Genomic DNA, 288,358 nt, shown 5'->3' with positions numbered 1-288,358 from the left:
CTCCTCCCTACCCTGTGGGGCAACAGATGTCCCTTGCGACAAACATTTACTCAATGGGAGCATAATGTTGCAACCACACACACAAGTTGACCTTCTGTGAGGAAAAAACGAGTTAGTACATTTCAAACATGAAAAAGGTCTTTTTAAAAACAACATGAAAAACCAAAATTCCAAAAGTATAAAACAGAAAAATTGCTTACCAAAGAAAGAAAATGTATTGAGCTCAGCACCCTCCTCCCTGCCCTGTGGTGCAACAGCTGTCCCTTTCGACAAACATTTACTCAATGGGAGCGTAATGTTGCAACCACACACACAAATTGACCTGCTGTGAGGAAAAAACAAGTTAGTACATTTCAAACATGAAAAAGGTCCTTTTAAAATCAACATGAAAAACCAAGATTCCAGAAGTATAAAACAGTAAATGCGCCTACCAGAGAAAGAAAATGTATCGAGCTAAGCACCCTCCTCCCTGTCCTGTGGTGCAACAGATGTCCCTTTCCACAAAAATTTACTCAATGGGAGCGTAATGTTGCAACCACACACACAAGTTGACCTGCTGTGAGGAAAAAAGAAGTTAGTACATTTCAAACATTAAAAAGGTCCTTTTAAAATCAACATGAAAAACGAAAATTCCGGAAGTATTAAACAGTAAATGTGCTTACCAGAGAAAGAAAATGTATCGCGCTAAGCACCCTCCTCCCTGTCCTGTGGTGCAACAGATGTCCCTTTCCACAAACATTTACTCAATGGGAGCATAATGTTGCAACCACAAACACAAGTTGACCTGCTGTGGGGAAAAAACTAGTTAGTACATTTCAAACATGAAAAAGGTCCTTTTAAAATCAACATGAAAAACCAAAATTCCAGAAGTATAAAACAGTAAATGTGCTTACCAGAGAAAGAAAATGTATCAAGCTAAGCACCCTCCTCCCTGTCCTGTGGTGCAACAGATGTCCCTTTCCACAAACATTTACTCAATGGGAGCATAATGTTGCAACCACAAACACAAGTTGACCTGCTGTGGGGAAAAAACAAGTTAGTACATTTCAAACATGGAAAAGGTCCTTTTAAAATCAACATGAAAAACCAAGATTCCAGAAGTAAAAAACAGTAAATGTGCTTACCAGAGAACGAAAATGTATCAAGCTAAGCACCCTTCTCCCTGTCCTGTGGTGCAACAGATGTCCCTTTCCACAAACATTTACTCAATGGGCGCATAATGTTGCAACCACAAACACAAGTTGACCTGCTGTGGGGAAAAAGCGAGTTAGTACATTTCAAACATGAAATAGGTCCCTTTAAAATCAACATGAAAAACCAAAATTCCAGAAGTATAAAACAGTAAATGTGCTTACCAGAGAAAGAAAATGTATCGAGCTAAGCACCCTCCTCCCTGTCCTGTGGTGCAACAGATGTCCCTTTCCACAAACATTTACTCAATGGGAGCGTAATGTTGCAACCACACACACAAGTTGACCTTCTGTGAGGAAAAAACGAGTTAGTACATTTCAAACATGAAAAAGGTCCTTTTAAAATCAACATAAAAACCAAGACTCCAGAAGTAAAAAACAGTAAATATGCTTACCAGAGAAAGAAAATGTATCGAGCTAAGCACCCTCCTCCCTGTCCTGTGGTGCAACAGATGTCCCTTTCCACAAACATTTACTCAATGGGAGCATAATGTTGCAACCACACACACAAGTTGACCTGCTGTGAGGAAAAAACAAGTTAGTACATTTCAAACATGAAAAAGGTCCTTTTAAAATCAACATGAAAAACCAAGATTCCAGAAGTATAAAACAGTAAATGTGCTTACCAGAGAAAGAAAATGTATCGCGCTAAGCACCCTCCTCCCTGGACTGTGGTGCAGCAGATGTCCCTTTCCACAAACATTTACTCAATGGGAGCATAATGTTGCAACCACACACACAAGTTGACCTTCTGTGAGGAAAAAACGAGTTAGTACATTTCAAACATGAAAAAGGTCCTTTAAAAATCAACATAAAAACCAAGACTCCAGAAGTAAAACACAGTAAATATGCTTACCAGAGAAAGAACATGTATCGAGCTAACCACCCTCCTCCCTACCCTGTGGGGCAACAGATGTCCATTTCCACAAACATTTACTCAATGGGAGCATAATGTTGCAACCACAAACACAAGTTGACCTGCTGTGGGGAAAAAACAAGTTAGTACATTTCAGACATGGAAAAGGTCCTTTTAAAATCAACATGAAAAACCAAGATTCCAGAAATAAAAAACAGTAAATGTGCTTACCACAGAAAGAAAATGTATCGAGCTAAGCACCCTCCTCCCTGTCCTGTGGTGCAACAGATGTCCTTTTCCACAAACATTTACACAATGGGCGCATAATGTTGCAACCACAAACACAAGTTGACCTGCTGTGGGGAAAAACCAAGTTAGTACATTTCAAACATGAAAAAGTTCCTTTTAAAATCAACATGAAAAACCAAGATTCCAGAAGTAAAAAACAGAAATGTGCTTACCAGAGAAAGAAAATGTATCGAGCTAAGCACCCTCCTTCCTGTCCTGTGGTGCAACAGATGTCCCTTTCCACAAACATTTACTCAATGGGAGCGTAATGTTGCAACCACACACACAAGTTGACCTGCAGTGAGGAAAAAACAAGTTAGTACATTTCAAACATGAAAAAGGTCCTTTTAAAATCAACATGAAAAACCAAGATTCCAGAAGTATAAAACAGTAAATGTGCTTACCGGAGAAAGAAAATGTATCGAGCTAAGCACCCTCCTCCCTGTCCTGTGGTGCAACAGATGTCCCTTTCCACATAAATTTACTCAATGGGAGCGTAATGTTGCAACCACACACACAAGTTGACCTGCTGTGAGGAAAAAAGAAGTTAGTACATTTCAAACATTAAAAAGGTCCTTTTAAAATCAACATGAAAAACCAAAATTCCAGAAGTATAATACAGTAAATGTGCTTACCAGAGAAAGAAAATGTATCGAGCTAAGCACCCTCCTCCCTGTCCTGTGGTGCAACAGATGTCCCTTTCCACAAACATTTACTCAATGGGAGCATAATGTTGCAACCACACACACAAGTTGACCTGCTGTGAGGAAAAAACAAGTTAGTACATTTCAAACATGAAAAAGGTCCTTTTAAAATCAACATGAAAAACCAAGATTCCAGAAGTATAAAACAGTAAATGTGCTTACCAGAGAAAGAAAATGTATCGAGCTAAGCACCCTCCTCCCTGTCCTGTGGTGCAACAGATGTCCCTTTCCACAAACATTTACTCAATGGGAGCATAATGTTGCAACCACACACACAAGTTGACCTTCTGTGAGGAAAAAACGAGTTAGTACATTTCAAACATGAAAAAGGTCCTTTTAAAATCAACATAAAAACCAAGACTCCAGAAGTAAAAAACAGTAAATATGCTTACCAGAGAAAGAACATGTATCGAGCTAACCACCCTCCTCCCTACCCTGTGGGGCAACAGATGTCCATTTCCACAAACATTTACTCAATGGGAGCATAATGTTGCAACCACAAACACAAGTTGACCTGCTGTGGGGAAAAAACAAGTTAGTACATTTCAAACATGGAAAAGGTCCTTTTAAAATCAACATGAAAAACCAAGATTCCAGAAATAAAAAACAGTAAATGTGCTTACCACAGAAAGAAAATGTATCGAGCTAAGCACCCTCCTCCCTGTCCTGTGGTGCAACAGATGTCCTTTTCGACAAACATTTACACAATGGGCGCATAATGTTGCAACCACAAACACAAGATGACCTGCTGTGGGGAAAAACCAAGTTAGTACATTTCAAACATGAAAAAGTTCCTTTTAAAATCAACATGAAAAACCAAGATTCCAGAAGTAAAAAACAGAAATGTGCTTACCAGAGAAAGAAAATGTATCGAGCTAAGCACCCTCCTTCCTGTCCTGTGGTGCAACAGATGTCCCTTTCCACAAACATTTACTCAATGGGAGCGTAATGTTGCAACCACACACACAAGTTGACCTGCTGTGAGGAAAAAACAAGTTAGTACATTTCAAACATGAAAAAGGTCCTTTTAAAATCAACATGAAAAACCAAGATTCCAGAAGTATAAAACAGTAAATGTGCTTACCGGAGAAAGAAAATGTATCGAGCTAAGCACCCTCCTCCCTGTCCTGTGGTGCAACAGATGTCCCTTTCCACAAAAATTTACTCAATGGGAGCTTAATGTTGCAACCACACACACAAGTTGACCTGCTGTGAGGAAAAAACAAGTTAGTACATTTCAAACGTGAAAAAGGTCCTTTTAAAATCAACATGAAAAACCAAGATTCCAGAAGTATAAAACAGTAAATGTCCTTACCAGAGAAAGAAAATGTATCGAGCTAAGCACCCTCCTCCCTGTCCTGCGGTGCAACAGATGTCCCTTTCCACAAACATTTACTCAATGGGAGCGTAATGTTGCGACCACACATACAAGTTGACCTGCTGTGAGGAAAAAACAAGTTAGTACATTTCAAACATGAAAAAGGTCCTTTTAAAATCAACATGAAAAACCAAGATTCCAGAAGTAAAAAACAGTAAATGTGCTTACCAGAGAAAGAAAATTTATCGAGCTAAGCACCCTCCTCCCTGTCCTGTGGTGCAACAGATGTCCCTTTCCACAAACATTTACTCAATGGGAGCATAATGTTGCAGCCACAAACACAAGTTGACCTGCTGTGGGGAAAAAACGAGTTAGTACATTTCAAACATGAAAAAGGACTTTTTAAAATCTACATGAAAAACCAAAATTCCAAAAGTATAAAACAGTAAATGTGCTTACCAGAGAAAGAAAATGTATCGAGCTAAGCACCCTCCTCCCTGTCCTGTGGTGCAACAGATGTCCCTTTCCACAAACATTTACTCAATGGGAGCGTAATGTTGCAACCACACACACAAGTTGACCTTCTGTGAGGAAAAAACGAGTTAGTACATTTCAAACATGAAAAAGGTCTTTTTAAAATCAACATGAAAAACCAAAATTCCAAAAGTATAAAACAGAAAAATTGCTTACCAGGGAAAGAAAATGTATTGAGCTCAGCACCCTCCTCCCTGCCCTGTGGTGCAACAGATGTCCCTTTCGACAAACATTTACTCAATGGGAGCGTAATGTTGCAACCACACACACAAGTTGATCTTCTGTGAGGAAAAAACGAGTTAGTACATTTCAAACTTGAAAAAGGTCTTTTTAAAATCAACATGAAAAACCAAAATTCCAAAAGTATAAAACAGAAAAATTGCTTACCAGAGAAAGAAAATGTATCGAGCTAAGCACCCTCCTCCCTGCCCTGTGGAGCTACAGATGTCCCTTTCCACAAACATTTACTCAATGGGAGCGTAATGTTGCAACCACACACACAAGTTGACCTTCTGTGAGGAAAAAACGAGTTAGTACATTTCAAACATGAAAAAGGTCTTTTTAAAATCAACATGAAAAACCAAAATTCCAAAAGTATAAAACAGAAAAATTGCTTACCAGAGAAAGAAAATGTATCGAGCTCAGCACCCTCCTCCCTGCCCTGTGGTGCAACAGATGTCCCTTTCGACAAACATTTACTCAATGGGAGCGTAATGTTGCAACCACACACACAAGTTGATCTGCTGTGAGGAAAAAACGAGTTAGTACAGTTCAAACATGAAAAAGGTCTTTTTAAAATCAACATGAAAAACCAAAATTCCAAAAGTGTGAAACAGAAAAATTGCTTACCACACAAAAAAAATGTATCGAGCTAAGCACCCTCCTCTCTGCCATGTGGTGCAACAGATGTCCCTTTCGACAAACATTTACTCAATGGGAGCGTAATGTTGCAACCACACACACAAGTTGACCTGCTGTGGGGAAAAAACGAGTTAGTACATTTCAAACATGAAAAAGGTCTCATTAAAATCAACATGAAAAACCAAAATTCCAAAAGTATAAAATAGAAAAAGTGCTTACCGGAGTAAGAAAATGTATTGAGCTAAGCACCCTCCTCCATACGCTGTGGTGTAACAGATGTCCCTTTCCACAAACATGTACTCAATGGGAGCGTAATGTTGCAACCACACACACAAGTTGACCTGCTGTGAGGAAAAAACGAGTTAGTACATTTCAAACATGAAAAGGTGTTTTTAAAATCAACATGAAAAACCAAAATTCCAAAAGTATAAAACAGAAAAAGTGCTTACCAATGAAAGTAAATGTATCGAGCTAAGCACCCTCCTCTCTGCCCTGTGGTGCAACAGATGTCCCTTTCCACAAACATTTACTCAATGGGAGCATAATGTCGCAACCACACACAAAAGTTGACCTGCTGTGAGGAAAAAACGAGGTAGTACATTTCAAACATTAAAAAGGTCTTTTTAAAATCAACATGAAAAACCAAAATTCCAAAAGTATAAAACAGAAAAATTTCTTACCAGAGAAAGTAAATGTATCGAGCTAAGCACCCTCGTCCCTGCCCTGTGGTGCAACAGATGTCCCTTTCCACAAACATTTACTCAATGGGAGCGTAATGTTGCAACCACACACACAAGTTGACCTGCTGTGAGGAAAAAACGAGTTAGTACATTTCAAACATGACAAAGGTCATTTTAAAACCAACATGAAAAGCCAAAATTCCATAAGTAAAAAACAGAAAAAAATGCTTACCAGAGAAAGAAAATGTATAGTGCAAAGCACCCTCCTCCCTGCCCTGTGTTGCAACAGATGTCGCTTTCCACAAACATTTACTCAATGGGAGCGTAATGTTGCAACCACACACACAAGTTGACCTGCTGTGAGGAAAAAACGAGTTAGTACATTTCAAACATGAAAAAGGTCATTTTAAAATCAACATGAAAAGCCAAAATTCCATAAGTATAAAACAGAAAAAAATGCTTACCAGAGAAAGAAAATGTATAGAGCTAAGCACCCTCCTACCTGACCTGTGGTGCAACAGATGTCCCTTTCCACAAACATTTACTCAATGGGAGCGTAATGTTGCAACCACACACACAAGTTGACCTGCTGTGAGGAAAAAAAGAGTTAGTACATTTCAAACATGAAATATGTCATTTTAAAATCAACATGAAAAGACAAAATTCCAAAAGTATAAAACAGAAAAAAATGCTTACCAGAGAAAAAAATATATAGAGCTAAGCACACTCCTCCCTGCCCTGTGTTGCAACAGATTTCCCTTTCCACAAACATTTACTCAATGGGAGCGTAATGTTGCAACCACACACACAAGTTGACCTGCTGTGAGGAAAAAACGAGTTAGTAAATTTCAAACATGAAAAAGGCCATTGTAAAATTAACGTGAAAAACCAAAATTCCAAAAGTATAAAACAGAAAAAAATGGTTACCAGAGAAAGAAAATGTATAGAGCTAAGCACCCTCCTACCTGCCCTGTGATGCAACAGATGTCCCTTTTCACAAACATTTACTCAATGGGAGCGTAATGTTGCAACCACACACACAAGTTGACCTGCTGTGAGGAAAAAACAAGTTAGTACATTTCAAACATGAAAAAGGTCCTTTTAAAATCAACATGAAAAACCAAGATTCCAGAAGTAAAAAACAGTAAATGTGCTTACCAGAGAAAGAAAATGTATCGAGGTAAGCACCCTCCTCCCTGTCCTGTGGTGCAACAGATGTCCCTTTCCACAAACATTTACTCAATGAGAGGGTAATGTTGCAACCACACACACAAGTTGACCTTCTGTGAGGAAAAAACGAGTTAGTACATTTCAAACATGAAAAAGGTCTTTTTAAAATCAACATGAAATACCAAAATTCCAAAGTATAAAACAGTAAATATGCTTACCAGAGAAAGAAAATGTATCGAGCTAAGCACCCTCCTACCTGCCCTGTGATGCAACAGATGTCCCTTTCCACAAACATTTACTCAATGGGAGCGTAATGTTGCAACCACACACACAAGTTGACCTGCTGTGAGGAAAAAACAAGTTAGTACATTTCAAACATGAAAAAGGTCCTTTTAAAATCAACATGAAAAACCAAAATTTCAGACGTATCAAACAGTAAATGCGCTTACCAGAGAAAGAAAATGTATCGAGCTAAGCACCCTCCTCCCTGTCCTGTGGTGCAACAGACGTCCCTTTCCACAAACATTTACTCAATGGGAGCGTAATGTTGCAACCACACACACAAGTTGACCTTTTGTGAGGAAAAAACGAGTTAGTACATTTCAAACATGAAGAAGGTCTTTTTAAAATCAACATGAAAAACCAAAATTCCAAAAATATAAAACAGAAAAAGTGCTTACCAGAGAAGGAAAATGTATCGAGCTAAGCACCCTCCTCCCTACCCTGTGGGGCAACAGATGTCCCTTTCGACAAACATTTACTCAATGGGAGCATAATGTTGCAACCACACACACAAGTTGACCTGCTGTGAGGAAAAAACAAGTTAGTACATTTCAAACATGAAAAAGTTCTTTTTAAAATCAACATGAAAAACCAAAATTCCAAAATTATAAAACAGAAAAATTGCTTACCAGAGAAAGAAAATGCATTGAGCTCAGCACCCTCCTCCCTGCCCTGTGGTGCAACAGATGTCCCTTTCGACAAACATTTACTCAATGGGAGCGTAATGTTGCAACCACACACATAAGTTGACCTTCTGTGAGGAAAAAACGAGTTAGTACATTTCAAACATGAAAATAGTCTTTTTATAATCAACATGAAAAACAAAAATTCCAAAAGTATAAAACAGAAAAATTGCTTACCAGAGAAAGAAAATGTATCGAGCTCACCACCCTCCTCCCTGCCCTGTGGTACAACAGATGTCCCTTTACACAAACATTTACTCAATGGGAGCGTAATGTTGCAACCACACACACAAGTTGACCTGCTGTGAGGAAAAAACAAGTTAGTACATTTCTAACATGAAAAAGTTCCTTTTAAAATCAACATGAAAAACCAAAATTCCAGATGTATAACACAGTAAATGTGCTTACCAGAGAAAGGAAATGTATCGAGCTAAGCTCCCTCCTCCCTGTCCTGTGGTGCAACAGATGTCCCTTTCCACAAAAATTTACTCAATGGGAGCTTAATGTTGCAACCACACACACAAGTTGACCTGCTGTGAGGAAAAAACAAGTTAGTACATTTCAAACATGAAAAAGGTCTTTTTAAAATCAACATGAAAAACCAAAATTCCAGAAGTATAAAACAGTAAATGTGCTTACCAGAGAAAGAAAATGTATCAAGCTAAGCACCCTCCTCCCTGTCCTGTGGTGCAACAGATGTCCCTTTCCACAAACATTTACTCAATGGGAGCGTAATGTTGCAACCACACATACAAGTTGACCTTCTGTGAGGAAAAAACAAGTTAGTACATTTCAAACATGAAAAAGGACCTTTTAAAATCAACATGAAAAACCAAAATTCTAGAAGTATAAAACAGTAAATGTGCTTACCAGAGAAAGAAAATGTATCGAGCTAAGCACCCTCCTCCCTACCCTGTGGGGCAACAGATGTCCCTTTCGACAAACATTTACTCAATGGGAGCATAATGTTGGAACCACACACACAAGTTGACCTTCTGTGAGGAAAAAAGGAGTTAGTACATTTCAAACATGAAAAATGTCTTTTTAAAAACAACATGAAAAACCAAAATTCCAAAAGTATAAAACAGAAAAATTGCTTACCAAAGAAAGATAATGTATTGAGCTCAGCACCCTCCTCCCTGCCCTGTGGTGCAACAGATGTCCCTTTCGACAAACATTTACTCAATGGGAGCGTAATGTTGCAACCACACACACCAGTTGACCTGCTGTTAGGAAAAATCAAGTTAGTACATTTCAAACATGAAAAAGGTCCTTTTAAAATCAACATGAAAAACCAAGATTCCAGAAGTATAAAACAGTAAATGTGCCTACCAGAGAAAGAAAATGTATCGAGCTAAGCACCCTCCTCCCTGTCCTGTGGTGCAACAGATGTCCCTTTCCACAAACATTTATTCAATGGGAGCGTAATGATGCAACCACACACACAAGTTGACCTGCTGTGAGGAAAAAACAAGTTAGTACATTTCAAACATGAAAAAGGTCCTTTTAAAATCAACATGAAAAACCAAGATTCCAGAAGTATAAAACAGTAAATGTGCTTACCAGAGAAAGAAAATGTACCGAGCTAAGCACCCTACTCCCTGTCCTGTGGTGCAACAGATGTCTCTTTCCACAAACATTTACTCAATGGGGGCATAATGTTGCAACCACACACACAAGTTGACCTGCTGTGAGGAAAAAACAAGTTAGTGCATTTCAAACATGAAAAAGTTCCTTTTAAAATCAACATGAAAAACCAAAATTCCAGATGTATAACACAGTAAATGTGCTTACCAGAGAAAGAAAATGTATCGAGCTAAGCACCCTCCTCCCTGTCCTGTGGTGCAACAGATGTCCCTTTCCACAAACATTTACTCAATGGGAGCATAATGTTGCAACCACACACACAAGTTGACCTGCTGTGAGGAAAAAACAAGTTAGTACATTTCAAACATGAAAAAGTTCCTTTTAAAATCAACATGAAAAACAAAAATTCCAGATGTATAACACAGTAAATGTGCTTACCAGAGAAAGAAAATGTATCGAGCTAAGCACCCTCCTCCCTGTCCTGTGGTGCAACAGATGTCCCTTTCCACAAACATTTACTCAATGGGAGCGTAATGTTGCAACCACACATACAAGTTGACCTTCTGTGAGGAAAAAACAAGTTAGTACATTTCAAACATGAAAAAGGACCTTTTAAAATCAACATGAAAAACCAAAATTCCAAAAGTATAAAACAGAAAAATTGCTTACCAGAGAAAGAAAATGTATCGAGCTAAGCACACTCCTCCCTGTCCTGTGGTGCAACAGATGTCCCTTTCCACAAACATTTACTCAATGGGAGCTTAATGTTGCAACCACACACACAAGTTGACCTGCTGTGAGGAAAAAACAAGTTAGTACATTTCAAACATGAAAAAGTTCCTTTTAAAATCAACATGAAAAACCAAAATTCCAGATGTATAACACAGTAAATGTGCTTACCAGAGAAAGAAAATGTATCGAGCTAAGCACCCTCCTCCCTGTCCTGTGGTGCAACAGATGTCCCTTTCCACAAACATTTACTCAATGGGAGCTTAATGTTGCAACCACACACACAAGTTGACCTGCTGTGAGGAAAAAACAAGTTAGTACATTTCAAACATGAAAAAGGTCTTTTTAAAATCAACATGAAAAACCAAAATTCCAGAAGTATAAAACAGTAAATGTGCTTACCAGAGAAAGAAAATGTATCGAGCTAAGCACCCTCCTCCCTGTCCTGTGGTGCAACAGATGTCCCTTTCCACAAACATTTACTCAATGGGAGCTTAATGTTGCAACCACACACACAAGTTGACCTGCTGTGAGGAAAAAACAAGTTAGTACATTTCAAACATGAAAAAGTTCCTTTTAAAATCAACATGAAAAACCAAAATTCCAGATGTATAACACAGTAAATGTGCTTACCAGAGAAAGAAAATGTATCGAGCTAAGCACCCTACTCCCTGTCCTGTGGTGCAACAGATGTCCCTTTCCACAAACATTTACTCAATGGGGGCGTAATGTTGCAACCACACACACAAGTTGACCTGCTGTGAGGAAAAAACAAGTTAGTACATTTCAAACATGAAAAAGTTCCTTTTAAAATCAACATGAAAAACCAAAATTCCAGATGTATAACACAGTAAATGTGCTTACCAGAGAAAGAAAATGTATCGAGCTAAGCACCCTCCTCCCTGTCCTGTGGTGCAACAGATGTCCCTTCCACAAACATTTACTCAATGGGAGCATAATGTTGCAACCACACACACAAGTTGACCTGCTGTGAGGAAAAAACAAGTTAGTACATTTCAAACATGAAAAAGGTCTTTTTAAAATCAACATGAAAAACCAAAATTCCAGAAGTATAAAACAGTAAATGTGCTTACCAGAGAAAGAAAATGTATCGAGCTAAGCACCCTCCTCCCTGTCCTGTGGTGCAACAGATATCCCTTTCCACAAACATTTACTCAATGGGAGCTTAATGTTGCAACCACACACACAAGTTGACCTGCTGTGAGGAAAAAACAAGTTAGTACATTTCAAACATGAAAAAGTTCCTTTTAAAATCAACATGAAAAACCAAAATTCCAGATGTATAACACAGTAAATGTGCTTACCAGAGAAAGAAAATGTATCGAGCTAAGCACCCTCCTCCCTGTCCTGTGGTGCAACAGATGTCCCTTTCCACAAACATTTACTCAATGGGAGCATAATGTTGCAACCACACACACAAGTTGACCTGCTGTGAGGAAAAAACAAGTTAGTACATTTCAAACATGAAAAAAGTCTTTTTAAAATCAGCATGAAAAACCAAAATTCCAGAAGTATAAAACAGTAAATGTGCTTACCAGAGAAAGAAAATGTATCGAGCTAAGCACCCTCCTCCCTGTCCTGTGGTGCAACAGATGTCCCTTTCCACAAACATTTAATCAATGGGAGCATAATGTTGCAACCACACACACAAGTTGACCTGCTGTGAGGAAAAAAAAAGTTAGTACATTTCAAACATGAAAAAGTTCCTTTTAAAATCAACATGAAAAACCAAAATTGCAGATGTATAACACAGTAAATGAGCTTACCAGAGAAAGAAAATGTATCGAGCTAAGCACCCTCCTCCCTGTCCTGTGGTGCAACAGATGTCCCTTTCCACAAACATTTACTCAATGGGAGCATAATGTTGCAACCACACACACAAGTTGACCTGCTGTGAGGAAAAAACAAGTTAGTACATTTCAAACATGAAAAAGTTCCTTTTAAAATCAACAAGAAAAACCAAAATTCCAGATGTATAACACAGTAAATGTGCTTACCAGAGAAAGAAAATGTATCGAGCTAAGCACCCTCCTCCCTGTCCTGTGGTGCAACAGATGTCCCTTTCCACAAACATTTACTCAATGGGAGCATAATGTTGCAACCACACACACAAGTTGACCTGCTGTGAGGAAAAAACAAGTTAGTACATTTCAAACATGAAAAAGTTCCTTTTAAAATCAACATGAAAAACCAAAATTCCAGATGTATAACACAGTAAATGTGCTTACCAGAGAAAGAAAATGTATCGAGCTAAGCACCCTCCTCCCTGTCCTGTGGTGCAACAGATGTCCCTTTCCACAAACATTTACTCAATGGGAGCATAATGTTGCAACCACACACACAAGTTGACCTGCTGTGAGGAAAAAACAAGTTAGTACATTTCAAACATGAAAAAGTTCCTTTTAAAATCAACATGAAAAACCAAAATTCCAGATGTATAACACAGTAAATGTGCTTACCAGAGAAAGAAAATGTATCGAGCTAAGCACCCTCCTCCCTGTCCTGTGGTGCAACAGATGTCCCTTTCCACAAACATTTACTCAATGGGAGCATAATGTTGCAACCACACACACAAGTTGACCTGCTGTGAGGAAAAAACAAGTTAGTACATTTCAAACTTGAAAAAGGTCTTTTTAAAATCAACATGAAAAACCAAAATTCCAGAAGTATAAAACAGTAAATGTGCTTACCAGAGAAAGAAAATGTATCGAGCTAAGCACCCTCCTCCCTGTCCTGTGGTGCAACAGATGTCCCTTTCCACAAACATTTACTCAATGGGAGCTTAATGTTGCAACCACACACACAAGTTGACCTGCTGTGAGGAAAAAACAAGTTAGTACATTTCAAACATGAAAAAGTTCCTTTTAAAATCAACATGAAAAACCAAAATTCCAGATGTATAACACAGTAAATGTGCTTACCAGAGAAAGAAAATGTATCGAGCTAAGCACCCTCCTCCCTGTCCTGTGGTGCAACAGTTCCACAAACATTTACTCAATGGGAGCATAATGTTGCAACCACACACACAAGTTGACCTGCTGTGAGGAAAAAACAAGTTAGTACATTTCAAACATGAAAAAGGTCTTTTTAAAATCAACATGAAAAACCAAAATTCCAGAAGTATAAAACAGTAAATGTGCTTACCAGAGAAAGAAAATGTATCGAGCTAAGCACCCTCCTCCCTGTCCTGTGGTGCAACAGATGTCCCTTTCCACAAACATTTACTCAATGGGAGCATAATGTTGCAACCACACACACAAGTTGACCTGCTGTGAGGAAAAAACAAGTTAGTACATTTCAAACATGAAAAAGTTCCTTTTAAAATCAACATGAAAAACCAAAATTCCAGATGTATAACACAGTAAATGTGCTTACCAGAGAAAGAAAATGTATCGAGCTAAGCACCCTCCTCCCTGTCCTGTGGTGCAACAGATGTCCCATTCCACAAACATTTACTCAATGGGAGCTTAATGTTGCAACCACACACACAAGTTGACCTGCTGTGAGGAAAAAACAAGTTAGTACATTTCAAACATGAAAAAGGTCTTTTTAAAATCAACATGAAAAACCAAAATTCCAGAAGTATAAAACAGTAAATGTGCTTACCAGAGAAAGAAAATGTATCGAGCTAAGCACCCTCCTCCCTACCCTGTGGGGCAACAGATGTCCCTTTCCACAAACATTTACTCAATGGGAGCATAATGTTGCAACCACACACACAAGTTGACATTCTGTGAGGAAAAAACGAGTTAGTACATTTCAAACATGAAAAAGGTCTTTTTAAAAACAACATGAAAAACCAAAATTCCAAAAGTATAAAACAGAAAAATTGCTTACCAAAGAAAGAAAATGTATTGAGCTCAGCACCCTCCTCCCTGCCCTGTGGTGCAACAGATGTCCCTTTCGACAAACATTTACTCAATGGGAGCGTAATGTTGCAACCACACACACAAGTTGACCTGCTGTGAGGAAAAACAAGTTAGTACATTTCAAACATGAAAAAGGTCCTTTTAAAATCAACATGAAAAACTAAGATTCCAGAAGTATAAAACAGTAAATGTGCCTACCAGAGAAAGAAAATGTATCGAGCTAAGCATCCTCCTCCCTGTCCTGTGGTGCAACAGATGTCCCTTTCCACAAACATTTACTCAATGGGAGCGTAATGTTGCAACCACACACACAAGTTCACCTGCTGTGAGGAAAAAAGAAGTTAGTACATTTCAAACATTAAAAAGTTCCTTTTAAAATCAACATGAAAAACCAAAATTCCGGAAGTATAAAACAGTAAATGTGCTTACCAGAGAAAGAAAATGTATCGCGCTAAGCACCCTCCTCCCTGTCCTGTGGTGCAACAGATGTCCCTTTCCACAAACATTTACTCAATGGGAGCAAAATGTTGCAACCACAAACACAAGTTGACCTGCTGTGGGGAAAAAACTAGTTAGTACATTTCAAACATGAAAAAGGTCCTTTTAAAATCAACATGAAAAACCAAAATTCCAGAAGTATAAAACAGTAAATGTGCTTACCAGAGAAAGAAAATGTATCGAGCTAAGCACCCTCCCCCCTGTCCTGTGGTGCAACAGATGTCCCTTTCCACAAACATTTACTCAATGGGAGCATAATGTTGCAACCACAAACACAAGTTGACCTGCTGTGGGGAAAAAACAAGTTAGTACATTTCAAACATGAAAAAGGTCCTTTTAAAATCAACATGAAAAACCAAAATTCCAGAAGTATAAAACAGTAAATGTGCTTACCAGAGAAAGAAAATGTATCGAGCTAAGCACCCTCCTCCCTGTCCTGTGGTGCAACAGATGTCCCTTTCCACAAACATTTACTCAATGGGAGCATAATGTTGCAACCACAAACACAAGTTGACCTGCTGTGGGGAAAAAACTAGTTAGTACATTTCAAACATGAAAAAGGTCCTTTTAAAATCAACATGAAAAACCAAAATTCCAGAAGTATAAAACAGTAAATGTGCTTACCAGAGAAAGAAAATGTATCGAGCTAAGCACCCTCCTCCCTGTCCTGTGGTGCAACAGATGTCCCTTTCCACAAACATTTACTCAATGGGAGCATAATGTTGCAACCACAAACACAAGTTGACCTGCTGTGGGGAAAAAACAAGTTAGTACATTTCAAACATGGAAAAGGTCCTTTTAAAATCAACATGAAAAAGCAAAATTCCAGAAGTATAAAACAGTAAATGTGCTTACCAGAGAAAGAAAATGTATCGAGCTAAGCACCCTCCTCCCTGTCCTGTGGTGCAACAGATGTCCCTTTCCACAAACATTTACTCAATGGGAGCGTAATGTTGCAACCACACATACAAGTTGACCTTCTGTGAGGAAAAAACAAGTTAGTACATTTCAAACATGAAAAAGGACCTTTTAAAATCAACATGAAAAACCAAAATTCCTGAAGTATAAAACAGTAAATGTGCTTACCAGAGAAAGAAAATGTATCGAGCTAAGCACCCTCCTCCCTACCCGATGGTGCAACAGATGTCCCTTTCGACAAACATTTACTCAATGGGAGCATAATGTTGCAACCACACACACAAGTTGACCTTCTGTGAGGAAAAAACGAGTTAGTACATTTCAAACATGAAAAAGGTCTTTTTAAAATCAACATGAAAAACCAAGATTCCAGAAGTATAAAACAGTAAATGTGCCTACCAGAGAAAGAAAATGTATCGAGCTAAGCACCCTCCTCCCTGTCCTGTGGTGCAACAGATGTCCCTTTCCACAAAAATTTACTCAATGGGAGCGTAATGTTGCAACCACACACACAAGTTGACCTGCTGTGAGGAAAAAAGAAGTTAGTACATTTCAAACATTAAAAAGGTCCTTTTAAAATCAACATGAAAAACCAAAATTCCGGAAGTATGAAACAGTAAATGTGCTTACCAGAGAAAGAAAATGTATCGCGCTAAGCACCCTCCTCCCTGTCCTGTGGTGCAACAGATGTCCCTTTCCACAAACATTTACTCAATGGGAGCATAATGTTGCAACCACAAACACAAGTTGACCTGCTGTGGGGAAAAAACTAGTTAGTACATTTCAAACATGAAAAAGGTCCTTTTAAAATCAACATGAAAAATCAAGATTCCAGAAGTATAAAACAGTAAATGTGCTTACCAGAGAAAGAATATGTATCGAGCTAAGCACCCTCCTCCCTGTCCTGTGGTGCAACAGATGTCCCTTTCCACAAAAATTTACTCAATGGGAGCGTAATGTTGCAACCACACACACAAGTTGACCTGCTGTGAGGAAAAAAGAAGTTAGTACATTTCAAACATTAAAAAGGTCCTTTTAAAATCAACATGAAAAACCAAAATTCCGGAAGTATAAAACAGTAAATGTGCTTACCAGAGATAGAAAATGTATCGCGCTAAGCACCCTCCTCCCTGTCCTGTGGTGCAACAGATGTCCCTTTCCACAAACATTTACTCAATGGGAGCATAATGTTGCAACCACAAACACAAGTTGACCTGCTGTGGGGAAAAAACTAGTTAGTACATTTCAAACATGAAAAAGGTCCTTTTAAAATCAACATGAAAAACCAAAATTCCAGAAGTATAAAACAGTAAATGTGCTTACCAGAGAAAGAAAATGTATCGAGCTAAGCACCCTCCTCCCTGTCCTGTGGTGCAACAGATGTCCCTTTCCACAAACATTTACTCAATGGGAGCATAATGTTGCAACCACAAACACAAGTTGACCTGCTGTGGGGAAAAAACAAGTTAGTACATTTCAAACATGAAAAAGGTCCTTTTAAAATCAACATGAAAAACCAAAATTCCAGAAGTATAAAACAGTAAATGTGCCTACCAGAGAAAGAAAATTTATCGAGCTAAGTACCCTCCTCCCTGTCCTGTGGTGCAACAGATGTCCCTTTCCACAAACATTTACTCAATGGGAGCATAATGTTGCAACCACAAACACAAGTTGACCTGCTGTGGGGAAAAAACGAGTTAGTACATTTCAGACATGAAAAAGGTCCCTTTAAAATCAACATGAAAAACCAAAATTCCAGAAGTATAAAACAGTAAATGTGCTTACCAGAGAAAGAAAATGTATCGAGCTAAGCACCCTCCTCCCTGTCCTGTGGTGCAACAGATGTCCCTTTCCACAAACATTTACTCAATGGGAGCATAATGTTGCAACCACAAACACAAGTTGACCTGCTGTGGGGAAAAAACAAGTTAGTACATTTCAAACATGGAAAAGGTCCTTTTAAAATCAACATGAAAAAGCAAAATTCCAGAAGTATAAAACAGTAAATGTGCTTACCAGAGAAAGAAAATGTATCGAGCTAAGCACCCTCCTCCCTGTCCTGTGGTGCAACAGATGTCCCTTTCCACAAACATTTACTCAATGGGAGCGTAATGTTGCAACCACACATACAAGTTGACCTTCTGTGAGGAAAAAACAAGTTAGTACATTTCAAACATGAAAAAGGACCTTTTAAAATCAACATGAAAAACCAAAATTCCTGAAGTATAAAACAGTAAATGTGCTTACCAGAGAAAGAAAATGTATCGAGCTAAGCACCCTCCTCCCTACCCGATGGTGCAACAGATGTCCCTTTCGACAAACATTTACTCAATGGGAGCATAATGTTGCAACCACACACACAAGTTGACCTTCTGTGAGGAAAAAACGAGTTAGTACATTTCAAACATGAAAAAGGTCTTTTTAAAAACAACATGAAAAACCAAAATTCCAAAAGTATAAAACAGAAAAATTGCTTACCAAAGAAAGAAAATGTATTGAGCTCAGCACCCTCCTCCCTGCCCTGTGGTGCAACAGATGTCCCTTTCGACAAACATTTACTCAATGGGAGCGTAATGTTGCAACCACACACACAAGTTGACCTGCTGTGAGGAAAAACAAGTTAGTACATTTCAAACATGAAAAAGGTCCTTTTAAAATCAACATGAAAAACCAAGATTCCAGAAGTATAAAACAGTAAATGTGCCTACCAGAGAAAGAAAATGTATCGAGCTAAGCACCCTCCTCCCTGTCCTGTGGTGCAACAGATGTCCCTTTCCACAAAAATTTACTCAATGGGAGCGTAATGTTGCAACCACACACACAAGTTGACCTGCTGTGAGGAAAAAAGAAGTTAGTACATTTCAAACATTAAAAAGGTCCTTTTAAAATCAACATGAAAAACCAAAATTCCGGAAGTATGAAACAGTAAATGTGCTTACCAGAGAAAGAAAATGTATCGCGCTAAGCACCCTCCTCCCTGTCCTGTGGTGCAACAGATGTCCCTTTCCACAAACATTTACTCAATGGGAGCATAATGTTGCAACCACAAACACAAGTTGACCTGCTGTGGGGAAAAAACTAGTTAGTACATTTCAAACATGAAAAAGGTCCTTTTAAAATCAACATGAAAAATCAAGATTCCAGAAGTATAAAACAGTAAATGTGCTTACCAGAGAAAGAAAATGTATCGAGCTAAGCACCCTCCTCCCTGTCCTGTGGTGCAACAGATGTCCCTTTCCACAAAAATTTACTCAATGGGAGCGTAATGTTGCAACCACACACACAAGTTGACCTGCTGTGAGGAAAAAAGAAGTTAGTACATTTCAAACATTAAAAAGGTCCTTTTAAAATCAACATGAAAAACCAAAATTCCGGAAGTATAAAACAGTAAATGTGCTTACCAGAGAAAGAAAATGTATCGCGCTAAGCACCCTCCTCCCTGTCCTGTGGTGCAACAGATGTCCCTTTCCACAAACATTTACTCAATGGGAGCATAATGTTGCAACCACAAACACAAGTTGACCTGCTGTGGGGAAAAAACTAGTTAGTACATTTCAAACATGAAAAAGGTCCTTTTAAAATCAACATGAAAAACCAAAATTCCAGAAGTATAAAACAGTAAATGTGCTTACCAGAGAAAGAAAATGTATCGAGCTAAGCACCCTCCTCCCTGTCCTGTGGTGCAACAGATGTCCCTTTCCACAAACATTTACTCAATGGGAGCATAATGTTGCAACCACAAACACAAGTTGACCTGCTGTGGGGAAAAAACAAGTTAGTACATTTCAAACATGGAAAAGGTCCTTTTAAAATCAACATGAAAAACCAAGATTCCAGAAGTAAAAAACAGTAAATGTGCTTACCAGAGAACGAAAATGTATCAAGCTAAGCACCCTTCTCCCTGTCCTGTGGTGCAACAGATGTCCCTTTCCACAAACATTGACTCAATGGGCGCATAATGTTGCAACCACAAACACAAGTTGACCTGCTGTGGGGAAAAAACGAGTTAGTAAATTTCAAACATGAAAAAGGTCCCTTTAAAATCAACATGAAAAACCAAAATTCCAGAAGTATAAAACAGTAAATGTGCTTACCAGAGAAAGAAAATGTATCGAGCTAAGCACCCTCCTCCCTGTCCTGTGGTGCAACAGATGTCCCTTTCCACAAACATTTACTCAATGGGAGCATAATGTTGCAACCACAAACACAAGTTGACCTGCTGTGAGGAAAAAACAAGTTAGTACATTTCAAACATGAAAAAGGTCCTTTTAAAATCAACATGAAAAACCAAGATTCGAGAAGTATAAAACAGTAAATGTGCCTACCAGAGAAAGAAAATATATCGAGCTAAGCACCCTCCTCCCTGTCCTGTGGTGCAACAGATGTCCCTTTCCACATAAATTTACTCAATGGGAGCGTAATGTTGCAACCACACACACAAGTTGACCTGCTGTGAGGAAAAAAGAAGTTAGTACATTTCAAACATGAAAAAGGTCCTTTTAAAATCAACATGAAAAACCAAAATTCCAGAAGTATAATACAGTAAATGTGCTTACCAGAGAAAGAAAATGTATCGAGCTAAGCACCCTCCTCCCTGTCCTGTGGTGCAACAGATGTCCCTTTCCACAAACATTTACTCAATGGGAGCGTAATGTTGCAACCACACACACAAGTTGACCTTCTGTGAGGAAAAAACGAGTTAGTACATTTCAAACATGAAAAAGGTCCTTTTAAAATCAACATAAAAACCAAGACTCCAGAAGTAAAAAATAGTAAATATGCTTACCAGAGAAAGAAAATGTATCGAGCTAAGCACCTTCCTACCTGTCCTGTGGTGCAACAGATGTCCCTTTCCACAAACATTTACTCAATGGGAGCTTAATGTTGCAACCACACACACAAGTTGACCTGCTGTGAGGAAAAAACGAGTTAGTACATTTCACACATGAAAAAGGTCCTTTTAAAATCAACATGAAAAACCAAAATTGCAGAAGTATAAAACAGTAAATGTGCTTACCAGAGAAAGAAAATGTATCGAGCTAAGCACCCTCCTACCTGTCCTGTGGTGCAACAGATGTCCCTTTCCACAAACATTTACTCAATGGGAGCGTAATGTTGCAACCACAAACACAAGTTGACCTGCTGTGGGGAAAAAACAAGTTAGTACATTTCAAACATGAAAAAGGTCCTTTTAAAATCAACATGAAAAACCAAAATTCCAGAAGTATAAAACAGTAAATGTGCCTACCAGAGAAAGAAAATTTATCGAGCTAAGTACCCTCCTCCCTGTCCTGTGGTGCAACAGATGTCCCTTTCCACAAACATTTACTCAATGGGAGCATAATGTTGCAACCACAAACACAAGTTGACCTGCTGTGGGGAAAAAACAAGTTAGTACATTTCAAACATGAAAAAGGTCCTTTTAAAATCAACATGAAAAACCAAAATTCCAGAAGTATAAAACAGTAAATGTGCTTACCAGAGAAAGAAAATGTATCGAGCTAAGCACCCTCCTCCCTGTCCTGTGGTGCAACAGATGTCCCTTTCCACAAACATTTACTCAATGGGAGCATAATGTTGCAACCACAAACACAAGTTGACCTGCTGTGGGGAAAAAACAAGTTAGTACATTTCAAACATGGAAAAGGTCCTTTTAAAATCAACATGAAAAAGCAAAATTCCAGAAGTATAAAACAGTAAATGTGCTTACCAGAGAAAGAAAATGTATCGAGCTAAGCACCCTCCTCCCGGTCCTGTGGTGCAACAGATGTCCCTTTCCACAAACATTTACTCAATGGGAGCGTAATGTTGCAACCACACATACAAGTTGACCTTCTGTGAGGAAAAAACAAGTTAGTACATTTTAAACATGAAAAAGGACCTTTTAAAATCAACATGAAAAACCAAAATTCCTGAAGTATAAAACAGTAAATGTGCTTACCAGAGAAAGAAAATGTATCGAGCTAAGCACCCTCCTCCCTACCCTGTGGTGCAACAGATGTCCCTTTCGACAAACATTTACTCAATGGGAGCATAATGTTGCAACCACACACACAAGTTGACCTTCTGTGAGGAAAAAACGAGTTAGTACATTTCAAACATGAAAAAGGACCTTTTAAAATCAACATGAAAAACCAAATTTCCTGAAGTATAAAACAGTAAATGTGCTTACCAGAGAAAGAAAATGTATCGAGCTAAGCACCCTCCTCCCTACCCTGTGGTGCAACAGATGTCCCTTTTGACAAACATTTACTCAATGGGAGCATAATGTTGCAACCACACACACAAGTTGACCTTCTGTGAGGAAAAAACGAGTTAGTACATTTCAAACATGAAAAAGGTCTTTTTAAAATCAACATGAAAAACCAAAATTCCGAAAGTATAAAACAGAAAAATTGCTTACCAAAGAAAGAAAATGTATTGAGCTCAGCACCCTCCTCCCTGCCCTGTGGTGCAACAGATGTCCCTTTCGACAAACATTTACTCAATGGGAGCGTAATGTTGCAACCACACACACAAGTTGACCTGCTGTGAGGAAAAACAAGTTAGTACATTTCAAACATGAAAAAGGTCCTTTTAAAATCAACATGAAAAACCAAGATTCCAGAAGTATAAAACAGTAAATGTGCCTACCAGAGAAAGAAAATGTATCGAGCTAAGCACCCTCCTCCCTGTCCTGTGGTGCAACAGATGTCCCATTCCACAAAAATTTACTCAATGGGAGCGTAATGTTGCAACCACACACACAAGTTGACCTGCTGTGAGGAAAAAAGAAGTTAGTACATTTCAAACATTAAAAAGGTCCTTGTAAAATCAACATGAAAAACCAAAATTCCGGAAGTATAAAACAGTAAATGTGCTTACCAGAGAAAGAAAATGTATCGCGCTAAGCAACCTCCTCCCTGTCCTGTGGTGCAACAGATGTCCCTTTCCACAAACATTTACTCAATGGGAGCATAATGTTGCAACCACAAACACAAGTTGACCTGCTGTGGGGAAAAAACTAGTTAGTACATTTCAAACATGAAAAAGGTCCTTTTAAAATCAACATGAAGAACCAAAATTCCAGAAGTATAAAACAGTAAATGTGCTTACCAGAGAAAGAAAATGTATCGAGCTAAGCACCCTCCTCCCTGTCCTGTGGTGCAACAGATGTCCCTTTCCACAAACATTTACTCAATGGGAGCATAATGTTGCAACCACAAACACAAGTTGACCTGCTGTGGGGAAAAAACAAGTTAGTACATTTCAAACATGGAAAAGGTCCTTTTAAAATCAACATGAAAAACCAAGATTCCAGAAGTAAAAAACAGTAAATGTGCTTACCAGAGAACGAAAATGTATCAAGCTAAGCACGCTTCTCCCTGTCCTGTGGTGCAACAGATGTCCCTTTCCACAAACATTTACTCAATGGGCGCATAATGTTGCAACCACAAACACAAGTTGACCTGCTGTGGGGAAAAAACGAGTTAGTACATTTCAAACATGAAAAAGGTCCCTTTAAAATTAACATGAAAAACCAAAATTCCAGAAGTATAAAACAGTAAATGTGCTCACCAGAGAAAGAAAATGTATCGAGCTAAGCACCCTCCTCCCTGTCCTGTGGTGCAACAGATGTCCCTTTCCACAAACATTTACTCAATGGGAGCGTAATGTTGCAACCACACACACAAGTTGACCTGCTGTGAGGAAAAAACAAGTTAGTACATTTCAAACATGAAAAAGGTCCTTTTAAAATCAACATGAAAAACCAAGATTCGAGAAGTATAAAACAGTAAATGTGCCTACCAGAGAAAGAAAATGTATCGAGCTAAGCACCCTCCTCCCTGTACTGTGGTGCAACAGATGTCCCTTTCCACATAAATTTACTCAATGGGAGCGTAATGTTGCAACCACACACACAAGTTGACCTGCTGTGAGGAAAAAAGAAGTTAGTACATTTCAAACATTAAAAAGGTCCTTTTAAAATCAACATGAAAAACCAAAATTCCAGAAGTATAATACAGTAAATGTGCTTACCAGAGAAAGAAAATGTATCGAGCTAAGCACCCTCCTCCCTGTCCTGTGGTGCAACAGATGTCCCTTTCCACAAACATTTACTCAATGGGAGCGTAATGTTGCAACCACACACACAAGTTGACCTTCTGTGAGGAAAAAACGAGTTAGTACATTTCAAACATGAAAAAGGTCCTTTTAAAATCAACATAAAAACCAAGACTCCAGAAGTAAAAAATAGTAAATATGCTTACCAGAGAAAGAAAATGTATCGAGCTAAGCACCCTCCTCCCTGTCCTGTGGTGCAACAGATGTCCCTTTCCACAAACATTTACTCAATGGGAGCATAATGTTGCAACCACACACACAAGTTGACCTGCTGTGGGGAAAAAACAAGTTAGTACATTTCACACATGAAAAAGGTCCTTTTAAAATCAACATGAAAAACCAAGATTCCAGAAATAAAAAACAGTAAATGTGCTTACCACAGAAAGAAAATGTATCGAGCTAACCACCCTCCTCCCTACCCTGTGGGGCAACAGATGTCCCTTTCCACAAACATTTACTCAATGGGAGCGTAATGTTGCAACCACAAACACAAGTTGACCTGCTGTGGGGAAAAAACAAGTTAGTACATTTCAAACATGAAAAAGTTCCTTTTAAAATCAACATGAAAAACCAAGATTCCAGAAGTAAAAAACAGAAATGTGCTTACCAGAGAAAGAAAATGTATCGAGCTAAGCACCCTCCTCCCTGTCCTGTGGTGCAACAGATGTCCCTTTCCACAAACATTTACTCAATGGGCGCATAATGTTGCAACCACAAACACAAGTTGACCTGCTGTGGGGAAAAACCAAGTTAGTACATTTCAAACATGAAAAAGTTCCTTTTAAAATCAACATGAAAAACCAAGATTCCAGAAGTAAAAAACAGAAATGTGCTTACCAGAGAAAGAAAATGTATCGAGCTAAGCACCCTCCTCCCTGTCCTGTGGTGCAGCAGATGTCCCTTTCCACAAACATTTACTCAATGGGAGCATAATGTTGCAACCACAAACACAAGTTGACCTGCTGTGGGGAAAAAACAAGTTAGTACATTTCAAACATGGAAAAGGTCCTTTTAAAATCAACATGAAAAACCAAGATTCCAGAAATAAAAAACAGTAAATGTGCTTACCACAGAAAGAAAATGTATCGAGCTAAGCACCCTCCTCCCTGTCCTGTGGTGCAACAGATGTCCCTTTCCACAAACATTTACTCAATGGGCGCATAATGTTGCAACCACAAACACAAGTTGACCTGCTGTGGGGAAAAACCAAGTTAGTACATTTCAAACATGAAAAAGTTCCTTTTAAAATCAACATGAAAAACCAAGATTCCAGAAGTAAAAAACAGAAATGTGCTTACCAGAGAAAGAAAATGTATCGAGCTAAGCACCCTCCTCCCTGTCCTGTGGTGCAGCAGATGTCCCTTTCCACAAACATTTACTCAATGGGCGCATAATGTTGCAACCACAAACACAAGTTGACCTGCTGTGGGGAAAAACCAAGTTAGTACATTTCAAACATGAAAAAGTTCCTTTTAAAATCAACGTCAAAAACCAAGATTCCAGAAGTAAAAAACAGAAATGTGCTTACCACAGAAAGAAAATGTATCGAGCTAAGCACCCTCCTCCCTGTCCTGTGGTGCAACAGATGTCCCTTTCCACAAACATTTACTCAATGGGCGCATAATGTTGCAACCACAAACACAAGTTGACCTGCTGTGGGGAAAAACCAAGTTAGTACATTTCAAACATGAAAAAGTTCCTTTTAAAATCAACATGAAAAACCAAGATTCCAGAAGTAAAAAACAGAAATGTGCTTACCACAGAAAGAAAATGTATCGCGCTAAGCACCCTCCTACCTGCCCTGTGATGCAACAGATGTCCCTTTCCACAAACATTTACTCAATGGGAGCATAATGTTGCAACCACAAACACAAGTTGACCTGCTGTGGGGAAAAAACAAGTTAGTACATTTCAAACATGGAAAAGGTCCTTTTAAAATCAACATGAAAAACCAAGATTCCAGAAATAAAAAACAGTAAATGTGCTTACCACAGAAAGAAAATGTATCGAGCTAAGCACCCTCCTCCCTGTCCTGTGGTGCAACAGATGTCCCTTTCCACAAACATTTACTCAATGGGCGCATAATGTTGCAACCACAAACACAAGTTGACCTGCTGTGGGGAAAAACCAAGTTAGTACATTTCAAACATGAAAAAGTTCCTTTTAAAATCAACATGAAAAACCAAGATTCCAGAAGTAAAAAACAGAAATGTGCTTACCAGAGAAAGAAAATGTATCGAGCTAAGCACCCTCCTCCCTGTCCTGTGGTGCAGCAGATGTCCCTTTCCACAAACATTTACTCAATGGGAGCATAATGTTGCAACCACAAACACAAGTTGACCTGCTGTGGGGAAAAAACAAGTTAGTACATTTCAAACATGGAAAAGGTCCTTTTAAAATCAACATGAAAAACCAAGATTCCAGAAATAAAAAACAGTAAATGTGCTTACCACAGAAAGAAAATGTATCGAGCTAAGCACCCTCCTCCCTGTCCTGTGGTGCAACAGATGTCCCTTTCCACAAACATTTACTCAATGGGCGCATAATGTTGCAACCACAAACACAAGTTGACCTGCTGTGGGGAAAAACCAAGTTAGTACATTTCAAACATGAAAAAGTTCCTTTTAAAATCAACATGAAAAACCAAGATTCCAGAAGTAAAAAACAGAAATGTGCTTACCAGAGAAAGAAAATGTATCGCGCTAAGCACCCTCCTCCCTGTCCTGTGGTGCAGCAGATGTCCCTTTCCACAAACATTTACTCAATGGGAGCATAATGTTGCAACCACAAACACAAGTTGACCTGCTGTGGGGAAAAAACAAGTTAGTACATTTCACACATGAAAAAGGTCCTTTTAAAATCAACATGAAAAACCAAAATTCCAGAAGTATAAAACAGTAAATGTGCTTACCAGAGAAAGAACATGTATCGAGCTAAGCACCCTCCTCCCTACCCTGTGGTGCAACAGATGTCCCTTTCGACAAACATTTACTCAATGGGAGCATAATGTTGCAACCACAAACACAAGTTGACCTGCTGTGGGGAAAAACAAGTTAGTACATTTCAAACATGGAAAAGGTCCTTTTAAAATCAACATGAAAAACCAAGATTCCAGAAATAAAAAACAGTAAATGTGCTTACCACAGAAAGAAAATGTATCGAGCTAAGCACCCTCCTCCCTGTCCTGTGGTGCAACAGATGTCCCTTTCCACAAACATTTACTCAATGGGCGCATAATGTTGCAACCACAAACACAAGTTGACCTGCTGTGGGGAAAAACCAAGTTAGTACATTTCAAACATGAAAAAGTTCCTTTTAAAATCAAAATGAAAAACCAAGTTTCCAGAAGTAAAAAACAGAAATGTGCTTACCAGAGAAAGAAAATGTATCGAGCTAAGCACCCTCCTCCCTGTCCTGTGGTGCAACAGATGTCCCTTTCCACAAACATTTACTCAATGGGAGCGTAATGTTGCAACCACACACACAAGTTGACCTGCTGTGAGGAAAAAACAAGTTAGTACATTTCAAACATGAAAAAGGTCCTTTTAAAATCAACATGAAAAACCAAGATTCCAGAAGTATAAAACAGTAAATGTGCTTACCGGAGAAAGAAAATGTATCGAGCTAAGCACCCTCCTCCCTGTCCTGTGGTGCAACAGATGTCCCTTTCCACAAAAATTTACTCAATGGGAGCTTAATGTTGCAACCACACACACAAGTTGACCTGCTGTGAGGAAAAAACAAGTTAGTACATTTCAAACGTGAAAAAGGTCCTTTTAAAATCAACATGAAAAACCAAGATTCCAGAAGTATAAAACAGTAAATGTCCTTACCAGAGAAAGAAAATGTATCGAGCTAAGCACCCTCCTCCCTGTCCTGCGGTGCAACAGATATCCCTTTCCACAAACATTTACTCAATGGGAGCGTAATGTTGCGACCACACATACAAGTTGACCTGCTGTGAGGAAAAAACAAGCTAGTACATTTCAAACATGAAAAAGGTCCTTTTAAAATCAACATGAAAAACCAAGATTCCAGAAGTAAAAAACAGTAAATGTGCTTACCAGAGAAAGAAAATTTATCGAGCTAAGCACCCTCCTCCCTGTCCTGTGGTGCAACAGATGTCCCTTTCCACAAACATTTACTCAATGGGAGCATAATGTTGCAGCCACAAACACAAGTTGACCTGCTGTGGGGAAAAAACGAGTTAGTACATTTCAAACATGAAAAAGGTCTTTTTAAAATCAACATGAAAAACCAAAATTCCAAAAGTATAAAACAGTAAATGTGCTTACCAGAGAAAGAAAATGTATCGAGCTAAGCACCCTCCTCCCTGTCCTGTGGTGCAACAGATGTCCCTTTCCACAAACATTTACTCAATGGGAGCGTAATGTTGCAACCACACACACAAGTTGACCTTCTGTGAGGAAAAAACGAGTTAGTACATTTCAAACACGAAAAAGGTCTTTTTAAAATCAACATGAAAAACCAAAATTCCAAAAGTATAAAACAGAAAAATTGCTTACCAGAGAAAGAAAATGTATTGAGCTCAGCACCCTCCTCCCTGCCCTGTGGTGCAACAGATGTCCCTTTCGACAAACATTTACTCAATGGGAGCGTAATGTTGCAACCACACACACAAGTTGATCTTCTGTGAGGAAAAAACAAGTTAGTACATTTCAAACATGAAAAAGGTCTTTTTAAAATCAACATGAAAAACCAAAATTCCAAAAGTGTAAAACAGAAAAATTGCTTACCAGAGAAAGAAAATGTATCGAGCTAAGCACCCTCCTCCCTGCCCTGTGGAGCTACAGATGTCCCTTTCCACAAACATTTACTCAATGGGAGCGTAATGTTGCAACCACACACACAAGTTGACCTTCTGTGAGGAAAAAACGAGTTAGTACATTTCAAACATGAAAAAGGTCTTTTTAAAATCAACATGAAAAATCCAAAAATCCAAAAGTATAAAACAGAAAAATTGCTTACCAGAGAAAGAAAATGTATCGAGCTCAGCACCCTCCTCCCTGCCCTGTGGTGCAACAGATGTCCCTTTCGACAAACATTTACTCAATGGGAGCGTAATGTTGCAACCACACACACAAGTTGATCTGCTGTGAGGAAAAAACGAGTTAGTACATTTCAAACATGAAAAAGGTCTTTTTAAAATCAACATGAAAAACCAAAATTCCAAAAGTGTAAAACAGAAAAATTGCTTACCACACAAAAAAAATGTATCGAGCTAAGCACCCTCCTCTCTGCCATGTGCTGCAACAGATGTCCCTTTCGACAAACATTTACTCAATGGGAGCGTAATGTTGCAACCACACACACAAGTTGACCTGCTGTGGGGAAAAAACGAGTTAGTACATTTCAAACATGAAAAAGGTCTCATTAAAATCAACATGAAAAACCAAAATTCCAAAAGTATAAAATAGAAAAAGTGCTTACCGGAGTAAGAAAATGTATTGAGCTAAGTACCCTCCTCCCTGTCCTGTGGTGCAACAGATGTCCCTTTCGACAAACATTTACTCAATGGGAGCGTAATGTTGCAACCACACACACAAGTTGACCTGCTGTGAGGAAAAAACGAGTTAGTACATTTCAAACATGAAATATGTCATTTTAAAATCAACATGAAAAGACAAAATTCCAAAAGTATAAAACAGAAAAAAATGCTTACCAGAGAAAAAAATATATAGAGCTAAGCACACTCCTCCCTGCCCTGTGTTGCAACAGATTTCCCTTTCCACAAACATTTACTCAATGGGAGCGTAATGTTGCAACCACACACACAAGTTGACCTGCTGTGAGGAAAAAACGAGTTAGTACATTTCAAACATGAAAAAGGCCATTGTAAAATCAACATGAAAAACCAAAATTCCAAAAGTATAAAACAGAAAAAAATGGTTACCAGAGAAAGAAAATGTATAGAGCTAAGCACCCTCCTACCTGCCCTGTGATGCAACAGATGTCCCTTTCCACAAACATTTACTCAATGGGAGCGTAATGTTGCAACCACACACACAAGTTGACCTGCTGTGAGGAAAAAACAAGTTAGTACATTTCAAACATGAAAAAGGTCCTTTTAAAATCAACATGAAAAACCAAGATTCCAGAAGTAAAAAACAGTAAATGTGCTTACCAGAGAAAGAAAATGTATCGAGCTAAGCACCCTCCTCCCTGTCCTGTGGTGCAACAGATGTCCCTTTCCACAAACATTTACTCAATGGGAGCGTAATGTTGCAACCACACACACAAGTTGGCCTTCTGTGAGGAAAAAACGAGTTAGTACATTTCAAACATGAAAAAGGTCTTTTTAAAATCAACATGAAAAACCAAAATTCCAAAAGTATAAAACAGAAAAAAATGCTTACCAGAGAAAGACAATGTATAGAGCTAAGCACCCTCCTACCTGACCTGTGGTGCAACAGATGTCCCTTTCCACAAACATTTACTCAATGGGAGCGTAATGTTGCAACCACACACACAAGTTGACCTGCTGTGAGGAAAAAACGAGTTAGTACATTTCAAACATGAAAAAGGTCATTTTAAAATCAACATGAAAAGCCAAAATTCCATAAGTATAAAACAGAAAAAAATGCTTACCAGAGAAAGAAAATGTATAGAGCTAAGCACCCTCCTACCTGACCTGTGGTGCAACAGATGTCCCTTTCCACAAACATTTACTCAATGGGAGCGTAATGTTGCAACCACACACACAAGTTGACCTGCTGTAAGGAAAAAACAAGTTAGTACATTTCAAACATGAAATATGTCATTTTCAAATCAACATGAAAAGACAAAATTCCAAAAGTATAAAACAGAAAAAAATGCTTACCAGAGAAAAAAATATATAGAGCTAAGCACATTCCTCCCTGCCCTGTGTTGCAACAGATTTCCCTTTCCACAAACATTTACTCAATGGGAGCGTAATTTTGCAACCACACACACAAGTTGACCTGCTGTGAGGAAAAAACGAGTTAGTACATTTCAAACATGAAAAAGGCCATTGTAAAATCAACATGAAAAACCAAAATTCCAAAAGTATAAAACAGAAAAAAATGGTTACCAGAGAAAGAAAATGTATAGAGCTAAGCACCCTCCTACCTGCCCTGTGATGCAACAGATGTCCCTTTCCACAAACATTTACTCAATGGGAGCGTAATGTTGCAACCACACACACAAGTTGACCTGCTGTGAGGAAAAAACGAGTTAGTACATTTCAAACATGAAAAAGGTCTTTTTAAAATCAACATGAAAAACCAAAATTCCAAAAGTATAAAACAGAAAAATTGCTTACCAGAGAAAGAAAATGTATTGAGCTCAGCACCCTCCTCCCTGTCCTGTGGTGCAACAGATGTCCCTTTCCACAAACATTTACTCAATGGGAGCGTAATGTTGCAACCACACACACAAGTTGACCTTCTGTGAGGAAAAAACGAGTTAGTACATTTCAAACATGAAAAAGGTCTTTTTAAAATCAACATGAAAAACCAAAATTGCAAAAGTATAAAACAGAAAAAAATGCTTACCAGAGAAAGAAAATGTATAGAGCTAAGCACACTTCTACCTGACCTGTGGTGCAACAGATGTCCCTTTCCACAAACATTTACTCAATGGGTGCGTAATGTTGCAACCACACACACAAGTTGATCTTCTGTGAGGAAAAAACGAGTTAGTACATTTCAAACATGAAAAAGGTCTTTTTAAAATCAACATGAATAACCAAAATTCCAAAAGTATAAAACAGAAAAATTGCTTACCAGACAAAGAAAATGTATCGAGCTAAGCACCCTCCTCTCTGCCATGTGGTGCAACAAATGTCCCTTTCGACAAACATTTACTCAATGGGAGCGTAATGTTGCAACCACACACACAAGTTGATCTTCTGTGAGGAAAAAACGAGTTAGTACATTTCAAACATGAAAAAGGCCATTGTAAAATCATCATGAAAAACCAAAATTCCAAAAGTATAAAACAAAAAAAAAGGTTACCAGAGAAAGAAAATGTATAGAGCTAAGCACCCTCCTACCTGCCCTGTGATGCAACAGATGTCCCTTTCCACAAACATTTACTCAATGGGAGCGTAATGTTGCAACCACACACACAAGTTGACCTGCTGTGAGGAAAAAACAAGTTAGTACATTTCAAACATGAAAAAGGTCCTTTTAAAATCAACATGAAAAACCAAGATTCCAGAAGTAAAAAACAGTAAATGTGCTTACAAGAGAAAGAAAATGTATCGAGCTAAGCACCCTCCTCCCTGTCCTGTGCTGCAACAGATGTCCCTTTCCACAAACATTTACTCAATGGGAGCGTAATGTTGCAACCACACACACAAGTTGACCTTCTGTGAGGAAAAAACGAGTTAGTACATTTCAAACATGAAAAAGGTCTTTTTAAAATCAACATGAAAAACCAAAATTCCAAAAGTATAAAACAGAAAAATTGCTTACCAGAGAAAGAAAATGTATTGAGCTCAGCACCCTCCTCCCTGCCCTGTGGTGCAACAGATGTCCCTTTCGACAAACATTTACTCAATGGGAGCGTAATGTTGGAACCACACACACAAGTTGATCTTCTGTGAGTAAAAAACGAGTTAGTACATTTCAAACATGAAAAAGGCCTTTTAAAATCAACATGAATAACCAAAATTCCAAAAGTATAAAACAGAAAAATTTCTTACCAGAGAAAGAAAATGTATCGAGCTCAGCACCCTCCTCCCTGCCCTGTGGTGCAACAGATGTCCCTTTCGACAAACATTTACTCAATGGGAGCGTAATGTTGCAACCACACACACAAGTTGATCTGCTGTGAGGAAAAAACGAGTTAGTACATTTCAAACATGAAAAAGGTCTTTTTATAATCAACATGAAGAACCAAAATACCAAAAGTATAAAACAGAAAAATTGCTTACCACACAAAGAAAATGTATCAAGCTAAGCACCCTCCTCTCTGCCATGTGGTGCAACAGATGTCCCTTTCGACAAACATTTACTCAATGGGAGCGTAATGTTGCAACCACACACACAAGTTGACCTGCTGTGGGGAAAAAACGAGTTAGTACATTTCAAACATGAAAAAGGTCTTTTTAAAATCAACATGAAAAACCAAAATTCCAAAAGTATAAAACAGAAAAAAATGGTTACCAGAGAAAGAAAATGTATAGAGCTAAGCACCCTCCTACCTGCCCTGTGATGCAACAGATGTCCCTTTCGACAAACATTTACTCAATGGGAGCGTAATGTTGCAACCACACACACAAGTTGACCTTCTGTGAGGAAAAAACGAGTTAGTACATTTCAAACATGAAAAAGGTCTTTTTAAAATCAACATGAAAAACCAAAATTCCAAAAGTATAAAACAGAAAAAAATGCTTACCAGAGAAAGAAAATGTATAGAGCTAAGCACCCTCCTACCTGACCTGTGGTGCAACAGATGTCCCTTTCCACAAACATTTACTCAATGGGTGCGTAATGTTGCAACCACACACACAAGTTGATCTTCTGTGAGGAAAAAACGAGTTAGTACATTTCAAACATGAAAAAGGTCTTTTTAAAATCAACATGAATAACCAAAATTCCAAAAGTATAAAACAGAAAAATTGCTTACCAGACAAAGAAAATGTATCGAGCTAAGCACCCTCCTCTCTGCCATGTGGTGCAACAAATGTCCCTTTCGACAAACATTTACTCAATGGGAGCGTAATGTTGCAACCACACACACAAGTTGATCTTCTGTGAGGAAAAAACGAGTTAGTACATTTCAAACATGAAAAAGGCCATTGTAAAATCATCATGAAAAACCAAAATTCCAAAAGTATAAAACAGAATAAAATGGTTACCAGAGAAAGAAAATGTATAGAGCTAAGCACCCTCCTACCTGCCCTGTGATGCAACAGATGTCCCTTTCCACAAACATTTACTCAATGGGAGCGTAATGTTGCAACCACACACACAAGATGACCTGCTTTGAGGAAAAAACAAGTTAGTACATTTCAAACATGAAAAAGGTCCTTTGAAAATCAACATGAAAAACCAAGATTCCAGAAGTAAAAAACGGTAAATGTGCTTACAAGAGAAAGAAAATGTATCGAGCTAAGCACCCTCCTCCCTGTCCTGTGGTGCAACAGATGTCCCTTTCCACAAACATTTACTCAATGGGAGCGTAATGTTGCAACCACACACACAAGTTGACCTGATGTGAGGAAAAAACTAGTTAGTACATTTCAAACATGAAAAGGTCCTTTTAAAATCAACATGAAAAACCAAGATTCCAGAAGTATAAAACAGTAAATGTTCTTACCAGAGAAAGAAAATTTATCAAGCTCAGCACCCTCCTCCCTGTCCTGTGGTGCAACAGATGTCCCTTTCGACAAACATTTACTCAATGGGAGCGTAATGTTGCAACCACACACACAAGTTGATCTTCTGTGAGGAAAAAACGAGTTAGTACATTTCAAACATGAAAAAGGCCTTTTAAAATCAACATGAATAACCAAAATTCCAAAAGTATAAAACAGAAAAATTGCTTACCAGACAAAGAAAATGTATCGAGCTAAGCACCCTCCTCTCTGCCATGTGGTGCAACAAATTTCCCTTTCGACAAACATTTACTCAATGGGAGCGTAATGTTGCAACCACAAACACAAGTTGACCTGCTGTGGGGAAAAAACGAGTTAGTACATTTCAAACAAGAAAAAGGTCTTTTTAAAATCAACATGAAAAACCAAAATTCCAAAAGTATAAAACAGAAAAATTGCTTACCAGAGAAAGAAAATGTATCGAGCTAAGCACCCTCCTCCCAGCCCTGTGGAGCTACAGATGTCCCTTTCCACAAACATTTACTCAATGGAAGCGTAATGTTGCAACCACACACACAAGTTGACCTTCTGTGAGGAAAAAACGAGTTAGTACATTTCAAACATGAAAAAGGTCTTTTTAAAATCAACATGAAAAACCAAAATTCCAAAAGTATAAAACAGAAAAATTGCTTACCAGAGAAAGAAAATGTATTGAGCTCAGCACCCTCCTCCCTGCCCTGTGGTGCAACAGATGTCCCTTTCGACAAACATTTACTCAATGGGAGCGTAATGTTGCAACCACACACACAAGTTGATCTTCTGTGAGGAAAAAACGATTTAGTACATTTCAAACATGAAAAAGGCCTTTTAAAATCAACATGAATAACCAAAATTCCAAAAGTATAAAACAGAAAAATTGCTTACCAGACAAAGAAAATGTATCGAGCTAAGCACCCTCCTCTCTGCCATGTGGTGCAACAAATGTCCCTTTCGACAAACATTTACTCAATGGGAGCGTAATGTTGCAACCACACACACAAGTTGACCTGCTGTGAGCAAAAAACGAGTTAGTACATTTCAAACATGAAAAGGTGTTTTTAAAATCAACATGAAAAACCAAAATTCCAAAAGTATAAAACAGAAAAATTGCTTACCAGAGAAAGAAAATTTATCGAGCTAAGCACCCTCCTCCATACCCTGTGGTGTAACAGATGTCCCTTTCCACAAACATTTACTCAATGGGAGCGTAATGTTGCAACCACACACACAAGTTGACCTGCTGTGAGCAAAAAACGAGTTAGTACATTTCAAACATGAAAAGGTGTTTTTAAAATCAACATGAAAAACCAAAATTCCAAAAGTATAAAACAGAAAAAGTGCTTACCAGAGAAAGAAAATGTATCGAGCTAAGCACCCTCCTCTCTGCCCTGTGGTGCAACAGATGTCCCTTTCCACAAACATTTACTCAATGGGAGCATAATTTCGCAACCACACACACAATTTGACCTTCTGTGAGGAAAAAACGAGGTAGTACATTTCAAACATTAAAAAGGTCTTTTTAAAATCAACATGAAAAACCAAAATTCCAAAAGTATAAAACAGAAAAATTTCTTACCAGAGAAAGAAAATGTATCGAGCTAAGCACCCTCGTCCCTGCCCTGTGGTGCAACAGATGTCCCTTTCCACAAACATTTACTCAATGGGAGCGTAATGTTGCAACCACACGCACAAGTTGACCTGCTGTGGGGAAAAAACGAGTTAGTACATTTCAAAAATGAGAAAGGTCTTTTTAAAATCAGCATGAAAAACCAAAATACCAAAAGTATAAAACAGAAAAATTGCTTACCAGAGAAAGAAAATGTATCGAGCTAAGCACCGTCCTCCCTGCCCTGTGGTGCAACAGATTTCCCTTTCCACAAACATTTACTCAATGTGAGCGTAACGTTGCAACCACACACACAAGTTGACCTGATGTGAGGAAAAAACAAGTTAGCACATTTCAAACATGAAAAAGGTCCTTTTAAAAACAACATGAAAAATCAAAATTCCAAAAGTATAAAACAGAAAAAAATGCTTGCCAGAGAAAGAAAAAGTATAGAGCAAAGCAGCCTCCTCCCAGCCCTGTGTTGCAACAGATGTCGCTTTCCACAAACATTTACTCAATGGGAGCGTAATGTTGCAACCACACACACAAGTTGACCTGCTGTGAGGAAAAAACGAGTTAGTACATTTCAAACATGAAAAAGGTCATTTTAAAATCAACATGAAAAGCCAAAATTCCATAAGTATAAAACAGAAAAAAATGCTTACCAGAGAAAGAAATGTATAGAGCTAAGCACCCTCCTACCTCACCTGTGGTGCAACAGATGTCCCTTTCCACAAACATTTACTCAATGGGAGCGTAATGTTGCAACCACACACACAAGTTGACCTGCTGTGAGGAAAAAACGAGTTAGTACATTTCAAACATGAAAAATGTCTTTTTAAAATCAACATGAAAAGCCAAAATTCCAAAAGTATAAAACAGAAAAAAATGCTTACCAGAGAAAGAAAATGTATAGAGCTAAGCACCCTCCTCCCTGCCCTGTGTTGCGACAGATTTCCCTTTCCACAAACATTTACTCAATGGGAGCGTAATGTTGCAACCACACACACAAGTTGACCTGCTGTGAGGAAAAAACCGGTTAGTACATTTCAAACATGAAAAAGGCCATTGTAAAATCAACATGAAAAACCAAAATTCCAAAAGTATAAAACAGAAAAAAATGGTTACCAGAGAAAGAAAATGTATAGAGCTAAGCACCCTCCTACCTGCCCTGTGATGCAACAGATGTCCCTTTCCACAAACATTTACTCAATGGGAGCGTAATGTTGCAACCACACACACAAGTTGACCTGCTGTGAGGAAAAAACGAGTTAGTACATTTCAAACATGAGAAAGGTCATTTTAAAATCAACATGAAAAACCAAAATTCCAAAAGTATAAAACAGAAAAAAATGCTTAGCAGAGAAAGAAACAGTATAGAGCTCAGCACCCTCCTCCCTGCCCTGTGGTGCAACAGATGTCGCTTTCCACAAACATTTACTCAATGGGAGCGTAATGTTGCAACCACACACACATGTTGACCTGCTGTGAGGAAAAAACGGGTTAGTACATTTCAAACATGAAAAAGGTCATTTTAAAATCAACATGAAAAACCAAAATTCCAAAAGTATAAAACAGAAAAAAATGCTTACGAGAGAAAGAAAATTTATCAAGCTCAGCACCCTCGTCCCTGCCCTGTGGTGCAACAGATGTCCCTTTCCACAAACAATTACTCAATGGGAGCGTAATTTTGCAACCACACACACAAGTTGACCTGCTGTGAGGAAAAAACGAGTTAGTACATTTCAAACATGAAAAAGGTCATTTTAAGATCAACATGAAAAACCAGAATTCCAAAAGTATATAACAGAAAAAAATGCTTACCAAAGAAAGAAAATGTATCGTGCTCAGTACCGTCCACCCTACCGTGTTGTGCAACGATGTCCCTTTCTCCAAAAATGTACTCAATGGGATCGTAATGTTACAACCACACACACAAGTTGACATGCTGTGAGGAAAAAACGAGTTAGTACATTTCAAACATGAAAAAGGTCATTTTAAGATCAACATGAAAAACCAAAATTCCAAAAGTATAAAACAGAGAAAAATTCTTACCAAAGAAAGAAAATGTATTGTGCTCAGTACCCTCCACCCTACCGTGTGGTGCAACGATGTCCCTTTCTCCAAAAATGTACTCAATGGGAGCGTAATGTTGCAACCACACACACAAGTTGACCTGCTGTGAGGAAAAAACGAGTTACACACAGGTATATCTCTATACTTCACTATAGCCTACCTGAATGCAATGCAGATAGTGTGCAACTGATTTCAGTTTCTGGTTGTACCGATCTCAATATCACATGAGTGTATCAACATTGTTCATCAGATGCGATGTTTGTGAGAATTCTACATTAGGTAATGTTGTAATATGTCCCTTGGCTCTAATATTGTTTAATAGTCACAAATATCTATGCAGTGATGTTTGATGGATTTTTTTTCAACTTTTGGAATGCATTTTCAGCAGCATAAGGACAGTGATGACGTTCGTTAAAAGACTTGTGATCCTAACGTGCCAAGTTCCTTTAATTACATTTGTTCTATACTGGCTTAATCATGTTTGTGTTTTACTGCACTATTGTTTCCATAAACATGATATGTAATTCGAAATTTGTGTAGAACGTTGCTGCAGTGTAGTTCATACGTACAAAGGATGTTCAAAACGTTTTTCACATTTGTCTCTAATTTCTTTATTTTTTGCAGGTGGAGAATGAAATTTTTTGTGAACATACATGGAACATTTAGCTATAAATTTAGCCTCCTCAATGTAGCCTCCATCAGCTGTGACACATCTGGCCCAACGTTGTTTGCATGATGTAAATGCACTTTGGTAAAACTCTGGGGATTTTCTTTTACACCATTGCTTGACACAGGAATTACAGTCTTTCTCACTATCAAATGTTTTACCGCACAGGTGGGCCTTCAGTTGACCAAAGAGGTAAAAATCAGATGGAGCCAAATCTGGACTGTAGGAAGAATGAGGAACAATTTTCCAACCCATTTTCCTGATTTTCTCCTGTGTCATAAGGGCTGCATGGGGTTTGGCATTGTCGTGGTGAAGTCTGATGAGCTGACCCTGAAGCTGTGGTCTGTGAGTCTCGATGGCACATCACAGCTTGTCCAATGACAAACAGTGATGGTCCCAGTTAATTGTGAAGCCAGGTTCCAAAAAGTCAATGAAAATGACACCACACTGATCCCAGAAGAAGGAGGCCTCACTTTCGGCCTACTGTTCACGAAAGTCTTGGTTTCTTCTTCCAAGGGGAATCCAGATTACACCACTCCATGGATTGGGTTTTGCTCTCAGGTCCGGACAAAAAGAATCATGTTTCATCTTGGGTAACGATGCTGTCAAAACACTGTTTCCACTCTTCAGTACCGAGCGAGGTGGCGCAGTGGTTAGCACACTGGACTCGCATTCGGGAGGACGACGGTTCAATCCCGTCTCCGGCCATCCTAATTTAGGTTTTCCGTGATTTCCCTAAATCGTTTCAGGCAAATGCCGGGATGGTTCCTTTGAAAGGGTACGGCCGATTTCCTTCCCAATCCTTCCCTAACCCGAGCTTGCGCTCCGTCTCTAATGACCTTGTTGTCGACGGGACGTTAAACACTAACCACCACCACCACCACTCTTCAGTAAAGGTATCATGAGACCCTTGCACACATTCTTCTTCATCATTTTCATTTATGTTGTCAGTAATCTAGGCACCCAATGCGCAAAGATTTTTCTGTACCCTAGTGACTGTATCAGAGATACCACACTACCCATTGACAAACGAGTCATTTCAGCAAGCTGTCGTGTCGCCACACATCTGTCATTTTGGATGATGTGATCGATGGTCTCCTTATTCACATCACTCACTGCCATCGATGGTCTACCGCTTTGAGGATTGTCCAGCAGAGAGAAATCACCTTCTATAAACCTCTGCAACCACCACTGGATACTGCTGCGATCCACTGTGTCCTCTCCATATACAGGGAGCAACTTCCCGTGAATTGATGTAGCAGACTCATTGCCAGTCTTGAAGAGGAACTCCATCACCGACCGTTGTCGCAACCTATCATCTACTTCATGGTCTGTTATGGCTCAAGTGTATATAAAAGAAAATACTTATATATACGAACTTATAGCTGAATTTTGCAAGTATGTTCAGAAAAAATTTCATTCTACTTCTGCAAAAAATAAAAAAATTAGAGGCGAATGTGCAAAACTTTTTGAACGTCTTTTGTACATCAGGCTACTGAAAGTACACCGATGGAAGGAAACTTTAACACCAAAAAATAATTAATGTAGGATCACAGGTTAGTGAACTGCGAGATAAGAAACTGAAACGCTGAAATGTTGGTACATTAATAATGGTGTTGTAGAGGTGCAGCATGTCAGTTTATGGGATGGAGTCCCATGCCTGTTGCACTTGGTCGGTCAATACAGGGATGGTTAACGCTGGTTGTGGTGACTCTGGAGTCATCGTCTGATGATGTTCCATATGTGCTCGATTAGAGACAGATCTGGTTATAGTGATGGTCTAGGCAACATGTCAATACTTTGTAGATCAATTTGAGTTACAACATCGGTATGTGAACGAGTGCTAGCCAGTTGGAAAATAGCTCCTGGAATGCTAGTCACAGCCAGCTGGAGTGGCCAAGCGGTTGTAGGCGCTACAGTCTGGAACCGTGCGACTACTACGGTCACAGGTTCAAATCCTGCCTCGGGCATGGATGTGTGTGATGTCCTTACGTTAGTTAGGTTTAAGTAGTTCTAAATTATAGGGCACTGATGACCTCAGAAGTTAAGTCCCATAGTGCTCAGAGCCAATGCTGTGCACAAATGGCAGTACAACTAATCTAATCACCAGGCTGACACACAGATTTGCTGTCAGAGTGCATAGTATAACCACGAGAGTGTTTCTGCTGTCATATGAAATCGCACCCCATGCCGTAACTCCACGTGTAGGTCCAGTGTGTCTAGCATGCAGACAGGTTGGTTGCTGGCCCTCTCAACTGGTCTCCTTCTAAGAGACGGTCAACACTGGCACCGAGCCAGAACCAGCTTTAACCAGAAACCACCATAGACTTCCACCCTGACCTCCAGTGAGCTCTCGCTGGACATCACCAAAGTCGCAAATGGCGCTGGTTTGGGGTCAGTGGAATGCACGCTACAGGACGTCTGTCTCAGGGGTGCCCTTGAAGTAACCGATTTTTGAAAGTCCGTTGTGTCACTGTAGTGCCAACTGGTGCTCAAATTGTTGCTGCATATGCTCTGCAGGAATCAGCATGGGTTTCGAAAACGACGATCGTGTGAAACCCATCTCGCGCTATTCGTCCATGAGACTCAAAGGGCCATAGACTCGGGTTCCCAGGTAGATGCCGTGTTTCTTGACTTCCGCAAGGCGTTTGATACAGTTCCCCACAGTCGTTTAATGAACAAAGTAAGAGCATATGGACTAATTGTGTGATTGGATTGAAGAGTTCCTAGGTAACAGAACGCAGCATGTCATTCTCAGTGGAGAGAAGTCATCCGAAGTAAGAGTGATTTCAGGTGTGCCGCAGGCGAGTGTCGTAGGACCGTTGCTATTGCCAATATATATAAATGACCTTGTGGATAACATCGGAAGATCACTGAGGCTTTTTGCGGATGATGCTGTAGTACATCGAGAGGTTGTAACAATGGAAAATTGTACTGAAATGCAGGAGTATCTGCAACGAATTGACGCATGGTGCAGGGAATGGCAATTGAATCTCAATGTAGACAAGTGTTATGTGCTGCGAATACGTAGAAAGAAAGATTAGCTACAATATAGCAGGTCAGAACTGGAACCAGTTAATTCCATAAATTATCTGAAAGTAGGCATTAGGAGTGATTTAAAATGGAATGACCATAAAAAATTAATCGTCGGTAAAGCAGATGCCAAACTGAGATTAATTAGAAGAATCCTAAGAAAATGCAGTCCGAAAACAAAGGAAGTAGGCTACAGTACACTTGTTCGCCCACTGCTTGAATATTGATCACCGGTGTGGGATCCGTACCAGATGTGGTTGATAGAAGAGATAGAGAAGATCCAGCGGAGAGCAGCACATTTCGTTACAGGATCATTTAGTAATCGTGAAAGCGTTACGGAGATGACAGATAGACTCCAGTGGAAGACTCTACAAGAGAGATGCACAGTAGCTCGGTACGGGCTTTTGTTGAAGTTTCGAGAACATACCTTCACCGAGGAGTCAAGCAGTATATTGCTCCCTCCTACGTATATCTCGCGAAGAGACCATGAGGATAAAATCAGAGAGATTAGAACCCACACAGAGGCATACCGACAATCTTTCTTTCCACGAACAATACGAGACTGGAATAGAGGGGAGAACTGATAGAGGTACTCAAGATACCCTCCGCCACACACCGTTGGGTGGATTGCGGAGTATAGATGTAGATGTAGATGTAGATGTTGCGCCAGAAACATACACTCAACACGATGGTCTTCCCTCTTGGTAATACCATATAGTCCTCCGCAGCCCGGTCTTCTGGCGACCGTACGTCTCATGACCACCGTTGCCAACAATCATGCACAGTGACTACAGTCCTGCCAACTCTTTCTGTAATATCTCAGAAGGAACATCCATCTTCCTGTAGCCCTATTAAACGACCTCATTCAAACTCAGTGGGGTGTTGATATTGCGTTTGTCACCTTCAAGGGATTCTCGACTAACTATTATCGCCGCTCTTGTGTGAATGACGCGAAATTGGAATATACATCATTTTTCAGATGTAGGAACACGCTTACCAACTTTCGTTTATGTTGTGCAACTCCTTCCCGAAAAGGGGCAAAAACTTGATAGTGACGCCTCCCCCCCCTGCCCATCGAGCGTTTGAGATAAGACGTCAAAAATGTAAAAAAAAAATAATAATAATAATTTTTCAAAAGTATGTTTATCTTGTAGTGCACATCAATCTCAAGAGTTTGGTAAGTAAAACATATATGTTCAAGGATATGTAAGACATGTTATTTGGTCGTAAGTGTTCTATAGCGCGTCACTCCATTTCGCTCTGTGGAATTCAAATGTGCATATTTTGTAATGGAAGTCATCAAACCTACATTCAGGACAGTGGAAATTAAAATGTCCTGCGGTGCTTCTTCTCCTGCCAATCAGTCGGTTTGACGTCCTAACCCCCTTAAAAAAAACTCACAGTTAATACTGGGTAGGATTATTTGTAACGAAAGAATAAGAACTCCTCAGAAAATCTGCACTTCTTATTTAACATTCTCTTTTGTGTGACATAAAATTAAATATAGGAAACATCAAACAAGTAAAAACAAGTGACAAACAAGGCAGAACACATTCCTTCAATCCTTAGGTCCCAGCATTTTTCTCTCTCTAGTCTTGCTACAGCTTTACAGGGCGGTTTTCCTTTCTGTGAAAGAACCTGTTACCTCATCAAAGTTCGTCAAACGATTTTCTACTTGAAAAATCAAAATGTCGTTGTCTAACGCCGAAAAAGTTGTTGATACGAATAGTACCGAAGACTAGTGTGGTTTCTCGATTTGGATGCGCGTATTTTGGCACTGTATGTTAGATAAAACTTTCTAACATTGAAGCAATTGTAATACACGCCAAATAGGCGAAACTGTTTTGATGTAGATAGTCATTTTTGACAGAATATAATCCACAAAGTACCTATTTCAAATGCCTATTAGGCCTACTACAAGCAAAAAACTTTATGTTTGGGAATAGTTTACATTTCATTCACATACTCCAGTTTCTCAAGCATGAGATCGAAAAATAGTAGTAGTACGAAATTTTTATATAAATTTAGAATCGTCATATTATTCCATATAATTTGTGTCATGTCCCCGTTTCTTCTCCTTCCTCTCGATCTTACAAACAATCTTGTCATCACAAATTCTGTAAATATTCCTGCTATTGTCAAAACGCATTCTCTGGTTAACTTTACTAACCCTGCCAGAATCACCAGTTCAGTTATCCCGTTCTCCGGTTAGGCGTTATTATCTATTCGTACAACGCGTTTTCTGCGCTATTCCGAGAACAGAACTTAGGCAGCTGCTAACCTTTAGTAGTACAGCGTTCTGGCAATTTCTCTGTCAAAATTTCATTTCCTTAGAAACACCGAGAAGATAATACGCAATCTTTATTTCCTGTCGTTACTGTTCATCGTTCATTTCCACTCTGGTAGTCTGAATGTAGGGATTTCGCTGATTATTACAACAACGCGTATCATTGGCACGCCCAGTCAACCAAAAATTATATATATATATATATATATATATATATATATATATATATATATATATATATATATATATATATATATATATATAACCGTTTGGCATTCACCATTTCGGGTTTATTCGGCTCAGCTAGTGTAGCCCCGTCCCCTTTTGTCTGCAAGAAAGTTTATATTTCTAGATGCGACAGGTTTCCCCTGACAGAGACATCACGTACACTATGCCCGCATTCAATAATCAACTTGCGATTCGTTCAGAAATCAACTTAGAATGTTTCAAAAATGTTCAAAAACCAGCAGGGATGCTTTTCAAAATCATGTGAGCAATCGACAGACTAACGTGCGCTGGACACTAGGCGCTTTGTGAAACATGTTCTTTAAGAATATGAAATTGGTGCCCACTGAAATTTCCACCAGGGCAGATACCTCGGTTTGAGCCCCCCCTCTACATTCTGGCGTATTCGTTCCTGAAAGATCGCTGCTTCTTGCGCCGCCTCATTCTTTTCTAAGATCTTGATTTTCTTGCGTGGTTTTTATATAGGCCCCTACTGCGTTTGCTGTAAAGACAGGAGCTCCTAAGGTTTCTAGATTTGTGATAACCTGTAGAATAAAATTATTATGAAGAAGCTCTTCTACGTACACGAGATTACATAAGAGGTTTTGCTACAATTGTGATGCGCAAATTCTGAAATGAACGTTTTGCATTGTGTTGCAACAATAAGCGTATAGGCGCGCTCTGCCTATGTTAAGAACTATTGCTGGTAGCCGAAATACGAACTCCGCTATATCTGTATTGAAAGATTCAGTTTGGCTTTCAACACAGATCGGGTGTATTTGAATAGCTGTTCAGAATGGTTGTATGGATCACTGGACAACCGTTAAGGAAAAACGGTCACTAAGTCAAAATGACTAAACAGAGTAGGTAGTTTTGATGGTGATTAAGCAGAATTTGCAACACGACGTAAAAAATTCAATTGCAGTGACGCATTATCATATACAATCTTAGAAATGATCACTAAACATAAGACATCAACTACTTATTACATTATAAGAAGAAATTACGTAAGTGATAGAACTCTGCGTTATATTTGAGACATGAAACTTAGAACAGAATAATCCGAATTTTGTATTTAAATGCCATTGGAGTCGAAGCTAACCTTACACCATGAAGAGGGGGGTGGTGGGAAGCGCAGTTAACATGTTTCGACCTTGAGAAAAACACACACACACACACACACACACACACACACACATGCACGTGGGCGTGCGTATGCGCGTGCGCAATCGCGTGCGCTCTTATACATTGTCAAAAGTGCACGCATGAAGCTTTTACGCAACCTACTAACAAATAATTTAGATTGATTTCGCATAGTCCCAGGATTGAGTAAACGCATTCCAGAAGAAACGGTTCAAGAAAATACTGCACCAGCTGAGTGTTACTAAACGTACAAGGCAGTCAGTACCATCAACATAATGTTTGCAAGTTACGATCATTAGCTTGTCACACAGTAAATTATGAACGTAAAACTGACCGGAAACTTACTATGGCGCACCGACATGTAAGACACAGAGGTAGTTTGTTATTTATTCCAGGCCGTTGACAACCAAAAGAAAAACAATTTCAGTTACCGTAGGAAATCCTGGATGATCGTGAAGGTAATGACTGTCGCAGAAGCGGCAGGACACGAGAAACTGTGTACAATGCGCCCGCATAAGGTTTTTCATGTAAAAAATGTCTAATACAAACCCAACAAACTTTACACCCTCGAAGAACAGAAACATGACAAATTTTTGCAAGTACCTGTAAGCACAGCCGCTAATGATTATGCGTCAGTCTTGTCCCGGGCTACAAAAGAGGAGTTTCTCTTACCTTCATGCCGAGTCGATTTCTGCTGGACGGTGGAAACAGAAAATAAAATCTTCTGTTGCAGAAGTCCTTTATAGAATACTGGAAGCTTCGAATTCGCCTTGTATGTAACTGTCGGAGGCGGAGCAAAAAAGACGAAGTCTTGCAAAGTGACAGCTACTCGTATACACGCACCATTCAAAGAGCAGTTATTCCTTGCGGGAAAACAGAGAGTAATTAATACGTGGCGGGAAAACAATCAGAGAGTAAATATACGTAGCGGGAAAAACATTCTCGTAGCGAACATGACTAAAAGCTATGTATCAGTCGTACAGATTTTTGACACGAGCTCAAAATATAATATACGAATTAGAGTAATGTATTGTTTTGTAAATAGCAACGTCGATTGCAGTAGCCCTCTGTCGACCTGTATGTTTACAGAAATTATGCCCAAATTCTTCCAGCCATTTATAAAGACCAGCTATGTATAAAGACCAAAGATTCGAAATTCGTTTTTGCTTGACTCAGTGCCGCAACTTTAAATTTTTAGCCGACAGTTCGTTACACCGATAGCTTAACATGTACCCGAAAGAGCTGTCAAATTTTACTTTTCCTTTGTTTGTTACAGGCTTGCGTAACAAAGAAATAAACTTTTGCAAAACCCTGTGTTTATTCTCATAAAAAGCAACCTTTACACATGATTCATGTGGTTCTGGACTATTAACGATTTATTCCTTTTGAGTGTGTTGCTTTTAAAAGTAGTCTCACAACAAGAGGTGTTACCAGGAACTAGAAACTGTGTCAAAGACAAAATAGCAAACTCAGCATACCACATTCTTCATAACCGACATTTGTTTGCGCAGTCGTACCTCAACAAGTTTTAATGATAACATAGTGAACCGTCTCCTACGAGCTCACACTGATTTCTTGTCTCAGAGTATGTGCTCTATTGTGGTTAACCGACATCAACAAGAACGAGAAACATCCCACCTGTCTACATCTACATATACATGATTACTCTGCACTTCACAATTAAGTTCGTGGCAGAGGGTTCATCGAACCACCTTCGAGCTATTTCTGTACGGTTCCACTCTCTAACAGCGCACAGGAAAAACGAGCACTGTGCGAGCTCTGATCATGATTATGATTTCTCGCTATGTGGGTTGGTGCCAACAAAATATTTTCGCATTCGGAGGAGAATGTTGGTGATCGAAATTTCACGAGACGATTCTACCGCAACGGAAAGCGCCTTTTAATGATTGTCACCCTAATTCGGGCATCATGTGCGCTGCACTTTCTCCCCTATTTCGCAACAATGAAAAACGAGCTGCCCTTCTTTGAACTTTTAAGATGTCCTGAGTCAGTCCCGCCTGATGCGGATCACACACCGCACAGCAGTACTCCAGAAGAGGGCGCACAAGAATGGTGTACGCAGTCTCTTTAGCCGATCTGTTGCATTTTCTACATTCTCTACCAATAAATCGCAGTCTTTAGTTTGCTTTACCCACAGAATTATCTATAAGATCATTCCAACTGAAGTTATTCGTAACTGTAATCCCCAAGAATTTAGTTGAGTCTACAGCCTTTAGATTCGTGTGATTCATCGCGTAACCGAAATTAAGCGGATTTCTTTTAGTACTCATGTGAATAAATTCACACTTCTGTTTATTCAGGGTCAACTGCCACTTTTTTGCACCATACAGATATTTTATCGAATTCCTTTTGGTCATCTTTTGACTTTACAAGACGGTAAATGTTAGTATTTTCTGCAAACAATCTAGGAGGGCTACTCAGATTGTCTCCTATGTCGCTAATGGAGATCAGGAACAATAGAGGGCCTAAACACGTCCTTGGGAAACACCATAATGTGTGTGTGAAATCTTATGGGACTTAACTGCTAAGGTCATCAGTCCCTAAGCTTACACACGACTTAACCTAAATTATCCTAAGGAGAAACACACACACCCATGCCCGAGGGAGGACTCGAACCTCCGCCGAGACCAGCCGCACAGTCCATGACTGCAGTGCCGTAGACCGCTCGGCTAATCCCGCGCGGCGGAAACACCATACGTTACTTCTGTTTTACTAGGTGATTTTACATTAATTACTACGAACTGTGACTTGTCTAACAGGAACTCACGAATCCAGTCGCACGACTGACACAATACTTCATAGGCACGCGAGTTGATTAGAAGACGCTTGTGAGGAACGGTGTCGAAAGCCTTCTGGAAACATAAAAATACGGAATCAATTTAACAACCCCTGTCGACAGCACTCATTACTTCATGAGAACGGAGAGCTAGTTGTGTTTCACAAGAACGATGTTTCCTGAATCCGTGCTATTAGTCAGTAAATCGTTTTCTTCGACATAATTCATTATGTTTGAACACAGAGTACGTTCCAAAAGCCTACTGCAAATGGACGTTAGTGATAGGGGTCTGCAATTCAACGGATTACTCATGTTTCCTTTCTCGATGCGAATTGTGCGACTTTCCAGTCTTTAGGTACAGATCTTTCAATGAGCGAACGTTTGTGTATCATTGTTAGATGCGGAACTGTTGTTGAAAGGAATCCGACTGGTATGCAATTTGGACCGGATGAATGGAAATGAAGTCCCATGCTTCTTTACAGAGCGTAGGGGAACGATGCGGGAGACCCGCACCGCCGTACTAGGCAAGGTCCTAATGGAGGTGGTTTGCCGTTGCCTTCCTCCGACCGTAATGGGGATGAATGATGATAATGAAGACTACACAACACCCAGTCATCTCGAGGCTGGAGAAAATCCTAGACCCCGCCGGGAATCGAACCCGGGACTCCGTGCTCGGGAAGCGAGAACGCTACCGCGAGACCACGAGTGGCGGACTACCTTGGATTTATTAAGTGATTTAAGATGCTTCACTACACCGAGGATATCTACTTCTAAGTAACTCATGTTGGCAGGTGTTCTAAGTTCGAATTCTGCAAGATTTACTTCGCCCCATTTGGTGGACGAGTTTCTGAAAACCGTGTTTAATAACTCTGGATTAGAGGCACTGTCATCAGTGGCATAGCCATTGTTATTGCGCGGAAAATTATTATACACGCTATGTGATCAAAAGAATCCTGCGCGTTGTCTGCGCGCATTATCACGGTCCGTGCGGCTCCCCCCGTCAGTGGTTCGAGTCCTCACTCGGGCATGGGTGTGTGTGTTGTCCATAGCGTAAGTTAGTTTAAGTTAGATTAAGTAGTGTGTAGGCTTAGGGACCGATGACCTAAGTAGTTTGGTCCGATAAGACCTTACCACGAATATTCTTAATAATATCCTGACACCCCCAAAAACATACTTTTTCATGTTAGGGGCATTGTGCTGCCACCTACTGCCAGGTACTCCACATCAGCGACCTCAGTAGTCATTAGACATTGTGAGAGAACAGAAAGCGGAACTCACGGACTTTGATCGCGGTCAGGTGTATGGGTGTAACTTGTGTCATACGTCTGTATGCGATATTTCCACAATCCTAAACATCCATAGATCCACTGTTTCCGATGTGATAGTGAAGTGGAAATGTGGAGGGACAAGTATAGCACAAAAGCGTACAGGCCGACCTCGTCTGTTGACTAACAGAGACCGCCGACAGTTGAAGAGGGTCGTAATGTGTTGTAGGCAAACATCTATCCAGACCGTCACACAGGAATTTCAAACTGCATCTGGATCCACTGCAAGTACTATGACAGTTTGGTGGGAGGTGAGAAAACTTGCATTTCGTGGTCGAGCGGCTGCTCATAAGCCACACATCACGCCGGTAAATGCCAAACGTAGTCTCGCTTGGTGTAAGAAGCGTAAACATTGGACGATTGAACAGTGGAAAAATGTTGTGTGGAGTGACGAATCACACTACACAATGTGGCGATCCGAAGGCAGGGTGTGGGTATGGCGAATGCCCAGTGAACGTGATGTGCGAGCGTGTGTAGTGCAACTTTAAAATTTGAAGGTGGTGGTGTTATGGTGTGGTCGTGTGTCTCATGGAGGGGGCTAGCAGCCCTTGTTTTGCGTGGCACTACCACAGCACAGGCCTATATTGATGTTTTAAGCAGCTTCTTGCTTCCAACTGTTGAAGAGCAATTTGGGAATGGCGATTGAATCTTTCAACACCATCGAGCACCTGTTCATAATGCATGGCCTGTGGCGGAGTGGTTACACGACAATAACATCCCTGTAATGGACCGGCCTGCACAGGGTCCTCACCTGAATTCTATAGAACAGCTTTGGGATGTATTGGAACGCAGACTTCGTACCAGGTCTTACCGACCAACATCTCCTCAGTGCAGCACTCCGTGAAAAATGGGTTGCCATTCCCCAAGAAGCCTTCCAGCACCTAATTGAACTTATGCCTGTGAGAGTGTAAGCTGTCATCAAGACTAAGGGTGGGCCAACACCATACTGAATTCCAGCATTACCGATGGAGGGCGCCACAAACTTGTAAGTCATTTTCATCAGGTAGTGTAAGGGCCGCTTAAAAAGTTTCAGTTTGAGGAGCTGCTGCAGCGTATATGCAACATCGCGCGACTCGGATGAGAGCATACAAGCACCAACATGTTGGTAAGGGGTTAGTGTGACATTCGTGTCTTTCTGACACTCGTGTTGTAAATGCGGAAACCTGAAATATGACGACGTTATTACCAAATGTGTCCAAAAGCACCAACCTGTTGTTATTCTGTTCGTGACTGCTGAGAATGATGAGAAAGTGAAATCCAAGCCCGGTAAACTGATTTTTTTTTAATAAAAAGAACAATGTACCCTTGCATTTCCATTCTCTACCGCAGAGCCGCCAGTTTCCAGGTAGAGGAGGGGAAGAGGAGAGGGGAGGGGGCGAGGGAGGTGAGGATGGAGGTGGCAGTGGTAGTGATCATTTTCCTGAAAAATTCTTTAAATAAATAAATAAAATATTTTCCATACACTGCCTTGAATCCCATAAATTGTTTAAATAAAAAATATTTCACACATTGTCTACTTTGTTTAAACAGTATTCCATACACAGCAATCTGTTTCCAGACAGATTCCTTAACTGAATAAATAAACTATATTCCATACACTGCCATAAATAACTAAACAATATTCTATACAGAGTTTAAATTGTTCAAACAATATTCCATCCACTACAATCGAATTCCCTCCAAATGACAGACCAACTGAGTCTGAGGGTGGGAGGGGAGGGGGTTTACCAGAGGGGGAGAGGTTAATTAATTGATCAATTTAATTAAGTAGTCAATCGAACTGATAAGAGAGGGGCTATTACAATAACTCAGACCTGAAAGTATACCTGTAGCAGCGAGGAGGGAGCTTTCCCAAGAGGTGGGGGGGGGGGGGGGAGGAGGAGGCGAGGAACAATAGGTTAAGGACCCGTCAATCAATAGGAAGGATCCTTTTAGCAGAACAATAGGTTAAGGGCCTGTCAATCAAAGAGAAAAATAGGTTAATAACCTGCCAATCAAATGAGAACAATAGATTTGCATCTGAGTGCCCCTTATGTAGGCATGTAGCACTAGCAAAATGCGCTGGTGGCTGCTTAGTTCCACTACTCACAAGCTGCTGAGTGAGCATTACAAGAGAATCGTAAATGATCTATCCTATGACTTACCAGTTGACAGCAATAGAAAAGCTGAATCGCAAGTAACCAGTTTTGTTTTAGGAGATCAGTAACACAAAATTTGAATTTCGTATTTCAGTGTGGACAAGGAAGTTTCCTTGGCATAAAGGTTAGAATATATGACCAGTAGGAGAGTGTGGACAGCTGTGATTGTGCCCAGTAAGAACTGCAGGTCTTTGAGATGTGTGTTACTTCCATCCAGATGAGCTACGATATGTGATGAAATTCTCGCATGTAGTCTGTGCAACATGTATGAGTCACACATATACTCGAAATGGTGACATATCAAGAGTTCTCGCTCTTTCACGGCAGTCGTTATCCATCACGTTAACCGATGGGCAAAACCTACACTCCTGGAAATTGAAATAAGAACACCGTGAATTCATTGTCCCAGGAAGGGCAAACTTTATTGACACATTCCTGGGGTCAGATACATCACATGATCACACTGACAGAACCACAGGCACATAGACACAGACAACAGAGCATGCACAATGTCGGCACTAGTACAGTGTATATCCACCTTTCGCAGCAATGCAGGCTGCTATTCTCCCATGGAGACGATCGTAGAGATGCTGGATGTAGTCCTGTGGAACGGCTTGCCATGCCATTTCCACCTGGCGCCTCAGTTGGACCAGCGTTCGTGCTGGACGTGCAGACCGCGTGAGACGACGCTTCATCCAGTCCCAAACATGCTCAATGGGGGACAGATCCGGAGATCTTGCTGGCCAGGGTAGTTGACTTACACCTTCTAGAGCACGTTGGGTGGCACGGGATACATGCGGACGTGCATTGTCCTGTTGGAACAGCAAGTTCCCTTGCCGGTCTAGGAATGGTAGAACGATGGGTTCGATGACGGTTTGGATGTACCGTGCACTATTCAGTGTCCCCTCGACGATCACCAGTGGTGTACGGCCAGTGGAGATTGCTCCCCACACCATGATGCCGGGTGTTGGCCCTGTGTGCCTCGGTCGTATGCAGTCCTGATTGTGGCGCTCACCTGCACGGCGCGAAACACGCATACGACCATCATTGGCACCAAGGCAGAAGCGACTCTCATCGCTGAAGACGACACGTCTCCATTCGTCCCTCCATTCACGCCTGTCGCGACACCACTGGAGGCGGGCTGCACGATGTTGGGGCGTGAGCGGAAGACGGCCTAACGGTGTGCGGGACCGTAGCCCAGCTTCATGGAGACGGTTGCGAATGGTCCTTGCCGATACCCCAGGAGCAACAGTGTCCCTAATTTGCTGGGAAGTGGCGGTGCGGTCCCCTACGGCACTGCGTAGGATCCTACGGTCTTGGCGTGCATCCGTGCGTCGCTGCGGTCCGGTCCCAGGTCGACGGGCACGTGCACCTTCCGCCGACCACTGGCGACAACATCGATGTACTGTGGAGACCTCACGCCCCACGTGTTGAGCAATTCGGCGGTACGTCCACCCGGCCTCCCGCATGCCCACTATACGCCCTCGCTCAAAGTCCGTCAACTGCACATACGGTTCACGTCCACGCTGTCGCGGCATGCTACCAGTGTTAAAGACTGCGATGGAGCTCCGTATGCCACGGCAAACTGGCTGACACTGACGGCGGCGGTGCACAAATTCTGCGCAGCTAGCGCCATTCGACGGCCAACACCGCGGTTCCTGGTGTGTCCGCTGTGCCGTGCGTGTGATCATTGCTTGTACAGCCCTCTCGCAGTGTCCGGAGCAAGTATGGTGGGTCTGACACACCGGTGTCAATGTGTTCTTTTTTCCATTTCCAGGAGTGTATATAATAAGTGAAATTGGTTTTCTATTTAGTGATTGTGCGTCGGAACAGGTAAAAAAGTTAGATGTGTTGTTATTAATGACGTAACAGCATTCCGTTACAGTCATTTCGAATACTTCTTGTCGCTTCCGTTCTTCCGATGTGAGAATCAGCAAATACAAGGCACGAATCTGATGACGTCTATTTTGAGGCAGACGACAGTTTTATGTTCATCTTATGGTACATTGTGTGACACGTTAATGATCTGGATTCGAAAACGCTATGGTGAACAAAATGACTACTTTGAAGTCGTGTTGGTGACGCCCACTTGGTACAATAATACCGTACAGTATATTCCACAGCGTGAACTGACTCCGTCAGGCTGTTGTTTACGTTAGAACTTTACACTAGAATATATCTGACATACGCAGGTGTGCAGTCCAGTGAAATTAATGATCCGTGATCGTAATCACCCCTGCAGTTCCAGATTTTTAGTGTGTCGCATGCACTGGCATCCTGTTGTAAAATCCAAATCTCGCCAGTGGAGCGCATGTGTGCACTCGGCCATGTTTGAGCAAACCAGCCGAAATCATGGCAAAATCCTTTTCCCCGACATATCTCCCGTCCAATGGAATTTCGGTTAAAATAGCCTGAATAAATTTTGTAGATGATAAAACTTACGACAAAGTTGTGTGTACAATTCTTTTATTCCTTGCGTGTTTCTAGATATCACGCCTTAAAAATGCGTATGAGTTTGCCAAAACACATATTTTGTACTAATAGGTTTGATTTGTCTTGAGTACTTCGTTCCCAGGGCAATTTTGAGAAAAATCAACTGACAAAAATGTAGCACAACATAAAAGTTGATATAAGCACTACCGAGGTAATCCTGCGCCCTTGATAGATCTGCCAAACCTGTGCCCAAAGAAGGTTGGAGGAGGGGGGTAGGGGGGGAGAAGGGTTGGCAACAGGAAGGGGCATCGTGCTCCCTGTACCACTAACAAATTAACATACTGGCCCCGTGAAGATTCGGGATACAAGCTAGGAAAAAGAAGAAGAAGAGCAGATAATTTAAATCTGAATCTTAGTTGATGTGTTAGGTTTCCAACCGGAAAGTCAAAGCTATGAAACTGGTGGTTTCCCTGTAAATTTGATTTTCACAAACATCTACTTTTCTCAAAACTTTGTGTACGTTATTCGGGCCCTTATGGTTCTCAATGCTTCAGTTATGGTCAGAGTTTACATGAGTAGTCGTGAAAGAACCATTCACGATATTTACAGTTCACTACAACATTACGCATAGTAAACACGTAATGTTATGGAATAGTGGTACTTCTTAGTAATAGGTATTGAATCTAACGGCATTAACGTGGGAAGGTGGGGGTTTTGGGTGGGGGCAGCTAACATCTAACCCAACACCTGCAAAACAGAAAATATACAGAAACCGTAACAAGGACATAAGCAGGAAATAAGGAGAAAAAATACTGAATTCCATAGAGTAAGGGCACTACACAGGTAACGAAAATGCACAAACAAATCTTGGAATCGATAACTAGAATGGAGGTATAGAGGATTGTTCTACCTATCTATTCCAACATTCATTATTTTCAGCGTTGTTTTCGTAGTAGGTGTGTGCAGTTCTTTGCTACAGGATTTCTGTTTCCTTGTCGCTTTCTGTACTACCGTGATAAATAAAATATCTAGGAACCGGTAACTAGATTTGACCTACATAGGTCAATTCCAGTCGTCGATTCCATGGTTTGCTATTTATAGAGTTTTTGCAGTAGTACAGGAAGCAATATCATAAGTTGAATCCTAAAGGAATTAGCAACCCTCACGTAAAGAAAATGACGTAATAAAGGAACGTAGAATCGGCAATTGGAGCGGTACCACATACGAAAACTCTAAAAGAATGCACTGTACATTATGCTTTCTTGGTGTTGCTTTCTGTAGTGCTGTTGTTACAGTAGGTGTGTATTGTGCATTCTTTGAGAATTGTCATTCATGCTATCACTCTAATTGTCGATTCCACATTCCGTCATTCTTCATTTTTACTGGCTGTTAACTATTCCGTTAAGGATTTGACTTTTTCGTATCGCTCGCTAAGCTACTGGTAAAACGCTAAAAATAACAAACGTTGGAATCGACAACTAGACTCGTATAGAGACACAAAGAAAGTCCCAGCAGAAATAAACACAAACTCTCCATGAAAAATCACGACCTGACTCGTATAGAAACACAAAAAAAATCGTAGCAGAAATAAACATAAACACTATGAAAAATCACGAAAAATAATGAACCGTGAAATGGAGAACTGAAATTAAGCTATATAGCTGTCCTCTTAGGTTGTTCCCTAACCACACGCTCGGCGATCGTGCGACATTCTAAAAAAAGAATAACAGCCAAATTTTTGTGAGAACCAGGATTATAAATATAGCTCCAAATCGTTTCACATGTAGCAATTTAAGCTTTGCTCTTAGGTTCTTACTTAAAGTCACCTTCGGAAATCATGCCATATCCGGAAAAAGTAGCCATATATATTTAGAAGAACCAAGATTATAAATACGATTGCTACTTGACTCACTCACAGCAATTCGGGCTGTTCACTTAGATTCCTGCCTAGCCACACCCTCGAAAATAGCGATATATTTGCAAAAACAGCATATCTTACGTCAGTTACTAAGAGAACCACAGATAACATTTAATAACAACGCCAGAACGTCATGCAGTACATTCTTCACATCGTGAACTCATGGCGTCACACAGGATGTGACTGGTAAAAGCTGCCAGTTGGAATCACAAATAGCACTTAATACCCGAAATTCATCTACAGCCCGTTAGAAATTCTTTTAAAAGTATATTATTTCTTTCTATAGGACCCTAGAAAACCTGTGTTTCAAGACAGCTTGGCGATGTACCAAACTTGTCGAACGTTATTTAAACGAGCGAATATGACAAGCACTTGGGACGGGCAGCTCCATATGAGCATTTATAATTTGCAGTATTCCGATCTCACGCTAATTACAAGATTTATAAAATTAATTTGTCTCCAATACAAACTGCTTTAGACTAACCACCATAAACAGTCTGGACGATTGGTTTGCAGAATTAAATCACCCTGAATATAATTGCTGTGTCGAAGGTCTCCATATTCATTAAACATATATGACGTGGGAATTTGTGCTAGGCGTCCGCATAAAGGTACAATTGATTCGACACCTCTAGTTTTGGCTGCTAAGGATTCGCAGAAGTAAGATTCTGGTTCATGACTTACCATACACCGCCATTGTTGCCCGTGCCCCTACTGCATTTCACGAATTTTGAAGGTTTTGCTGAATGCGGTCAGGAACACTCGTGTTGCTCGCCATTCGAATCGTCTCAGACTGTTGCTAAGATACGGCACGGGGCGTTAAAGAGACCGCAGTATTGTTGAAAACTGCGTCATATCGCAATTTGTGTTGTTTACTCTAAGAGGGGATGCGGACAATTATCACCGTACAATTAAAGAAACTGCAAACGATAATGACAGGGGCACGAATGGTTGTGGCATCTGGGGCAATGCTGCCGAGAATTAGGTATGCCTAGTGCCCGAACGAAGGAAAGAAAGAAAACATATAATGAAATATTAAAACGGGAGGGAAAGATGGATAAAAATGGTAAAATGAATCAGCCAAAATAAATTTTTCCCAACGTTAACGTAATCAAAATGATTTATTGAAACTTCTCGGCAGATTAAAAATTGTTTTCAGGATCGAAAACCGAAATCGGAGCCTTTGTATTTCACTGAAAAGTGCACTACCACCAGAGCTATCCAAGCGTGACTTACAGCCGCTTCTCACAGCTGTACTTCCGCCAGTATCTCATCTAATACTTCCCAAACTTCACAGAAGCTCTCCTGCGAAACATACAACACTAACACGCCAGGAAAAAAGTATATTGCGGAGACTCGGCTTAGCCTCAGGCTATGGATAATCTGTGCCACCGCGATATCCTTTATCCCAGGAGTGCTAATCTTGCCTAATGAGGCACTGAAGGGAGTGAAGTTGTGAGGACGTGCTCGGGATAGCTGACTAGCGCATTTGGCCCCGGCGGCTGTGGCGAGGGAAATGGGTTGTGTTTACGTCTCCGCTGCTGGTAGCCGTGTGGTGTTGGCGAGTTTAACGCCGTTGAGCGTTCGTAACTTGCCAGGTGCTGAAAGGTTTCTTGAGGAACGGCAGCCCATTCTTCACGGAGTGCTGCACTGAGGAATTGCTCTTCAATAGTGAGAAGCAAGAAGTTGCTTAAAACAACAATGTAGGCCTGTGCTGTGATAGTGTCACGCAAAACAGCAAGAGTTACTAGCCCTCTCCATGAAAAATACGACCATACCATAACACCACCGCCTCTGAATTTTACTGATGGCACTACACACATAGGCAGATGACGGTCACCGGGCATTTGCCATATCCACAGCCTGCCATCGGATCGCCACATTGTTTGCTATGATTCATCACTCCACACAACGTTTTTCCACTGTTCAATCGTCCAATGTTTACGCTCCTTGCACCAAGAGAGGCGTCGTTTGGCATTTACTGGCGTGATGTGTGGCTTACGAGCAGCCGCTCGACCATGAAATTCATGTTTTTTCACCTCCTGCCTAACTGTCACAGTGCTTGCAGTGGATCCTGATGCAGTTTGGAATACCTGTGGATAGATGTCTGCCTATCACACATTACGACCCTCTTCAACTGTCGGCGGTCTCTGTCAGTCAACAGACGAGGTCGGCCTGTACGCTTTTGTGCTGTGCGTGCCCCTTCACGTTTCCATATTACTATCACACTGGAAACAGTGGACCTACGGATGTTTAGGAGTGTGGAAATCTCGTGTTCAGGCGTATGACATAAGTGAGACCCAATCACCCGACCACGTTCGAAGTACGTCAGTTCAGCGGAGCGGCCCATTCTCGTCTCTCACGATGTCTAATGACTACTGAGGTCACTGATATGGAATACCTGGCAGTAGGTGGCAGCACAATGCACCTAATATGAAAAACGTATGTTTTTGGGGGTGTCAGAATACTTTTGATCACATAGTGTAGCTGAAATTCATCCGTCGACCAGTAGTAGTCCGTCTATCTTAAGTTAAAAAATCCCGAAAAATGTGACCTAATTGTGGAATTATACTGAACATTCTGTCGGCAATGTCGGTGATGTTACTGTTATGAAAACAAGACTTGGAATGTTCCCTCACGTATAATCGTCTGTCGATATATGGCTATTGATATTTATGAGGGGCAGCCTAGAGCGTGCACGGGATGTGGTTCGACGGGGCATGTATCCTTTCAGTATCTGGAGCGCCGAGTGATCCAACTACCGACGAGGGAGGCAGCTGTCCCACTCATTATGTCACAATTGCCAACTACTGATAATGTACGTCCCAGCAGTTCCTGGAACCCTAGCCGGCCGGGGTGGCCGAGCGGTTCTAGGCGGTACAGTCTGGAACCGCGCGACCACTACGGTCGCAGGTTCGAATCCTGCCTCGGGCATGGATGTGTGTGATGTCCTTAGGTTAGTTAGGTTTAAGTAGTTCTAAGTTCTAGGGGACTTATGACCATAGCAGTTTAGTCCCATAGTGCTCAGAGCCATTTGAACCATTTTTTTTCTTGGAACCCTAGCTAAGACATCAGAGGAAGTTACTGATGACCCTGCGGGCCACGTCGAAAAGGACACACGGATGGAAAAGACCAAAGCAGAAAATGCAGACATGCGACCCCACGACAATGAACGAAACAGTGGTGCAGATATTGCGCACAACAGCGCAAACGACGACGACATGACCGCAGCTCCAAATAATCAACAGCAGTCCTCACATGAGACTGAATCACAGATGGCAAACGACGAAACGACAGAAAGCTCGACCACAGAAAACAAAAAACGAAGGATCGCCCATCACGGAATTGAAAAAAGTGCGCCCATCTGAGAGGAAAAGCGAAGCAAGCAGTACAGAAACTACATGACACACCATCGGAAAGTCAATAAGTTCACCAATAAATGGCGAAGAAATCATGGGTGGCAGAACTGTCAGACCGTGAAATAGGAAAATTAGAGGAATAAAAAAACACCATAATAATTAAAAAAAAGCGTTCAGCAAATATGAACAACCAACCTACGGAGGCACGAAATGAGAAAAAAGGAACACGGAAAGCCAACCATCCACAGGCATCGGAAAACGATAAGAAAGAAGGTGTTCAAAACTAAGCAATGGCGGCGACTCTAGAAGACGACGCTCGAAGAATCGGAAAAAAATTCTGGAGAAACGATTCGTAAGAAATCCCAAAGCAAAGAATGCCAGATGGCTCGCGCAGAACACAGGAACGTATTGAAAATCTCACTCCGTACAGCAAGGACGTGTCTGCAACATTACACGACAGTACACGTAGGCATGAAGAAATGGAAGAGTGTAATCTGCCAGCATCACACGGTGGCGGTAGAGGGACTATCAGTGGCAGCGGTGCAGACATGAAAGACAACTTATATTAACGCACAGCTGTGAACCGAGGACTGACCGAAATGAGTACTGGCACTGATTTACAATCATGTAGAACAGCTTGTGAGACCTGAATTTCTCCTGGCATATACGACTTTCATATAACTTCCGGGATTTCAGTCAGGTAACACTTTCAGCGACCGCCGATATTTCGGCGGAAGAACATCCCGCCATTTTCAAGGCAAACTACAACGTACAGGCGACGTACATGCAAATTATGTTATACAGTATAATAACACAGAGATATTGACGTGAACGTCCAGCTATTGGGACAGTGTTATTAAGGAGGCAGTTGAGATTAAATTAGCGAGCAACCTTGGTAACAGGGATGGAGGTTTCTGTTTAAACTCTGTTTGGAATCCGGCTCTCTCCATTGTCAAAAAACAGAGGGACAGAGTCAATGCTACCTCACCTGCGAGTTCGCAGTCCCACTATCGACAGCTCTGACTTTGATCATCTTTGGTGGCACTAGTGTTCAGTGTGTGTGTTATCTTTCCTGCGTCAGTCCGAGAACCGAGGTTTTAAGTTTACATGTACGCCGCCTGTCCGTTGCAGTTTGCCTTGAAAATGGTGGGGTGTTCTCCCGCCGAAATATGGGCGGTCGCTGGAAGCGTTACCTGGCTGAATTCGCGGAAGTTATTTGAAATATAGAACAGCTACCGTTAACATTAACAGAATCTCTAATCTGAGTAAAATAGAGTGCCTACGAGATTTTATATATACCTTCGGTTAGACAGTCATGTTGCATGAAGTGGGCGTAAATAAGGTGGAACATATCGCGATATACAATGCTATCCTTAATAGAGGACCCCACGTTATTCAAGGATGAAACTATACCTAGACGTGTTAAAAAGTTAGTAAGTGGACTAGGAATTTCTCCCGAAACAGACACAGCTCGGTTCGCAAGCCACACTGGCTAAAACTATCTTCTTTCAGGAAAGAATAGTTGAATTAATCAATCCCGCGAAACAAAACTCCAACCTTGCTGGAGATTTCAACTGTGTTCTTTCCGCCGCCGACAAATCACCCGATCCCAACATAGGGTCAGATCTGGGAGACTCAATGAAGGGATTGCACCTCGTTGACATCTTGCACAGCTAGCCAAGAGAGAACCCAGGGTTCACCTATATTACTAGCCACTCTATGAGCAGAATAGACCAAATCTACGCCTCTAGTGCCCTGAAAAAGAGAGTATTTAGCGCATAAACTTGTCCTGTCAGTTTTTCTGCTAATTTGGCAGTTGTGTCTAATATTAACATGCCAAGGCATGGACATTTAGGGGTAGGAGTGTGTGGAAATTCAATATCTCACACCTGATGGGCACAGCTTGAGCACGAGTTACATTGAGGTTGCTAAATGTGCTTAAGGAACATACGGCGCTGCAGAACTAAGCTGAAATGGTGGGTGACACACACAAAACCTAATGTACGAAATTTACTAAAAAGTTATGCTTTTGAAAAGAAATGGTGGGAAACACACACAATGGAATTCTACTTCCGGTGTAGATGCTGCAAATATGCCACGTCACATCATGAAAATAAAAGGATCAAAGCCAAAATAACGCTGTGAAACCTCAACAAATATAGGGAGTTAAAATAAGAACGAGAGACAAAAGCGACGTCGAGCACGAAATGGTGATTGATGACAACTTATCCACCTACAGTACATCAAAAATTTTGTCCAACGAGACTATATTCTGCAGAAGACACTGACGACAACGACAATTTTGAGGGTTTTTTAAACTGCACTGAACCGACTATAACGGAAGCAGAAAATGCAGATCTGGACTCCCAGATTACTGAAGAGAACTGTACGAAGCGTTGAAAGGAACCCCGGGAAACAAACACGCTGAACCTGATGGATTACGGGTAGGGTTTTACTTAAAGTACTGGAATTTGATCGGCAGGATGTTGACCGCAGTGCTCAACGAAAAATGTACGTCTGCCGCCGGCCGTGGTGGCCGAGCTGTTCTAGGCGCTACAGTCTGGAACCGCGCGACCGCTACGGTCGCAAGTTCGAATCCTGCCTCGGGCATGGATGTGTGTGATGTCCTTAGGTTAGTTGGGTTTAATTAGTACTAAGTTCTAGCGGACTGATGATCTCAAAAGTTAAGTCCCATAGTGCTCAGAGCCATTTTGTACGTCTGCCACACTTCCTCGTGAGTTTTTAGAGGAGCTCATAATATTGATTCCTAAAGAGAACTGCGCTAATGATTCGCAAAACACTCGTCCTAAATCGCTTCTAAACGCTGACTGCGAAACTAGTAGTTATCGTATTGCTTCATCGACTGAACACCATTGGTGGTCTACTCATAGGACAGTATCAGACGCGCACCGTCCCTAGGAATCCAATACAGCAAGAGCTGTAGGAATACCGTGATCTAACGGCTGTCGCTTCGGCATCCAACTGCAGAGTGACCATCATGTTGTTAGACATAGAAAAAGCGTTTGACAGGGTCCATCACAACTACCTGCTACGTGTCATGTCGAAAATGAGATTGAAGCCATTTTTTGTAAATATCATCAGGATATTATACACTCCTGGAAATTGAAATAAGAACACCGTGAATTCATTGTCCCAGGAAGGGGAAACTTTATTGACACATTCCTGGGGTCACATACATCACATGATCACACTGACAGAACCACAGGCACATAGACACAGGCAACAGAGCATGCACAATGTCGGCACTAGTACAGTGTATATCCACCTTTCGCAGCAATGCAGGCTGCTATTCTCCCATGGAGACGATCGTAGAGATGCTGGATGTAGTCCTGTGGAACGGCTTGCCATGCCATTTCCACCTGGCGCCTCAGTTGGACCAGCGTTCGTGCTGGACGTGCAGACCGCGTGAGACGACGCTTCATCCAGTCCCAAACATGCTCAATGGGGGACAGATCCGGAGTTCTTGCTGGCCAGGGTAGTTGACTTACACCATCTAGAGCACGTTGGGTGGCACGGGATACATGCGGACGTGCATTGTCCTGTTGGAACAGCAAGTTCCCTTGCCGGTCTAGGAATGGTAGAACGATGGGTTCGATGACGGTTTGGATGTACCGTGCACTATTCAGTGTCCCCTCGACGATCACCAGTGGTGTGCGGCCAGTGTAGGAGATCGCTCCCCACACCATGATGCCGGGTGTTGGCCCTGTGTGCCTCGGTCGTATGCAGTCCTGATTGTGGCGCTCACCTGCACGGCGCCAAACACGCATACGACCATCATTGGCACCAAGGCAGAAGCGACTCTCATCGCTGAAGACGACACGTCTCCATTCGTCCCTCCATTCACGCCTGTCGCGACACCACTGGAGGCGGGCTGCACGATGTTGGGGCGTGAGCGGAAGACGGCCTAACGGTGTGCGGGACCGTAGCCCAGCTTCATGGAGACGGTTGAGAATGGTCCTCGCCGATACCCCAGGAGCAACAGTGTCCCTAATTTGCTGGGAAGTGGCGGTGCGGTCCCCTACGGCACTGCGTAGGATCCTACGGTCTTGGCGTGCATCCGTGCGTCGCTGCGGTCCGGTCCCAGGTCGTGCACCTTCCGCCGACCACTGGCGACAACATCGATGTACTGTGGAGACCTCACGCCCCACGTGTTGAGCAATTCGGCGGTACGTCCACCCGGCCTCCCGCATGCCCACTATACGCCCTCGCTCAAGGTCCGTCAACTGCACATACGGTTCACGTCCACGCTGTCGCGGCATGCTACCAGTGTTAAAGACTGCGATGGAGCTCCGTATGCCACGGCAAACTGGCTGACACTGACGGCGGCGGTGCACACCGCGGTTCCTGGTGTGTCCGTTGTGCCGTGCGTGTGATCATTGCTTGTACAGCCCTCTCGCAGTGTCCGGAGCAATTATGGTGGGTCTGACACACCGGTGTCAATGTGTTCTTTTTTCCATTTCCAGGAGTGTACATTCATGTAACTTCAACAATTTTTGTAAATGGACAATTAACATAAAGAATTCCCATTCTAGCGTCGATACGACAAGTCTGCCCCCTCTCGATGCTACGGTTCTCATTATCAATCGAGCAAGTTCTACGACCACTATCTGAGAAGCTTAATGGAAATGAAACTGGAGGCAACAAATATGTTTGTAGATGTTACAGTGATGACCTGGCCGTGTACATGTCTGATCCAACCGATGTTATGAAGATACAAGATGTGATTCAAATATGTAGTTACTATTCTTGAGCTAAAGTCAATGTAAGGAAATCCAGCATTTTGCAGTTAGGTCGAGGGATATGATTAATTGAAACTGGACCAATAGAAAAGCAGATAGCATCAAACTTCTAGGGATGTGGTTCAGCGAATGCCCTACCAATAGCCGCATCCGGTAGGCTCACGGTCTACGGCGTCTTGTCACGGTCCGCGAGACTTTCCCCGTCGGAAATTCGAGTCCTCCCTCCGGCATGGGTGTGTGTTGTCCTTTGTCTAAGTTAGATTAAGTAGTGCGTAAGCTTAGGGACCGATGACCTCAGCAGTTTGGCCCCATAAGACCTTACCACAAATTTCCGGTTTCCTACCAAGATAACAGCCTTGAATTTGAAAATGAAGCTCAGTAACATACGAGCGATATTAAGAAAGAATTCCACTCGTCTTCTAGTAATAACAGAAAAAAAATCACACTGATAAATCTTGCTATGCTACCTAAGATGTACTCCCTCACAAGTATTTTCCCCTTGTCCCCAACAATACGGTAACGCAATGAATCTGTTCCAGCGTGGTTCATATAGGCATGGCGTGTCCTTATGGTCAATTACCAAACCATGGCTCTACCTGAAACAAATGGTGGCTTAAGTTTCACCAACGTCAGAGATAAATGCACAGCTCTGTTGATATCTAGGACAGTAAAGGTCCTAGTAAAGGTGACGGAAATCTTATAGCATACGTTGTGAACGCAGCGTCTCCTCCAGATAGGAGGGTGCCAGTTACGGTCGGCCATATTAACTACAGGTTGTTGCATATTAAAACATATACTGTTGAGAAAAGCTACGTCAGACAAAGAGTAAGGAACTACACAATCAAGGAAGTCTATAAAGTGCTGACAGAAGATAAGTGTGTAAGCAGATTAGCGAAGAACTTTTCCACGATCACTTGGAGTAAAGTTTGGCAAAATATTCATGTTACAACCTTACTGTCACACGTGTGAGCTACATGGTATTGCACTTTACGCAACACCACAAGCACAAATGAGCGTCTATTCAGGATCGGCTTGTCAAATACTGGCCAATGCTTGGACTGTCAGAAGACTGATACACTCCTCCACCGTTTTACTTGCAGCGCTGCTAACGAGATATGGAAATGGATACGACATACACTTGCCATCATGATGTGTACGACTGACAATATACACTACTGGCCATTAAAATTGCTACACCAAGAAGAAATGCAGATGATAAACGGGTATTCATTGGACAAATATATTTTACTAGAACTGACATGCGATTACATTTTCACGCAATTTGGGTGTATAGATCCTGAGAAATCAGTACCGAGAACAACCACCTCTGGCCGTAATAACGGCCTTGATACGCCTGGACATTGAGTCAAACAGAGCTTGGATGGAGTGTACAGGTATAGCTGCCCATGCAGCTTCAACACGATACCACAGTTCATCAAGAGTAGTGACTGGCGTATTGTAACGAGCCAGTTGTTCGGTCACCATTGACCAGACGTTTTCAATTGGTGAGAGAACTGGAGAATGTGCTGGCCAGGGCAGCAGTCGAACATTTTCTGTATCCAGAAAGGCCCGTACTGGAGCTGCAACATGCGGTCGTGCATTATCCTGCTGAAATGTAGGGTTTCGCAGGGATCGAATGAAGGGTAGAGCCACGAGTCGTAACACATCTGAAATGTAACGTCCACTGTTCAAAGTGCCGTCAATGCGAACAAGAGGTGGCCGAGATGTGTAACCAATGGCATCCCATACCATCAGGCCGGGTGATACGCCAGTATGGCGATGACGAATACACGCTTCCAATGTGCGTTCACCGCGATGTCGCCAAACACGGATGCGACCATCATGATGCTGTAAACAGAACCTGTATTCATCCGAACATGACGTTTTGCCGTTCGTGCACCCAGGTTCGTCGTTGAGTACACCATCGCAGGCGCTCCTGTCTATGATGCAGCGTCAAGGGTAACCGCAGCTATGGTCTCCGAGCTGATAGTCCATGCTCCTGCAATCGTCGTCGAACTGTTCGTGCAGATGGTTGTTGTCTTGCAAACATCCCCATCTGTTGACTCAGGGATCGACACGTGGCTGCACGATCCGTTACAGCCATGCAGATAAGATACCTGTCATCTCGACTGCTAATGATACGAGGCCGTTGGGATCCAGCACGGCGTTCCGTATTACCCTCCTGAACCCACCGATTCCATTTTCTGCTAACAATCATTGGATCTCGACCAACGCGAGGAGCAATGTCGCGATACGATAAACCGCAATCGCGATAGGCTACAATTCGACCTTCATCAAAGTCAGAAACGTGATGGTACGCATTTCTCCTCCTTACAGGAGGCATCACAACAACTTCTCACCAGGCAACGCCGGTCAACTGTTGTTTGTATATGAGAAATCGGTTGGAAACTTTCCTCATGTCAGCACGTTGTAGGTGTCGCCACCGGCGCCAACCTTGTGTGAATGCTCTGAAAAGCTAATCATTTGCATATCACAGCATCTTCTTCCTGTCGGTTAAATTTCGCGTCTGTAGCACGTCATCTTCTTGGTGTAGCAATTTTAATGGCCAGTAGTGTATGTGCTAGTGTAAGCTATCGCTAGCGCACAAAATGGCAAAGAGGTTGCGAGAAGATCGATAATAGGCCCAAGTAATGTGCCTATGAAGAGAGAGGCCAAAAACAGACTGGCAGGCGACACGCCACCAACGGCCTATCGACCATCAGAATTCAGATAGCCGCCGAGGACCGGAGGGCCCGGTCAGTCCTGGACAGTCATCCAGTGAGTCAATGAGTCGAGTCATCAGTCGCAGCCCAAAGGGAATTTCATTCGCAGTTAGCCCAGCCTCTAACTCAGAGTCAGTTAGTACCTTCACTAGTAGTGAGGCTAACGTGGACTATTACAGAAGAACTGGTACCACAACACCTGGACTGTCTTAAGTAACTTCTTGTTCTTATGAACAAAGAACCTTGTTAATACAAGAGTGCAGTTTGTGTTATAGGAGAAGATACCGGCCACCAAACAACATTGTCTCCTTGCTTCCCAGGGTTCAAGCCTACAGTGACAACGAGTCGGCACAAAAACTGTCGACGAGTATAATTCAGTGCGGGTTTACTTGGTTTTCTTGTGTTATTACTTGTAGGGGTGCTCGTATTCAAGTATTGCTAATCTCTTATTGTATTCTTACATGTATTCCAAGAGGGGAGCCGCAGAACTAATCAAATTTCTGTTTTCAGTGGCTTTGATTGCTTTTTTGGTATAACATATTTGTGTAAGCCGTGGCTACCCCACCCCCTCTACCCCAGCCCCAGTGCCTCAGCCGCAGCCGCAGACGGCCAGTATGATGGATCTAACACAAGATTTTCAGTTTCAGAACCAACAAACTGTTGCTTTGATGACGACAGCACAACAACTTGTGGCTGCACAAGCCACGTCGGCCACACAACGGCAACCGACCGATTGACTAGCGCAACAAGTGCCGCTGACCAGCATACCAGCGTTCCAGCAATTTAACGACACAGAAGAGCAGGAGGAGGAGATTAGTGTTTAACGCCCCGTCGACAACGAGGTCATTAGAGACGGAGCGCAAGCTCGGGTGAGGGAAGGATGGGGAAGGAAATCGGCCGTGCCCTTACAAAGGAACCATCCCGGCATTTGCCTGAAGCGATTTAGGGAAATCACGGAAAACCTAAATCAGGATGGCCGGAGACGGGATTGAACCGTCGTCCTCCCGAATGCGAGTCCAGTGTGCTAACCACTGCGCCACCTCGCTCGGTGACACAGAAGAGGAATGGCTCGGATACCTGATACAGTTCCAAGCACATTATCAAGTTCATAGTGTAGAAGGCACTGTATACTTTCTTCTCATTGAGGGGTCCCCATTGGTCAGGTTAAAACAAAAACTATTCCCAGTTGTATCTCCCTCTAGCACTACAGAAGAAATTTGATTTAATACGAGCATTCTTATCTTAAAAGAATGATATGTATCCTTAATATTGTACTGTTTGTTAACCGGGGGTCTAGAAACGACGGAGGGGCTCCTTCCCCGCCACAGCCGCAGTGGTCCACAACCCCACAACGACCACCGCAGTCCACTTCACCCCTCCGCCTCCCCACACCGAACCACTCTTTCAGGGTTACTGTGCGGTTCGGCCCCCGGTGGAACCGCCCCCCCCCTCCCTCCCCCCCCCCCCATTGAACGTACGAGTGGGTAACTGGGTAACCCCTATGTTTGCGTGATAGAGTAATGGTGGTATATGTGTATGTGGAGAACTTGCTTGCACAGCAATCGCAGACATAGTGTAGCTGAGGTGGAATAAGGGAACCAGCCTGCATTCGCCGAGGCAGATGGGAATCCGCCTAAAAACCATCCACAGACTGGCCGGCTCACCGGACCTCGACACAAGTCTGCCGGGCGGATTTGTGCTGGGGACCGGGCACTCCTTCCCAGTTTGGAAAGCCGTGGGGTCTAACGACGCACGGCTAACCGGGCGGGCATCCTCAGCATTCTTTTATATACACATAAGGAATATGTTTAAATTTTCAGGAAGTCTTTTCATTTGTGGGTGCATAACTCACTCTAAGTGTTCTTAGAACATGTTTTATTTTTCGAGGAATGTAAGAATACATTTCAGCTCTCAGGCAACAGAGATACCTGAAACCACCATTTCTGTTTGACTGGTGTAGTATCACCTGAGTTTATTTCTCTGTTGAAGACCACATATGAAAAAAAAGAAAAAAGTTCCAGCAGAGTACCTTCGTCATTATCAGCGCCAACGAAGATGGAACTGTGCACCTTCAGGCAAATGGCGCACTCCAAGTTAGGAGAAGCCGAATTAGTAAACAAAGAAAGCATAGTCCTTCACGCATGTCAATTATTTGTGCTTGAAAAGAAGTGCATTGAAGCCAGGTGTGTGTGTGTGTGTGTGTGTGTGTGTGTGTGTGTGTGTGTGTGTGTGCGTGTGTGTGTGTGTGTGTGTGTGTGTGTGCGTGTGCATGCGTGTGTGTGTGTGTGTGTGCGTGTGCGTGCGTGGGTGTGTGTGTATAAAGTATGGTATAATGGTTAGCACTCTGAATCTAAAGGAAACAAAAGTCGGTGGAGCACATGCCTGCAAAAGGCAACGGTTCCGATTCAATTATCAGTCCGGCATACAGATTTAACCTGCCAAGAAGTTTCATATCAGCGTACACTCCGATGCTGTATGAAAATTTCATCTTGGAAACATCCTACAAGCTATGGTTAAGCAATAACTCCGCAGTATTCTTTTTTCCACGATGCTAGTCATGCATGTTTCGCAGCAGAGCTTCTATGAACTTTGGAAAGTAGGAAATGAGTTATCTCCGCAAGCAAAGCGTGAGAAGACGTCATGAGTCGTGCTTGGGTAGCCCAACTCCAAGAAAACAAGACTAGATCCCTCAACTGCTCCCAAAGAGTGCAGTTTATAAATATGTATGTTCTTAGTAGAAAGTGTTACCGAAACCCACTGACACTGCTCACAAGCTTCTTGTTGCCATATCTTGTTTTTTTTGGAAAGGAAATATCTTCAAACCTCCAGTTCAAACGATAACACTGGCTCGCCATGCAGGCAGGTTAGGTATAAGGATGTACGCACTCAGCGTCTTGCGGTCTTCATACATAGAACATCCAAAATAATCGGCAGCAACCAGACTGGAATATCCGAGAGACTATTCACTTCCTTAATACCTCAGGATGTGAGGCCGCCAATCAACGTTGGGCACACCAACCAAAAGCTCGGATACGTCAGCGTCTACTTCACGGAAACCAACTGCCTGCACCTGTCACCTCATCATTTTAGTACCTCTACACTTTACTTTGAACTGACAAAGAGACAACAACGAAATCCGACCGAAAAGAAAAACCATGGTAAAACATGGAAACGTATATAGGCGAACATCACTAACCCCGTTCTTATGTTGGACATAGCTGCTGTATGGTATGACATTGTATATAAAAAGATCTCTACAGGCGAAAAAATGCATAAAATTAAACTACGCCCTACACCTTACTGTAACCAATGTCACTTTATAGACACAATGGCTCACACCTTCGTTTGTGGAGAGAACATCGTGATATGGAACTGGACGAGGAAAAAGTTATCGATTATTAATAGGACGACAGAGAATGCGATCACCTTGGACGATGTGTTACACCCGGACTAGCACTTGTTCCCTGCCGCGAAGAACAATGGTTATACCTGGCCCTCGGACAACGTGCGTACTACATTGTCACCCAACAGCATGCACGCCTCAAGGCATTTAATTAGTAAGTTCGGGAGCAACATTGTAATTTGAAAAAATATTCTAAGTATAAACAGTTGTCCCAAAACTTTTCTATTTGCGTTTTACCTCAAAACTGAGAGTCATTCCGCATCGTATTACTTCATGTTCGGAAAAGCAACTTAGACATAGCTGACGAGCGCAAGCGCGACCAAGTCACATGTACACACGCCATTCGAGGAAACTGTAAATAGTCAAACGAGAAATGTTGTGCAGTTTGCTGGATAAATCTTTTTTTTTTTTTTGCTTTTATTCTCTTTATTTTAAACTAACGATTACATACTGCTGCGAAGTAAATTTCATTTCCAAATGGTGAGAAGCTACCACCACAGGAGAAGCAACTTTCCTTCCGTTTCTTTACGTTTATTTGTTGTGAATAGCATTCATCCACAACATTCATTTGGATATTAAGAGAAGAAACCCATGACATGAATGTGATACCCTCCTCATATTCTGATGCGCCCAAGCTGGGAGAAAGGATCTTTCAGAGTGTGACGCTGAGAGTTCAGAGAAGATAAACAGAGGAATCCGAACTCGGGAAACCAGAGTGTGGATACATACCTGCCACGAAATGGAAAACCAAGAAATTACCGTTCGAGAAGACCAACTTGGAGCAGTCACTGAGCTGGGATTTCTCGTGCAGAGGAGGCGGGCGTAGACGGCTGCGGCTACACTTCACGCGGATACAACATTCACCTGTCCGCCACCGGCAGCTGAGTGGTACACCGGCACGGTAGCTCAGCGTGTTCGATCAGAGGGTTAGCTACCCTCTGCAATAAAAAAAATAAAAAAAAAACTGAGTGAACGGATCAACGAACAACCTGAACGGGTGTCATGAGACGTCCGCTCCGAACGTATACAACGAACAAAACAGAACAAAATGAGATCAACAAAGGGAAAAAAAGTGGTCAGTGCGACACAATGTCAATCCTAAGGGCCCGGGTTCGATTCCCGGCTGGGTGTTGTGTTGACCTAATTATAATAATTTCATCCCCATCGACGCGCAAGTCGCCGAAGTGGCGTCAACTCGAAAGACTTGCACCCGGCGAACGGTCTACCCGACGGGAGGCCCTAGTCACACGGCATTTATTTAACACCCACCTGATCGACGGCTGTCCTTGCTAAGAAAAAGCCTAAAGTTGTACGTCTCCTGCAGCGATTGCGATCTTACAGTGAAATAATAAAATGAATACTGAATGTCATGTACGTCTTTAAAAGTGTAGTCAGTCTGCTGTTGGCCACTCTTGAACGATTTTCACTTTCAGGGGAGTTGGAACGCCCTATCCCGATAATGTTAAATTTATTGACTTGGTTTCCCTGTATTTCAGGAACCACTGTAGCCATTGACATGAAGCTTTTACAGGGCATTAAACTGTGTGTTCTGAGTCTATTGATCTACAATAATTGCATTTCAGCAACTGCTTTCGCAAATACAATTTTTTAATTACACGGTTAGTATTTTGTGTACTTTTTTGTACGCTATCCTAAATAATTTTAATTATACATAACATTATGTTCTTCTTTTACTTCAGTGGACTCAGGATATGTATCTTATTATTCCCTGAAAATCTGAGTACTCTACTCGAAGTGGTATCTGAGATTTATGGAAAATGCAACAGAAAATGTAAATTTTCAGGAACGGCTTCTAAAGTTTCAAAAGACTGTAACTCACTTAATATATGCTTGATTTTTTTTATTTTTAGTCACTCAGAAGCACCCTACACCATACCGTACATCATCCTCTTGATCTTTAATCAAGTTTTTTTCTTCTTTCTGGACTCCTCAGTGGCCAACTGTTCTGCATACTCTGCTTTATCAATGAGAGCCTTGTCCATCCGTTCAAGTTCTCTGATGCAGTTTGCTGCAGGATTAATTCCCATATGCTGTAGCACTTTCACCCTACCAATGTTGCCATCGTTAAGAGCAATAACAGCATCACTGACCCCCACGTTGGTGTTTTCATTCCAACAAAAACATTTTTTGGTAAGCGGGTCCATGTAAGATTATTGAAGGACTCATTGGGATTTTGAGTCTGACTGTGCAGACACTTCTTCAGCGATTCAGGATTTGCTAGGTCTCTGTAAATAGGTTTTATGATATCCATGACTGCTGTTGGGATGGAATGTTTACGGCTCTATGAACTTTTTAAGTACTGGGCATTGCGGTAATTGCACCATGAATTAGGTCCTGAAGGATTTTTCATCAGACAACTTCCTCAACCTGGTGCCCATCCTGGACATGACCAACACAATCCAGCCTTCTATATACAAAAACAGTAGAGAAGGGGAAATCAGGACGCCAACTTCCGCGAAATGTGAACGTGGACACTAGCGTATTGGCTGAGGTTGGAAACTTATGTGATGAGTTGGAATTGTATATGAACTGAGCAATTGGTACTGAAACGATTGGTTTACATTGTAAAACCTTTTGCTATGCGGGGAGATAGTTGTGTTCTTAAAAAAAATTACATTGGTTGCATTTAGCAGAGCCTTTTCCATTGGCATGTTGCAATTGCGCAGACTTGTAGGGTGGAAGGAGAAGTCTGTAGAGAATACGTTCTGCGGCAAAAGACAAACGACGCACCACGAAGGAATTATCTGAATGGGACGGAAATCGGTAGACATGATGTACATATACAAACAAACAAACGATTACTATTTGAGAAAAACTGGATGATTTATTCAAAAGAAAGGAAGAGCTCCACAAACTGAGCAAGTCAATAAAGTGTTGGTCCATCTCTGGCCCTTACACTAGCATTTATTCAGGTTGGAATTGATTGATAGTGTTTTTGGATGTTCTTCTGAGGGATATTGTACCAAACTGTGCCCAATTAGCACATTAAACTGTCAAAATTCGGAGATGGCGGGAGGGCTCTGCCCATAACCCTCCAAACGTTTTCAGTTGGGGATAGATCCGGCAAGCACGAAGACAAGTAGTAGAAACTTTGTTGTGGTCGGACATTATCTTGCTGAAATGTACCCTAGGATGGCCTGCCACGAAGGGTAACAAAACGGGGCGTAGAATATCGTCGAAGTATCGGTGTACTGTAAGGATGTCGCGGATGACAACCAAAGAAGTCTGCTATAGGATGAAATGGGATACCGGACCATCACTCTTGGTATATGAAGATGGTATCTGTTCTTTCGGACATGTCCGAAAGAACAGATGCCATCTTCATATAGTTAAGGCTAACTGGCCATTGACCCTCTTCTGTGCAGATGCCCCGGCAGAGGTTCAAGTCCTCCCTCGGGCACGTGTGTGTGTGTTTGTCCTTAAGATAATTTAGCTTAAGTAGTGTGTAAGCTTAGGGACTGATGACCTTAGCAGTTAAGTCCCATAAGATTTCACACACATTTGAACATTTTTTTGTGTAGATGCACACGCATTGCCCGAACTCTTACGGGGCTCGGTAAGATTGTCTGCCACGAGTAATGAGTGTATGGGCAGGGGCACTACGAATGTAGTGTGTGGACATTAAGTTGGGAATGTGGGTCTCGCGGGAAGCGTGCAAGGGATAAGTCCCTGCAGTCGCAGTGTCCTCTGTGCCCTCTGTGGCTCAGGTGGATAGAGCGTCTGCCATGTAAGTAGGAGATCCTGGGTTCGAGTACCGGTCAGGGCACACATTTTCATCTGTCTCCGTTGATGTATATCAACGCTTGTCGGTAGCTTAGGGTCTTGTTTTAATTATCATTTCATTCTAGAGAGCTGCACGGTCACCGATGGTATCTGTTCTTTTGAACATATCCGAAAGAAAAGATAGCATCTTCATATAGTTAAGACAAACTGGCCATTGACCTTCTTCTGTGCAGATGCACACGCATTGCCTGAACTCTTACGGGACTCGGCAAGACTGTCTGCCGCGAGTAATGAGTGTAATGGGCAGGGGCACTATGAATGTAGTGTGTGGACATTAAGTTGGGAATATGGGTCTCAGGGGAAGTGTGCAAGGGATAAGTCCCTGCAGTCGAGCTATCCTCTGTGCCCTCGGTGGCTCAGGTGGATAGAGCGTCTGCCATGTAAGCAGGAGATCCCGGGTTCGAGTGCCGGTTGGGTCACACATTTTCAACTGTCCCCGTTGATGTACACTCCTGGAAGTTGAAATAAGAACACCGTGAATTCATTGTCCCAGGAAGGGGAAACTTTATTGACACATTCCTGGGGTCAGATACATCACATGATCACACTGACAGAACCACAGGCACATAGACACAGGCAACAGAGCATGCACAATGTCGGCACTAGTACAGTGCATATCCACCTTTCGCAGCAATGCAGGCTGCTATTCTCCCATGGAGACGATCGTAGAGATGCTGGATGTAGTCCTGTGGAACGGCTTGCCATGCCATTTCCACCTGGCGCCTCAGTTGGACCAGCGTTCGTGCTGGACGTGCAGACCGCGTGAGACGACGCTTCATCCAGTCCCAAACATGCTCAATGGGGGACAGATCCGGAGATCTTGCTGGCCAGGGTAGTTGACTTACACCTTCTAGAGCACGTTGGGTGGCACGGGATACATGCGGACGTGCATTGTCCTGTTGGAACAGCAAGTTCCCTTGCCGGTCTAGGAATGGTAGAACGATGGGTTCGATGACGGTTTGGATGTACCGTGCACTATTCAGTGTCCCCTCGACGATCACCAGTGGTGTACGGCCAGTGTAGGAGATCGCTCCCCACACCATGATGCCGGGTGTTGGCCCTGTGTGCCTCGGTCGTATGCAGTCCTGATTGTGGCGCTCACCTGCACGGCGCCAAACACGCATACGACCATCATTGGCACCAAGGCAGAAGCGACTCTCATCGCTGAAGACGACACGTCTCCATTCGTCCCTCCATTCACGCCTGTCGCGACACCACTGGAGGCGGGCTGCACGATGTTGGGGCGTGAGCGGAAGACGGCCTAACGGTGTGCGGGACCGTAGCCCAGCTTCATGGAGACGGTTGCGAATGGTCCTCGCCGATACCCCAGGAGCAACAGTGTCCCTAATTTGCTGGGAAGTGGCGGTGCGGTCCCCTACGGCACTGCGTAGGATCCTACGGTCTTGGCGTGCATCCGTGCGTCGCTGCGGTCCGGTCCCAGGTCGACGGGCACGTGCACCTTCCGCCGACCACTGGCGACAACATCGATGTACTGTGGAGACCTCACGCCCCACGTGTTGAGCAATTCGGCGGTACGTCCACCCGGCCTCCCGCATGCCCACTATACGCCCTCGCTCAAAGTCAGTCAACTGCACATACGGTTCACGTCCACGCTGTCGCGGCATGCTACCAGTGTTAAAGACTGCGATGGAGCTCCGTATGCCATGGCAAACTGGCTGACACTGACGGCGGCGGTGCACAAATGCTGCGCAGCTAGCGCCATTCGACGGCCAACACCGCGGTTCCTGGTGTGTCCGCTGTGCCGTGCGTGTGATCATTGCTTGTACAGCCCTCTCGCAGTGTCCGGAGCAAGTATGGTGGGTCTGACACACCGGTGTCAATGTGTTCTTTTTTCCATTTCCAGGAGTGTATATCAACGCCTGTCGGCAGCTTAGGATCTCGATTTCATTATCATTTCATTACTCTTGGTTGTCGAGCCGTATTGCGGGCACACTCAGATTGGTATCCCACGGACGTCTTTGCCGGTCATCGGGGTTCAGTTTGAAGCGGTTCTCGTCACTGAAACAATTCCACTCCGGTGATTGAGATTCCAGGCCAAATGTGCCAGACACCACTGCAAACGGGCTTGCTGGTGTGCAGAGGTCAATGGTAGTCGGCGCAAAGAGCGCCACGAACTCAGCTGCCTTTCTGTGAATCGCCTATTAAAGATACCTGTGGTCACTGAATTACTGGTTGCACGTCGAATCGATGATAATAATGACTTCGAGGCTCTGAGTGCGTCTCTGATGACTGCTCCATCCTCACATTCTGTCGTCTCTCTAGGTCGATCGCTTATTACTTGATGCTATGTTCGCCACGATTCACCCATTTCTGCCAACATCCGTCGAATAGAGGCATCACTCTTACTGAAATGTCGAGCGATTCGCCAATCACTGCAACTGGCTTTTTTGAGCCCAACTAAACATCCTATCTCAGGTGGTGACATCTGTGTATATTGTTCTCGCCCCTGTTTGCGAGGCATAGTTGTTATCCAACTGAGTACTCGGAATGAGATTCGCAAAGACTTTATATCCTGGTTTTGTCGTACTCCCTGTTTACTATACGTGCCAGCTGCGTGGTGAAATTGCATTGCCCCGTCACATATTCTTCCATCGGCCGCCAGAGTTTACGGTTTTGCATTCTCCTTCGATACCTGTACGGATATCTATTTGTGACCAATTTGCACAACTCCTTCGTGGAGCATTTTTTATTAATTTCTTTTTTTTTTCGTAGAGAGTATCTGCTCAATCGGTCGCGAAAGCGTTGCTGCACGCTTGGCCCCCCAGGTTTGGTGTATCGCGAGACATAAGCAACAGATCGCGGGAAACAGTTTGAAAGCCAACTTTTCCACGAACTTCTCCTACTGTGCGGCTGCAACCACCTCCGCGTTACAAGCTACCATCCAGCGAGCAATGAAATGGTGGAGCGATTCCACCTTACACTCAAAATGGGCCTTACGTGCAGTTCATCATCATGGTCAGAAGCATTGCCACTGGTTCTACTCGGTTTGAGAAAGGCAGTGAAGGAGGGACATCCAATGCTCACCAGTAGAAATGACCTATGGCGAGCGGTTGAGGATTCCAGGATAACAGATCTCACCACCATCCGCACAGCCTCTCGTTGTGGAGATATGCATCCAGTTTGCACAGCAACTCAGTGTCGGAATGAAGTCCATTCAACGTAGCCCTTTTGTCAGACACGGAGGCTGACAGGGGTTTGTGCATAAAGATTTAGGAAAAATAACTGACGTGTGGTTCAGGGATGATACCATGCGTCCTCCCCTCGTTTCGCCGTATTCAGGACCGTAAACAGTAATCACATGTGGAAGCCACACTTTTAAGATTGAAAAAGAAGGTAAATAGAACGACACAATCCTGCGTATACCAACGAAGGTACGTCTCCTTGGCATACCACAACATCGCGCTCCAGTGATAAGACAAGGCCTTTGGGTCTAGCAAGACTCCGAAGCATCAGCCTCGGAACAGGAGTAATCTTCGCCTACACCAGTCGTCTTCTCGAGGACCGGCAGGCAAATTAAATACAAATTCCCTCACATACTGGGAGCATTCGATTTAAAAAATTGTTGCTGCGAAAGGGGGGGGGGGATGTGGCGACATCACTACATCCTTTGCGCGACAAATGAACGAAATCAGCGCGGACGGTAATAAGCATCTTTGCCCGCTGTCAGTAGACTGTCGTTATTTAAAAAGTTCATTATCTAATACTGAACAACATTTATTGTGAATGCGAGAGTAAGATATAGTTCCAATAAGTGAAACTATCGTAGGAATCGCGTCATAAGGATAACAAAATGAAAAAGATTTATATGTGCAAATCAGATAGAATTGGAGGTTTTGATTAATTTATCCGCAGCTCGAGCCACTTTCGTTCGTTATTTATTGGAATGCTTAACAAATTGAGGCGTTCAGTCTCATGTGGTGTGCATTGGGTGGTCACCTTCGGACGGCGTAAATAATTTTATTTTTATAAGGCAGGGACGGGATATGTTCAGTATCTACTCCTGCAAGACATATACATACTTCAATTCGTGTGGACATCAAGTCATGTATTTCGCTCTGTCTTGTATTAGTTCCGATGAATTTGAATCTCATGGGATGAACTGCCTGTTGTTTTCATGTCAGTAGTACCAACATACGGTGCAATGGAAATTAAATGACGTTCATCGTTTTGAGCAGCGTTGAGCATTACGAAAAAAAATCCAGGACAGACTGCTTCTCTGGATTTAGGTGACGACGTGTATACTTTTCAACGTTTCACTCGTTGGAATTGTCCCAAACTGTAGTACAAAATGTGGATACCAAGGATTCTAGACATTCCATTTGCGACTTTCGATAGCTTTCGATACCATTTAAAATCGAAACAAGCGATTTTGGTTGAAGGTAAACACACAAAAGCCGAAGTAAATAAACAGAAATATTGTCGATCAAGCACAGAAAAGTGGTGTGTCCTTTTTGTGTTAAACATTTGTGAGAGGGCGATTACACGTAAAAAGGATTAGCTTGAGCATATCCCCACAATATTCACGTTGGAAATGGTTAGTTTTGTCGTAATGATAAGTGTATATACTGTGTGTAATTTGTTTATCAACATTAGCCTTCATTAGAGACAAATTCAGGTCGAAACTATTAAATATTGTTATTGTGAAATATACGTGATGATAGACCCCCCACAACATTTTGGTTTTTGGTGTTGGTTGTTTATGATTCTGTGTTATTCACAGGTTACACCCAAGATGCACAACAAATGTTTTAGCTATGTGTAGACAAAGAGTTCGCTATCATAATTTTGCATAGTGTGAGTTTGTATGACATCACTTGATCGCCTAGCTGCCTTAATATTGTGAGGAATGTAATGAGGAATTTTTCAGACCCAGTTAAGTACTAGAAAAAAAAGAATTTAGTGTTACAGTGTGATGATTTATAGTTATTTTTATACCTTCTGTGTTTCTGACAACACAACTCCAGTTATTTGGGTCATTGTGTACATCTTTCTTACTCGGCCATTGATTTCTGTAGTTGGCATGTTGCATAGACAGTATTTATAAAAATATATAAAAACCGGACTGTATACAAAATATTTGAGTAAACTGTACCAACTCATACACAGCATTAGGACAGTTGACAAATATCTTATTTACTCATGCATTTAGCCTAGTGGTTATAAATTCACACCCTGCACAATACACTGCCTTATCATTATATAATTTTTATATTAGATATGTTGCATGGTCTGTCAAAGTTGGAATTTATGTCTCCCATAGATTATTGTAACACGTTATTTTTACATTATCAGATACCTGAGTGAACTGCATAAGTTATCTAGAAATATGTTTTTCTCAGCACCAGTGGCATGGTAGAAACACCAAAAATAACTTGCCTGTAATTGTGTATGATTCCCGTAATTTCAAAATGTTTCTCCATCCATTCCCAACTAAACTCAAGTGTCCTTAAGTTAATGTCATTGGAAATGGATAGTTAACAGTACTGCCATTATGATAGTGAGACCCGCATGAATGATTTTTGTATTTATAACCCTCTGGTATACAGTATTCCCTTTATGGTAATGTTTTTTCCAAGATTTCAGCTTTACCATCAAGCCTTCTGAACTTTTAAAAATACAAAGTTACTTGTTTTGCTAAAGTAATTTTCATTGCTTTTAATCCCTAGGTTTCTGTGAATCACAACACTTCGATATAAGCAATTCTAAATCAGTTGACTTTCACACTGCACTGATAAGTTGTTCAATTCTGTTCCTGATTCTTCGCCTGAATTATATGATTCATACACATCCACAGTGTTCAGTTTGATACCATTATGTTCCTTCTTGCATCTCTAACAATCTGCCAGTTATTGGCAAGGCTCCTTGTTTCTTTGAAGTTCAACAGAGATGTTGACTGAACCTACCGATACCAGACTTTGGCATTGACCTGTGACATAATGATGTTGTGGCATTTGACATCACACATACACAAACAGAAAGAGAACAGAATACTGATAATATTTGTTTCGTATCTATGTTAATTTTTAGAATATAAATTGTGATGATAGACTGACTCGTAGCAGCCTGAGGTCTAGATTGGGTTGAAAATTTACAGTTTGGTTGTGAGTTGGTGAAGTCAACGAATGTGGATACGAATCCTTTGTTACAGTGACTTCCTGATCTGTTGCATTGTATTGTATTGAATAGGGGACCTAGAAACGACAGAGAGGCTTCGTCCCCGCTGTAGTCGCAGTGGTACAAGACCCCATAACAGGTTACAGCAGTCCTCTCACCCCTCCACTGCCCCACACTGAACCCAGGGTAATTGTGCAGTTTGGCCCCCAGTGGACACCCTCCGGGAACGTCTCACACCAGACGAGTGTAACCCCAATGTTTGCATTGTAGGTTAATTATGGTGTATTCGTATGTGGAGAAAGTGCTTGTGCAGCAATTGTCGACATAATGTAACTGAGGCGGAATAAAGGGAACCAGCCCGCATTCGCTGAGGCAGATGGAAAACCGCCTTAAAAACCATCCACAGACTGGTCGGCACACTGGACCACGAAACTAATCCGTCGAGCAGGGTCATGCCGGAGACCGGCACGCCTTCGCATCTGGAAGGCAGTGCATTAGACTGCACGGCTAACCGGGTGGGTTGATCTGTAGCATCATCAGATGCCAATGTTAGACTGAAAAGAGACAGTTGGTCTATGAGTTAGTGAAATGGCACAAAAAGCTACAATTAATCACATTGATGAGTCATGTAACTTGGTTGGCTAACTTCAGCTTTCTTTTTCTGTTTAATTGAAGTCTCTGCCTGGTATGTTTTTCACAGTTCATTTTAGCTATAGTAGTAACTACTAATGACTAAATTTTTTATGCAATTTCGGTATGTCAGAATTTAGTGCTGCTTTTCTGTATTAATCTATGGCCACTAGGTGGATCATTTTGCACCGGTTAAATTCATTATTGTCTCGTTTGTCTGATATAGTTTTGGCAATAATGTCCTGTCACCTCTAAAGTGCAGACTCACTCTTATTTTTTGTCAACATTGTTGGCACTGCCTATGATTACATCTTTTTCAGGTGTTTTTTTTCTTTGTTTAGGTTTTCAACTGCAGTACTTGACGTAGCTCCAGTTTCAATATGGTGAAAACAGTGTAGATAATATTTGTGTAAAATATCATGAACTGGTCCTGAAAAGCTTCCACACTGCCTGCCTACATAAAGTAAACACGTTTTGTCTTTCCGTACTGTAGACTCACCCTATGTAGGCTGTATACAATACCAGTGAAACCATTTGTAGTTTTGTTGCATATGATGCAATCACACATCAGGAAGCATTTTACTGAAACAGAATCTTTTTGTTGCAATCTTTATTTGATTTGTAGTTCATTTCATCTTCACTATTTGCTTTTTCTTTCTGTAAATCTAGTGACGTAGACTTATTCAGTGACACTGGTATGAGAACAAAATTTCCTTGTTTAGCTGGTTCAAATGTTTCTTTGGTTTCTACCATTTTTACTGAGATGAAAGGTCACTGTCAAAGGTTAGGCGATGCTCACAGTCAAATGACTTTATTGATATTTGTAACTGACTGGCAGTGTGCTGTTGTTTAATACACATGCTATATTTTCTTATATCTTGGTTACGATAATTGTTTCACTTTGCTGTTGTAGTAGTTTACTCATACTCCTATTTTATTGTTCTCTGTTAGTCCTACTCCTGTGTAACACCTAATGATGTTTCAAAATTTATCGTAATTGGAGATTGGAAGGAGCAATCTGTATTTGCCTTGAAGAAACTTTTAATAGCCAAGATTGCATTCAATTGTGTTTGTTCCTGATGACTGGTTTCAACACTTAAGACTGCCGTCTTCAAAAACTTGTTATAGATCCTATTCCATTATGATTCTATCATACATGCCACGTTGACATTACAGTGGATGGTATGTTGCACATTCCACACAGGTTTTTTTAAAAAAGTAATCATAATTTTAAACCTTTTCTAAGCTTTTTCACTTGCATGTTTATATCATATATTTAACATGGTAACTCATTTGTAAAGTAATCAGATGTTTGAAGCTGTTTAGTGCATGGGAGTTCGATTCCACAAAGAATCGGTTTTACCAGTTAATTATGACACACACTGTATACAGACATGTGAATATACTCCAGTGTTTTATCATGGAGTGGACAGGTGGTTGGCTGTGGTTGTATTGAAGGAATCCTGGAGTTCACCTGAAGTTGTTTGGGTAAACCTAAATCAGAATCACAGCATAAAGCATGGACTACCGACTAATATGAGCTCATTCAGTTCCTCTTAACATACAGGCCTTATTTGTTCCTACTGTACATATTTTGATTGTTTTGGGCAAATTAGTCCAATAACATAAAATGTAATACACCGCATCAGCTCAAAAAGTTTTGAGACTGGATTAATAAAAATAGAGAAAGATTAAGATGGTGGTGTTAATGCCTCAGCTATTCTGCATAGTCTCCCCCCCCTCCCCCCCCCCCAAACGGACACACACACACACACACACAGAATTGAGTGCAATGTACAGAACGTTCATACAACCGTATACAAGTGTCAGAAAAGTCTTTCTGTCGGATCTTTGACTTGTGTTACGGCTTGAGTGATGGTGTCAGAGCATTATGAATTCTATAAATTCTTGCACTTTGTCATTTTGTAGTATGTTCATATTGATAATGCCAAGTTTCATCATGTGTGATGATTTTCCCAGAACAAAATTGTCCACATTTTGCATTTCAATCAAGTCATGACAGATGTCCGTACATTGTTGTTTATGCTTGGGTGTTGAGGTGGGCACATACTTTGCACACTATTTTCTCCTGTTCAAAACATTCTGGAGAATACCCATAACACCTGATTTAGAGAAGTTCAGATGTTACTCTATTGTTATTTGTGATACAACAATGTTGACGGGCTATGGCCACACGCCCACTACTTAACACTGTCTGCTCATAACTGACAGGTCACATGTCACAACTGTTGTTTACAGTCACTATAGTTGCTGTCCTGATAGTGCTTGTATACTAGGAATAACATCAGTGTCGCAACTTTTTGAATGGCCAATTTATACTATTTGTTGTCAATGAAAACATGCATTACACTGATGTAATATTGTACAATATTTATTACTTTTCAAGCTAATTTTCATCTGTTACGCCACCATCAGTTACAAACATAAATATGTGTAGCTGTGAAATTTTTGTGGGTCAGTGATTTGAAACTAGTGCATCTACAGAGTAGCTCAGTTGATTTTCAAAACAGACAATTGTTTATGTGCACATTAGTACTAGACACCCTTTTGCCCTATGGCAAAGACGGCTCTTCAACTTTGGAAGAGAGTAGTACAAACAGAATCACTTGTAATTGTCACGAATTCTAGACAGGACAGTCAGGCAGCACAATTTCCATCCAATTGATGGGACACCATAAAAGTTGAAGACTTGCAAAAGAGGACTCTACCTTTGCAGTCGACCTGTGTAAAGAAGGCCACAAGTTACAAGTGCAACATTAGGTGATACATAACAAATGAGGGAAGATTATGTACCTTGAAATTATGGAAATTAATGAGCATATAACTATTTTCCCAACTTTAGTACAGAATAATTAGATTCCTTACTCACCACTTCTAACTGCAGTGCTGCTAATAATCTCATCCAGACCACTTTGCAAAATTACCCCTGCCACTCCTAAGTTCCATTTTTCCTTTGTTTCCTTTATTTGAGTTACTGTAGTTTCACTTGTCCCCTTAAAAAGAACACTACCTAGTATGATTACAGTTGTTTCGCTTACATGTTGAGTCTCACTTATATTAAACATTGTAAAATCCAAGATGGAATGTAACAATGTTATGAAATTATGTATAATAATATATTACCTGTTTGTAATAATGGACCAATTAAGGGCACGATTACCTTGTCAGTCACCCCATTGGAACACGTCATGGAAGCTTACTATATATTACTCAACTTGCTTTTCTTTTCGGAACAGTTGTAATTTGTCATTGAGTTCTTTATTTAATGTATCACATAGATCTTTGAAAACTGAGTTACCCTGTGAGATGTGCTAATTTAAAGTCTTTGGTCCCATAGAAACTTCACAGCAATGCATACTTAATTTTGTATCTGATAATGGCACAACAACCGAAAATAATAAATATGGTATAATATTACACCAGTGTCACATGTTTCTTTCATTCATAATGTATAAAATATTCTACTAAGGATCAACAAAACAATCAATTAGTGCACTATACTGCTCATGTACTTTCTCAACTCTTTTCATTGCACACAGTCATACATACTTGCAGATGACTTTAGGAGCATGAGCAAGCCAGTACATGCCTTTCGTATGTCCATGTAGTCCTTTCTGTCTATCTGAAAAACTGATGCAACATCTCCACATGATGAGTTAGATGTTGAATTCAGTAAAGTTGTAAGATGATTGTTGTTGTTGTTGATGTTGTTGTTGTTGTAGTCTTCAGTACAGAGACTGCTTTCATGCAGCTCTCCATACTACCATATCCTGTGCGAGCTTCTTCATCTCCAAGTACCTACTACAACCTACATCCTTCTGAATCTGCTTAGTGTATTCATCTCTTTGTCTCCCTCTACAATTTTTACCCTCCACACTTCCCTCCAATACTAAATTGGTGATCCCTTGATACCTCAGACTGTGTCCTACCAACCGATCCCTTCTTCTAGTCAAGTTGTACCACAGATTCCTCTTCTCCCGAATTCAGTTCAGTACTTCCTCATTAGTTACATGATCTATCCATGTTATCTTCAGCATTGTTCTGTAGCATCACATTTTGAAAGCCACTATTCCCTTCTTGTCCAAACTATTTATCGTCCACGTTTTGCTTCCATACAAGGCTACAATCCGTACAAATACTTTCAGAAAAGACTTCCTGACACTGAAATCTATACTCAATGTTAACAAATTTCTCTTCTTCAGGAATGCTTTCCTTGCTATTGCCAGTCTACATTTTGTACCCTCTCTATTTAGGCTATCATCAGTTATTGTGCTCCCCAAGTAGCAAAACTCATTTACAACTTTAAGTGTCTTATTTTCTAATCTAATTCCCTCAGCATTTAATTTAACTACATTCAATTATCCTCATTTTGCTTTTGTTGATGTTCATCTTATATCCTCCTTTCAATACGCTGTTCATTCCATGCAACTGCTCTTCCAGGTCCTTTGCTGTCTCTGCCAGAATTACAGTGACATCGGCAAACCTCAGAGTTTTGATTCCTTCTCCATGGATTTAAAGTCCTACTGGAAAATTTTCTTTTGTTTCCTTTACTGCTTGCTCAATATACAGATTGAATAGCATCAGAGATAGGCTACAACCTTTTCTCACTCCCTCCCCAACCACTGTTTCCCTTTCATGCCCCTTGACTCTTATAACTGCCATCTGGTTTCTGTACAAATTGTAAATAGCTTTTCATTCCATGTATTTGACCCCTACCACCTTCAGAATTTGAAAGAGAGTATTCCAGTGAGTATTGTCAAAAGCTTTCTCTAAGTCTACAAATGCTAGAAATGTAGGTTTGCCTTTCCATACAAACGCTATCTTCTAAGATAAGTCATAGGCTCAGTATTGCCTCATTTGTTCCAACATTTCTATGGAATCCAAACTGATCTTCCCCGAGGTCGGCTTCTACCAGTTTTTCCGTTTGTCTGTAAAGAATTTGTGTTATATTTTTCAGCCGTGACTTATTAAACTGATAGTTTGGTAATTTTCACACTTGTCAACACCTGCTTTCTTTGGGATTGGAATTATTATATTCTTCTTGAAGTCTGAGGTTATTTAGCCTGTCACATACATCTTGCTCACCAGATGGTAGAGTTTTGTCAGAGCTGGCTCTCCCGAGACTATCAGTACGTCTAATGGAATGTTGTCTACTACTGAGACCTTGTTTCGCCTCGGCTCTTTCAGTGCTGTATCAAACTCTTCACGCAGTATCATATCTGCCATTTCATCTTCATTTAGATCCTTGTCCATTTCCAAAATATTGCCCTCCAGTACATCACCCTCATATAGTTCATCTGTATACTCCTTCCACCTTTCTGTTTTCCCTTCTTTGCTTAGAACAGGTTTTCCATCTGAGCTGTTGATATTCATATATATTGCAATTTCTCCAATTTTAGTCTACAGTTCATAACCATTAAATTGTGGTCAGAGTCCACATTTGCCCCTGGAAACGTCTTACAATTTAAAAACTCGTTCCTAAATCTCTGTCTTACCATTACATAATCTGTCAGAAACCTTCCAGTGTCTCCAGGCCTCTTCCACGTATACAGATTTCTTTCATGATTCTTAAACCAAGTGTTGATATTCATATAAGTTATTGTCTGTGCAAAATTCTTCCAGGTGGTTGCTTCTTTCATTCCTTACCCTCATTCCATATTCACCTGCTACTTTTCCTTCTCTTCCTTTTTCTACAGTCGAATTTCAGTCCCCCATGACTATTAAATTTTTGTCTCCCTTCACTATCTGAATAATTTCTTTTTTCTCATCATACATTTCTTCAATCTCTCTTTTGTCTGTGGAGCTAGTTGGCATGTCAACCTGTACTACTGTGGCAGGCATGGGCTTTGTGTCTATTTCGGCTACAATAATGCATTCACTATGCTTTTCATAGTAGCTTAACCATGCTCCTATCTTTTTACTCATTATTAAACCTACTCCTGCATTACCCCTACAACTTTGTATTTATAACCCTCCATTCACGTGACCTGAAGTCTTGTTCCACCTGCCACCATACTTCACTAATTCCCACTATATCTAACTTTAACCTATCCATTTCCCTTTTTAAATTTTCTAACCTACCTGCCCTATTAAGGGATCTCACATTCCATGCTCTAATCCGTAGAATGCCAATTTTTTTTTCTCCTGATAACGACGTCCTGCTGGGTAGTCCCCCATCCAGAGAGCCGAGTGGGGGGACTATTTTACCTCTGGAATATTTTACCCAAGAGGACACAATCATCATTTAATCACACAGTAAAGCTGCATGCCCTCGGGAATAATTACGACAGTAGTTTCCCCTTGCTTCCAGCCATTCACAGTACCAGCATAGCAAGGCCGTTTTGGTTAATGTTACAAGGCCAGATTAGTCAATCATTCAGACTGTTGCCCCTGCAACTACTGAAAAGCTGCTGCCCCTCTTCAGAAACCACACATTTGTCTGACCTCTCAACAGATACCCCTCCATTGTGGTTGCACCTACGGTACGGCTATCTGTTTCACCGAGGCACACAAGCCTCCTCACCAGTGGCCAGGTCCATGGTTCAAGGGGGGTGGGGGGTTTGTGAGATTATTAGTCTTCAATATTAACAATAAACTTTTAAAGTTTGTAGCATTATCCTTAGATGTTCAAGTAATCTTTAATGTGAAATATTTTCTTAATGAGCTATTCAGTTGCTGTTCGAGAACAACTAGATGCCTGGTAGTTTCATGAGTATACTAACAACTGATGAAGGAACAAAAATACATGAAGCTGTGTCATGTAAGGTTATACACAACGAATTTGCTTTTCTGCAGCACTAAAAACATTTTGTGGATCCGTGTTCCAAATGTTCAGATAATTTACAGAATTAGTGATGAACAAATATTTCTTTCATTTTGATATTAATATTTGAAAGATTTACATTTTGCATATCTGCAAACCACTGTGAAGTGCATGGAAGTGGAAACTTTATGCCGTAACACATGTTAGGGTTTTCTAAAATTCCGATTACACCTGGGGCATGAGAAAAATTACTGTTTAAATACCTCTGACCATTCAGTACTTAGTTTAATCTTGTCTTCATGGTTTTTGTGGTAGTGATACACAGAGAGCTGAACATTCTCTCTATAGATTCTTCACATAATACTGTTTCTGGAAACATCACAGCTCAGTTTCTCAGTATATATGGCATCTATCTTCAAGAGTCTGCCAGTTCAGATTTTTTAACATTTTTGTGGCATGCTGCTTTGAGTCAAAAACCTGTGACAGTTTATGCTGCCCTTATCTGTATACATTCAGGATCCCCTGTTAGCCTTATTTTGCACTTGAGCAATATTCCGGGATGGGTCCCGTGAGAGTTTTGTGAGAAATCTCATTTATACACATATTGCATGTTTCACCTATATTCTACCAGTGAACAGATGTCTGCCAACTGCTTTACCTATGACAGAACCCATGTGATCATTCAATTTCATATCCTTAGAAATTGTTACACCCTGGTGTTTGCATAAGATCACTGCTTCCAGCTCTGACTCACTGATGTTGTGGTCATAGAAAATCACTTTTTTGGTTTGTTTAGTGAAATGCACAATTTTACAGTTCCGAACACTGAAAACAATTTGCCAATCTTAACACCACTTTGAGCTCTGATTATCTAGCTTTACATATAAGGGCAACTTACAAAAAATCTACATGTTATAAAAAATATGTAGACAGAAAATGGTTTGAATAAACATAAACTTTGTCAAGTACAGATTGAATCTGTGTGTGTATGTGAAACTAGGTTTCAACAATTGGTTTAATTGTCAACTCCCATGCAATAACTGTGCATGTTTTGAAGCACCAGTCAAACAAAATAAAAGATTTGGAACTCGTCACCCACTTTTTTTTATAGTGCATGGTTTACCTGCTGTTAGTTCTTTGTTGTTTTTTTGTGTTAATTTTTTAAAATTTTTTTCCCCTAGAAGATGGAAGCAGAACAACATCAAAGTTTTGTCTGCAGTGTGACTACCATCAAACAAGAGTCAGTAAGTATGTTTTTTTTTTTGTTTTTTAAGATTGTAGCAGTATCACAAAAATAAAACCAAAGGTAGGGAAACAAATAAGCCTTTTTAAAATGGGTTATTGTCCAGCACAATCACACAAAATTTCAAATGGAAATTACTGGTTTCTGCAATCATTGACCAAATTCAGGTCTTTTGTTACCCAATTGTTTTCACAGCTGTGAGTCACCTCCAGTGGGTCTTGCTTTTCTGGAAATTTAGTACAAGTTTGGCAGGTTTTCTGTATTGTTATTTTTATGTCTAAAACCGTAATAAGTGCATCAATCTTTGAAGTGATATCGCATTACTTATGACACAGATTCAACTATTTGGCACGTTGTACATTTATGGGCTGTCAGCTTGTAATATTTTTTGCCTTATGATGTTTTCTTATTTAGAGAATGTATTTACTTTATTTTTTGCAGCATCCCTGCAATCTTATTTTGTATGATTGCAACAACAAATCAGCAGACTGGTTCTCCCTGTCAACACATTTATTTTTTTATTATTTCACACCCCCATAAATCTTTGACACGTAGAAGTGTCAGAGCTGTTAATGTTACTCAGATGTTCTGGTTACATCTGGAACAAGACAGTACACAAAATAAACTGGTGTTTTTTTTAAAGGTGTATAATAATTTAAGAAGTGGTAGTAATCATCTAAACAAGAAAACAGATCCTATAAAGGAGCTTGTGGAATCACATACTTTCTTAGATCTCAATTCTTGTTTACAGGAGGGGCTCAGTGTTATTACTAACCACAACAGTGTGTCCCTTTGTTCTCCAGGATTAGGAATCACACTCCTTTGAAACTAAATCCATTATTTCTTCAGTTGCTGCCACAAGTGAAAGTATTGATGATTGAGGTGTGGGGTACCAGGAGAGTGGGGCCTTCCCAACCAAACCAATGGTGGTCCCGAAATGTCAGTGCTAGATGTTCTACCACACTGCTGCGAGAATGTGCTGTTGTGCATCAACCTTATCTGTAGTCTTCACTGACACGACACGTCCCTGATCAGTATTAATGAGAAAATACTGATAATGAGCACTGTTTAATCTCTGTGGCCCTATTAATCTTTGCCCAAAAACACATGTCTTTTTGTTGTTTGAGAAACAGTGCTTATCCTCTCTTAGTGCAGGAGGTTTTCATCAGCCCACACATGCTCATATTGGAAGTTTATGACACAAATTGATGTAAGCTGTGCACCTTATCTGTAAGTGAAATGTGAGATACAAACAAAGGATCTGCACTACACACTTACTTGCGCCATTGACAGAACTGCAAGTTGCCAATTGTGATCTTGTTGCCTTGATGTCTGGTTGTGCTGGTATGGATACAGAAATTGTGTATGAAGTACTGTCTAGAAAAGGGTAGGAACCGCACAGCCCACTAATCGTCACACGTTTTATAGAATTTTTGTCCGCCAAGGATGACATGTTCCATCCATATCAGGTGTATGGAGTGGACAAGGCTATCGACTGTTTACCCCTTTGGGTTGCCAAAGAACCTGTGTAACTAGGACTGTGGAAATGTGTGGCAAACAATTTATTAGGTGCTACTCTGAGGTGCAGATATTTTCCAGCATGCAGTTCACATACTTGAAAGTTATTTACATTTGCTAAACTGCAACATAAAATTGTATTTGCCATATCATTTGTGGAGCAGTAGGTTTCCATTGTTGGAGAGAAAAGAAAATGCACTGGACCATTTGTACTTAAAAACAGTATGAAAGTAATCTGTATAAGTAGCTAAGACACCACAATAAACACCAAGGGTTGTGAGTAATTTACTGTCTGACTACTGACCACATCAGAGTGATGTGTACTGTTGACACACTTTATGAAGCACCAAGTGGTGACTTTGTTCACATCAGCAACCAATAGTCTTTCAGCCCTCATGCAGATTTCAGAAAGTATGCCTCTCTTGGCACATGTTAATTGGACTTGTTTTACTTGTTTTGATGACTAACATCACTTCTTAATCTATTTGCCCCTTTGTTTTTAATGCTCTGTAAATGTCAATACACAGGATACAAATGCCAAAAGGAACAGCAATCATACCAGAAAATATTAGTACTAAACTAGACAAGATGTGGTATCTCTAACTTCATTCTTTATTTATGTCCTTTGATTGAAGTAAATGTTGTCACACATGACTATCAGTGGAGATGATGCAGTGTTATCTTAAGAATTATGTAAAATAAGGAAACAAGGAACAGGAATGGGGATGTAGAGAGTGACATCTCGATAAACAGGCCTGTCTACAGAGGATATAGGAAAGGGTACGTCCATTAATTGTGTGAGGGTTTTTTTAATAAAATTTGGACCCACCTTCCTCTCTAGATGAGATGTGGTGAAACCCCCTCCCTTTCCCTCACTTGTAGTTTACCCAATAATTTTTAAATAATTAAATTTATTTTATATGTTCATGTTTTTGCTTTATACCACTAAAAATACCTAATGCAATGCTCAGAATTATTTTTATAAAACTTAATGTCATGTATTATGATAACAGATATTCTCGGAATATTCTCCATCATTTGACAGCTTTGACAGCTAATTTTGCAGAAAAAATGTAGTACATACATTTAGAAAGTGTATTAAATAGTATTTTTAACTCGTGATTAAAAACATTTTAAAACACTTATTTTAAACATTCCAGCTCTGAGGAGTATCCAGATGGACAGACAAGAGTCAGAAAGATGAAAAGGCTCTGCGAATATAGTATTCATCGTTTTGATGGATATGTAAAAAAACTAGTCTTATATTGATATACAAGGTGCATTCAAGTTCTAAGGCCTCCGATTTTTTTTTCTACTTAACTACTCACCCGAAATCGATGAAACTGGCGTTACTTCTCGACGTAATCACCCTACAGACATAGACATTTTTCACAGCGCTGACGCCATGATTCCTTGGCTGTGGCGAAGGCTTCTTTAGGAGTGTGTTTTGATCACTGGAAAATCGCTGAGGCAATAGCAGCACGGTTGGTGAATGTGCGGCCACGGAGAGTGTATTTCATTGTTGGAAAAAGCCGAAAGTCATTAGGAGCCAGGTCAGGTGAGTAGGGAGCATGAGGAATCACTTCAAAGTTGTTATCACGAAGAAACTGTTGCGTAACATTAGCTCGATGTGCGGGTGCGTTGTCTTGGTGAAACAGCACATGCGCAGCCCTTCCCGGACGTTTTTGTTGCAGTGCAGGAAGGAATTTGTTCTTAAAAACATTTTCATAGGATGCACCTGTTACTGTAGTTCCCTTTGGAACGCAGTGGGTAAGGATTAAGCCCTTGCTGTCCCAGAACATGGACGCCATCATTTTTTCAGCACTGGCGGTTACCCGAAATTTTTTTGGTGGTGGTGAATCTGTGTGCTTCCATTGAGCTGACTGGCGCTTTGTTTCTGGATTGAAAAATGGCATCCACGTCTCATCCATTGTCACAACCGACGAAAAGAAAGTCCCATTCATGCTGTCGTTGCGCGTCAACATTGCTTGGCAACATGCCACACGGGCAGCCGTGTGGTCGTCCGTCAGCATTCGTGGCACCCACCTGGATGACACTTTTCGCATTTTCAGGTCGTCATGCAGGATTGTGTGCACAGAACCCACAGAAATGCCAACTCTGGAGGCGATCTGTTCAACAGTCATTCGGCGATCCCCCAGAACAATTCTCTCCACTTTCTCGATCATGTCGTCAGACCGGCTTGTGTGAGCCCGAGGTTGTTTCGGTTTGTTGTCACACGATGTTCTGCCTTCATTGAACTGTCGCACCCACGAACGCACTTTCGACACATCCATAACTCCATCACCACATGTCGATGAATTTCAATTGGTTTCACACCACACAAATTCAGAAAATGAATGATTGCTCGCTGTTCAAGTAAGGAAAACGTCGCCATTTTAAGTATTTAAAACAGTTCTCATTCTCGCCGCTGGCGGTAAAATTCCATCTGTCGTACGGTGCTGCCATCTCTGGGACGTATTGACAATGATCGCGGCCTCATTTTAAAACAATGCGCATGTTTCTATCTCTTTCCAGTCCGGAGAAAAAAAATTGGAGGCCTTAGAACTTGAATGCACCTCGTATTTTATACGATACATTAAATCTCGTTGAACCTGTACTTACTTTGCGAATGAAAGACAACATTGTTTGTACTTTCCTTTGAACTGTACGATTACTTAGCTTTTTTCTCTCTTCATTTGTATGATCACTAGAGAGGTCACGTTGGTGAACTTCATCTTAGCATCCGCCCATGAATGCTTAATGTCTTGCTGGCATGATAGCATTGAGTTCAGAGGGGCCGTAAAGGTTGATGGGCACTTTTATATTGTTATACAGGAGAGTAATTTTGTAAATGAAAATGTTATCCACTATAATAATGTATATTCTTTCCATTAACAAACTGATGTGAGGTTTTCATTGCCCTCCCTTCCACCATTAAATGAGATTTGGTCAGGTTTTGAGTTCAGCTAGCTAATGGACATCCCCAAAGCATGTACACTGTTAAGGCAGGTACCTCAGTGTCCAGAATGTGATAAGGTGGAAAAATAGTCCTGTACATAAAACCTTTCTGATATTCACACATTAATTCCTGATCCAGGATGTAATGGAGCTTGCATTTGAAGTTGCATTTCGGGCTCAGATAGTTTTGAAAATGCAAGTTTTACAGAAGGTGAAGGCTCAAAATTTGATCTTGAAACTTCTAAAAGCAAAATTATCAAGTAGTGACAGCAGTATTACCAGCTCTGTACTGTGGAAGGTTGAGCGTCATTGTGGGCTTGGCCCTCCACAGAGGAATGCTACAGTATACAAATTGCCATCATTAATTACATAAGTAATTTACAATAAAACCAATTTTATTAGGTAAATGAGTAAATTAACAGTCTTAGGCCATTTCAGAAATGATAATGAAGTGAATACCACCTTCAACTTGAGTTCTGAGAAAACCAACTCCATTACATCCGCAGTGAGTGTAGTCCTCGGAGTATAATTGCCTAACTTGTGATTGGCCATGGCGATAATAAAAGAATGGAATTATTAGTTTGAATATTTTCAATGTCACGAAGCATCTGTGGGTATTATTGGACTTTAAAAATAATCTAGTTGTACTGTAAAGTACTGTTACATATGGTTTCATATGTTTTATTTGAGAGTAGTTCCCTCCATTAATGCTATAAAACTGTGGTCCTTTGTTGTGAAACTTGAGGTACACTTGTAAGGCACTGAGATGGAATTTCAGTACAAGTGCTGCTCCAAAATGAAAGATTCTTCCAGGAATCAACTTGCAGTCTTTGGATGAGCTAATCCTTGTAATATTGTTTCACCTAGGAGTGCTAACTCAAAGAGGGTTAGAGGAGAACCTGTACACAGTCTTGGAAAACTGGAAGCAACTGCCAAGTTGAAGTTGGGTGTTATGTTCAGACACGCAAAGTCTGGGATTGGCTCCAGATCGAGCACAAGTATTCTCCTAGTCACAAAGGTCGCCTCAGTATGGTTTGAGTAAATGGGAGGCAGACCCCAGTGGTGCCCCGGTGTGAATGGTCTACTCTTCTTTTGTTGTAGAGCCGTACAGTATCTCTGTAAGCCAACTCCCTGCAACCTGCGTACAACCTGATTCCCGACATTCAACCTGCAGCTGCACAGTGAGGTGCCTAATACAGCGGGTACTGAACACTTCTTATGCTTGTGTTGCAGGAGCTGTGTGTATATCATGTAACTGAAATGAGTTAAAAGAGCAGAAATGAGTGGAGAGATTGGTACGAATGAAATTGGTGTAGATAGAGTAACATGAATTATGCCAGTGAAAACTTTCAGGATATGCTGAACCTACAATGCGAAATATGTTGAAGGCATGCGAGTTTGTTTTGATGGTTAACAGTCTCTTCAGTTTATGTCACCGTACGGTATTGATAAGTTTAATTTGTCATTTTTGTACTAAAAAATTCAGACAAAACCATTACAGATTTACTTTTATTGTATGGATTATGGAAATAATAGGTATGTGGGTCATTGCATCACATCCAAAAAATAGTTGTAGCAAAATTATATTTGCCTTTTCTAATTACAGTATAGAATAAAAAAAATCCAAAATAATAGTTTCACTTCACAGAATTAGCTTTCAGAACCTTAAATTATTGTCAAGAGTAGCACAATGACTACTTGTTAACTTACATAAGAATTTATACTGTTACATATGGTTTTTACTCTGTGTTTTGGAATGAGACGTTGTTACATTATGGTTGTTGTTCATTGGGTAGCAGGCATGATGGTAATAGTATGGCCAGCAGTATGTGAAGTGGTGACTTGAGTAGAGTGGAATCACATTCTGAACTGTAGAGTAGAAACACATTCTGAATGATATGTCTTCAAGAAAATATAAACAAACCCAAGAATAAGTAAAATTGCATATTGGATTTAACTCAGAAATCTCCAATTCCACATTTGATGCATACAAAATAGCAAAATCCAGTGCTTTAAGTAAATAATGGAATGACTACAATCAACAATAGATGAGAACATAGATCCGTAAAGATGAGTAAAGCAAAGGATATGCTTTCTGCTCTTGAATAATTTTAAATTTGTTGTAAATTTTTTGCTGAGTAAACTGCATGTACAGCTAAATTCAGCATGTATACAATCTCAGTGATTCCCTCAAAGCAGGAGCGTTTGAAATATGATGCATTGATTTCATCCGTAATGACCCAATTATTTAATATTGCAGCATTTAACTAACTTCATGTCCATCCTTTGTGTGAGGCTAGGTGACAGTGGTTCACCAACTCTGTTCCCCTAGAGCTGCTGTTGTGTTCTGTACCACACGTCATGGTTGCAGAACCTCAGGATATAGGATTGTGGAATTGTAGGAGGGAACATCAGTGACAAATGAAAGTTTGAATCAGGCTAGGACAGTTTGTCAGACATCTGACTATTGTGGTAATTTTGTCTAGGTTCAAGTCCCAGTCTGTCACAGACTTTCAGTTGTCATGAGATATTCATTTATGTTGTTTAGACCCATTTGTTCTGTATTTTTGTAGCCTGTATTGCACCTGTACCTCTCATTTATTTTCATTCAGGTTGAAACTGACCCATCCACATCTCCAAATCAAGAGATTGAAGACATATTCATAAAGGAAGAATCTTTGGTAAGTATCAAAATTCATCTGTCTTTACATTGTCTGCAAACCAATGTGCACAGCATGATGGAAGGTGACTTGTGTGGATATTAACTCCTCGTCTTGTTATTTATTAGGTGATCTGCAAGGAATGTTACCGGCCCCCACACATATCCTAGCCTTGTACCTTATTTGTAAGCTTCTGGTGTGTCTTGTGTGATAGAGATACAGGAATTGGGTTTCAGTCTATCTGAACTGCTGGTTTCTGAACTGGATTGAGTGAGGTAGAACACTGGTTAAGATACTGGAAGACAGGAGTTGAGAGTCCTGTATGACCACCCATATTTAAATTTTTTGGAGTTTCCCTGATTTGGATAGGCCAAATGCAGGACAGTTGCTTTGAAAAGGTTGCATCTGATTTTCTTTCCATCCTTTCCCTGTAAAGATCTTGACGCCTGCAAGATGTTGAGCCCTAATCTGTCTCACTTCTTTCCCTCAATCTCCTTCAGTCTGGCATGCTGAGGTAAAAGGAACTATAAATCAAATATTCAGAAGTATTATTGATTATTTGTCGGTAAATGATATATTGCGTGACTTACTCTTTATGAATCACAGTTCATGCAGTACAGTGCAAGGCAAATAGGTCACTATCAATATATGTACATCACAGGAGAAAGGAAAGATGTAAAACTAACTGTTCAGTGTTCCTGGGTAGCAATGTCCCTCAGAATTTTTACTGAATATCATATATCTTCTCAAACCTTTGGGTTCAGTGTTGTCCACTGTGCATGTCATTTGATACTGGAAAGCATTGCAAAATTAGCTTACTTTACATGCTTCCATCCATTGATGTCAAATGGAGTATCATTCTGGGTCATTTCTGGATGTACACATAAAGTATCCATCATACAGAAAAGAACTGTGAGTAAATCTGGTGCCCATCCTCAAATGTCATGTACACAGCTGTCCGCCCCCGGTAGCTGAGTGGTCAGCATGACAGACTGTCCATCCAAAGGGCCCGGGTTCGATTCCCGGCTGGGTCGGAGATTTTCTCCGCTTCAGGAACTGGGTGTTGTGTTGTCCTAATCATCATCATTTCATCCCCATCGACACACAGGTCGCCGAAGTGGCGTCAAATCGAAAGACCTGCACCAGGCGAACGGTCTACCCGACGGGAGGCCCTAGCCACATGACATTTCATTTCATGTACACAGCTGTTTAAAAAATTATGCATTGTAAAAACAGCCTCACGTATGTTTAGTATTTTATGACCCTTTGTTGTGAAGAGTTAGTCACATTATTTGAAAACAGCAGCACCCTTAAATAGGCACAAAAATGTCCTCCACTATCTCCAATATTACCTTAACTCTTGCACAGAAAGTTGCAAAGTATGCTACAACAAAAATATTTGATCACCTTTATGAATTAAAGTTGCAGGTAAATAATGAAAGTTTTAAAAACCAATTGAAAGCCTTTCTATTTGACAACTATGAATTTCTGAATGTGTTTGGGTTACATTTGTCAAATTTTGGTGTATATTAAGATAAAAAATCTGGTTACATAAATGTTCATAATGTAGCAGTGTTTCAATGGAGAAAATGTATCTTATTTGGAAACTATTGATGAGTTCCAGATCACAGTTGAGTTGTTGTGAATGTGATTCATAGACCACGCAAAAAGTAAACTAAACTACAAAGGATGTTCTGAAAACACGTTTCTGTTTGAAAAACAATGACAGAACTTGATTGCCAAAAACAAATACACCATGGCATCAAAAACTATACATCTTGCACTATTTTTCGACATAGTCACCACCAATATTAAGACATTTGTCATAGCGTGCAATCAGTTTGAAAAAAAAAAAATCCACTCTGGTAAAACTTGTTGCCTCGGGATGCAAGAAAATTTTGCACAGCCTGCTGCACTTCAGCATTGGTTTGGAAGTGACATCCCGAGACTAGATGGGGATAGTCTGTAGGCATTCACACACAAGTCCCATGTACCCATTCGCACCAGATAACAACACACATTTACATTGGTGATCACATTGTCAGTGCACATGTCTGCCATCATGATAGGTGCTCTAATAACCTCAGTTACACCAGTTTACTGCTATTCTCTCTTTTCTGGTGCTCTGTGCACACACCATTCTTCCAACACTGGCACCCCTTCTCTTTCTAAACTAGCAATGGATGTCAATTTGTTTGGCACTAGTTTGTGTCACCTGGTGTACCACATTCTCTTTCAAAAACAATGACAAAAGTTGCTTTTGGAATGTCCCTTGTATATCTATATACTAAGGTGGCAAGGTATTTTGTAGGCAGTTCTTTAACAGTTCCACTCGTAGATGGAGCTTGACAAGAATGATTACTTGCATGCCTTTCTCCATGCCCTGCTGTAAGTTTTTATTTCTGCAGTCTCTTCAGCAGATATATATGGTGTTCAAAAGGTATGTGAAGATTTTGTCCGGATAACTGAGTCTTATATTTTTGTAAATATATTTCATGGGATTTTGTTATCTTATCAGTATACTTTACCATAATTTCCATTATTATCTTCCACAGAACAGACAGGTGTGCAACCATTTCTGCTATCCCTTTCTTTTGCACAAGTTTAATGGTCCCTGTTAGTCCAACCAGTTTTGGATCCCACACAATTAAGCAGTACTCTAATGTATGGCATAAGCAGTCTCCTTCACAGCCAAACTGAAAATTCCTGGTGGCCAATCAATGGATTAAATCTTGCCATTTGTTTTACCCAAGACTAAGCTTATCTAGTAGTTCAACTTCATATCTCTACAATTTGTTTACGCTCAGACACTGGTAGGACAGGTCTGACTTTTGCTGTGGCTCATTAACACCGTAGTGCAACATTACTGCATTGGTTTGTATGAGACTGATATTTTGTTGAAAACCAGCTGGACATTCCTACAATTCTTTATTGAATGACTGTTTGTCATAGATACATCATTTGCTAAAAGCTGAGCCTGCAACTAATACTATCTGCTAAGCAATTAATGTATAACATGAACAGTAACAATTCTCTTACACATCCATGAGGATACCAGGTATGAAATTAAGTAACTGTAGATGCTTCTTTATCCATTCATGACATGTTATGACTGTCACATTCATGACTAGGTCTCCAAAAAAACATACTGAGTCAAAAACTTCTGAAAAGTGTCGTAATACCAAATCCAAGTCATATCCATAACTCTCACAAGGAAAGTAACCCAGCTGACATGGCTTAACCCAGATAAAAATAGTTTTTAAGTTTGGAGAAGTGTCTTCTCTGCCACTCATCAGTGTCAGATATCTGTGAAACTGTGCATTTGTGCACAATCAATGATCAAAGGTTAACAAATTTGAATACTGCAGAAGCAAAAGTCACAGAAGGTTCATAAGAATCATAAGTGATTTGGCAAAAAATATTAACACATGCAATATTTAGTATTATATTTCCAAAGTAGAACTTCCATTTTGGGGTATTTCAATCACCTCCTTGAATCTCCACAGTCACATTTCAGTTACTGGTAGGGGAAGATTGTACAGAAACCCAGCAGCATCTATTTTGGCGAATCTGAGTCTTGAAGTATTGCATGTTGTTTCAAGCAAATATTTAGCTTTTTCCATATGATATCTGATTTATGAAACATATGCTTCTGTAGTCATTGATTCGTTAACCTTTGAACATTGATAGTGCTAAAATATTAAGGTTTATGGATAAATAACCTTGATGGGTGGTAGACCATACATATCTCCTTATTTTAAACTAATTTTTATTCAGTGTTAGTCATCCAAGCTACTGTGGTTCCATTGTAGGAGTATCACGTATGGTGAGTACAGGATAGGTTTCACATCACTCACTGTTTAGGGAACCCAGACTCATTGCTGTAGAGAAGGTCACTTTGTCTCGAATAGACCATTTGTAGTAATTTTGTGGATCAGTTCTGCTGTTTATTTATTTATTTATTACAATTGGTGTGAACTATGTTCAACAAATAATGGTTATTAGTAATTCACTTGTGGATTTTATGTAGGACCCAACAGGGATTAATCAATAAGTTTTCATGACTGCAAATGTTTCATTTATAAAATTATCTCATCTATTATATTGAGGTGGAATGTATTTTCCGGTCTTTGGAGAATGTTTGGGAGCTGTGGCCCTTTCAGTTTACCAACCACTGTGGCTCAGTGCTGACTGATTTGGTGTACATCTGCACCCTAGTGCAGTATCACATGTTTGACTTTATAATCCAGTGGTCAGTACAGTTGAAATAATAAAGAATGTGAGTAAGAGTGTGAGAGGAGAGTGGAAGGGCTGGTTGATTAAGTGGTTTATACTTAACAACCTTTATTAAAACAAATAAATTAGAACCAAACTTAATCATCTCCATGGGTTCAATTAAAAAGCACATTGAATGTAGTTTAACAGTTATGGCTGCTTAAGAAAACAGGAAAATAGCAGTTGTCCCCAACTACCAAAATTATAACAAAAACCTTTAAGAATTTGGCACAACAATCCTGAAATTAAAAACTTACATTAAAACTGCCATTGGCACCAATATAACACAGAGAAACAATTTAACATTCAAATTTGATCAATCATTTCACAGATATGCAAATTGAGAGATTGCCTTCACCACCTCTTTCTACAGAAACTCTTCAGATATCCTCTTGAGTAGCTGGGAGTTACATTAGGATGCCTCTTGACATGGCCACATAAGTTGGTCCCATCACATTCGGCAAGACTTCCAAAATCATCCAGGGTAAAGCTTTTGCTCTATATCAGCAGCCCGGTTGCTTGTCCAGTGTCAGTGTCCCATCACTTCAGCCACAGCAATCATTCTGTCTGCCAGTCAAGTACTCTCATGGCTGGATGTCACTCTGTGTGGCCACTGCAAAATTAAAAACTAGCGCAGGTGGCAGCTGCAGAATGGTGCTTGTGTCCATCACAGCACATACTCCCGTCCCCAAAATGGCTAGATGAGGTAGGAGCTTCCTAGTGAGGGAACTCGAGAAGACAATATTAGTGCCGCCACTGCACAGGATACTACAGTTAAATTAAATTGCTAAAGGTCCTTTTCTTTAGTGTTGTTACATCTCCAATTAAGGATAAATTGGAAGATAGCATGAGTAGAGGTAGTGAAGATCTAACTACGCCTTGCTTAAAAATACAGATTGTAATGTACATATATAATATACACAGGAGATGATGATTTTCTCACAGTTGCACCAGTTCATTGAACACTATTACTGAACATTGGTTATCAAAACAGTTGCTCCCCTTCTTTATACAGGCTTAAATTCATACACATCACTTATTATGTTTTCTTACATAATTAGTATTGGGTTTAACTTGGGATAAATATACCCAAAAAAATTCAATTACAATGTGGGTTTTTAATGCAAAGGGTGACTGGAGTTGCAAACAGGAAGAGTTGTACCATCACCTTCAATCTGGGCAACAACTTCATCATTATTTTATCTTTCGCTTTACTGACTGCCTGAAAGCTCTGCACCCAGATCCGTCACCCTGTTTGAGGTGAGTAGGACATCTTCCCTTGTTATAATTCTGTGCTTCTTGCTCTTCAGATTAACTCGTGCCCTCTTCCTGTAGTCTCAGATCTGCATTGTATCACTTTTCTCAGTTAACAGTGGGTTGATTTATCACAAATTTTCTATTGGCATATTGGGCTCACATGTGAACATAAGGCTAGCGGGATCTGTTTCTGAGACTCATGTACCATCATGTTGAAGGCAAAAGCTAACCATTGAAGTGAATAGACCCACCAGGAAAGGTCTTCATATTGGTGTGCTATGTGGGCAGAACACAAATTGCGGTTGACTCATTCCTCAAGTGGTGGGTTTGGACAGTAAGGCATTGTAGCAGTATGTGCAGTCCCCCTTCGAAACCGGAACCCTGAAACAGTCTCGACTTGAATGATGCAGCGTTATCAGAGACTAAATATTGCAATTGCCCAAGGGTACCAAACAAGGACTTTAAGCAATTTATAGTGCCATGTGCAGTCATATCACAGCTCGGAAATAACCAGCAAAAGCAGGTAAAGATATCCACACAAATTAATATGAACCTATTCCCGACTTGCTACTGCAGAAGATTGTCTACATAATTTATGTATAATATCTGCATGGGTGACGTCACTATTTCAGAAGTTAGCAGTCACTCTGTGCCGTGTTCTCATCATTTGGTTACTCATTGCACAGACTTTGCAAAACTGTACCCACCCCTTAATTCCCTTGTCTGTGATCTGCCATATAAAAGTTTCCTGAATTTTCAGCTGTGTTTTAAATATTCCTAAATGGCTACTGACTAGCAACTCTCGGTAATATTTACATAGTAAATATACTACTCCAGGGCTGAGAGGTGAAGCTATTTTGTCCTGTTTACTTCCCCTGACTGGACAGCTCAAAACATTTACAGTTAAACAGTAGGGCTTAACCTTTTCTCCTCCCTTTATCATCTCTTTAATTTCTTGTAACCTAACATTGGAATCCTGATGTTCTGCACTGTATGTAAACAACCACAGGAGATAGGTGAGGATAGCCACAAAGAAGCCTGCTTTGTGCTTACTGCTTCCTTGAAATGTCCACTCACTGTATGATTCAATGTCCTCTTTCCCGAACATAAAATTATGTTTGTCAGCAACAGCTTTATACCCTCCACCTATATGACACACTCTAAACTGGAGGCAGAGATCCGAATTGCTACTCTTGCAATACACCCCATCCACCTTGGTCATCCCCGTTCCCAATAAGGGCGCGGTTATCACTTTCAACAACGAATGGGTGGTGCTCCAGGGATGTACAGATTTTCTGCAAAGCAAACAGTACAGCCAACCTTTCCAGTCTGTAAACTGAATATAAAATTTCTAATCTTGGCAAACTGAGAGAGGTATACCCTATCGGTCTTCTCCTTGAATAGTGTTCTAATAAAAGAAGAGGTACTACGCCTGACATAGATGCATCCAGGGGATAATCCACCCTGAGAAAATCCCGAACCTTCCCCCTCCTCTTCTCTTAACCTTTTGTCCTGCTAATTGATTTATGACACCTCCTGCAGATAATCCACCCTTCTGAGAAATCCCCCCCTTTCCTCTCCCCCTCCACCATTCCTCTGTGGACCCCATTCAAATTTCCTTCCTTTCTTTCTCATTTAACTCAGTAGACTAGCGATCTGGGAAAAATTAAGTGTGAATTTTTGGAAAAAATTAATCATGCCAATGAACCTTGCCATAGCCTTGGGACTCTTAGGCGGCAAACAGTTGTGCACAGTCTTAAAGCAGCTTTGGTCAACAGCAATACCCTGGGGAGAAACTGTGTGTTCCAAAAATGACATCTGTGATTGTGCAAACTTTACCTTAGAAGGGTTGAATGTGAGCCACTGCCTTATTACACACTAAGGGTCTACTCACCTTAACCTCGCCCCTATTACTGGCCTCTAGTCAGTCAGAATTCTCGCTTTTCTTTTGCTGGATGCCTGGACAGTCTCATTGGAAATGGTCAGGACTCCCACATCTAAAATGTGTACATGGCATCCTGTTATGTGTAAGGCAGCCCTTTCTGCCTCCTATAGGCACCTTTGAATCCTGTATTCCGGTCTCGGCCTTTAGATTAGATTAGATTAGATTAGATTAATTATTCATTCCATAGACCCATAAAAGAGGGAATCATCCTGGGTGCGGAACATGTCAGATAAACACATTACAAAAATGTTATCAGTAAAACTTGAGTTTCATTAGTTTTAATGATCCTCAGTCAATAAATATTAAAATTATGTACATAAATTAAATTTAAACTTCTAGTATTTACAGGTTTAATACTTACATCTGCTTTCATTAAATCCATAATTCAGACATTTGCTAGTTTTTTGGCTATTACAACCACGTATTGTCAAAAATTAAAGTAAATTATTCATTTCAGTGATCCTCAGTTAAGAACAGTCAGATTATGTACAAGATTTAAAATTAAACTTCCACTATTTACAGACTTAAGACTTACATCTGCTTTCCATATATCCATCATTCACACAGTAGGTAGTTACTTGGCTGTTACAACCAAATATTGTCAAAAATTAAAGTATAATAAAATTTCATTAAAATGGTCTACTGCACTTGTTGAGAAACTCATGGATGGAATAGACAGAGTTGGCCACCAAAAATTCTTTTAAATTATGTTTAAATTGTGCCTTGTCTGAAACTAAACTCTTGATGGTTTCTGGTAACTTATTGAAAATATGCCTTGCTGAATACTGGACTCCTTTCTGGGCAAGAGTAAGTGATTTTAAATCTTTATGTATATTGTTCTTATTCCTAGTATCAATACTGTGTACTAAGCGGTTAGTTGGAAAAAGATATGTATTATTTACAACAAACTTCATTAAGGAATAAATATACTGAGAAGCTGTGGTTAATATGCACAGTTCTTTGAACAGATTTTGACATGATGTTCTTGGATTTACACTACTCATTACTCTTATTATATGCTTCTGACATCATTCACATTGCAAACACAGACTTGTTTAGGCACTTTAGCAGTTTGTTAATACACTCCTGGAAATGGAAAAAAGAACACATTGACACCGGTGTGTCAGACCCACCATACTTGCTCCGGACACTGCGAGAGGGCTGTACAAGCAATGATCACACGCACGGCACAGCGGACACACTAGGAACCGCGGTGTTGGCCGTCGAATGGCGCTAGCTGCACAGCATTTGTGCACCGCCGCCGTCAGTGTCAGCCAGTTTGCCGTGGCATACGGAGCTCCATCGCAGTCTTTAACACTGGTAGCATGCCGCGACAGCGTGGACGTGAACCGTATGTGCAGTTGACGGACTTTGAGCGAGGGCGTATAATGGGCACGCAGGAGGCCGGGTGGACGTACCGCCGAATTGCTCAACACGTGGGGCGTGAGGTCTCCACAGTACATTGATGGTCGGCGGAAGGTGCACGTGCCCGTCGACCTGGGACCGGACCGCAGCGACGCACGGATGCACGCCAAGACCGTAGGATCCTACGCAGTGCCGTAGGGGACCGCACCGCCACTTCCCAGCAAATTAGGGACACTGTTGCTCCTGGGGTATCGGCGAGGACCATTCGCAACCGTCTCCATGAAGCTGGGCTACGGTCCCGCACACCGTTAGGCCGTCTTCCGCTCACGCCCCAACATCGTGCAGCCCGCCTCTAGTGGTGTCGCGACAGGCGTGAATGGAGGGACGAATGGAGACGTGTCGTCTTCAGCGATGAGAGTCGCTTCTGCCTTGGTGCCAATGATGGTCGTATGCGTGTTTGGCGCCGTGCAGGTGAGCGCCACAATCAGGACTGCATACGACCGAGGCACACAGGGCCAACACCCGGCATCATGGTGTGGGGAGCGATCTCCTACACTGGCCGTACACCACTGGTGATCGTCGAGGGGACACTGAATAGTGCACGGTACATCCAAACTGTCATCGAACCCATCGTTCTACCATTCCTAGACCGGCAAGGGAACTTGCTGTTCCAACAGGACAGTGCATGTCCGCATGTATCCCGTGCCACCCAACGTGCTCTAGAAAGTGTAAGTCAACTACCCTGGCCAGCAAGATCTCCGGATCTGTCCCCCATTGAGCATGTTTGGGACTGGATGAAGCGTGTCTCACGCGGTCTGCACGTCCAGCACGAACGCTGGTCCAACTGAGGCGCCAGGTGGAAATGGCATGGCAAGCCGTTTCACAGGACTACATCCAGCATCTCTACGATCGTCTCCATGGGAGAATAGCAGCCTGCATTGCTGCGAAAGGTGGATATACACTGTACTAGTGCCGACATTGTGCATGCTCTGTTGCCTGTGTCTATGTGCCTGTGGTTCTGTCAGTGTGATCATGTGATGTATCTGACCCCAGGAATGTGTCAATAAAGTTTCCCCTTCCTGGGACAATGAATTCACGGTGTTCTTATTTCAATTTCCAGGAGTGTATGTTGCTCCCAATTGAATTTATTATCAAGTTGTAATCCCAAGAATTTTACACTCTCAGCTTCTCCTATTTCCATGTCATCATATTTTATACACACACCAGAAGGAAATCTGTTAGAAGTTCTGAACTGCATATAGTGGGTCTTTTCAAAGTTTAATGACAGTGAATTGGCTATGAACCACTTATTAATGTCAGTAAAACTTTGATTAGCTGCCCTTTCTAAATTTATATTTGATTTACTATTTATTGCAATGTTTGTATCATCTGCAAATAAGGCAAACTTGGCATCTGGTAATGTAACAGATGAGAGGTCATTAATATACACAAGAAACAGTAGTGGACCTGGTATGGTACCTTGGGGAACACCAATTCTTCAGTCAGTTAATGTCTGATTGCCTACTGCTGAAGTGTTACATAATGACACCCTTTGTTTTCTATTAGTAGGATATGGCTGAAACCACTTTGCAGTACTACCAGTGACACCATAATATTTTAATTTACTTAAAAGAATGCTGTGATTCTCACAGTCAAACGCCTTTGACAGGTCACTGAATATGCCAGTTGCCTCTAATTTTTCGTCCAATGAATTAAGGACATTTTCGCTGTAAGTGTAAATAGCTTTCTCAATATCAGAACCCTTAAGAAACCCAAACTGTGACTTTGACAGTATGTTATTTTTACTAAGGTGCTTAAGTAGATGCTTAAACATAACCTTTTCAAAGATTTTTGAAAAAGTTGGAAAAAGTGAGATTGGTTGGTAATTTGACGGCATTTCTTTGTCCCTTTTCTTGTGGAGAGTTATAACTTCAGCATATTTAAGCCAGTCCGGGAATGTTCCTGTGACAAGTGGTTAATTATTACAAAAAAATTAAAATATCACTAAGCTCACATGAACACTCTTTTATTAACTTTGTTGATATGTTATCATAACCACTAGAAGGATTTGATTTCAAGGACTTTATGATGGATTCTATTTCTTTGGGTGAAGTAAGTGTCAATTCCGTTTTACTGAGATTGCTTGTGTGCACTGGTCTCAGATATTCCATTGCATTATTTACTGAACCTGACAACCCCATGCTATCAGTAACAGAGACAAAATACTTGTTTAAATGGTTTGCAACGCAACATGCGTTTGTTACTAGGGATCATTTATTTTTAGAACTATTTGTACCTCCTCATTTCTGGTCCTACCTGTCTCTGATTTAACTATATCCCATATTGTTTTTATTTATCTTCATCTCATAATGCAGGTGTTTAGATTTCGGGATAACCTTCTTCAGTATTTTGAGGTAATTTTTGTAATGAGCTATATTGCTCGTATCAAAGGTGTCCCTACGTATGAGATGGAGTTTCCTTTTTGTCTCACATGATATCTTTCAGATTCATATCTGTGTAATGGATCGTGTACACATGTGTCTGCCTTGTAAATCCGTGAATGAGTTGGCCTTTCCACAAACAACAACCAACACCTATCGTCTGGACTTACCCCTTCAACCTCTGCTTCACTCTGTGGTAAATATAATGCCTTTATTATGTGCCTAATATTCCACATGTACCGTGCTAACAGCTCCCTGTTTTCTGATACCCACCAGTAGTCCCTTTGTACTAATTCCTGCAATATCTACAGAGAAGGTATCACTTTCTTACACAAATAGCCCCCAAGTTCACCGAGGCTACACTGTGCTATTCTAGCTGTATTATCAGAACACATTAACTGCACTGCATGCTTTGGATATAGCAACTTATAAAAGTGTTGTCCTGTCAATCCACAGTTTTCACCTTGTTCCTGTAACTCATCTAGTGACCACAATAGGTGCTGAATCTGGCCTAAAGTGTTGACTGACAATTTTCTACACTAGTAACAACCCAAGTGAAAAATTAGGTAAATTACCAAACTAATTAAGGTGCCATCAGTCTGCTGTATTGTCTCGATATATACTGTAGAATAAGGGATGTGGCAGGAGTTACATGTGATAATCACTGATGGACCTTGTCAAAGATAAAACTTATTTATCAATTGTCATCTTGAAACTGCCTGGCAGATTAAAACTGTATGCCGGACCGAGACTCGAATTTGGGACCTTTGCCTTTTGCGGGCAAGTGCTCTACCAATTGAACTACCCAAGCATGACTCACACCCCGTCCTCACAGCTTTACTTCTGCCAGTACCTCGTCTCCTACCTTCCAAACTCTGCAGAAGCTCTCCTGCGAACCTTGAAGAACTAGCACTCCTGAAAGAAAGGATATTGGTAGAGCACTTACCCGCGAAAGGCAAAGGTCCCGAGTTCGAGTCTCGGTCCAGCACACAGTTTTAATCTGCCAGGCAGTTTCATATCAGCACACACTCTGCTGCAGAGTGAAAATCTAATTCTGGAAACATCCCCCAGCCTGTGGCTAAGCCATGTCTCCGCAATATCCTTTCTTTCAGGAGTGCTGCTTCTGCAAGGTTCGCAGGAGAGCTTCTGCAAAGTTTGTAAGGTAGGAGACGAGGTACTGATAGAAGTAAAGCTGTGAGGATGGGGTGTGAGTCGTGCTTGGGTAGCTCAGTTGGTAGAGCACTTGCCCACAAAAGGCAAAGGTACCGAGTTCGAGTCTTGGTCTGGCACACAGTTTTAATCTGCCAGGCAGTTTTATATGAACACACATTCTGCTGCAGATTGAAAATCTCATTCTGGAATTGTCATTTTGTCAAAGACAAAAACTGTTCGTTATAATAGAAGGAAACATTCCACGAAGGAAAAATATACCTAAAAACAAAGATGATGTGACTTACCAAATGAAAGTGCTGGCAGGTCGATAGACACACAAACGAACACAAACATACACACAAAATTCAAGCTTTCGCAACAAACTGTTGCCTCATCAGGAAAGAGGGAAGGAGAGGGAAAGACGAAAGGATGTGGGTTTTAAGGGAGAGGGTAAGGAGTCATTCCAGTCCCGGGAGCGGAAAGACTTACCTTAGGGGGAAAAAAGGACGGGTATACACTCGCACACACACACATATCCATCCACACATATACAGACACAAGCAGACATATTTAAAGACCAACGGCGATTCTGCAGAGTTACTGTCCAAATGTCGCTAAGTTTCATGGTCTCTACTTTCCTATTACAATTTTGCCTATGTTTATGTATTTTAATGGCTTCTCTACATAGCTGTGGATAATAGTTCATTGTTGTAGATAAAATTTTTGTTTCAGAAAACTTCACTTTGTGACCTCCTGGCTAAACAGCATGTCCTGCTAAAGCGGATTTGACTATTTTCTCCAATTGTCAAAGACTTTTGGGTTCCTTTATCCATGTATCCACACTTCTCTTGGTTGCTCCAATATAAACTTTACCACATGTACACAGAATTTTATACATGCCACATGCTAATAGAGGAGGGCATTTATCCACAGATCGTAGTACTTGACCTGTTTTCTTTGTTGGTGTAAAAACCAGTCTGATGTCATGTTTCTGTAAAATCTTTTCGATCTGATCTATTACTTTATTAATAAAAGGCAGAGAAACTGTATTTTTCCACCGTTATTTTTCATGCTTGTCCTTCGACCTTCCATTATTTAGTCATAGAATTCTGTTTCCTTCTTTCCCTGAATAGCCATTTTTCTCGAAAGCCTGCTGTAGATGTTTTAATTTAGTGTACAGATATTCCAGCGTGCAGATCGTTTTGGTTCTATTGGCTGCTGCCAATTTTCACATAAACCATGTGCCAAACAACATGTAGCCCGCCATGTGGTCCATGGTGGTGTCAGTCTCTTGAACATGTTGATATGATTGTCCACATTCATCTCATCAGAGCTTAGTACACACTGCTTCTATGCTTCACTTAAATTTTATCTTGCTTTCTCATTAGGTGCAGTGCATCAGTCCAAATGACAGGATGATAGCAGATAGACGACTGTACATTGTGTTGGTACCTTTACTGCCTCCATATTTGGTATTAATAATTTATTCTTCTAAGAAACATTTTACTCTGTTGATTTGCTGCTGTTCTGCTGCTTCCCTTTTTTTCATAATCAAATCTCTGAAACCATTACTAAAATAAATGTTGAGACATCATAATTGTTGTATTATTTGATCTCGGAGCACAGAACTCTCTTGAACATGTTGATATGATTGTCCACATTCATCTCATCAGAGCTTAGTACACACTGCTTCTATGCTTCACTTAAATTTTATCTTGCTTTCTCATTAGGTGCAGTGCATCAGTCCAAATGACAGGATGATAGCAGATAGACGACTGTACATTGTGTTGGTACCTTTACTGCCTCCATATTTGGTATTAATAATTTATTCATCTAAGAAACATTTTACTCTGTTGATTTGCTGCTGTTCTGCTGCTTCCCTTTTTTTCATAATCAAATCTCTGAAACCATTACTAAAATAAATGTTGAGACATCATAATTGTTGTATTATTTGATCTCGGAGCACAGAACTTCTCCATGTCTGACGTCTGCATCACATGTCTCATTGCAGTTCGGCAAACAGTTTCAGTTGGTCTGTATATGGTTAGAGTGTATTTACCTATTTCTGTTTATTAACTTTGTCCCTAACTCTGAAAGAACTGCAAGTAAAATACATAACAGATCAACATAAATACATAGCGATATTTCGTCAGTTGACTGCCTCATAACCAGAATAATTCTTCCCTTCACATAAGCTAAGAATTGTATTTTCTCTCTTGTGGTCCTGTTCCAGCAAGAGTTGACTGAAAATCGTGATTAACTTAAAAGTTATGGAGGCACATTTACTATGTATATCAAGCAGAAATTTGAGAGATATTTCGAACACTATTTCTGAAATCCATTATGTATCATTTCTATTTTCAAAGCCAACATATGTTTTACCAATAAGTGCAGATTATGTCTGGGAAATTTCAAAATTAAATGTCCTGCTACTGTGTCACATTTGCAGTGTGTGTTTCTATGACAGTGAGTGGTAACATAAATTCTGGTAGACAATCTATTACTTTGGCTATGAAGTATGTAAAATGTATTTTGCATTAGCTTGAGAAGTGAAGAGAATCATTTTTACGTTTGGCCTGCCAACTTCTAGATCACACTCTAGTTTTGAAATTATAGAAATGAACTATTGTCATTGTTTTGCACTTGTTTTGAAGCAGTTTATTTTTTCTTCTGCAGTATTCTAGACATTGGACGTAACTGTTCCTTGTAGGTACTGTATGGAAAGTATTTTCTTTTTGCCTTAGTCACACTTTGTTTCTTGTCTTACAACAACATGGCAGAGACTAAGTAAGAGTATTTTTTGCTGGAATACTCAGACAGCTACAGCTCGATGTCCAGTTAAGGTAGATTTGATTATATGGCTCTGGAAGAAATATTATACTAAATCTTAGTTTTTTCAGTGGGAATACCAAGTATACTAATTGCCGAGGGCACGACATTATGTAGAGCCAGCTCTACATTTGTAATTTGGTGCACATTATAGATAAAACTGTTGTGACAGTGCCACGAGATTTAAACATGCCGCTACGTCAGTACACAAACACGGCGATAGAGGCGCTCCGCAGCTCGGCTGAGCGCGGGAGCGCCACCTGGCTATGAACGGCGCCGGCCTCATGTCACGGCACGGCAGTTGAGTGACAGCTATGGAGTTGGTAGCATGAAACCCACTATTGTTTCTACGTTTGTATATCCACGCAATTTATTCGTGAATTAAAGGTTATAACACTTTTTGCCGACGAGGTTGGATATTTTTTTTCCAGTGTTGGAGTATTGCGCGTTTGTGTCTGGGCAGACATGGAACAGCTTCTGCAAGCGCTCATTGAACAACAAACACAGCTGACGGCTGCTATTCAGGCGTTGTCGACGTCGCTTACTCATCGTCTGTCGTCCTCTTCTCCGCCTCCGTTCCCTCCTTACGACGAGGCCGCTGAAGACTGGGAGGATTATGAGAAGCGTTTGCAGCAACACTTCTTGGCTTTCGGCGTTGTCGACGCTCCGATGTGTAAGTCGTTATTTCTATCTTGGATTTCCCCACGGATCTATCAGCTGCTATCTCAGTTAGCACCTCTGCGGGAACCTGCTTCTCTGTCCTTCCAAGAAATGTGTGACTTATTGTCTAACTATTACCGTAAAAACACCCACGTTGTTGCCGCCCGCTTGGCGTTCTACCGGTGTCGTAAACAGCCCCTTCAATCTTACCGGGCTTGGGCGGCGGAACTACACGGTCTGAGTAGGAAATGTCAGTTTGTCATGGACACTCATGATGAGTCTTATGCTGATTCAATGGTTAGGGATGCTATTCTACGGCTTGCTCCTGATAAAGAAGTTCGGCAACGTGCCCTACAACTGCCAAACCCGCCGTTGTCGGAAGTTCTCAGCATCGCTCAATCCTTTGAAGTGTCTCACGCTGCTGGTGCGCAAATAGACGCGTGGTGTGATGTGGGCACTGTACAGTCAATTTTCGACACGGACAATTTGCCTGTTTCCCAGGAGAACGATGATGTGGCGGCGGTTCACTCGCGTAAACAACGTCGCGTTGGGCCGCAACACTCGCAGCGAAAACAGCAACCACAGAAACAGGTTCGTTCCGCCCTTCCTTCTTGTCCACGTTGTTTCATACAGCATGACAGGGCCGCGTGTCCAAAACTTTGGGCCACGTGTAATTCATGTAGGAAAAAAGGCCACATTGCTTCTGTATGTCAGTCCCCTCACGTTCCTGTCGACGAGGACAAGGTATCGGACATGGATGTTAACTGTGTGCTTTCTCAAACAAATAAGTTGTTTGTTACTGTTCGTGTTCTGGATAAAGACATTCGCATGCAAGTGGACACTGGCTCTGCAGTAACTCTCATTAATTCTCGCACGTATTTGGAGTTGGGCTCCCCTCCCTTGTCTCCAGTTACGCGAAATCCGAGAACTTATAATAAACAGAAAATTCCTATCGTGGGCCAGTTTGATGCTTCCACTGCTTACAAGTCTGTTGTTCAGCCCCTCACGTTTTACGTGGTGGATCATGCGGGCACTGAAAATCTGTTCGGGTATGATGCTTTCCAGTTGTTTGGGTTCTCCATTGATGATGATGTGCACCTCATATCTGAGGATATTCCGTATCAACAGCTGGATGGATTGTGTTCTGAATTCTCGTCCGTGTTCTCTGCTGGTCTGGGTCGTGCCAAGGATTTTGAAGCCCACATTACTCTTAAACCTACAGCTCGCCCTAAGTTTTTCCGGGCACGCCCTATTCCGATGCTGTTGCGTGCACCTGTCAAGGCTGAGATAGACAGGTTAACAGCTTCAGGGATTCTCCTTCCTGTTGCCTCCAGCGAATGGGCATCGCCAATCGTGGTGGTTTCTAAACCCAACGGGAGTCTGCGATTGTGTGGCGATTTTAAAGCCACTGTCAACGCTCAGAGTCTCATTGACACTTATCCTCTTCCCCGTCCTGAGGAGTTATTTACCACGCTCGCTGGGGGCCAGTTCTTTTCCAAACTTGACTTATCAGAGGCGTACCATCAGTTGCCGTTGGATGCGTCTTCCAAGGAATTTCTCGTCATCAACACTCCTTGTGGGTTGTATCAGTACCAGCGGTTACCATTTGGTGTCGCTAGCGTGCCGGCCATTTTTCAGCGGTTTTTGGAACAGCTCACGGCTTCCATTCCTGGCTGCATCAACTACCTGGATGACATTGTTGTCACGGGGGCCTCCACTGAGGAGCACCTTCGCAATTTGCGTTCATTATTTCGGGTTCTGCATTCGGCTGGGTTGAAGTGCAATCTGGACAAGTCACAGTTCTTCCAACCCTCCATTGTGTATCTTGGTTTCCACTTGTCCCGTGAAGGTATACGTCCTCTACGTCAGCATGTGCGGCCATCACCGCTCTCCCCCGGCCATCTACTACGGTCAAAGAATGGGCATCGCCAATCGTGGTGGTTTCTAAACCCAACGGGAGTTTGCGATTGTGTGGCAATTTTAAAGCCACTGTCAACGCTCAGAGTCTCATTGACACTTATCCTCTTGCGTTTCTAGGCAAGATTGCTTATTATCACAAATTCATTCCATCCGCGGCGGCGGTGGCTCATCCTCTGCATCAGCTGTTACGCAAAAACGTACCTTTCTGTTGGTCCGACGAGTGTGAGCAGGCTTTTGTTCGCCTGAAGGCTCATTTGCAGTCGGCGCCTTGTCTTGCCACATTCCGTCCGGGTCAGCACTTGGTTCTGGCGACTGACGCGTCACAGTATGGCCTAGGGGCTGTTCTCGCCCATCGGTATGAGGATGGGTCAGAACGACCCATCGCCTATGCTTCGAAGACGCTCAACAATGCGCAACGGCGTTACTCTCAAATCGAAAAGGAGGTGCTCGCTATCATTTATGCTCTAAAAAAGTTCAGCGTTTTTTTGTATGGTTCTAAGTTTCACCTCATCACCGACCACAAGCCGCTGGTCTCTCTGTTCAGCCCTTCGGCGTCGCTTCCGGATAAGGCGGCTCACTGCCTGCAACGTTGGGCCTTATACTTGTCTCACTTTCACTATGAGGTTCACTATCGCCCCACGGCCCAGCACGCCAACGCTGACACGTTGTCGCGTTTGCCGATGGGCCCCGACCCGGTTTTCGATCGAGATGAACTACTCTGTTTCCACATTGATGAGGAAGAACGTCGTGCGGTAGAGGGTTTTCCGCTTACAAGTTCGCAGGTTGCGTCGGCTACTGCGCGGGACCCGGTCCTGCGTCAGGTGATCGGTTTTGTTCAACGGGGTTGGCCGGACAGGACCAAGGGCCGCGGCATCGGATCCCCTTTGCAACTACCATGCCTTGCGCCTTCGTCTGTCTGTTCGTGAGGGTGTTGTTCTTCTGGCCACGGATGGCGCATCTCCACTGGTCTTGGTGCCAGCTTCTCTTCGCAAAGATGTTCTCAAACTATTGCATGAAAGCCATTGGGGGATTTCTCGGACTGGCCCGCAGGCATGTTTATTGACCCGGTATCGATTCGGACATCTCCCACATGGTCGCTGCGTGTGGTCAGTGTGCTCAACAACTGGCTGCACCCCGTACAATGCCCTCTCCGTGGCCTGATCCGGCGCAGCCATGGGAACAGGTGCACGCTGACTTTGCCGGCCCCTTCCTCGGCACTTACTGGCTACTGTTGATTGATGCCTACTCGAAGTTTCCGTTTGTGGTTCGATGTCCGTCGCTCACCACTGCGGCGACGACGATGGCTTTGTCCAAAATTTTTGCGCTAGAAGGTCTTCCCTCCACGATTGTCATGGACAACGGCCCTCAGTTCTCTTCGCAGGCCTTCCGTGATTTTTGTACTGGACAAGGGATTCATCATGTTACAGCACCGCCCTTCCATCCCCAATCGAATGGGGAGGTCGAGCGCCTTGTCCGCACTTTCAAAAGCCAGATGAAAAAATTCCTTACTGATTTTTCTACCGATGATGCTCTGTTGCAATTTCTGAGTTCTTATCGCTTCACGCCTCTGGGTGATCGCAGCCCTGCTGAACTCTTGCATGGCTGCCAACCGCACACTCTACTGCACCTGCTTCACCCTGTCAGGCCTAGTCCTGTGTCCCCTCGTGTGGGAAAATACTCGGTGGGCGCCGACGTGTGGGCACGAGGGTATGGATCTCGCCCTAAATGGATTCCAGGGGTGGTCAAGGCTCTTCGCGGCCGCCGGCTTTGTGAAATACGTATGGACGACGGCATGGTTGTTCGTCATTACGACCAGATGCGCCCACGAGTGGTGGCCACGCCGGTGCCACCGCCCCTTCTTTCGCCTCCACCAGCCTGAGAAGCCAGTCCTGTCGCTGCTGCTGATCTCCCGTGCGTGTCGCTGCAGCCAATGTCGCTGCCGCTTTTGAGTACGCCGGAACCAGCCCCAGTCGCGACGCTGCCTTCTCCGGGACCCATCTCGCTGGAGCACACCCCCAGGTCCACGACACCTATGGATGCTGCTCCGGAGTTTTCACCCATCATCTCGTCCAGGAGGCACGTTCCATGCACAGGCTTCCGTCCTGGACATTTTCGACCATATTCTCGTGTTTCTCCGCGGGATCTTCTCGGGGTCTCCCAAGAGGCCATGGATGTCTCCGCACTGTCCGTGTCTCCAAGGAAGTGAGTGTGTTTTTTTTTCAAGGGGGGGAAAAGTGTTGTGACAGTGCCACGAGATTTAAACATGCCGCTACATCAGCACACAAACACGGCGATAGAGGTGCTCCACAGCTTGGCTGAGCGCGGGAGCGCCACCTGGCTATGAACGGCACCGGCCGCATGTCACGGCACGGCAGTTGAGTGACAGCTACGGAGTTGGTAGCATGAAACCCACTATTGTTTCCACGTTTGTATATCCACGCAATTTATTCGTGAATTAAAGGTTATAACAAAAACATTTTGATGGTGGTCATGACATGACTTGTGCATGAATGCACACTTGGGAGTAACTCCTTTTCAATTTCTAAACAAATGGGAGTTTCCTGACAGTCTCAGTAGTGCACAGGACCTCTGAAGCATCAAGAAAGAGGTGGGTGTGTCACATTGAAACTAAAAGTGTACCTCGGTTTCAGTTGTAACTTGCCAGTTAATGTGATTGCTGTAGGGTTCTTCCTGGTGCACCTAGATCACATGCTTGCTCTTTTATTATGTGATGTGTGTCGACTTTAGATGGCAATATAACAGCAGCTGTAGGTGTTTCGCATTCTTCATCTCAACAGATACAGTTTAGTGCAACTATGGCATATGGTTATCACACTGTGCCTTTGACTTCCAAGATCTCCTGATCGCTCAGTGTAATATTTATTTTTGTGGGGGTTTTTGTAACACTCCAACTATGTACCTTTGCTTCCAATGACTTTGGATGAACTGCGACACTGCCTAGCAACAGCATTGAATGCTGGAACTCCAGACTTGCTTGCAAAACTGTGGGACAAGTACGACTATTATCTTGATGTTTGTCATGCTTCTGCTGGAGGGCACATGGAATATTTGCGGTAGTAATGAAAAGTTTCATAAATAAACATAATTTTAAAAAGTATTTAGAGATTTTATGCACACACATGTAGAAGACAAAACCTTGCAAAATTATAAATTGGTCTGAAAACAAAACTTTTGTAACCTGATGCAAGATAAAATTCACCTTAAGTTTCCACCTTCATTCATGTAGAAGATATGGTCTTCTGAAATCTGATGACTCTTTTGAAATGTTAACATATTTTTATTTTACAGGAGTGATTTTGCTGCTATTATATGTCTGCACTTTATATCCTCTCATCCTCTTTTGTTATCAGTTATTATGCTGCTCAAATAGCAAAAGTTATCTACTACTTTTTGCCTCTTGGTCCTATTCTAATTCCCTCAGCATCAGCTGACTTAATTCAACTACACTCCATTATCCTTGTTTCACGTCTGTTGATGTTCATCTTATAAAATCTTTTCTAGATGTTATCTTCTCTGGTAATTTAATCTTCCAAACTCACTGGTATTTCTTACGAAATCGCAACATCATCAGCAAACTTTCATGTTTTTAATTCTGGTCACTTAATTTTAATTTATTGAATTTACTCCTTGTTTTATCCAAAAATTAAATTTCTCGTTGGCTTCCTTTACTATTTGCTTAGTGTAAGATGGAATAACTTGGAGTACGGCGTACATCCCAGTCTCACTACATATTCAGTTGCTGGCCTCCTTTCATGTCTGGTTTTTGTTCAAGTTGTAGATGTAATGTGACTTCCAGAATTTTATTCATGATAAGTTCAGAATTCCAAAGAGTGTATTCAAGACAATATTGACAAAAGCTTTTTCTTAACCTAAATGTGCCTTTCTTGCCTCTACCTTCAAGAATAAGTTGCCTGTCATATTCCTACATTTCACCAGAACTCAAATTTATCCGCTCCAATATAGTCTCCTACCAGTTGCTCCATTCTTGTGTGCATAAAATGTTAAACCATGAGTTACAGGTTTTATGATTCAGTAATTCTCACACATGTTAGCAACTGCCAAAGTCAGCATTTAACATAATGTGCTCATCAAATGTAACATAAGATGACACAGTAACTTTTCTTAGCCCTGTCACAGGTATCACCAAACTTAACATACAACTGGTAGACAAAAATTATAAAACACCAGAAACACAACATACTACCATGCCAGATACGGTGTAGGAAAACAGTTGCATTCAAAACAGCTTCCATTTGTCTCAGTATGGATAAATTGAGGTTCTGTAAGGTTTTTACTGGAATCTTATACCATTTTTTGTGCAACTAGTTTTGCAAATTTAGGCAGTAACAATGTAGATGGATAGCGATCATGCACCCTTCTAGAAACAGACATTAAAGGCTCAGTAATATTGAGATCTGATGACCTTGGTGGCCAGGGGAGATGCAACAATTCATCTTTGTGTTGTCAAAACGAGTCCTGGACGATGTGAGCTCTGTGAACAAGGGTCCTGTTGTCTTGTAACACAGTGTCACCACTGGGGAACATTGTACCACGATATGGACCTGGTCAGCCAAAATGATCACATAATCCGTGGCAGGAACACAACATTGCAGAGTAACCATGGGGCCCATGGAGTACTGTTTTATAGCTGCCCAAATCATCATCGAACCCCCTCCGTGTTTCATACTTGGGGCATAAACTTGGCCAGAAATTGGAAACCTATGAAACAAGAGTCATCCAACTGGGTCAGAGAGGTTACTTCTTTCGAAGAGAGTAGCAGTGTGTGTTGGACAATCTGACTATGTACTTGACTATGTACTTGGTTTGAAAAGGGTGGAAGCTGGCCTACTATATAGTGGAGGCAGAATTATTTAAAAAGGATATTGTAATAATATGTCTTGAGAAAAAATTTTGAAGAAATGAGATGATTCAAAATGCAGGAATGACAAAGCCAATTTTTAAGGTAAGCCATTTTTTTAATTATTTGTGACTATAGTTTCATATTGTTAGGATGCTGTATATAGATAAAGTTTGCTGTAGAAATTTTATAGTGGACCACATGGACTTGTGTGATAGTTGAACAAGCAATTGTACACAAGAGAGTTATTAAGAAATACTTTTGCTACTTAAGGTATGAGAATTTTATGAAAAGGTGTATTGTTGTTATGGCTTAATGAAGCATAGTTATACTTTGAATCTTTGTTCTCATTTATAAGTTGTTCAAGTTTATTTCCTCGTATTTTTATTCTTTACTTTCATGACTGTTTGCATACTTGCATTGCATGTCGTCAGTTCTGTACTGAGAAGCATTTTATGACAGATGGTAAGATACCATCTGACAATGCACGTCACATGTATGGCAAATGAAATTTGATTTTTGACAGTCTCAATATATTCCTAATAGGAATGTGTTTCAGAGTGGACGAGTGTTCCGTGCGCACAGATATGCCAATAAATTTAATTATCATCTAAGTTCGTGTCCACTGTAAGGTATAGTGAGTGTTAGAGTGATTTGTTAAAATAATGTATCAGTTCCCAGGCTTAATACCAGTAGAAGATATCCGTGAAATGCTATCTTGTGAATTTTCAAGCAGTTTGACCAGAAAGTCAGATGCATTAATCTTATGTTCATTTGCTCACTAATTACAGTAACAGTTCTGATACACTTATTGTTTGCAAGACTAAGTCTAAAGATTAGGAATGTTCAGGTCCAACATTTTAATCTGAATCATTTCATTTTGCAGTCAGATGGCACATGCAAATTTCGTTGGAAATGAATTGTTTTCTTGCAGACGAAATGTTTGACGCACCGGCAAGTCTGGATTTCCCATGGTGAAATGTGAGCTCCCAATATTTCTTTTCAAAATTAAATTTTCTCGTGGTTACGTTGCCCAGCATCAAAATTTATACATTTTGATGTCAAAATAAACTGTATAAATCTCTCAGATACCAACTAGACGCTTACAAAGACGAGTTCAGAAGTATTACAAGAAGCTTTCAGTCTCATTACACCATTCCCCCCCCCCCCCCCCCTCCCCCCAGCTGGTTCTCATCTCACAGTACTGTGAAGTGGTTTATAATCTCTCTTTTCCTGTTGGTGTGAATGCTTAATTATTCATCTCCCCCACCACAAGTTTTCTGTTTGTATATAACAATGTTGTTCTCTTCCTGCAGGCGCATGAAGCAGATGAGAAAGCTGGTTACATCTGCAATAACGTGTACAGAAAGAGAGAGCCATTATGTGAAATTCATCAGAGGGACACTCATTTGCTGATGCACTGTTTACCCACTATATGGTATCACTGCCCTGGTTGATAGACTGTTAGTCACATGATTAGGCTGATGGTTGTTGTCCTGTATCAGCAGAGGGGGAAAAGTCACCTATCTCGTCAATGCATATTGTTTTGCTGAATTTACTCTTAGTCTCCAAAAGTCTGTCATGACAGTTACAGAGTAGGTAGTTTATGGCCTTAGATAAGAACACTATTGAGAATTTGCAAATGAATATGGGGACATTTATGCAACTCAATTATTAACTTGAAGAAGAAAATAGCTAACATTATTAATAAGTATTCTTGCTATCAGTAAACAGTTATCACTGCTCTCAGTTGTGATATCCCTGTTCTTAATGATATTGCGAGAATAAATTAAATAATATTCAATATTTCCAGTCTGCGATTAGCATGTGCTAATGGGCAAAGTGAAGGCCTTGATCTGTGTCTCCTTGTTGATGATACTCTATCCACTTTAGTATCATCCTTGGTACCTTCTTGGCTATCGACTTTACAGTCTTTTCTCCCTGTCTTATGGCTTCATGTCAGTGGTTATTGCATGGAGATCTTTGTGACTTTTTGAGGATATTGTCACTTCCTCATCATCACTTAATGGACCAGTTATTACAGTGATCTCTTCAAAGAGCCAGCCGGCAATTATATACACCTGCTGTACTTTCACCACCACTCTGTCAAATTGCCCTGAAGAGGTTGCAGGATGTCTCCAGTGTGATCATCTGCACTGCAAGATCTGCTTTCCCCTTTTATTTGAGCCAATCCCCTGCTGGTCGGTGGCATGGCATACTAAAAACATTCCAAGAACTATTCAGGCTCATCAAAAGAGCATACAGTATCTCAAGCTACATCCTTCACAGGCCACCTTCTTATCTATATTACCCTTTAAGTGACTAGAGGTTTTTCCCAGCCTAACAATTCAATGCATATCGGTGTGTACTCTGGTAATGCCAATGAATACACTTACTCAGTTTTATACTTATTCTTAAGTGTAGCATGAACTAGCGGTAGTAAATATTCATACCAATGAATCAGGAAAAAAAATTATACATTGTAATTCCAGTTCTTTACCAGTAGTATATATACTTACCAGTGTCATTTAAAGAGTTAAACACAGTAAGAGGGAATGCAGGGATCATTATGTTCCCTTAGGAATGTATGCGTCTTCATCCCACATGTATCTCAAGCTGTATAGTCTACTGTCCAGGGTTTCCTCGTTAATGGTGGTATTTCTACCAATACATTGATTCTTGCTGAACACCGCATGGCCCAAGTTGTGACAGCATCTGCATGGTCTTCTTACCTGCCTGCCACTCGAATGGCATAAAAACAAGTTGAGGACATCCCCATGTCCTTTAACTCTCATTATGCCAAATTATATAATGAACATTCCACTGACTGAAGCTGCTCCAGACTGCTGACTCACCATATGCTGTGGCCCCAGACCCTGACTCGGTTCATAATCAGCTGATCCAACATCCAAATGTTACTCAAGGACTCTACCTACTCAAGGTGTTTCACTGTATTTGGCTAGAAGATGTCTTCCCTTTGCAATGGCAAGATGTATCATCATTCCAATCCTCAAACCAGTCAAAAAACCATCATCCATCTGTAGCTAGTGACCGATTAGCATCACCAACATGCTCTGCAAACTGCTTGAAAGGGTGGTAACCTAGTTATATGCTGTGTCCTCAAATTACAGGACCTTCTTTCCCCCTATCGGTTTGTTTTATGGGAAGGACAATCCACGACCAACTATCTAGTTAGGTTGGAAAAAATAATCTGCTAGGCTTTTTCAAAATGCCAACTCCTCTTTCCAGTGTGCCTACACTTACATAAGAAATATGACACCACTGTGCTTCATTACATTTTACTTATCCTCCATGACTAGGGCTTTGGAGGCTCCCTATTAATTTTTATTCATCAATTTTTATCATGTCAGCTGTTTCAGGGCTGTACTGATACATCACTGAGCTCTCCTTGGGTCCAGGAGAACAATGTTCGTTGGGGCTCTGCACTGAGCAGTATGCTCTTCCACATCACCATCACTAGGCTTGCGACCTCTGCCAGGCCACTGGTCACTTCTGCACTGTATGTTGTCATATGCCCATTGCTTTTGGGGAGATGCCAAACCTACAAGTTATATATGTCCTCCCAGAGTATCACACACTTTTTGTAGATTCGATTTGTTTGCTGATATCTTCTGGATACTACAGTTGTCTATAAATGGTCCTGCTATTCAGTATCAGCTAATAATTTTCTTCACAATGCTCAGATCCTCTTTCCTGGACATTTAATGAATTAACTGCGATGAGAGCTCATTTCTCTCCTCAAACAATATAAAGCATTCATAACCAGTGTTCTATCATTTCAACGATATATTGTCAAATTAACCATTAATACTATGTACTCTACAGTGAGGCTGCTCCTTTTCTCTGGTCTGTATACAATGTTATTGTTGTGGTCCTAAGTCCGAAGACTGGTTTGATGCAGCTCTCAATGCTACTCTATTCTGTGCAAGCCTCTTCATCTCCGAGTAACTTCTGCAACCTATATGCTTCTGAATCTGCTTACTGTATTCATCTCTTGGTCTCCCACTACAGTTTGTGTCCCCCACACTTCCTGCCATTACTAAATTGATGTGTCAGAACGTGTCCTACCAACTGATCCACTCTTTTAGTCAAGTTGTACCACAGATTTCTCCTCTCCCCAATTATATTCAGTACCACGTCATTAGTTACGTGATACACATTTAATCTTCACGTTCTTCTGTAGGACCACATTTCAAAAGCTTCTGTTCTCTTCTTGTCTAAATTGTGTATCATGCGTGTTTCACTTCAAAATGTGGCAACACTCATACAAATACTTTCAGAAAAGACATCCTTACACTTAAATTTGAACTTGATGTTAGCAAATTGCTCTGTTTCAGAAAAGCTTTCATTGCCATTGCCAGTGTACATTTTATATCCTCTTTACTTCAGCCATCATCAGTTATATTGCTGCCCAAATAGCAACACTCATCTGTTACTTTCAGTGTGTCATTTCCTAATCTAATTCCCTCAGCATCACCTGATTTAATTTGACTACATTCCATTATCCTTGTTTTGCTTTTGTTGATGTTCATCGTATATCATTCTTGCAGGACACTGTTCACGCTGTTCAACTGCTCTTCCAAGACCTTTGCTGTCTCTTAACAGAAATACAATGTCAATGGCAAACCTCAGAGTTTTTATTTCTTCTCCCTGGCCTTTAATTCCTGCTCCAAATTTTCCTTTTGTTTCCTTTACTGCTTGCTCAAAGTTAAGATTAAATAACAGTGTAGATTGGCTACAACCCTGTCTCATTCCCTTCTCAACCACTGCTTCCCTTTCATGCCTCCTGACTTTTATATCTACCACCTGGTTTCTGTACAAGTTGTAAATAGCCTTTTGTTGCCTGCATTTTATCCCTGCTACTCTCAGAATTTCAAAGAGAGTATTCCTGTCAGCATTGTCAAAAGCTTTCTCTAAGTCTACAAATGCTATAAATGTAGGTTTGTTTCCTTAACCCATCTTCTATCAGAAGTCACAAAGTCAGTATTGCCTCCTGTGTTCCTACATTTCTTCAGAATCCAAACTGACTTTCCCCAGGTTGGCTTCTACCAGTTTCTCCATTCTTGTGTAAAGAATTTGTGTTTGTATTTGACAACCATGACTTATTAAATTCATAGTTCAGTGATTTTCACATCTGTCAGCACCTGCTTTCTTTGAAATTGGAATTATTATATTCTTCTTGAAGTCGGAGAGCATTTAGCCAGTCTCATACATCTTGCTCACCAGATGAGAGTTTTGTCATGGCTGGCTCTCCCAAGGCTGTCGGTAATTCTAATAGAATGTTGTCTATTCCTGGGGCCTTGTTTCAACTTCGGTCTGTCAGTGCTCTGTCTTAATTTTTCACACAGTATCTTATCTCCTGTATCGTCTTCATCTATGTCCTCTTCCATTTCTATAATATTGCTCTGAAGTACATCTCCCTTGTATAGACCTCTATATACTTCAGCCACCTTTCAGCTTTTCCTTCTTTGCTTAGGGCCAGTTTTCCATCTGAGCTCTTGATATTCATGCAAGTGGTTCTCTTTTCTCCAGAGGTCTCTCTAATTTCCTATAGTGACAGCATATGTCAAATACATTAGGTTTTACATGACATTAATTGGTAATACAGGCTCTTTGGTTATTGCTTGGCAAGCCACCATAACACCTTCCATCAGCAGCTGCTAAAAATAACTATCCACAACAGCAAGTGACGACATCCATGCACCACTCATGCCCAAGGGAGAGGCAACTGCTTATATTGTTGGCTCTAGGTAAACAGAAGCCTAGCAAAAATGTTTCGCTTCACTCTAGCTCGGTTAACGTAAAGTAACGGTTCTTCTGCATATTCACATATAGTCTTCCATTTCTCAAAGAGCCTAAGAGTGTACCATGGCATTTCCTAATGAAATGTCATGGTATACAACAATCTCAAAGAATTTTGCATGTAGTGTAGCTCGCAGTCTGTAACCTTGGCTGAATCCCTGGTAGCTGAGTGGTCAGCACGACAGAATATCATATCTAATGATCTGGGTTAAATTCCTGGCTGGGTCTGAGATTTTCTCCACTCAGGGACTTGGTGCTGTGTTGTCCGTATCATCATCATTTCATCCCCATTGACACGCAAGTTGCCGAAGTGGCATCAACTCGAAAGACTTGCACCAGGCGAACGGTCTACCCGATGGGAGGCCCTAACCATATGGAATTTCCATTTACCTTGGCTGAATGCTAGCTCAAACATGCCATCCAAATGGCTCCTGCTCAGATCCTTTCTAATGGGTTGTAATTCTGTCTGGTGAAAGCACAAGTCATGCCTTTCTGTTGTCATACAACAGTCCATTTAACTTAGAGCTGTACTTGGGCGTCTACTGTTGGGATGTTGTCACACAGTCCTAATTTTTGAGACCCTTCTTTAATAAAAAGTGAACATGTTGCCCAATATTCATCAACTAAAAACTAGCTTCATGGGAAAGATTAATGAGCTCTGCATCTTTGCCCATAACTCTTTGGGTGCAAATCATACCACTCTACTCTCTATTTATCAGGCTCTGGCCTCATTCCAATTGGGCTACAGTTGCTGGACTTGTGGATCAGCTGCAACTTCAGTTTTGAGTTTGTGGGAGTCCGTTCATCATCATGAAGTGAGTGGCTACTGGTGCTTTCTGGACTAGTCTGTTAAAAAGTCTCTTTCCCAAAATGGAAATTTTCCGTCTTCAATTGATTGCTAGCAGCCCTTGCTCACTTCTGCAATCACAATCCAAAAATGTCCCAGTTATCCAAATTCTTAAAGTCTTTTTGCATAGAAGGGGTGTTGACCCCAAGACGTTGACTCTCAGGTGGCATTAACAGTGGAAATGTGGTTCAAAGCCCTTTCTGCAATTCCTCCCCTTTTGTCCCCCTCCTTCCACCCTTCCTGGTTAGTATCCAGACCATGAATTGGAACTGATCTATTTTCAGTTCCGTAAGTTTGTTGCCCCCATGACCCTTAAGTGTCTGTTCCTCTTGATGCTTCAGGAGTATTAGGATCCTACCATCATTTACCCTGACAGCTGTGAAGCCATGGATACATCTTCAAGTGGTCAGGAACAACATTTGTTTGCTGGATCAGATAGTCTTTATTATGACAGAGCTGATGGTCATTGACAGAACCCTACATTATATTAAACAGATCTCCTTTGAATGTCTTTTAATTTGTATTGTCTCAGTGGGCAATCTCCAGGCTATTGATCAATGTTACTCTTGTCACCCAGTGATATCTGCTGTTGCTGGCTTTCTCTTGGGCCTCAGTCATACTGCCTGCTAATTTATTTTTCCCTGGATCCCAGGTCATATGGGTATCCCAGAGAATGAACTGGCTTTCCATTTGACAAGATGCAAGTACTTCTCATATATTTGCTTTGATGATTACAGGAACAGAGTTACGTATGCAGATAAGACCTGTCCTCACTTGAAGTTGGAACATCTGGTGGATTGCTGCCTCTTTTAATAAACTCTGCACCATCAAGGAGACTACTGCAGCATGACGCTCATACTCCTATTCCGTGTCCCATGTTTTCACCACATTGATACTTTTATTTTATGTAACCACATTATGGTTGCAGAACCTTACAGACAGTAGCTCACATCCTCATCGTATGACTCCTCCTTCTCACTCTCTGTGCCAAACATTGTCTTCCAGTTCCTTTGCCTCTAATATTGTTAGACAATTCATGGAAAGCTGATCTGGTTCTGTGTTTTCTACATGAAAGTGGTTTTTATTCTCGGATATAACATTTTAAACTACTGTTGGAGTGGGGACAGTGTGAATGGGATTGGGTCATCTCCCACTTCTTGCTGGGCCTGGGGGACCCTCAACCCTGTGTCCTTTACCATCTACCATTGTCATTCCTCTTTTACTCAGTTTTAATCATATTTCAATGGGGTTAGCTCTTTTCACTGCTGCATCCCGTGTAACTTTATATGGGTAACACTCTGACGAACACAGCGTTTTTAGGGCTTCTTATCCTTGATGTTAGTTTATGAGGAAAGACAGTTGAGCTGGTTTTTATGTTCCCTTCGGAATAGTTGTTATTGTTCCCGTCTTTAACACTTTTGCTATAACGGAGCTGGGGTAGGACAACTATGGGTGAGACAGGCCCCATTACATGCTTAGTGCCAGGAAACACTCACCTGGCCCCACCCACATACTGACCTTATTTTATCACCTTATTTTATCATTGTCAGTCCAACTGATGTTCTGTGCAGTTTTAGACGTCTCACTTGTATTATTATGAATTTCCATGCTAGAATGCATTCCTTACTCCATAACTGCTATAGCCCTTAATTGATTGGTGGAGGTCAGGTGCAAGTGAGGTTTCTCTAACCACAGATGAACGCTGGGGCCATCCTCATTCATTTGTTGAGCTGTATATTGGTCTTACAAATTTACATCTCTTTAAATTACATCTTAGCTCCAGCCTCAATATTGCTTCAGTGACTCGATTTTACCATTCCTACATACTTTCATAATTTAGTCAAATTTCTGTCCGCTGTCACAACTCTAGATGACCTATCTCTTTACTGTAGGGCTGATGATCTCATTGTTTAGTCTCTTAACCCTCCAACCAACCAACCAACCAATACTCCAGAAAATCTACTCTATGGCCAGCAGTACTTCCCTGTGCATTATACTGATGAGACCTCACACCACTGATTTCTAAGTAACTGGATCCACCATAGAAGCAAACAACACAAAGAAATTCCATTCCAAAGAAGAGGTACACCACTTGGTGAACATTTGGTTGCTAGAATCTCAAATAATTTTTTTTCCACAGGCTGTGAACAGAAACAACATTAGTAGGTTTAGAAAAAACTTACGACAGTGTTGTCTGTGTACACTCTTTGGAGTTATAATGTTATCTGGGATAAACTGCGGGGAGTAAAAGGTTATCTACAACATATTCGACGACCATACTGCAGCCTTGAATCAAAACACGTGAATGGGAAGCAGCAGTTGAGAAAGGGGTGAGACAGGGTTGTAGCATGGCTTCCAGGTTATTCGATATGACTAGGAGCAAGCAGTAAAGGAAACCAGGGAGAAATACGGAAAAGAAATTAAATTTGTGGGTTTGGAATTTGTCACTGACATTGCAATTCTGTCAAAGACAGTGGAGGACTTTGAAGATCAGTAGTCAAATTAAATCAGTTGACGTTGAGGGAGTGAAATTAGGAAATGAGATGCTAAAAGTTGTTGCACTGCAGAAAGATATACTGGTTGAATATATAATTTTTTAAAAGTTTTTTGCAGCCAGCACTGATCCGAGCCAAGACAGGCTCGAGCTCAGTATCACAACAGGAATGTCAGGAATATCAAAAAGGCAGGAGAACCAGAACTGCAAATATTGTGACTCACAACCGAGGTCATTGCCACACATCGGTCGAACAAGATGTCAGAATTGGCAGTTCGGCAGTATGACTTTGCTTTGGAGGTAACATAATGTCATTCTGACAGCACTGCAAGGTACAGTAACTATATGTAAATCTTACACAAAAATGCCTTTCAACCTGCTGACATTGGAGAAGGTGCCAAGCTGAAGAGCTGCAAGCCACAGTCGAGACTTAGAAGAGTGGTTAAGAATGCTGACGAGCCCAGAAAACTGGACCACATTCAGTCATCCTCGCCGAGGGATAATATCATTACCTCCCACAGCAAGTTATACTCGGCCTCCCGAGCCTCTCTCTATTCCAGTTGCAGTGAGCCAGCACAGAGGCGGGACCAGTGACTCTCATGCTGACACCATTTGCCAGACGACTACTGCCATCGAGACTGCGGCCAGCCCCGTCTGTTGAACTTAACTGTTATGAACTGCTCACCTCTTCTCTGCTGATGTGAAGACTTGGAGTCTTCTACCACCAGCTTACTAGGGGGCAAACTGACAGTCTCTGGCACACTGTCAAACTGCCACTGTATTGGGGAGGCATGATAGCTGCTGCTACCCCCACTTGCATTTGTAAGTGGACGCTGGCATCCACTGCCTTCCCCCGGTGAATCGACACTACCACCACCGTCATACTGTACAGTGCTACTAGAAGCTTTCTGGGATGCTCATTAGCTATCCACAAGTGTGCCCTAGTAAATTGTGTCATCAAGCTGTGGGGCATCACCACCGGACAAACGATGCCTGCTGCCAGTTAGGAAAGTGGCCTGCATGACACCACTTCTGCTGTGCTAGCAACCGTGACCTGACTGATTGCCTCAAGACTGCTGAGATGGATCGTCAGCGCATTCCAATTCTGCATGCCGCCTCCACTGACCTTTCTGGTGCCGAGGAGATGATGATTCGATTGTAAAACTGAAATAATAACTGTCTAAACTGCTAAAGCTGTCTCTCTTAGCAGTCAGTGTGCATGACAGGTGTTCACTACTGTGGTCCACATTTCATCGTCCAGCATCTGTAAAGGTGACAACCCACCGACTCTTACAGAGTGATAGATGAGTTTTGCTACTTGGGCAGCAAAATGAATGACAGAAAGAGGACATAAAATGCAGATTTGCAGTAGCCAGAAAAGCGTTTTTGAAAAAGAAAAAAATTGTTAATATCTAATATATATTAGTGTTATAAAGTCTTTTCTGAAAGTATATTAGCCAAGAGTGCAATATTATATGGAGGTGAAATGTGGAAAATAAACAGCACATATAAGAAGAGAACAGAAGCTTATTAAATGAGATATTACAGAAGAATGTTTAAGATTGGGTGGGTAGATAAAGTAAGTATTGTTGAGGTACTGCATAGATTCGGGGAGAGTAAAAGTTTGTGGTGTAGCGACTAGAAGAACATATTGGTTGTTAGGACATGTCCAAAGGCATGAAGCAAAAGTTAATTTGTATGTGACAGCTAAGAATTTTAGACAAATTCTGAGGTTTGACAGTAGTAAGTGAGTTCAGATGGATGTAGGTTTCAGTAGATATACTGATTTAGAGAGACATGCACAGTGTAGGCTAACATAGAGCTGCTGCTTCTTTATTATTTTATTTGTTTGTTTATTTAATACAATTTTATGTTTTTGCTATGATATTTCTCTCATAATAACCACACTACCTGAAAGCAAAGAATTATTTGGCCACTTCTGTGTGTTGTAGCAAGCCTAGAGTTAATTCAGTTGGAGGTTGAGCAGTTACAACAGTGCACATCTAATATTAGTTTATTTTACTAGAACTCTTTAATATAGAATACTTAGACTGAGTGAGGTGGTGCAGTGGTTAGCGCACTAGACTCGCATTAGGGAGGACGATGGTTCAAATCCGCGTCCAACCATCCTGATTTAGGTTTTCCGTGATTTCTGTAAATCGCTCCAGGCAAATGCTAGGATGGTTTCTTTGAAAGGGCACAGCCGACTTCCTTCCTCATCCTTCCCTAATCCAATGAGACCAATGACCTCACTGTTTGGTCCCCTCTCCCATATTAACCAACCAACTTAGATGCATTAGGTGCTGACTTGAATGACAATATATGTTTATAGTTGGTGCAGAGTACAAAAATAACTGTTTATATATGATTACTATACACTGACTAATGATACTGGCACAGCTGTAAGAAGACTGTGTTATTGTGGGGACTTTGTGAAAAAGCCATCTACATTGTTTAACATATTTCTTTACTTATAATGCTGTATTGGCTGATACCATGATATGGTCAAAACTAGGAAATTGTAAAACAATGTCCAGTATCCATACCAGTAAAACATCTGCGTAAGTGGGACGTTATTGAATGTGACATTGAAAATTGTTTTTCAAATTTCTAAATTTTGATCTGACGAGAGCAGTAACCAAAATGAAATTAAAATATTGAAATATGATAAGCGATCTAAACGAGTTTATTCTCAAAACAGTTTTCCTTGACACAGTAAACTGTGTCAGCATTGCCAGTTCCTAAATGTTGATACTACATTCCAACTACACTCCTGGAAATTGAAATAAGAACACCGTGAATTCATTGTCCCAGGAAGGGGAAACTTTATTGACACATTCCTGGGGTCAGATACATCACATGATCACACTGACAGAACCACAGGCACATAGACACAGGCAACAGAGCATGTGCAATGTCGGCACTCGTACAGTGTATATCCACCTTTCGCAGCAATGCAGGCTGCTATTCTCCCATGGAGACGATCGTAGAGATGCTGGATGTAGTCCTGTGGAACGGCTTGCCATGCCATTTCCACCTGGCGCCTCAGTTGGACCAATGTTCGTGCTGGACGTGCAGACCGCGTGAGACGACGCTTCATCCAGTCCCAAACATGCTCAATGGGGGACAGATCCGGAGATCTTGCTGGCCAGGGTAGTTGACTTACACCTTCTAGAGCACGTTGGGTGGCACAGGATACATGCGGACGTGCATTGTCCTGTTGGAACAGCAAGTTCCCTTGCCGGTCTAGGAATGGTAGAACGATGGGTTCGATGACGGTTTGGATGTACCGTGCACTATTCAGTGTCCCCTCGACGATCACCAGTGGTGTACGGCCAGTGTAGGAGATCGCTCCCCGCACCATGATGCCGGGTGTTGGCCCTGTGTGCCTCGGTTGTATGCAGTCCTGATTGTGGCGCTCACCTGCACGGCGCCAAACACGCATACGACCATCATTGGCACCAAGGCAGAAGCGACTCTCATCGCTGAAGACGACACGTCTCCATTCGTCCCTCCATTCACGCCTGTCGCGACACCACTGGAGGCGGGCTGCACGATGTTGGGGCGTGAGCGGAAGACGGCCTAACGGTGTGCGGGACCGTAGCCCAGCTTCATGGAGACGGTTGCGAATGGTCCTCGCCGATACCCCAGGAGCAACAGTGTCCCTAATTTGCTGGGAAGTGGCGGTGCGGTCCCCTACGGCACTGCGTAGGATCCTACGTTCTTGGCGTGCATCCGTGCGTCGCTGCGGTCCGGTCCCAGGTCGACAGGCTCGTGCACCTTCCGCCGACCACTGGCGACAACATCGATGTACTGTGGAGACCTCACGCCCCACGTGTTGAGCAATTCGGCGGTACGTCCACCCGGCCTCCCGCATGCCCACTATACGCCCTCGCTCAAAGTCCGTCAACTGCACATACGGTTCACGTCCACACTGTCGCGGCATGCTACCAGTGTTAAAGACTGCGATGGAGCTCCGTATGCCACGGCAAACTGGCTGACACTGACGGCGGCGGTGCACAAATGCTGCGCAGCTAGCGCCATTCGACGGCCAACACCGCGGTTCCTGGTGTGTCCGCTGTGCCGTGCGTGTGATCATTGCTTGTACAGCCCTCTCGCAGTGTCCGGAGCAAGTATGGTGGGTCTGACACACCGGTGTCAATGTGTTCTTTTTTCCATTTCCAGGAGTGTATTTGTAAGACAGGGTTCCCATTGTATGCTCAGTTTCCCTGTTGAGTGTCATGCTGAGTGATGGGGTGCACATTCACATTCTTTCTAGTGTGGGTATACCACCATTTGACATTCCATTGACGTCCAGAGAATTTGGTGATAATCCAACGTTAATGACTTATCTTTAATGTGTTTGGACAGCTGTGTTATCTGACTGTATTGTACTTATGACACAGTACAAATTTTGTGTGTGTTACTTGTGTGGTACCACATTCATAGCTGTGATCACTTCCACAAACACATTTGTTAAAACAAAATAAAAGGAAGTGAGCTGATCATTTCTTTGTGCTTTTGATGGAAAGTTTGTTATTTCCTGTCCCTCAGCTTATGTAGCATTTTCTAACTGTTTCAGGAATATTCACCTTCAGATGATTTTCCAGGGCCTAGCACTCAGGATAGTGGGAGAATGGAGGATGAGGAATGTGAGGAGGATATGGAGGATGCAGTGAGCGAGGGCGATGGTGAGGTGAGTTACGTTCCGTGTGACCTGTCCACTGCTGGTGTGTTGGTGGCAGCCATGTGAGACTAGTAAGGTCAAATTGCTGCCTGTGGAATGTTAGATTTGCTTGTGAATGTTATGGACAAAAGTGATTTGGTGGGGAGGAAAAGATTTTACAGCCAATGCTGTTTAGTTCTTATATTGATGTGTACAGAGTGTCTAGAAAGGACAACTTTTCTCACAGGAGGTAGTGCTGGGAATAACTATAAAAACAGTTCTGTTAACAGGTGTGCAAAAGCAGAAACTTGTGTAGATATGGGCCATCTCACTGCTACTGAGAAAGTCAGTACTTAGTGGTGTAGGAAATCTTCTAGTTGACGTACAGTGCTCATTCTGTATTGGTTGTGTTTGTCTCTGAACTTAATGCTGTTGTCAGACAATCTGTTCTATATTAGTCAATTTGATGTTATGCTGGCATCAGAACAGTATTACTGATCCTGTGAAGTGCGAACAAGATCAAGAGTGACATGGAATCGTATTATTGCATGGCAGACATGATATTCTGCTGCAGTTTAACCAGTGGCATTAATTGACAAGCAATTGTTACATAGAGTGATCGTCATACTTGGCGCCCTATTCTGTTTACAAAATGTTCAGCAGACTTCCAGAAATGGGTGCATTCACAATAAGAATGAGGGACTGTAGTGGACCTCACACAGTTTGCACACCCTTTATGGAGCATTGCAATGACTGATTTTTGTAGGATAAGTTTGAAAAAATGGAGCTTCTGAACACATAAACCACACTTTCACATGGCCAGTGCCATGCAAGTGCAACTTGCATTTTATTTAAGGTTGAGACAAGATTCACACTGAGATAATAAATAAGCACAATAATCACATGTGAATAGAAGAAAATTATCAAGTAATCGTGGATGCAAGGGATCAAGTTCACTTTAGTGTCAATATGTTGTCAGGAATTGTAGGTGACAGACTCATAGCACCATAAACTTTACCAGACAAATTACAAATTAACAGGTGCTGTCAACCACCAATTTCTGTGTGCCGAATACCCATACTATTGGAGAATGTTATTTATCCTGTAGATAAGAATAACTATTTCTCTTTTATGACTGAATTTCGATTATTTTTCCAACAAAACACATTTCATCTAGTTGTAGCAGGCACCTTTAGTGATTTACAAACATATAAAAGAGGTACTTATTTAACACAATTTATTGCCTGCTTTTGTCTCTCCTATTATCTTCATCCATTTGCTGTTGTATTAGAACATCTTGACTTGAACCTGATTGATAAGTTTTAAATCAATTGCATTTCATAACTGTGCTGTTGACTGCGTTTAACCTTGCTGCTGCAGCTACAGATAGGCATAAAATACCTGTGGTTTAACAGCCCCTGCACACCACAGGCCTCAATATGGTATTGAGTGCAGCGTGAGCAGTAACATGAAATTTGACTTACACTGAATGAGTATATACGATGGATGGCAGGTCAACAAGCAGCCATAACAACAGGCTATTGCCCTGTTTAAAATTTCACCATTTCATGGAACACAGGAGAATATAGTATTAAATCTTCCCATTTACTTCCACAGTCAGCAAACTCATTGCATTTTAATTAACTTGTGGTAAGGATTCTTATGTGGTATATTTTCAGTGATGTTCCTTCTTTTCTCTTCCTGGTGTATGCAGAACAGTAAATTAATTGTAGTAATATAGATAATGGATGATGAGTTGTGCCATCTGGAATTATTTTATTTCACAATCTGATAAGGCTTCTTTTATCCAGTAAATAATTTCCTCCATTGTTGTATTCGTATCATTTAACTGTAATGTTAATACCAGATATTTTATAATGTGTGAAATTGAAGGATGTATACAGTTCAGTTCCTGATAGCAAACAAATAGACTTACTTTGCTAGTTTTGTACAAGCAAAATAATATTTCCAAAGACTTAACAAGCAGTGGAAGAGTCTATATTGAACTTTTGCTGGCAATATAGTATTCTTGAACACTAATAATGCCCAAGATTTGTGCCTAAAATTTGATTTTTTATTCCCTTGTGTTTGACATCTATTTGTTTCCTTTTCTGTTATTGAAAAATTACCTGCTGAAGTTTACACTTGACGTTCAAGTGGCAGTTCAGATGCTTCTGATGACAGCATATATTTATGTTGTTTGATTAATGTTTTTATTTCAGGATTTGTAATTATGATCAAATATATTTCATTTGAAGGTCATAGTTTTCAGCATTCACTGTTAGCTTTATTTCCAATCACTCACTATGACTGTAATTACAGTGACAGGGTTATTTCAAAATGGAAGATTTTTGTGTAACTACATGCCAAAAGAATTAACCATTCTATCACATACATGAACCATGGACCTTGCTGTTGGTGGGGAGGCTTGCATGCCTCAGTGATACAGATAGCCGTACCGTAGGTGCAACCACAACGGAGGGGTAAATGTTAAGAGGCCAGACAGATGTGTGGTTCCTGAAGAGGGGCAGCAGCCCTTTCAGTAATTGCAGAGGCATCAGTCTGGATGATTGACTGATCTGCCTTGTAATACTAACCAAAACGGCCTTGCTGTGCTGGTACTGTGAATGGCTGAAAGCAAGGGGAAACTAGATCCGTAATTTTTCCCGAGGGCATGCAGCTTTACTGTATGTTTAAATGATGATGGCATCCTCTTGGGTAAAATATTCCGGAGATAAAATAGCCCCCCATTCGGATCTCCGGGCAGGGACTACTCAGGAGGACATTGTTATCAGGAGAAAGAAAACTGACGTTCTACGGGTTGGAGCGTGGAATGTCAGATCCCTTAATCAGGCAGGTAGATTAGAACATTTAAAAAGGGAAATGGATGGGTTAATGTTAGATATAGTGGGAATTAGTGAAGTTCGGTGGCAGGTGGAACAAGACTTCTGGTCAGGTGAATACAGGGTTATAAATACAAAATCAAATAGGGGTAATGCAGGAGTAGGTTTAATAATGAATAAAAATTTAGGAATGCGGGTGAGCTACTACAAACATGAACGCATTATTGTGGCCAAGATAGATACAAAGCCCACACCTACCACATTAGTACAAGTTTATATGCCAACTAGCTCCACAAGATGACGAAGAGATTGATGAAATGTTTGATGAGATTAGAGAAATTATTCAGATACTGAAGGGAGACGAAAATTTAATAGTCATGGGTGCCTGGAATTCGATAGTAGGAAAAGGAAGAGAAGGAACCATAATAGGTGAATATGGAATGGGGTAAGAAATGAAAGAGGAAGCCGCCTGGTAGAATTTTGCACAGAGCATAACTTAATCATAGCTAACACTTGGTTTAAGAATCATGAAAGAAGGTTGTATACCTGGAGGAAGCCTGGAGATACTGGAAGGTCTCAGATCGATTATGTAATGGTAAGATAGAGATTTAGGAACCAGGTTTTAAATTGTAAGACATTTCCAGGAGCAGATGTGGACTCTGACAACAATCTATTGGTTATGAACTGTAGATTAAAACTGAAGAAACTGCAAAAAGGTTGGAATTTAAGGAGATGGGACCTGGATAAACTGACAGAACCAGAGGTTGTAGAGAGTTTCAGGGAGAGCATTAGGGAACAATTGACAAAAATGGGGGAAAGAAATACAGTAGAAGAAGAATGGGTAGCTTTGTGAGATGAAATACTGAAGGCAGCAGAGGATCAAGTAGATAAAAAAGACGAGGGCTAATAGAAATCCTTAAGTAACAGAAGAAATATTGAATTTAATTGATGAACAAGAAAATACAAAAATGCAGTAAATGAAGCAGGCAAAAAGGAATACAAACATCTCAAAAATAAGATCAACAGGAAGTGCAAAATGGCTAAGCAGGGATGGCTAGAGGACAAATGTAACGATGTAGAGGCATATATCACTAGGGGTAAGATAGATACGGCCTACAGCAAAATTAGAGAGACCTTTGGAGAAAAGAGAACCGCTTGCATGAATATCAAGAGCTCAGACGGAAACCCAGTTCAAAGCAAAGAAGAGAAAGCAGAAAGGTGGAAGGAGTATATAGAGGGTCTATACAAGAGAGATGTTCTTGAGGACAATATTATGGAAATGGAAGAGGATGTAGATGAAGATGGAATGGGAGATATGATACTGCGTGAAGAGTTTGACAGAGCACTGAAAGACCTAAGTCGAAACAAGGCCCCGGGAGTAGACAACATTCCATTAGAACTACTGATAGCCTTGGGAGAGCCAGCCCTTACACAACTCTACCATCTGGTGCGCAAGATGTATGAGACAGGTGAAATATCCTCAGACTTCAAGATCAGTTTGGATTCTGTAGAAATGTTGGAAGATGTGAGGCAATACTGACCCTACGACTTATCTTAGAAAATAGATTAAGGAAAGGCAAACCTATGTTTCTAGCATTTGTAGACTTAGAAAAAGCTTTTGACAATGTTGACTGTAATACTCTCTTTCAAATTCTGAAGGTGGCAGGGGTAAAATACAGGGAGTGAAAGGCTATTTACAAGTTGTACAGAAACCAGATGGCAGTTATAAGAGTCGAGGGGCATGAAAGGGAAGCAGTGGTTGGGAAGCGAGTGAGACAGGGTTGTAGCCTCTTCCTGATGTTATTCAATCTGTATTTTGAGCAAGCAGTAAAGGAAACAAAAACAAAATTCGGAGTAGGAATTAAAATCCGTGGAGAAGAAATAAAATCTTTGAGACAGCAAAGGACCTGGAAGAGCAGCTGAACGGAATGGACAGTGTCTTGATAGGAGGATATAAGATGAACATCAACAAAAGCAAAATGAGGATAATGGAATGTAGTCAAATTAAATTGAGTGATGCTGAGGGAATTAGATTTAGAAATGAGACACTTAAAGTAGTAAATGAGTTTTGCTATGACGGTCAATGTAGAGAGGATATAAAATGTAGACTGGCAATGGCAAGGAAAGCATTTCTGAGGAAGAGAAATTTGTTAACATCAAGTATAGATTTAAGTGTCAGGGAGTCGTTTCTGAAAGTATTTGCACGGAGTGTAGCCATGTATGGAAGTGAAACATGGAGGATAAATAGTTTAGACAAGAAGAGAATAGAAGCTTTTGAAATGTGATGCTACAGAAGAATGCTGAAGATTAGATGGGTAGATCACATAACTAATGAAGAGGTAGTGAATAGAATTGGGGAGAAGAGAAATTTGTGTCACAACTTGACTAGAAGAAGAGATTGGTTGGTAGGACATATTCTGAGACATCAAGGGATCACCAGTTTAGTATTGGAGGGCAGAGTGGAGGGTAAAAATCGTAGAGGGAGACCAAGAGATGAATACACTAAACAGATTCAGAAGGATGTAGATTGCAGTACATACTGAGAGATGAAGAAGCTTGTACTGGATAGAGTAGCATGGAGAGCTGCATCAAACCAGTCTCTGGACTGAAGACCACAACAGCAACATCACATACATAAATATTCATGGAGAGATTCACATAAAGCAGACATTCAGAGACAAAAGCGTTGCTCGAAAAAATGTATTATGTGAGTCTGAACTCAGTACAAGTAGAAATAATATTTTATTTGATTAATGGCAAGCATCCAGTATATGTTCCAGTGCCGCTTACAGGAAGAAAGTGCTTGTGCCTAAATTCTGTTATTCTAGTGCTTTTGGGTACATGGTATTCTTTGCTTTTTCTATCTGTTGCATACACAAATAAATCAAAATGTTTACCAATGTGTCAGCAGGTCACATTCAGCTGCCCATATGAGATACATGCATTTGCCAAATTTGGTCCATACACTTCTAACAGTTGTCCCTGTGCTTTGTTGACGGTCATTACAAATGTAAGTCTTAATGGAAACTGCAAACTTTTGAAGACGAATGTCCCCTAAGCGATCACATTGAGCCTTTAATTGTTCTAATAGGTTAGCATTACTGCTATCAAATTTAACCTTAAGATAACCTTTTAATTCACCACACAGAGCTTTTAAATCTGCCTGTAAATCTGCTTTTCATTCAGAATTTAACTCTTCACCACAAACCTTCATATCCACCTTTAAGTCTGCAGTTATTTGCGCACTAAAGAAGCAAACAAACCCTTTAATTTCTCCTTTGTGCTTTTTGTTAAGTTACCACTGGTGTAAAGTATTTAAGATGATGTGTTTATAAGTAATCTTCTCCCACCAGTAACTGTTTAAAGAGTGGGTGACTTTGTTACAGACTTTTTTGAATAACAAAATCAATTTCATCTGTGCAAAACACGCACCATCACAAAATTAAATTAAAAAATAAAAACAACTTGGCTTCAATGCAGCTCATCAAACTAAGTTGCACAGCCCGTCATGTGATATTAGCTGGAACCACATCACAGCAACTCAGTGAGGTTGGATGGTCATAGGTTGTCTATATGTACAGCGATACTTCCCAGTCCACCTTATGGCAAATACCAGAGGCTACCCTGTACCAATACTAGTAATTTCCTTTCCTATTCTGCTTGCAAATAGAGTGAGGGAAAAATGACTGTCTATATGCCTCTGTATGAGCCCTAGTTTCTTGTATCTTGTTTACGTAGTTCTTATGCACAGTGTATGGTAGAGGCGACAGAATGGTTCGGCAATCAGCTTCAAACACTGGTTCTATAAATTTTCTCACTAGTGACCCATGAAAAGAATGTCGCCTTCCCTCCAGGGATTTCTATTTGAATTCCCATGGCATCTCTGTTGTTTGAACCTACCAGTAACATATCTAGCAGCCCACCTCTGAATTGCCTTGATGTGTTCTCTTAATCCAGCCTGGTACGGATTCCAAACACTTGAGCAGTATTCAAAAATAGCTCACACTAATGTCCTTTATGCAGTCTCCTTTACAGATGAACCACACTCTCCTAGAACTCTCGTAATAAACTGAAGTCAACCACTCACCTTTCCTGTCACAATATTCACATGCTCATTCTATTTCATATCACGTTGCAGTGTTACATCCAGATATTTAAATGATGTGACCATGTCAAGCAGTACACTACTAATGCTATATCCAAACATTGTGGGTTTGGTTTTTCCTATTCATCTCTATTAACATACATTCTTCTACATTTAGGGCCAACCGCTATTCACTACACTAACTAAAAATTTTGTCTAAGTCATCTTGTGTCCTTCTACCGGCACTCAACTTTGAAACCTTACTGTACATCACAGTGCCCTCAGCAAACAACCACAGATTGCTTCCCGCCCTTTCTGCCAAATCATTTATGTATATAGAGAGTATTAGTGGTCCTATCACATTTCCCTAAGGCACTCACGATGATACCCTTGCCTCTGATGAACATTTGCCTTCAAGGACAACATACTGGGTTCTATAACATAAGAAGTGTTCGAGCCACTCACGTATCTGTGAACCTATTCCATATGCTCGTGCTTCTTTGTCAGCCTGCAGTGGAGCACTGTGTCAGACGCTTTGTGGCAATCTAGAAATATAGAATTTGCCTGTTGCCCTTCATCTAAAGTTCGCAGTATGTTGTGAGAAAATGGCAAGCTGAGTTTCACATGAATGATGCTTTCTAAAACCATGCTGATTTGTAAACATAAGCTTCTCAGTCTCAAGAAAATTTAGTTATTTGAACTGAGAATATGTTCAACTGTTAAGTGGCTACTGCATAGCAGCTGCATAGTCTATGAATACTGTTGTTGCACTCAATAATTGTTGATCACCACTCTTCCATCTCACGATGTGACTTTTGCCGGTTACTGTGACCATTACTTGCTGGCAAAATTATTCCTTTTTAATGTGTAATGTTCAGTGAACATGTTGTTAGGTATGCATTTCTCCTTGACTTTTGTCAGTTGTCAAGGACAACTGCAACAACTTTCCACTCGATCTCAGATTAAAATTTAAACAATGGAAAATCCAGGATAGAATATAACAATATTATGAGAAGCAAAGTTGCTACTCACCATATAGCAGAGATGCTGAGTCGCAGATAGCCACAACGAACAGACTCTCACAATTAAAGCTGTCAACATTAGATGTGCACACGCACACACAAACACAAACACAAACACAAACACACACACACACACACACACACACACACACGACTGCAGTCACAGACTCTCATGCAAACGCAACTCAAACACATGACTGCAGTCGTATGTGTGAGTTTTGTTTGCGTGTGCATGCGTGCGTGCGTGTGCGTGTGTGTGTGTGTGTGTGTGTGTGTGTGTGTGTGTTGTTGATGAAAGCCAATAGCCGAAAGCTTAAATTGTGAGGGTCTTTTTGTTGTGCCCATTTGTGACTCAGCATCTCTGCTATATGGTGAGTAGCTGCTTTCTTCTCATAATATTGTACGATTAAAATTTTTATTTCTTCTTGATTAATTCCCATGTTTTAGTCAGTATTAACATTCTTTATCAGTTTGATCCAGTTCCAGCATTAATTTTTATGGGTACTTTCACCAGGGTGTCAGAATCCAATGTTCCCGTATGTATGTGAGAACTGATTTTTGAGTTTGTTGACTCGCAGTTATCAATCTATGCACCTGAAATATGTTTATGTTAGACAATTATACTGCTGGTCTTCAAACTTTGTCACCATTGCACTCTTATAAGTGTGCTGGAAGTTAAATGTTTCAGCTCTCAGAAATAAACACGAAGAGTCCTTCTGCAATGATTTCTTACATTGTTTCACAAAATGCAGACACTTCTTTTATCAACAACTTTACAACGTAGATAACAAGACTGTGTCTATCGTTTTGGCAACTTGAAACTTTACAATAGAATTAATACATATTTCAAAATTGACCTTTTGTTTGCGTGTATAGATTTTTTCCTATTGTCATCCGTGGCCAGTGTTCCAGTGCTTATGCACTAGTACGACATGGGGTGGTGATACATGGATTGTGCACAAATGACCCCATTGGCACTGCCACTTGCATAGTTAATGATACATCAAGTGGGCACAGGTGCCCCTGCAGATACTGCTAGTTGCATAGTTAATGCCATTGTTGTTTCAGCTTGAAGACATGTGTCATCCCTCCAGATTACTTACCACGTACAAATACACATAAAAAATCATGCACAGCAGTTGCACTCTCCTATTTATTAGATAATTAGCTGCATACCTGGTAGTGCCCAGATATGCATTTATTCTAATTCTGTTAGTCCATCTCCTCCTTTCCCATCTCTCTGCCTGTCTCCTCCACCCCTTTCCTTCCATCTCTTTCTCCTCCTCTCTGTTCCCCTCTTTCACCCTCACACTCTTACCCATCTCCCCCTCCCCCTCTCTCAGTCAATCTTCTATCTCTTTTCTCTGTCCAATTCCTCTTCCCCAGCTCTCTCTCCATCTCATCCTCCACCCTATCTGTATCCATCTCCTCCCTCCCCCAAATCTGTATCCACATCGTCCATGCCCTCTCCCTCTGTCAATCTCTTCTACCTCATTCTCTGTCCGTGTATCAACCTTGCAGCGGCATGCCTATCGGATTAAGTACAATCGAAAATTCAGTTGGATAATTGACAACTTTGGCTGGATTTATTACAGTATTGATGTACTGATATGTTGCCATTTGTCCTGGTATTTCATTTTGAGTGCTGAATCTGATGACATTGAGATCATTGGTTCTGCTTGCCAAATAGCACATGCGCTGAGCAACTGATTATTTTTGTAATTCTATGCAATATTCAGGGAAACATTTGTGAAACAATTCATATGTGGTTGTTGTAATTTTACAGATGTTTGTTGGCAGTGCAATACCTCAGTTACCGTCTTCTGAATCCCAATTATCAAGAATTATTTAATTGTTGTGCAAAATGTTCATTGATTGCATCATGATCTAGTTGTACATGCATATTGGTTTTCAGAGTCAGTTTGTGTACAATAGAAATGATGATTTGACACACACATTAAGCTCATCAGCGGTTGGTGAATGCTTATGCTGAAAATCACCAGACAGTAAAATGAGTGCACCACCCAATAACTGTTCATTTCCACTCAAATCTTTGAGTTTATTATGAAGCACTTCCAATGCTTTTTTGCGCGACATAGTACATTCATCCCATATAAAGATTTCAGTGATTGGATTACCTTATCCAGTTCAGAATTTTTATTGATATTGCATGTTGATATCTCAGGCATTTGCTGGGTGTGCTGTTTGGCCACAATCAAAGAGTTTTTGTTACTTCAGATGATATGATTGCTAGTGCAATATTTTTTTCGGGATTGTATGGTTTACAAAATAAATGAAATAAGAAAAGTTTTGCCTGTGCCTCTGAGCGCATCAAGGAAATTCAGTTCACTCCTTTGCTCATAATTGCATTCATAATTCTGTCATATGCTAAGTGTTGTTCTGCAACCAATTTTGGAAGATTTGTTTGAACAAATGTGCCTAATCTGTCGACATCAGAGTGTGTTTGTCTTTGCAAATCACATGCGAGGAGGCACAGCCATTCCCAATTTTACCAGTGCCGAACATGTCTTCAATTGAAACAAATGCCTCATAATAAACAATTAGTATAAATTGAATATCTATATTTTGATTTGTAGCTTGTGTTATTCCCAAAGATCCTTTGGATTGGCTCAGAAGCATATTGTTGATATAATTGCAAATAACATATGTATTTGCTGTGGTTGAGCAGAATTTGATGCATCAGCATGCGAACTGTCCAAATGTGCATCACTCTCAAGATTTAACTCTTGCAGGCTTCACGATAAGTGCCACATACTTGACTGTCTGCTGTTCTCAGTTCTTGGAAGGATATTGGTCCATGTACATTAATTAATAGTAAATGCAAGTTAAAACATTATTCATTGTTTGAGTGAATAGTGTACACATGGACTAACACATTGGTCAAATATAAATTGGGATGTTCTGCAGCTGTTTTACCTCACTTACGATATTGGAACTTGTCAGCTGTTGCATTCCATGCTTAGTATGTTGGCACTTCAGAATGAAGTAACTCCGTAGTAAGCATATCATCTGTGCACAATGAGAAAAATGCAGTTAATGTACTTGATCAATTTCACCAAATTGGTAATACTCCATTTTGATGTGTTCTTTGTATATTTTTTAGAGTAATGATGAATATGATACAACCCAACAAGTATCGACTTTAGCGCCATTGGTTTTTTTTTCCATGTGATGAATTTGCTGTTGTCTTTGGTTGATCATTGAGTGGATGTCCAGCAATAGTCTCAACAAAGAAGTCTCTTGTGTATTGTTCCGTGTATTTCATACCGAACGTGCATGGTGGATTATTGTTTAGTAAATCACATGGACTATGAATTGTGTTTTTGGTGATGACTTCAAATAAGTGCAAAATGGTATCAGCATCTGGTATTTCTGCTAAGATGACTTGATCAATTTGATGTGATGGGACGTTTTTGATCAACCAAATAAAAATGTGTGCATGTGCAGCTCTCTCTTTTGCCATGCAGTGGAATACATCCAACAGTGTGTCTGTCCAAAAACATGCTGCTTGACTTTGAAATTCTTTAAAGATTTTAGTTTTTGTTTGAATGTAGGCACATAAATATCATGATGATCTGATGATAATGTTGATTGACTAAAGTTTGTAACACAGTGACAATTGATTTGTTTATCAAATTTTCCCATGAAATAAATTTTAAAAAATTTGTGAGTGTGTTTGGCAGTGGTGGTAGTGATCCTGCATGATTATAAATTTGTTCCTGTATTTTGACTGCTATCATTTAATTCTTGCATATGATATTTATTGCACTGAACGGTGTTATTAGGAATCATGAACTGTACTTGCATATATTTGCCAAGAAATATTTCGATTGGCTCATGTCATCTGACACCAGTGTTGATAATGGTTCAGATAATTAACATAATTCTGGCAAATTTTGCTTTCCACCTGCGCAGCACATTCTTGGTGTATCATTATTAAATTTTAGGGCACTGGAATACACAAACAATGTACCCATTTTCCAAAAAACATACTCAGATGAAGACTGTAATCATAATTAACATCGTAATGCAGTGCACCATGTTGCAAATCAGCATGCAGTGTTTGTATGGATTGAGTTGTGCGTGTTAGAATGGTTTCCAAACTTGCTCCCACATTGCTTATCTGTTTCTGAAGCTCATGATGCCTTTTTCTTTTGTACTTTCTGAGACAAAAGCCAACAGGTAATAAACCAACATGTGGCCATAAAAGCCTCAACAGTTTTATACTTGGCGGAGTTTTTGCACCTGTCTCTATTGTTCATAGCCCGAAACATGGCTGAAATTTCTTTAATTTCTTCTAAAATGGTTAATAAAAGCCTGTGCTATGGTTTTTCATGAAGTTGTGATCTGTCAAATCTAATTGCTCTTTCTTGTACATTGTCTCAATGTTCCTAATAATTTTATGTTCTTTTTATGCTGTTGTATTCTTCAGTTCTTCTTCATTTTTATTAGCATGCCATATTTTTCAGGCCTTTAGTTTTTCTGTTATTCCCTTGTCACACTCCATTGTCCACCACAGGTGTTTTGTATTCTTTTCTCTGGGATTTTTTGTTTTGCTTCATGATGTAATTTCTCTTCTACTTCTTGCCCATTCCCCGAATCTAATTTTCTCATGCTTCTGTTTAACTATATATTCTCTTCTTTAAGTTTTAATTTGTAAATATAAAAATCTTTTGAGAATTTGATTATTGCATATTGTGGACCAGAAGTCTTACTTTTGTTATGTGGGTGATTCATGGAGATATGTAAATATTTTAATATGTTATTCTACAAGTAAAACTAAAGCAAAAAGTTCATATAAACATAGGTCTGCAAATGTTTAGCTACGGCTAATAAAAGATTTTGCCTGAAATTTAGTGACTTCGCTAATATGAAGCCATTGCAAACCTGTACAGGGTTAAAGTAAAGGTTGATTTACATTTATTTTGTTGTTACTGGACTGGTGAATCTAATAAAACATGTCCCAGACGTGTATCTGCAGCAGTTTTACAGAACATCCAGAGGAAGAGAGATTATTATACAAATAAATTTGTTTACTTTCCGTTAAGAATGTATGAACTTTTATGTCATTGTTGGTAACTGATAGTGAGTTGTTTCGGTCATTTCCAAACCTTGATATGAGTGAGTTTTCTGTATTTTTCAGTGAAAGAACATAACAACAACAGTGTATTTAAGTGAACCCACATAGTAACTGTTGTAGTTTGTAGATTATTTATGAAATAGGGATACCTTTCAAATTTACTACAGATGAATTTTTCCAAAAATTAAATTCTCTACAACTTCTGTTGAAAACTTTGTGCAGTTATCTTGAATTTAAAAAAAACAAGTTGGGCCAAGTAGTTAATAAATTAAAAATTTTTAAATTACTTCTTTGCTTCTCTGGATATTCTGGAAAACTACTGCAGTTACATGCCTGGGACATGTTTTATTAGATTCACCAGATTAACAACAACAAAATAAATGGAAATCGTGCTATACTTTATCCTTGTACAGTTTTGTGATGGTTTTATACTAGTGAAGTTGCTGAATTTCAGGCAAAATCTCTTATTAGCCATAACTAAACATCTGCGAACCTATGTCTATATGAACTTTTGTCTTTAGTTTTGCTTGTAGACTAACATACAGGGTGTTTCAAAAATGACCGGTATATTTGAAACGGCAATAAAAACTAAACGAGCAGTGATAGAAATACACTGTTTGTTGCAATATGCTTGGGACAACAGTACATTTTCAGGCAGACAAACTTTCGAAATTACAGTAGTTACAATTTTCAACAACAGATGGCGCTGCGGTCTGGGAAACTCTATAGTACGATATTTTCCACATATCCACCATGCGTAGCAATAATATGGCGTAGTCTCTGAATGAAATTACCCGAAACCTTTGACAACGTGTCTGGTGGAATGGCTTCACATGCAGATGAGATGTACTGCTTCAGCTGTTCAATTGTTTCTGGATTCTGGCGGTACACCTGGTCTTTCAAGTGTCCCCACAGAAAGAAGTCACAGGGGTTCATGTCTGGCGAATAGGGAGGCCAATCCACGCCGCCTCCTGTATGTTTCGGATAGACCAAAGCAATCACACGATCATCGAAATATTCATTCAGGAAATTAAAGACGTCGGCCGTGCGATGTGGCCGGGCACCATCTTGCATAAACCACGAGGTGTTCGCAGTGTCGTCTAAGGCAGTTTGTACCGCCACAAATTCACGAAGAATATCCAGATAGCGTGATGCAGTAATCATTTCGGATCTGAAAAATGGGCCAATGATTCCTTTGGAAGAAATGGCGGCCCAGACCAGTACTTTTTGAGGATGCAGGGATGATGGGACTGCAACATGGGGCTTTTCGGTTCCCCATATGCGCCAGTTCTGTTTATTGACGAAGCCGTCCAGGTAAAAATAAGCTTCGTCAGTAAACCAAATGCTGCCCACATGCATATCGCCGTCATCAATCCTGTGCACTATATCGTTAGCGAATGTCTCTCGTGCAGCAATGGTAGCGGCGCTGAGGGGTTGCCGCGTTTGAATTTTGTATGGATAGAGGTGTAAACTCTGGCGCATGAGACGATACGTGGACATTGGCGTCATTTGGACCGCAGCTGCAACACGGCGAACGGAAACCCGAGGCCGCTGTTGGATCACCTGCTGCACTAGCTGCGCGTTGCCCTCTGTGGTTGCCGTACGCGGTCGCCCTACCTTTCCAGCACGTTCACCCGTCACGTTCCCAGTCCGTTGAAATTTTTCAAACAGATCCTTGATTGTATCGCTTTTCGGTCCTTTGGTTACATTAAACCTCCGTTGAAACCTTCGTCTTGTTGCAACAACACTGTGTTCTAGGCGGTGGAATTCCAACACCAGAAAAATCCTCTGTTCTTAGGAATAAACCATGATGTCTACAGCACACTTGCACGTTGTGAACAGCACACGCTTACAGCAGAAAGACGACGTACAGAATGGCGCACCCACAGACTGCGTTGTCTTCTATATGTTTCACATCGCTTGCAGCGCCATCTGTTGTTGAAAATTGTAACTACTGTAATTTAAAAGTTTGTCCGCCTGAAAATGTACTGTTGTCCCAAGCATATTGCAACAAACGGTGTATTTCTATCGCTGCTCGTTTAGTTTTTATTGCCGTTTCAAATACACTCCTGGAAATGGAAAAAAGAACACATTGACACCAGTGTGTCAGACCCACCATACTTGCTCCGGACACTGCGAGAGGGCTGTACAAGCAATGATCACACGCACGGCACAGCGGACACACCAGGAACCGCGGTGTTGGCCGTCGAATGGCGCTAGCTGCGCAGCATTTGTGCACCGCCGCCGTCAGTGTCAGCCAGTTTGCCGTGGCATACGGAGCTCCATCGCAGTCTTTAACACTGGTAGCATGCCGCGACAGTGTGGACGTGAACCGTATGTGCAGTTGACGGACTTTGAGCGAGGGCGTATAGTGGGCATGTGGGAGGCCGGGTGGACGTACCGCCGAATTGCTCAACACGTGGGGCGTGAGGTCTCCACAGTACATCGATGTTGTCGCCAGTGGTCGGCGGAAGGTGCACGTGCCCGTCGACCTGGGACCGGACCGCAGCGACGCACGGATGCACGCCAAGACCGTAGGATCCTACGCAGTGCCGTAGGGGACCGCACCGCCACTTCCCAGCAAATTAGGGACACTGTTGCTCCTGGGGTATCGGTGAGGACCATTCGCAACCGTCTCCATGAAGCTGGGCTACGGTCCCGCACACCGTTAGGCCGTCTTCCGCTCACGCCCCAACATCGTGCAGCCCGCCTCCAGTAGTGTCGCGACAGGCGTGAATGGAGGGACGAATGGAGACGTGTCGTCTTCAGCGATGAGAGTCGCTTCTGCCTTGGTGCCAATGATGGTCGTATGCGTGTTTGGCGCCGTGCAGGTGAGCGCCACAATCAGGACTGCATACGACCGAGGCACACAGGGCCAACACCCGGCATCATGGTGTGGGGAGCGATCTCCTACACTGGCCGTACACCACTGGTGATCGTCGAGGGGACACTGAATAGTGCACGGTACATCCAAACCGTCATCGAACCCATCGTTCTACCATTCCTAGACCGGCAAGGGAACTTGCTGTTCCAACAGGACAATGCACGTCCGCATGTATCCCGTGCCACCCAACGTGCTCTAGAAGGTGTAAGTCAACTACCCTGGCCAGCAAGATCTCCGGATCTGTCCCCCATTGAGCATGTTTGGGACTGGATGAAGCGTCGTCTCACGCTGTCTGCACGTCCAGCACGAACGCTGGTCCAACTGAGGCACCAGGTGGAAATGGCATGGCAAGCCTTTCCACAGGACTACATCCAGCATCTCTACGATCGTCTCCATGGGAGAATAGCAGCCTGCATTGCTGCAAAAGGTGGATATACACTGTACTAGTGCCGACATTGTGCATGCTCTGTTGCCTGTGTCTATGTGCCTGTGGTTCTGTCAGTGTGATCATGTGATGTATCTGACCCCAGGAATGTGTCAATAAAGTTTCCCCTTCCTGGGACAATGAATTCACGGTGTTCTTATTTCAATTTCCAGGAGTGTATACCGGTCATTTTTGAAACACCCTGTATCTCCATGAATCACCCTGTATATACCGAAAGGAACACTGTAATGTCCCATGTCAACTAAATTGCTTAATGCATTTTAAATAATATGGGACAATTAGACCTTAAGAACACCTGAGGATGTAAGTGCATGGTACCAGTCTCTGAGCAAGTGAGCAAGTGCAATAAAACAGCTAATGTGGCAAATTGGACTCTCAGACAGTTTTAACCAGCATTTCAACATCTCAATATGTTTTAATTTGTTTGATTGTTCCTTTCATTATGCATAATTATTTTAGCTGTAGATACCCTAATTATAGGAGTGTTTGCTTACTTTTGTTGCCAAAAATGATCAGTTTCTTTATTGAATCTTTTATTTTATTTTTCACTTTCATTATCCCTTTGGAATTCCACTCAGTTGTTGCAACATGATCTACCTGAAATTCTTTAATCATGTTATTGGTTGATCATGTTTTTAGGTAATTTTATGAATTTTGTTAGCACTATTTTCATGTGAAAATTTTCTCACAGATGTATGAGTCTTTTATAGTTATATACATTTATGTGCAAACAGAATCATTGCAAATAATTTTTCCGAATACATTTTCTTAACCAGTCTGTGCATTAAAATCTCCTAATAAAATGTTTACATGGTACTTTATCTAACTTTGTACCAGTGTTCCCAGAACTACTGTAATTTCTCTGAGTTATTTTTTTGGCATTATTGGTTGATGCATATGCATTAATTAATGTGTACCTCTTATTCCCATACTGAACTGTGAGAAGAGAGAATCTTCCTGAAGGTAGTGAAAAATTTAGCACTGAATCTGTTAATGATGAATGTAGTACCTAGTGAGGTTTTTACTGGTTTCTCTTTGCACATACTATAATTATCTGAATCTGGTGTTTCTTCATGTGTAAATCTGGTTTGTTGTAATGATGATATTTTACTTTGTAGTGAATTGAGCATATTTGCCAGTTCTTTGGGGTTATTACCTTTTATCAGTGCTAGAATAATTAGAGACTACTGTATAAATGGCACTCTCTGCAGATCAGTGTTGATCTTACAAGGAGACAGTACAAGTTGCTCAAGATTTGATGATTTTCAAGAACTGATGAGTGCAAAACATTTCAAAAACCGTAACAGAGTCATCAGTAGCTGAGAGTATAGTGTAAAAGTCTTGTAATAGCAAAGTTGGTGGTACGAATTTGATTTTTGCAACCTTTTTTAAAAAAAAATTATTTCAAACATACACACAAAATTCTAGCTTTCGCAACCAACGGTTGCCTCATCAGGAAGGAGAGGGAAAGACGAAAGGATTTAAACCCAAATCCTTTCATCTTTCCCTCTCCTTCCCTCTTTCCTGACGAGGCAACCATTGGTTGCGAAAGCTAGAATTTTGTGTGTATGTTTGTGTTTGTTTGTGTGTCTATCGACCTGCCAGCGCTTTTGTTTGGTAAGTCTCATCATCTTTCTTTTTAGATATATTTTTCCCATGTGGAATGTTTCCCTCTATTATATTCATATCATTATTTTTTTTATCAAATGGATATATTAATTACCACACAAGCAAATACAGAATTATGATTTTTGTGAATAATATACATTTATTTTTCGTTACCAACCATAAGAAAGTAATGAAAATTTGATAAAGAAATGCAAAATGTGTTACTGTTAAAAGAAAAGTATGTAAAGCAGTATGTTTATTTCCACTGTGTACATTAGGAGTTGAGATATATGTAACTTTAATTGTTGTAGGTTCTTCTGTGGTGCTATGCTACATACAGAGAGAATAAAGTTCTTGATTGTAACAAATATTCTTGAATGCTGATACACTTACTTAAGTCTCTGACACACAGTAATGTTAAGTAGTGTCATGCTAGGTTGACTTATTGCTCTCACTGCAGTCTTTTGTACTAATGTTGATAAGTCTGTCAATGCACTAAACCTCAGGGTGAAACGCTGAGCGTGGTTGCTTAAAAAGATGACCAATCAGTGTTGCATGCAGTTAGATCACATTAGCTCTGGTGGCAAGTATGCTTGGCGCCACCCAATGGAGAACAGCAAGTGACGAACAGTGAGCTCGCCCTGATGGCATGTTTGAAAGTGCTCTCTCTCTTGCATAGCTGAGAGCAGCTCATGGTACACCAGGTGTGGTCAATGAAGATGCCATCGATACTGCAGCAACTGTATAATTCTCAGTACAAAGGCTCTTGAACATGGAGTGCTGGCCATCACAGTGGCCCTTAATGCTAGGAAAAAGCATGTTTCATTGTCCGGTGGTATGGTTTCTGTTGTGTTGGTAGAAGAGCCAACACCGTGTTACTAGTGGAGGCCGGAATGCACGCATTTTAGCTCATGCAGGCTGGAGTGAGGAGGGAAGAACTACACTGACGTGAGGTCTGGAACATGACAAGGAATTAGAATTCAGAAAGCAGACATAATTAGTTTGATACTTAACTTTAATCCATTAATGATGAACGTCGCTCTTGACAGTACTTGAGTCACAATATTATCTGTTCAGAAGACATAGTAACTGAATATGGCACCTTGCTAGGTTGTAGCAAATGACATAGCTGAAGGCTATGCTAAACTGTTGTCTAGGCAAATGAGAGCGTATGAAGTCAGTGAACCATCGCTAGCAAAGTCGGCTGTACAACTGGGGCGAGTGCTAGGAAGTCTCTCTAGACTAGACCTGCCGTGTGGTAGTGCTCGGTCTGCAATCACTGATAGTGGCGACACGCGGGTCCGACGTGTACTAATGGACCGCGGCCGATTTAAAGGCTACCACGTAGCAAGTGTGGTGTCTGGCGGTGACACCACAGTTTCAAAACATAGAGTTGTCATTGTTATCTTTGTAATCAATATTCTAGAGAATTTATCGTTTCACAGTTGATAATTTTTGGCTGACTTTTTCATTAGGAGGCACATCCAGCTGCACTGTGAACACAAACTGTAAATGACTCTGGCATCGTGCTACACTTTCAGCATTTGCTGAACGTGCTTTTTAATACTTAGGAGGTATTAAAGCCATTGTTACTCATTGCTAAAGAAATTATTAACACAGAGAGCACATTTATATTGTTTGCTGCCTACTAGAAGGTTGGTCTTACAACTACAATGGTTCATTGATATGATGATTGCCTTTCTCAGACATTTGATATGCAGCTATTTGGGGACCAACAGTTTAATATGTACAGTGATGCAGTGCATTGCAGCTTGCTGTTTTGCAGATTAACCAGCATTGTCAGAGGTGTGTTTGTGGGGGGGGGAGTGGATCCTGGATCTGACCTATATCCTATATTCACCCACTGTACCATTGGTACTTTAGTTCAGCATGTAATCACCAAGCTTCTGAGACAACTTCATTCCGTAATTGGCCTGTAAACATGACATTAATAATTGTCTTACATGTTCATACTATTTCTGTTCATTAATTGATGTGCAGTTGCCACCCTCCATACCTGATCAATATTTCTCAATCTTCTATCTGGGGACATGCGTGATGGCAAAATGGTAACTCCACACAGGTGTTGTTGTGATTATTGTTATTATTATTGTTATTATTATTATTTATTATTATTACAGATGTTCTCCATCCTTCTTTCAGGAGCTCAAGGATGAAGCTAAGTTGACACATAATCACAGTGCAGCAGAAAGGTATTGTACAGTTTTTTTTGTATCATAAATTTTTGATTTTGTGCACTGTGTTTGCAGCTTAACATTATAAACAGCGCAGCTGAAAATATGGCAATACGCACGTATGCACACGATTTGATGAATGCTGTTGATCAGTATCTGTGATTTCCACGTGCTTTTCTGCTGCGACACTCTCACTCAGCCATAGGCTCCTGTTCAACCAACAGCAAGCATTCCTGCAATTGACTAATGTCTACATTTATTTTTCTTTCCGTTTGAACCCCAGTTGTACAAAATTTATGATATGGCAACATTTTCCAGCTTCAATATAATTAATATTTCTTTTCCGCAAAGTTGGGGAGAAGGCACACTTTAAAATAGCTCACACCAAGCTTTGATAAAATTGTTCATCTCTTGAGACAAGAGAAAACGTAAGTAAACTTGGACTGCACTAAGTCGTTACCCTCTAATCACCTTGCCTGATGAATAAAGTTTTGCAGTATGGAAAAGTCATGTCTTGATATGGGCAGCTCACATACTTCCTGTCCACCTGGCAAACAGTGGACACTCACTGACGAATACATTCATCACTACATAATAAGAAATGAATGTTTGCCCACCCGTGAAAAAGTATCATTTTGCATACACTTTTTATAACATTGACGTTTCTCATGAGGGATCAAGTGTGCTCACATTTCTTTTAAACTGTCCTCAATTGTTAATCTCTGCAACACGACACACTTATTTGAAAGGCAAAGAAAAAAAAAAGTAGAATGTGTGTATCGGTTGGTGGGTTTGGGGTATAAAGAGACCAAACAACTATCCTCCAGCATGACTGTGAGTGTTTAGAAGTGACTTTATTGTTTGTGAAGCACAAGCTGTTGACATGTGCAGAAATAGGCATATCCCAACACCTACATCTACATCTACATCTACATCTACATACATACTTCACAATCCACCATATGGTGTGTGGCAGAGGTTACCTCGTACCACAACTAGCATCTTCTTTCCCTGTTCCACTCCCAAACAGAACGAGGGAAAAATGACTGCCTATATGCCCCTGTACAAGCCCTAATCTCTCTTATCTTATCTTTGTGGTCTTTCTGCGAAATTTAAGTTGACGGCAGTAAAATTGTACTGCAGTCAGCCTCAAATAAATGCTGGTTCTCTAAATTTGCTCAGTAGCGATTCACGGAAAGAACGCCTCCTTTCCTCTAGAGACTCCCACCCGAGTTCCTGAAGCATTTCCGTAACACTCGCGTGATGATCAAACCTACCAGTAACAAATCTAGCAGCCCGCCTCTGAATTGCTTCTATGTCCTCCCTCAATCTGACCTGATAGGGATCCCAAACGCTCGAGTAGTACTCAAGAATAGGTCGTATTAGTGTTGTATAAGCGGTCTCCTTTACAGATGAACCACATCTTCCCAAAATTCTACCAATGAACCCAAGACGACTATCCGCCTTCCCCACAACTGCCATTACATGCTTGTCCCACTTCATATAGCTCTGCAAGGTTATGCCCAAATATTTAATCGACGTGACTGTGTCAAGCGCTACACTACTAATGGAATATTCAAACATTACAGGATTCTTTTTCCTATTCATCTGCATTAATTTACATTTATCTATATTTAGAGTTAGCAGACATTCTTTACACCAATCAGAAATCCTGTCCAAGTCATCTTGTATCCTCCTACAGTCACTCAACAACGACACCTTCCCGTACACCACGGCATCATCAGTAAACAGGCACACATTGCTATCCGCCCTATCCAAAAGATCATTTATGTAGATAGAAAACAACAGCGGACCTACCACACTTCCCTGGGCCACTCCAGATGATACCCTCACCTCCAATGAACACTCACCATCGAGGACAACGTACTGGGTTCTATTACTTAAGAAGTCTTTGAGCCACTCACATACTTGGGAACCAATCCCATATGCTTGTACCTTAGTTAGGAGTCTGCAGTGGGGCACCGAGTCAAACGCTTTCTGGAAGTCAAGGAATATGGCATCTGTCTGATACCCTTCATCCATGGTTCGCAAGATATCTTGTGAAAAAAGGGCGAGTTGCATTTCACAGGAGCGATACTTTCTAAAGCCGTGGTGATGCATGGACAGCAACTTCTCTGTCTCAAGGAAATTCATTATATTCGATCTGAGAATATGTTTGAGAATCCTGCAACAAACCGATGTTAAGGATATTGGTATGTAATTTTGAGGATCCGTCCTTCTACCCTTCTTATATACAGGCATGACCTGCGCTTTTTTCCAGTTGCTCGGGACTTTGCGTTGGGCAAGAGATTCGCGATAAATGCAAGCTAAGTAAGGAGCCTGCTATTCTTCAGCCATAACTGCTACTTGCAACACTTACAGTTGTAACACTTACAGTGCTGACATTGTCACATGAAAATGTTTTTTAAATTTTGAAAAAAAAATCAGTAATGAGGTAATTGGTCTATGCATAGCTCTGTTTAAAAGAATGGCTAAATAAATTTGCAGGGGCCACCATTTAGATCTTCTGTCACGCCCTGCACCTAAACTTCATGAAAGTTAAAGTCCCATTGAAAGTTAAAGTAGTCTAGCAGACATTTGTAGCCCAGAATTTATCAACTACACAACAGTACCATATGGTACCTCAGGCAGGTCAGCCTTCTTCCACATCTCAATGTAAAAGTCCTTAATTGCTCCCTTGAGAGCACCACTCAAAAAGTGCCCATCTTCACTCGATTCCAGCACTGTACTGCCACTAGCTAATTCTCATTGGCTGAAGGCCACATTCACCAAAAATACATTATTCTTGTGTTCTGTAGGCGTGACTGAACTTGACCACTTTCAGTTCTAAAATAATAAATTGTAACAATTTTTAATAAAGAGAATGTCACAAATATTTGGCCACAATCAGACCATTTAAAATAAGTACAAATAATAGTTCATTCATAAATGACTGAGGCATCAAGGGATCACCAACGTAGTATTGGAGGGCAGTGTGGAAGGTAAAAATCATAGAGGGAGACCAAGAGATGAATACACTAAACAGATACAGAAGGATGTAGGTTGCAGTAGGCACTGCGAGATGAAGAAGCTTGCACAGGATAGAGTAGCATGGAGAGCTGCATCAAGCCAGTCTTAGGACTGAAGACCACAACAACAACAACAAATGAACAAGCCAGAATTCTTGCACATGTGTGTTCACATTAAATAACAGTAAAATATCAATTAAACAATTCCTTAGGCCATCTTAACAGAAGCATCTTCTGGCACTATTTTCAGTTATGGTGTCAGCGAATACATGCAAGTGATCACTTTTAAGTTACAGTGGTTTTTGTATCAACTATAATCAACATTTAAATTAAGTTACTGGCAAGAGTAGTAAAATACTTATTAAATAACTACACAAATATGACAAAACATTTGCCATTCATGCTGCATTCAATTGCTGTGCTATTGTGCAGAACACAATGTTCTGACAGACGTTTTCATAATGAAAAAGATATAAAAACATAATACATCAATAAATAAAATACGTACAGATGCTAAGCTTTCAGGGATCATAGCTAAAGTGCTATGCTACGATCTGAGACACTGTTGAAATCACACAAATCATTTTAAAAATGGTTAGTTTTGAGTTTCATTGTGTAGATATTTGGTAACTATAAATTATTCACTTTTGTAGGTTTTAAGATATGTTATTGTTTCATTGGGTGTGCTTCACTTTTCTGAGACTGCATATGTACTCAGCTGTGCCTGACTATGGAACTGTGATTTATTATTGAATTTCTGTGAGTTGTAAGTAGCCATATTTCTGACTGCCTTAAACACCACGGCTACTGGTACATCTCCTGCACTCCGGCAATACGAGCAATCACTGTCCAAATTTTCCATATCTGAGCACTCACTGACTGCCTTTTTACCTGAGCTCACCTGGAGCAGCTGAGTGGCCTCCTCACACTGCTGACTTGCACTCAGCCAAATAAGCTTACTCACATCTCCTCAGTGCCAACCCTAGACATATGACTAGTGCATCTGAATGTGTAACATTACAGTGGGGATGGATGTTAACCAGTAGCTCAACATGCAGTAGCAGATGTTAAACACACCAACAGTACATGAAGCATTGTGATATGGGCCATGGTTCAGAATAATAAGTTATATACAGTAAGTAAGAAAATTTGTGAGTAGCCGAGTATAATGACCCACATACCTGAACCCCCCAGGGCTCAGCACTCTTTGGTGAGCTCATGCTTGGCTACCATGGGGGCCCAGCCTTTGCAGCATCTTTTCCCTTCTGTGTTGCATGTCTGTCCTCATGCTGCTCATTTTCCCCTCATGTGGGGAACACGTCTGGGATATTTCTGGGAATGTGTGCTGAATTTTCAGTAGCCTGACATCAGAACAGTCCCTCTTCTTTCTTCATTCTTCATTCTCCATCTCCTATCTACATCCATATCTACATCATACTCCACAAGCTACGTAATGGTGTGTGTGGGATGGTACTTTGGCACCACTATCTAATCCCTCCAACCCCGTTCCACTCACGAATACTGCATGTGAAGAATGATTGCTGGTAAGCCTCTGTATTGGCTCTAATGTCTTGAATTTTCTCCTTGTGGTCAATATGCGAGATGTATTTGGGGGAGGGGGGAGGGGGGGAGGGAAGTAATTTGTTGTCTGACTCCTCCTGAAAAGTGCTGTCCCAAAATTTCTATAGTAAATCAATCCATGATGCACAATGCCTCTCTTTTAACATCTGCCAGTGGAGTTTGTTTAGCTCTCTCGCCAGCCAAACAATCCCATGATGAAACGCACCTCTCTTCGTTTGATCTTCTCTATCTCCTCTACCAGTCCAATCTGATAGGAATCACGGATAGATGAACAGTATTCAAGAATCGGGCAAACAAGTGCCTTATAAGCCACTTTTTTCGTGGATGAGTTACATTTCCTTAAGATTCTTCTGATGAAGTGAGGCTGGTCTCTGTTTTTACCGCTATCTGTTTTTATGTGGTAATTCCACTTAAGATCGCTCTGGACAGTTACGCACGGATATTTTATGGCAGACACTGTCTCCAGCTGTTTGTCATCAATAATTTAGCTGTACAGTAGTTGATTTTTTCCTATGTATGCGCAATATGTTATATTTATTTATCTTCAGGATCAACTGCCAGAGCCTGCACAATTCATCAGTTCTCTGCAGGTCATTTTGAAAATTGTTATTATCTTGTGGCATTGCTACTTTGCTATAGACAACTGCGTCATCTGCGAATAGCCTTAAAAAGCAACCGACACTTTCTACTAGATCATTTGTATATTTGGTAAACAGCAATGGTCCTTTCGTACTTCCCTGTGGTACTCCAGATATTACCTATATATCTGTCGATTTTGTTCCATTAAGAGCGACATGTTAAGTTCTATCTGCAAGAAAGTCTTGAATCCAATCGCATGTCTGCTCTGATACTCCCTAAGCTCGTATTTTTTTCATTAAACGGCAATGTGGGACGGTGTCAAATGCCTTACTGAAATCAAGGAACATGGTATCAGCCTGAGCGCCATTGTCGACTGCGCTGTGGATCTCATGGAGGAACAGAGCAAGCTGAGTTTCGCAGGATCTCTGTTTGTGGAATCCATGTTGATTTTTGTACAGAAGATGTTCGTTTTCCAAAAACGTCATAATTATTGAGCATAAAACATGTTCCATAATTTTACAACAGATTGATGTCAACAATATAGATCTGTCATTGGGTGGATCTGTCTTACAGCATTTATTAAAAACAAAACTTTTTTCCAATCGTTAGGTACCTTTCCCTGCTCAAGCAATCTACGATAAATCACCGTTAGAAGGGGAGCAAGTTCTTTGACATAATCTTTATAGAATCTTATAGGTATCTCATTTGGTCCTGACACCATTCCACTACTAAGCAATTGTAGCTGCTTTTCAATTCTGCAATTGGTTATCTCAGTATCTGCCATCTGCCATTTCAACGTTCGTACAATGATTGAAAGGAGGGACAGTGTTACGATCTTCCGCAGTGAAACAACTTCGGAAGACTGAATCCAGTATTTTGGCCTTCTTTGTGTTACCTTCCATTTTGGTGCCAGTGTGGTCGCTGAGAGAATCAATAGATGATTTTGACCCACTTACTGATTTCACATATGACCAAAATCTCGTAGGGTTTTTACTCAGGTCAGTTGACAACATCTTACGAAAAATCATTGAACGCTTCTCTCATTGCTCTCCTTAGGCTCATTTTTGCTTCATTCAGCTTTTGTTTGTCAGCTAGGTTTTTACTCCTCTTGAATCTGAAATGAAATGCTCTTTGTTTACGTAGCACCTTTCTAACACGGCTATTAAAACCCATGGTGGATGTTTCCCATCGCTTAAAGCCTCACTCGTAACATACTTGTTTAGGACATATTGAACAATGCCTTTGAATTTTTTCCATTTGTTCTTCACATCTTCGTCCTCATCACCAAACATTTGATGCTAACTGCTGAGATATTCTGAAATTTGTATCCTGTCACCCTTGCTGAACAAATATAGGGTGAGGCAGGAGGAAAGGTACATGCTTTGAGGGGTGATAATGTTAGTGATTCTGAACAAAAGCTGTGTGGACGTATGCCTATTCCAAATGGTTTCCGAGATAGAACACATTTAATATCACTCTTGTACGTTTTTCTTGTATAACTCGAAAACCGCACCCTCCAGGAAAAAGTGTCTCAGAACAAAATTAAACTATTTTAAATTTACTATAAGAAAATGTCCTATTCATTTTTTTCTCAATAACAAATGGTTTCTGCGAAGAGAGTGCGAGAATGTTGAAAAACTCACTCAATGCGCATGCGCTGTAGCTTACGTAGATTTTGTAGGACAATTTGAGGTAGCAACTTGAGACGAACAGGGCACTTGTGCTCTACCAAGTCGGGAAACTTTTTAAGAGACAGTCTCGATTCCTTCGGATCTGATCACGTAAACATAGAAAAGATGTGGAATGATTTCAAAGAGATAGTATCAACGGCAATTGAGAGATATATACCACATAAATTAATAAGTGATGGTACTGACCCCCATGGTTCACAGAACGGGTCAGATTGCTGTTGCAGAAGCAACAATAAAAGCATGCCAAATTTAAAACAACGCAAAATCACCAAGATTGGCAAAGTTGTTTTAAATTTGGTACTGATCCCCCATGGTTCACAGAACGGGTCAGATCGCTATTACAGAAGCAACAAAAAAAAAGGCATGCCAAATTTAAAACAACGCAAAATCCCCAAGATTGGCAATGTTTTGCAGAAGTTTGAAATATAGCGTGTGCTTCAATGTGAGATACTTTTAATAATTTCCACAACAAAGCTCTGCCTCAGAATCTGGCAGAAAACCCGAAGATATTCTGATCATATATAAAGCACACCAGTGGCAAGACGCAATCAATACCTTCACTGCGCGATAACAGTGATGAATTCACTGATAATAGTGACACTAGAGCAGAGTTATTGAACACGGTTTTCTGAAACTCCTTCACCAAAGAAGACACAGTAAATATTCCCGAATTCCAATCAAGAACAACTACCAAGATGAGGAACATAGAAGTAGATATCCTCAGTGTAGTAAAGCAGCTTAAATTTCTTAATAAGGGTAAGGCTTCTGGTCCAGATTGTATGCCAGTCAGGTTCCTTTCAGAGTATGCTGATGCAATAGGTCCATATTTAGCAATTATATACAACCACTCGCCACAGAAAGTTCCATACCTAAAGACTGGAAAATTGCTCAAGTCACACCAATACCGAACCAGGGAAATAAGAGTGACCACCGAATTGCAGGCTCATATCGCTAACATCTATTTGCAGCAGGGTTTTGGAACATATACTGTGTTCGAACATTATGAATTAGCTCGAAGAAAATGATTTATTGATACCTAGTCAGAATGGATTCAGGAAACATTGTTCTTGTGAAACACAAGTAGCTCTGTATATTCATGAAGTAATGAGTGCTATCCGCAGGGGGTGTAAAATTGATTCCATATTTTTAGATTTCCAGAAGGCCTTTGACACCGTTCCTCACCAGCACCTTCTAACCAAACTGTGTGCCTATGGAATGTCACCTCAGCTGTGTCAGAAAGGTCACAGTCCGTAGTAATAGGCATAAAGTCATCAAGTAAAACAGAAGTAGTATCCGGCATTCCCCAAGGAAGTGTTATAGGCCCTCTGTTGTTCCTGATCTACATTAACAACACAGGAGACAATGTGAGTAGCCCTCTTAGATTATTTGCAGATGATGCTGTCATTTACCATCTTGTAAAGTCTCCAGATGACCAAAACAAATTGCAAAATGATTTAGATACAGGGTGTCTACAACCCGGGACAACCAGGAGATCCGGGAAAAACCCGGGATTTTTTTCATCCGGGAGAAAACCGGGAAAAACCCGGGATATTTTTAGAATTCCGGGAATTTTTAATTCTTTTAGTTTTCAGTTAAATTTTTGTAATTTTGACTAGTAAGAACCGACATACTAACAAAGGATATTACTGTATCCCACTACTGCGGAATAATACGTCAACAATAAAACATAAACGAGAGAAAAAAACGAAAATAACTTAAATTGCAAAGGAAATGCGCCATATACAACGACGACACAAGTGCTCATGCAAGCGTCTGCCGATTGAAAATGTGTCAAAGGCTTTAGGAAGACTATGTAGTGCTTCATAACAACAAATTGCCTCCAATGAGCGTGAAGTCGCAATTGTTTACATTCGATTTGTTTTCGCAGTTAACGCGCGGGCTCATGCGCATGCGCAGTAGAGTCACGTTTGAGTAGTAGATTCTCCCGCTTCTGTCAACTGGAATGTGGCTGTTGGGTGTGCAAGCAGTCGCAGCAAGCAGCTAGATACTTCCGGGAAAAGGGGGCACCTAATTCATATTCTTGAGGGGAAAAAAACTTATTTCACAAAGCACCTAGCGTCCAGCGCACATTTGCCTATCAATTAGTCATATGATTTTGAAACGCTTCTCTGTTGGTATTTGAACACATTTTAAGTTGATTTCTGAATGAATCATAAGCTGACTTTTGAATGCATGCATAGTGTACGTGATGTCTCTGTCAGGAGAATCCTCGTCGCATCTAGAAATAAACTTTCCACAGACAAAAGGGAACGGGGCTATACGAGCTGAGTGGAGTAAAGCCGAATGGATGAATGGCAATCGCTGTCTGATTATGTGGCTGATTTGGTGTGGGAATGATCAGCGTTGTTATAATTACTAGCGAAATCCATAGATTCATACTATCAGAATGGAAATAAACGACTGACAGGAATAACAGGTGAGAAAGATTATGTATTATCTTCTCGGTGTGTCCAAGAAAATGAAGTTGTGACAGAAAATGTTTGGCCAGATCGCTACACTAGTAAGGACCAGTAGTACAGTCCCCGGCTACCAGCCGCTTAAGTTCTATTATGGAAGTGACGCGGAAAACGTGTTGTATGAACACGTAACAACGCCTAACCGGAGAATAATTGCGGGAGAACTAAACCAGTGATTCTGGCAGGGTTAGTGAAGTTAATCGGCGAACAAATTTTGACAGTGGCAGCATTAGCTACAGAATTGGTAATGACAGGATTGTTTGTTAGAACGAGGACGGAGAAGAAACGAGGACATCACACAAATTATGGAAGAATAAGACGATTCCAAATTTATATAAAAATTTCATAATACTAGTTTTCGATGTCATGCTAGAGAAGCTGGTGCATATGAATGAAACGTGAAACTATTTCCTAACATAAAGCTTTTTGCTTGTAGTAGGCCTAATAGGCATTTGATATTGATACTTATTGGATTATATTCTGTCGTGTTATAAAAATGACCATTTGTGCCAAAACAGTCTCGTTTATTTGGTGTGTTATAAAATTGCTGCCATATTAGAAAGGCCTATTTTGTTTTATCAAGCAGGCAGTGACAAAATAGACGTAATCAGATCGAGAAACCACACCAGTCTTGGGTATTATTTGTATTAACAGCTTTTTCAGTATTAGATAACTGCATTTCGATTTTCCATGTAGCAAAACGTTTGACGAACTTTGATGAGGTAAAAGATTCTTTCACAGAAAGGAAAACATGCCATGTAAAGCTGTAGCAAGATTAGAGAGGAAAAAATGCTAGGCGCTAAGGTTTGAAGAAATGTGTAATTTCTTGCTTATCTCTTGTCAGTACTGGATTTATATATCCTATATTTAATTTTATGACACACAAAACAGCAAGTTTAACTAATGGGCAATAAAGAGTTAAGATTTTCCGAAGAGTTCTTGTTCTCTCGATTACAAATAATCCCATCCGCTATTAATTGCGAGATTTTTTTTTTAAGAGAGGCAGGCTGCCAAACCGGCCGACTGGGAGCAGGAGAGGCACCACAGGACATTTCAATTTCCACTCTCCTGAATATAGTTTGGACGTGCAGTAGAAAAATGCTTTATGAAGAGGCATGGAACTGCACTTGGGCATACTTAAGACCAAATAATATGTCTTACATTTCCTCGAATACATACATTTTATGTTTCAGACTTTTCAGAAAGATGTGCGCTACAAGATGAACATATTTTGAAAATTTGATTTTTTTTAGTATTGACCCGGTTCGCAAATGTCGTAGATCCGGGGCTGATGCGCAGAGTCGTGATGACTGGGTGTTGTGCGATGTCCCTAGGTTAGTTAGGTTTAAGTAGTTCTAAGTTCTAGGGGACTGATGACCATAGATGTTAAGTCCCATAGTGCTCAGAGCCGTTTGAACCATTTGATGCGCAGAACAATCTGAGCTATAGTGGGTAGTCTCCACGTGACCCGTGTTTACGTTCAGTGATTTTGCTGTTTCCCCTTCGTTTACTCTCACGTCAAATGAAAACAAAACGGATATTCGTGGCCGGGAGCTATCAACGGAATTAAAACACATTCACATAATTACTAAAGGCTGAAATATGTCATTAGTTTCAGATTTTATTTTATTTCCACCTTTATGACAGTCAAGCATTAATTGCCTTGCGGAACAATGAAGTTATTTTTGTCTGTTTGCTAAAGAAATTTGACTTTTGCTAATCTTTTCCACAGAGGCAGTCAATGTATCTGAAACGAAATGTTTAATTCCACAGTACTGGGTAGTTTCAACTGTTCGCTGCATTTCAAGTGCACGTTTTCATTTTCTAGCACGTATGGCATTAAGCCATAATAAAGAACCAAACATGATATAATACAGTACTGGTGCTCCAAGAAAATTTACATCCTGAAAACCACACTTAAAAGCTTAATATCAGGCCGGAGTCTACGGTACTTCATTGGGGATCTGGACATATGAGTGTGCCTTTAAGTATGCACTTTAAATGTGCACATTTTAATATGGTTCACGAAATTCCAATGCTCTTGCAGTATCATCTTTCATTGATGATCTTTTACACGTACGTACATACGGGCTACCTACGTCATGATGTCTACCCAAGCGCGGTGTCGCCTGTTACCTGAGCTCTCCGGCAACTGCTGAAACGAACCTATTTGTAACAGGTCGCGGGAAAATATTACGATTGGTGGTTTGAAAAGTGTTACTTTCGAAGTAAATATCCTTTTACGTAAGATGAACTATGTACAAGAATGGACCGTGAATTTATTAAATCACAAAGCGTTTGACTCTTATTTAAAAATCAGGTGTCAGATGATGAGCCATTTAGAAGCATTTCGAACCCTCGAACCCTGAAGATCAGACATTTATGTCATTACTAAAAATTTTACAGGCACATTTGTATGATATCTCTTAAAGTGTAACACGCGCAAAAAAGATCAACAGTATATGCGGAAGCTTAGCTTCTCTTGCAGCTTGAGACCAATATTTTATGTGAAAGCTTTTCTTTTCTTGTAACAACACTATGTATATTAATTTAAACTATTAACTTTCCCTGTTTGCTGCGCTACTTAACACAGATGTTGCTATTGGCTGACTACATCACGTGTCCTATGCTCTGAATATCCTCTGTCATCGGCTGGCGAGATCACGTGACATGAGTTACGAATGGCTTACAAAAGCGCATCGAAATCTTGGTTTCAATGGTTCGGAAAGTAACATGCGGTGTTTGGTGGATTTTCTAATTTCTAAAGTGCCGGGAAATTGTACGCCCGCATACAAAACCACAACCTTTCAAAGGAGTGATAGGGGAAAATATACTGTCATCTGGGAGAAAGTGTGTTTTTAACTGGGAAATCTGGGAAAAATCCGGGATTTTTTTTCCTTGTCCACGTAGACACCCTAAGATAAGATATCTGTGTGGTGCGAAAATTGGAAATTGACCCTGAATAAAGAAAAGTGTGAAGTTATTCACATGAGTACTAAAAGAAATCTGCTAAATTTCGATTATGCGACATGTCACACAAATCTGAAAGCTGTAAATTCGACTAAATACTTAAGGATTACAATTACAAATAACCTAAATTGGAACGATCACATAGATAATGCTGTGGGTAGAGCATATCAAAGACTGCGATTCGTTGGCAGAATACTTAAAGTTGCAACAGATCTACTAAAGAGACTACTTACACTACACTTGTCCACCCTATTCTGGAGTATTGCTATGCGGTGAGAGATCCACGTCAGGTGGGACTGACGGATGATGTTGAAAAAGTTCAGGGAAGGGTGACTTGTTTTGTATTGTCGCGGAACAGGGGAGATGGTACCACAGACATGATACGTGGAGTGACAGTCATTAAAACCAAGGTGTTTTCTCCTCCAATTGTGAAAACATTATGTTGGCACTCACCTACATAGAGAGAAATGATCATCACGGTAAAATAAGAGAAATCAGAGCTTGCACAGAAAAATTTAAGTGCTCGTTTTTCCCGCATGCCATTTGAGAGTGGAACGATACAGACAGCTTGACAGTAGTTCATTGAACACTCTGATATTCACAATTAAGTGCCTGGCAGAGTCATGGGTGACTGGAATTCGGTAGTAGGAAAAGAGAGAGAAGGAAACGTAGTAGGTGAATGTGGATTGGGGGTAAGAAATGAAAGAGGAAGCCACCTGGTAGAATTTTGCGCAGAGCATAACTTAATCATAGCTAACACTTGGTTCAAGAATCATGAAAGAAGGTTGTATACATGGAAGAACCCTGGAGATACTAAAAGGTATCAGATAGATTATATAATGGTAAGACATAGATTTCGGAACCAGGTTTTAAATTGTAAGATATTTCCAGGGGCAGATGTGGACTCTGACCACAATCTATTGGTTATGAACTGTAGATTAAAACTGAAGAAACTGCAAAAATGTGGGAATTTAAAAAGGCTGAAGGCTAATTACAATTTGTATAGAAACCAAATGGCAGTTATAAGAGTTGAGGGGCATGAAAGGGAAGCAGTGGTTGGGAAGGGAGTGAGGCAGGGTTGTAGCCTCTCCCCGATGTTATTCAATCTGTATATTGAGCAAGCAGTGAAGGAAACGAAAGAAAAATTCGGTGTAGGTATTAAAATCCATGGAGAAGAAATAAAAACTTTGAGGTTCGCCGATAACATTGTAATTCTGTCAGAGACAGCAAAGGACTTGGAAGAGCAGTTGAACAGAATGGATGGTGTCTTGAAGGGAGGATATAAGATGAACATCAACAAAAGCAAAACGAGGATCATGGAATGTAGTCGAATTAAGTCGGGTGATGTTGAGGGTATTAGATTAGGAAATGAGACACTTAAAGTAGTAAAGGAGTATTGCTATTTGGGGAGCAAAATAACTGATGATGGTCGAAGTAGATAGGATATAAAAGGTAGACTTGCAATGGGAAGGAAAGCGTTTCTGAAGAAGAGAAATTTGTTAACATCGAGTATTGATTTAAGTGTTAGGAAGTCGTTTCTGAAAATATTTGTATGGAGTGTAGCCATGTATGGAAGTGAAACATGGACAATAAATAGTTTAGACAAGAAGAGAATAGAAGCTTTTGAAATGTGGTGCTACAGAAGAATGCTGAAGATTAGATGGGTAGATCACATAACTAATGAGGAGGTGTTGAATAGGATTGGGGAGAAGAGAAGTTTATGGCACAACTTGACTAGAGGAAGGGATCGGTTGGTAGGACATGTTCTGAGGCATCAAGGGATCACCAATTTAGTATTGGAGGGCAGCATGGAGGGTAAAAATCGTAGAGGCAGACCAAGAGATGAATACACCAAGCAGATTAAGAAGGATGTAGGTTGCAGTAGGTACTGGGAGATGAAGAAGCTTGCACAGGATAGAGTAGCATGGAGAGCTGCATCAAACCAGTCTCAGGACTGAAGACCACAACAACAACATCAGAGTAATCATGTAGATGTAGATGTAGAACAAAGAAGAATTGTGGCTACTCCTGGAATTGCAGTGTCCCCTTGTTTTCTACCTGCATGTTACAAAATTGTGTCCTTGTGACTGATTTGACCTCTCACATTTTCTTACAGTTCACTTTGACCTTCCCCCTGAGAATGGCATTTCATCTCATGGGAGAGTCATGCTTCTTGTCTGGGATGACTTTCATAGTCAAACCATCTCGCTGAACACCTGGCCACTGCAAGCTGTTGCAGTCCACATTTTCCATCCTTGCTCCACCTTTTCTCTTTGTACTGTCTGCATCTGTCCATGATTTGGTGTCCTCCAGCTAATTGGTCAACTCCTTCACCCCTTCCTGCTGCTTGGTGAGTTTAATGTACACCATCCCCTCAGCGGCTCTTCCAGAACCTGTCCAAAAAATGTCCTCTTGGCTGACTGTCCCAATCAGTTCAACCTCATCTGCCTTAATGCTGGAGCACCCGTGTTTCTTTCAGACTCGATGCAAATATGTTTCCATTTCTACCTGTCATTCTGCTCTGCCCAGCTTGCTTGTTGTCTCGAGTGGTCTGTTGTCTCTGACATGTACTCAAGCAACCATTTCCTGTGTGCTATCCATTTGCTGACTCCTACCCCACCTATATGTAAACCCAATTGGCAGCTTTCTAAGACTGAATGGAGGCTGTACTCCTCCCTGGCCATCTTCACCAAACAGGATTTCCCCATTTGTGATGACCAGGTAGAATATCTTTTAAACATTATTCTTACAACCACAGAATGTTCCATTCCTTGCACTTCATCTTTACCGTGCCGTGCCCCTGTCCCTTTGTTGTCTAAGGCATGCCACAACGTAATTTGCATGCGGAGACTTGCTCTCCACATTTTTAATCTCCATCCTACAATTGTGGACTGTTCGTTATAAACAGGTGCATGCACAGTGTCGTCACATTCTTCAGGACAGTAAAAAAGCTTGCTGGATTTCATTTACTAGTTCTTTTAACAGTTCAACTCCCTCTTCCGTCATGTGGGCCTACCTACTCCTACTGTGGCTCTTTGAGTCCAAGGTCCATTCCTCAATTTCCATGCTGACTAGCAGATGATGTCATTGTAGACTGAATTGCTGTCTCCAACATCTTAGGCTGCTGTTCTGTGGAGATTTCGAGCTCTACCCACTATCACTCTGCCTTCTTCCATTGGAAATGAATGGAGGAGGCTCGGGTGATACCCTTCTCCTCTCAGTGGGAGTATGTATGTAGTGTTGGCAGAAGAGCCAACACTGTGTTGCAAGAGGAGGCTGAAATGCACGCGTCATCTCACGCAGGTGGCACTAGGTCTGAAACAGGATATATAATGAATGCTATAAAGAAAAGTATGTAGCTGCTGGAATACTTAACTTTAATCCATCATTTGTATACAGCATTCTTGATGATACAAGTGAGACTCTCTCTAGAAATGGTTAATGGCGCCTTGCTAGGTCGTAGCCATGGACTTAGCTGAAGGTTATTCTAACTGTCTCTCGGCAAATGAGAGAAAGGCTTCGTCAGTGTAGTCGCTAGCAAAGTCGTCCGTACAACTGGGGCGAGTGCTAGTACGTCTCTCAAGACCTGCCGTGTGGTGGCGCTCGGTCTGCGATCACTGACCGTGGCGACACGCGGGTCCGACATGTACTAATGGACCGCGGCCGATTTAAAGCTACCACCTAGCAAGTGTGGTGTCTGGCGGTGACACCACAATGTATGTCTGATCGCAGTATTGGTTACTGGGCCTCATAGTGTAATGTTAAAGATAAAAACAGTTGTAACTTACGTGAAGTATTGGATTCCAAGAGCCCAGAATTTTAATTTTCTGTCTCACTGTCTCACTTACATTAGGATTATGTAGCATAAGTCGGTGAAGTGGCAAAATGTTTGTCGTGCTCGTTGTATACAGGCTTTGAGGTGAGGCAAGAGTTTGTTTGGTTTTTACGCAGAATTATCTCCTGATACTTCCTAAAGTCACACACTCTATGATGGGAGAACATGCAATATTCCATTCTTTCACATTAACTAGTCATGCACATTGGTACTCTGGCATGCGAACAGATGACAATAATAATAGTATCAGTAACAAACTGACAATGAGTGAAGTTCTTTGCATTACAAAAGAATGTTGATAATAATAGTATCAGTAACAAACTGACAATGAATGAGGTTTTTTGCATTACAAAAGAATGTTGAGAATTAAAGATAAAAATAGGCTGATGTTCAGCTGGCACAATACAAAGGTTTTTGTAACATTTAGTTACTGAATTCTGGTGTGGCTGTTTCCAGAGAAGAAAAATGAAGTGATACACATTGGTAATCCAGTGAGATCTGAACCAGCAACTACCCTTGCGTAGCATCATGGGATGAGAATGATGCCATGGAGCAAACATGACACTGGTTTAGCTCTGCTATTGCTCTGGAGATAATCAGTGCAGACAGTTCACAACATGAAATACCAAACCACGTGAAATTTAAGTGTGGAATTACCTTCCTAGGGTTGAAAAATTGAACTTACAATGTCGATCACTTACAATGTCGATCTCATATGTATGCAATGACTATTCAGATTACTTCATCAGTATGAAAACAGACTGTTATGAGGATTTAGCATAATTGATTTGCACGGATCTCAAAAATGAGTGAGTGAACAGTCATGAGGTGCCAGACATCATCAGCAATATTGCCAACTCTCATCTGTACTATCAATATGAAGATCTTCATGGATTGCCCACAATGTCCTCACTGCTATCCACAGCCTACTTCAGCCAGCCTTCGATAGAGCTGCGCTTCGAGACATCGATCTAAGGGACAACTTCCAACTGATATAAGGTTACACCACTAAAACGTACAAATGAGTTGCAGTCTTATCCAGATCGGCTTGTGGCGAAAGCATATTTTAACAAAACTAAAAATGTGTGCATAACAACCTTGTGGAAAATGTCAGCAAATAGTAAGCTACTATGCACTGTTTACCTCAGATGGACTGTATCTAGTTCCAATCAAGTGTCCTGCACAACTGGAATATTGGCAATACTGCCAAAATGTAGAGATGTTATGGATAATAGACTGAAATATAGATGCCACATAGTAATAAATCAAATTGTAGATTCACAGGAAAAATGGAACATGTGACTACGGAAGTAGAAACAAAACAGCTTAATGTGCATTTGTGCACTTTCATATGTTTTTCATCTCTAGATCTACCGTAAGCAACACATACTTGCAAGCTTGTTCATAGATTCTGTGGTTTGTCCCATCTTGCTTGATACTGAGATGATGAACAAAACACAGATTCATGTCACTAACGGTTACTTCGGATCTGTTCAAGAGATTTTCTCCTGTTTTGTTGGTGATCTAAAGAGGTTCCTGCGACATAGATGAGGTTACCAGGAGACAATGTGAGAAGGAGTATTAACATTCATGACTTCGGTTGTGACAGTTAGCGGGTCAGTTAATGTAGTAGCTAATAGAAGTGATAAGACAAAGCTTTTGCCGCAAAAAAATGAGAATAATTTTGAAAGCTGCCACTGTTTTAGAAAGGGAGCACTTTACATTTACGTGGACAAGGCATTGCTGTAGTGAACACACTTTCATTGCCATAATTGTAGCTGACGTAGGTAGCTCACAATGTGAAAGATGAAAGTAGCGGTATCTTGTGCACAAAACGTCCATTTTTGAATCAAAGAATTTTCAAAAGTACAATATCTTAAGTAGGAATTATACGCAATATTAAGGAAAAGCCAAGGAAATCGCTGTTATGACGACAGCATTACCAGACAATTCCTATGGCATTGGAAAGTCTTGACTATGCTAGCTGGAATGATGCAAGATTGGATCTGGACATTGTCTAGCTCGAGGTACTGTGCTCTCAGATATTTTTTAATTTTGAATCGCTGTAGGGAGCAACTAGCATGTTAAACAATTTGGTGATATACAAAAAACAAAGGGCTTTCTGTGTTAAGTTTTGATAGACAAATTAACAGTTTCCAAAATCAATTAGGCAGGCCGAAATAAGAGAAGTTTGTAATACCATAAGCTACTGCTAAAATTGGATATATTTTTGAAGTAGATTTAGAGTATCCAAAAGAATTACATGATCTACGTAAAGATTTATCATTAGCCCCTGAAAATGAAATTGTACCAGGAACTAAAGTAAGCAAGTCTTTGAAAACTCTGAATCATAAAAAAATATGTAGTTCCGTATACAAATCTTAAACAATATTTAGCATTATGGATGAAATTAACAAAAATACATTGAGTTTTAAAATTTAAATAATCAGATTGGTTAAAGTAGTATATAGATTTAAATACAGAAATGAGAACTAAAGCCAAAAATGATTTGATTTTCAAAAATATTTCTATAAATTGTTGAATAATTTAGTGTTTGGTAAGACAGCGGAAAATATTAGAAATAGAGTTGATATAAAATTAGTATCAGATGGAGATAAGTGTGATAAAATTATAGCTAAACCAAACTTTAAAGGAAGAACTATATTTAATGAAAATTTTTTTGCTATTCATATCAATAAAACAAAATTTACATTTAATAAACCAATCTGTGTTGGAATGAGTATAACTGAGTTATCTAAAGAACTTGTGAATGATTTTCACTACAGAATAATGAAACCAAAATAAGGAGAAAATATTGAGTTGTGTTATCCAGATACAGACAGTTATATCTACAATATAAAAACTGAAGATTTCTGTGAAGACATGAAAATGATGACAGAGAAATTTGATACTAGTGAGTATCCTGAAAATAATATTTATGGTATTCCACAAGTAACCAAGAAAGATTTAGGAAAAAAGATGAATGCAATGGAGAAAATAATGGAAGAATTTTGTGGCTTGAGAGCAATAATGTATGGTTATAAAGTTGGTAATAAAATAGAGAAAAACTGTAAAGGAGTTAAAAAATGTATTGTTAAACTTAGAATAAGCTTAGAAAATTATAATGATTGTTTGTTTAACAATAGGGAATAGTACAGAAAAATTAATATGATTCGAAGTGAAAAACACGAAATATACACACTTGAAATAAACAAGAAAGCATTCAGTCCTCATGATGACAAAAGATATGTTTTGGAAAATAAAATAGATACAGACATTACAGATAATAGAAAGTCTAATAAGAATTTTTCTATATGAATGGAGACTAATCAAGACGCTCAGTAACACAAAAGTCTCAAAAGAAATTTAAAAATTAAGTGAGTTAGAGGTAAATGTGTTACACAATATTACTGGATAAGAATATTTAAATAATAGATATGGAAAAAAAAATGTATGGAGCTTAATAATGAGTTTGAGATTATTTTACTGATAGATATTATAATTTAATTATTGATTTGGATTTACAAGTAACTGAAAAAGAACAGATGAAACTGAAATATTAAGGAATGAAGAAACTTAAAAATAGAAATAATGAATTTCATGATCTGGAATTCACTCTGTGAAAACTTTTTAAAAATTTTATTTTTTACTATTAAATTTTATATCTTTTAAATGGACAGTAGCAAACAGCTAAAACAGTGTAGTGACTGTCTAGAGAAAAAGAATGTTCATGAATTTTATAAAGATAAATATCGAATAGATGTATATTGTTGGTTTTTTAAAGAATTTGAAAAATATTATCTGAAAATTAAAGTTACTTGTGAATGTGGTAGAACTGTAAGTAATTAGGTAAGGAATAGATTTCTTACATTCACCATAATTCATTTTATTTATTTTCTTACATTCACCTTTGATTTAGAAAATAATGAATTTATAATAAGTGAACATGATAATAAAAAATATTTTTATTAATATTCTAAGTAATGTAATATAAAATAGATGTTTTTTAAATGAAAATACGCGAATTTTGACCTACAATTGGGAGTATACTAGGATAAAAGTACCGGTCCTGGGTAACTTGGATAAGTTCTACTAATATTTACAAATAACAGTTACTTGATTCACCCAGAACAAATGTACTTTCTGTACATATCACGTTGCTGACGTCACGAGTAATTTCTGCATTGGCACCTCATCCCGCTGGTGGCTCTGAGAGCATCAGATGACCACCTGTCTCTGCAAGCCAGTGTGGGACCCTACCACTCATTCCTTACTCCATTCATACTGCACCACTGATACATTCACTTCACGTATGTGAAATAACATATCTGGAAATAAAGTATAACGTGCTCTTCTCTGAAAGTAGAAAGTACCTTACAAATGACGTGCACTCACATTTGCTGATTTCTGCTGCATCAGCCACCTTGGTTGCCTGGTAAAAGGAACTCTCCAAGACTGTGAGCAAGCCGCACTATCCCGCCATTAGGTGTATCACTAAGTTATGTTGTGAGATGACTCTTGTCCCTGAAAACACTGTTATACATAAGCAGGGTGATAATGGAGTGTTATTGCAGGGCAACCCAGTTGCTGGGTAGTTTGAGCACTTTATGCTAAAGCTATCATTGGCCCTACTCTCTGAATGCCAAGAAAGAGATCCCAGGAAATCTCTTAGTAGGGTCCTGTATATGGATGCTCATGTGCATGTGTTTGATTCAATGCATGTGGGATCTTCCCACATTCCTCTCCCAAGGTACAGCTGGTAAAAAAGGCATTATTAATGTCCAAAGCAACGATGGCATTTCATGTTTTGTATAGTCCGTAGTCACTTATGGCTTGTGAGAGAAAAATTAAACAAAATCCTGAGCATACCAGTAAATGCCAATTGGATATTTGTAGGTATTATAAACATGATGGTATTGAATGTCCCATAAGCCCTCAGGATATCTGTAAATTCAAGATGCCGAATTCCAATGTATTTATTATTGCACATGTATTGCAGCAATGTAAGTCACATGATGGTGATGTTATTTTTAAGTGTTTGAATCTTTACTTCATCAAAATCACTGGTCAGCTTGCATAACATCTCCAAGGATCAGAAGGAGCACTACTTCTGGATCAAAAAACATGTACTGCCTTATATGGGAATGCAGGCTTTCTTGGAAGTCTTGATGATGAAGTTTTCTTGCATTATCAGCTGAGTGAGCACGTCATTTCTGTGGCAAACTTCCAACAAATTTCTGCAGAATGATTCCTTGACTCAGCTGTTAACCCAAGAAAACTTTAAGATCAGTGGCCTACTTTCTTTGCCCTGAGTTCAGTAAACTCAGTCATGAATGGCATTTTTGCTGTAGGGTCCTGAACTAGTTTTCTACAAGAAGCAAATAGAGCATGTGGCGGATTGCTCTACACAGGACCTGATACTTGTAGAAATACCCATTGAGGCATATAAATTCCTCAAGTTTAAGGATTCTCTCTACAAGGAGAAAGTACCCTGAGTTGTATATGCTGACTTCGAGTGCATTCTCGCTACTGTGGCAGGCTTTGAGGGTGACCCCACTGCTCCAGAAATAACATTTACTTCTTGTGGCAGTGTATTAAACTGTATGTGCATCTGATTCGAATTATAATGATTTTCTGTCATACATTGGGGATGATTTTCCGATGTGGTTGGTCTCCGAGCTTGAAAGCTTTGCAAAACGGTAGATCACAGTACAAGTATACTTTTGATTGCTACAATACACATATATAGTTGGTTGCTGTACTTGTGGGCGGCCATTAGCTAATAAAGCTGAAACACTGTGAAGGGGTCATTGCAATGTAACTGGCAAATAACATGGTATTGCCCACAATTCATGCAGCTTGAATTACCATTTCCCATTACACATACCTGTTTTCATCAATAATTTAAGTGGGTATAATGTTTATTTCCTTGTGGAGCCCTTGACTTATCTCAGTCTGTACCACGATCAGTTTAGTATCCTGCTAGACAGCACAGAGAAATATGTTTAGTTTTTGAAGAGAATCACCAAGATGATATTGCTGCTCTTTCTAGGTTCACTAAGATGGAATAGTGTGTCATGGTGATTTACATCTCACTCAGGCTCCATTCCCAATAAAGCTAAATTTCAGCCCATAAAGCAGAAACGAATACATCCACATGAATATCTGCATTTTGTGGAGAAGTTCAATGAAACCACACTGACCAACATAACCAAATTCTCCAGCGAACTTTCAGGTACTGCCATGTCAGATGCAGAGTATGAGCGTGTGGTGAGTGATATGTGGAGACTTGCCGTGACTTGATTGAAATGCAACATGCAGGCAGGAGTTTTCTGGATAGAATCATCACAGGTGACAATGGTCGGTGTTATCTATGCAAATGTATCACAAAACAACTAAATTCCGAAATTCACAAGGAGGATCAACACTTTGATGACATAGCCAACTTTCAGAGCTGTGTGAAATGCAAGTTGAACAACATCCCAAAGAAAGACTTTTCTAACAGTCTCACATATGTTATGAATGTTCTGTGGATTGCACTCAATTGGGGGAAACTAAATAGACTATCTGAACCATTTAACCCACCATCTTCTCGCTTGTTCATTAATTGAGTCTCGAAATATTTGGTCTGATGTTGTGCATACAGATTAAATTGAAATAGTTGCCTCATGTTGACAGTCATTTTGTGAGCTCTCCAGATATTAGAAGTTCAGCAGAACATTAAACATTAATTAAAATCTAAATCATGTTCATACTTGTTTTTCATAACACGAACGAAGTATGTTAATTTGGTAAACAAAGGTGGCCAGCTTTCTCCACCAACTATAAATACACTCCTGGAAATTGAAATAAGAACAAAGGTGGCCAGCTTTCTCCACCATCTATAAATACACTCCTGGAAATTGAAATAAGAACACCGTGAATTCATTGTCCCAGGAAGGGGAAACTTTATTGACACATTCCTGGGGTCAGATACATCACATGATCACACTGACCCGAACCACAGGCACATAGACACAGGCAACAGAGCATGCACAATGTCGGCACTAGTACAGTGTATATCCACCTTTCGCAGCAATGCAGGCTGCTATTCTCCCATGGAGACGATCGTAGAGATGCTGGATGTAGTGCTGTGGAACGGCTTGCCATGCCATTTCCACCTGGCGCCTCAGTTGGACCAGCGTTCGTGCTGGACGTGCAGACCGCGTGAGACGACGCTTCATCCAGCCCCAAACATGCTCAATGGGGGACAGATCTGGAGATCTTGCTGGCCAGGGTAGTTGACTTACACCTTCTAGAGCACGTTGGGTGGCACGGGATACATGCGGACGTGCATTGTCCTGTTGGAACAGCAAGTTCCCTTGCCGGTCTAGGAATGGTAGAACGATGGGTTCGATGACGGTTTGGATGTACCGTGCACTATTCAGTGTCCCCTCGACGATCACCAGTGGTGTACGGCCAGTGTAGGAGATCGCTCCCCACACCATGATGCCATGTGTTGGCCCTGTGTGCCTCGGTCGTATGCAGTCCTGATTGTGGCGCTCACCTGCACGGCGCCAAACACGCATACGAGCATCATTGGCACCAAGGCAGAAGCGACTCTCATCGCTGAAGACGACACGTCTCCATTCGTCCCTCCATTCACGCCTGTCGCGACACCACTGGAGGCGGGCTGCACGATGTTGGGGCGTGAGCGGAAGACGGCCTAACGGTGTGTGGGACCGTAGCCCAGCTTCATGGAGACGGTTGCGAATGGTCCTCGCCGATACCCCAGGAGCAACAGTGTCCCTAATTTGCTGGGAAGTGGCGGTGCGGTCCCCTACGGCACTGCGTAGGATCCTACGGTCTTGGCGTGCATCCGTGCGTCGCTGCGGTCCGGTCCCAGGTCGACGGGCACGTGCACCTTCCGCCGACCACTGGCGACAACATCGATGTACTGTGGAGACCTCACGCCCCACGTGTTGAGCAATTCGGCGGTACGTCCACCCGGCCTCCCACATGCCCACTATACGCCCTCGCTCAAAGTCCGTCAACTGCACATACGGTTCACGTCCACGCTGTCGCGGCATGCTACCAGTGTTAAAGACTGCGATGGAGCTCCGTATGCCACGGCAAACTGGCTGACACTGACGGCGGCGGTGCACAAATGCTGCGCAGCTAGCGCCATTCGACGGCCAACACCGCGGTTCCTGGTGTGTCCGCTGTGCCGTGCGTGTGATCATTGCTTGTACAGCCCTCTCGCAGTGTCCGGAGCAAGTATGGTGGGTCTGACACACCGGTGTCAATGTGTTCTTTTTTCCATTTCCAGGAGTGTATGTGCTTTCATATTATGGAGAGCTTTTACTATTTCAGATTTATTCATGATTTTATTAATGACCATATGAATAATTTAGAAACCAACTAATAGCTTAAATTTTAAATAGTTGTCATGGGAAATATATCAGGTTAATTCATGTTCTCTGGGAGACGGAATACTGGCACATTGTGGTAGTCATACTGTAATTAAATCAGCTGTAATTTTTGATATGGCTAAAATAATTAAAGTGTGGTTTCATTATGGTGATAGATGAGATTTCCATCTTTCATCTCATTTCTCATATATGTTATTGTGATTTAAAAGTGTATGTGGAATTTCAGTTTCACTTTTTCTATAGTAAAATTCTTAACTGTAAAGAAATGTAACAATTTGTATTAACTGCTATACAGTTATGAACTATTTCATTCTGTGATGTCTCAGCCTCACTATATCCATGGTGAGTTTTATGGTATCATGATGATAGGCTGTGGAACATAATTTTACTGAAATTACTGTAGCCATATTGGAATCGGCACACAGTGCCTGCTTTTGAAGTCCCTTTATCTTCATTTACATTGCCCCCAATGGTTGCTTCCCCATCCACAAGGTGAGACATGACTCTAGTGGCAGGCTGTTTCAAGTAGCTGCTTGCTTTCTTGGCTGCAAGCCATTGCTGGCCCAGCAGCTCTTGCTGTCAAAATAAACTCCATACCTCTCTCCACCCCCACCGCTCCTTTGTCTTTGCAAGACATCAGTTCATAATGTTGCATGTGTGTAGAAGAATAATAGTGTAATTTGCCTCAGATGTGCATTTTCGCTCATATTCATGTTTACAGTTGTTCGTGGTATCTGTGTATTTTGTCTGTGTGTCGTTTGTTCTATTTTAAAGTACTTTCCATCACAATGTTGTATTCAGTGTTTGTAATGTTGGATACACATTGTGTGTACAGCCTAGCAGATGGGAATGTGGAGGCAGTACATTAAATTTGAGCTCATTGTTACCATGAGAGGCAGTTATCTCTCACAAGAACATTAGTACTACTCTACCAAGAGAGGCAGTCTCATTTGAAAAGATAATTGCAAATGGCGGGAGACCATGTGCTATGTGAATGCCTGAGCATGAAGAACAAATTCTTCATACTGTGGATTAAACTCCATCAACAAGTATGGGGAGAGTTGCGAGACGAGAAGGCATTAATTCCGTGACAGTTGGAGCATTCTGCATGAAAATCTTTTATACCCGTATCATCTTCAAGGGATTCAAGGTTTAAATGAGGCAGTGTTTCAGCCAAGAACTTTCTGTCTACACATAATAGGGCAGTGTGTGGTGTTTCTTCAGCTCTCGGCACATAGATTATTCACTGATGAGGCTAGCTTTCCAAGTGATGGGTTCTTCAGTTGTCATAAGAACTATGTCTGGGTGTATGAAAACCCTCATGAAATGTGACAAGATGGACATTGAAATGTTGGGTGGGATCATTCTTGACTGATTCTTTGTTCACTACTTCTTTCAGCAATGCCTTACAGCACAAATATACCTGCATTTTCCCAGACATGAGTTGCTTAATTCACTTAATGATAAACCTCTAGATGTCATCCAATGAATGTTGTTTGTATATAATGTTGCTCAACCTCACTTTACATATATACTTCACCAGTATCTCAGTAAACAGTTTCAAAAGAGGTGCATTGGTCACAGAGAACCTACTGCATTGCCAACCAATTGCCAGGTTCAAATACAGTGGATTTTTTGCTCTGCAGGTATTAAGAACCATTAGCATATTCAACATGTCCTGAGAGAGTGCATCCAAAATAGATTTGACCAAATAATGAAGACACCAGGAGTTTTCCACAAAGTATGGAATAGAGGTTCAAAGGAAGCATGAAAGCAAGAGATGGGCATTTCGAGCAATTTCTGTAAATGTAAATGTGTTGGGTAAATGTATCAATCTTGAGCCATGAATAACAAAATACTTTCATAGCTCCCTAGCGAAAGATTTTTGGACCCATGTTCATATGAAGATTTTATAGGTTTTGGTCTCAAGAATAAATCCCCATGTTTTATATACACTTTGCTGTTAACCAAGGAGGGGATAGATATGTATATAGCAAAACTGTTTGTGAAGGAATGAACCCTCCATACTCTACAATTTTTTAAAGAAACTTCTAAGGAAAGAGTGACTGCTGCATAACAGGTACAAACGGAGGGAGGGTTATAGATAGAGAGATGTGGAATTAAACGTGTTTGATTGTATGAAGGGCAGTGAGTGAACCCTCAGCTGTGACCCATAACAGACTCTTTTAGGAAGTCTGCTCACAAACGCCAAAGCCATTCTGCTCCTTTTTAAGACAGAGGTAACAAATTTACTGTCCAGAAACTTACTGATGACACAAGAATCAAAGAATGACAAGAGCAGAAATGCTGAAATCGATTTTCAAATGTTCCTTTAAAGTGGAAAATTTTGGCGTACTGCAAGAGAATATTACTTGCACCACTACAAGAATAATGATAATAGTTTCAGTAATGTAGAGAACAACTGAAACCATAAAAGTTTATCAATGCCCTAGGAACTCATGAAATTTCTGTAAGATTGTATGCAGATTTTACAGCTGATTTACCCTTTACTATATGAACAAGTTTCACAAATATACACACGTGAACTCAAATGTAATGAGATACATCAAAGACAGTGATTTTATCCATGCCAACCATCACTCTCACAATTCATCTTGAAAGCTATAGTAAACTATAACCAGGGGGTTGTAGTATTAATTAATTTCCGAAAATCATGTGATTCCATGCCACAGTACCACTTACTAATGAAAGAAAGATCTTATCGGCCAATAAATGAAACTTGTGTGTGGACTGAATATTTTTTAATAGATTGGATGTAGCATGTTGTCTTGGATGGAGATTCAGTGACAGGGATAGAAGCAAATTCAGGCAGACCTCAGAGAAGTGTATTGGAACACTTGTTGTTGATGATGTATATTAATAACCTGAAAGACAATATTAGAAGTGATAATACACTTTGCAGCTGATGCAGTTATTTATTTATGTGGAAGTACTGTCTCGAAAAGGCTACACAAAAAATCATTCTGCCCTTGATAAGATTTAGAACAGTTGCAAAGGTTGGCAACTTGCTTCAAAAGTAAAACTGTGCATTCCTCAAAATGCAGAAACATGCACAATATCAACTATACTTCTTTGAAATCAGTCAACTCATTCAAATATGTGGGTGTAATAATTGGTGGGAGGAGGAAATGGAGTGATTACATAGGCTCATTCATAGGTAATGCAGGTGGCAGGATTTAGTTGATTGATAGGGTACTCAGAAAATGCAATCTGTCTGCCAAAGAAATTCCTCAGAAAACACTTACATGTTGCAAATTCAATATTAAATGTACACGACCTGTACCAAATGTGACTAACAGAGGATACTGAAGGTATACAAGGAATGGCAACAGAAATTCTGTTTCCCATTTTCCTTTTTACTTTGCAGGAGAGGGTTGTGGACATATTGAAAAATCTGTACTGGCTGACACTTGAAGATGCTGTATGAGGGGGGTGTGTTCATTGCAATTGACAAAAATATTGAGTTCGAACTTGAGTGTGACAGTGGTTATCAGGTTACATGTAACATGTCTAGGTGGAACCAAACTAATTGCTGGATGTTATTACCAGCCTCCTGATTTTGCTGTCACAGTTCTAGGGTCATTCAAAGAAAGTCATATGTTTAGTAGCACATAAATACCCAGATCGTACGATACTGGTTGTAGAGGACTTTAACCAAGTGAGGGTAAACTGGGATGTCTATGGATTCACTGCAGGTGCTACAGTCAGTCAGTTTTGCAATGTACTACTGATCATGTTTTCCAAAAACTTCCTTGATCAACTAGTTAGACAACCCACACACATTGGAAATATTTTAGACACTGTTGGTACAAACAGGCCTGATAAAGTCTTCATAGTGACAATGGTTACTAATGTTAATAAATCTCTCAAAAAGGTGTGGAGATTGTTTATGCTACAAAAAGCAGATAAACAGTTGTTAAAATTGCACTTAGGTGATGAGTGGACTTCATTTAGCTCCAGTTTGACAGATGTAGAGGGATTATGGGCAAAGTTTAAACTAATTATAAATCACTCTTTGGAGATGTATGTGCCAAGTAAATGAATTAAGGATGGAAATGACATTCTGTGGTTTAATAATCAAATTTGAAAGATGCTGAGGAAATTGAGCTGTTGCACTGTCAGTTAAAAAAATAATGCACAAATTGTTGACAGGTGAAAGTTAGTAGAAATTCCTGCATCGGTAAGAAGGGCAATGCGCAAAGCACACGTCAACTTCCACCATCATACAGTACCTGAATGAAAGATATTGCCAAGAACACGAGAAAATTCTGGTCATGTGTAAAATCACTAAGCGGGTTGAAGGCTTCTGTCCATCCCAAAGACCGGAGAAGGAAAGCTGAAGTTTTAAATTTCACATTTAAGAAATAATTCATGCAAGAGGATTGTACTGCTGTACAGACTCTTGCATGAAACACATACAAAATGACATCTGTGGCACAGAGAAGCAACTGAAAAATTTGAAATCTAATAAGTAACCATGCTCAGCTGGAACCCCACTTCGGATTTACAGAGTACTCTGCAGTATTGGCCTCTTACTTAGTCTGCATTTATTGCTAATCTCTCGCCCAGGAAAATGTCCCAAGTGAATGGAAAAAAGTGCGGGTGACAACTCCTTTAAATAAGAAAGGTAAAAGAACTGACCAATATAAATAATAATTAACATTAGTTTGCTGCTGAATTCCTGAACATATTCCAAGATCGAATATAATAAATTTCCGTGAGACAGAAAAGCTTCTGTTCACAGATCAGCACAGATTTAGAAAGCATCACTTATGTGAAACTCAGTTTGCCCTTTTCTCATGTGGATGGAAGACAACAGGAAACCATTTGATGAAGGTCCGAGCACACAGTTTACGTTCTCAGATATGTGAGTGGCTCGAAGACTTCTTAAGTAAAAGAACCCAGTATGTGACCCTAGAAGAAGGCTATTGTCAGGAGTGCCCCAGGGAAGCGTGAACAGCAAATGGGAAAGTGTGAACAGCAATTTATGGCTGTTTGCCGAGGACACTGTGGTGTAGGGGAAGATGGCATCATTGACTGACTGTAGGAATATACAAAATGATGTACACAGAATTTCTTGTTGGTGTGATGAATGGTAGCTTGCTCTAAATGTAGAAAAATGTAAGTTAAAGCAGATGAATAGGAAAAAGAAGTCCTGTAACATTATAATACAGCATTAATAGGCTGCAGGTTGAGGCAGTCACTTTGATTAAATATTCAAGCGTAATGTTGCAATGATGTGCCAGTGGAATCAGCATATCAGATTGGTAGTAGGGAAGGCGAATGCTTGACTTCGTTTTATTGAGAGAATTTTGGGAAAGTGTAGCTCATCCCTAAAGGAGATGACATATGGTGTGCTATTGCGACCCATTCTTGAGTACTGTCTGAGTGTTGGGATCTACAACAGGTCGGGTTAAAGACAGATATTGTAGCAATTCAGAGGCAGGCTGCTAGTTTCGTTACTGGTAGGTTTGACCAACGTGAGTTTTTCAGAAATACTTAGTGAACTTGAATGGGAGATCCTGGAGGGAGAATGACACTCTCTCCATGAGGCACTACTGCGCAAGTCTAGAGAACTGGCATTTGAGGCCAATTGCAGAACAATTCTATTGCCACAACATACATTTCATGTAAGGACCATGAAGATAAGATGCGAGAAATTAGGGGTCGTATAGAGGCTTTTAGACAACCGTTTTTCCCTTTCTCTATTTGCAAGTGGAACAGGATTGGAAATGACTGCTAGTGGTGCAAGGTACTCTCTGCCATGCACCGTACAGTGTTTTCCAGAGTATGAATGTAGACGTAGATGCAGATAAATACCAAATTTCCATTGACAGCCTACTTACAATGTTTCAAGAGCCAGTATTAACTGAAGAATCTCTGTAGATATTTTTAAGCTCTCTTTATATCACTCTCATACCTGTGTGAAGACAAGATTATACCGATCACTGCATGCACAGAGACGTGAATGGAACAAGAATAAACACTAATAGATGATAGAAATACAGTTGGAAGTATCCTCTTCTTTGTGCTTCATTGTGATTTGCCGAGTGTGGTTGGTCATGTAGGTTATATGTAAAATATTCAAAATAAAATGTATTCCCAGTGAGTGAGACTTTTACCAGAGCAGCAAGATGTTTATATATTTGGACTCAGAAATGAAATTTGAGATCAGTGGAACCATCTTTGTGTGATATCATGTGTTTCCCTATATTCAGCTCTTGCAAATGATCCAACACAACTATGTCAGACTTGCAAAAGATTGATATGCTTGGATGAATTGTAGGCTGCATACTGCTGGAGTACTCTTAAGTATGAGTAAGTTACATTACAAACACATGAAGACTGCATATTTTATTCCATATTACCACAGTAGCTGCGTATTATATTCTGCATAATTTGCATGTGGCCCACATAACTTACCTTTCTTGCAGGTCCTTTAATCTCTTTTTGGGGCAGTTGTTTGACTATGCAAATGGCGTTTTTTCGGCCAGCTGTGTTTGTTTTTGCATGTAACCATAAAACAAATTTACACTTCTTAACTCTGTATCTTTTTCATTGTAAAGTTTCGTTGTTTGAACATAAAATGTTTGTCCACATTATGAAACAATAATTTTTCATGCAAGCATTCAATCGCTACAATTCAACATATTGGTGTGCAAAACAATAAATGTATTACAGAGTGATTATAATTAAAGTTAAACTTTCAGAATGCTGTAAAAATAGCACCACTGGTTAGAATGACGTCTAATTGCAATGGAATATTTTTGGAGAAGGGGAAATGTATGGCAAAAGAAAAAAAAAGTGTGAAAATTGATCAGTAGGGTGCTGTATGTGTCAGAACATGTAAATGAAACCACCTGTATTGCATATGAGCTATTGAAGTTGATATAAACACGCCGAGTACAAATCTTTTGCTCCTTTCGCATCTGCAATGTTTACCAAGACTGTCTCAAGGCAGGATCACCCTCTGCTTGTAAAGCTGTATGACAAGAATGATGACTGCACCAGTCGCTCTGCAAAAGTTCCGGACACTAAAGGGTTTGAAAAAAGGCATTACCGGTAGTCTGATGACTGCTGTGGGTCTGGAGAAAATGATTCAGGAATATGAAAAGATGGGTTCTTTTGGTGTGCAACCTGGTAGAGGGAGGAAATGAATTGATATGACGCCAGTGGGAGCAGTGGCCATGGCAGTGCAGGAGGAGACAAGTGGTGGTGCGCAAATGTGTAATGCACGGAGAATTGCCTGAACATTCGCGACATCCCCGTGAGCACAGTGTGTGAAATCCTATGAAACAGCCTTCTTTGCTATCCATTCAAAATTACCCATGTGCAGGAGTTGCTTCCTCTTGACCTGCCAGCAAGAGAGACCTTTGCTTTAGAATTTGTTGCTCACATGGAAGTGGACAATGATTGGCCATGGAAGATTTTTGGACATACAAAGCCCACATCCATCTGACGGCATATGTCAATACACAGAATTGTTGAATATGGGCAATGGAAAATCCACACACAAATCAACCAGCACCACTTCATCCTGAAAAGGTCACTGTGTGGTACGGGTTTATGGCATCATTTGTCATAGGCCTGTATTTTTTTGAAAAGACAGGTGCTTCTGGTCCTGTCACCTGTACCATCACTGGTAAGCGCTACAAGTGTCTTTTGCACAACCAAGTCATTCTGGCTCTCCAACAGCATGGATGGGATCATTTTTATGCAAGATGGCACACCTCCGCACATTGCAAATCCAGTTAAGCAGCTGCTGACGTACCATTTCCCTACAGCCTGGCCATCCCGATAACCTGATCTTAATCCGTGTGACTTCTGGCTGTGGGGCTATCTGAAAGACGTTGTGTTCAGTGTTTCAGTTGAAAACTTAGTTGCATTGAAGGTACGCATTGCACATCACAATCTGAACGCGACCCTGGAAACACTTCAATTAGTTGTGGAACATGCCGTTTCTTGATTTTAACTTGTTGCAGAAAACGGTGGACAGCATATTAAACATGTTTTGCACCAATCACACAGAATTTAATAATCCGATTTGATTTTGATTCATGCTTTTCTTGCCATTTTTGGCCTCAGGACAATTAAAAACCGATGTGACTGATGCATTTTATGTGGTTTTTGGCCTCAGGACAGTTAAAAACTGATGTGGCGATGCTTTTTATTTGGTTTTTGGTCTCAGGAGAGTTAAAAACTGATTTTTCCCATTTGATGTGATATGATGTTGCCATGGTGGATGGGCCTGCATAACTAACAGTATCACACCTGTACACCCATGCACACTGAGGAATACAGTTTGTTTAATGTCAGATGTGCACCTTAGGCATTGCTGTATGATTCATTTGTCATTTGTAGTCGACCACTATTAAATTATGATGCTTAAAGTACCATCTATTGCTACATTTTGTAACTATTTATTTTTCTTCTTCCATACATATTTCTCCTTCTCCAATAATATTCTGTTGCAATTTGACGTCATTCTGACCAATGGTGTTATTTCTACAGTGGTTTGAATGTTTAACTTTAATTATAATCATCCTGCATATCACACAAACAAAAAATACTCTTATTTGTTCAGTGCACATTTGGTGATATATTACTTTGTTATAAAATATATTATTATTACAATACACTAAGCATTTCATTAACACATAAAGACAATTTGCAAATATTATGACTGAGCCCTTTGCTTTGATTTATCAAGGTAGCTTATCCTTTACAGTTACTATTTTTTTCATATTGTATTTATATTTGAGTCTAGTAGTTTTTTAATGTATGATACTGTGTAAAAAATTTCTCTCTGTGAAGCGGAGCTGCACAAAATTTGAGAATATGTCTTCTTTCATGTTTTATTTTTTTTCTGCAGGCAGCTCAAACTCTACAGCCTTTGGTAGGAAATTTCTGTCTTCCATTGTTTGAAATGAACACAGCTTCATGCTGCTTCTTGTCACCCGACTGCCTGCCAGGTAGATCTTCATGTAGTGCTCTTGCTGCTCCACTGGGGGAAGCACTGGGCAAATCTCTGTCCCTGTCTGGAGAGCCTTCATTATAATCATCAGTAACCCAGTATTTCACCACTGAAATGACAAACTCACTGTATTTCTTTTTTTCTGTGGTTCAGAGCATTGTAAATTCCAAAAGAATTGAGAAGTCCACACTCTACTAGATAAAGGACAACTTTTTTGTTCATTTCATCGATTTCCTTAGAACAGGTTAGTAAGAAAAGTACTGATCTGCACATTCAGCTCATTTCATGTGAGCATTGTATTGATTTACACACACAAGCTTCAATACATACTCTCCAGTTTTTCTATTTTTCTTTCATGTGTTTGACACAGAAGTGTCATGAATTATTTATATCATTCTGACATCTTACTTGTCTTTCCATACAAGGAAAATAATGTTGCCTCTTCTAAAGAAATCTATGTCATCTTTCTTCATTCTTGTTACTTTGGCTTTCAAAGTTAGTGGTGAACTTCTGTTAACCCTAATAGTACCACAGACTCTTGTTTGGTTTTTCAATAGTAAATCTGCAGTAGAGGTACTATTATATTAATTATCCTGGTTGATATCGTGCCACACACCAAGATAACAGCCAAGAATTGAGAGAACAGTGTCTTCCAATTTCTTCCCTTCACCAGTGTAAAACTAGATTGCAAATGTAGCTTGTGTCACTCGCACACACCATCCTAACAAGTAAACCATAGTTTGTAATCTTTGCAGGGTTGTGCATTCGAAATCTCAGATGTCTGCTTTACCAAATCATCTCCCTGTCCAGAATTTGTGGCTTTGCTTTCTTAAGTGTCCCAAATTTCCTGAGGAAATAATCCAGCACAGGTTGAATTTTAAAAAGTCTTCCAGAGCTGTTACTCAGTTTCATGTTGTCAGAATGACCAAATCTGTTCAAATTTATTTCAATTCACAGACTGTGAAAACGTCAGGGTAGCAATTTTTCCTCCAAGATCCCATCAGTCGCTAAATGGCAATGACCGTGAACATCAAAAATGTTTTATTTGCAACATTTAGCTTTATTTCATTTTTTAGCTTTCATTTTTAGCTTCATAGTTGCCACTCTGACTTAGACATTTGTCACAGTGTGTTAGCAACTTTCCAATACCCTCATCATAGAAAGCAGCTACATGTGCTTTCCAATTTTCTACACTGGTCAGGAACTCTTTGACTGCGCTGAAGTAGTCTTCTCATAGCCAGCATTTCATGTGAGCAAAGATTTGAAAATCAGAGAAATCCAAGTACAGGTTGTATGGTGGCTGATCAATCACTTCCCACCAAAAATGCTGCAGAAGCGTCTTTGTTGCAGCTGCAGTGTGTGGCCGAACGTTTTCAGAAACAAGGACAATGCCTGATGACAACATTCCTCTTCACTTGTTCTGAATTGTTCTTTGTTGACGGATTTCTCAAATAGCATAATCCACTTGCTGAACAAGAACATCATCCATCCCTAACTACCTGTATCATAAACATCTGTATGTCCTCCTTCAAAGTCGTGAAACATTGCCACATTTTGCTGTCATGGATGACATATGTATTGTGGGCTACATGGAAATCAGGCGAAACCCCTCATCATGCATTTCATACTTGGTGGGAGATTTGGTTGTTCTAGGATTCCCTGACAGAGACATCTTGCTTGGCTCTCCTGTACACACTCTCCTGTACACACTTAAAGTTTTGAGCAACGACATTCCACAACTATTCACTTAAGCTTGAGCTACATTCTTCTACATGCTGTTTATAGGTAAATGTTTGGAGTTCATCCTAGTCCCCCTTTCTGCTACAAACACCTTATGTGGTTCAGTTCTTGCTTCGATGTGCATGATCAACTGTATGTTAGTAGGACTGTAACTTTGTCTTACCCCTTGTCAACCCACCCATCTCACTCCTGCATGCTTATTATTATTATTAAGATTTCAAACACTGTTTCACTACCATGTTGGATATCTATCTTCTTGACAATCAAATGTGTTGCAGACTCGTACCACCACTGCAGTAATGTGGTAGGAAGATACTTAGCAATAGTCATATGTCATGAGAAACTGCAAGAAACTATACCAGAAAACATAGCTCTTAGACCTTTTGTTTCATGAAAATATATATACCGTGATGGTTTCAGGTATTATTTATCAAAATCCTTGAAGTGTTGTTCGAGAGCATTAAAGCCACACATGGGATTACTTATGATTTAATTTACAAAATAAACTGCACTTGTCATTGATTGTCTTAAGCTGTCATTACAGCGGGAACTATAAGACACTTGGTGAGACAGATGCATTGCAGGTTAGTGGGTGTAGAGTAACACTATGTAAATACTAGTACTCTGCTATGTGGTTTACAGTGTTGCATTCTAATGTAGTGCAAAACGTGCTTGTAGACTTGCCATAGTATTGGGGTGGGAGTAGCATAGCTGTAAACAGCTGATGGAATGTGCTTGTGGTTTAGACATCCCCCTGCTGGTCATTGTCAGTAGGGTAACGATATAGGGGGATGTAGGCTAGAAATAGCCAGAGAGAGGTCTCATAGAGCTTTTCTGGAACCAGTTGTGCACGCTGCTCCAATATATTTGATGCTGCATCTGCTATGTTGAGATTTGTAGTTATTCTTCCTATATTATGAGTCCCAGGAACTATGTATGTTGGCAAAACACTAGATATGGTACCTCTATAAGCTTCTAGTATGTTTGTGAGATTTGCTTCATATTTTGTCCTCATTCAAGTATTTTCTGATATCATGGATTATTAATGAGAACAGACGACCTGACAGTTGTAGGATCAAGTATGTGCCTGACTGGTGATCTGAAATTACACTACTGAGAAGAAGTCGACAGTAGTTAGCTCTGTATGTCTGCATCATGGAGCTGTTGAACTAAGGGAGAAATATAAGAAAATAATTAAAAACACATACATACACATACAAACATAATGAATAATAAACATTGTGTGTGAGAGGAATGGTTTCATGTTTACAATCAACTGTGTATGTCAGTTTCTTGTGCATGGAGGTGGTAGAAGCCTGATGGTGCCTCGTGATGATGATCAACCTTTCACTATGGTGTACAGAGCACAAGTGGTGGGGTGGTAGATGGCCACAATGCTTCAGGAATTGGAACAACTATTTTGGACTGTGCTCAGTGTCACAGGTCAGCAATCTTGGTCCCTGACATCTTCAAAGATGTCATGATTTTAAACTTAGAACCAGGCACATTTGTACGTGTAGGGCAATGTCATAGAAACACTGTTACTGTGCTCGGTGGTTTACTGTGTTGGATGTCACATGTGAATAACTTGCTAGAAATTCATAGCAGAGACTTTTTCTGAAGTAATCTGATGGTTGAGCAGTATAAGATTTGTCCAGAAAATTCATGAAATCTGTACAAGTAAGGATAATACTTGCTGGATGATGTTGCTAAAATGCAAGTGTACTTTATGGTATTCTTGTTGTTGATATATGTTTTCACTGTTGTTGGGTGTGTTTCGTCTACATCAGTATCAGATTTTCAATACACCAAGGTGTACCTACAGTAAAAATCATTGTCAATTAAAAATAACACTCTCATCCATCAAAAGTGTGTGTGGATCGATGTACTTGTGGCTGGGAATCCTTGGCAGATATTTGGGAACCTATTGCAATCTCAATTTGCCATGAGACCTACTATGTGAATCTACTACTACTACTACTACTACTACTACAATTGCTAGTTCTATACCAACTAAGCAACGGAAATCCACAAAAGTGTGCGATTATAGTATGTGTGCTACGTGTTGAGTGTATGATGAGCACTTTCTGGTGTGTGTAGTATAGTGTCTGTGGTGTGTCATATGGTGTGGTCTGTTGTGCTGTTTTCTTTGTTCAGTAGTGAGGTATGGTGTGGCAAGTGGTGTGTTTTGCATGCTGTGTATGGTGTCTGAGATGTCTTGTGTGGTATGTGTAGTGTGTGGTGTGTATTGTGTGTATTAGGTGTTGTGTGCTATGTGAGTTCTGTTGGGTGTGTGATGTGTGGTTTGGGTGCTATGTGTGGTTCATCATCTGTTATGTGATGTGTTGCTTGTGCTGGACTGTGGTGTTTGTTGAATGGTGTGGTGCATGTGTATTGTGCGTGATGTGGTATCATGTGTGGTGTGGCTTGTGGTGTGTGGTGAGATGTCATGTGTGTAGTGAGTGTGTGTGTGGTGTTAAAGAATTTAATACTGCTTCTGCACACATTGGGAAATTGACTATGCATACTCTGCAAATGTTCATACAATGTAATGTGGTGTATATCTTATATCACTGCTAGTTATTTGCTTTCCTATTCAGCATGCAAATAGAATGATGATGTGTCTCCATACAAACTGTTCTTCATTTATGTGTTCATCATGTGGTGGAAGGTATAGTTCATTCCTGACTTCTGGTTAGTGTTAAAAGTAGTCCTGAAATGTCACTGCACGAGCAAAATACAGAATGTCATGCCAGACTTATGATTGGATTGAAGAGTGCAGCAGTATTCGTCAAAATGTGTGTCGAACTTGCAGTTTCCTAGTTTTTGTATTTTTGGATTTGCACCATAAAGTGGAACACGGATAATTCAGTGGATAGTACTGCCACGTATTGTTCAACATACATGCAATGATATTCAGCATGCACGTCAGCTGTCTCCATTTACAATTCCTGTGGGGGCTTCTAATGTCATGAGTGCAGCATGGAGATGTAGATTGTGCAACAAAGTTCTGCTGTTGTCCACTGGGTTGTAAGGAGACCATATTGTGCTTCAGAGCCATCCCATAAGTATCCACCACCAGGAGGATAAATGTGCATCTCTAGTTTTTCAATTTCCATGCAGAACATATGTGTGGAACCATGCATATTATTTTCAGCTTATGTGAATTTTGACTCCCTGTCATTCAGGTTAAAGTGCAAGTGTGGTTTCTGCATTTTTCATCTTTCCCATCATTTTAATTCAAGTCACACAGGCTCTTACTACGGTGTTGTCACAGCAGCATAGTAGCATTGGGAATCAGAACTTCTATACATCATTTTGCATTAGGTTATTGAATCAGTAGTATGTGTGTGGTTTTTCTCTTTACAGAGGTGTCAGAAGTGCACGGTGGCACGACTCTAGGGCAGCTTTGCTCTTAGTATGGGTACTACAGACGGGGTTGTGGCAGTCTTGTCGACAGATCTGACGATCATGAACTTCGTGGCCTTGTGATAGGGAGCTCTCCCTGGTAAGGTACTTGTTTAAATGAAGACATAATTGTTCCTACTACGCAGAATTCAGGTTGCACTTTAACTTAGTGCAGTAAGTCAGGATGCCAGTGTGTGTGTGTGTGTGTGTGTGTGTGTGTGTGTGTGTGTGTGTGCAGAAGGTTCTGTCACTCCTGGTATTTGTTTAAATAAAGATGCAGGTGGATAGATCTGAACTTACGGTTAGGAGAAGCAGTAGGCAGTGACCGTACACCACTGAGTGAATAGTAGCTTGGGGGAAAAACATGTAAAATAGGTCAGCAGACAGGCCTGGACCTGCACATACATCCTCCATTCCTGACATCATAGTGCCAGTATTCCAGAACTTGGATTCTGATGCCATAGAGCCTGTTCCAGTATGCCCACAACTGCACTCATTTATTTGAGTTCTACACTTTTATAAATAGCCCAACAAGTGGGAGCTGGATTGCAACATTTCATAGTGGCCTCATTTTCCACCTCTGGAACAGTGTACCAGAACTCTACACCTTTATACATAGCCCACCAGCTCTGAGGTGGATTGTGATGTGATGGAGCCGAGGCCAGTATTCCAGCTCTGGGACAGCATACCAGAATTCTATGCAGTTATACACTGAAGAGGCAAAGAAACTGGTACGCCTGCCGAATATCATGTAGAGACCCTGCGAGCATGCAGAAGTTGTGCAACACTTGGTGACATCGACTCAGCTAATATCTGAAGTAGTGCTTGAAGGAATTGACACCATGAATCCTGCAAGGCTGTCTATAAATCTGAAGGAGTACAAGGGGGTGGAGATCTCTTCCAAACAGCACGCTACAAGGCATCCCAGATATGCTCAGTAATGTCCATGTCTGGGGAGTTTGGTGGGCAATGGAAGTGTTTAAAATCAGAAAAGTGTTCCTCTAGCCACTGTGTAGCAATTCTGGTCATGTGAGGTGTCGCATTGTCCTGCTGGAATTCCATTGGAATGCACAATGGACACGAATGGATGCAGGTGATCAGACAGGATCTTGCGTACATGTCACCTGTCAGAGTCATATCTAGACATATCAGGAGTCCCATCTCACTCCAACTGCACATGCGCCACACCATTACAGAGCCTCCACCAGTTTGAAAATTCCCCTGCTGATATGTAAGGTCCATGGATTCATGAGGTTGTCTCCATTCTCGTACACATGCATCTGCTCGATAGAATTTGAAACGAGATTCGTCCAACCAGGCAACATGTTTCCAGTCATCAACAGTCCAATATCAGAGGCGACAGGCTCAGGCGAGGTGTAAAGTTTTGTGTCATGCGGTCATCAACAGATACAAGTGGGCTTTCGGCTCCAAAAGCCCACATCAGTGATGGTCCATTGAATGGTTCTCACGCTGACACTTGTTGATGGGCCAGCATTGCAGCAATTTGCAGAAGGTTTCCACTTCTGTCACATTGAATGATTATTTTCAGTCATTGTTGGTCCCTTTCTTGCAGGATATTTTTCTGGTCACAGCGATGTCGGAGATGTGATGTTTTATTGGATTCCTGATATTCACGGTACACTTGTAAAATGGTTGTACAGGAAAGTCCCCACTTCATCGTTACCTCGGAGAAGCTTTGTCCCATCGCGCATGTACTGTCAATAATACCACGTTCAAATGCATTTAAACCTTGATAACCTTCCATTGTAGCAGCAGTAATCGATCTAACAACTGTGCCAGAAACGTGTTGTCTTATATAGGTGTTGCCAACCGCAGCATTGTATTCTGCCTGTTTACGTATCTCTGTAGTTGAATACATGTGCCTACACCAGTTTCTTTGGCGCTTCAGGGTAAATAGCCTGACAGGTCTGAGCTGGGTTGTGACGCTATTGTTAGACTAGTGCTCGTATCACAAGTCTGGGTTAGTGAGCTGTGGTTGCCATCTTTAATTCTGCGCTTAGGACAACAGCCGCAGGCATCATAGGAGAGAACAGTAGCACAATTAGGCCATTTTTCTTTAATTTCCCACAAACATTCATGTTTACCACCATTTTATACATAGAGCAATTGGTGTTTGTCGGCGGGGGGAGGGGGGGGGGGAGGGGGGGAGGGGGGGGAGGGGGGAGGGGGGGATCCATATAACTCTGAACTGTCCTTGCTCATGTGCTTGTAATGATCCCAGGATGACATTCAAAATGGTAGGAAGTGTGCGCGACTGTCAGTTTCTCACCAGCCATTTTATCATAGGACAAAATGAATCATTCACAAGAACAGAATCACCTTCATTGTTATTATCCCAATGTCTTGAAAACATTGTCACCATACGCTTCTTTATGGGTCTATTTATGACACTATCAATGGACTCATCCTCAGAACTGTAAAAACATTCAGTCACAAAGTCATGTGGATATTCATTCTCACTAAGAACATATAAAGTCATTGTCAAAAACTCTGAAAGTATTTCAGAGTCGTTTTTGAAATGCAAGAGGAACTTTAAGATGAAAATAGTAACCACTTTAAATATGAGAATACAATGAAAATGCTAAATACTCAAAAAGTACATGTAGGCAATCAGTTTGATACCATTGACAACTGATGTAAACACCTAATAAGCAGAAGCAGTAAAAATATACCACAGCAAACATCATCTACATTCATTATGTTGTAAACATTATGTGACAGTAGAAATTCCAGTTTTGTAATTTTGGTATTGGGCTATTATGTATGAAATAATGTATCAATCAGTCAACAGATGAAACAGATAATTAAGCTCTACATGATGCAAAAAATGTCTTATTAAATTTTTTTATTTACTGTGGAGTACTGATCTGCATGTTGGTGTACCTGAGGACCGTATTTTGAAGACAAATATCTGTATACATTTTCAAGAAAACGTGATGGACTTTTTAGTAGCCACACATTGATATTTAGATATTTCATGCCTAACATTGATGTGTTCTACCCAGGCCTTTCTGAGTACAATATTTGTTCTGTGGTCCATCAGTGTGTAAAATATTTTATCCAATCCTCCACAAATGATGTGTCATTTATAGTACCAGTCCAAACAAGGTACGCTCATATGTTTCTGTGACTAGCAGCGTAGCCACGAAGAAAGTGTCCTCACATGTTGCGACATGTAGGTGAACTTCCAACAACATGTTTTAGTTGTACTGGTCTCCAGTTGACAATGAACACTGTTTAACTCTGTATGCTGCTCTATCCTATGCTAGTCTTTACATATCTGCATAACCACACCAAATTACATAATTTTAACCTCGCTACTGTAGTCAGTCTTAGGTCCCAGCTCTATACTTTACTTCCCACACTTACCTCCATCACCAAACCATGATTCCTTGATGCCTCAGCACATGTCCTAACAGCCAACTCCATATTTTAGGCACATTGTGCCACAACACTCTGTTCGTCCAGTTCAGCTTAGTATATCACAATTAGTTATTTCATTTAGTATCTAAGTGACAATGTTCATCTATTGCACCACATTTGAGTTCATCTCTTCATATCTGAAGCTCTGATTTGTTTCTGTCGCTGCTTCCTCAGTGTGCAGATTGAGTAACATGGGGGATACACACCAGTCACCAGTCTTGTCCCATTCCCTTCTAAACTGCTGCCTCCTTGTCGTGTATTCGACTCTTAAAACTGCAGTCTTCTGTTTGTACAGGTTGTATATTACCTTTTGCTCATAGTATTTTATCCTTGCTGGCCTCAGAATTTCAAAGGTTCTACTCCGGTCAACAGTATCAAAATCTTTTTCCGTATCTACAAATTCTATAAATGTAAATTTTCCCTTTCTCACCCTGTCTTCTAAGATTAGTCAGATTGAGTAGTATTGCATCATGTGTTTCTACATTTCTCTGAAACACAAATTGATATTCGCAGAGTTCAGATCCTACCAGTTTTCCAGCAAATAATACATGTTAGGATTTTGTGACCATGACTTAAAAATCTGATAGTTTGGGAGTATTAACACCTGTCACCAACTGCCCTTTTTGGAACTGGTATTATGACACTTTTCGTGAAGATGAGGTTATTTTGCCTGTCAGATACATGCTGCATACCAGGTGGAATAATGTTGCCATGATTGGCTCTCCCATGGATCTGAATGATTGTGAGGGAATAGCATCTACTTCAGGGGCCTTGTTTCAACTTAACATCTTTAGTACTCACTCATATTCTTCTCACAGTATTACACATCCCATCTCAGCTTCATGTACTTCATCTTCCCTGTCCCTAATATTGTCATTAGCTTTGTTTAATTGTGTCACCTACTATACATTCCTTCCAGCTTTAAGGCTTCCTTGTATGCATATATTGTCATACCATCAGAGCTCTTGATGTTCAGTCACCTGCTTCTCTTTCCTCAATGGCTTCTTTAATTTTCCTGTAGGTTGCATCTGCCTTCCTGATGTTAATGCAGTCTCCTACAGCTTTGCATTTCTCCTCTAACAATTTTTGTTTTGTCCTTTTGCAATTTGTCTTCTACATTTTTATATGTATGTATAAACCTTCTTGCCTGCTTCATTTTCTGCAGTTCTATATTTTCTCCTTTCATCAGCTAAATTCAGTATTTTGTTTGTTATTTAATGATTTTCATTTATTTATTCTCTCCTGCATTGAAGCTTATCGCGTGTCATATCTGTGCAGAATCTTCTATTGTTATCGTGTCCTGTGTTGCAATCAGTAGTTCGGTTGAGCTCCATAAACCTTTCCAAAACCGCAAGTGCTTTAAAATTTACAGAAGTTTCACTTCTTTAATTTCGTTTCAAGTTCTTTCAGTTTATGCAAGCCCCTCTTCCTTGATTTCATGCCTGCCTGTAATTTGTTAATTTTTAATATGCAGTTCATAAGCAATAAATTTTGGATTGCACATACACTCCTGGAAATATTTTCCTGTAGAAAACCTGGTTCCAAGACTCTGTCATGTAATTATGTAATATGTTTGAAACTTTCTAGTGTCTCTATGTATCTACCATGTATAAAACCTAATTCCATGATTATTAAAGAAAACGTCTTTAATTATTAAATTCTGCTCTATGCAAAACTCCCCAGTCATTCTGTTCCCTCAGCCCATGTCCTCCTAATGTTTTTTCTGTCTCTTCCTTTCCCTGTAATCCATTTCTGCACCCTGTTACTCCAGTCACCAGTACAATTAAATTTCGTGAAGAGCTGAATAATTTGCTTTGTATCATCATATTTTTATCAATCTTATCGTCTGTGTAGATAGTAGGCTTATGCAGTGGCATTACTGTTGTGGTTGTTAGCTAAGATAAGGCTGTCACTAAGCTATTCGTAACTGCTCACCTACATTTCTATTTTCTTGTTCATTATTAATCCTCCTCATGCATTACTTATATTAAAATATGTGTTGATTCCCCATTGTTTAACCCCCTATTTTACTTCTGAAATATTTATCCAAGAGGATGCCATACCCATTAATCCTTACACTGAAGCTTCTTGTCCTGGGTATGTATAAACAGCTTTAATTTCCATTTCATTACACCTGCTTACAGTACTAATATAGCATGACCACACTGACTAACATTGGAAGGTCCAACAGTCAGTCATCCAGACTGATCCCACAGCAACCACTGAAAAGGCTGGTGTCCCTCTTCAACACTGTATATTAATCTAATCTAACCACACATACCCCTCTGATGAGTCTGCACCTGTGATACAGCTGTCTGTATCATTGACACACAGAAACAACCCCACTGTGGCAAGATTCATAGTTGGGAAAGGGGGAGGGTAAATTTCTAAATACATCTTCATGTGGTATGCATTAGATTTCCATAGGACCTATCAGCTAATTTCTCACACCTGCTGTTTCACTTTGCAGTGACATGTTATCAGTGAATCTGGTTGCATTTCTCTCTTCTCAATGCTCTCTGACAAATTTGGAAACTTCTATGATCTGAAGTCATACAGCATATGAACTAAAAAGTATGTATTGGTTCAACCAAGCTTAAATATTGCATGAAGTTAAGACAGCATGATCATCATTTATAACTTAGTGTGCCAAATTTCTTGTACAGTGCATTCACAGGAATCGCATGAAAAATTTTACACTCCATTAGTAAATATAACTGTAATGTTATGAAAAATCTTTCTAACATTGTTTTTTCACTTTTCTGCAGCACTGTCACTGTTGGCATGGAGGGCAACAGTGGTACTGATGGCAGCAGTAGTCTGATTACTAAAGACAGATCTGCCTTTGGGAACAAAAATGGTACCAAACATCTGGTGCACAGGTGCACCATATGTAAAAAGGCATTTGGAAAGTTGGAGGACCTGAAGGAGCACACACATGAGAAGAGTCGTGAATCTCTGCATTCCTGCAGCGTATGTGACAGAATATTCAGAAGGTCTGACCATATTAAGAAACAATTAGATTAGCACGCTGGTAAATGCCCCATTTGCTGTGACATTTGCAACAAGACATTTACAAAGGTTAGCAACCTAAACAGGCATTTGGAGGTCCCCACCGATGAACGCCCTTACAGGTGTGAAGTTTGCAAGAAGACATTGAAGCAAAAATTCCACCTGGTTTCACATTTGAGGATGCACTCTGGCAACTGCCCCTACAGCTGTGGCGTTTGCAACAAGACATTCATGTTTAGGAGCTAGGTGAAGATACTTTCATGCCTCTACAGTGGCGAAAGGCCATACAGCTGCAATATTTGCAACAAAACATACATAACAAGTAGCTGCCTGAAAAAGCATTCACAGCTGCACACTGGTGACCGCACATACAGCTGTGGTGTTTGCAACAAGACAGTCACAATAATTAGCTCTCTGAAGATACATTCACTTCTCCAAACTGGTAAAAATGCATACAGATGTATCATATGTAACAAGACATTCACAAAAAGTTCTTACTTGAAGCAGCATTCACAGCAACACACTGGTGAATGCCCATACAGCTGTGGTGTTTGCAGCGAAACATTCACACAAAGTTGGCACTTAAAGCACTGTTTGCAACTGCACACTAGTGAACGCCCATACAACCGTGGGGTTTGCAATCAGACATTTGCACAAAGTACTATACTGAAATCACATTTGCGTGTGCATAATGGTGAATGCCAGTAAAGCTGTGATGTGTGTCTAAAGGCATTAATGGAAAGCAGTGGCCTCAAGACAGAATGTCTACTTCTCTTGGGAAACACCATGCAGTTGTAAGTTTTGTCAACATAAATTCTTTAATAAGAGTAGTATGAAGAAGCACTTTCTTGAACACGTATGTGAACAATTACATGGCTGTGGATTGGGTCATAAAAGATCCAATAGCAACAGCAAGCTGATGGATCACTTGTTCCACAGATGCCACCTACCATGCACTTGTGACATATGTCGCTTGTAGCATTTATGAAAATAAATTCTCCTATAATGCTGGTCTGAGGATGGAAATTATGCAGACAAATGCACCTGTTGCTGCGATATGTGCCACAAAAGGATGAACCTGTGTATCAGCCTTGAAATGGTTTCAAAACCTCTTGTTTCAGATGATTTATATGACTGTTATTGCTCTGAGACTTCAAGCCTGGCTGCAAAACTGATTAAACAGATTTAGGTGTCTCACTTATGTCTGGATAATGTATTAACCACTACATCAGTGTAATCATGATTATTTTAAGACAGGGCAATTGGATCTGTCACAGGTATTCCTGAAGTGTTGAAGTAAAATGGTGGAATGATACTGAAGCCTAATATTTTCATGAAATTAAGTTGCTGTAATAAACATGCTTGTGAAACATAAATGACTACTTTTAAGTGGATTCAGTCCAGGTGACCTAACTGTTTGGAATGTCTGTGACTGTATAGGAGAGAGATTATGTTACACATATAATATGGAAGGAATACGATTCATGAGTTTCTCCCGGCGTATTTGATAATCAAAATATCCACGGGTGTACTGCCGGTCTACCGTGTCCAACGGGCACAATATTTCGGCGACCATACATGTCACCATGATCAGGTGAACTGATGGACTGAGCTCCTGTGAATGTGCCAGTACGGAGATCCGTATGCTATGGCTGCTCAGGGGGAACTGGGCGATGTGTTGGCAAATGTGCCAACACCTTGTAGATAGAGGAGGCCGAAATGCACGCTATAATCTAACGCAGACGGGCGTGAGGTCTGGAACAGGATACATAATGAATGCTATAAAGAAAAGTACGTAGCTGCTGGGATACTTAACTTTTAATCCATCATTTGTATGCAGCGTTCTTGATGATACAAGTGAGACTCTCTCTAGATATGGTTAATGGTGCCTTGCTAGGTCGTAGCCATGGACTTAGCTGAAGGCTATTCTAACTATCTCTCGGCAAATGAGAGAAAGCCTTCGTTAGTGTAGTCGCTAGCAAAGTCGTCGTACAACTGGGGACGAGTCCTAGTACGTCTCTCTAGACCTGCCGTGTGGTGGCACTCGGTCTGCAATTACTGACAGTGGCGACACGCGGGTCCGACATGCACTAATGGACCGCGGCCAATTTAAAGCTACCACCTAGCAAGTGTGGTGTCTGGCAGTGACACCACACTGGGTTCGGTCACAGCGGCGGTCGATTTAAATACCCTCCGCCCGCGGTGCACTCCCTCCACCGTCCGCGCCCCACGCCCTGGTCGCGCGGTGGAACAGATTGCGACGGCGTCTGAGATGACGTGGGTGTGATGGCTCTGTCCACTGTGGTCGTCACAACTATATGTTTGCTCGATTTACTCTTGATTAACCCGCACTCTCTCTGATGCAGAGAGTCTACCCCAGGAATTGGAACATCTCAGAACTGTATTTCAAAAAAATGGGTACTCAGAGTGGCAGATTCAATGTACTCTCTGCCCAACCACTACAGCACAACCTGTGGAGATGGATGAAATCACGAGGGAGGAGAGAGGCACTGCATTTATTCCATATACAGGCGCACTCTCGGGGAAAATCGCCCGCATTTTGAAGAAACACCGGATCGGAACTGTGTTTTGTCCTTCGAATAAAATTCGTGCACTGGTGGGGAGCGCCAAAGATGACCTTGGTTTTAGGAAGGCCGGCGTGTACCAGATTCCGCGTCAATGTGGCAAGTCGTATATTGGTCAGACAATGCGTACCGTCAAGGATCGATGCCGTGAACACCAGAGGCACACTCGACTGATGTGTCCGAGCAAGTCGACGGTCGCTGAACATTGTTTGTCGGAAAATCACGCTATGGAGTTGAACGCACGAGGATTCTGGTACAGAAGTCAAGATACTGGGACAGTGCTGTTGGAGAGGGCATCGAAATTCGCACCAGTGACGACCTCATAAACCGTGACTGTGGCTATAATCTTAGCAAGGCTTGGGAACCAGCGACTGGGATAATCAAGAGTAAATCGAGCAAATGTATAGTTGTGATGACCACGGTGGACAGAGCCATCACACCGACGTCATCTCAGATGCTATCGCAATCTGTTCCACCGCACGACCATGGCGCGGGGTGCGGATGGCAGAGGGAGTGCGCCGCGGGTGGAGGGTATTTAAATCGGCCGCCACCGCGACCGAACCCAGTTCCCTCTGAGCAGCCATAGCGTACAGATCTCCATACCAGCACGTTCACAGGAGCTCAGTCCGTCAGTTCACCTGATGATGGCGGCATGTATGATCGCCGAAATATTGTGCCCGTTGGACACTGTAGACCGGCAGTACACCCGTGGATATTTTGATTATGGAAGGAATAGTTTGTCAAAAGTAATACTTTGAGGTCTCTTCTGTATATAACTCAGTTCCTGTAGTTGCACCATCAATGGTATAATGAGGCACAAAACTTGGAGAAAGTAATATTTAACTGCAACTGCATTGGTGTGTGAGGCATACATTTTGAGAGTAACTCAATCTGTGGTGATGTTTTTCTGTTTTTCCCTCGGTCAGATACACCATAAACCTCTCTGGTTAGATATTTCATGGAACACACAGATTGTCATGAGCAATAACCAATCTTTTACTGAAACAAATTCACTTACTTTCATATATTACCTTGGATTATATAACACTTGTGTTTAATGTAGCTACTAGCTTCAGCTTGTAACAATGCGACTTGACATTAAGCATGTGCATCATGTTACTAAAGAGCCATTGTGTTAGACAGCGGCAATATGAACTGTAGGAGAAAGTGTCCTTTCAAACAGATTTTCAGTCTCTTGCCTTAATTAAATCTGTGAAGGAATGTTCTGCTGTCACTGCCACATTAGATGTGACATTATTTTCTGTGGTTAGTTAAAGCAAATATATGTAACACAAGAATTAACTCTCCAAAAAATTGTAACATAGCATAAACAACAATAACAAGACAGTTTCAGTACAATTAGAGTACTGAATATGAAAGAACATTACAGCAAGAGTGGTCCATAATTTTGTGACAATTTTTGACTGGTGACATCTGTCAAAGTACATGAATTATAATCTAGCTGTTACCTTGACTACTTAAGTCACTATTGTAGTGGAGGTAGCTAGCATAAGTGACAGTTTGCTTCTATAAGTCCTGAATTCATTGTCCACTAATAACAACCTTCTAACAGGCAATTCCTATTCCTTTTGAGGGAACATACTCTCTACTAACATTGCTGTTATACAGTTCTTGCCATTCACCGTGACCTTTTGACAATTCTGTGGTTTGTTATTTTCCTCAAATAAAATGGTGGATTACTGTGGCTGATAGGCAAATGCACTATTGCACAAGACAAACAAAACACTTTATAGAACATGCTTTTATACTGTTTGGATTTCTGTGCTAATGACAGTTCTTTCTTCCTTGTTGGTAGATAGCATGACATTTTAAAAATTACACAAGACTCAGTATTACTTTAGCACTAAAACATCATTCAGTACTCTGTGCCTGACCATACACACACACATGTGTACTGTACATGTGAAGTTGTTAAAAGTTCCTCATCTCAATTACTATGTGTGACTGCCAGGGGCAGTTATACCAACTGAATCCCTCTGTAACTGCTTTGAATTTATATTTGTATACTTCTGTCACATCAATAAACACTTCCGGGCAAAGTTGCCGTGGTCGATCTGTAGAACTTCTTCTCCCTGACGTTTCGTTCTCAACTACGGAGAACATCTTCCAAGGTGAGTCTACAACTGGCCAGTCGTTGACTCACCTCGGAAGATGTTCTCCGCAGTTGAGAACGAAACGTCAGGGAGAAGTAGTTCTACAGATCGACCACGGCAACTTAGCCCGGAAGTGTTTATTGATGAAGACGCCAGCCGTGAAAGCCTATGTGGAATGTATACTTCTGTGTTAATTTGTAGGTGATCAGGCTGCAATCTGACTCCAGACTGTTTATGTTACACTGTGTTTCAGGTTAATTTCATACCGTTGTGACATCTTTTTATTGACATGAGATCTTTCCCTGAGTCTTTGGTGCCTTTCTTCAGTACTGCATTCAAATTATTATACTCATATAAGTTTCCATTTGGAGGCTGCAGTGACTACACCATTACTTCTGATTGTGAGATTCTGCCAAAGTATTTACTAATCCTGTACATACACCATCACAGTGCAATGCCTCTCTGCTAATTAACAATTTGCCAGTGTTCACAGCTCAGCTTGTTTGTGGATTTATTGACCCTGTGGCTGCTACAGACATGCTCACTGCATTCTGTGAAAAGTGCAGCTTTTTGTGGCCTTATACTGCTTCCAGCACTGGGAGACAGAGTACAGACAGCTACCTGTGAACTGGTTTTGCCATATGTTCCACCTCCCCTGTACACCTCCACAATACACAATAAATACAGTTACTCTAACAAATTAAGTTGTTCTCTTTAACCCTCCTCTAGAAATGAATCACTGCATAGACAAACAAGTGTGTTGTTATAGTTTCATGCCTAAGAATTACAACTATCCTGGAAATTTTAGTAGGGTGTTAGAAGGCCATGAGTAAACCAAAGTGTCACTATCAATTCATCTCAGTAACTTAGTATTGTTTCGTAGCTACTCTTCCATAAACCTGCTATCCAACATATATACATGGTTGGAATAACTGGAGGAAGGGATGAATCTATCAGTGATATCACTGTAATACATCAGCAGTCATAATACTACTGCTAAATGTTTATTGAGTCCATTCATTAACTGTCAGCAAAGTGTTTGAGCAGACGTGGGCCACTGGTGAAATAATTGTTATCCAATTTTAACTGAGCTATTTGATGAAAATTTTGATTCTTTCACATGTTACACCATGATATCTTCACTTGATAAAGAACCAAGCTGCTATTGGTTATTTGTTTTTACTGTGCTGCATACAGTTCAATAAAACATTGAAGGATTTTTTAAAGATTTTTCCAGAGGTGAAAACACATTGTGTAAGACATTTATTGCAGCGTATGAAATATAGGTAACATTTCCAAACTGTTCTTACAGCTGATACCACACTGACATGTATCACTGATCTGAAGATATTGGTTGTTATACCTGAGGGGTACATGAATTGTCAATAACAGGCTTGAGTGGACATGTCAACCATTATGGAATACATTAACATCCAATTTTAAGCAAACTGTCTGGTGAAAAATTTTATTCATTCATTTCTTACAGTATGATATCTTCACCTAATAAATAACTAATTTTCCTTTCATTATTCGTTATAGTTACTGTGCCGCATTCAGTGGAGTAAAGCATTGTACAATATTTTAACATTTTTGCAATGGTAAAAATACATTGTGTAGACTTTGAGTATGGTTCATTTTATGTCATTGATAGCAGCATGTGAAATGTACCTAACATCCTGTAATTATATTTAGAGCTGAAAGCAGAGTGATATATATGCCACCATTCTCAAGATACTGATTTTTGCATCCACAAGAGGGTTGTGAGTATTGTGTCCAGTGTTCTGGCCATGCCCGATGTGAATGATGTGGTTGTAACACACATCATATTTCATAAATAGTTCAAGATATTGAAATGCAGTTTTTTTGCAAATGATAGCACACAAAGAGGCGCGTATGTTGCAGTATGACTAATACTTGAATCTTTTCCCTATTGTGCCAATGCTATTTCACTCTTTGAATAGGCACACTTTTCAAAAGAACTATAAGTGCTAAAGCAGTGAAATTTTTACTTAAAGTACATAACATATATGCCTGCATTCACAAGTAAAATGAACAAAATACCTCTGGATTTGAAGAATTTTTTTTTATTCTTTCACTAATAAAACTTCACTTTTTTGATACATTAATTGTTATAAAACAGTTTCTGTTCAGTTAGTGGTTCTCAACTTACTTGTAATAACTTATTACCATCCTGAGTACAGATTGACCAAATTTCATATTTCTAATCCAATTAGTTTAGAAAATAATGGTACCTGAAAGTAAAAAAAAAAAAAAAAAAAAAAAAAAAAAAATGTTGTTTTGAGAAAAATCATTATAAAGTTTAGTATAGCAATTGTAGACTAGTTATTGATGAGGATTACTTACCACTAATATTTTTCTGCAGCATATTGAACATCATCTGAATCATACTGACTTTTTATTCTCCTGGTTCCTCTTCTTTTCTGTATAGCTTCTTTTGTGCATTTTAAATTAGCTTTGTGGATCTTCTCTTTATTTATTTGCACGAAGGATTTTGCAGTATTTCCACTAGATTTTATGCTCAATATTTCCAAAACATCCAGTTTTCTTATTACACCGTCACTGAAGCATAAAATAGCGTCATAAACACCAAATTTGAGGGTTGTAATCTGAACAAATACAGTTTTCGGAAAGTGGGTCCAAATTATAGATTTCACACATTCGTATAAATTTTGCATATTCCTATGAAGACATTAAAGCTATAAGTAATGATACTTTGTTGAATAAATTTCATTCACTACTGCTGCAGGAAAAAAATGTTTGTGGTCATACGTTGCACATCCCATGTACTTGCACCAAGTGTCAGTATCATTTGGGCGGAGATAGTACTGAGGATTTTCATTTGTGGAAAGCTTATGGAAAGAGATAGTCCATTCAGTTTTTTTCAAGTTTTCTAAATTCGCAACATTTCTTCTTATCGCCAAGTGACAATAATTCTGTAATCTATCTATTTCAACATTTGTTGGGCGGCCTTTGTCGCACATCTTATTACCATCTTACAGTACTATTTTTTATTTTCTCTTAATAATCTTCTCAATCTGGCTCCCTGCCGCCATTGGATAAGCAGCTGCAGCAGCAAGTCGTATACTCCTAGCTCACTCATTTGTTACATAGTTTAATTCTTAATTTCTTTGCGTGTTTTTGGTACTTGCATTGTTTAATTCATAAATTTCGGGCGTATTATAGTATCTGAGAGTTGTAGCATCGCGTTTTAGTACCTGAATAGTGTAAATTCGCGTAGTCGTCTGTCATCTGTTTTCGTTTTGAACGGCCAGTGTCGGTTGGTCAGTCAGTGTGCTCCCTGCCGCCGTTGGATAAGCAGCTGCAGCAGCAAGTCGTATACTCCTAGCTCTACCACATAAATTTCGGGCGTATTATAGTATTTGAGAGTTGTAGCATCACGTTGTAGTACTCGAATAGTGTTAAATCGCGTAGTCTCCTTCCGCCGCCGAGCAGTGTGTCAGCAGTGCACAAGTGGCAGCATTACTGCATTTACTAGGCAATCTTGTATTTTAATAACCGCTTCAATTTTGTCGTTTTGTTTGAGCTCTCTGTAGATTAGTTCAGACGTTCTTTGCACAAGTTTTTAGCATGGATAGGGACTGCAACTGCTGTGTTCGGATGCAGGCTGAGTTGGCATCCCTTCGCTCCCAGCTTCAGGCAGTGTTGGCTTCGGTCACACAGCTTGAGGCTGTTGCCAATGGGCATCACTGTGGGGGTCCGGATGGGGGTTTGTCGGGGACGGCCAGCTCGTCCCACGCATCCCCCGATCGGACTACGACTGTGGTTGCCCGGGATACTGCCCGCATTGAGGCTGATCCCTCACCTGTGGTAGAGTGGGAGGTCGTCTCAAGGTGTGGCAGGGGGCGAAAGACATTCCGGAGGGCTGAACGGAAGGCCTCTCCAGTTTGTCTGACGAACCGGTTTCAGGCTCTGTCTCAGGCTGATACTGATCTTCAGCCTGACATGGCTGCTTGTCCTGTTCCAGAGGTTGCCCCTCAGTCTGCAAGATCCGGGCAGTCGCAGAGGGTGGGCTTACTGGTAGTTGGGAGCTCCAACGTGAGGCGCGTAATGGGGCCCCTTAGGGATATGGCAGCAAGGGAGGGGAAGAAAACCAAAGTGCACTCCGTGTGCATACCGGGGGGAGTCATTCCAGATGTGGAAAGGGTCCTTCCGGATGCCATGAAGGGTACAGGGTGCACCCATCTGCAGGTGGTCGCTCATGTCGGCACCAATGATGTGTGTCGCTATGGATCGGAGGAAATCCTCTCTGGCTTCCGGCGGCTATCTGATTTGGTGAAGACTGCCAGTCTCGCTAGTGGGATGAAAGCAGAGCTCACCATCTGCAGCATCGTCGACAGGACTGACTGCGGACCTTTGGTACAGAGCCGAGTGGAGGGTCTGAATCAGAGGCTGAGACGGTTCTGCGACAATGTGGGCTGCAGATTCCTCGACTTGCGCCATAGGGTGGTGGGGTTTCGGGTTCCGCTGGATAGGTCAGGAGTCCACTACACGCAACAAGCGGCTACACGGGTAGCAGGGGTTGTGTGGCGTGGGCTGGGCGGTTTTTTAGGTTAGATGGCCTAGGGCAAGTGCAGAAAGGGCAACAGCCTCAACGGGTGCGGGGCAAAGTCAGGACATGCGGGGACCAAGCAGCAATCGGTATTGTAATTGTAAACTGTCGAAGCTGCGTTGGTAAAGTACCGGAACTTCAAGCGCTGATAGAAAGCACCGAAGCTGAAATCGTTATAGCTACAGAAAGCTGGCTGAAGCCAGAGATAAATTCTGCCGAAATTTTTACAAAGGCACAGACGGTGTTTAGAAAGGATAGATTGCATGCAACCGGTGGTGGAGTGTTCGTCGCTGTTAGTAGTAGTTTATCCTGTAGTGAAGTAGAAGTGGATAGTTCCTGTGAATTATTATGGGTGGAGGTTACACTCAACAACCGAGCTAGGTTAATAATTGGCTCCTTTTACCGACCCCCCGACTCAGCAGCATTAGTGGCAGAACAACTGAGAGAAAATTTGGAATACATTTCACATAAATTTTCTCAGCATGTTATGGTCTTAGGTGGAGATTTCAATTTACCAGATATAGACTGGGACACTCAGATGTTTAGGACGGGTGGTAGGGACAGAGCATCGAGTGACATTATACTGAGTGCACTATCCGAAAATTACCTCGAGCAATTAAACAGAGAACCGACTCGTGGAGATAACATCTTGGACCTACTGATAACAAACAGACCCAAACTTTTCGACTCTGTAAGAGCAGAACAGGGAATCAGTGATCATAAGGCCGTTGCAGCATCCCTGAATATGGAAGTTAATAGGAATATAAAAAAAGGGAGGAAGGTTTATCTGTTTAGCAAGAGTAATAGAAGGCAGATTTCAGACTACCTAACAGATCAAAACGAAAATTTCTGTTCAGACACTGACAATGTTGAGTGTTTATGGAAAAAGTTCAAGGCAATCGTAAAATGCGTTTTAGACAGGTACGTGCCAAGCAAAACTGTGAGGGACGGGAAAAACCCACCATGGTACAACAACAAAGTTAGGAAACTACTGCGAAAGCAAAGAGAGCTTCACTCCAAGTTTAAACGCAGCCAAAACCTCTCAGACAAACAGAAGCTAAACGATGTCAAAGTTAGCGTAAGGAGGGCTATGCGTGAAGCGTTCAGTGAATTCGAAAGTAAAATACTAGGTACCGACTTGACAGAAAATCCTAGGAAGTTCTGGTCTTACGTTAAATCAGTAAGTGGCTCGAAACATCATGTCCAGACACTCCGGGATGATGATGGCATTGAAACAGAGGATGACAAGCGTAAAGCTGAAATACTAAACACCTTTTTCCAAAGCTGTTTCACAGAGGAAGACCGCACTGCAGTTCCTTCTCTAAATCCTCGCACCAACGAAAAAATGGCTGACATTGAAATAAGTGTCCAAGGAATAGAAAAGCAACTGGAATCACTCAACAGAGGAAAGTCCACTGGACCTGACGGGATACCAATTCGATTCTACACAGAGTACGCGAAAGAACTTGCCCCCCTTCTAACAGCCGTGTACCGCAAGTCTCTAGAGGAACGGAAGGTTCCAAATGATTGGAAAAGAGCACAGGTAGTCCCAGTCTTCAAGAAGGGTCGTCGAGCAGATGCGCAAAACTATAGACCTATCTCTCTGACGTCGATCTGTTGTAGAATTTTAGAACATGTCTTTTGCTCGAGTATCATGTCGTTTTTGGAAACTCAGAATCTACTATGTAGGAATCAACATGGATTCCGGAAACAGCGATCGTGTGAAACCCAACTCGCTTTATTTGTTCATGAGACCCAGAAAATATTAGATACAGGCTCCCAGGTAGATGCCATTTTCCTTGACTTCCGGAAGGCGTTCGATACAGTTCCGCACTGTCGCCTGATAAACAAAGTAAGAGCCTACGGAATATCAGACCAGCTGTGTGGCTGGATTGAAGAGTTTTTAGCAAACAGAACACAGCATGTTGTTCTCAATGGAGAGACATCTACAGACGTTAAAGTAACCTCTGGCGTGCCACAGGGGAGTGTTATGGGACCATTGCTTTTCACAATATATATAAATGACCTAGTAGATAGTGTCGGAAGTTCCATGCGGCTTTTCGCGGATGATGCTGTAGTATACAGAGAAGTTGCAGCATTAGAAAATTGCAGCGGATAGGCACTTGGTGCAGGGAGTGGCAACTGACCCTTAACATAGACAAATGTAATGTATTGCGAATACATAGAAAGAAGGATCCTTTATTGTATGATTATATGATAGCGGAACAAACACTGGTAGCAGTTACTTCTGTAAAATATCTGGGAGTATGCGTGCGGAACGATTTGAAGTGGAATGATCATATAAAATTAATTGTTGGTAAGGTGGGTACCAGGTTGAGATTCATTGGGAGAGTCCTTAGAAAATGTAGTCCATCAACAAAGGAGGTGGCTTACAAAACACTCGTTCGACCTATACTTGAGTATTGCTCATCAGTGTGGGATCCGTACCAGATCAGGTTGACGGAGGAGATAGAGAAGATCCAAAGAAGAGCGGCGCGTTTCGTCACAGGGTTATTTGGTAACCGTGATAGCGTTACGGAGATGTTTAACAAAATCAAGTAGCAGACTCTGCAAGAGAGGCGCTCTGCATCGCGGTGTAGCTTGCTCGCCAGGTTTCGTGAGGGTGCGTTTCTGGATGAGGTATGGAATATATTGCTTCCCCCTACTTATACCTCCCGAGGAGATCACGAATGTAAAATTAGAGAGATTAGAGCGCGCACAGAGGCTTTCAGACAGTCGTTCTTCCCGCGAACCATACGCGACTGGAACAGGAAAGGGAGATAATGACAGTGGCACGTAAAGTGCCCTCCGCCACACACCGTTGGGTGGCTTGCGGAGTATAAATGTAGATGTAGATGTAGATTCTCTTCTGGATATGCCAAATGCATTCTAATTTAGAAATTAAGACATTAGGACCATAGGGTTGTTCTGCACATATCCAGTCATAAGCCTTACTGTCACCATCCCCTAAATATTGTGTGTACCTGACACCTGTGTGTGCCACTGAATGATTAAAAATTCTGAGAATTCCTGCTACTTCCATTCCACCACATGGACTAGTATAATCCATGTGACAGTTACATTCATCCTCTTTCTCACTTTCACTGCCACAAGCTTTACAGTACCAACGAACAATCTCTATATGAGTTACCTTGCCTGTGTATCAAATGATGTAGCTGTCATAGCACCATTTAGTGAAGTGTGGACACATTTCTGTCAACTGCCATCAAAACATGCACAAACATCCCCACTTGCACTGTCATCACTTTCTTTGAGTGCTTCTTCAGCTGCTTCCTTCATTGAGTTGCTACAAACTTCAGCAACAGCAGTTCCAATAATTTTATTGTAAGTCATAAATTTTACAGGTGGATTTGGAATGTCAAGTAATCCACATAAAAGTTTGCCTGCCTCCATCCCTTTACCAATAAATCTGAGACCACAAACTAGCCTTATGTTATTCTTGTACAAATTATTATTTGCCATTTCTGATGTTGTTGTTGTAGCTACTGCACCACATTTGGTACAATTCAACATCAGGTTTGGCTCCATCCCTGTGTGAAGACACTGATTCTCTCCCAAGGATAACTCATCACTGCATATCTGCACACAGTATTTTTTGAAATGAAATTGCAGAGCATGCTAAGATTCACCACAGTATTTTCAAAAGCGCGTTCACCTCCACAAGCTGACTAGGAGGAAACTCCATCAAGACACTGCACTTTATTTTTGAGATTGTGATTATCTTCTTGGTTCCTTTGACCCACTACCACTAACCTCATTTACCTTTATGTATTTATTTCCTCTGAATTTTAATGTAGGCAAGAATTTCTTTATTCGTGGCATTTTTATGAAAACATACAAAACCAGAGAAAATGTAAATCAACACTTACTTCACTCGCAACAAACTTCACAAAGTACAACCAATAGCACTCAAAAACATATGCCTTTATTTGTATAAATATCACGAAAAGTACTCTGGCTGTGCTGCTTTCAGAGACATCCTTTGGCATCGATAAATGTCTCTGTTGTCAAGGTATCATTCTGACTGCAGCTGCCATTCTAGCAGATGAGTAAACAAAACTTCACTGTTATGCACATCACGTCAAAAGATTATCCTCTGTAGTTCAAATGGTGGGTCGACACGTCACATTATGTGAAGAAATTTCGACAGGTAATAGTGTAGCCTACTTGGTGAGCATCTGTCACATTAAGTACACAGTGTGAACTAATACGAATGTATTCCACACTGATTGCTTTCACAAGAAAGTCTTAATATGTACTGGAAGACAGTACTAAATTAAGAGTATTTTATTTTAAATCCTGAAGGAATAAATTGCAAAATGAATGATATGTATCTCTTTCAGTGTGCTTTACTCATTATTCCAGTGGAATAGTGAAAAGAAAAACCAGGAGTGAAGCTGATGCGGCATGCAGAAGTTTAAAACATGCTTTGTAATAAATTAATGACGAACAGCAGGTAACAGAAATGTATGCAAACATAGCCCATCTAGACATACTGTAGGCAAACCATTAGCTTCTGTCAAGGTGATACTGGATGCCTAAATCTTGAATTTCTCTTAGTAATTTTCATATGTATCTTGCTTAACAGTTGAAAAAACTGTTTTTCAGACATTCTGAAGTATTTATAGAACAATGACACCTCCTCTTCCAGCTCCCTGTAAAGAGTATGGAACTCTCCTTCACAGTTTCAATTTTTTAATATTTTTCTAACCCAGGCTCTTTTTGCTCTCTGTTCTTCATCATCAAGTGCAACAGCAGTCATAGCTAACTGCTTTACACTAAATTTTGGCATTTTATGATGATCTACCATGAACCGTGAAATAGCACCTCTTTTGAGTACTTTATTAACCAGCTGTAATGACACAGCATTCTTTTGACATTGAAGTGCCATATAGTGTGAGTGCTCAGGAATTCCTCTGTCATCAATGTTAAAAAATGTGATGGTTACATGGCAGTGGCATTCTGACAAGTGTGAATCCACCTTTAAAGCAAAAACTATTTGTATATTCGGCTGGTCCACTCACTGCAAATTTGAAAGTATTACTGTCATTCCTTTCTTTGAAAATGACAACCTGCACACTTTATACATAGCAGTATTAGTACGGAAAGTACTCAAGAAGCTGTTAGTGAGCTGATTGTGTAAAGTATGTTCTAATTTGTGCATAAATTTCAATTATAGCTGCATTATCTTTCTTTGGAAATGAGGACCTGTTCACCTACATATTTGTTACTTACATAGCAGTATGCATTACAAAAATTACTTAAGGGGAAGCTCTCCTCCAGCTAAATAAATGTGCTGGGTGTGTAAAGTATGTCCTCATTTGTGTGAAAAATTACAGTTCACTGCCAGGAAAGTAAACTTCTGCCTTTCATCTTGAAAGTAACTGAAACACCAGCAGGAATATGCCTGCACAAGTACCAGAATATGTTTCGTCTGCATATGTGTTCAATTTGAAGATGTTCTTGTTTCGAAAAGATGTTTCCTAAAATAACTAGCTTGTAAATTTTTTATTATTCTGTATAGGTGGCTAACAGTGACAGTAAGCCACATTTTAATCCTTTTTTATGTGTCAGTCTTTTTTATGTTTTCACCAGATTATAGACATGTTTTGAATGTTCACTTGCATTTCCATGTATCAAACTTAGCTTCTAAATTATTGAAAATGATAACTCCAAGAAGCTCTCAGAATTGTGAAGTTGAATAATAAATTTTTTGCATTTGGGAGGACTCAACCAAAAATACCTTCATCATAAAATCAACCTCCTCATTCACTACTCACCCACCACACCAGAGACAGAGCGTTACTGAGCTTTGCTGTCAGTCATATGTCTCCTGAAATCCTTAAATGTCAATAATACATTATGTAATGTTTAATATAAATAAATTGTACCTTTCTGAGAGATTCTCAATGTACAAACGTTTTGGAATGTCATTTATTTCTAGGGTATAAGTTATAATACAAAACACACCAAATACGAGCTTCACGAAATCCAATATGGCCTTACACAGGTGCTTCAACCAAAGTATATCTTTGAAATGGGCACAGTCTCAGTACCTCTTGTAACATGTATGCAAATAAAGGTATGTTGGAAAACAATAACAAACACAATCGGAATGATGAATATTGATAGTAGATATAGTGTAAGAAACCTTGACACAATAAAACATTAGAAGCAGGAAATAATGTACAAGGAATAAAAGAAACCTGTGCATTATCTCTGCATGGTGAAAAAAGAAAGCAAGGCATTTAAATGCCAGATCACACAGATCTACATCTGCATGATTACTTCTCAGTTCACAATCAAGTGCCTGGCAGATGGTTTGTCGAACCACAGTCATACTGTTTCTCTACCATTCCACTCCCGAACAGCATGTGGGAGAAAGGAACACTTAAATCTTTCCATGTGAGCTCTGATTTCTGTCATTTTATTATGATGATCATTCCTCACTATGTAGGTGGGTGCCAAGAAAATATTTTCACACTCTAAGGACAATGTTTGTGATTGAAATTTCTAAGAAGGTCCTGCCACAGTGAAAAACACCTTTGGTCTGATGATTGCCACCCCAATTTGCATGGAATATCTGTGTTGCCCTCTCCCTATATTGTGATACTACAAAATGAGGTGCCCTTTGCAATCCTATGTGATGTGGATCCCTCAACTCAGTACAGTACTCCAGAAGATGGGTGACAAGCACAGTCTAAGCATTCTCTTTAGTGGATATGTTGTATTTTCTGAGTTTTCTGGCAATAAATTGCAGTCTTTTATTTCATTTTCCATAACATTATCTATGTGTCCGTTCCAGTTTCAGTCATTCTTAACTGTAATCCCAAAGTATTTAGTTGAATTTAAAGCATTTAGATTTTTGTGTTTTATCCTGTAACCAAAATTTATCAAATTCCTTTTAGTACACATGTGGATTATGGTACTTCATACTTTTTAATTAGATACAGGGTGATTTTTGCTACCATGTACAAGCTCTAGGAATTGATTAATGAGAGGATACAGAATAAGAAATGTCTAATGAACTTATGTCCAGAAATGCATGGTTTCAAACTAGGCATCATTTATTCAATCATACATTGTCACAGAGATTGTGGTGTTATACACGTATTACCATGCTGCAACAGTTACAGTATGCATGGTTTCCTCCTAGTGGGTGGCACAGTTACAGTACATGTTGAAAATGGTTTCCACGTGCCTCAGCACATGCGGATTTGCACTGTACTGTGATTTGTCTCACACGTTCACATCAGCCGGGCATCCAAACAGCATCAAAGGCAGCATGAATACACTGCTCCATTGTTTCCACATCTGGAATGGGCTTTGCACACGCAATACTTTTGAGATGGCCCCCTAACCAGAAATCGCATAGATTGAGAACTGGTGAATGCGCAAGCCATGCAACTGGACCCTCTCGTGTGATCCATTGATCTGGGAAGACATGATTGACATGCGTCTAGATATTAATGATGAAATGGGCTGGAGCACCAACATGTAGTAACCACGTCATCAGTGGCACTTGTTCCAACAGCAGGTGTAAAGTCATCTGCAAGAAACACCAATACTTCTGGCCTGTTAGGCAATGTGGAAGGAGATTGGTCCCAAAATATTGTCACTAATTATCGCAGCCCATATATTCCAACTGCAATTATGTCATCAAACCATGGGGTCTCTGCATACTTTCCCACAGAAAACTGTTATGAAAGTTGAAGATACTACTCTGCGTAAAGGTGGCCTCATCTGTGAATATGATGGATGACACAAATCCCAGAATTGAGGTTGCCTGATGAAGAAACCTGTGACAAAACTGCCACTGATGTGGAAAGTCTGTCACTAGTAAGCCCTGCAAATGCTGTAAGTGATGAGGATAGTAACAGTTGTCACGGAGAGTGTTCCACACGGTCGTCTGGTGTACTGGCGGGCCATCTGCCTGGTATTGATGCAGCAGTTGCCTTCCGCAGTGCTAATCACATTTTCCTGCAAGTCTGGCATCTGAACATTTCAGGTACGTCCTTCATGATTTCCTGCTTCCTGAAAATGACCTTGTGTCAGACAAACAGTGAAACACTGTTGCACACAGTGAATGCTGTGGTTGTTATTGGCGAAGATATGTCTCCTGATACAACATTGCTGCCCGTCGCCCCTTGTCATTTGCCTTTCCATAAGTAAACATCATGTCTGCAAGCTATCAATTAAAATATGGAACCGTTGTGTACAACGCTGTATCACACCCACTACGAGGTGAGTCAGCAAGAAAAGTGAATCAGGCCCAACATCACCAATTACTGCGGCTTGAGAGGGTGCTGGGGCATGATGTATGAGGAACAGTAGCACCTTCTAGGAGGAAACCATGCATACTGTAACTGTCGCTGCATGGTACAGTGTGTATTAGACTGCAGTCTCTGTAACAATGTATGATTGAACAAATGGTCTCTAGCATGGAAAATATGCATATCTGGACATAAGTTCATTAGACCTTTTTTATTCCAAATCCTCTCATGAATAAGTCTCTGGAGTTAGTACACAGCGGAAAAAAAACTCCGTATAGTCAATTGCCACATTTTGCACCAAATAGATATCTTGTCTAAATTGTTCTGCTATTGGTTTTGATCATCTGACAACTTTACGAGATGGTAAATGACAGCTTCATCTGCAAACAATCTAAGTGAGCCATTCAGATTATTTCCTAAATCTTGAATGGAGATCAAGCACTGCTGAGGACCTATAACAATTTCTTGGGGAATGCCAGTCACACAACTGAAGGATTCTCCATAGGCGCACAATTAGATGAGAAGTCTCTTGTGAGGAATGGTGTCAGAAGCTTTCTGGAAATCTAAAAATATAGAATCAGTTCAACAACCTGTCAGTACGATTCATTCCTCATGAGAATAAAGAGCTAGTTGTGTTTCACGACAATGATATTCTCTGAATATGTATTGGCTGTTTGTCAATAAAATGTTTTCTTGGAAGTAACTTGTAATGATCAGACTCAGTATATGTTCCAAAAACCTACTACAAATCGACATTAGTGATGTGGGTCTGTATTTCAGTGGATTACTCCTATTTCCTTTCATGGATATTGGTGTGACTTGCACAACTTTCCAGTCTTCAGGTACAGATCGTTCTATGAGTGAATTTTTGTACATGATTCCTAACTATGGAGCTATTGTATCAGCATACTCTAAAAGAAACCTGACTAGTATACAGTCTCGACCAGAGGGCTTGCCTTTATTAAGTGATTTAATCTGCTTCGCTATACCAAGGATATCTACTTCTAAGTCACTCATTTGGCAGTTGCTGTAGATATTTACTTCATTTTATTTGGTGAAGAAATTTCAGAAAACTATATGTAGTAACTCTGCTTTAGTGGCACTGTCATCCATGACATCACCATTATCACACAGTGTCTTTCTGCTGGTGTGTTTGTATATGACCAAAATTTCTTTGGATTTTCTGCCAGATTTTAAGACAGAATTTCGTAGTGGAAAATATTAACAGCTTCTTGCTTTGAATTTTGTGCTAAATTTCGAGCTTCTCTAAAACTTTGCCAATGTTGAGGGTTTTTGCATTCTTTGAAATTTGGCATAATATTTTCCTGTTTTCATTGCTTCTGTGATGGAGGAGAAATGTTACCCTGTTTAAAAACTGAGTTTGAATGCTAGGGGTTGAGCGATGAGAGGATACAGAACAAAAAAGGTTTAATGAACTTATGTCTGGAAATGCATGGTTTCCGTGCTAGAGACCATTTATTCAATCATACTTTGTTACAGAGACTGCGGCGTAATAAGCGCTGTACCTTGCAGCAATAGTTGCAGTTTCATGGTTTCCTCGTAGCGGGTGGTACTTTTCTTCATACATCATGCCCTAGCACCCTCTCCAGCCATAGTAATTGGTAATGTAGTGTCAGATTCACCTCTCTTGCTGACTTTTGTAACCAAAACCAACTGCGGGAACGCCTTGGGCTGTGGATCAGAGCTGCCAGGCGGGGAACCCGCCGGCGGTGGAGCACGCACCACCGGGTAAACACAAGGACGAGTCAGATGGCAGACCAACGACAACCGACTATGACCGACACAACAAGGAAGAGATGAACAACGGAGGCTTGTAGAAACCACAACACCAAACACCAACAGTAAATCCACTCGGAACCAGAGCCAGGCAAATGTCAACAACAAGCAACGACCAGAACGCAGTACCGCCGAGATAGAAACGCAATCCAGAGTGAGTACCAGACTGACTAGACTAGGGCAGAGCGGGTAAAACTGGAGGGAGCGGCTATTGGCCGCTGTCTGCACGTGGCGTAGCAGTGGCGCCCTCGCTGCGTGGAATAGCCGCTGTGGACATGGAGCCCCCTATGGTCTGACCATGTCCATTTGCTCTGGTGCATGTTCGACTTCTGTGGCAGGAGGTACTAGACTGACTAACTTTGTAATGAATGTGATACAGCCTTGTACAAAATGGTTCTGTATTCATATCAAGAGCATGCTGACAAGGTGTTTACTTACAAAAAGGCAAATGGAAATGGGCGGCAGGCAGTGATGTTGTATCAGGAGACCTATCTCCGCCACCAACAACCACAGCATTGAATGTTTGCAACAGTGTTTTGCCAGAATGTGTGGTCTGGGGTTAATTGGCGATCCTATTTTGGGACCAGTTTCCTGCCACATCGCCCAACAGACCAGAACTATCGGCGTTTCTTGTGGGTGACTTTGCCTCCCCTGCTGGAAGAAGTGACATTGATGATTGGAAGGGTTATATGGTTGCTGCATGATGGTGCACAAGCCCACTTCACCATTGATGTTTGGATGCATCCCAATCGTGTCCAGTTGCAGGGCCTGCTCGTTCACTGGATCTCAACCTGTGCGATCTCTGGTTATGAGGCCATCTCAAAAGTATCGTGTACGCAGAGCCCATTCCAGATGTGGAGATGCTGCTCTTTACTGTTCAGATGTTACTGTGGCTGCATGGTACAGCGTGTATTAGACTGCAGTCTCTATAGCAATGTGTGATTGAATAAATGGTCTCTATGTCTAGCAATGCTTGGTTTCCATGCTAAATTCATCAGACCTTTTTTGTTCTGTAATCTCTCATTGATCATTGCTTAGAGTTTGTGCACAGTGGAAAAATGTGTGTGTGTGTGTGTGTGTGTGTACACACACGTCTGGAAATGCATTCATGAGGTAATTGACAGCATCAGTGTTCCGACACTTCAGTGGGATCATGCAAAATAGCACTGTTTGCCTGCACCCCATCATCACCAATCATGGGAGGCATATCGAAAATGTCATTAATATAAATCTGAATATCTGTAGTGACGTTTACATGTTGAACAAAGTGTGTGCATGGCAAAGTTTATAACTAATTTATGTTTTTTTTGTGTAGTTCAATAATGGCCCTGGGCCTTAATGTATGGAAAGAGATGCAAGTCTTCAACAACAATTTATCATAATGTCTCCTAGCTGATTCCCACCTGTTGCATAGCTTGTCTGATCGATTTCCTGGGGCTTGTTTGAAACACAGCATGGGTCTTCTCTATGTTTTCAGCTGTTGTCAGTGCATTCCCACCGCTGTCATCATGAACACTACCCTTTCTGTAAAACTTGTGAATCAAATTCTTGATTGTTAGCACACTTGGACTGGTTGTCTTCAGCTTGAACTCAGTTGCAAACTTCCTTTGAGCTGCAGTTGGACTGTTATTGCTCACCTAGTAGGCCTTCAGGAGGACTGTATGCTGGTAAGTCTTTCACTGCTTGCCACACATTGGAGTGACCTCCCACTCGACCACTTCACTGTGAGCAGTACACAGAATGGCTACAGTACTGAACCAGTTAGGAGACACGTGGGATGCCCTGGACGCCCCATTGATCCCCATGTCTGGCCACCTCAATGACGCCCATTGTCAACCGTCTCAAGCCGTGTTACCAAAGACAACACCACCTGGAGCTGTGTGCAAAGGGTCTCCAAGTCAGCTCACATCGGACACAGCAGTCACAGTCCCTATCCATACCAATGACAGCAAAACTATACACTACACAGTTATTAGAATGCTAGCCAAAAATATACACTACATGGTTCAAAAATGGCTCTGAGCACTATGGGACTCAACTGCTGTGGTCATAAGTCCCCTAGAACTTAGAACTACTTAAACCTAACTAACCTAAGGACATCACACACATCCGTGCCCGAGACAGGTTTCGAACCTGCGACCGTAGCAGTCGTGCGGTTCCAGGCTGTAGCGCCTTTAACCGCTCGGCCACTCCGGCCGGCACTACATGGTTATTAATGCCTAGTAAACACCCAAATACGCAAGAATTTGAACAGAAACTAAACTAGTATCCACATCAAAGCTTGTAAATATAATTCACAGACAAATATGTACTTGCCTTATCTGCAGCAGCAATGGAATGTCCTGGCTCACTGACCGTTCGACTGATACTGAAAGTGTTATGCTTTATAGGTACATGTAATGACATCAGTTTGCCAACTAGTCTCTCTGAACGCTATTGCAATGGCCTTTATGTGGATGTGTCTGAAACTCTACATCTGTTTCTTTTATCCTGTGATGCCAGGTACCATATGTAATTACCTGTCACCACCTCCATGATTTTTTCTTCTATGCAACCACAAAGATGTGCCATTTTCTCAGTCAAAAATGAAAATGAAGACAGCAACACAAATAAGATCACACAGGCAAATGCACATAGGTCGAACAATGGAATCCTGCTGTGCAGTCAGGGCAGAAATGTGGATATTTGGCCACTCTGCTTGGCCACTAAGTGCTTTGCACATTAACCCATCCAGAGCACACAGAGACCTGAGCAGCTGGCTGTGTGAACACTTTGGAAGCACAAAGGTGGTGGCAAAGGGGTGCACGTATATACATCTAAGAGCACCTGATGGAAGGATCAATGGTACACGTAAACACATCCAGAGCATCCAAGAACAGTAGGAGTATCACGCACTGACATGTCCAGAACAGTCAGAGGTTTAATGCATATCATTGTGGTGAAGTCAGTTCATCTCAGTTATGGGGCTTTAAAAATATGACAAGAGGAGAAAGTGATTGTTCTGATGGAAACATCACAACACTGAAAAAGTAGAATGTTCATTGGCTTCCAGCCATTTCAAGTGGTTAAAAAGACATGAGCTTTTGCTGAAGTAATCCTCGACATCGTCAGTGGAATAAAAGACATGAGCTTTTGCTGAAGTATTCCTTAACATTGTCAGTGGAATAACTGCTGATGAGCTAATCATACTTTGTTACATACTCCAGCCGCTGGCTGTGACATCACAGATGCCTGCAGGTCGGCATATTGGGGTATATATTGACTCCTGATTTAATGCGCCTGCTTGAACCTCATGACCGATGGATCCCATGCCATGCTGAGCTGTAGATCGCCATCTCTATTAAACTGTTGTCAGTGATTAGTATTTAATTTGCTGCTTTAACTACACTGTCACATAAGCTTTCAAGTGCTAGCCAGGTCTCATGAAATTTTATTCGGTTATTATTTGTAAGACCATGTTCAGTCACAGCAAATTTCTAGGGGTAACATGAGTGAGAAAACCTCTCTTACGCCTTCCTGCATTATTGTACACTGTTTATCCAATATAAGATCTTGTAGGGTATTTTGTACATCATAGGTGTCCTAAAAATAGTCAGATTTTTGTGGGAGAGCTTGAGACCAATTTGATGCTGTCACCTTTAATCAGCCGGCATAGCTTACCTGACAATGATCCACAGAGCATCAAGAATATAAATTTAAGGCGAGTCTTACTTGAGATCACATCATTTATTGAATTATTGTTGTCTGCATTGTTTGTGACTACTTCACATCGGTGGTTCATCTTGTGGCGCAAGTTATCAGCATGTCATGTTTTTCTTGTATTATGTAGCAATGTGTGTAACAGTACAGCGTTATCCGCAGCTTATGGTATAGTGGCTAGCATTGCTGCCTCTGGATCACAGGGTCCCGGGTTCAGTTCCCAGTTGGGTTGAGAATTTTCTCTGTGTTGTCCTCATCATTTCATCATCATCATCATCATCATCATTTTTGACAGTGACTAGATTGGATGTGAAAAATTTGGACTGTGTAAAAATTGGGACTTTGGTTTGTGGGGCACTCAACTGCGCTGTCATCAGCACCTGTACAAATATCAACATCGTCTCCAGTATGGTGCTGTGCCAGGGGATACTTCATGGCAGGCAGTTATAGCTTAGTGTGCATTGGTTTCTTGTAGACACTGTGGCTGAGCATCCATTGCATCTGTGATGGTTAGGAACTTTGACAACGGGCAAGGCATTGTCTTTTTCAAGTTCCATGATGAACTGGATGTTATTGCTAATGATATTGAGATGTTTCAGGAACTCATAAAGTTTTTCATGTCTGTGGGGCCAGATTCAAATGTGTTGCCAAACATCAAAAGAGACATTTAGGCTTCAATTGGACTGTGTCTAAGGCAGGCCCCAGCCGTCCGCTGATACACCTCTCCTTAGTGACACGTTACATGTTTAACTTTTCCTGCATTTTACTAGCAGCATATTTCTTAAATTTGTGCATGTTTTTGTGTTCAAGAGGTTCAATCTCATGTTTTGTAAGTTCAAATTCAGGCAGTCCGTCGCACAGTTTTCATTTACTCTGAACAGCCAGCTGCAAAGCTCATGAAGGCATCAGTGTCCATTGGTGATGCATCAGGAGGGTAGCATGTTGTGTACCTAGGTTTCTGTCTGCTTTTATGTTTACTTCTTCAGTCAGTATTACTTGCATGGGTAGGATGTATGCATGCTGTGTGAAGACACAGAAGAAGCTGGCTGTAGTTTGAGAATGGGTGAATGCGCTTCGTGCTAAGTTCAGCAACATTCAGGCTACTGCCTTTGAGTGTAGCATTCAGGCTACTGCCTTGGAGTGTAGCATTCAGGCTACTGCCTTGGAGTGTAGCATTCAGGCTACTGCCTTGGAGTGTAGCATTCAGGCTACTGCCTTGGAGTGTAGCATTCAGGCTACTGCCTTGGAGTGTAGCATTCAGGCTACTGCCTTGGAGTGTAGCATTCAGGCTACTGCCTTGGAGTGTAGCATTCAGGCTACTGCCTTGGAGTGTAGCAGTGGCAGAGAATCTGGGGTGTACATGGGATGTGGAGGCTGGCTGTCTGGCCTCACTATTTGACCTGTGAGTGAACACGTGGTCGTTCCTTCAACAAGGTCCAAGCAGGCACACATGGTGGGAGGAAGGGGACTTTCTAGTTATCGAGAGCTCCCATGTTAGGTGCATTATGGAGTCCCATAGGAAGATAGCAGCATTCAGGGCTGGAAACAAAGCCAGTAGGTGCTTGGTATGTCTGCTGAGGGGCCTCTTCTGAGATGGGGAGATGGCCTTGCCTGCTGCAGTTGTTTGGAAGTTGTGGCTCACATCAGCACAAATGATGCCTGTCACATGCATTCTGAGACTGTCCTCAATTCATACAGGCAACTGGCTAATATGGTGAAGAATGCTGGCGTTGTACGTGAGGTGCAAGCAGAGCTCGAAATTTGCAGTATTGTTCCCAGAATTGATCGGGGTCCTTTTGTTTTTAGCCAAGTGAAGCTCTCAACCAAATGCTTTACTGACTCTGTGATTGTCTGGGATGCATATTTCTACACCTGCAGCATTGGCAGCAATTTGTAGGACTCTCGTTGATAGGTCAAGAGTGCACTACACAAAGAAAGCAGCTACTCAGGTAGCAGAGTACTTGGGGAGGGCACATAGTGGTTTTTTTTTTAGGCAAGATGGTAGTTTGATGTACTCTGACATACACTCACCAGACATTATGCAGAAAGGGAAGTCAGACTGTGTTCAAAGTAACGACACTTGGACTGTCACAATTACATCAGTAAATTGGCAAAGTATTTGTAACAAATTTCCCTAATGTACTGCCCTCACGGAAAGTTCTTGGGCTCCAATTGTTCTCGAGACTGGGAGCTGACTGAAATCCAAAGTAGAAAGATCCAAGATATTTAACAAGTCATGAATGTTTATTGCAGTTGACAAAAATATTGTCCCTGTTGAGGTGAAGTTGAGTGTGATGGTGAAGTTATCTGATTGTGTGTAACAAGTCAAAGTGAAACGAAATTAATTGCTGGCTATTTTTACCAGCCACACAATTCCTCTGTGACAGTTCTAGAGCCATTTCAAGAAAGTCAACAGTCAGTAGAGCATAAATACCCTGATCGTGCAGCACTGGTTGGAGGCAACTATAACCTACCGAGTTTAGACTGGGATGTCTGTGGATTCACTGCATGTGGTATGGACAGACAGTCTTGTGATGTACTTCTGAACAGTTTTCCAAAAACTGCTTTGAAAAACTAGTTAGACAACCCACACACATTGGAAATATTTTAGACCTTGTTGGCACAGACAGCTCAGACCTCATAGTAACAGTATAGAGAATTGTATTGGTGATCTTGGTGTCACTATAGTGACAATGGTTACTAAAGTTAATATATCCATCAAAAAGGCCAGGAGAGTGTTTATGCTAGAAAAAGCAGATAAGCAGTTGTCAGCATCCCACTTAGGCAATAAATGGACAGCATTTAGCTGCAGGATGACTTGTAAAAGGATTATGGCCAGAGCTTAAACTGATTGTAAATTACTTACTGGAGATCTATGTGCCCAGTAAGTGTATAAGGATGGAAATAAGCTTCTGTGGTTTAATAATCGAATTCGAAAAATACTGGGGTAACAGAGGTTGTTGCACTATCAGTTCAAAGAAGAGAACACAAATTTCTGACAGGTGAAAGTTAGTAGAAATGCATGCATCCATAAGAAGGGCAGTGCACAAAGCATACAACAACTTCCACCATCATACCTGAGCAAAAGACCTTGCCAAGAATCTGAGAAAATTCTGGTCCTATTTAAAATTGCTAAGAGAGTCTAAGGCTTCCATATCTGTGAGTGACTCAAAAACTTCTTAAGTAATATAACCCAGTATGTGTTCATCAGAGACAAGGATATCGGCAGGAGTGCCCCCTGGACAGTGTGACAGGACAGCTATTATTTTCTGTATGCATAAATGATCTGGTGGACAGGGAGGGATAGCAATCTGTGGTTATTTGCTAATGATGTAGTGTGTGGGTGCATATTGAAGTTGAGTGACTGTTGGAGGATATAACATTTCTAATAGGTGTGATGAATGGCAGGTAGCCTAAATGAGAAAAATGTAAGTTAATGCTGATGAGTAGTTAAAACAACCCATAATGTTTGGGTGCAGCATTAGTAGTGTCCTGCTTGACAGTCAAACTTTTTAAATATCTGGGCATAACATTGCATATGAAATAAATAGAGTGAGCATGTAAGTATTGTAGTAGGGAAGTCAAACAGTCAACTTTGGTTTATTGGAAGAGTTTTAGGAAAGTGCGGTTCATTTGTGAAGGAGTCCAAATATAGGACACTAGTGCATCGTACATTTGTGTACTGCTCGAGTGTTTGGGATTCGTACCAAGTGTCTTGTTCAATATGTTTCAACCACTCTGCCATTCAGTTTGGTAGGCGAGTGCAGTGAGTCGCCTGGTTATCGAAGGAGAGGCCTCACATTATTCTGTAAGCATTTTGGAAACAATGCCACATGGTTCTAGAGAACCGAGTTGCTGTGGTTGGTTCTCCTCGTGCCAGCCAATCGAAAGTGAGTGACTGCAGATCCGTGCATACGCAATGCAGTGTACAGAGCACCATGAACCCAAAGCACCTAGCAGCCAACACAGGCACACTTTTCTTCCCAGTACCAAAAAGTGTGTTTTAGAATACACACTATTGCTCAAATATCAGCAGAAATGTTTGAAGGTTCACATCCCAGTGACACTGAAATGACGTTGAGGAGTGCTATTGTGTTTGTTGTTTATGGGTGCTTTATTTGAAGGAAAAAACCAGCAACTCAGGATGTGGTAAGTCACTTTATTCTTGACCAGTTTCATCCAGTATTTGTAGCCTTTGCTAAAAATTGTAATCATTAGGTCACAGCTGAGAGCTGTACGAGGTGCATTCTAGTTCTAAGGCCTCCGATTTTTTTTCTAATTAACTACTCACCCAAAATCGATGAAAGTGGCGTTACTTCTCGACGTAATTGCCCTGCAGACGTACACATTTTTCACAACGCTGACGCCATGATTCCATGGCAGTGGCGAAGGCTTCTTTAGGAGTCTGTTTTGACCACTAGAAAATCGTTGAGGCAATAGCTGCACGGCTGGTGAATGTGCGGCCATGGAGAGTGTCTTTCATTGTTGGAAAAAGCCAAAAGTCACTAGGAGCCAGGTCAGGTGAGTAGGGAGCATGAGGAATCACTTCAAAGTTGTTATCACGAAGAAACTGTTGCGTAACCTTAGCTCGATGTGCGAGTGCGTTGTCTTGGTGAAACAGTACATGCGCAGCCCTTCCCGGACGTTTTTGTTGCAGTGCAGGAAGGAATTTGTTCTTCAAAACATTTTCGTAGGATGCACCTGTTACTGTAGTGCCCTTTGGAACGCAATGGGTAAGGATTACACCCTCGCTGTCCCAGAACATGGACACCATCATTTTTTCAGCACTGGCAGTTACCTGAAATTTTTTTGGTGGCGGTGAATCTGTGTGCTTCCATTGAGCTGACTGGTGCTTTGTTTCTGGATTGAAAAATGGCATCCACGTCTCATCCATTGTCACAACCGATGAAAAGAAAGTCCCACGCATGCTGTCGTTGCGCGTCAACATTGCTTGGCAACATGCCACACGGGCAGCCGTGTGGTCGTCCGTCAGCATTCGTGGCACCCACCTGGATGACACTTTTCGCATTTTCAGGTCGTCATGCAGGATTGTGGGCACAGAATCCACAGAAATGCCAACTCTGGAGGCGATCTGTTCAACAGTCATTAGGCGATCCCCCAAAACAATTCTCTCCACTTTCTCAATCATGTCGTCAGACCGGCTTGTGTGAGCCCGAGGTTGTTTCGGTTTGTTGTCACATGATGTTCTGCCTTCATTAAACTGTCGCACCCATGAACGCACTTTCCACACATCCATAACTCCATCACCACATGTCTCCTTCAACTGTCGATGAATTTCAATTGGTTTCACACCACGCAAATTCAGAAAATGAATGATTGCACGCTGTTCAAGTAAGGAAAATGTCGCCATTTGAAGTATTTAAAACAGTTCTCATTCTCGCCGCTGGCGGTAAAATTCCATCTGCCGTACGGTGCTGCCATCTCTGTGACGTATTGACAATGAACGCGACCTCATTTTAAAACAATGCACATGTTTCTATCTCTTTCCAGTCCGGAGAAAAAAAATCGGAGGCCTTTGAACTTGAATGCACCTCGTAATTCGAGAATGGAATAATAGAGAAATGGTCAGAAATTGATTTGATTTCTTCCTTCATTCAGTCTTTTATTTCAGTTTCATTAGCCTGAAGCTATGACACCAGATAAACTCGTTTCTGATAAAGCATGCTATTAGATGCAAATGAAAGCCAGATGCTATTAGATGCAAATGAAAGCCAGATATACTGTTCCAATCCTGACAATAATAAAATGACTTACTGCATAGTTGCTGGTGTTGTTTCAAATGTACCACACACAAACAACAGAACTGTTAAGACAACATGAATAAAGTTTATATGTATATGTGTGGTTTTGTAGGTAAGGTCCAAAAAACATCAGTTTATGCGAATCTCCACAGAGCAGCGAACAGTGATGCTAGATTTCATGATGAAACATGCGGAACTAGCGACTGGGAGATACACAGGACCAGATGGAGTCAGACACAAGCAGAAACTTTTGCAACAACTAGCAACAGAGCTCAACAGCCTGCCAAATGGAACATCAAAAACAGCGGATAAATGGATGAAGGTGTCATATGAATACTGTTATGCATTACTGATTACAGACTGTTTTCACTAACCTATGTTGTAGCCCATTTATTTATCTCTATTTTTGTCTCTTTTTGTGTCAGTCCTGGCAAGACTGGAGAAGTGATGTAAAGGCCAAAGCTTCTCTAGTAAAGAAGGAACTGCAGAAAACAGGAGGAGAACTAAGTACAAAAGCTAAGCCCCTGACCCCTCTTGAGGAGCGGCTTCTTGACTTCTTGGGTCCATGCACTGTTTATGGACATGAAGAAGTACCAGACCCCCTAACCATAGCGCATCAGGTATCAGTGTACTGTTTTTTTCTCGTGCTAGATATGTGTATGTCATTGTCTCTGAGCCTTACTTCATAACTGTACAGTTACTACCTTCACTCATGTAAACATCAGCGAGCCTTGAAAACATTTCCTAAATTCAACTGATGTAACTCTGTATTGCAGGATTCAGATCAGGTCACCCAAAATGACTCAGATAACAAAGATACAATGGAAATGGATGAATATGTTGTCCTTCCTGTGGAAGGACTGACCATAATGTCTGCATCGGATATTTCATCAGACAATGTATTGGCTGCTCTGACTACAGCCCCGTTGACTTCACCAGAAGAAAGTACCCTGTCATCTATATCAGGATTCGTACATGCTTCACACGTAACTGAATCTTCATGTGGTACAACAACTGCGAAGAAGGGCAAATGCAGTTCTGGTAAGTATCATTACCATCTGAGGTTAACCTGCATCAGACATTCTATCAGACAATATATCACCTGCTCTGACTACAGCATCGTTGGCTTCACCAGAAGAAAGTGTACCCTCTACATCAGGTTTCATACCTGCTTCACACACAACTAAATCTTCACGTGCTACAACAACTGCGAAGAAGCGCAAACGTAATTCTGGTAAGTATCATTACTGCCTGAAGTTAACCTGCAGAAGTTAATAACTTCTTAATATTTTGATCTTGTAATTTACATTGTTTTGGTACATCTAGGTGGTACATTAACAAAAGATGATGATCCTCTGGTGGATATCACCAGACAACAAGTGATCTGCATGCAGGAGCAAAACGCCATCAGACGTGAACAACTTCAGTTGGAAGAACGCAGAACTGTTGCCATGGAAAATGCAGCTGAGGCGTTTGTAGGAGTCATGAAAGCGTAAGTTTAAAACAAATTTTATGTTTTGATTTTTTTGCATTTTATTTATTGTTTAACTGTTTTGTTTTATTCCAGACTGGAGGAGTACCTGAGGCATAGGAGAGACAATGAGTAGAGCAAACTGTGAAGTTTTGCTTGAATTATATTATATTCTAATCAGACATTGAACTCGAAGCAAGTTCACCTCAGAGGTACAAACCACATCATGTCCATATGTATTGATGTTTTGATACAAATATATTAAGTCATGTTTCTACAAATGTTGACTCAAACTTTCATTACAGAACTAATGAAACAACACCTTAACTAAAATACTGAGGAAATAGTAACATGCTGATTTCCTTGGAAAAGATAATTTGTGTTGATTGAGCAATGAAAGTCTTGTGTAATGAGTTGATGTCATTTTCATTACATAAAAATCAAAGATGGTTGTCTCACAGCATTTGTAGCTTTAATTTGTGACAAGATTGCCTCCATCTTGAAAGAGACTGCTAACTGAAAGATAAATTGTAACAATACGAGGGAAGGTAAGTTGCTACTTTCCATAGAGCGGAGATGCTGAGCCATGACAGGCACAATAAAAAGATTCACACAATCATAGCTTTCAGCCATTAAGGCCTTTGTCAGCAGTACACACACACACACGCACACACACACACACACACACACACACACACACACACACAGATTATATATATATGTCTGCTTGTGACTGTGTATGTGCGGATGGATACGTGTGTGTGTGTGCGCGTGCGCGCTAGTGTATACCTGTCCTTTTTTCCCCCTAAGGTAAGTCTTTCCGCTCCCGGGATTGGAATGACTCCTTACCCTCTCCCTTAAAACCCACATCCTTTCGTCTTTCCCTCTTTCCTGACGAAGCAACCGTTGGTTGCGAAAGCTTGAATTTTGAGTGTATGTTTGTGTGTCTATCGATCTGCCAGCACTTTCGTTTGGTAAGTCACATCATCTTTGTTTTTAGATATATTTTTCCCACGTGGAATGTTTCCCTTATATATATTTTCTGTTTTTTTGGGCCACGACATCTTGGTAGATGATTGTTGCAGTGTCTGTGTGTTTCACATGACTTGGCAAGCCAATGGCAGCATGGCATCTCTTGCCGCAATTGTCACAAGTGTATCTGGCTGTCGACGCAGGAGCAGTGGTAGCATTGCGAAGCTTTTTCTGCCTTAATCTGTCTAACAAACCTTCATCATGCTTCGACATTCCAGATGATATATCGTCATGCCACTCTGGTCTCATGCTAGCCTGTGCCTCCCAGCTGTTTGTGTCGATTCCAGAGATCTGCATACCTTGTTTACAGGAGTCCTTGAACCTCAATACAGGACGTCCTACAGGTCTTTTGGCTATAGAGATCTCTCCAACATCACCTCATGTGGTAATCTGTCAGGATCCATACAGTGGACATGTCCCAGCCAGCGGAGTCGTCTCTGCTTCAAGATAGATGAAATACTGTTGCAGTTAGTTTTAGATAGCACTGCTTCGTTGGTCACCCTTCCACATTACTCCGAGGATGGATCTCAGGCACCACATGTGGAAAGCATTAAGGCGACGTTCTTGTTTGGCATAGGTAGTCCATGTTTCTGATGCATACAAAAGGATGCTGAGGACGCAAGTTTGATATACAAGAATTTTGGTGCTCAAAGAGAGTTTTTTGTTTTTCCAAACACGTGTAGAGAGTTTGCCAAAAGTTGTCGCAGCTCTTCCAGTGCGAGCATCAATTTCCTTGTCAACAGACATGTTTGATTCTATAGTAGATCCAAGATAGCAGAAGTTATCTACGACTTGCAGAGTAGTGCCATCGAGTGTGATATTCGGGTTTGTGTTAGCACCCTGAACCATAATTACAGTCCTACTGCTGTTTAAACTCATCGAGAATAGGTGGCATGTGTTACTAAATCTTGTTGCGAACTCCGCAGAAGAGCTGCTAGAGCTAGTATCAGTTGCAGCATCATCAGCATACAGGAGTTCACGAGCGACGATCTCTTAGTGCTTTGTCTTACTCTTCAGAAGACTGACATTGAAAAGCCTTCCACCTTTCCTAGTATGCAGATGTACTCCAACATTGCAATTCTTGAAATCCACTTGGAGCAGACCCGAGAGGAAAATTCCAGAAAGTGTAGGTGCCAACACACAGCCCTGTCTTACGCCACAGTTCATACTGAATGTAATCTTCGATGGCAGTACATCTAAACCAGAGGCACGCATATTGTCATGAAAACATCTTATTAAAGACAGCAAAGTTGGGGGACATCCAATTTTTTCCAATATGCTCTAGAGTCCCTCCCTACTGACGATGTCAAAGGCTTTGTTGAGGTCAACAAAAGCCACATATAATGGCACTCTGTGTGTGCGGCACTTCTCTTGTAGTTGGAGCAAGGTGAATATCATGTCACTTGTGGATCTGCCAGTTCGAAATCCACACTGTGACTCAGGGTAGATCCGAGCAGCCAAGGTTTCCAGTCTCTTCAGGATTATCCTTGCATACACCTTTCCAGCAATGCTCAAGAGAGATATTCTTCTGTAGTTGTTATTGTTACAATTACCTATGTCGCCTTTTCCCTTATAGATTGTTACTATATTTGCATCTCACATGTCTTGAGGTACTGTGCCTTCTTCCCAGCACTGCAGTAGGATGTGATACAATATCAGCAAAACACAGTCAAGTTTGATGATTTCTGCTGGTAAGTTATCACGGCCTGTACTCTTGCCTAACTTTAGACTTTGAAGTGCGAGTTTTAATTTGTCAACAGTGGGAGAATCATCAAGCTCAGACATAACTGGGTAAGTTGGTAAAGTACCCAAAGCTTCTGAAGAAATGTTGACCTCTTCTGAGTATAGTTTAGCATAGTGCTGCACCCATCTATCTAGCTGCTGGTTTTTATAGTTGATTGGATCTCCATTTAGATCTTTTATTGCAGCGAACTTCCTGCTTGTTAGTCCAATGGCCTTTTTGATGCCTTGATACATACCACTATAATCTCCTTTGTCTCGCCAGATCTGAATAGTTTTACAAAGGTTGGTCCAATATCTATTTGCGCAATGACGAGAAACTTGTTGCAGATCTGCTTTGCAGGCCTTGTATTCAGCTATTGCTCGTTGGTCTTTGGGATTATTCATAACTTGTATATGAGCATTACGTTTCTTGTCTATATATGGATGCAACTCGCTTTCACATTCAGTAAACCAGTCACTTCGAGTCCTACCCTGCATCCCAAATGTTCCGATAGCTGTTCCGGTAGACACACGTACACACACTCACGCAAGTGCAACTTGCACACACATCTGCAGTCTCAGAGAGCTGAAACTACACTGTCAGCAGTAGACACACATACACACACGTGCACACACACACTGCAATGGTCTTAATGGCCGAAAGCTATGATTGTGTGAGTCTTTTTATTGTGCCTATCACGGCTCAGCATCTCCGTTATATGGTGAGTAGCAACTTTCCTTCTCTCGTATTGTTACATTCCATCCTGGATTTTCCATTGTTTGAAAGATAAATTGGTTATTGTGCTGAAAATGGTTTATGTAGGATGTGATTTTTATGCAAACTGGTGCATAGATATAAAATGGAGATTGCTATTATATATGATAAATTAGCTGCAAGAGGAAATTCACCAGGGTTGTCTAGTATTAAAAAAAATTCCATGTTATTGAAAATTTGAGACACAGACTGTCTTTGAGCACACGAATCGGCCCTATGAGGGTTGTAGGGTCGACAAGGTGGAAGAGGGGCAACCTGGAAATAATTCTTGCTCTGACAAATTGAACCTCCTGCAGCAACGCATCTCTCACGCGGCCTTCATTCACCATTGGTGGCGGCTCATCTTCATCACCGCTGCTGTCACTTTGATCTGCCCATGTTCCTTCACATCTGCCTAAAGCACTCACACATTTGTTGTGCAAAACTGAACATGCATTTGTAATGAAGCCAGCTTTCACTGTGTTGTACTCCAGTAATCCGTGTTTAAAAAAAAAAAAAACACCTCAATCTGGTGCGTAAGTGTCCTATCCTACTCTCCACAACACATCTATCTGTCATATGGGCTAGATTAAAACTGGCCACCTAACAGCAGAGAGGCCCATCAGTCACTGGTACATGGAGCCACGAGTCATAAGGATATCCAGAATACCCTACTAAAAAAGAATATCATAAAAGTAAGATAAATATGTGCAAATAGTTGTATTTTCTGTTAGCTTGTATTAAAGTCAAAAAATGATTGCATTTAATATTTCTTTTCAGTTACCTTACAACTAGCTTTCTTGTCCTCCTCTATACAACTTTTCCATTTTCACTGAGTACAGTGTTGGCACACACAAAGAAATCATTCAACAACCCAGAGTACCTAGCCAAGATATTTATGATCATCATGTCCAAGTCACATGTCTGATAGCATAAATGACAAAGTAGTAAAATAGATGCTGCAGTTTGTACATGCAGCAACTTAAGGTTTTAAATCGTATTACTTACTACTTGAACGTATTGCTGTTAGTGTTTCATCCGCAGTGTGCTCTTAATTCCTGTCTAACCCCACACACTCAGAAATCACTACGTATTCGGGAAAAAAAGGGTGAAGCTGACTTTGCTGTGGGCGTAAACCGTAAATGGATGAAATTTTGAAAGGTTTCCACTATCAAGCTCCACAAAATTCCTTTCCATTGTTACTTAAAAGTTGTAAATGCGCTTCAATAATTAATAACTAAACCATTTACAGGAAAAAGTACAAAAGAGCCACTAGTAATTTCATCTAACACTCATTTAATATATGTAAGTAGAGACGACGTCTTGCAATTTAATCATATTGAAGCTTTAACAGATATTTACAGCCATAATATTGACCAAACATGATTTTTTGGTGTTATAATCATTTGTAGTAATAGCAATACAAACCATATTTCTAACAAAGGAAAACTGTCTGTTATGAACTCACTTTCCATTCAGATGTGTCTTAGTGATTATGTTTTACTGAAGAATCACCCAATCTGTTATTTTAGAAATACTAAGTGGTTTTAGTTTCAAATTGTTGGTGTAAACAAATCAGACTGAGCCGAATGAGTGGCCATACTGAAACCTAACCACCTCTCGATATAGTTGTTGAAGAATCAGTGGTTGGACCAATCGGTAATATAACTCAGAAACTTACAGAAGAACAACGTCAAGGCTAACCTACTGTACTGATCGGTATGAATGGTACAAAATAGGGCTCCAGGCCCGATTAAAAGAAGTTATGGAAGCAGTTAAGAGGCAGGCCATTAGATTTGTTACCAGTAGGTTCGGACCACACATAAGTGTTGTGGGGATGCTGCAGGAACTCAAATTTGAATCCCTGGAGGGAAGACTATGTTCTTTTCAAGGAACACTATTGAAAAAAATTTGGATAGTAAGCATTTGGAGCTGACTGCAGACTGATTCTACTGCTGCCAACATACAATTAACGTAAGGACCATGAAGGTAAGATATGAGGAATTAGGGCTCATATGGAAGCATATAGACAGTCGTTTTTCCTTCGCTCTGTTTGCAAGTGGAACAGGAAGGAAGATGACTGTTAGTGGTACAGGGTGCTCTCCACTGTGGCTTGTGGAGTATGTATGTAGATGTAGATGTAAAGAGGTTTGTGAATGTTGGAGCTAATGGGGTTCCCGTCACGATACGTCTATCTCATTATGATGCTGACTGTTGTATGAAAAAATAAGATAACATAAAAGTGTGCCCAAATAACTCTACCACACCATTTTCAGTAAACTGGGATACTAGATCACATCAAACCAAATCAGATCAAATTCTTATTATACATAACATGCCTCACACAATCAAAGATTGTGACGGAGGTGACTTGTCAATTCTAAAATTACATACAGAGTAATAAAGTTACAACCCATTTGTTGTTACTTCATAAGATAGGCGTTATTTTACATGGTTATGATTTTAAAAAATCCATGGTTATAATATGTGCGGTGTTACTTTTTCACACGGATACAATATTACATCATTCAAGAAATCTTCTACACTATAATAGCAACTACTTTTCAAATATTTTTCCAGGTCTCATTCAGCATTTTGTAGATTTAAGCTGCACTTCCCCTTCCAGAGTTTATTTGTATATTTTATGCACATATAGTGGTGGAATTTTCTCATACAGTTTTAGTCTGTGGGTAGTTAACATGTAACGTGCCCAGTGTCTAGTCTCATACTGAGGCAAGAAACTCTTGCCCTCAAAAAGTTGTGAGCTTTTCCTGTGAACATGTGAATCTCATATGTTCACTGTTTAGAATGGAATTATATGTAGCTTTTCAAATAATGTTTCCCAGTGTTGTTTTTATTTAGCTCCTCCCATGGCTTGGATGATGTCTTTGTAATCTAAAAACTCTGAGTAGATTAGTTACGTGCAGTACAATTTGCTAGGGGTATGAGAAAACTAATGAATCAAAATCTGCTTAATATACAGTTTTTTGCAGCTAAATCTATGATACTATATAAGAAGTTCATGACATACAAAAGACTGTTCAGCTGACTCAGTATGTTGTCCACATGATAACTCCACAGTATATTTTTATTTACTAATACACCAAGGCATTTGACACAGTTTGCACTATCCAATTTTTTGTCCATTTAACTTATTTTACTTATACATTGTGGTGGTAGTTTTGTAGTGAAATGAACAATTTCTGTTTTGGCAATGTTTAATTTATGCAAGATCCACTATACCCATTAGTTCTACAGAATCTGGTAGCCAGTTTCTAGCCTATAAGTTTATTGAGAAGCTCTATATTTTCAGTTTTAAGCCTATTTTCAGTCAGACACATTACCTTTGCTGACTGTTTCATACTTTCTAACATGAATTTGTGTATCACAAATCTTGCTTATCATTCCTTCAGACAGACTTCGAATGCTCCAATGGGTAAAGAAATTACAGCTGCATACATTATCAGGTAAAGAATCATAAAACTTTTTAAATTCAAAGATAGAGGAACATCCATCTGTGGCACAACACTAGTAATCCAGAAGAAGTATTCTGTACAAATTAGGGTGATGACTTGTTTATTTTTGCAGTTGCTTTCATGCAATAAATCATCAACAGCCTTGATCATATTTAGCATGAGTCTCTTGTTACCAGATTGATACAGGTGTTATTCATCCATTATGAAACTTTTTCATAACTGTTGACATCGAGAAGTCTTACGTTTTTAAATTTCGGACAGAAGTGATCGTTCATTGAATTTCACTAGTCACGCAAGACTAGTCTCCCAGATCGAACCTCATAGGTAGATTCGGCACTATCACGATTGTAGCTGATAGCAACTGCAAGATAACCAAGATAACTTTTTTTTTTTTTTTAGAAAAGTCCCAAAGAGTTCGCAAAAGACACATTCATAAAGAGCTCCACCACATCGTAACAGACCATAATTTTACTCTCCCTATGTCAAAGATGATTAATAAATTTCATGCATCAATGAACCAGTAATGGATTTGATGAAGCAGAAAGGCTTCCCACCCTCTTGGATTGGGCGCTAATGACCTTAGCCGTTTTGCGCCCTAAAACCACAAAAAAAAAAAAAAAAAAAAAAAAAAAAAAAAAAAAAAAAAAAAAAAAAAAAAACCCTCTTGGATCTCGTGTAGAATATAAACAGTAGGTCGTCGTGGTGCTTGAGAGCAAAGATTCTTGATCTCACTGTTTCCCCTGATGAGTGCTTGAGAAGATAAGATGTCATTTTTACTATTCACAGTATTGGATCATTTGGGAGCTTTTGATAAGTCAAGGAAAGTTTCTATGTGAGGTGCCATCTGATAAAATGTAGTCAAGCAAAATATGTAGTTTTAAGAACCTAAAGGAGATCCACATCCATGATGTTTCTTGAAAATGATGGACCTGTGTGATCCGCCTTTACCATTTGTTGAGCATTTTTCTATATATCACTCATCCTCATCAACTACAGGTGATAATGGATGATCTTGATAGCAGGGAGGGTGCACAGAGTCAAACTTTTTTTATAAAAAATCATTTTGTCATGATTTATTTCTCCATTTTTTGTTGCTACCCAGAATAAAAGAGGAGATTTGTAAATTACAGATGAATGAAAAGTCTTGTGCCTTATTTTTGCATTTGATTAACGGGATGGTACCACCTTAGAACTTTTATTATTGAAATGATCTGAACGTTTTTTATGAAGAACTGGTAATGGCCTCTGGTGATGTCCAGTAAGGCGTTTATTTCGAACAAGAACCACTCACCAACAATGTTACCCACAAATATTTGATCATATTGTATCTTTACCACAGATCTAGTAATTACATCAACAACTCATTTCACTACTTGCCAAGGTCATAATTATATATGACTAATGTGATATTAGTCATATAGTACAGCAAATTACATAGATATTAAGTACTTGTGGTGAAGCTGTCTTTGCAAACCTGAGGTTAAAAATTCAACCCATAGTGTAAATGCACTACTTTACCACACAGCATAGGTTTGGCATTTTCTGTAACCTGTCAAAAGCCTTTGAGTGTGTGAACCACTGTGTGAACACATTATGGTGTCACCGGCATGCTGTGAAATGGTTTGAGTCTTATCTATCTAACAGGGAACAAAGGGTGTTGTTGCGTAATACCTGTGCAGTAAGCGGTCAGTCTTCATCTGACTGGGAATTAATTATGTGTGGTGTTCCTCAATGTTCCATCTTGGGCCCATTGCTTTTTCTTGTGTACATTAATGACCTCTCATCTGTTATATTGCCAGATGCTAAGTTTGTTTTGTTTGCAGATAATACAAATATTGCAATAAATAGCAAATCAAGTACAAATTTAGAAATAGCTGCTAATCAAATTTTCACTGATAATAAGTGTCCGCCGCTCGTGGTCTCGCGGTAGCGTTCTCGCTTCCCGAGCGCAGGGTCCCGGGTTCGATTCCTGGCGGGGTCAGGTATTTTTCCTCCCTCGAGATGACTGGGTGTTGTTGTGTTGTCTTCATCATCATCATCATCATTCATCCCCATTACGGTCAGAGGAAGGTAACGGCAAACCACCTCCATTAGGACCTTGCCTAGTAAGGCGGTGCAGGTCTCCCGCATCGTTCCCCTATGCTCTGTAAAGGAGCATGGGACTTCATCTCATCTGATCTATGAGTATAACATATAAAAACATGCAGATCGAAGGATTAGAACTTGATAATAAATTCGGTTGGGTAGGGAATACGACAGAATTGCTTAAGCGCCTAAGCAAGTCTGCATTTGCCGTTAGAATGATGTCAGATATAGGAGATATAAATATTTAAAAAAAACTTTCATACTTTGCTTACTTTGATTCTATTATGACATATGGGATCATATTCTGAGGCAACTCATCAAACTGAGCAGAAGTTTTTAGGGTGCAAAAGTGTGTGATAAGAATCATTTGTGGTGTAAACTCAAGAGCATTTTGTAGAAATCTGTTCAAGGAACTTTGTATTCTAACAACTGCTTCTCAGTATGTTTATTCCTTAATGAAAATTTTTGCAAGTAATACATCTCTGTTCTTATTCCTAGTATTGATACTATGCATTGAGCTATTGGTTGGAAACAATCTACATAAAGAACTAAAATCACTTACCTTGGTCCAAAAAAGGGGCCCAGTATTCAGGAACACATTTTCAATAAATTGCCAGCAACCATTAAAAATTTGGTTTCCAATAAATCACAGTGTAAACAGAGTTTGAAAGGCTTTTTGATAGGCAACTCCTCCTACACCATAGACGAATATCTTATGACTGTTGAGCCAGCTTAAGTAAAAATATCAGTTAGATTTCAGTTTTGACAACACTTGGTCACAACAGTCAGGATTAGGTATTTTGTATATTTTAAATTTATTAATAGTGCATAACAGTGTGTCATTCTGACAGCATGTTAATTCTGTAAATATTAGCTGTTCCAGTTTACTGCATTGTATCAACCTATTTCGACTATCAACTATCTCCTGACAAATGATCAGGGTAGTAAGTATTATATTCAAATGTTTTGTGTTATACTTTCTGACATGCTCCACACCCAAGAAAATGATCTCATTTTTTGGGTCTATGGAACGAAAACTGAATCTAATCTAATCTCATGTTTTAAAGCAACATTCTGACAATGTATAAAGTTGCTTAATCGCAAATATAGGTAGATATTGCAAGTTTAGACTACAGAGAAATAATATTTGAACAGACTGACTACACTTTTGTAAAATAGGACTCTACAGCAGTCTGTTGAAATGAGCATTCTTGTGGTTATATAATTAATTTATGTTTTCTGATGAAACACAGTAATTGCAACTACATGAATTACATCAGATATCACAGCAACTGAATTCTGAGTCTCAAAACAACATCCTTTGATGATTTTACTCTACATAGCAAACCTCTTTTCTGTATGTCACATCTTTCAATACATATATCTCGAAATCTCTAACATCAGAAATAATTCACTACTTTATTTCATTATTGCATATAACTCTTTACATCTTTAATAGGGAATACTCCTTACATCTTTACTAGGGAAATACTTCAAAAATTCTTGTGTATCCATAATATCATCAGTCTTCACATTTACGGTGTCTACTGGCTGGCTCTGAGCACTATGGGACTTAACATCTAAGTTATAGGGGACTGATGACCATAGAACTACTTAAACCTAACTAACCTAAGGACATCACACAACACCCAGTCATCACGAGGCAGAGAAAATCCCTGACCCCGCCGAGAATCGAACCCGGGAACCCGGGCGTGGGAAGCGAGAACGCTACCACACGACCACCAGCTGCGGACTACGGTGTCTACTAAAAACACTTGAAGAATAATTTTCACTTTGTTTACTAATTCAGCCAACCATCATTTCACACGAAAAATGTGACTTCAGATGACAAAGTTTAAATTACTATTTTCTTGGTGTCTTATGTAAGTGCCATACATGTTATTTGTACAGTGTTTTGCAGTAGAAATGCCATCAAATTAACTGTTGTTTTAGTCTACCAGAAAATAAACAGTGTGTCTGTCCTCCAAAGGGTTTGAGAAAATAAAACTCAAATGTTTGCCCAAATATAAAGTAGTTAGTAACCTTGACTTGTGCGTTATATAGCTCAACAGAAATCCTAGCATAAAACAGACCATAGCATAATCAATGTGTTAGCAAATTAAGATGTATTCTAGTGTAAAATATAACACACCAATAAACGATACTCATTTAGCAAATAATTTGAATTTCTCCTCTCGGCAACTAACAAAAAAAAAAGAGGATGCATCCAAATTTTTCTATCAAACCACTTTCATTCTGGTAGTTAAAACTGTCTATACTTCTTTTCCCTCGCAGTTTCATTCTCACACGTAATTTTACTACACATTTAACAGCAACTCTTTCTCACTTAAGTCAAGAGTCCAATAAAAAAACTGCTTGTCCTTTCAACAAAAGCAAACTTTTCACCTCCAAAACCTGATATTATAAGTAATGTAAAATCTGTAAAGCTGAGATGTATAAGAAGTTTTGTAACAAATGACTTCCAGTTCAGTTCTATATCATGAGAAACACCCAAAAATTTATAATTTATAATATTCTGTTTTATTTATTATTTTCATGCATTATTTCTAATGGTGTAAGCAGTCCTTGTACAGTACTGAGCTGTATTAATTGTGTTTCGTTTAAATTCAGTAATACTCCATTTCCAGTGATCCAGTCATTAATTTTCAAAAAAGTGTTACATAAATTTTCATGCATTGAAGGTACTCCATTTGGCTTTACCATAATATTGCATCATCTGTAAATCGAATTATTTCTGCTTATTAAACTGATGCTGGAATGTCATTTCTGAATAACTGCAGTCCCAGTATCGATTCCTATGGCACACTTGTAGTGATGCTTTACCATTATGAATATGATGTTTTACTGTGTACCCTTACTGAATTTTTATTGCAACACACTACATCCTTTTAGTTATAAATAAACCACTTACAAGCAATATCTCTGGAATCATAATATTTGAGCTTCTCTAGAAGAATGCTGTATACCATACAATCATGTTTTTGACATGTTGCAGGAAATGCCAGTCGGTAATGTTTCATCATTCAAATTTTGTGTTACCTGATTTGTGACTTGAAAAATAGCATGTTATATGCACATGCACATACACACTTTTGATACCCAAACTGAGTCTGGCTAACTAGGTTATTTTTGAGAGATGTGGTGTGATCCTTGCATACATAATTTTTTCCACTACCTTCGAGAAGAAAGTAATTACTAATCAGGCTCATTATTTCCTATCATCTGTCTTTCTTGTAAAGGGTCCTGACAATATATTTCAATATATTTCAATCTACGTGGAAGTGTCTCCCATGATACTGATGTGTTCCGTATATGACTAAAACCACTGCACATATTTGAATAACAGGGTATTTGTACTTTACTTGGTATACTATCCACTTGTGTGATACTTGAGAATGGGGCATATATATTAATGCAGTTGCTCATTTTTGTAATTGTTGTGTTATGACATTATTTTCTGATACTGCTTCTTCCACTTTTCTCCAGTGCTATCCCCTTTAACATGCGGAACAATTGTGGTATTGATGGCAGTGGTGGTTAGATTACCAAAGTTTATGTAGCTGCAGGAACAGACAACAGGACATAATGCACAATCAGGCAAAAAGCTTCCTTTGGAAATAAAATTGGTGTAATGTATTCGTTCCATAGGTGTGACACAAGCAAAAAGGTGTTTGCCCAATTACAGGCCCTGAAGGCGTGCATACACATGGTTATACGTGAAATTCTGCATTCCTGCAACATGTGTCACATATCGTCCTCTAGGAGTAGGAGTTTGAAGAGACATTTTTTCCATATTCAGAATGGTGGATGTCCATACAGCTGTGGTAATGACAACAGTATGAGATCAAATGTTACGGATATCACACAGAGCATGCCACAGGATTCTTTGTTTGTACCTTTATTCTTCATAATATATGTAAACGAATTGTTCAGTATTATATTGTGTGAATCCAGGCAACAAAAATTTTACCACTTTCGTTATGCTGGTACAGACTTAGGAGCATTAAAGTAGGAAAATAGGGTTTATCTCAGAGCAGCCAATAAGTGGTTCGAAATCAGTTAATTCACATTTATCATGATAATATAGAAAATATTCTTCTCAGTTTGGGTATTAAAGATGATGGCAATTGCTGTGCTTCAGCTACACTTCTTGGGTCCATTTTGATTCGAAATGGACATGGAAGAGTCATACCTATTCTCTTTGTAACTTGTAACATATGCTAGCTTAGTACATATTCCTTAGGTAAACTAAGGTCTTCTGGTAATGATAAGCTATTGCTCAGTGCATACTGTGCCTCTTTCGACACACACAGGGCAAGTGTCAATTTGTTACGTGGGAACTCCCATGGACTAAAAGGAGTTCTCATTTGGCAAAAGAAGGCAGTCAATTAGGTGCCTCTGTGGAGTAATAAATAATGTGTCTTATGGCCAGTAAAAATATCAACAGTTATGTCACTCTTTATAAACGGTGTTACTACACACAAAAGAAAACTGTCCATTAACACGACACATGCCTAAAACAGCAGATTGACATCACAGTCAGTTACATAAGAAGCTCGAGATATATACAAATTCGTAGGGGTAAAACTGTTTTAACATGTTATCAGAACAGGCATGCGATGTGTCACTAGTGTATATAAAAACATCATTTGAATAACATTTTTCTCTACGCCGTTTCTGTGTGAAGAGTGTGTATATATATGTTGACTATATCATGTGAAAAATCATGGACAATTTTTTTGTCTTGATAGTCAATAATGATCTGGAAATATCATCACATACAGTATGTTACTAATGTGATAGTACATGTAAGTTTGCCTGTACACAAAAGGCGACATCGACTGCATTTTAAATGCTTTTAGATGGATAGTAAACAAATAAATAAACGAACTAGACATTCACATGAAGTGGCGCTCTGAAGAGACACACAGGCAAATATTCATACACCTGTGGCATCTACTAACAAATATTCATAACAAATAACAAGATGGAGACTCATTTGGAGAAGCACAACAGTGAATAGCCATTCGCCTGTGGCATTCGCAACAAGACATTCACACAAAGAAGCTTATTTAAGCAGCATTCATGGTTGCATTGGGGTGAATGCCCATGAGAAATTTGTGAACAGCAGCATAATGAAGGAACACTTCTGCATACATGGGAAATCTCCCACGTCTGTGATGTGTCTCCTCAAGTAGTTCTCACACAGGAATGACTTGCCACATACAAGTATCAAATTTTGGAATAAGCCCACACAGCTCTCTCAAGACATTCAGGCAAAGCTGCGAACTCGAGGAGGACGCGTCACTGCACAGTGGGGTAAGGCCATGTTTGTGCTCTACATCAGAGGAAATCCAACTCAGCAATGCCACATCATGTATCACATTTGTCAAAGCATAGAGAAATACCTGTAACTTACATAAGCCACAATATAGTCACAGAAAATTTGTAATTTGGACACCACTTGAGACAGCATGCAGCCATAGCGTTAAGACCCTATAGGAGATTCATATGAACATTGTGCCTTAGGAATGACAAGAATGTGAGATTATAATAAGTCTGATTGGCAGTAGAACAGTGCACTGGGGTGGGAGCAGACTCGTAAGTAGCAGAATAATTAAAATGAACAGTATAATAAAGCACAGATCATAGTTAAATGCAAAGAACAGTTGTATGATCACAGAAAATCATTTTAGTGTCATAGTGGTTACACGTAACTCGAAAATGTTAGTGTCCAGTTGACACCACTTTCTTGGAAGTAGTATGGGTTTGGTGTCGTTGCTACTTCTTGTCAAATGGAAACATGCCGATATTATGTATATTGTGGCTGCCAGTAATTGATATTGATCATTATGGTGATGATTTTAAAGCATAGAATGAATGTGTTACTTCTACCTTATAACAGTGTGTGGAAAAATATTTTGTACACTGTACCTTTGTTCATAACTTTATACCCTCTGTGAATATATGAATGGACCTTTCGCCTTCTCTGAGTTTCCTAGGTCAAGAGATCCATGTGCAATGTAATTCAGTTATGTGCTGTCTGTAGATGATGAAAGTGGATTTATTGCTATTGGACTAAAGGAGCAGATTTTTGGAGCAATATCGTCTTAATAACGTATTAACTTCCCTGTCAGCATCTTTGTTTTCTTGCGTCATGTCCGTTTTAGAGCTTATACTGGTATATTAACAACAAATTAGTGTATTTGTAGCAATTTAAGTTTGACTCATTGACAGAATATTGCGAATATGGAATATTTATGGTTCAGCATAAATAAGCTAAATATGATCCCTATTTATAAGGCCCCTAGCAGTAAAGGAATTATAATAACTCATACACATAGTGTGCAAACATTACAAATGGCGCAACAGAGTGCACGGTATGCAGTATTACACACAATGGAAAGTGGGTCATACTATTCTTCAAACACACTCTCATTTTCACCATTTATATAAAATGTACAGTCTTAGACATAAAAACTGACCGCCGGCCGGCCACGACAGAGACTAAGTCCGAGTCGTTCACTTAAGGTGGCCAATAAAACTGGCCGCCCCTGACAACTCCGGTCATCCGCATCTTACAGTGTTGCCAGATTGTGCAGAAGTTTTAGGAGGAAGTGTTGACTACTTCCGAGGTGTACTCGGGTTGTGTGAGCCCGTGGTCTAGTGGTAATCGTCGTGCATTCTAAACTGTTCGCGTCCACCTGTATTTTTTTTTCTTTTTCTTTTCTTTTTACTACATTTCGGCCCTCGTGTAAAGTTATGAGTCTGATTGAACATCAAACATAATTCGCTTGACATTCTACCCACCAGCAATAACAAGTATTTCAGAAACAATTCCGCAGGACAGTTCGTGGCTGCGTCGCGATCATAACAGCTTACGCTCTAGCGTTTCCTCGCGCTGCAGCGGCTACCGGCCACCGGCCAGACGCCACCCGCCGCCTGAAATCCGGCGCCGCTCACGTGAACGCGGCGCGACGCTGTCAGTGTATGTATTAACTGTCATTTTCGAATTTAAAGTTCTAGTTATCATTTTGCAGTTATGCAACTGTGTGTGGAGCGAGTGCTTTTGGGAAAAATACGCCAGAATAAAGATATTCTTGTTTCAACGAAGATCGTTCTGGCATGAATGATTTTCCACATTAAGGAAGTCTGGACTACTGATATATGTGATAGATTACCATTTCACCATCATGCGACATTTTCATTCAACAGGCAAAATTCAGAAGTCTGGCGTAGGAGTACTGCATGCTCTAATTCGAAACAACAAAAATCATGGAGTGACTATTATTGAACGTCATCAGGTCGCTCATTGAGCATTCGTAGGCAGTACTGTTCTTGGTGACGTGTTATGATGCCTTTATCGTTAACTTCCTCACAAGAAATGAAAGGCTGAGCCCCACCAAAAGACGTAAACTCGATCAAAGAGTAGTGTGAACATAATATTTTACATCTGATAGCTCCAAAAGTGTGTTTTGGGCTACGAATTCTGCCCCAAGGGGTGTGTGCAACACAGCTGGAATTTGTTGCCAACAACTGAGACACCTTTCGGTCGCAGTGTAAGAAAATCGAGCAACACAACTACATCACCTGTGCTACTGCATGATAACGCGCTCTGTTGATTTGAGAAACAAAACTATCCAGGAGATTGATAGGAAAGTCGTGTCACAGGCACTTGTATTGACAAGGAAGTCCTCTCTCAAGCACTTGTCCTTCTCGTCATATATTCGTAAAACTGTACCTTTCCCGCTCTTGATTGATCAACCGTCAAGGCATATCATTTCTAGACGAAAATATTCTTAAAAATACACTGGTTAAAACCTAACTAACCTAAGGACATCACACACATCCTTGGCCGAGGCAGGACTCGAAACTGCGACGTAGCGGTCGCGCGGTTCCTGACTGTAGCGCCTAGAACCGCTCGGTCACAACGGCCGGCTCTGGCTTTCAGCGAGTCTCGAAAGCTGAACGAAAGCAAGTTGCACCTTGTAGCCAAGCATGTTACCTGGGAACTGGTTTTTTCCTAAAGTGGGGAGACTTCCTTTTGAGGTTGAATTGTTGGCAAATGTCAGTCAGACGTGTGCCATTGGTCTAAGCATTTCGGTGTGTTTAATTTGTACCAATGATTTTTCTACAGGTTTTTTCTGTCCCAAATAGAGAATTGAAGTCTCCCATTAGTACTTTCACGTCATCTTGGTGAATTTCGCTCACATTATTTTCGAGTGTGTTCCAGAATTTTTCGACATTTTCGGCGTTTTCCTTATTTTCGGTGTTGGTGGGTTCAAAAATGGCTCTGAGCACTATGGGACTCAACTGCTACGGTCATCAGTCCCCTAGAACTTAGAACTACTTAAACCTAACTAACCTAAGGACAGCACACAACACCCAGCCATCACGAGGCAGAGAAAATCCCAGACCCCGCCGGGAATCGAACCTGGGAACCCGGGCGTGGGAAGCGAGAACGCTACCGCACGACCACGAGATGCGGGTGTTGGTGGGGGCATGTGCATTGATGAGTGTATATTTTTTACCGGGGCTCTGAATGAGCATAGTCGTAAGTCGGATGTTGATGGGCCGGCCGTGGTGGCTGAGCGGTTCTAGGCGTTTCAGTCCGGAACCACGCGACTGCTACGGTCGCAGGTTCGAATCCTGCCTCGGGCATGGATGTGTGTGATGTCCTTAGGTTGGATAGGTTTAAATAGTTCTAAGTCTAGGGGACTGATGACCACAGGTGTTAAGTGCCATAGTGCTCAGAGCCGTTTGAACCATTTGATTGTTGATGGGTGTGATTTCTTTGACAGAGTTGATGATAGATCTGTGTTCGAGAAATGCAATGCCGAAGATAGGTACGCTTTACGCTACCTCTTGTTGTATTTTGCTCTTGAAGATTCAATGGTTTCCGTAATGCAAGGTTTCATTGTCAGTTAGTCGTGGTTCTTGAAGAGCAAGGATTAGAATTTCTTTTCGGTCGATTTCTTATGTGACATTATTTAGTTTTCGTGTTTGGATCAATGTATCGATGTTTAGCTTTCAATTGCATGTTTTTTGCTTGTAGGGAAATTTACCAGAGATCTTCGATATTCTCTGCCATGCTAACCTGGACTCCCCAGAATCCGAAAATCCAACTGCCGCCTGTCGACAGGCGGGTTGTGTACCACCAGGGGTAAAGTTGACTTTTCTCGCATAGTTCATGTTTGCTTGTGTCTCATTGGTTTGGCCTGGGTGATTCCAGGACCGGACAGGGCCATAGGGTGTTGAAGCCTTTGCAACCAAATATTTTCAGCCGAGGTCACTGAGCTAACAGACGGTGACCAGAGTACCGGTGATTTTCACTCAGACGTGTCTGGATTTTGGGTTCAACGGACTGAGTAGCCGTTGAGGATTGTGTTAGTATTTGGTTCACCCAAAGTATTTGATTTCCTTAGTACCCCACATATGGGGGAGGGTTTCCCCTATCCGCCACACGGGAATATTATTGTCATTATGTTATTAGCAAATTCGATATGGTGTATCTTCGAACCACTGAAATAGATGCGTATTGTTCGATTCGGTATGTCCATCACATAACTATGGGCTATAATTACATTACACTGCTGCTATTAGACATATTTCTCACTTTATCTTAGACAGTTGCTACCTGTTACTCCATCATAGGAATTTATGTGCGCAGCATTGTTGCAATACAGTCGTTCAAATTATACGATTTCTGTAATTCCGTTTCGATACCTGATCGTTCTAATCGGATTCAGCCAGTCAGTCTTAATGTGGATATCCGACTACGACTCTCATCATATGATAGGCTGGGTAAACCACATTCTTAACCGGACTGTTGAATCTAGATCACTTATCTATGACAGGGACTGTATTCTTAAACACTGTGGAAAATAATAATCCAATGTGCTTATTACAAACACGTTATTTAAATATAAATATATGAACTAACGAGATAACAGTTTGTTTACAGGAGCAAAGCCTCATCCATCATAGCAGAGCAGTGCGAGATTGGTTTCAGGGCCTAGAGAAGATAAAGCTGTAGCCGTTTGTTCCACGATCACTGAAGATCAGCCAGATAGAGAATATGTGGGCAGAAGTAACAAGGTCATTGCCATGTGGACCTACAAATGCAAGCGACCTTTGGACGAATATAGAAAACGTATGGTGGGAAGTAAACCATCACACTACACTGTCGACAACTTAATGAAATCAATGCCCCTACGCCTGCGAGAAATCTTACGTACTGATCGTTGGTGGGTTGGTTACTAAAAGTATACTCGTCCACAAAACCCATGTGGACAATTATCTGATAATCGGCCAAGCTTTGCTTTGTCGCAGCTCTTTAGCATAAAAGTCCATTTACTTTCAGTCTCCTCCTTACAATTCTTGCAATGCAATGTAATTGAAAAATTTCACCCACTCGACGCCAACTGAAGTATTGACTGGTGCATGTGTTGTTCAACACACAGTAGTTGTCACCCACGTTGGAATCAGTGGCTGTTTGTGCGTGCGTCCGTGTGTGTGTGTGTGTGTGTGTGTGTGTGTGTGTGTGTGTGTGTGTGTGTGTGAACACGAAAACACACACACACACACACACACACACACATACACACAATCTGAATCAATACTGCTGACATTAGAGAGACAACCAACAATAAATATTGCATCAAACATGAGAGTAAAGTATTTTAAGGCGTTGGGAAGTTACAAACTGAATATTTACCCAACCCACGTCCTGCGTATAACGTTAAGTAAGATGTATTAACTCCATAGCATCGTTAGCAGAAACAGTGCGCTCTTGTTGTCGAGGCTCGCGACAAGTGCAGCGATTAGCAGTGCCCAATGCCGCCGAGCTTTGTTTATGTTGGCTGAGCGTGGACACTGCAGCAGACGCTTCGCCATAGACAGAAAGAAATCACGTTGGCTCTGACTGCAGTGAGCGGATATCACTGCCTGCGTGTTCTTTTAGTAACCAACGTGAGACTCTACTCACAGGTGCCATGGAGCAGTTGCAAAGGGTATCATGTCATTAGTCATCTGAACATTAACTAGTGATGAAATGTCCACTCTATTTGAATCCCACGAAAATAGGAACCTTCTCGCAAAGGGATGTGAGGTGGTATCAAAATTTATCCAACATACAAAAATTAACTGCAGGGCTTTCATGTATGCAGTAGTAGCACACAAGGAAATATTATGTCTTGCAAGCGTATATTTCATTTCCTCTTCTAATATTAAAGCCCTTGTTTGTATGAAGTGAGAAAATAAACACTAAAAACTAAAGTTCCTGAGAAGCATATAAGTCATTACTTCTTCTCATATCATAACTTTTGTTTTAGTATGAAGTAAAAAAATAAATAGTTTAGGGTTCTGAAGCATAATATGACACCAGATTCTTAGCGTAGGCGCTATCGGAAACGCAAAAACAGGGAGCTGTCCATTCTTTTGTCCAACAGTCTGTTCCCTTTCATACATTACTCTGGCTAGGAGATTCTTATTTAAGGACTTGTGGGCATCAAGTTCTTCAGCAGAATAAGCCTTATGTTATTGTGCTAATTACGGTATGGAAAAAATGCGACAAAGACGAGTTCCCCTAAAGCAGTGAAGATATTTGCACATGTCTGTATTCAGCAATGACTGCCAGCTGCCACAATACTTCACAGAATCCATGCGGTAGGCAACACAACTGTGCGTGCGCTTCAGACTTCATACAGTAAGACGTCAGGAGATGGATGGAAATGTCAAATTAACATCGTTTTCCGAGTCGTATTCAATCCAGGGAATGAGGTGTTATTAAGATAGTTGAGCGTTCTAACAATTACAACCCGTTAGATTGAAACCATCTGGATCTGCATTAATATCAAACTGCAAGAACTTGAGACAATACATGAACTCTTCTCTTCGCTGGGTGACCTATTACTGTTATTTAGGATTCTCTCCGTCCTATTAGTAATACAAATGGAACTTCAGAGGCCCTTTCCGCTATTCTTGACAAACATCAGCAACTTGTAATCACTGCGAGTTACAACTGCGCGATGATAATAGTTCAGGTTGTGAGTAGTTTTGGTGGTGTTATGCTGTCAAACTGCTTACAGAAACGTTAATGGTGGCGCACATCATTTAGGGCTGACTACCTGCTTAAAAATGGTTTAAATGGCTCTGAGCGCTATGGGACCTAACCTCTGAGGTTATCAGTCCCCTTGAACTTAGAACTACTTAAAGCTAACTAACCTCAGGACATCACACACATCCGTGCTCGAGGCAGAATTCGAACCTGCGACGGCAGCGATTGCGCGGTTCCAGACTGTAGCGCCAAGAACCGCTGGGCCACCCCGGCCGGCGACTACCTACTTAAGTAAAGATAGTGTTGCGGTGTCGTCGATTCTCTTTATTTGGCCTCAGCTTGAGTAGTACAGTTTTACGAACATAGTACACCATTCGCGAGCTGCTAATGATACAGTATGACTACAGAGATCAACGTGCGGGTATTACATTAAGTCTGCAATGAATTGTTTAACAGATATTACCCTCAGCTAGGCAGCTGGAATTACTCATTACACAGGTACTCTATGTTGCAGTTGGTTAAGTGATCTTTTATCTTTTCGCTGCAATCCTGCTTCTACTGTTAGTAAATACTTGTAGACTTGAAAAATGGTTCAGATGGCCCTGAGCACTATGGGACTCAATTTCTTAGGTCATCAGTCCGCTAGAACTTAGAACTACTTAAACCTAACTAACGTAAGGACATCACACACATTCATGCCCGAGACAGGATTCGAACCTGCGACCGTAGCTGTCACTCGGTTCCAGACTGTAGCGCCTAGAACCGCTCGGCCATCCAGGCGGCATACTTGTATACTGACCATTCGTTATTTGACTGAGTATGAACTACAATCTGATTCGCATATATATGACATGGGTTAGCCCCGGCACAAAGCAATTAGTAAGGGTTGGATGCCGTTACATTGATAGCAAGACAAATGTTCGCAAATCACCTCTATTGCCTCAAAACGTCACAGCGCGTTGATGAAAATTTGTGACCGTATGGGCTTCGAACCTGGACCTCCTGCTTACTAAACAGACGTGCTAATTACTGCACTATTATTTTTTTTAAGTCTGAGAAGACTTTCAGCACCAGGAAGGCGGAGGGAAAGAGTGCAGGGGTCCAAGATCCGAGGCCTCGCCACAATGCTTCCCCCATACCTGTCACTGAGCAGCTGCGTTATTCCCATGTTTGCACACATATATTCCTTTAAATCGATGTAGTAGTTAAGGTAAAATAAATTACAGTTGCTGCCTCCAGTGGGGTGCATTCCTTGTAGAACATTACGTATAACAGTGAACAGGGTGACGGAAAAATACATAACAAAGGTGTCATTCAGAAATACACTCCTGGAAATTGAAATAAGAACACCATGAATTTATTGTCCCAGGAAGGGGAAACTTTATTGACACATTCCTGGGGTCAGATACATCACATGATCACACTGACAGAACCACAGGCACATAGACACAGGCAACAGAGCATGCACAATGTCGGCACTAGTACAGTGTATATCCACATTTCGCAGCAATGCAGGCTGCTATTCTCCCATGGAGACGATCGTAGAGATGCTGGATGTAGTCCTGTGGAACGGCTTGCCATGCCATTTCCACCTGGCGCCTCAGTTGGACCAGCGTTCGTGCTGGACGTGCAGACCGCGTGAGACGACGCTTCATCCAGTCCCAAACATGCTCAATGGGGGACAGATCCGGAGATTGCTGGCCAGGGTAGTTGACTTACACCTTCTAGAGCACGTTGGGTGGCACGGGATACATGCGGACGTGCATTGTCCTGTTGGAACAGCAAGTTCCCTTGCCGGTCTAGGAATGGTAGAACGATGGGTTCGATGACGGTTTGGATGTACCGTGCACTATTCAGTGTCCCCTCGACGATCACCAGTGGTGTACGGCCAGTGTAGGAGATCGCTCCCCACACCATGATGCCGGGTGTTGGCCCTGTGTGCCTCGGTCGTATGCAGTCCTGATTGTGGCGCTCACCTGCACGGCGCCAATCACGCATACGACCATCATTGGCACCGAGGCAGAAGCGACTCTCATCGCTGAAGACGACACGTCTCCATTCGTCCCTCCATTCACGCCTGTCGCGACACCACTGGAGGCGGGCTGCACGATGTTGGGGCGTGAGCGGAAGACGGCCTAACGGTGTGCGGGACCGTAGCCCAGCTTCATGGAGACGGTTGCGTATGGTCCTCGCCGATACCCCAGGAGCAACAGTGTCCCTAATTTGCAGGGAAGTGGCGGTGCGGTCCCCTACGGCACTGCGTAGGATCCTACGGTCTTGGCGTGCATCCGTGCGTCGCTGTGGTCCGGTCCCAGGTCGACGGGCACGTGCACCTTCCGCCGACCACTGGCGACGACATCGATGTACTGTGGAGACCTCACGCCCCACGTGTTGAGCAATTCGGCGGTACGTCCACCCGGCCTCCCGCATGCCCACTATACGCCCTCGCTCAAAGTCCGTCAACTGCACATACGGTTCACGTCCACGCTGTCGCGGCATGCTACCAGTGTTAAAGACTGCGATGGAGCTCCGTATGCCACGGCAAACTAGCTGACACTGTCGGCGGCGGTGCACAAATGCTGCGCAGCTAGCGCCATTCGACGGCCAACACCGCGGTTCCTGGTGTGTCCGCTGTGCCGTGCGTGTGATCATTGCTTGTACAGCCCTCTCGCAGTGTCCGGAGCAAGTATGGTGGGTCTGACACACCGGTGTCAATGTGTTCTTTTTTCCATTTCCAGGAGTGTATTTTCACAATTTAGATTATTATGCACTGGATGCGTATGAAGTCTGTAAGGAAGCCATATATTTTTCAACAAATGAAAAAAACATTACGGAGCCTGAAGGATTTTACCAAATTAGCATAGTTCTAATTTTAGAACCAACGTAAAAGAATATTCCAAGAATAAAAAAAGTGAGAGAATAGTATTCTTCTTCTAATCAAAAAAACTGTCCCCCTATTTGTAGCCCACGTAAAGCAATAGATAAAAAAATTTGAAACCATTCCTTATATTTGTTATTCTTCTTCAGCTTATAATGTTCATCTGCAATGTAAAACATGTACTCTTCTATGTTTTGCTTGTTACGACGTAAAACACAAACGGTCGCCAAGCCACGAATAACTATTTTTCTTTGGGGGCGGGTAACATTTGCAGTCGGGTTGTAAAGTTTCAGTAATCGGTATATGACTTTCTGCGGTTCTGTTGATAGTGCTAATTTCTTCCTAGTCCAGTTCCAAATTCTGGTTCTATTTTCACATAAGAAGATGTGCGCTACAGTATCTACAAGGCGACAATTGTCGCAGTATGGAGATGGTCTCAATCTGATTTTCCATAATCGTTCCGCTGAGGGTATGGTTTCGTTTACAACGTCGCACCATAGGGCACTGACTCTAGTTGGTAGAATTTTATTGTTGATATTTTTCCTGACGTTCCTCCAGTTTTTTGTAGGTTAATTTACCGGAATTCGTTTGTGAAGACGATTTCTGGTAATATAATAATCACAGACGGTGCTAGTGTTTGTTTGTGCTGGTGAAAGTCTTATACAGCTCCAATTGCCATAGTACTTTCGGACGTAATCTAGACTGTCATTCTACAGTAACAGGAGCGTTCCTATCCCCAGGATCTAACGAAAGGAACAGAAGTTTCGTGATGTCTGTCTTAGTGGCATGTATTATTTTAAAAACACGTCTTTAATTCCAAGTCCTCCGGTTTGCCTCTTTAAAGTCGCCGTGTGGAAGGAAACTTTTGAAGATATTTTGTTTCCACACATACCAAGAGGCTACAGCTAATATTTTATGTGCAGTGACCTGCGGTATCGGTGAGACTGCTTCGACTTGATTTATTTTGCTAAGTATGTATGTATTTATAAACTGAACTTTCTGCAGTCGGTCTAATTACCCTTTCTGGATGCTCTCTGTGTCTTCCTGGATGTCGAGGGGGTTCTAGCATTACGACCTTCGAGTAAGTGGTTAGAGATGCAGACCCTAGTGGTGAATGAACTCATAGATGAGCTGAATGCGAGAGACTACTCCTGAATAGAATAAGTAGATGATTTATTCATAATAAGAATCAGAAAATTTGCTAGTACTGTTAAACCTATGTGCCCTGAACATTGTGAAAAAGTATTTAAAGACGAGCCCCACGAAAACTGGTGTAGAATTATTTATGGGGAAGCATGTCCAGCACACATACTGAAAAATTATGTTTCTCGATGAAACTTTAGAGAGAGTTGTAGTGTATCTAGAGGTAGCTCTGGATGGAAAACTATTATGAAACCTCACATAAGAATATGTGCCACTGTGAAAGATAATCTTATAAGCACTAGAAGCTGCTGTAGGGTAAACTGGGGTCTAAACCCAGTACGTACCGGATATACACCTCTGCAAAAAGGCCAATGATAATTCATTGGCCTATAATATGAACAAAGTCGAACAGAAGGTGGCTGCTAGGGAGTCTAACAAAGTGCAGAGACTGCCCTGCTTTCACAAACAGATGGCATTAGCAAGACATCCACTCTTGAGATGGATATTATGATAGACATGCCTCCATTACACCTGTGGCTTAAAATTGAGTCAGTGGCAGGAACATAAAAGCAAAAAATTGGAAATAACTGGATATAGTTAGAATATACGGAATCCCAAATCAGTATGGCGATGGCTGGGGAAATGCCGACTAAGTAGACAATAACTTCTAGCTGTTTCAATAAATCTTGCCATGTAACAGTTGGAAGCAGGGAGCAGTGGAAGAATGAACCACTACATCCTGCAGGCGACATAATATAGTGGTTTACTGACAGGCGGAAAACAAATGAAAGTACTGGGTCTGGTGTACTGCCTAGAATCTCTTTAGGGAAGATGGCCACAGTATTACACGGTATCTTCTATCAGCATGTGCACCGAGGAGAATTAGAGTAGACCCTACAAAAATCGCAGCATCTACTTTTATTCAGACAGCCAAGCAGCTCTGAAATCTCTATCAGCCCCTGCAACTAGATCGAAGGTAGTTGCAGGATGCCAGAAGCATTTTCTTTCTGACATGTCCGAAAGAACACACACCACACATATATCCATATACAGGGTGTTTCAGGAGGAATAGTAGATATTTTAGCAGGTGGTAGTACAGACGAATTGCATTAAAAAATTCCGAATAAATGCGTCCACTTTTTATTGAGTACAGAGATACAGTTGTTAGTACGTAACCCTAACAGACTCAAAGCAAACGCAACTGAGGGCGTTCAAAGTTGATTTTCAAAAATTCCCACACCAACTTCGATGAATATTTGAGTTCTCTTGATAACACCACGTGTAGCTCTTGTGAGGTCGTCTTTGCGTTCTTTTATGAGGACAACACTATTCATGATCCGAACGATCAAATCGGCTCTTGGGTTTACTTCTTCTTCGTAGACTTCACCTTTAACCATCCTCGCAGGCAAAAATCCAAAGAGATAAAGAGGTAAGGTCCAGGGGCCTTGAAGGCCAGAAAAGTGCCCATATCTACTGATCCATCTTCCGGGAAATGTTAGGTTTGGATACTGTGTCAGCTGACTGCTAGAATGTGCAGGAGCCCCGTCATGCTGGAGGAACATACGCACCCTTGTAGCCAAATGAACCTCTTCCAGTAACGCTGGAAGCAAATTTTCAAGGAAGTGTAGACAACTGGGTGCCGTAAGGACCAACATACGAAACGAAAATGCATTGAACCCAGCTATATGTACGCAATAAAAATTGGACACGTGCTATATGGCATTTTTTCTGCAATTTGTCAATACTACCATCTCCTACAAGATTTTCTATTCGTTCTGAGACATCCAGTATAATTACTCAGGTCTCGACGGGTCATAGAACGTTTTCAGTCCTAGACGCCCGTCATAGTCCGAAACCACGCGGGAATACAGTGTGGCCGCGAGAGAGTGGAATAGTGGACCGGGGGAATTCGCGTATGACGAGGAGCGTGTGTAGATAGCTGCTGCAGAGAGGTTAGCTGCTGTGTCCGATTGTACCCACCGTCGGGGGTTCGAGTCCTCCCTCCGGCATAGGTGTGTGTTGTCCATAGAGTAAATCGGTTTAAGTTAGATTAAGTATTGTGTAAGCTTAGGGACAGATAACCTAAGCAGCTCGGTCTCATAAGTTCTTACCAATAATTTACAAAATTGTAAATCCAAAATACTGCATCTCGGTTCTTACAATATTGCAATAGGTGCGCACTGGGTAGACGTAACTGAAGAGAGACTCCAACTCGGATTGTTGTTAAGGGCGAATCCCAAGCGCATGGCCACGAACAATTGGGAGCGGAAACTTAATGTCATCGGAACCTTGTTGAACGACCATGACTTGCGATCGTTAGACCGACTGCAGAAAGTTCAGTTTATAAATACATACATACTTAGCAAAATAAATCAAGTCGAAGCAGTCTCACCGATACCGCAGGTCACTGCACATAAAATATTAGCTGTAGCCTCTTGGTATGTGTGGAAACAAAATATCTTCAAAAGTTTCCTTCCACACGGCGACTTTAAAGAGGCAAACCGGAGGACTTGGAATTAAAGACGTGTTTTTAAAATAATACATGCCACTAAGACAGACATCACGAAACTTCTGTTCCTTTCGTTAGATCCTGGGGATAGGAACGCTCCTGTTACTGTAGAATGACAGTCTAGATTACGTCCGAAAGTACTATGGCAATTGGAGCTGTATAAGACTTTCACCAGCACAAACAAACACTAGCACCGTCTGTGATTATTATATTACCAGAAATCGTCTTCACAAACGAATTCCGGTAAATTAACCTACAAAAAACTGGAGGAACGTCAGGAAAAATATCAACAATAAAATTCTACCAACTAGAGTCAGTGCCCTATGGTGCGACGTTGTAAACGAAACCATACCCTCAGCGGAACGATTATGGAAAATCAGATTGAGACCATCTCCATACTGCGACAATTGTCGCCTTGTAGATACTGTAGCGCACATCTTCTTATGTGAAAATAGAACCAGAATTTGGAACTGGACTAGGAAGAAATTAGCACTATCAACAGAACCGCAGAAAGTCATATACCGATTACTGAAACTTTACAACCCGACTGCAAATGTTACCCGCCCGCAAAGAAAAATAGTTATTCGTGGCTTGGCGACCGTTTGTGTTTTACGTCGTAAAAAGCAAAACTTAGAAGAGTACATGTTTTACATTGCAGATGAACATTTTAAGCTGAAGAAGAATAACAAATATAAGGAATGGTTTCAAATTTTTTTTATCTATTGCTATTCTAAAATTAGAACTATTCTAATTTGTAAAGTCCCTCAGGCTCTGTAATGTTTTGTTCATTTGTTGAAAAATATATGGCTTCCTTACAGACCTCATATGCATCCAGTGCATAATAATCTAAATTGTGAATATATTTCTGAATGACACCTTTGTTATGTATTTTTCTGTCACCCTGTTCACTGTTATACGTAATGTTCTACAAGGAATGCACCCCACTGGAGGCAGCAACTGTAATTTATTTTACCTTAACTACTACATCGATTTAAAGGAATATATGTGTGCAAACATGGGAATAACGCAGCTGCTCAGTGACAGGTATGGGGGAAGCATTGTGGCGAGGCCGCGGATCTTGGACCCCTGCACTCTTTGCCTCCCCCTTCCTGGTGCTGAAAGTCTTCTCAAACTTAAAAAAAAAATAATAGTGCAGTAATTAGCACGTCTGTTTAGTAAGCAGGAGGTCCAGGTTCGAAGCCCATACGGTCGCAAATTTTCCTCAACGCGCTGTGACGTTTTGAGGCAATAGAGGTGATTTGCGAACATTTGTCTTGCTATCAATGTAACGGCATCCAACCCTTACTAATTGCTTTGTGCCGGGGCTAACCCATGTCATATATATGCGAATCAGATTGTAGTTCATACTCAGTCAAATAACGAATGGTCAGTATACAAGTATGCCGCCTGGATGGCCGAGCGGTTCTAGGCGCTACAGTCTGGAACCGAGTGACAGCTACGGTCGCAGGTTCGAATCCTGTCTCGGGCATGAATGTGTGTGATGTCCTTAGGTTAGTTAGGTTTAAGTAGTTCTAAGTTCTAGCGGACTGATGACCTAAGAAATTGAGTCCCATAGTGCTCAGGGCCATCTGAACCATTTTTCAAGTCTACAAGTATTTACGAGTACTAACAGTAGAAACAGGATTGCAGCGAAAAGATAAAAGATCACTTAACCAACTGCAACATAGAGTACCTGTGTAATGAGTAATTCCAGATGCCTAGCTGAGGGTAATTCTGTCAAACAATTCATTGCAGAATTAATGTAATACCCGCACGTTGATCTCTGTAGTCATACTGTATCATTAGCAGCTCGCGAATGGTGTACTATGTTCGTAAAATTGTACTACTCAAGCTGAGGCCAAATAAAGAGAAGCGACGACACCACAACACTATCTTTACTTAAGTAGGTAGTCGCCGGCCGGGGTGGCCCAGCGGTTCTTGGCGCTACAGTCTGGAACCGCGCAATCGCTGCGGTCGCAGGTTCGAATTCTGCCTCGAGCACGGATCTGTGTGATGTCCTTAGGTTAGTTAGCTTTAAGTAGTTCTAAGTTCAAGGGGACTGATAACCTCAGAAGTTAGGTCCCATAGCGCTCAGAGCCATTTAAACCATTTTTAAGCAGGTAGTCAGCCCTGAATTATGTGCGCCACCATTAGCGTTACTGTAAGCAGTTTGACAGCATAACACCACCAAAACTACTCACAACCTGAACTATTATCATCACGCAGTTGTAACTCGCAGTGATTACAAGTTGCTGATGGCTGTCAAGAATAGCGGAAAGCGCCTCTGAAGTTCCATTTGTATTACTACTAGGACGGAGAGAATCCTAAATAACAGTAATAGGTCACCCAGCGAAGAGAAGAGTCCATGTATTGTCTCAAGTTCTTGCAGTTTGATATTAATGCAGTTCCAGATGGTTTCACACTAACGGGTTCTTTTGGCTATTGCAATACTCATATTGGAACTATAAAAGTGTAATTGTTAGAACGCTCAACTATCTTAATAACACCTCATTCCCTGGATTGAATACGTCCTGGAAAGTGATGTTAATTTGACATTTCCATCCATCTCCTGACGTATTACTGTATGAAGTCTGAAGCGCACGCACAGTTGTGTTGCCTACCGCATGGATTCTGTGAAGTATTGTGGCAGCTGGCGGTCATTGCTGAATACAGACATGTACAAATATCTTCACTGCTTTAGGGGAACTCGTCTTTGTCGCATTTTTTCCATACCGTAATTAGCACAATAACATAAGGCTTATTCTGCTGAAGAACTTGATGCCCACAAGTCCTTAAATAAGAATCTCCTAGCCAGAGTAATGTATGAAAGGGAACAGACTGTTGGACAAAAGAATGGACAGCTCGCTGTTTTTGCGTTTCCGATAGCGCCTACGATAAGAATCTGGTGTCATATTATGCTTCAGAACCCTAAACTATTTATTTTTTTACTTCATACTAAAACAAAAGTTATGATATGAGAAGAAGTAATGACTTATATGCTTCTCAGGAACTTTAGTTTTTAGTGTTTATTTTCTCACTTCATACAAACAAGGGCAAAATATTAGAAGAGGAAATGAAATATACGCTTGCAAGACATATTATTTCCTTGTGTGCTACTACTGCATACATGAAAGCCCTGCAGTTAATTTTTGTATGTTGGATAAATTTTGATACCGCCTCACATTCCTTTGCGAGAAGGTTCCTATTTTCGTGGGATTCAAATAGAGTGGACATATCATCACTGGTTAATATTCAGATGACTAATGACATGATACCCTTTGCAACTGCTCCATGGCACCTGTGAGTAGAGTCTCACGTTGGTTACTAAAAGAACACGCAGGCAGTGATATCCGCTCACTGCAGTCAGAGCCAACGTGATTTCTTTCTGTCTATGGCGAAGCGTCTGCTGCAGTGTCCACGCTCAGCCAACATAAACAAAGCGCGGCGGCATTGGGCACTGCTAATCGCTGCACTTGTCGCGAACCTCGACAACAAGAGCGCACTGTTTCTGCTAACGATGCTATGGTGTTAATACATGTTACTTAACGTAATACGCAGGACGTGAGTTGGGTAAATATTCAGTTTGTAACTTCCCAACGCATTAAAATACTTTACTCTCATATTTGATGCAATATTTACTGTTGGTTGTCTCTCTAATGTCAGCAGTATTGATTCAGATTGTGTGTGTGTGTTTTCGTGTTCACACACACACACACACACACACACACACACACACACACACACACACACACACACGCATGCACGCACGCACGCACGCACGCACGCACAGCCACTGATTCCAGCGTGGGTGACAACTACTGTGTGTTGAACAACACATGCACCAGTCAGTTCTTCAGTTGGCGTCGAGTGGATGAGATTTTTCAATTACCTTGCATTGCAAGAATTGTAAGGAGGAGACTGAAAGTAAATGGACTTTTATGCTAAAGAGCTGCGACAAAGCAAAGCTTGGCCGATTATCAGATAATTGTCCACATGGGTTTTGTGGACGAGTATACTTTTAGTAACCAACCCACCAACGATCAGTACGTAAGATTTCTCGCAGGCGTAGGGGCATTGATTTCATTAAGTTGTCGACAGTGTAGTGTGATGGTTTACTTCCCACCATACGTTTTCTATATTCGTCCAAAGGTCGCTTGCATTTGTAGGTCCACATGGCAATGACCTTGTTACTTCTGCCCACATATTCTCTATCTGGCTGATCTTCGGTGATCGTGGAAAAACGGCTACAGCTTTATCTTCTCTAGGCCCTTGAAACCAATCTCGCACTGCTCTGCTATGATGGATGAGGCTTTGCTCCTGTAAACAAACTGTTATCTCGTTAGTTCATATACTTATATTTAAATAACGTGTTTGTAATAAGCACATTGGATTATTATTTTCCACAGTGTTTAAGAATACAGTCCCTGTCATAGATAAGTGATCTAGATTCAACAGTCCGGTTAAGAATGTGGTTTACCCAGCCTATCATATGATGAGAGTCGTAGTCGGATATCCACATTAAGACTGACTGGCTGAATCCGATTAGAACGATCAGGTATCGAAATGGAATTACAGAAATCGTATAATTTGAACGACTGTATTGCAACAATGCTGCGCACATAAATTCCTATGATGGAGTAACAGGTAGCAACTGTCTACGATAAAGTGAGAAATATGTCTAATAGCAGCAGTGTAATGTAATTATAGCCCATAGTTATGTGATGGACATACTGAATCGAACAATACACATCTATTTCAGTGGTTCGAAGATACACCATATCGAATTTGCTAATAACATAATGACAATAATATTCCCGTGTGGCGGATAGGGGAAACCCTCCCCCATATGTGGGGTACTAAGGAAATCAAATACTTTGGGTGAACCAAATACTAACACAATCCTCAACGGCTACTCAGTCCGTTGAACCCAAAATCCAGACACGTCTGAGTGAAAATCACCGGTACTCTGGTCACCGTCTGTTAGCTCAGTGAGCTCGGCTGAAAATATTTGGTTGCAAAGGCTTCAACACCCTATGGCGTTATACCGAAGTTTTTGAAGTAAAGCGACTGTTCTATTCGGGAAAGGCACAACGCATTTTCAAACGGACTGAGGAGGCCTTACTACGAGAGCGCATTCAGCAGATCCGACGGGACTTGGCAAGCACGAACTGTAAGTTAATGTCTCTCCATATTACGATCAGTAATAAACTGTGCAGCGGTGGCTGGGATAAAATTGATAGACTACTGCATGATTCCATGGGAAGCGTATGTTGACAACGTCTAGTAGACAGAAGAAGAAGTTTGATAATTTGCTACCTAATCAGACTGTTCGGCATTTAGACGTTTCCCGGACCGTTATCGTCACATAACGAACGTTTGGACAAATTGATGAGACATCTGTGCTTGCCAAGGGAGGAAATTTTGCTGTTAGTCCGCGTTTTGTGCCCACGGAAGAAATTATAGCCAGTGTATAAGCAGGAATTACTGATCTGCTGGATCCGCAAGCATATAGGAAGCTGAATAAGGACCCCACTAATAGCGTTCTCAGAACTGTGTCGCGGTTAATAAAAAAGTCCTCCATTGAAGAGAGTGTACAGAAAGGTCTCTGCAATTAGGTTGCGCTACCACCGAGGCTTTATGGATTGCCCAAATTGGGATAAAATTGATAGACTACTGCATGATTCCATGGGAAGCGTATGTTGACAACGTCTAGTAGACAGAAGAAGAAGTTTGATAATTTGCTACCTAATCAGACTGTTCGGCATTTAGACGTTTCCCGGACCGTTATCGTCACATAACGAACGTTTGGACAAATTGATGAGACATCTGTGCTTGCCAAGGGAGGAAATTTTGCTGTTAGTCCGCGTTTTGTGCCCACGGAAGAAATTATAGCCAGTGTAGAAGCAGGAATTCGCAGTGTGGATTCTGTAACAGCTGAAGAAATCCGTATAGAAACAGTAATAATAGTAGCCAATGCAAAACCGCCGAAAAGTAATATAACTGTGGGTGAGAGAAGAGCTTTAAAACTCCTGAATGACGACGATAGTATTTTGGTTCTCCCAGCTGACAAAGGAAGCGCAACGGTGGTTATGGATGTGGCCGACTATCGGAGTAAAATTACTGATCTGCTGGATCCGCAAGCATATAGGAAGCTGAATAAGGACCCCACTAACAGCGTTCTCAGAACTGTGTCGCGGTTAATAAAAAAGTCCTCCATTGAAGAGAGTGTACAGAAAGGTCTCTGCAATTAGGTTGCGCTACCACAGAGGCTTTATGGATTGCCCAAAATTCATAAAGAAAATGTGCCGTTAAGACCGATACTAAATACCATTTGTTCGCCCACCCACTCGTTAGCCAAGTTTTTGACTACGCTGCTAAAACCACATGTGGGCCGTTCGGACTCTTATATAAAGAATTCGACACATTTCATCAGCAGATTGAATGGCATAGTGGTCCAGCAGGAGGACATATTGATCAGCTTCGATGTGGTATCGCTGTTTACCATGGTTCCACTTAATGATGTATTGGAACAGCTGGATCGAATTTTTCCTGCCGATATTTCAGAACTGTTTAAGTGTTGTTTGACGACCACATACTTCAAGTGGAAAGAACAGTTTTATGAGCAAACGGATGGCGTGGCTATGGGAAGCCCCTAAGTCCCGTAATTGCAAACTTCTTTATGAAGAAATTCGAAGAACAGGCCTTAGGTACTGCCAGCAAAAACCAAATGTATGGTTCCGAAACGTGGATGACACGTTTGTGCTGTGGAGACATGGTAGGGAGGAACTAAGCAGGCTCCACGACCATCTGAACAGTATAAACTCGAGAATTCAGTTTACAATGGAGGAGGAGGTAGACGTCAAGTTACATTTCCTCGATGTGCTTGTTTTTAGAAACGAAAATGGTAGTTTGGGCCACTCAGTATACCGCAAACCCACGCACACGGACCGTTATTTGCACCGGGATTCGAACCACCACCCACAACAGAAGCGGGGTGTTATCAAGAAGTTAGCGGACAGAGCTAGAAATAGTTGTGAACCTGAGTTGCTCGACGCTGAGATGGAACATCTCCACAATGCACTAATGAAGAACGGATATTCGTCCGCCGAAATAAAACGTGCGTTGAGGCACCCACGCAGAAATCATACTGACGTACAGGCTACTGCAAATTCTAAGGTTTTCCTGCCGTTTGTTAAAAATGTAACGGAAAGAATAGGGAGGATCTTGACGAAGCGGAATATTACCGTAATTTACAAGCCCACCAGGAAGATACAGGAATACCTTAAGCCTGCCAAGGACGCTCGCAAACCACTGGAAAAAGCTGTAGTGTATAGGAGTCCATTCAGCTGTGGTGATGTTTATGTGGGTACCACTAAAAGAACTGTTTCTAAACGTTTGGAAGAGCATAAGGGAAACTGCAGAAGAGGAGAAACGGAACGATCAGCTGTTGCGGAGCATGCTTTCCAGCCAGGGAACCACAATATTCGTTTCGAGGAGACGCAATTACTAGCGGCCACAAGCGGATATTACGAAAGGCTCTAAAGGGAGGCAATCGAAATCACTAAACACCCTAATAATTTCAACCGTAAGGAGGAGGGTGTGAAATTAAACGGCATATGGATGCCGGTGTTAAAGAAGATGTGTACCACCCGCCCACTACTGGGTGATGGCAACGGCGATCGACGGCGACGGACAGCGGCCAATTGCACTGACGTTTTCAAAACACGTGACGTCACGCGGCGGCGTAGGAGCGCGCGGACACGGAATTTAGCGGCAGTCAGTAGCGAGGCAGTGGGTGTGTTGGACCTTCCATCGAGCTACGGAGCCCCTTGAAGATGTCTCCCGCAGTCGGAGACACAGAATTCATCAACCGACCACGGCATAACAGCCCGGATAATTATAATGGACATAATTTCTACTGGTACTTTTCCTTTTGTTTTGGGGCCGTGTTGATTTGGAAGGATCTGCATAGTAATTTGGAAGTGACATTGTATAGGCCACAAGTGCCTGCAGACCTGTCACGGCGTAACGAAACTGTGGGGAAGAATATTTACACCTGACTATGTGCCATTGCAATTCAGTGAGTCTCGCTAGACTACGACATGGAGAAAAAATTATTATGGTTATTTTTGGTTATTGATATTGTGTTGGTACCACTTGTTCTGAAGTGTAGTTCAAAATGGAAGTTACACAACGACCACTCACGTGTTCATCAACTTTAAATGAAACTGTTGAAGTTTTGAAAAATCAGGTAGCCACATTGCTCCAGGATAAAACAGGAGAGCCAGGTTAGTGAAGACATGCAAAGGGAAGTAAAAGCATTACATGCAGCAACTGGGCTCACGCAAGCACATTGAGGGGCTGTCAAACTGTAGTTAGTGTATGTATTCCATGGTTCAGCCTATGCCAGCTAGTCTTATTACACCTTTTTATGGGAAAACATCTGAGGATGTGTCGGCTTTTCTACTATGAAACCCTTGTGGAGAAACAAACGTTTAAGGGACTGACCCAAGGCCATTGTAAGCAAAATAGATTTTCAGAGAAAAGCTCATGAGGTTAATGCAGAAACATAGTGAATCGGTAGATACATTGTTATATGATTCATAAGTTGAATCGCAGACACACGAATTAACGTACATGGCAGAGATGAATAGAGTCCTCTTGTGGGAAGCAGAGAATATGGCCTTGGATGTGTTCAAAAGGGGTAGTTCAATAGACGCCTCGAAGGGTAAGAATGGAGAATCCCAGTGATTTGTCCTCTGCTATCACAATTGCCAGACAGTTAGAGGAAATAAAGTTTTCAAATCGAAAATGGAAGGACAGAGGTGTTTTCTTCTGTGATGTTAAATGGTGCAGATGAGGACAAACGAGCCACACGAAGAGGCAACCACAGAGTTTTCAATATGGTGAGGTTGGAAATGAAGTGCCTGACAGCAGAAATAGTAAGCGGGAGAAGTGCAATAAAAAGTGATTGACGGTCGAGGCAATCCCATGTGCATTTGGCAGAGGTTGTTCCCGAAAGACCAGCGGACTGCAAGATCATGAAGGTTTGCGCCGTCCAAGATTGAAGGTGAACTCCTTGGGAGTTACAAACTATGCAGGACGTCTAGCTAGCAATCCAATATTTTGTTGTTGTTGATGTTGTGGTCTTCAGTCTAAAGACTGGTTTCATGCAGCTCTCCACGCTACTCTATCCTGCGTGAGCCTATTCATCTCTGAATAACTATTGCAATCTACATTTTTCTGAATCTAATTATTGTATTCATATCTTGATCTCCCTCTACGATCCCCCCCCACGCACACACACTATCCTCCAGTACGAAATTAGTGATCCCTTGATGTCTCAGAATGTGTCCTATCATCCAATACCTCCTTATGGTCAAGTTATGCCACAAAAGTTTTGTCGTCCCAATTCTATTCAGTGCCCCCTCACTAGTTATGTGATCTACCCATCTAGTCTTCTACATTCTTCTGTAGTACCACATTCTGAAACCTTCTATTCTGTTTATGTCTAAACTGTTTATTGCCCATGTTTGACTTCCACGCATGGTTACGCTCCATACAAATACTATCTCAGGAATAATTTCCTGACACTTAAATTTATTTTCGATGTTAATAAATTTCTCTTCTTCAGAAATGCTTTTCTTGCCATTGCCAGCGTACATTTTATATCCTCTCTAGTTCGACCATCATGAATTATTTTGCTGCTGAAATAGCAGAACTCATCTACTATTTTAAGTGCCTCGTTTCGAAATTTTATTCCTCAGCATCACCTGGTTTTGTTCGACTAGATTCCATTTTCCTTGTTTTTCTTTCGTTGATGTTCATCTTACATCCTCTTCTCAAGACAACAGCCACACTGTTCAATTGTTCTTCCAAGTTCTATTTTGTCTCTGACACAATTACAATGTCATCAGCAAACTTTAAAGTTCTCTCGGAACTTTAATCCCTACTCCACAAGTTTCTTTGGGTTCCTTTACTGCCTGTTCCGTGTACAGATTGAATAACATCACATATAGGCTACAACGCTGTCTCACACCCTTCTCAACTGCTGCTTCCCTTTCATGCTCATTGACTCTTCATTACTTCCGTCTAGATTCTGTACGAGTTGTAAATAGCCTTCACTCCCTCTATCTTACTCTTACTGCCTTCAGAATTTCAAAGAGACTCTTCCAGTCAACATCATGAAAAGCTTTCTCTAAGACTACAAATGCTATAAACGTGTTTCCCTTTCCTTAACCTTTCTTCTACGAGAAGTCGGGGGGGTCAGTATTGCCTCACATGTTCCTACATTTATCCAGAATCTAAACTGATCTTCTGTGAGGTCGGATTCTACCAGTTTTTCCAATCCTCTGTGAGGAATTAGTGTTAATATTTTGCAACCATGACAAACTAAACTGATAGTCTGGTTACTTTCACACTTTTCAGCAAATGCTTCCTTTGGAATTTTAGTGATTACACTCTTGGAAATGGAAAAAAGAACACATTGACACCGGTGTGTCAGACCCACCATACTTGCTCCGGACACCGCGAGAGGGCTGTACAAGCAATGATCACTCGCACGGCACAGCGGACACACCAGGAACCGCGGTGTTGGCCGTCGAATGGCGCTAGCTGCGCAGCATTTGTGCACCGCCGCCGTCAGTGTCAGCCAGTTTGCCGTGGCATACGGAGCTCCATCGCAGTCTTTAACACTGGTAGCATGCCGCGACAGCGTGGACGTGAACCGTATGTGCAGTTGACGGACTTTGAGCGAGGGCGTATAGTGGGCATGCGGGAGGCCGGGTGGACGTACCGCCGAATTGCTCAACACGTGGGGCGTGAGGTCTCCACAGTACATCGATGTTGTCGCCAGTGGTCGGCGGAAGGTGCACGTGCCCGTCGACCTGGGACCGGACCGCAGCGACGCACGGATGCACGCCAAGACCGTAGGATCCTACGCAGTGCCGTAGGGGACCGCACCGCCACTTCCCAGCAAATTAGGGACACTGTTGCTCCTGGGGTATCGGTGAGGACCATTCGCAACCGTCTCCATGAAGCTGGGCTACGGTCCCGCACACCGTTAGGCCGTCTTCCGCTCACGCCCCAACATCGTGCAGCCCGCCTCCAGTGGTGTCGCGACAGGCGTGAATGGAGGGACGAATGGAGACGTGTCGTCTTCAGCGATGAGAGTCGCTTCTGCCTTGGTGCCAATGATGGTCGTAGGCGTGTTTGGCGCCGTGCAGGTGAGCGCCACAATCAGGACTGCATACGACCGAGGCACACAGGGCCAACACCCGGCATCAGGGTGTGGGGAGCGATCTCCTACACTGGCCGTACACCACTGGTGATCGTCGAGGGGTCACTGAATAGTGCACGGTACATCCAAACCGTCATCGAACCCATCGTTCTACCATTCCTAGACCGGCAAGGGAACTTGCTGTTCCAACAGGACAATGCACGTCCGCATGTATCCCGTGCCACCCAACGTGCTCTAGAAGGTGTAAGTCAACTACCCTGGCCAGCAAGATCTCCGGATCTGTCCCCCATTGAGCATGTTTGGGACTGGATGAAGCGTCGTCTCACGCGGTCTGCACGTCCAGCACGAACGCTGGTCCAACTGAGGCGCCAGGTGGAAATGGCATGGCAAGCCGTTCCACAGGACTACATCCAGCATCTCTACGATCGTCTCCATGGGAGAATAGCAGCCTGCATTGCTGCGAAAGGTGGATATACACTGTACTAGTGCCGACATTGTGCATGCTCTGTTGCCTGTGTCTATGTGCCTGTGGTTCTGTCAGTGTGATCATGTGATGTATCTGACCCCAGGAATGTGTCAATAAAGTTTCCCCTTCCTGGGACAATGAATTCACGGTGTTCTTATTTCAATTTCCAGGAGTGTACATTGTTCTTAAAGTCTGAGGGTATTTAGCCTGTCTCATTTCTTGCACACCAGATGATGAGTTTTTGCATGGTTGCACCTCCAAAGGGTATCAGTAGTTTTAACATGAAGTTGTCCATATCCAGGGCTTGTTTCGAATTAGATCTTTCAGAGGTTTGACAAATTAATCTCACAGTGTCATATCCACCATCTCATCTTCATCTACATCCACGTCCACTTTTCTTTCTATAACATTGCCTTCAAGTTTATCTCCCTTGTCTAGACCCTCTATATACTCCTTCCGCCTTCCAGCTCTACCTTCTTTGCTTAGGACTGGTTTTCCATCTGAGTTCTTGATGTTCATACAGCTACTCCTCATTTTCCAAAAGACCTCTTTAATTTTCCTGAAGGCGGAATTTATCTTTCCCATAGTGAAATATGCTTCTAAATCCGTACATTTGTCATCTAGCCATTCCTGGTTAGCCGTTTTGCACTTCCTGCCAATTTCGTTTTTTAAACATTTGTGTTCTCCTTCGCCTGCTTCATTTGCTGCATTTTTATATTTTCTCCTTTCATCAGTTAAATCCAATATATCTTGTATTACCCAAGGATTACTGTTAGGCATTGTCCTTTTACCAAGTCCATCCTTTGCTGCCTTCAGTATTTGATCTCTTAAAGCTATCCATTCGTTTTCTACTATATTCCTCTCCCCGGTTCTAGTCAACCATTTCCTAATGCTCCCTCTGAAACTCTTAGCATCCTGTGGTTCTTTCAACTTATCCAGGTCCCATCTCCTTAATTTCCTACCTTGTTCCAGTTTCTTCAGTTTTAATCTACAGTTCAAGACCAACTAAATTGTGGTCAGAGTCGACATATGACCCTGGAAATGTTTTGCAGTTTAAAACCTGTTTTCTAAATCTCTGTTTTATCATTATGTAATCAATCTGAAACCTTTCGAAGTTTCCAGGTCTTTTCCACATTTTCAATCTTCCTTTATGATTCTTAAACCAAGTGTTAGCGATGATTAAATTATGCTCCGTGAAAAACTAGCATTCATCTTCCTCTTTCATACCTTTCCCCCAGTCCATACTCATCTACTATTTTCCTTCTCTTCCTTTTCCTACGATCCACTCTAAAAGAATGCATATAGAATCATACTAGTGTAACAGGGTGATGGGAACTGATGGAATGTAATGGCATACAACTGAATGTGAAACAGTCTATCGTGGAGCTTATCATGAAACCAGCTATCCTTTTAAGGCGTAGCTGCAGGTAGCGCGATAATATGTTTTATAGTCATGGAATAAACAAACATGTAGTTGCTGAATTTGTGCAGTGGTTCCAGGTGTTAAGAATTACAAATCTTACATTTTTCAGGATGGATAGTTTGCTCTAAAGGAGCATGATTTTTTGTACACAGACCAGGAATCAAGCAAAAGCAATTTATTTTTTACCAGTTATTGGCCAAAAGCATTGCTCATACAATAGATGTAGTTCTCTTATGACCAGTTCCCCGCTCTTGCTTGCTGCGACGTAAATATTCCCTTTTGCCCTTGCCATATCAAGCAAAAGAGAAAAAATCGTAGAGGTCAGAGAACTTCCAATTTCTCGCAGCCCAATAAATAACTGTCCAGCCAGTTTACTATCCAGATTAACAGTCTACATAATTGTATACGAGTGCGTTAAGGCACTGATGTTAGTTGAACCCTGGAAACTATATTTACCAAGATCATTTCATATGCAACTCCTCTTCAAATCCCGAAAAGCTGAAAACAAATTCATTACTGAACGATGGGATTAATCTGTTTATCACATCTAAACATTTTTTGGCCGATTCCACATTTTGCTGTGCAACGTCAAGTTGATGGTTGATGATGATATTTCGGTATCTAATGTCTTCCAATTCTGCAAAACTGTTGGAATTTATGCAACCATCCACTGCTTCCTTTGAAATCACTGTAATGTCTGTCACTTGCAATTGATATGTATGACGTAATTAGTCAATATCATGCAGAGTCTGTAAACTGTATCGCGCATCCTTGAAATGTGCAAACATCAATTTGTTACAAGCGTGCCTTGTCCTACCTTGAAAACCCATAGTGTTTCTTATGCATTACACAATCATATTGCTGTGGACGTATTAGAAATCTGTTCGTAATTTTTTTTTTAATTTGCTGAGGGTGATCGTCCATCTACATAATTAAGTTTAGTACCCACGTCCTGGACAACGATTGTTATTTTATTTTATTTACACGTCACGTTCCATAGGACCAAATTGAGGAACAAATCTCCAAGGTCATGGAACGTGTCATTACTTTTATGTTGTAATTTCATGTACTAACAGATAACAATAAATGTTTGTGAACCCTAAAAAAAAAGGCGGTCCATAAGTTTAAGTAAACGCAATCAGCAATACAATAAGGATCAGCTTAATTTATCAAGGAACTCTTCGACAGAATAGAAGGAGTGACCCATGAGTAGACTCTTCAGTTTCGATTTGAAAGCGCGTGGATTACTGGTAAGATTTTTGAATTCGAGTGGCAGCTTATTGAAAGTGGATGCAGCAGTGTACAGCACACCTTTTTACACGAGAGTTAAGGAAGTCCGATGCAAATGCAGGTTTTATTTCTACCGAGTATTAACACAGTGAAAGCTGCTTATTCTTTGGAATAAGCTAATATTGTTAACAAGAAATGACAGGAATATATATATTGAGAGGCCAATGTCAAAATACCCAGGGATCGACAAGAGATTCGTGACCTTACACCACTTATTGCCCGAACCGCCTGTTTATCAGCCAAAAATATCCTTTTAGAATGGGAAGACTTACCTCAAAATATACACTACTGGCCATTAAAATTGCTACACCAAGAAGAAATGCAGATGATAAACGTTTATTCATTGGACAAATATATTATAGTAGAACTGACATGTGATTACATTTTCACGCAATTTGGGTGCATAGATCCTGAGAAATCAGTACCCAGCACAACCACCTCTGGCCGTAATAAAGGCCTTGATACAGAGCTTGGATGGCGTGTACAGGTACAGCTGCCCATGAAGCTACAACACAATACCACAGTTCATCAAGAATAGTGACTGGCGTATTGTGACTAGCCAGTTGCTCAGCCACCATTGGCCAGACGTTTTCAATTGGTGAGAGATCTGGAGAATGTGCTGGCCAGGGCAGCAGTCGAACATTTTCTGTATCCAGAAAGGCCCGTACAGGACCTGCAAAATGCGGTCGTGCATTATCCTGCTGAAATGTAGGGTTTCGCAGGAATCGAATGAAGGGTAGAGCCACGGGTCGTAACACACCTGAAATGTAACGTCCACTGTTCAAAGTGCCGTGAATGCGAACAAGAGCTGACCGAGACGTGTAACCAATGGCACCCCATACCATCACGCCGGGTGATACGCCAGTATGGCGATGACGAATACACGCTTCCAATGTGTTTCTCTCCCCCTCCCCCCTACCCCCCATGTTGCCAAACACGGATGCGACCATCATGATGCTGTAAACAGAACCCGGATTCATCCGAAAAAATGACGTTTTGCCATTCGTGGACCCAGGTTCGTCGTTGAGTACACCATCGCAGGCGCTCCTGTCTGTGGTGCAGCGTCTAGGGTAACCGCAGCCATGAGTGTATATGTTTGCACAAAAAATACAGTGCTTACTGACATTTACAGTATCTCCTAAATGATTAGCACTAGAATCCTGCAAGAAATACCAGTGACTTTCTAATTTACCCTGCTTGAAGTTTCCACACTGACACCTGTTCGTGCCATTAAACCTGCGTGGTTGTTAGGTATGATGTTAATGTGTTTGCTTACAGTGTGCTTGTGTGTTTCTTGGGTACAGTATGACTTGGTAATCAGTTAGTGTGTGACAGTCCAAGCAGTGGGTCGTGAGTAAACGATGGGATTTACCAATGCAGAAAAAGCAGACAAGCTCATGGTGTGCGGAGTGTGTAGGAAGAAACATAGTTCTTTTTTGTAGGGTGTATGTGGCAACACATCCCAATAGACGTCAATCATCTCGACAGTTACTTGTCAACATCTTCAACCAGTTACGTGGAAGTGGTTACGCAACTCCTACAAAATATAACAGAAGGAAATAAGTGACGACAGAAGAGGGGAAAATGATTGTTCTTGCTGCTGTTAATCTTCACGTTAGGTCCCGCGCAACCGCATGAGTAAGTGCTGTGAGTCAGTCACGTGCCTTACGCATTCTCCATCAACATAGGGATGGGACCCCTCCATCAAGAGCTGCATGGAAACGATTATGAGAAGAGTGTTAACTTTGGTACATGGGCATTAAGGCGGGATGCTCTAGATGTATCAAGTATTTCCTTTATTGATAAAGCCACATCTACCAATCGTGACCAGGTAAACAGCCGAAACATGCAGTGCTGGTCTATTGACAATTCCCACTGGAACTTCAGCGCTCATGGAGTTTGAATATGTTGAGTTAGATAGTGAACCATCAGCTTATAGGCCCATTTTTCATAGATGGAACACGCACAAGTATCACATCCTCCTAACAGACCGTCTTCCACAGATGCTAGAAGACGTTCCTATGCAGACTAGTAGGAACCTATAGTACCAACATGATGGCTGTCTAGCCCATAGCGCACGAAGTATTACACCACGCCTTCAAAAACTGTTCCCAAATCGTTGGGTTCATGCAGAGGACCTGTAACTTGGCTGGCCCATTCCCCAGATGTGACTGTTGTAGACTTTTTTCTTCAGGGAAAGCTGGAAGACGCTGTGTACCACGACAAACCAACTACACCCGACCGTATGCTAGGAAGCGTGTATTTCTGCTGCCAGTGGTCATTTTGAACACAGCCTGCGATGATCAGTTTTCTCGTTTCTGGTCAGAATACGTGTAACTAGTGTATGCAGCTGTGTTGTTCTTTAACGTGCTACAATAGGTATTGAACAAATGTCGGTGTGGAAACTTTTCAAAATAAACGATCTCGTAAATGACACGCACTAGAATCCTGCAACAAACTACTTTCAGTATGAGGGATTATTCCTTATAAAAAGTATATATTTACACGAAAAGTACACGTCATAAGTATTATTACAGTTTGTTGATTGGCTAACAATACGAGCTCATATACAGGGTGTTACAAAAAGGTACGGCCAAACTTTCAGGAAACATTCCTCACACACAACGAAAGAAAGAAAATATGTTATGTGGACATGTGTCCGGAAACGCTTACTTTCCATATTAGAGCTCATTTTATTACTTCCCTTCAAATCACATTAATCATGGAATGGAAACACACAGCAACAGAACGTAACAGCGTGACTTCAAACACTTTGTTACAGGAAATGTTCAAAATGTCCTCCGTTAGCGAGGATACATGCATCCACCCTCCGTCGCATGGAATCCCTGATGCGCTGATGCAGCCCTGGAGAATGGCGTATCACAGCCGTCCACAATACGAGCACGAAGAGTCTCTACATTTGGTACCGGGGTTGCGTAGACAAGAGCTTTCAAATGCCCCCATAAATGAAAGTCAAGAGGGTTGAAGTCAGGAGAGCGTGGAGGCCATGGAATTGATTCGCCTCTACCAATCCATCGGTCACCGAATCTGTTGATGAGAAGCGTACGAACACTTCGACTGAAATGTGCAGGAGCTCCATCGTGCATGAACCACATGTTGTGTCATACTTGTAAAGGCACATGTTCTAGCAGCACAGGTAGAGTATCCCGTATGAAATCATGGCGGTGAATCGAGGAAGTACAGTACATACTGACGAAACTAAAATGAGCTCTAACATGGAAATTAAACGTTTCCGGACACAAATATACATACTACTGGCCATTAAAATTGCTACATTATGAAGACGACGTGCTACAGACGCCAAATTTAACCGATAGGAAGAAGATGCTGTGATATGCGGATGATTAGTTTTTCAGAGCATTCACTTAAGGTTGGCGCCGGTGGCGACACCCACAACGTGCTGACATGAGGAAAGTTTCCAACCGATTTCTCATACACAAACACCAGTTGACCGGCGTTGCCTGGTGAAACGTTGTTGTGATGCGTCGTGTAAGGAGGAGAAATGCGTACCATCACGTTTCCGACTTTGATAAAGGTCGGATTGTAGCCTATCGCGATTGCGGTTTATCGTATCGCGACATTGCTGCTCACGTTGGTCGAGATCCAATGACTGTTAGCAAAATATGGAATCGGTGGTTTCAGGAGGATAATACGGAACGCCGTGCTGGATCCCAACGGCCTCGTATCACTAGCAGTCGAGATGACAGCCACTTTATCCGCATGGCTGTAACGGATCGTGCAGCCATGTCTCGATCCCTGAGTCAACAGACGGGGACGTTTGCAAGACAACAACCATCTGCACGAACAGTTCGACGACGTTTGCAGCAGCATGGACTATCAGCTCGGAGACCATGGCTGCAGTTACCCTCAACGCTGCAGGAGCGCCTGCGATGGTGTACTCAACGACGAACCTGGGTTCACGAACGGCAAAACGTCATTTTTTCGGACGAATCAAGGTTCTGTTTACAGCATAAAGATGGTCGCATTCCTGTTTGGCGACATCCCGGTGAACGCACATTGGAAATGTGTATTCGTCATCGCCATACTGGCTTATCACCCGGCGTGATGTTATGGGGTGCCATTGTTTACACGTCTCTGTCACCTCTTGTTCGCATTCACGGCACTTTGAACAGCGGACGTTACATTTCAGATGTGTTACGACCCGTGGCTCGATCCCTGCGAAACCCTACATTTCAGCAGGATAATGCACGACCGCATGTTGCAGGTCCTGTACTGACCTTTCTGGATACAGAAAATGTTCGACTGCTGCCGTGGCCAGCACATTCTTCAGATCTCTCACCAATCGAAAACGTCTGGTCAATGGTGGCAGAGCAACTGGCTCGTCATAATACGCCAGTCACTACGCTTGATGAACTGTGGTATCGTGTTGAAGCTGCATGGGCAGCTGTACCTGTACACGCCATCCAAGCTCTGTTTGACTCAATGCCCAGGCGAATCAAGGCAGTTATTACGACCCGAAATGGTCGTTCTGGGTACTGATTTCTCAGGATCTATGCACCCGAATTGCGTGAAAATGTAATGTCAGTTCTAGTAGAATATTAGTATAATATATTTGTTCAATGAATACCCGTTTATCATTTACAATTCTTCTTGGTGTAGCAATTTTAATGGCCATAAGTTCGAGGATGTGCAAAAAAGTTAGTAGGTAAATAATAATGAAATTGCTCAATTTGTTTATTATATATAATAGAACATCACGCCTTTCTGAGCGTTCTTCGAAAATCTGCATCACGTTAATGTCAACGCGTTTCTAACAGCCTTTCTCGATAACCGTTACCTTCCGCGCTGCTCTGTGTATGTACCGTAAACACTGCAGCAGAAAAAATTTCAATTAGAGATATGTGAATCTCGTTCAGCATAGCGAGGCGTGGGCAGGCAGAAAGGACACAGGTGAGCTCGCTCTGACACTTATCTCCCATCATCTTTCCCTTTCCCTCTGCCTCTGCGTTTTGTAACTCTGTGGGAGGCCGGGTTTTTCAGAGCAAAGAGGCGACCGCTGATGTGCGAGAGATAAGAACAGAGCTGACGCTCGCACTGACCACTGCACGCTGGTCCTCTCTCTCTCTCTCTCTCTCTCTCTCTCTCTCTCTCTCTCCCCCTCCCTCTCCACCTCCACCTCTCTACGTGTGTGGCGGAATGCGTTGGACAGGCTGATGGCAGCTCGCAGGGGACCATACTCGCCTAGTTTTATTTTTGCATCGGAGGAAATCCCACTGCGTACTACTCGTTTATCTATTTATTGTAACGAATTTCCCAGCTGTGGCTCTCTTCGTCCCTTGGGACAGCCTGCTAACACACGTAACTTTGCTCTCCACAGTGCGCTATCTGCCATCAACTTGATTCCCTCTGTCGTTTCGAGTGGTTCCCGAACGAGTCTGACGCGATAATTCCATTAGTTCGAGTGTTAGAAAGAGAAAATGCAGTTCACATGTGGTGTTGTTCTCGCCTTCAGTCCAGAGGCGGGTTTGATACAGCTCTCGGTGCTAGTTGCCCTGGGCTAGCCTCGTCAGCTCTCCACAAATACTGTAACCTATGTCCATTCGTATCTATTTACAGAATTCCTCCCTTCGTGCCGTGGTGGTCTTCTACAATGCCTCCTACCCCTCCCCCCACTCTCAATTTTTCACCATTAGCAAACTGATCCCTCCCCAGTGTTCAATCAACCGATACCATCTTTCAGCCAGTGTTTGACTTTTCTATTCCCCATTTTGGTTCCGTACATCATTAGTTGTTCGAATTACACATCTAATCTTCAACATTTTACTGTAGCACCACATTTCAAAAGCATCCCTTCTCCTTTAGTCTAAACTCTTCCACTCACTTCCGTACAAAGTTGCAAATACCTTCAGGAAAGAGTTCTTAACATTTAAATACGTATTCCACGTTGAGAAGCTTCTCTCTCTCTCTCTCTCTCTCTCTCTCTCTCTCTCTCTCTATCTATCTATCTATATATATATATATATATATATAATGTGTGTGTGTTTGTGTTTTACACCTTGTTTGCTTCAGCTGTCACCAAATTTTTTGCTCCCCAAATAGCAACACTGGCCTACTATGTTCAGTGTCTTGGTTCCTAATCTAATTTCCACAGCATCGCCTTCTTTCATTCCATTACCCTTAATTTACGTTTGCTGATGCTCACATTTGAACCTCGTTTCAAGATGCTGTCCATTTCACTCAACCGCTCTTACAATTCTTTGCAGCATCCGATACAAATATTTGAGGTATGACGAAGTCCCCAGTCAGTGTTTTCCTTTTTTATGCACTTCGACTCCTACAGCTGCAGTCTCCTTTCTGTATATATACTAAATAAACTTTCACTCGCTGAATTTTATCCCTGTTACGTTCAGAATTTCAACATAGGTCAGTTAACATTGTCAAAAGCTTTGTTTAATATTACAGTTGGTTCTCCGACCTTTCTCAAATAAGCACTGCCTCGCGTGTTCCTACATTTCTTCGGTAAATAAACTGATCTTTCACGAGCTTATCTTTTACCAGTTCGTTTTTCTGTGAATGATTCGTATGAGTAACTTGCAAAAATTGTTTATTAAACTTACGGTTTAGGAATATTCACATGTACTGGCACTTGCTTTTTTTTGGAGTAGGTGATATTACATTCATTTTGAAGTCCGAGGCTATATCGTTTATCTCATACGTCTTACACTACAATGTGGGAAAATGTCATGACTTGGCACGCCAATGATCTCAATAATTCTAAAAGAGTATCATCACCTTCAGGGGACCTATTTTAATCTGGATCATTTACAGCTCTATCAAATTCTTCTTGCAGTGTCACATGTCCTATCTCATCACTATTTACTTCTTTTTCTGCTTCAATAATACTGTTTTCGAGTTCATTACCGTTGTACAGACATTTATACAGGGTGGTCTCTCACGAAATAAGCATCAAACGAAAAAATTACAAAGAACGAAACTCGTCTAGCTTGAAGGGGGAAACCAGATGGCGCTATGATTGGTCCGCTACATGGTGCTGCTATAGGTCAAATGGATATCAACTGCGTTTTTTTAAAAATAAAATCCCCATTTTTATTACATATTCGTGTAGTACGCAAAGAAATATGAATGTTTTAGTCGGACCACTTTTTTCGCTTTGTGACAGATGACGCTGTAATAGCCACAAACGTATAAGTACGTGGTATCACGTAACATCCCGCCAGTGCGGACGGTATTTGCTTCTTGATACATTACCCATGTTAAAATGGACCGTTTACCAATTGCGGAAACGATCGATATCGTGTTGATGTATGGCTATTGTGATCAAAATGCCCAACGGGCGTGTGCTATGTATGCTGCTCGGTATCCTGGACGACATCATCCAAGTGTTCCGGACCGTTCGCCGGATAGTTACGTTATTTAAAGAAACAGGAAGTGTTCAGCCACATGTGAAACGTCAACCACGACTTGCAACAAATGACGATGCCCAAGTAGGTGTTTTAGCTGCTGTCGCAGCTAATCCGCACATCAGTAACAGACAAATTGGGCGAGAATCGGGAATCTCAAAAACGTTAGTGTTCAGAATCCGACATCAACATCGACTGCACCCGTACCATATTTCTATGCACCAGGAATTGCATGGCGACGACTTTGAACGTCGTGTACAGTACTGCCACTGGGCGCAACAGATATTACGGGACGATGACATATTTTTTGCACGCGTTCTATTTAGCGACCAAGCGTCATTCACCAACAGCGGTAACTTAATCCGGCATAATATGCACTACTGCGCAACGGAAAATACACGATGGCTGCGACAAGTGGAACATCAGCGACCTTGGCGGGTTAATGTATGGTGCGGCATTGTGGGAGGAAGGATAATTCGCCCCCATTTTATCGATGGCAATCTAAATGGTGCAACGTATGTTCTACCGATGTTACTACGTTTCACTGCATGACAGAATGGCGATGTACTTCCAACATGATGGATGTCCTGCACATAGCTCGCGTGCGATTGAAGCCTTATTGAATAGCGTATTTCATGACAGGTGGATTGGTCGTCGAAGCACCGCACGTTCACCGGATCTGACTTCCTCGGATTTCTTTCTGTGGGGAAAGTTGAAGGATATTTGCTATCGTGATCCACCGAAAACGCCTGACAACATGCGTCAGCGCATTGTCAATGCATGTTCGAACATTACGGAAGGCGAAATAGTTGCTGTTGAGAGGAATGTCGTTACATGTATTACCAAATGCATTGAGGTTGACGGACATCATTTTGAGCATTTATTGCATTAATGTGGTATTTACAGGTAACCACGCTGTAACAGCATGCTTTCTCAGAAATGATAAATTCACAAAGGTACATGTATCACATTGGAACAACCGAAATAAAATGTTCAAACGTACCTACGTTCTGTATTTTAAGTTTAGACGAACAGTTGGTAACAGGTAGTTTTCTTAAGTTGTGAGCCATATGTTTGTGACTTTCCGCTTTGTGATAGATGGCGCTGTAATAAAGTGGTCCAACTAAAACATTCATATTTCTTTACGTATTACTCGAATATGTAATAAAATTGGGAATTCCTACTTAAAAAAACGCAGTTGATATCCGTTCGACCTATGGCAGCGCCATCTAGCGGGCCAACCATAGCGCCATCTGGTTTCCCCCTCCAAGCTAGACAAGTTTCGTTCTTTTTAGTTTTTTCGTTTGACGCTTATTTCGTGAAATATTTGGCCCAGTCACGATCAATGGACCACCCTGCATATTCCTTCCACATTTCACCTTTCCGATAATTGCTTGGTACCGACTTTAATTATTTATGCAGCTCCTTCTTTATTCACGAAAGGTCAGTTTAATTTTCCTTAATCATCTATTCTCCTACTGTCTGACATTTGTCCTCTAGACATTCGTGCTAGGCTGCTCTCCATTTTGCGTAAATCTCATTTCTTAGAGGCCTGTTTCGTTTGCCGTATTTATAATTGTTGTTCTTTGTTGTTTTAATATTCAATTTCTCGTGTGTTATCTAAGGATTTCTACTAATCCCCATTCGTTTGCGTGTTTGATCCTCTGCTTCGTTCACTATTTATCTCTCAGACCCACCCATTCGACTTCTATCGCATTTCTTTCCCTTATCTCCGTCACTAGTTGCATAACGCTCCCTATGAATTTCTCAACTACCAATAATTCTTTGAATTTATCAGATCTGCTTAATTTCCTACTTTTCTTTAATTCCCCCATTTTTGATCTACAATTCGTAACCAATAAATTGTGGTTAGAGTCTAAATAGTCCCATGGAATTATTTGCAGTCTAAAATTTAGTTTCGAAATCTTGCAGTGTCTCCAAGTCTCTTGGTTTAAGAATCTAGAAGAAGATTGTATGAGTAGAAATGTTAGCATTGATAGAATTGTGCACACAGCATTTCAAACAGGCGTTTTCCTCTTTCATTTATTTACCCCAATCCAGGTTTTCATACCATTTTTCCTTATGTTCCTTTCTTTGCCATCCAGTCACCCATTACAATGCACTTTTCACCTTCCTTAACTTTCTAAATGATTTCTTATATCTGCTCACAAACTGGTTCAGTCTATGTACGTACTGATCTGCTAGAACCTTTTAACTACCTTCTTAATAACGCGTGGACCTCTTAAGGTACGAAACACAACAGCAGTTCTGCGTGGCATGGATTCCATAAGCCTCTGAAAGGTTTCCGGTAGTATGCAACACCACGTATGTACGTACAAGTAACACAGTACCCGTAAATTACGAGGCGGTGGTTTGGGAGCGCAGAATTGGAGTGCAATAGCGTCGCACATGATTTCCGTTGGGTTAAGATCAGGCCAGTTTAGTGAGAAAGACATTAAAGTGAGTTTACTCCATGCTCATCAAATCACTGTAGCATAATTCTGGTATTGTGACACTGACATTTGTCGTTCTTGAAGACGCTGTTGCCACAGGGGAAGACATCGCCGCGCGGGATTAGCCGAGCGGTCGAAGACGGTGCAGCCATGGACTGTGCGCCTGGTCCCGGCGGAGGTTCGAGTCCTTCCTCGGGCATGGGTGTGTGTGTGTTTGTCCTTACAAGGGAACCTCCCCATCGCACCCCCCCTCAGATTTAATTATAAGTTGGCACAGTGGATAGGCCTTGAAAACTGGACACAGATCAATCGAGGAAACAGGAAGACGTTGTGTGGAATTATGAAAAAACAAGCAAAATATACAAACTGAGTGGTCCATGCGCAACATATGCAACATCAAGGATAATCTGATCTCAGGAGCGCCGTGGTCCCCTGGTTAGCGTGAGCAGCTGCGGAACGAGAGGTGCTTCGTTCAAGTCTTCCCTTGAGTAAAAAGTTTAACTTTTTATTTACAGTTTATGTCACAAACTCTTACGTTTTCATCAATTTTTTGGGAGTGATCATCACATCCACAAGAAAACCTAAATCGGCGAAGGTAGAAGAATCTTTTTACCCATTCGGCAAGTGTACAAGTTAGGTGGGTCGACAACATATTCCTGTCATGTGGCGAACATGCCGTCACCTGTGTCGTATAGAATATATCGGACGTGTTTTCCTGTGGAGGAATCGGTTGACCTTTGACCTTGCGATCAAATGTTTTCGGTTCCCATTGGAGAGGCACGACCTTTCGCCTACTAATCGCACGGTTTTGCGGTGTGGTCGCAAAACACAGACACTAAACTTACTACAGTGAACAGAGACGTCAATGAACGAATGGACAGATCATAACTTTGCGAAAATAAAGTAAAGTTTTCATTCGAGGGAAGACTTAAACCGAGGACCTCCAGTTCCGCAGCTGCTCACGCTAACCACGGGACCACGGCGCCCCTCAGTTCATGTTGTCCATAATGTTGCTTATGTTGCGCATGGACTACTCAGTTTGTATATTTTGCTTATTTTTTTTCATAGTCCCACACAACTTCTTCCTGTTTTCTCGATTGATCTGTGTTCAGGTTTTCAAGGCCTACCCACTGCGCCAACTTATAACTAAATCTGAGGGGGGTGCGAAGGGGAGGTTTCCTTGTCAGTACCACTGTTCCGTTGTTTTTAGATTCTTATTTTATTTTTGTCTTAAGTGCTGTGCGAGGCCTTCGGCCGTCTATTAATTTAGTTTGTTTTAATTTTAAAATAAGGTCTTCAGCCGACTTCAATCTTGAAATCTTAATTTAATTATTTAAAACTTATTTTAAAAAAGGAGATTTTGCTCTATTTCAAATCTTTGGAGTAGAGAAGGCTTAAGGCCTAAATACAATCCTGGATATGGAAAAAAGAACGCATTGACACCGGTGTGTCAGACCCACCAAACTTGCTCCGGACACTGCGAGAGGGCTGTACAAGCAATGATCACACGCACGGCACAGCGGACACTCCAGGAACCGCGGTGTTGGCCGTCGAATGGCGCTAGCTGCGCAGCATTTGTGCACCGCCGCCGTCAGTGTCAGCCAGTTTGCCGTGGCATACGGAGCTCCATCGCAGTCTTTAACACTGGTAGCATGCCGCGACAGCGTGCACGTGAACCGTATGTGCAGTTGACGGACTTTGAGCGAGGGCGTATAGTGGGCATGCGGGAGGCCGGGTGGACGTACCGCCGAATTGCTCAACACGTGGGGCGTGAGGTCTCCACAGTACATCGATGTTGTCGCCAGTGGTCGGCGGAAGGTGCACGTGCCCGTCGACCTGGGACCGGACCGCAGCGACGCACGGATGCACGCCAAGACCGTCGGATCCTGCGCAGTGCCGTAGGGGACCGCACCGCCACTTCCCAGCAAATTAGGGACACTGTTGCTCCTGGGGTATCGGCGAGGACCATTCTCAACCGTCTCCATGAAGCTGGGCTACGGTCCCGCACACCGTTAGGCCGTCTTCCGCTCACGCCCCAACATCGTGCAGCCCGCCTCCAGTGGCGTCGCGACAGGCGTGAATGGAGGGACGAATGGAGACGTGTCGTCTTCAGCGATGAGAGTCGCTTCTGCCTTGGTGCCAATGATGGTCGTATGCGTGTTTGGCGCCGTGCAGGTGAGCGCCACAATCAGGACTGCATACGACCGAGGCACACAGGGCCAACACCCGGCATCATGGTGTGGGGAGCGATCTCCTACACTGGCCGTACACCACTGGTGATCGTCGAGGGGCCACTGAATAGTGCACGGTACATCCAAACCGTCATCGAACCCATCGTTCTACCATTCCTAGACCGGCAAGGGAACTTGCTGTTCCAACAGGACAATGCACGTCCGCATGTATCCCGTGCCACCCAACGTGCTCTAGAAGGTGTAAGTCAACTACCCTGGCCAGCAAGATCTCCGGATCTGTCCCCCATTGAGCATGTTTGGGACTGGATGAAGCGTCGTCTCACGCGGTCTGCACGTCCAGCACGAACGCTGGTCCAACTGAGGCGCCAGGTGGAAATGGCATGGCAAGTCTTTCCACAGGACTACATCCAGCATCTCTACGATCGTCTCCATGGGAGAATAGCAGCCTGCATTGCTGCGAAAGGTGGATATACACTGTACTAGTGCCGACATTGTGCATGCTCTGTTGCCTGTGTCTATGTGCCTGTGGTTCTGTCAGTGTGATCATGTGATGTATCTGACCCCAGGAATGTGTCAATAAAGTTTCCCCTTCCTGGGACAATGAATTCACGGTGTTCTTATTTCAATTTCCAGGAGTGTAACAATGTTCAGTATGCGGCCTTCAGCCGATCTTTTATGTAAAATTTTCTGTAACTAAGGCCTTCAACCGTATGTATTCCTTAAGGCAATTTTAATAACTTTTGTTCGGGCCTTCGGCCGTATTGTTTTGAATGATTAAGTGTTTTTAGGAAAATAAAGTTGTGTGTATTTTGTGCAAGTGACGGTAAATGATTCTGACTCCTTTCCACAACCACAACTTGACACGCTCTGTCCTGTGGAACTAGATTCCAATGTGAACAAAATCGATGTCGAACTTAACAAGACCATGCGCATTATTTCAGGAACCGTTAGGTCTACAGCTAACATATTGCTACCTGTCCAGAGTCATACACCATCCCCAAAAATACGACGAGAAGCAGCCTTGGCCAGAGAAGACAACTAGATCAAAGCAAACCCTGAACTACCGGTAAACATCGATATACCTTATCTGGGTATCAAGAGGCTTCGTTCAAGACATCCTCTTGCTCTCGACAGCCTCACTCGGACTGATATCAACTCTTGGAGAAGACAATTGCTCCAATATGCCCCAACAACTCGCCACCTAATGCCTAGTATTAATGAGGCAGTTCCTGGGTTTGATCAGCCGTGCAAGATGATGTGGTTGGCAGGAGAGCCAACACCGTGTTACTAGAGGCGGCCGAAAGGCACGCGTTTTAGCTCACGCAGGCTGGCGTGAGGTCTGGAACAGGACAAGGAAATTAGAATTTAGAAAAACGGACGTAGCTGCTGGATTACTTAACTTTAATCCATTAATGATGATATTGTGAATCATGTACCGTCAAGAGCGACGTTCAATAGTAACTGAATATGGCGCCTTGCTAGGTCGTAGCAAATGACGTAGCTGAAGGCTATGCTAAACTATCGTCTCGGCAAATGAGAGCGTATTTTGTCAGTGAACCATCGCTAGCAAAGTCGGTTGTACAACTGGGGGCTAGTGGTAGGAAGTCTCTCTAGACCTGCCGTGTGGCGGCGCTCGGTCTGCAGTCACTGACAGTGGCGACACGCGGGTCCGACGTATACTACCGGACCGCGGCCGATTTAAAGGCTACCACCTAGCAAGTGTGGTGTCTGGCGGTGACACCACACAAGATTTTGTCAACTCTGAGTCAATACATCTTCCATGCCCAGTTCTTAGTCGTTTCACTCTTCAAATGGGGGCTGCTGTCTTCGCCAGCATGTGACTGCTGCGCTCTTAAGCAGACCATCCGACACATCAGAGAAGAATACAGTTCCAGAGCGTTCAATGGGGGCTTCGAAGAATTCCTCATGGCATCCCAAAAATCCAGGACTAGATGTTTGACTGAACACATGTTGAGCCGTGTATCGATTCGTGCCACACCTTGTGTTTAGATTGCATTGGTTTTCCTTTTCTTCCCCTGACATGTTTGTTTGATATGTTGTCTGTCATTAAGTGGCTGCTTGATTGTCTTTACCCTCTGCTATCGATACCTGCGTTTTTGCTTCCGGGAAACTGCTATGGAGGAAGGGAGATCTTTGACCGGTTGTAACCTCGTGTGATGGCGCGGAAGTAGGCGGTTGCGCGCAGAGAGAGTGTGGTGGACACGGGAGGGCAGTGTGGCTCTCCAGCGCGAAGCAGGCGTGGTCGGCTGTACCGAGTCGCCACGTGATGTATGTCGGTTGTGTGTAACGAGCGGGTCGAGTTGACGGAAGAGCTCCCCGCGTGTTGGTTGTATGCAGAATCGCCCCACGAGTAGTTGCTGTTCATTTCGCCTTGCTGGGACGTTAACAAGCTTTTTTAAGTCCTCCGTTTCAACACTGGAGTTAAAAAGGAGACACTTAACATGAAGGAGCGGTCACTACCCGTCAAAGTTGCAGAGAAGACGTGAACTCCGGTGACCGAGCGTGCTGCTGTGTGACCGTGGCGTGTTGGGTACACTGGCGACGCGTGCGCGGTCGGATGTGTGGATCCTTGCCATCGGAGGTCGTGTACTGCCTGTTGGAGCATAATTGGAAGATAAGTTCGTGGAAGGTATAATCATTAAGTAATAATTTTATGTAACCATGTCTCTTCTGCCTTGTGGCCTCCAGCGTCCGGGTTTCCTGTCCCTGGCACCGGTGTAATTGAAGACAGTGATCCATCGGACAGTAACGAGAGGAGGAGAAAAGGAGGTGTAGTTTTGGCAGTTTAATTGTTTCGCTATTCTGTCGTGGGTTACGAGTAAGTTCATGCTTCTTGTTGGTTGATCATGTGGTCGCTCATTCAGGACTGGGTGGTGTAATGTTTCCTTGCACGAGGTTAGCTCTAATTCTGTCAGCAAGTTAAGCCATCTTATAACAAGTTTTCGCTGGCTAAAAGTCGGTGCAGTGACCGGCCTGAGAGTGGCAATTGTGTTTATGGGCGTATTTAAATTGGTCAGTATTCTGTCTAGCCTGAGCATCCCTGAGTGGGTCATTTGTGACCGCCTTACACGGGTCCGTCATATCTGTTATGTTCTAATGATACTCCAGGACAATTTTGTTTAAATTTTTTAAAAATTCCTCCTAGTTTGTAAATTCCTTTTATTGCCATGAGTCGTGTGTTTGCTGAGACCTGTTTAATTTTTTTAAATGGCTGTGTTGGTAGCTTCACTACCTCACCGTACTTTGTTAATAAAGTTCTGTATTTACTTTAGTAGCCTGTTTACTAATGTTCTTTAAATTTTTTTAAATTGTTGTATTGCTATAAATTACTTTTGCCGTTAGCGGCATGTTTAAAAGGCTGTTTATTGCCGTACTGCTAGTTTCTGTAAGATACGAATAAAACATTTGTGAAAATCTCAACTAATAGTAATTTGGCCCCGTTTCGCAACTTGTGGTGTGGCTTGTAGTAACCGTAACCATTGGGTTTGTGTCACTTCTAATGTTACGTAATGTAGAATAATGTGATCCAAAATTGAAATGTACTTAAATGCCATACGCTAAACAAATCTTCGTGTAGATGCCGCTCCAGTCGTGGTGTCTTAGTCAGCGTGGTATTGGCTGACACCGTCTCACAGCCTCCTCTGCTCTTCCGTTCTTGATCTTCGACGTTACGCCAGAACAAGATCAATGTTCCACATAACGTAATACTGCCACCACTGCCTTGCGTCCGTAGCGCGGTGCGTGTTTCCAGCAATCGTTTGCTGGATGTCGTGGTATCAGTGCACGACCATCGACATGGTGTAAAAAGGAACGTGATTCATGCAATCACGTGACAAGTTTCCATTGATCCACAGTCCAGTCTCTATGGTTCCGTGTTCCAAGCAGTTACAATTGACGATGTGGTTAGGTCAACATGACAGCACATGAGGTCGCCTGCTGCGGAGCCCTAAGCTTGGCCATGTGAGCTGAACGATGTTCTCCAAAGCACTTGGGCCTACACCAGCATCGCACTAAGATCTGCCACAGTCCGCCGCCAACCTCACATTACAGAGAGGACAAGCCTTCGACCTCCTCATTCTGTAATGCGGCGTGTACGCCCAACGACATGTCACCTAGTCGTGGTCTTACGGTCCGTCAGTCACTTTCCGGAAGCGGTCACTGTAGAAGCACACCAATAGTCGACTAACGTCGCCTAGGTGCTCGCTCGCTCCCTCGCGTCGGGCCATTACAAACTGCTCTTTGTCAGAGTCGCTTGCGTAAGTGCACGGCCTGTATCGTCGCTAGAATGATTCCCCATTCATCTCACCTGAGTTTACACTGATCAGCCAGATCATTCTGACCACCGACCTCCTATCGATATAAAACCGTCCAGGCGAAAGCAAACTGGCCAGGAATGATTGCTAGTCGGACACACGCACGGTGCATGTAGTATCAGTGAACGTGCTGCCTGTGTGCGGACTATGACGGCCAGTGATCTGACCGAGTTTGGCCCAGGGCAGACTGTGACAGCCCGGAGGCTCGGCACGAGGATTTCGAAAACTGCACGGGTGCCGGCCGGAGTGGCCGAGTGGTTCTAGGCGCTTCAGTCTGGAATCGCACGGCCGCTGGTTCAAATCCTGCCTCGGGCATGGATGTGTGTGATGTCCTTAGGTTAGATGGGTTTAAGTAGTTCTAAGACTTGGAAGAGCAGTTGAACGGAATGGACAGTGTCTTGAAAGGAGGATATAAGATGAACATCAACAAAAGCAAAACGAGGATAATGGAATGTAGTCGAATTAAGTCGGGTCATGCTGCGGGAATTAGATTAGGAAATGAGACACTTAAAGTAGTAAAGGAGTTTTGCTATTTGTGGAGCAAAATAACTGATGATGGTCGAAGTAGAGAGGATATAAAATGTAGACTGGCAATGGCAAGAAAAGCGTTTCTGAAGAAGAGAAATTTGTTAACAACGAGTATAGATTTAAATGTCAGGAAATCGTTTCTGAAAGTATTTGTATGGAGTGTAGCCATGTATGGAAGTGAAATATGGACGATAAATAGTTTGGGCAAGAAGAGAATAGAAGCCTTTGAAATGAGGTGTTACAGAAGAATGCTGAAGATAAGATGGGTAGATCACATAACTAATGAGGAAGTATTGAATAGAATTGGGGAAAAGAGGAGTTAATGGCACAACTTGACAAGAAGAAGGGATCGGTTGGTAGGACATGTTCTGAGGCAACAAGGGATCACAAATTTAGCATTGGAGGGCAGCGTGGAGGGTAAACATCGTAGCAGGAGACGAATAGATGAATTGTGCTACGTGATACGATTCAAAGTAATGAATACAATGCTTATACATCCTTCAGATTCTGTAATCCATACCCCCACACTATTTGTGCACGCTGCATAATGGATATATATTGCGTGTGATATCGAGTATTTGAGAACGGGAGCACTTAGTGATTTGCAACGAACTTTGGACGTTAGCGACCAAAAGTTTCGCAAATGTTTGAAATTGCATTTCCCATAAAACGATAAAGGAAAAAAGTTTCTCTTGCTACATTTTCTCTGTTAGCGTCAGGCGTGACACCATGACGTTTACATTTATTACTGCTTTGCTGCTAACAATCTGCCGTACTGCGACGTAATTTTCTAGGTATGTCGATACTGCCTGCTAAATGTGTTACGAACAGAGTGGGGAGCATGAGGTGGACAGAGACAGGGAAGGGGAGG

The 288,358-nt window shown here is 41.3% G+C and overlaps 1 protein-coding gene across 2 annotated transcripts; it reads left to right on the top strand.

The window, feature by feature from the left end:
* Window positions 1–78,561: 78,561 nt before the first annotated feature.
* Window positions 78,562–228,681, top strand: LOC126106719 (uncharacterized). Of its 2 annotated transcripts, XM_049913100.1 has the most exons (13): window positions 78,562–78,888; window positions 79,075–79,148; window positions 89,064–89,126; window positions 96,214–96,282; window positions 132,731–132,844; window positions 152,965–153,014; window positions 197,925–198,129; window positions 227,123–227,332; window positions 227,436–227,630; window positions 227,787–228,051; window positions 228,128–228,244; window positions 228,337–228,502; window positions 228,578–228,681. In XM_049913100.1, exons 3-13 carry the CDS (start codon window positions 89,067–89,069, stop codon window positions 228,615–228,617), a joined length of 1,491 nt encoding a protein of 496 aa, XP_049769057.1. In that variant the 5' UTR covers window positions 78,562–78,888; window positions 79,075–79,148; window positions 89,064–89,066; the 3' UTR covers window positions 228,618–228,681. The 2 variants fall into 2 exon arrangements, with proteins under 2 accessions (XP_049769057.1, XP_049769056.1); XM_049913099.1 differs by lacking the exon at window positions 79,075–79,148.
* The last annotated feature ends 59,677 nt before the right edge of the window (window positions 228,682–288,358 follow it).

Source organism: Schistocerca cancellata, chromosome 10 (assembly GCF_023864275.1).
Source record: "Schistocerca cancellata isolate TAMUIC-IGC-003103 chromosome 10, iqSchCanc2.1, whole genome shotgun sequence".
NCBI lineage: Eukaryota > Metazoa > Arthropoda > Insecta > Orthoptera > Acrididae > Schistocerca > Schistocerca cancellata.
The sequence above is the reverse complement of the archived record's forward strand: the minus strand, read 5'-3'. Positions and strand labels throughout refer to the sequence as shown.

Bases quoted from the DNA above. Each gene is read 5' to 3' on its own strand.
- LOC126106719 (XM_049913099.1), top strand. The intron at 132,845-152,964 runs GTGAGTTACGTT...TCCTTCTTTCAG, and splicing joins TGAGCGAGGGCGATGGTGAG to GAGCTCAAGGATGAAGCTAA. The intron at 227,333-227,435 runs GTGTCATATGAA...TTTTTGTGTCAG, and splicing joins CAGCGGATAAATGGATGAAG to TCCTGGCAAGACTGGAGAAG.